At 45.0% G+C, this 288358-nt stretch overlaps 5 protein-coding genes and 1 long non-coding RNA gene across 7 annotated transcripts; all 6 read left to right on the top strand.

Annotated features, from left to right (window-relative positions):
* Window positions 1–31795: 31795 nt before the first annotated feature.
* Window positions 31796–32995, top strand: FOXD3 (forkhead box D3; the record flags this gene model as incomplete). The annotated part of the gene is made up of 1 exon (XM_079535962.1): window positions 31796–32995. One exon carries the CDS (start codon window positions 31796–31798, stop codon window positions 32993–32995), a length of 1200 nt encoding a protein of 399 aa, XP_079392088.1.
* Window positions 32996–40964: 7969 nt separating this feature from the next.
* On the top strand, window positions 40965–58888 carry ALG6 (ALG6 alpha-1,3-glucosyltransferase; the record flags this gene model as incomplete). Its single annotated transcript, XM_079536481.1, has 14 exons — window positions 40965–41046; window positions 44318–44402; window positions 47367–47456; window positions 48322–48410; window positions 50369–50451; window positions 51129–51193; window positions 52905–53090; window positions 53593–53728; window positions 55748–55833; window positions 56434–56518; window positions 57614–57684; window positions 58011–58079; window positions 58223–58421; window positions 58691–58888. The coding sequence occupies 14 exons, from the start codon at window positions 40965–40967 to the stop codon at window positions 58886–58888; spliced, it is 1524 nt and encodes a 507-aa protein (XP_079392607.1).
* Window positions 58889–79219: 20331 nt separating this feature from the next.
* On the top strand, window positions 79220–110953 carry EFCAB7 (EF-hand calcium binding domain 7; the record flags this gene model as incomplete). Its single annotated transcript, XM_079536128.1, has 14 exons — window positions 79220–79260; window positions 88072–88259; window positions 92476–92687; window positions 94019–94105; window positions 94936–95131; window positions 96129–96247; window positions 100596–100737; window positions 102243–102352; window positions 103335–103492; window positions 103696–103829; window positions 105868–106016; window positions 107845–108054; window positions 109990–110097; window positions 110879–110953. 14 exons carry the CDS (start codon window positions 79220–79222, stop codon window positions 110951–110953), a joined length of 1929 nt encoding a protein of 642 aa, XP_079392254.1.
* Window positions 110954–112880: 1927 nt separating this feature from the next.
* Window positions 112881–131873, top strand: PGM1 (phosphoglucomutase 1; the record flags this gene model as incomplete). 2 transcript variants are annotated; one of them, XM_079536062.1, is made up of 11 exons in its annotated part: window positions 112881–113126; window positions 122856–123018; window positions 123393–123539; window positions 124243–124368; window positions 124609–124799; window positions 125033–125187; window positions 125719–125834; window positions 128570–128705; window positions 130072–130255; window positions 130549–130683; window positions 131198–131873. In XM_079536062.1, 11 exons carry the CDS (start codon window positions 112881–112883, stop codon window positions 131285–131287), a joined length of 1689 nt encoding a protein of 562 aa, XP_079392188.1. In that variant the 3' UTR covers window positions 131288–131873. The 2 variants fall into 2 exon arrangements, with proteins under 2 accessions (XP_079392188.1, XP_079392187.1); XM_079536061.1 differs by lacking the exon at window positions 112881–113126 and adding an exon at window positions 120421–120678.
* Window positions 131874–137682: 5809 nt separating this feature from the next.
* LOC306946404 lies at window positions 137683–140455 on the top strand. The gene is made up of 3 exons (XR_013792586.1): window positions 137683–137708; window positions 138272–138402; window positions 140410–140455. It is a non-coding gene; the product is annotated as an uncharacterized lncRNA (long non-coding RNA).
* A 5435-nt stretch (window positions 140456–145890) lies between these two features.
* Window positions 145891–279874, top strand: ROR1 (receptor tyrosine kinase like orphan receptor 1; the record flags this gene model as incomplete). Its single annotated transcript, XM_079535565.1, has 9 exons — window positions 145891–146005; window positions 237067–237138; window positions 247790–248077; window positions 249675–249705; window positions 269896–270023; window positions 270674–270991; window positions 271828–272073; window positions 274921–275132; window positions 278450–279874. The coding sequence occupies 9 exons, from the start codon at window positions 145891–145893 to the stop codon at window positions 279872–279874; spliced, it is 2835 nt and encodes a 944-aa protein (XP_079391691.1).
* Between the last annotated feature and the right edge of the window lie 8484 nt (window positions 279875–288358).

Raw genomic sequence — 288358 nt, 5'->3', positions numbered from 1 at the left:
CATCTCCTGCCTACTAAAAGTTATGAGTTATGTGCGAAGTAAAAAACCTCTCTGCTGCATGAGATAATGAGAAAACGGGAATTCTTTATTCATTGTACTTGTCCCTCTGCACATAACATTTGTATATCATGCTGGGACTAACCTGTGTCACTGCACTTATAGCCACAGACCAGACTAAATGCCTGCCCTTCACTGTTTTTACGTCATGATTCATATACTCTCTCTGCTCTTTCTGACTGCCTGCAATTACTTGTGACAAATGATTCTTCAGTGTACTGTCTGCTTTACCTTTTCAAAATGTTTCCATGGTTCACAGATAAGTCAGCTAGTGTACACTGTACTGTCTGGTGGGAAGTAAATCCCAGGGCACACACAGGAACGAGTCCCGCACCGCTTTAGCAGCAGCACTGCAAGTGTCCATTCCCTGTGGACCGTCCTTGGCTCCTCTGCTGGGGCTCTGTGAGTGCTGTGCCACAGGGAGCCCAGAGGGACACGTTGTTAGGCACTGCACCAAGAGCTCGGTATTATCCATGCCCCATCCTTGGAGGTGCCCAAGGCCAGGCTCAATGGGCCCTGGACAGCTTGAGCTGGTGAAGAGCAACCAGGCCATGGCAGGGCTTGGAAGTGGATCATCTCTGAGGTCTCCTCCAACCCAACCATTCTATGATTCTATAATTCTGTGATCTATAACAAAACATCCAATCAACAGAAAATCATTATTTTGGTGTCTCGCATGAAAGACTATCCTGCTGGATGACTTTCATCACTGCTCCCATTGCTTTCCTCTTGTCCTTCCTCGTGTATTTCCAGGGCTGAATGTTGCCTTGATTTAAACCTGTGACAATCTGGGTTGCCTAGTTGTCTCAGTTGCGATAGTGAATGTCGGAGCACCTCCTCTGAGGTCAGCAGAGCTCCAGTGATAATGATGCTGAGAGATTCAGTCCACTGACTGCTCCTGATAGCACAGGGCGTGAGCTGGCATTCTGGTTTTTGATTTCCATGCTTGCAATACATACAATGAGCTTAGTATAATTCATATAACAAGTTTCATGCAATTATCTGTTTTCTGCCAACGTAATGGATCAAAACATGGCAAACACACAATGTTTTTTCATAGAAAATGATCTTCCATTTGGAAGTGAAATCTATTGAAAAAGTCAGCAGCACTTCCTTCTGTGAAGAGCTTCTTCTTCTAGTTAAATTTCATTTAAAACACTTTTATGGCACCGTTTGCCTTTTCTATTGACCCTAAGTTGCACTTTCTAATTTCGGAACTTCTTTCTGTAGTAAATACTTTTCTGAAAGTCGCAACATACTTCAGTGTTTGGAATTGTACAAGAAATATTGCAGAGAATGGATTCATCGTGACAGCTGTGAACTCACAACAGCTCTAGCACTGCATTAAATTATTCTCTTGTCCTTTACCAAAATCCATTTAGGTATGTGCTCATCTCTTCTCATCACGATATCTTTGTTCAGCAAATCACCAAAACGAGATTCATACCACTATGCTACAAACATTTATTCTGGCTTCTTCTATGCACTCCCCTCTGCATTAGCCAAAGCAGGAATGATGAATCTTCAAACCAATCCTGCCAGGCAGCCCCTCTGCCTGACTCTGCAGACCCTGACTCTCATCCTCGTGTCTGAGAGTTAACTCACCTCTAAATTGCATCTGATCTCACCATGTTTATGAAGGTGTTAGGAGCGAAAGACACTGCAATGTTCCTGGCTGCTCACGCTGCCCGCCTCCAACATATTTCACATTCACATGTGGTCCTTGGCCCGCCTGTGCTCCTGCCCATCTGTTTGGGAGGCACTGTGCCTGCCTGCGAGTCGGTTGGGTCTTTGGCCAGACACCGAGGGTTTGCATGGGCAGGCAGCACAGCGCTGCAGTGACATCTGTTCTGCATGACATGGCCCTCTATGGGAGCCCTGCTGCTGCACACTTCCTTCCACTCAATTACACCTGTTGACTGTCATGTGCCAAAGCAGAGGAGCAAAGCAGAGGACAGGAAGCAGCCACACACACACGCTTCTGTCTGCCCCTCAGAGAGACCAGAAAGCAACAATGGTTTGAGGATTTCCATGCAGTCACTGAAGAGAGTTACTCTTCTTGCACTCCATTCACAGAACCTGATTTTCTGGGCACTTCCTTGCAAAACAGATGCAAAGTGCCACCATCAATGACTGTGTAGATGCAAAGAAATGGGGAATAAAAACCTGCATGGGCAAGGAGTCTCTATCCAACCCAAAGGGACACAAAGGATATCATGCAGAAGGACCTGCCATTGAGTGGGCCTTATTTGTACTGCAGGTGATTATTTACAATTCTAAACTACTCAGACAGTCCCAGGTGCCATACCAAATGAATGTAACCAAACCCTGGTAGCACAGAGTTTATGGGTGTCCTGGAAGAGCCCACTGCCAAGCATCAGAATTACAGAAATGAAACAAAAATCACCTATCAGCCATGCTGATGGGGCACCATGCTCCTGCCTGGGCTCCAAATGCAAGCAGCAGCCAGAAGCTCTGTGTTGGGGGTGTCGCATGTGGTAAAACCTGGTTCGCCTTCCCATTTCCTTATTTTGTCAGCAAGACAGCAATCAATGTGGGCATGCCTTCTCACACTCCAGATGCACCTTCCATTCATTACTGAGTTGTACTCAGCAACACCATCGAGCTTCACAGACACATCCACATGACTGTAATTTTGGATGGAGAGGGAAAAAAAAAAAAAGAAAAGAAAAAAGATGAGCCCTAGAGAGAAATCACAGCACAGAATGTGGGAAACCTTGGTTCTCCTGAATGCTCTCTGTTCTGGACTCTGGTAGCCCTGCTTCTGCCTCACAGCCATCCACAGAGCACATTCACCCAGCAGCCAGCTCAGCCCATTGCTGCTGCAGTCACAGCTGACTGTGCTGCCTCTGACACAGAAATTCCGAGCAGAGACCCAGGAGCTGGCATGGTGAAACCACACAGGACAGCAGCCCTGCTCAAGTTATTTGTTTTTATGGACAGAGACACTGAACACAGACTCTGAATTGTCCCTCTTAGGATGCAGAATGCTACACTAAAAAAAAAAAGAGAGGGGAAAAAAAAAGAAAGAAAAGCAATTCAGAGAGAAGAAAAGGATGGAAATATCCATCATTCAACAGCAGTGACAAAAAACAAACCCTGGCAGCAGCCTCCGATGCAATGCCTTGTTTATGCCAATGCTGGTTGCAGCTCCGTTCGGATCAGAAGCACAACAAATTGTCTGTTCCTTTGCATCCAGCAGCTCTGATCGCTAGTGACCATGCTGACAGAGCCCATTGCTGCATTTGAATGGGAACGATGAATAGCGGAAACAGCTACACTTGAGCACATACAAGATTGTTTTTATAAATTCAAGACTATTTACAAGTTTGGCTTGTATGGCCTGGGCATTTTATTTACTTTGCTGTTTTTTCGATAGGGAGAAAGCACGAGGGCGATGCAGCTGTCTGAACTGGAAGCAGCTTATAAATAAACAACAATAAAAAACAGCGCATGACATTCGTGTCCCCCACTCCTGTTTTTTCGGTCTGTGTCCCCCCCAGAATCCAAATCAACAGGAGATCAGACTGCAATTTGTGAGTAAATTTCTTTCATCCGAAACAAACAAAAATAGACAAAGATAACCATCCTCCTCATACTTTATGCACAGAGATGCAAGTTATTTTCCACTCCATTTAGACTTTTCACCTTCCTTTCATTTACCTTGTTTTTTACAGTTCAATAAATATTTTTCCAAGCTCCACTTGCCAAACAAAAGAGTTTAGCTTCAGCGTTACTCCTCTGACAAATATCCTTATGGTGTTGCACATGTGAGCCATTGATAAACAAATTAAAATTCTGTCCCAGCTCAGAGCTCAGCTGGCCCATTTCATCTTGCGGTATGGGTTTGTAAAGGTCTGGGTGTCTGTCATCCTCCCCTAACCTTGTCTTTGTCAAAGGGATACAAAAGCCTGCACGCTCGGGGCCTTACGATACTGATTAGTGTGAGTGACAAAGTGGAGTAGCAAGTCCACTCAGCCCTTCATAATAAATCTATCAAAGAGTAATAGAATTCCATCAATTCTGCATCATCCCCGAGGGTCGCTGTGCTGGGATGGAAAGTGTGTTCCGCTGGGATTGTACAACTGTTATTATTCAATTACACTCTTTTCTTCCTAGTTAAAGACCATGATATCATTATCACTTAATGAATACATATAATTGGATCTGGACTCTATGTTTGGCTGATGAATACCACTCACTATTCATTCAGTCTCAGCTCATCTTCTGACCATTTATTATAGACTTTTGGCTGAAAACCATGATGACAAAGGGAATTTGAAATTAGCTGAGATTTCACTCAATGCTCAGTTAGACACAAAGGCAAAATACAATTCCAACGCCTAAATGAGGCTGAGAACACATGGAGAAGTTGTGCCTAACTTAATAGCTGTTGATTTCTGCACAAACGCAATGAGGTAAATGCAAAGATATTTTTCAAGGCAGTCCCATAACTTTGCAAACAAGCAGAGATCTTCTCCTTTTCTTCCCCCAGCTTTAATACGGATATAGATATAGACATATAGAGACTCAAAGGTAAATACTCAGCTTTTAAGTTGGTGCTTTATTTCCCAACTTAGGCACAATATTAGCTTTAAAGATATCATCTGAGGCCATTATGATCATCAACTCAGCCCCGCTAAGCCAAACACAATTTTATGATGAAATAACAGTTAAATCTGACAAAGCAAAAGTGCTTTCTATACAGTATATTTATTACGCCTAATATCGAGACCATCATTAAGTTTCATCAAACAGTGTGCCCCCAAAGGAAACTGGCCCTCCTATTCATATTGTTGGGAGTAAATGTAGCATACCTCCTTTGGATCACTGGTGAACAGGCCACCTCATTAATCCTAGTTAGTAGATGCTGCTGGGCATGTGGAGCAGCCAAATCCAGATGCTACCCACAGAGCCTCTCCAGGCAGTTAGGGAATCACAGAGTACCACCTCAAGCCCTCCATACATCACTTCAAATTAAATTTACATTAAGTGCTACTCCATCAGAGCTGAGAGAAGCTGACATCTTTGGAAAATGCAGATGATAATCCATTAAATCCTATTATATACATGTCTTCTAATTTTACTTAAGCTCATGCATACCAAAGTGTGAGTTTGTGTTAAAAATTAAAGACCCTTTTACTAGAACAAAAGACTTTATGAACTGTTGACTTTGGGAGGGTTTATAACAGGATCAGGCTATTCTGTCAAGACAAGTAGACTTTTTTTTTTTTTTGCCTGTAAAATTTCTGGTTAATCATTTGTTCCAGGGATCTTTTTTCAAATGCACAATGTGTCTTTGCTATTTCCATCTCAAACTCTTTGTTCTCTCGAATGGAAGTGCAGCCTCTTTAACTTAATCAAATGTTATGAATGAAACAGTGGGACACATATTGTCTCCTTTTGCAATTAAGAAAATATTTGCTGGCAGCTCCAAAACTGGCAACAGTAAGAAGATGCTATAAAATCATCACAGTGAAAAAGCTAAGGATTTAATTGCCCTATTATCACATATGCTAATCCCTTTATATTTTCATAGTCCTTAGTCACAGTTACTTCTACTTTGATGAGTCTCTTCTAATTTCATAGCAATGATCTTATTATTTTTGATTCAAGGCACTTAAATTTTTATATTTAACCACTGTATTTTATGTTTATGCTGCTGTCTGATTTACTTTTCTGCAAGACCTCCACTAAAATGGAAAACATACAATTTCAGAAGAAGGTAATAATTACTTCAGATATTAGGCAAAGCATACTGCCAAAAAAAAAAAAAAGAAAGCATATCAAGAAACAAAATGCACACGTGGTCTTACATACACACTATTAATTTAAAAGCTATTTATCAAACCTTTTAAAATTTAATCAGAGTTTGGATTTCAGGCGCTTAGATTTGCTTTAACTCTCAAATCATTTCTTTCCAAGCGTTTCCCTGTATGCCTGCTACACAACACGCCGTATCAGCGTGTTAGTTTTTAACCACTGTCGCTCCTCAGCAATTGAAGAAGTGGTGGGGCAGACTGTCATCAACACGAATAAGAGTAGCGCCATAAAATTCAGCTGAATTAATGAACTGAGCAAGTTCAAGTTTTTTGAGTGGAATATTTCTGATTTGGGTAAGCTGAGGATATTTCCCTGTGTTATTTTATAGGAAAATAGAGGTAGCTATGTTTATAGTGCTTATAAACTGTGTTGATGGTTTTGAGACCTCTTGAAGTGGCTATTAACACTGATGAAATGCATATGTCTAAACCACGAGGTCTTATTTAAACTTCTACACTGTGTTTTGAAGATGCTGATACTTGGGATTGGGTAAGTAGAACTCACTGTTCTTTCTATGTTACAAAACATCTATGACTGTCCCACAGAGAAATGAGTGGGTTCCACCCATCTGGAATGGAGGAGCTTGTTCCTTTATCTCAGGACATCCTCAAGCTCCAATTCAAATGCAGCATCTTATTAAGAAAGTATCACACAAAATCTACCACCTCCATTTTCTTGTTTCATTTTTAACAAAAGGACATAACTGTCCTTTATCTGCATCTGACGGGTCAAATTTTGTTTCCAGCACCACCGGCCAATTGAGATTGAATTGGATGATCAAAACAAATTTAATCTTAGCTACCACACTGTATTTAAGATTAAAACGAGTCTGAAAGCTTCCTGACCTGTTGCTGGTTTATACAGCTGTCTGCCAACTCCTTCTCTTTCCGTGAGTTCCTAGAAGAGGAGCTGAGTGTTATTATTTACATGCAGAGATGAAGCCATCGCCAAGGTCCCAGTGAGCGAGACGTGGTACATACATACAAACAGCCAGAGGTAGCCCTTGCCCTCAATAACTTACAGTCCAAATAAACAAGACAGACAGAAGGTCAGAGAGGAAACAGAGGCACAAAGAAGTGACGTGATTTGCCTGTAGTCACCTAGTAGATGATTGGCAGAGTCAGGATTAGACTAATAGATCACTGAATCAATCCACTGACTAAACATACTGCTTCCCATTATTTCTTGGGAGGCAAACCAGGAAGAATGATCTCACCCGGCTAAGAGCCACAATAAAAATAACAGCAGCACTGAGGGCAAGTTCAGAGCTTTCTACACGATGTGCTGTGGATCAATTGGAGGAGAGGCTGCTCTCTCCACCACCATATTTTGAATTGCCTTCACAGCAGGAATGATGGAAGACAGAGGAATGGCTGACAGTACTGAATAAAACCCCATGTAAATTTCCCTTACGAACATCTGATCAGTATTTATATGGGCATAAAGGGTTATTTATTTCCCTGTCTCCATGAATGATTTACATGCTGCTCTACATTTTTATAACACATGTGCACTGGGCTTGAGGAGGAATGTACTCTGACTGACTTTTTCCACAGAAGCAGTTTAGCAGAGCAGGAGCCCGCAGCCTGGGTGGAGGTGGGAACACTTCAAGTGGGTTTAATTCTCTTTCACGGGGGCCATTTCCTCCATCCTTTCCACTCTTAACCCTTCTGTTTTACCCCTTCATGTCACGAGTTTCATCTTCCCATAAGTCTCCCTGGTCTCAAAATCACTCTGTGTGGAACATTCCGTTTATATTTTTAGGGGTGAGATTTGGGAAAGAGACTGTTGCATTTTTAACATGCACCTCTCAGAGCTCCCTCTGGTTCTCACAGCGACTCAGGCTCTGCCAGCATCACCACAAAGAGTTTTCCTGAGGACCTCAGCAGCATTTTTGAGAACACAGTACTTCAGCAACAAACTGGAATTCAGAACTGGATTTATTCTGAGTCTAGATCCACTTCTGTGGTTCATAACAGGCAAACTCAGAGTTCAGATCATTTTCTGATACGAATTTTACAGTTCACACAAAGCTCAGTGCTTTCCCTGAGGTTGTTTCCTTCTCCAAATATGCACCTTAACAGCGTGAGCAGAACTTGAACAGATGCGCTGAGGAATATTACACATAGATCTTAGGAAAGACTTTTGAAATTTGAATTTTGAATTTTGAATTTGAAAGCCAAGAGCTCTTGGCAGAGGAGGAGGAGTTCACCTTGAGAGAGCGCATTTTTTTCCTGGGTAAATGTCAGTCAGTCAAACGAAATACCTACCTGCAAACCCTGTGGGTGTTGTCAGTTTTCCTTGGCCTGCTTCCACTTGAAGGGAAGGGTCAGAACTGAAGAAAAACATCAGCCCTAATTCACGGTTGTGTGCCACATGAACCAGGGGCTGTGCTGCCCTGCAGCCACCCTCTGCCCCACGCCATCATGGCAGCAGCTGTTCCCGCCAAGCAGCCCAGCTCTGTGCCATCATGGCGGCTGTTCCCATTCAGCAGCCCAGCTCTGTGCCATCATGGCGGCAGCTCTTCCCACCCAGCAGCCCAGCTCTGTGCCATCATGGCGGCTGTTCCCATTCAGCAGCCCAGCTCTGTGCCATCATGGCGGCAGCTCTTCCCACTCTGCAGCCCAGCTCTGTGCCATCATGGCGGCAGCTGTTCCCACCCAGCAGCCCAGCTCTGTGCCATCATGGCGGCGGCTGTTCCCACTCAGCAGCCCAGCTCTGCCAGGCTCACACACTACATTCGTTTGTGAACAACTGATTTTAAAGGAGGAATCCCAGGAAGAATAAAATTTCATCAAAAATTTGTGACGAACACCTTGAGAGCTCACTGAGAGCTTCAGTTACTGCCATCGAACCAGGCTGATGCATTAGTGGCACAACAGTGAGAGCACATATTCCACTAGTATTAGGATTTTGTTTCTCTCTCTTTTTTTATGTTTTAATAAAAATTATTTTTAAAAAATAAAATAAGTTTTATTGCTTATATGCATTGATTATATTACAAATGAGGGCTGCTCTGAAAGGAAAGCCTCCTGTTTCACAAAGTCAGCCCACGATATCAGATGTTGGTGGCATGGCAGTAGAGGTTGGACCTTCCCACCAATATCCCCTTACTTTTGTTGCCATGTGGCAGACAGCAGCAAAAGGGCAGTCTGACAAAAAGATGACTGAGAGCTTCAGCAGCCACAACAACCAACGAGGGCAAATCCACAAGTGGAAGTCCCATGCTCAGCCTTTCCCAATGGGACAAGGTATGGTGGGATCACCAACCAGTTTGTAGCACAGCTGGCAGCCATCAGTGATAACACTGGTCACATCAGTGGGGGGATTTTCAGATGAACAGAATTTATAGGCCAATGGTGGAAGAAATCACAAGGAGTCCACCCTTGTTGGAAAGAGGAGACTTTTGCCATAGCCATCAGATTTTACTGTTGACTCAATAAATTACTATAACAGAAATACAGCCAAATTTCAGGTAGGAAATGCAACAAATGACCTTCTATGAGAGTTTTCCCACAGGTCGAGCCCTGGGCTTCCCCAGTGTGTGTGTTCTTGGTCAGCTTCCCCCAGTGACGTGGCTTCACTAACATTTTCTCACAAAACAAAGAAGAAATTATCATAAACAAAGATTACATTTGGTTCAACAGCAAGCTTTTCACCAGCACTTAACCTTTATGGGGAACCAAATTATTTTTTCCATGACTAAGAAAAATCTGGCGATATATAATTAAAACAACAAAGAAGAGTCCCATTCTATACAAGTGTAATTACGTTCATGTGGTATCACTGTAATTGAAACACAGAAGATGTTTCAGTCTGTATTAAAAGAGAATTTCTTCCAGTGGGTTTCCTGAAGCTCATTAGATATTCCCTGGCCTATTCTCCTAAGTAATTAGATTTTAACAGGATTTTCAACAGATCAGAGCAATCTCTGTGGGTGCCAATAGGAGACTCTCCCTCTGGCCTTACCAGCAGGGCAGCATGGATAACATCCAGGCTGGGAGTTAATAGGACAATTACTGGCCTCTTTTAAATGAGTTACATTAATGCACTTAAGCTAAATGGCTCTGCATATGATTAAATATTAACATCTGCAAAATATGAAATCATGATATGCAATCAAGTTTTGTTGTTTTAATTTCCCAAATGCCGGATTTTGGTGGTGTATGCAAATGTGCATTGGATAGTGTATGTTAAACTTTCAAAACACAGATCAACACTATTTGCAAATGGTTCTTTTGGAGCTACTTAGTTAAACATCTTAAAATAGCACAAGCAGAGAGGAAATTATCAAAAATGATATAAAAACAAGAAAAGGAAAAAAATTAAAGCTTCATTTTGAATGCTTCAAAGGGAGCTGGGTCAAGACTTCCTTTGGAAACAACAAAAATCAAAAATTGAAATTTGGCGGCACGATACCTCACTACTTCCCAGTAGGAATAGGAAAAGGAACAGGAACCAGCTGAAATATGGGGTGGTACAACCAGAGTAGATGCATACTGCAGTGGATAACATTTTTACAAAGCAGTTTCATAGGGGTTGCCTACGGCTTCCTTGTGTTATATGAGAAGTTATGGGTTTGTTTCTCCACACTCAGCATAGTGCACATACAATTAATAGAATGTTGAGTGCCCACAGATACACACATGCACGTGCACATCCACACATATATGTAAGACATATATCCAGAGAGAGATGTTTTATTTAGTAAGAAATTTTGTCACCACACATTCAGAGGATTGAGTGATCAGGCCAGGGCATACCTCTCATTTCTAACATAGTAAAGTGGGACTTGATGGAGTCTATTTGTAAGTTCATGCCTGCTCAGGAAAACATGTAAGCAGTAGCTGAATTTGCATTGATGTGGGTGATGAGGGGAAGAGGGAGTTGTGTGCTGTACGACTATGTGGCTAAGATCTGTCCCACATTACAATTAGTTGTTGTTTTGCATATCTCATCTCCTCACCAGATCTTGCACTCTGTCCATGATAATCCTGACCCTTACTTACATGTCAGATGCCTGAGCATGGCCATGCCTCACGTTGACTCAATTATCCTGGAATGCTCATGCCCTCTCCGACACAATCACAAAATCATCTGACAAGCTAAGTAAATAGGGCTTTTATCTGGGCTGGGAACACACTTGCTTTGCAAAGAGGAGACAGGCTGTGTTCTGATAGTTTGGAATAGGAATAGGAATGGGAATGGGAATAGGGATGAGAATAGGGATAGGGATAGGGATAGGGATAGGGATAGGGATAGGGATAGGGATAGGGATAGGGATAGGGATAGGGATAGGGATAGGGATAGGGATAGGGATAGGGATAGGGATAGGGATAGGTTAGACTTTAACTGTTCCATTGGAAGGGGCCTATAGAGGCCACCAAGTCCAATTGCCTGACGAGTTCAGAGCTAACCAAAAGTTAAAACATGTTACTGAGTGCATCATCCAAATTCCTCTTGAATACCAGCAAGGTCTCTTGAAGTCCAACTCAAACAATTTTATGATTATTATTTCTGGTTTTCAGCTGAATTCCAGTCTAGCAGGTGCTGTCTATTTGTACTTGACCAAGTCCATGTTGCCTAAAGGAGGACTACCACTCTGGTCATACGCTCTTCTAATTTCCCCCATGACCCAAATATTGACCCTTCATCATGGTACTGTGTGTTGGGACTGAGCTTATGATATTGTGCAGTGGTGTCTCTGGGTTACAGAAACAGCTATTTCTGTTGGGTAATGAGGACTGGCAAAAGTGTCCTAACAGATACTTTTGTTTGAAGATTCAAAATGGCTTCACTTTAGAAGAAAAGAAAAAAAAAAAAAAAGGATTTGCCTTCTCTGCCCAAAGTGCCCAGACTTTCTGACCATGCCCCAGTATGAACACTTGCCCCAGCTGTGGTTTGTGCTTCCAAGAGAGGGAACTCACGCTGGAGCTCAGCTCTGTCACCATCTGCCACCTGGAAGCACTGCCACAAGTGCTGGCCATGCAATAGCAGCCTCTCGCAAATCTGCTGGAGAGACACAAATGTTCACATGGTGCAGGAGCTAACGACAGCAGCTCTTGGAACCAACATGGAAAATATTAGTGTAACAGCATGACGGGAATGGAAAACAAAGGAGAAAATGCAGGGCAAAATAGAGACACACATTTGGAATACAAAACATGCAGAGATGTTGTGGTTAGTGATGTTATTACTTGCAGCACGTAGACTTGTGATCCAACCAGGAGTGAACCCAGGCAAACTCCCATGAAAAGAGCTATTATGAGACCCATGGAAAGTAGGGCAGATCTGTGCCTACAGTTAGCTTGTCTGACACTTCTCATTGCGTGAATCTTTCAGTTCCTGCATCCTTGCTGGTTTGTACCCATCTGAGGTGAAATGTCCCATGATGGCTGTCTGCCTCAAGCTGCATTATCTTGCAGGTGTTTCATGGGAAAAAAAAGAAAGCGAAAAAAAGAGCAAGAGAGAAGATTCACATCTCCTGGCCATCACATTGAGGAGATCCCTCTTCAGTATGGGTTAGACTTAAAATTTAGCTGCAGGTCTTCTGGAAGTAAGCCTTTGACTCTTCCCTCAAAATCTGTCTGGATTTAGTCAAGCTGAAAAAAACATTTCACTAGAGTTCTTAGAGTTGGCCACTACATCCTCCAAAGACTTTTCCTCCTGCGCATATCACATTGCTTCTACTTACAGCTGCATCATCCAGGCAGCTGTGAGAGAACAAAAAGCATCTACAAACCCTGGCACCTGAGCAGCACTTGGAGCTCCCTCCTGTTCGGGGCCACAGTTCCTCCTGTGCTCTCAGTTCTCAGTGCAGAGAAAACAGCAGTCAAAGCTAAGGAAAGGCAGTAAGGAGGAGAACACAAACGTGGAGCAAGGGGGTGGGTGTTAGGGGCTGAGGTTGGATGAGAAGGGGATTTGAGATGGAAGAATTTTCAGGCTGCAGGCACTGCAAAGTGAGCAGAGCATTTGCCATAAGTGTGCTGCATGAGTGGGCTCTGTGTTTACATAAGAGTTGTCTCCAAGTTTATGCTGTTTTTGTTGCAGAGTCTGAAATCGTGCAGCTGGAGATTCTCTATTCTACATGACAGAGACAAATGAAGGTGACAAGAATAACCCTACATCAGGCCCTTCTCTAACTTCAGCACACGTGGGTTGACATCTCAGCACTTCCCTTGTGTCATTTTGTGTGCATTCATCTAGCCGTGTGAAGTGAGATTGGTGCTTCTAGGGCCAGAAGACCACAGGGCTGTGTCCAGCAGGAAGACGTGATGGTGGGATGGGGTATAGGCAGGAGGTGAGGGCTGCAGGGCACTATTGCAGAAAGTCTTGCAAAAATAAGAAGAGGCCATCAGGGCTTTGATGTGAGGAGAAATCTCTTCTTCCAAAGAGCAGTCAGCGCTGGCGCAGGCTGCCTGGCAGTGGCGGGGTCACCATCCCCGGAGGTGGCACTGAGGGACATGGCAGTGGGCATGGTGGGGGTGGGCTGGGGTTGGGCTTGTGGACCTTAGAAGGCTTTTTCAACCTGTATAATTCTATGTTTCAATGACTCTGTAAGTGTTTCCTATTCATATTCCTTGAGTCATTACATTGGATTTAGCTGCACCCCATCTCTTAGATTTGTCCCCAGAGCTGTGGCTAGCAGTATCTGACTGGTGAGCTCAATGCTTGCCAGCACAGAGCAGAACTCGATGTGGCGCTCACAACTGTGCCAGGTCTGGACATATAGGTAGAGGAGAATCCCCATACGCTGGGGTCTGCATGCCCTCAGGGCAGTTGTCCCAGGGGCACATCTGGCTGCACAGAGCAGCCTCACGGGAGAGATCTCCAGGCTTCCTTCTGTGATCCTGACCAGCACGGCTCATGCAGTACAGTAAGGGTGCTTTTATGAGATTCACTCCTTGCAATGTGAAGGTTTTTACGAGAAACACGCCTTCCTCTCTGTCATTTATGATAAATAATGTTTATTGATGTTCACTTCCTTCAGTGAAATAAAGTGTCAAACAGCACGTTGGTATTTGCCAATTTTCTTTTCACATTTCATGTTATGTGCTTTTTATGTTACATGCCTGATTAAAAATTTAAACATTGTCACCGTCAGTGCTAAAATACGTTGCCAGAGCATCTCTAATTATGCTTCCTTGTCTGCTCTGAGCAGGGACTGACATTTCTGGGTCAAGATCTGGTTGTTGATATGCAGCACAGGAAGTATCCAATAGCCACTTGCTGAAAAATAGCTCCTTTTCTCCCGCACAATTACAGAACACAATGCAGAGCAGGTACCCGGGGGAGATGCTCACACCACGGCAATTCCTGGCTCTAGAGGCCCTCATCCACTTCCCACACCTCATTTTGCTTTGCAGCTGATTAACCCCAAATAAAGCAGAGCCGACAGAGTGCTGGAGGGGGATCCCCCTGGAGGCTGTGGCTGCAGGGAGGCGGGCAGGGCCCTATCTTTGGCATTTTGGCTTCCAAGCACTTTTTCCAACACATGCAGGGACCCAGGCAGGCCTGCAGACATCCACCCGAGCGTATTACATGGCAGAGCGGGGCATCTAACAACACAACTGACCTCCAGGAGGAGCCTCTGCACATATAAAAATGCCAATGGTGATATACGCTGTTGGAAATATGACTGTTAAAACAAAAAACTACCTTACAGGATTTGCTACATTTGTTTGCAATGGCAGCACACAAAATGCTCTGCGTTTTTCCAAGGGAATCAATATTCAGAAAATTCAGCTGTTCTCCTTGGGAGCTGATGGTTGATGAACAGTTATGAAATCCAACCATAATTTACAATGAATGTTCAAATTAGTTAAAAGGTGCTGTTATAAATGACTCAATGCTTCACCGGTGCTTTTGGCAGTGTCCTTATTTGACCCATTAAATGCTCATTGTATGAAGACTGATACGTTCCAAGATATTGTAAAATTCCCTCCTTGTTGTTGCCAGAATTGTCTTGCATTTGTATTTGCTGTCAGAAATTATCACCATGTTCCCTTTTGAAAGAGGAAGAGAATGTTAAAAATCTGAAATGAGTCTCCTTGGGCATCAAAATGTTTTTAAGTAACCATTGACATTCTAGAAGCTTTACTCAACTTCTCTGAAATCATTAGAATTATTTTTAAATGTAATATCCTTTATTTGTGACCACTAGAGATGTGGCCCTGACCAGCACCAAAAGATCGAAGGAAAAAATGTGTATGGCCAACAGGAATTTGCAGGCAGCTTGAAGATCAGCCATTCGGTTCTGCTCCGCTGAACTTGGCTTTAAGTGCAAAAAATGGCAATACCAATCAAACAGAATCAAATTTGGGACCTTGAATACCAAAAGTGTCTCTTTAGGCAGCCTTTAAGCATGATGTTTTCAGGTTTGGACCAGATGTTCTCCACATGTCCATCCAACCCCTACAGCTCTGTATGCTTCTGTGATTACCATAACTCATGTTGGTAGTGTCCAACCTGCCGAAGAACATGTGGGCTTTCTGAACCTAACAGTGCATCCTCCTGCAAAACAAAATGCAGCCTGCCAATATGCTGCTATATTTGGGTAGTACATTTTGTTTACACTTGTAACCAAACTTCACAGGTTTACCAGTAAATCACAGAATTGCAGGGATTGGAAGGGGCCCTCAAGAGATCATTGAATCCAACCCCACTGCCATAACAGGTACCTCCAAAAGGTGACACAGGTGGGTGATCTTGACTATCTCTGCAGAGGAGGACTTTGCCACCTCTCTGGTCAGCCTGTTCCAGTGCTCTGTCACCCTTACTGTAAAGAAGTTCTTCCACATGTTTGTAGATAGCTTCCTATGTTCAAGTTTTAGGCCATTACTCCTTGCCCTATTGCTGCACACCACTGAGAAGAGCCTGGCCACATCCATTTGCCATGCATTCCTTCTCCACCCAATAGCTGTTTAGTTTACAGGATTTTGCCGGGTTGGATTTTGGTTTTTATGGTGGTATCTTGGACACTGGTTGCTGACCTGGCCGAGGGTGAGGCTCAGGTATAGGGTCAGAAATGCAGCATGCGGTCTCAGCACAGACCTGAGCACGGTGCTGCTCTCCCTGCAAGGCTGAGCACCCCATGATGCTGGGGACAAACAACAACTACAGAGCCAGAAATGGTGTTTTCAATTTAAAAAGTGTTATTTTGCTTTTGGCATCAGGCTGGAGATTGTTGTGGAAATCATGTCCAAGACCCTGAGCTCCAGCTCTGAACTCAGAAACCCATTATCTCTAATGAGGAGGGGAGTCATTGTGTGGTAGTGGTAATAAACATTTGTTCAAACAAAAGGGAAAGCGAGATTAGAAAACATGCAATATGTTCTAGCATTAATGGAAAACCTATTTGTGCCATCTATTTTGGAAAAATTATTGGAGAACAGTTCATCCATGTGAAAATATTAGCACTGTAATTCTGTCAAGGTCAGCGAGACCTCGAGATTTGCTGAGAAATCACCTTCATTCCACCAGGTAAATAAAGAACTCGTTTTTCAAAGAAGCCTATTGAAGAAGGCACTCCATAGCAACAGTTAAATTATGAATACAGCACATATGTTCCATATCATATCATTTACAGCACACTTTAGCATAGACATAATGCTTAGTAACAAACTACAATACCATTCACAAAATGCATTTAAATAGCATAATTTAGTTCATTAAATTCAGTCATTTACAGTAAATCAAAATTATCACAGGAATTGAAGAGAGTACACAGTTGTTTGTTTGAATAGTTAAGCTAGGTAAGTCAATTCCTTTTTGAAGGTCAAGGACACAGTTGTTTCCATTTTCTGTTGTAAAAAAGATACAGCCTGTGTCATCAGATAATTTAGTGTCATCTGAATGCGACCAACTCTTCTCCCCCTGCTCGCTCCATGTTATATAACTGGCACACCTAAAAGATATCTAAGTCAAAAAAACCCACTCTACTTATAATGTTATCAAATGAGACTTCTTTTTTTTATACGGAATGAGCAGAAGTGATTCTGCCTTGTTAAAGGATTTCATCTTGCAAATCCTCAGCCTACTGCTGAGCAAAGACGGATGTTTTCTGCTATTCCAGCCATCAATTGCTTGGCCTGTGGAAATGTTATTATAAAAGACAAGTGGATCTGGGGAAGAGAGCTTTTCTGAAAGAGATATTCTGACTTTGTCTTTGGAGGTGCAGAAATGGCTTTGCAGGGCAGATCTAGGGCACAAGGTGAGTCACTGCTCCCCATGCCTAAAAACCGTGCGCTGATTTTCACTCCAAATCTGCCTGGCTTCTTCTTGCTCATCACTCTTGACTTGTCTGATTGATACAGACTGAAAGGACCATGATGAAATTCCTGTTGCCCTTCTAGAAACCTCTAGTTTGTCATCAGCCCTGGGTTGTGCTCAGTGGAGTCCCATCCAGTGGAGTTCCACAAACTGGGCTCGATCACTATGGGCCCCTTCCAGGATATCCTATGATTCTATGATTCTGTGAGTCCTTTACTCCAGGCTGTGGTTTTCTGATCCCTTTAAACACACTCCTGCCATCAGAACCACAGCCCAGCAGAGACCTCCACAAGGTCTTCCCTCCCTCAGAATGTTGATTGCAGCCAAGATGCCTCCATTGCCAGTGGAATGCCAACGCTTTTCTGACCACTTGGAGGAGAAAAGGAATAAATAAGCAAAGATTTCCCATCAACAGATTATCCAAGAACCATTAAAGTGCTAATTCATTAAGCCTCATAACATCCAGCAGAGGGAAGGGATTTTTCTTTTTCTTTTTTCTTTTTAAATAGCTGCACATTGCAGATGCTGTCTGCCCTCCCTAGGGCACACATGAGGTGTAGCTATGTGGTGGTTGGCCTCAGTGGTCTCTTCCAACTTTAATGATTCTAGAATTCTAGGATTCTGGGATTCTATGACTCTATTCAGTAGTAACAAAAGCTTCAACGTAAGGCTGGTTTTAGCACCGATTTAACTCCAGAAAGAGTTCATTATAACTCTGTTCTTCCTGCTTTGGTGTATTTCTAAAACAGTACACTTCTGAAGCAAATGGAAACCATTTCACAGAAGAGGCAGCATCTTTGCCCATTTTATAGGTGGAGAAACTGAGTCACGAGGAATACCAGTTCCTTGCTCCTGGAGAGATGCAGCCCAGGGAGAATCTAACTTCCTCAAACTGGCCTGGGAATTGTACAAAATCATTAAATTCATCCTTGAATTTTTTTTCATGATGTGCTGTAACCCTTCAGCCTGCCATCTCCAGAGCCTCTGGTCAGAATTAGAACTGTTCACCTGTGGCTGCTGCCAGAGGTAATAGGGGAATGCATCTCATCTGCAGCTGGGCAGTTTGTAATGAGGTTATGTTTGGTTGCTGCTGGGTCCTTACCTTAACACCACAATATTAATTCACCACCAAAACTGTATTTAAAGCATGCTACAAAGCAATGAGCTCAGGAGGAGAATTTCAGCTTCCATTCAAGGTAATTATATATCTTTTCTGTTCAGACACTACATTAAGGCTGCTGCATTGGCTCGGAATTTTATCTTTAATTTCCACTTCTCTCTGTAGCGTGGACTCCAGCCAGGGGTCAGGCAGAACACTGACAAAGGGCCTCATTCACAACCAGCAGCAGCCCCTCCGCTGTGTCCCAATACCAAAGCAGTGGGGCAGTGACAGGGGATGAACTCCAGGCCTGCCCTGAAGCCACTGCTTCCTTCTAACACTGGACTTGCACGATTCCCTTGCTGTGTACAGAGGACATAGCAAGATATCTGCCCCACGCTGCCCAGCAAAGGTGCTAGAATTCATTGGCCACCTGATCGAGCTACAAGTGTCCCTGTTCATTGCAAAGGTGTTGGACTAGAAGACCTTTAAATGTCCCTTCCAGCTCAAATGACTCCCTGACTGTTTAGTGCAACCCTGCTGCTGTGGACAGGGACATCTCTCTCCAGATCAGGTTGCCCAAAGCCCCACTCAACTCAACTTTGAACATTTCCAATGATTTTGGACATCCATGGCTTCCTAGAGCAACCTGTTCCAGTGTCTCCCTTCCTTGTCATGAAATCCCAGAACTGTAGGAGTGAGGGGTCATACAGTGGCTAGGTGGGGAGCGAAACCAATGTGGCCACGTCCCCACCAAACCACTGGGGACAAGGGTGGCCACCAGCCCTATGGATCTCTGTGTGCCTCTCAAGCAGGTTCTGGGTGCAGCCATGCTCGGTAGTGACAGGGCAAGAGGAATGACCTTAAACTAAAAGAAGAGAGATTTATGTTAGAAATAAGGAGGAAATTCTCCCCCACAAGGTCAGCGAGGCCCAGGCACTGATGCCCGGAGCTGTGGCTGTCCCATCCCTGGAGGTGCCTGAAGCCATGGACACTGGGCTGTGGGAGCTGGCCTTGCCCATGGCTGGGGTTGGGACTGGATGACCTTTGAGGCCCCTCCAACACAAACCACACTGAGATTCCACGATTCTATAATCCTGTGATTGCTGAGCAGGGCAGGCAGTGGCGAGCAGAGCTGTGTGCCCAGCCGGCAGCCAGCCAGCACCCAAACAAATGTCTCAGGCAGCCATAAACCTGTTGAAGGAATAAATTAGCTGTACAGCAAGGTTATGCTTGGGGAATGTCTCCACCATGGCAAAGGTATCCGCTGTACCTGGTGATTAGGTTTATATTACAATGTGGCTTTTAAGGCTCACTGTGTTGAATAAAAATTTAGGCAATTAGCGATCTTATTTCTTAGGAAGAACTGCTTGCTATCGTATATTAACACAGATTTTGCTCAATTAAAATTGTTCGCAGTCAGCAAAAACAATTTCTGCACTGTAATGAAATAATGAAATAATTATATGCAAGGGAGGACTTCTGATCTTTTTAATTATTCTATTCTTCATTTTTAAAAGGGCTATTTGAAAACGCAGTCCTGTAATTGATTGCTATAAATCAGTCAGAAACATTCTAAGGATCATAAATATTCTAACTTTTAAAAGACAAAGAAATGCTAAATATTCAATGAAATCCTTCAATATTCAGCAAATTTAATCTAGGGTAAAAGGATAGACTGCTCTTTTGAAAATAAAAAGTAAATTTGTTGTCCTGTGAAAAATGAAATATCTTGAATGTCAGTAACAGAAATGGAATTAACAAGAGATCTTTTTATTGTTTTTTAAGGTCATTAGGCTGTGAATTCTATAATTATGGAAATTGTCAGTCCAGTTCTGTGCAGTGTTTGCTCCCATCCATAAGGTATTGGAATGTTCAATCAGTCTCTCTCGTGGGAAAGTTAGGTCATAACTGTAAGTGTACCAGCAAAATTGAATTAAGCAAAGAGATTTCATTAGTATTTATAGCCAGAAGGCATCTGTAAAAGTACAGGGCAAAGAAGTTATGTGGAAGTCAAAGGAGAAAAAAAAATGGGTTTCTGGTGACAAAGGCGAATCTGAAAGAGATATAAGTGTATAATGAATAAGAGCTATTGAGCGCTGCTCCAAAGAGGGAGTTGCAAAGATGTCAAATATTGATTTTCTTGTGTATGCCTTTGGACTACATATGTAATTGTTTGGATTTGCTGTCTTCATGATACAACAATATTTGTTGTTGAAGGTTAAAAAGCAGAGTGTGAAACAACCCAAAAAGTCTGAAACGTGTCGGAGAATTACAATAATTCCACCAGGAGGATCTCTCCAGCAAATAAACACTTTTATGACAATCCAAAGCGTTCGGCCATTGAAAGTACTGCTCCCATCGTATGCAGCGCCATCGAACCGTGCTGCGCTTATCGACTGAAAACAAACAGTTTGTTTCTGATGAGTTTCTCCAACTTTTCATACTGGGAAATATTCCGTGATTGAGTAGATGCTCACAAAGTGCTCTTTATGCTGCTGTGTATGCACACACCGGCAGAAAAAACGTTTCCTCGTATGGGAGTTATTTATATATGAATGACAAAACCTCTCTTGGTCTTAATCCAGAACTGAGACTGTATTTCCTGATTCCAATTAATGCCTTAATTAAATAAATCTCTTGACATACTTTTTAATTCTGTACAAGCAAGCACACAAGTCACCTTAAGATTCTCCTCTTTAAGAGTTACAAAAAGCTGACATGATAGCTCTTGATATTTCTACACAAATTGATATTGAACCTTTGGAGTGACCCAAATGCATGGGATGCTGTCCGTGTGACCTTCACAGCGGTGCGTGGGGCAGAGAGATCTTTGTTGGCACTGCTAGTGATGGTGGTGTGATGTGGGGGACCCTGCAGCACCCAGAAGCAAAGGAAAGTTGGAGATAACTCACTGAGGTCATTCAGTCTCCTTTGAGGTGGTCAAATTTGGAGCTGGGGCCTTCATTTTCCAAAGAGATGGACTCAGCAGAACCTAATGGGGTTTGACCTTCGGCTGTTGAACGAAAATGAAGAAGCCCAGCTGTAAATAAGAGCACAGATGGGATCAAACTCCTGGCGAACCCTGGCCTTGCTGAAGTCAACATCAGCCCTGATGCTCTGCGGGGCTGTGGGTTCGCCCATTGCCTGCAGGGTGAGGAAATGGCTCAGTGCCTGGCAGCTGAGTGAGATGTGTGTACCATTCACCTGCCCACAAGAGTGAGAAGCACCGTCCTTCTGTGTTCCTAATCCAGGAATAAGTCACTTCCATGCTTGTGTTTAGGGAATGGCATTGGAGAACTTCATCCCTTGCAGCTGCAGTGCAATGAACTCTCCATATGAGCCCACATGGAGAGCACTCATCACCTCCCTAGGATAAGGCTAATCATAAATGAAGTGTGCACTTGCTAATCTTAAGTAAAAATCCTTCATAATGGGGCATGCTCAGCACCGACTGCTGTGGCACTGAGGCAGCCATCTCATGTTGCTGGGAGGCCACAGGGCGTGCAGAATCCCAGCCCTACATCTCATTGCTGAGCAGGGCTGGCAGTTTTTGGAGCCCTGCTGTCAGAGCACAGCATTGCCTAAGCAAGCATTAAGAGATTATGGTAATCGTAGGTGTGCTTATTCCAAATAAAAGGTTTCATTAATCAAGCCATATTGAGATAAACCTGTCAGTGGACAGAGGAAACTAGAAATCAAACGCTGTGAAAGTTCTGACAGATTGTTAAATAGAAACCCTTTAAAACTGAATTTAATTTACTGTGATATTACAGATATTTATGCATCGATAGGCAAGTGCAGATTGAGTTCGGAGGTCAGCTTCGGTGCTTGAAAAATAAACGCGCAGAATGAAACAAAAGGTGACAGTTACCTTTGTCAGAAATTACGGTTTATTAAACCAAATATGGAGCTCTCACCTGATCTGCTTGAAGCAGAGAGCAGAGCAGGGTTGGGCATGATCCAACGCGGGAGATTGGTGAACAACTCATTACAGAAAACACAGGCTGTGCTTGTAAGGTTTGAGGGATGAACTCCAGCAGAGGAAGGCAGGACCAGGCAGAGCAGCAGGGAGGCAGGCAGCAGCCGCATGGGGCAATGAGTGCTGAGACCCTGGGGCAAGTTGCTAATTATGTCATTAAGGTGCAGCTCCTTGTCTGGCAATGTGTATTTGGCTTCTGTACCTTCTGTATTTAATTCCTCCTCTTGAAATGAGTTAAGCCTCTCCCATCTCGGAACAGTGGGAGAAAGATGAGTTTAAGGAGAGGTTTCCATTGGGACTGGACAAAGCTGTTGGCCAATGGAAGTGCCATCACTCCCTTCCATGTCGTTCTTCCAAGGAATGAGCAGTCACTGAGGTGGAGTGGAAAATAAAACGTAGCTCCTCTTTCAGAGGGTTATCTATATGTGTTTCTCTTTCAAGAGGAGGCTGCAGTGGGAAGGGAAAATCTGGAATCAGTTGTGCTTCAGCTCTGCCAATGCCAAGGGTTCTGCTGGCTCTACCAAGCGCAGGAGAAGGACCTGAATACAAGCAGTCCGAAGTGAAAGCTATGTTGGTGCTATATGATAGGAATATATTTATCAGCCAGACTTACATGAGATCATATCTAAATCCATGGCTCCAAAACGTACAGTATATTACATTTCACATACATAAGAAACATGTGCAACGTGCAGGGTGTGTTAGCTCGAGCTGTATGTCCTTCCCAAAATGACAGCCTGCAAACTCCTCCTCAACTCAAGGAGATCCATGCAAATAATGACCACCATGGCAGTAAACTCATCAGCAAAGTTGGTCACGTTGGTCAAGCTCAGCTTTCTGAGAAGATGTCCCATTTTTCCCACAAAAGGGATTAGGGAGCTGTTTTTCTCAATGGCTGTACTGAAGCCCAAAGGCAGAATGTGGTGATGAAGTCCCAGCCATGTGCCCACTACACTCATCATCTCCTGATGTGTGAAGGTCACACCAGAGCTGTGTTCACTGCATCTTCCACACAGCAGCGACCATTGCTCCAGGCTGAGGTTCACTAAGAAGTGGAAATAAAATGGTAAAATCTATCAGGAGGAAGCCAGGAAGGAAGGACAGTCATGTTTCATCTACACAAAGATGAAAATTTACCTTGCAAATTTTAACAAGACTTACCTTGGAAAATGAAAATCTAGCTCAGGTTTAGAATAGAGTTAGCTCGAAGCATATATTTAAGTCCTATTAATTTACATACTTTAAGTGCTAAGCTGGAAACATGGGCTGGAGGGCTGGAGGAGCACCCGGGAAGCCCACGTGTTCACCCCTTGTGTGGAGGAGAATCTCAGAGGCTAGAACGGAGCTATGGGCACTTAAACAGAGGCAGATCCCAGAGGGCAGAGGACTCATGACTGTGTTCACCTCTGTGTTTTGAGACCCGTGGCTTGAGAGCCATGCGTTGGCTCTGCTTGCTGACAGCGAGCATTAACTCAGTTTTGGTGGCAAGCTAAAATGAACAAATGAGTTCTGAAGAGTGATGATGAGTTAATGGAGCATCTTCCCGAACAAAGGAGGGAAAACGAAGCAACTGGAAAGCCTGGAATAAACCCGAGGGAATGTAAGGGTGAGTCCTCCAGTGGGTGATGGACAATCCTACCCAGCCCATTGCCACCAGTCCGACTCCAGGCTGTAGTACAAGGAGGGCTCTGGTCCCACACACATCCTGCTGGTGGTTGCATCTCAGTGGACTTTTCCAACCTAAACTGTTCTATGATTCTGCAGCAGAAGGCGACAGCAGCCCTCCGTGTTGCCTTTACTGAGATGAGTTTGCAAACCAATTAAGACATTTTGGCAAATGTTGAGGTGCAGATTTCCTCTTGATGGATCATTCCTGGCTTTTTTTTCTTCTCTCCTTCTGGACAGATCAATGTTTCTTGGTCCCACAGATGTATTATCTCTCTGTTTGGTCACATAGAATCCATTTCAGCCGCCTGCTGAACTCCTTCATCATGTAATATTTCAACAAGAGCCCCCTAATAAACTTTATTTACGGACTCTAAATACTGTCTGATGTGCTCAGTACACCGCGTCATCACTTTCTGAGCTGGAATTCCTCCTGGAAAGCTTTTGCACCTGGGCAAAAGCAGGAAATTCAACACAAAAGTAATGTCAGCGTGGCTGAAGGAATAAGTTGCCAATGTGTGCTCTCATCCAGGCACTGTCTGCAGTCCCTCTGAGATGCTCCGGAATCAGCAGGGTTTTACAGCACTCTTTGGAAGGCATTAAAATACTTTAATAAAATGTTTAATAAAGATTCCTCTAATAAGATGAAGGATCTAAATTGAATTCACTGAAGTACTCTAATGGTCAAGATTTGTGAGGAGCGGCAGGGAGCAGTTCTGCTGGAAATGATCCACATTGCCCCCTCCAGATAAAAAGTAAAAGAGAGAGAGAAAGAAACAGATTTTGGCCCCTCAAGCTAGATTTTGGGCAAAAAAAAAAAACAACAAAACTTTTTGGTTCTGAAGCTGTCAAACCTCTTTCCAAGATGTTTGAGGAGAGCACAACTGAAGCCAAGCTACCTCCATTCTGCCTTTAGGAGGTGTGCCTTTAGGAGTGGCTCAGACAGGGGCTCGGGACCCTGGTGACTGCTGGCTTGGTCAAGACACGAAGGGGCTTTGCTGTGTTTGTTTTCTTAACCAAAATGAATAAACAGAGTCCCCTAAAATGCATAATGGCACTCTCCAGACAGGGAGCTACCTGGCTTAGCAAGCGAAGAGCTGCTTGGGGAGGTTTTGGAAGAGAGATTATGGACCTGCTTGCATAAATACCTAGCATGGGCTTTAACCTGCATTTTGGGTAAAATTCAGCGTTGTGCAGAAGGCCCATAAAAGGCCCAAGCAGTGCTTACGTGCCACCAAGGCACCATTTGGCGGGCGCGATGCCTGCGGATGGGGCTGCGCGCGTTGCGCGGCGCTGGAACTCAGCGTGTTGGGGAAAAATATTAGCAGAGCGATTTTATTAACAGCAGTGATAACTCACTGCTTGTCTGTCTGTGTTTGTTAAAGGGAATCGAGGGTGTTACACGTGAGCTGGAGGAACGGCTTAGGAAAATATCCAGGAAAAATTATAGAGAAGTGAAGCTTCTGCCCACCCTGGGACGTGGGAGAGTGCGCAGAAGGGAGCTGCTCCCAGCTGGGTGATAGCATGCATCCCAAACAGCTGTGGGTCCCTCAGCTGTGCTCCTGCAGAGGAACATCTCTGAGTTCTGAACGCGTTGGTTTTGTGGTGAGGACACGACAGGGCCGTGCTGATGTCAGCACAGGGATTTCTTCACATCCCTGGGAATCCACTTTGTTTCCCCTCTACCTCTTGCATCTCACTCAACAACTGAGCAGGAAGCTGTCCTGCCTTCCTCACACCTCCTCCTTACCTGCATGGTGATAGAAGCACATTTAGCAGTGGGTTGGCATGAACTTCTGCCACAGCCACTCTCAGACCCTCATTTCAGGTTGTGTCCCCTCTTTTTGGGTTACATCCCCACATTTCCTGCCAATTACACCACATCTGCACCATCCCTTTGGGCTGCAGTTCTGCATAGATGAATGGGAAAAGTTTATGTCACGTTGATTTATTCCCCCTTCCTCAGACAAATAAAGTTGTCTCCAGACAAAATACAACTTCCCTCCTGAGCTGCTCGGGCCTCCCCTCTGCCTCCATATGTGGGGAGACCCCTGGGTTTGGGAGGAGGAATGAGGTTGGGCACAGCCCCCATCCTGCAGGTGGGGATGTGGCCCCCAGCCGCCCATCAGTTTGTGCAGAGGGCAGAGTTGTAACTCGAAAATCTGAAGAATAAATGAATCTTGATTGAATAACTTTCCTTTCCCAAGTCAGATGGCAGCTAAGCGTGCGGTCATCTTCTGCAGAGGGCAGTGGAGTTCCCCCAGTTTGTCCAGCAGTTATTGTGTATTTGAACTTATTCCATGAACTTTCCTCTCACCATGCTTGTGAAGCACCAAAATCTCTAAGCTGAACTGAGTTCCACTCTTCTGATGATTTTGTTTTATATTGTGAGCCCCACAAAGCCACATCCTGGGGACACCTGAGCACTGGTCTTTTCAAGTCATGGGGACCAGAACACAGCCAGCAGCATCCACCCACCTAAAGGAAAATGAAAGCTGAATTCATGCCAATTAGTGGCTTTACATACATGCTGCCTTTGGTTAGTGCTTGGATCCTACCTGCAAGAGAGAAGCAGGCAGAGTCTCAACAGGAGACCATGTTGTGAAAGGAAGGACTTTATTCCCATATTCAATGATGTGGGCACATCCATACCATTCCATCTCCCTCCATATGAATCCATACCCACCCATATCCCTCCATATCCCTCCACATCCATCCACACCCCTCCATACCCATCTGTCTCCATCTATGTCCATCCATATCCCTTCATTACCATCCATCCCCATCCATGCCCATTCATAGCCCTCCATCTCCATCCATCCTCATCCATACCATCCATATCCCTCCTCACCCCTCCACACCCCTTCATCCCCACCCTTCCCCTCCATACCCCTCCGTAAACCTCAATCCCCATCCATACCCCCCCATAAGTCTCCATCCCCATCCATCTATACTCATCCACACTCCTCCATACCCCCCACCCCCAACCCACACACCACAGCCCTGTGCATGACCTCTGTGTAAGTCCTGGAGTGGAAGCTGGGCCTTGACTTCCCAAGGGACAGAGTCATCTGCAGCCATACAGTGCAGAAAACCTGCCTCTGATGAAACCCACACGCAGTGAAACCCACACCCTCATACCAGCACTCAAAACACCAGTGCATGCAGACAGTGCCAGGGTTAGGCAGCCCCACACAGGCACAACTCCCACGGCTGCGTGGCTTCGGCTTCCCCCAGCTTGGGTTTCCCTAAAGGCGAACTGGGGCTAAATAATGAATCGATCTAAAATTAACCAGAGGAATGGAAATGCTCTAAAAATAAGTGAGCAGCTGCCATGGTCGCAGTCCCCTGCTCCCGTGGGGCCGGGCTGGAGGAGGGGGTTCAGCCCAGCCCCGATTTATGCGGCTGCGCTGTGCGGGCAGCGAGGGGGCATCTGTGCACCATGGTGTGCGTGGAGCCCCCAAAACTCTGCTTTGGCTGCTCCCAAAGCCGATTTCAATACATGTATCCATCCATACTTATTGATTTATTTCCGTTGTTTTACATGACAGCATTCTGGAGCCGCCGGCTCGCCTCTCGGTGCCCCCATTCGGGGGTGCGGAGCCCGAGGATCGGGGCAGCCCCGGCGCTGCGGTGCCGCGGGGCAGAACGAACAGCAGCCGGCCCCGCACAGCGCTCCCGCACTCCCGCACTCGCTGTGTCTCGCACCTCCTGCTTTTTCCCTTCCTGCTCCACGCAGCGCTCCCGTATTCTCCCGGCTTGTCTCTTTTATTCTTTTGTACTCTGGCGCGTTGTCCTGGCCGGCAGCGCGATCTGGGGGACTGAAGAGAGGAGAGGAGAGGGGAGCTGAGTGCGAGGAGGGGGGGGGGGGGGGGGGGAGGCTTTGTAAAACGGGACAGATAAAAACGAGCGACATCATATTGTTTGACAGAATGATCCGAAATGATCAAGTGCCTTCTCCGGAGCTGGGGGGGGTGTAGGGGGAGGGGGGGGGGGAGAGGGGGGGGGAGAGGGTGAATGGTGAATTCCTAAAAAGCGAGAGAGGCTCTTCTCCCTGCCGCCTCCCCGCGCTGCTGCGGCCGCCTACGGGGATCCGCCGCCCGCACCGCACCGCACCGCACCGCCCCGTCCTCCGCCCAGAGCCCTCGTGCGTTTATTTGTAAGGGGATAAAGAAATGGAGGGAGGGGGGAAGGGAACGGCCCCGGCTCGGGACCCCCCGATCTCCCGGCGGCGAACGGAGAGCGCAATTTCTGAGAGAAAGGCTCGTTTTGATTAAATCTGACATGCTGCTGCTAACTCCATGCTAATGGGAAATAATTAACATAATAGCCATAATTAAAAGCACGCTAACAATGCCATAAATTTATCACACAATTTTACTAGCTTTCTGCCCCTAACTGCTCTCTCATCGTTAATTAAACGTGTTGCCTTTCGCGGAATGGATGTTTATACATTTCCAATACAAATAAATCCGAAACCGTTTTGGAAACGGAACCGATTTGGTTTTGCACTGAGCAGACCCGGCTTCGCGGGCGGGTTGGGAAAGAGAGGAAAAAAAATAAATAAATAAAAAGAAGAAGAAAAAAAAAGAAAAAAGAAAAAAGAAAAAAGAAAGAAAGAAAGAAAAATAATAACCAAACACGTAGAAATAGAGGCCTTGGGGGAAAATAATAATAATAATAATAATAATAATAATAATAATAACTAAAATAAATAAATAAAGGGGGGGTGTATGAGAAAGGGCCCCAAAATGCGCATCTTTTGCGGACAGCCGGGCCCGACCCTCCGGCCGTGGGGATGTGGGGCTCCCAGCCATGTGTTCGCACGGAGGTTCCCACCCGATGCGTTTCTTTCGAGGCTCCCACCCCACGTAGTCGCTTTTGGGGTTGTCCCACCCGACGTCTTGATTTCGGGGGGCTCCCACCCCGTGTATTTATATGGGGTCCCCTCTAACAAAGCGGTGCCGCTTTAATCCAGGTCGGGGCAACGATTCCTATAACCCATAAGTGAAAGTCAGAGGCTCCGGGAGACGAAAGCGGACACCTTCGGTTTCTCCTTCCTCTAAAACGATGACAGAGGCAGAAATGCCCCCTCTGCCTCTCCCCGACCCCAGCTCAGCCTCCGCGTTTATTTTTAACTCTCCTCGCGGCCGACATCTCTCTTGGCCGTATTAAAGCCCGATGGAGTTGTAATTAATTTTTCCCTCTCTATCATAACTTCTCCCATCCTCCTCTCCCCGCCGCTCGCCGCGTCTCTATTTCCCTCCGTATCGATCCGGACGACACCGTTTGTTTTTCTCCCGTTGAATCCATCCGTCCGTATGGGCGCCCACTCCTATCGCTGCGGTGGTGTCACTCGTGGGGGTTCCCAACCCCGCAAACGCTGCTGTAATTATTTCATCCCTCCTCAAAGCGCGGCCTTAAACCCTTAAACCCTGCTGGATGCGGGCTCGGCTCGGAGCCCTTTTTCCCAGCGGATCGTTGTAGGGAAAGTTTCCCGTTAAGCGCTCCCCTGTATAAAAGCTTTTCTCCTTCTGAGCCCGCAGCGCTGTGGGGTTGGAGGCTCCCGAAGTTCTCCGCCGCCGCCCGGAGCCCCGCGGCCCGCACAGCCCCCGGGGCCGCCCCGTCGGGGGGGACGGAACGGAGCGGGGATCGGCACCGAGCGGCCCGAATCGAGGGGAAACGCCGCGCTTCTCGAGCTAAGCGCCGTAATTAATGGGATGAATCGATTAATTTGACTTTTATCGCGTCGAAGAAAAAGCGCAACAAATGAAACAGGGGGAGCGGAGTTTGGTCTTTCTCCTCACTTTTACACCGGGGAAAGCGATGCGGGACGGGGGGTTGAGGGGGGGCAAATGGAGGGAGCGGAGTGCGGGGGGGTGCGGGGTGATGGGGGGGGGGGAGGGGGGCGGGAGGTCCGGGTGTGCTGCAGCGGGAGGGTTGGATCATTTTATTTTATTGTATTTCATTGGGTTTGGGTCTGGTTTTTTTTTTTTTTTTTTTTTTTTTTACTTTTTACCCTTTATCTTTTTTTTTTATTTTTCTTTTTTTTTCCCTTCTTCTTCTTTTCTTTTTTTTCCCCTTTTTTCTTCTTTTCTTTCTTTTATTCCTTTTCTCTTCGTTTTCTTTTTCTTTTTTCTTCTTTCTTTCTTTTCCCTTCTCTTTCTCCCTTTTTTCTTTTATCTTTTCTCCCTTTCTCCCTTACCTTTTTTTTTTTCATTTTTCTTCCATTCTTTTTCTCCCTTCCTTTTTTTCTTATTTTCTTTCTCGTTTTCATATTCTTCATTTCTTCCTTTTTTCTTTTTCTCGTTTTTTTTTTCTTTCTTTTTTCTCTTCTTTTTCTTTCCTTTTTCTTCTTTTATTCTTTCTTTTCTCTTTCCTTCCTTTTTTTTCCTCTTATTTTCTTCCTTTTTTCCCCCCTTTTTTCTCCCCCACAACCTTTCCTCACCCACCCCCTCCCCTCCCGCACCATTCCTTCCCCGTATTCCCTCTCAACCCCGCTACTCATGCGGCCGCTGCACCACCGCGGACACCACCGCAGCCCCCGACCGCGCAGAGCCTGGATCGCTCCGCAGCAGCGCCGGGGCTGAGCGGGCAGAGGGCGGCCGGGCCCCCCCGCCCTGGCCGGGGCTTACCTGGGGCCGCGGCAATGCGCTCCTCGCATTCACCCACACTCCCTCATTTCCTACTTTTTCATATGCTAACGTTCTCAATGATTAAGTCGTTAACACTTCTGGGGAAAAACAAAATAAAGAAGAAGGGGAGGGAGGAGGGGGGAAATGAAAGAACAAAAAAAAAAGAAGAGAGAAAAAAAGAAAAAAAATCGGAAAAGAAAAGATAGGGGGAAAAAAAAAAAGATGAAAAAAAAAGGAGGAAAAAAATTCGAAGAAAAAAATAAAAAAAATAAGGAGAAAGACAAAAATCAGGCTAAAGGCTTCTTTATTTATCATTCCCCTCTGTTATTTTACGTCTTTTTTATTTCTCCCTGCAACTAATCTCACAGATTAATCAATGGCCACCTCCGAAGCCCCGCTCCCCGCCGCCGCTGTTGGAAAAGCCCGACCGGCCGCGGGAGCGCGCAGGGAAGCGCCGTGGGAGCGCGGCCCCGCGGCTGCAGGCGCCGCCAGCGCCGCTCCGGGCGCGGCGGCCCCGACGGGGCGGACGGGCGGAACGGAGCGGAGCGGCCGCGGCTCTTTGTCGACGGCGCGGCGGCACTCGGAGTTTTGCGTGACTTCACGGCGGGGAGCCCGACGTCACGCGGCCACGTGACGCCGCCTCCGAGTATATCTTTAACGGGAAAGTAATCTATCAGGCAGTCCGGCCCGCCGCGCCGCGCCGCCGAAGTGCCGAGCGAGGCCCCGCGCCGCCCCGCGGCCTCTGCCCCCCGCCCCGCCCGGCTGCGGGACCTCCCTCCGCCCGACCGAGGGGGCGACCGACCGACGACAACAACAACAACAACAACAGCAGCAGCAGCAGCAGCAGCACCGCCACCGCCACCAAAAAAAAAAAAAAAAAAAAAAAAAAAAAGAAGATTTCTCAAAAAAAAAAAAAAAAAAAAAAAGCAAAGCAGAGCACGCGAAGCGAGGAGCGAACGGCGGAGCGGTGCGCGGCGGCGGAGGGGCCCGCGGGCGCGGAGCGGTGGAGCGGAGGGGCCCCGCGGGCGGCGGGCGGGAGGCAGCGGCGCCGCCCGAGCCCCGATGCCCGGCGGCCGGAGCGGGGCGCGCAGCCGGAGGTGACCGGGGGGGATCCCCGGGAGCGGAGCGGGCGCGGCCCCCCCATGCCCCGCGGGGACGGCGCCGCGGGCGGCAGCGGAGCCGCGCGGGTGTAGCGGCCCCGCGCTGGGGGAGAGGGGCGCGGGGGCGGCCCGCGGAGCGGGGATGACTCTATCGGGCGGCGGCAGCGATATGTCCGGCCAGACCGCGCTGGCGGCCGAGGACGTGGATATCGACGTGGTGGGCGAGGGAGACGACGCGCCGGGCAAGGACGGGGACGGCGAGGCCCGCAGCCCCGCCGCGCTGCCGCGGCTGCCGCTGGACGAGGCGGCGGAGCCCGGCGAGCCGGGAGCGGGCGGCGAGAGCGGCAGCAGCGGCAGCGGCAGCCCGGCCCCGGCGGGCCCCGAGGGCGGCAGAGGGGGCGGCGGCGGCGGCGGCGGCGGCGGCGGCGGCGAGGAGGGGGCGAGCGGCGGGGGAGCGGCGGCGGCGGCGGCGGCGGGGCAGAGCAAGCCGAAGAGCAGCCTGGTGAAGCCGCCCTACTCGTACATCGCGCTCATCACCATGGCCATCCTGCAGAGCCCGCAGAAGAAGCTGACGCTCAGCGGCATCTGCGAGTTCATCAGCAACCGCTTCCCCTACTACCGGGAGAAGTTCCCCGCCTGGCAGAACAGCATCCGCCACAACCTCTCGCTCAACGACTGCTTCGTGAAGATCCCCCGCGAGCCCGGCAACCCGGGCAAGGGTAACTACTGGACGCTGGACCCGCAGTCCGAGGACATGTTCGACAACGGCAGCTTCCTGCGGCGGAGGAAGCGCTTCAAGCGGCACCAGCAGGAGCACCTGCGGGACCAGACGGCGCTCATGATGCAGGGCTTCGGCGCCTACGGGCTGGCCGGGCCCTACGGCCGCCCCTACGGGCTGCCCCCCGGCGCCTACCCGCACCCCGCCGCTCTGCAGTACCCCTACATCCCGCCCGTCGGGCCCATGCTGCCGCCCGCGGTGCCGCTGCTGCCGTCGGGCGAGCTGAGCCGCAAAGCCTTCAACGCGCAGCTCGGGCCCAGCCTGCAGCTGCAGCTCAGCAGTTTGGGGGCGGCGGGCTCCATCGTGAAATCCGAGCCCAGCAGCCGCCCGTCGTTCAGCATCGAGAACATCATCGGCGGCCCCGCCGCCAGCTCGGCGCCCAGCGCGCAGACTTTCCTGCGGCCGCCCGTCACCGTGCAGTCGGGCCTGGTGGCCCACCAGCCGCTGGCGCTAGCCAGGACCACCGCGGCCATCGCGCCCATCCTCAGCGTGCCTACCAACATCATCGCGGGGCAGTTCCTGCAGCCCCCCGCCGCCGTGCAGGCCAAGTGGCCGGCGCAGTGACCCCCGGAGCGGTGACCCCCGGCACGGTGACCCCCCGGACGTATCTCTGGGAAACGGCGGAGGTCGCTTTCGGGGTTTTTATTTTTCTAACAGAGGCGAAGTGACGGTCACGTTTAGGAGCCGGGAGGGCTTTCGCTTTTTTTGAAGGTTCCAGCGCTCCGAGCGGTTTTATCCGAAATAAGCGAACGAACGGGGGAAAAAAAAATGTATAAAAATATGAATAATAAGCGGGGGAAATTTTAAATATTAAACGAACGAACAACAACGAAAAAAAAAAAAAAGAATTTCGGAGGAAAAAAAAAAAAGGAGGAAAACGCTGTCGTTCTATTATAGAAGTCTGTTTATATATGAATGAATATATGTATTCTAAATGTTATCCCTTCGTGTTGTACACAACTTTGTAAATAAATTTTTCAAACGCTCCGCCCGTGTGCGTGTGCGCGCCGACACCGCGGCACTGCGCTGCGCTCCGGAGCCGCCGCTCTGCGCGTAATGTCCGCGCAACCTCCGCGAGCAGCGCGCAGCCGGTCCGGTTCTGCCCCCCGCTCCTTTCCAATCGCTTCCTAACAAACCCAAACTCCGATCCCCGGGCAGATCTGAGGGATCCGATCCGCGCCTCGTTGTGGTTTTGTTTGTATTATTGTTATTTATTATGATTGCTATTATTTTGATTATTATTATTATTTTTTTATCCCCTAATTGTAGGGATTAGCCGAAGCCCAACGCGCTGCGCCGGACCGTCCCCCTTTCCTTCCCCAACCGGAGCGCTGCGGTGCGGCTTTGGCGGCTGTTTCTGAGCGAACTGACTCTCAGGAAAGCTTGGGGCGATCCGAGAGTCCGCGGTTTCCATTGCGGGAGGACGGCATCGCGGAGCGGCGGCACGGCGCCGAGCTTTCGTTTGCAGCGCCGAGTGCCGGGGAGCGGCTCCGCGGAACGGGAACGGCCTTTTTTAGTTCGTTCCGAAGGGGCGGCCGCGGGATGGAAGAAAAAAAAAACAAAACACAAAAACAAAAACAAAAACAAAAACCCGCGACATTTCTTGTGCGGTTTTTGTGGCTGAAATCACGGCGGTGTTCAGAGCCGGGTTCGGTCAGCGCTGCTTTGGCCGTCGCGAGTTTCGTTTTGGCCGCGTTCATTTTCCGCCCCGATAAATCCGCGGTGTTCGTTTCGGGACGGGGAGCGCGGGAGGAGCGGGATCGCAGCTCAAAACAAAGGCTCTGCCGCGGGGCCGTACGTGTTATTTCTCCCCGAAGTCAACCTTCGCACCTCCGCACATCCCCTCCGAAACACACCGCGCGGCTCCGCCACTCGGGAACGCTCCGGCGGTGGCGGCAGCGCTGCGGGAACGGCTGCGGGAACGGGGCTGAGCGCTGTGGGGACGGAGCTGAGCGATGCGGGTGCGGGGCTAAGTGCAGTAGGAAGCGCACAGAGCGCTTTCGGTGCAGAGCAGCGCTGCTCTGCGCGGCCCAGGGCTTCGCACCGGCGGCTTTTTGTAGTGTGTCCCCTACCCCGGGATAAATAATAAATAGAGGAAAGAGCCCCGGCCTGCGTTCACTTGTAGGCTCCAGAAGCTGCTGAGCCCGGGCTTCCCGGAGCCGCCGGGTAACGGGTTCATTCCACGGCTGAGCCTTTTGTTGCTCAGAAAATGACTCGCTCGTATTTCCGCGCGTAGCGGCGATACCTCGGGCTCGGCATGAGCCGCTCGGCCGAACCGGCGGCGTCCCGGCCCGGCCCCGCGGCCCTCCCTCCCCTTCTCGCCGCCTTTTCCCCACTGGAGGACAACGGCGGAGCGGCTCCGGAGCGGCCGCGGCCGGGAGAGGGGCAGCCCCGGGACGCGGGGCCCGGCGGGCAGGTGGGGGCTGAGGGCTGCAGTGCCGCCGCGGGGCTGCAGGGGGCGCGGGGACCGAAAGCGGGACCCCCGGGGGGGGCGGCATCGCCACGGTACCGGGCAGGCGGCGGGGAGGGGGGGAACCCGAGCCAGCATCGGGAGGCGATCCGACACCGACACAGAACGGCTTTTTCTTTCTCTTCATTTTTTTTTCTTTCTTTCTTCTTTTCCCCCGTTGTGGGTTTTTTTTTCCTTTTTTTTTTTTTTCCTTTTTTCTTTCCTTTTTCATTTTTTTTCCTTTTCCTTTTTCCCCCTTTCCCTTCTTTTCCCCTTTCTCTTCTTTTCCCATTTCTCTTTTCCTCCCTTTCTCTTCTTTTCCTCTTTTCCTTTCCCCTCTTTATATCCCTTTGCCTTTTTTTTCTTTCCTTTCCCCCCCTCCTTCTCCTCTTTTTCCCCTTTCTCTTTTTTCCCCTTTTCTCCCCCCCATTACTATTCGTTATTTCTCCCTCTTCCCCACCTCCTCCTCTTTTATTTTTTATGTCTCTTTTCCCCCTTTTTCTTTTTTTCCTTTATTTTTTTTCCCCGTCCTCTCCTTTTTCCATTCCCCAAACCGTCCGACGCATATGGCCAAACTTGACGCGGCCGCTGACAGATGCCTATTAGTATAAGACGTGTCATGTTGGTCTCTGGGGTGCATTGAAAGTAACTAGATCCTAAGCACTGGGAAAATGACCGCACTCCGCAGCACGGAGAGTTTACTCAGAGCCCCCCCAGCCCCGACCCCTGCGATTATTTATGACAACTGCGAGGCCCCGCTCAGAGAAAGGTGCAATGAGGTTTAGTCCCGCACCCCCGAAGCCCGCATCGCCCGGGAACGGGAAAGGACGGATCCGTCGGGGCCATTCCCTCGGGGCTTAAGGTTTACGGGTGCCGAGCATTAAAAAAAAAAAAAAAAAAATCGGGAAAACCCCCCTTTTGTGGTTATTTCCAAATGTTTCTTTATTGCAGAGCGATATTCCAGAGCGGGGATCTCCCAGTCGGGGAAAACGCGCCCTAAGGGCGAGGAGTGTTTTCCTCCTTCCTTTGGGGCCGCGGCAATGGGATCCCGCGGTGGGGGTGCGGAAGATGCGCGTTGGGTGCGGGCTGTAGCGGAGCGCGGATCGCCGTGGGACATGGCGCATCCCGGGGTCAGAGCGAAGCGTTCCCGGTCCTAACCACGAAGCGTTTCGGACTTAAAAGATACAAAGCAGAGGTGTGACGCCCGCGGAAAGCGTGAGCGGCAGTGAGTGTTCAATGTAGCAGGTAGGGATGAACTCTGCGCGTCTTCCGGACTGAGCTGGGAGCAGACGCCGCAGCCATAAAACGCACTTAACAGTCTATTTAATAGTGGCGAGGTCCTTGGAAACGCAATCTCCATACTAATCTCGCTTTTTTCTTTTTTCTTTTTTTTCTTTTTCTTTTTTTTTTTTTTTCCCTAAATCAGGAATGAAAAATAGGTGAGGAAGGTAGAACCTTCCATTCCCATTGAAAATGTGGCATTTCCTCTATTTTAATAACTAAGACAACTTCGGTAATGAGGGATTCGGTAACGCCGAGTTCGGTAAGCATTAAGGCAGGGCTCGGTGAGCGAGCCGGGGATGTACGACTTTACCAAGATCGCAAAACGAGAACGCTCTCGAGCTGGAGGTTGGATGAGACCCCCACGTCCCCGGGGCAAAGCGCCAATGGCCCAAAGACAAAAAGCCAAAAGCCCAGTGCCATCGCCGTCCCCTCTCGGGTCCGGGAATCGCGTGGGCATCGGGGAACAGAGCAAATCTCAGCCTGCCTCTGCCGACTTTCATGAGGTGCTGGCGTTTCGGGGGAAAATAATAACAAAATCCGTCTTCCCGCAGGTTGCTCTGGTGTTTGCAAGCATGTGTCCTTCTGCTCTTGCTAGGGAATCGGGATGGGCGAGGATCGGGGCTCAGGCGGTGCCCGCCGGGCGGAGCTGGGAACAACTTCTCGCAGCCGCGAACCGCCCGTTCCCGCTGCCACCGGCCCTGGGAGCGACTTTCTCGTTATTCCGACCGCCTTTCGCCCCGGATTTCTGGGGCAGCCGGAAGGAATTTGCCTTACCCGCGTTCGGTTTTCCATCACCCGAAGGGATGGCGTGAAGAGCCCGGCAAACTCGCCGGAGCCTCCCGAGAGCGCGAAGGGTTAAGGAAAGCCGTTTGTCTGCTCATTATCGGTTTCTCTTTACTACCGAGAACCGAACCCGAGCTCCGCTCGTATCAACGTGTCCTTAATGCCTTTTCCAGTCATTGATCTGGTCAAAGTCACCGCAGGAATACTAGTGACAGAGACTCAATTCCAGACAACGTGACCAATGCAAGTATTTAGAAGGCATTCAATAAAAAAACCTTTCCCGGAGAGCGAACGATTTCACCTTGCAACAAAGAGCGCTCGGCTAATTGAAATAATGCACTCGGATGTGCGGCCGGGCTGGGAGCCGGCGGGGGAGGGGCTGCTCGGTGCGGGGCCGGGGAGCCCCGGGGGGGGCGAGGAGACGCAGCCCGGCGCCCGAATCCGAACGGCCGTAAGGAGGGAGCTGCAGGGCCGAGCGACCGCAGCTCGTACCTGGAAGCGTCTGCTCCCATCCCTGCCTTTTTCTCACCTTCTTCGTAATCGATTCGATGTTGGGATTATGTTTATTTTACGGATCTATCAGCCCCCAGACGCCCCTTAGGATCTGATTCATTTCTCGCGCTAGGTTTAATTCAGCAGCTACTCGCAGGTAGATTAAAATAAATGTAATAAATGTAATCTATCGTTTTCATGAGATTTATGGCTCCAGACACAGGTCAGGGCAGACTGCTGTGTGCACCTATGTGAGGCCACGAGCTCCCTGTCCCCCCGTACCTGCCTGTTTGGGATGGCATTCAATTGCTGGGGATGCTGCCATTGCTGCAGGTGGAAGCAGCTCTGCCATCTCCACGTCATTTGTGCTCTGTTTGCAAACAGTCAGGATTATGGAAATGTGTGTTACCGCATTGGAAAACCTTCAAGGGGAAAAAGCCATCTCTGGTGGTACTCAATACTAAATGTATTTAAACACAAGTATGTACTGTTTGTGCATTTTGGAAAGAACTCACGCATGCTTAAAAAAAAAAAAAAAAAAAAAAAGCAGAATTGTATCTTCGTGGAATCTTGTTACTTTAATGTTCATTCTATGACATGAGATCAGATCCGTTTTGATCATACACTTCCACCTTTCAGTGGTTGGGTTGAAACCTGTAATGAAATGGTTTAAATGGGTTGGGCTCGTGCTTTACATGTTGGTCAGCCCTTAAGAGGTCGGGTGGTCGGAATCGCTGTAGATTTCTTCAGACTGTTCTGTTCTATTTCCCCATCCCTGGAGGCATTCAAGGCCAGGCTTGATGTTGCTCTGGGCAGCCTGGTCTGCTGGTTGGTGACCATGCACATAGAAAGGGTTGGAACCAGATGAACATCGTGGTCCTTTTCAACCCAGGCCATTCTATTATTCTATTCCACTCTATTCCACTCGATCCTATCCTACCTTCTATTTTATTCCACTCTATTCCATTCTATTCCATTCCATTCCATTCTATTCCTACTCTATCCTATTCCAGCCCCTTCCAACCTTTTAGCCCTTGGATTCCAGCCCAAGGACAGCCCTGCTGGCAACTGATCGGGAAGGTTTGGCCATGAGAACCACAGCATGTGTTCTTATTTACAGAAATAACCCGTTTTCTATTAAATTGCACACCCTAACCTGAGAGAAGTGCCATAAGAGGAAGCTCTGAACAACAGAGACTTCCTAATACTGATATGGGACGTAGGAAGCTGATGTGGGATTGATCAGGCTGAGCACGCACTCTGCCAAGGCCTCCATGAGGATCACGGAGCCCACAGCAGAAGGTGGTACAGCAGCAGCTGCTGACCAGGCCGCTCCTCAGGTCCTGTTTCCACACACAGCCGCTGACAGCTGCATCCAGAGCTCCGGGTCTGCGATGAACAAACCCTCCTGCTGCCACTTCCCTTCTGTAACAAGAAAAGAATCATAATAATTTGTAAAAAAAAAAAAAACAAAAAAAAACCGCTTCCGAGCACCACCCCCCCCCCTCCCGCAGCCGCTCACAGCCCCACAGCGGCCCACGGCCACCTCAGCACCAACACCGCGATCCGAGTTGCGCAGGCGCCAGGCTTAAGCGCATGCGCACTGCGGCCCCCCGCGCCGCCTTAGGGCCTGGCGGAGGCCGGAAGCGTTTTCGAACGCGGAAGCGCGTGCGCGCGGCCGTTGTGTCCAGTAAGGCGGGAAGCGGGGAGGCGCGCGCCGCTCACCTCAGGGCTCGGCGGGACGGGACGGGCGGCGGGAAGGACAGGGCAGGGTCAGCGCTGCGATCCGTGCCCGCGTGTCGGCTGAGGAGGAGCGTGGCGATGCGGGGCGGGTGCGAGGAATGAATGTGTCAGAGCTGAACGCCTGACAGGGAGGAGGGAACCCAGTGGGCCTTTGGGTAAACTGTGTCGCTGAAAGGAGAGGAATTCTCAGCTTGGTGCACGTTCCTGAGGGGCGAAGGGCGCTGCTGAGCCGTGCGGCGGCATCTCCCCGATTACCGCCTGAAGGGCCGCCGGCTCCTTGCCCCGATGACAGGGATTTTTTTGTGCCTAAAGGCGCTGTTTTGTCTCCAGGCGCCCTCAGGTGCTGCTCCAAAGGCAGGGGGCAAAGCTGGAGCTGAGGCCGCCTCTTGGAACCTCCGTGAGCGCTGGGCTCTGTGGGGTAGCAGCAGTTAAAGATCCTTGCTTTGCCACCTGGTTAAAGCACAGCGTTGGCTTCTTGAGGTATGGGATAATTACTGAAGGGGAAAAGGAGGCAGGGAAGGATATTATAAGGACCGTCAGAGTTGGCTGATGATGAAATGCACGTAGGGTTGCAGCATTTTGTGTTCAGATCAGCATGGCTGTGCTGTTCCAGCAAGGTGTAGCAAAGGATGCACACAAAGATCAGCGTTCACTTTTCAGCCTATAGATGGGGACCTGCTGCTGTCACAGACCTGTATTGCTCAAAGAACTTTATTTCCCCTCCGTGCTGGGGGGTCCCAGCTTTCCACAAGTGATAAGTATGAATTTAGTTTGAGCAGGACAAGTCTTGTGATGTTGCTTTCCTGTTAGCGAGACAGCCTGGTAGTGCCTTTTTTCTGGCACTGTCAACTATATTGCACTCTTTTGAGCTGGCTGTCACCTCTTCAGCAAGGAGAAGCCCTGGCAGCTGTGCCCAGCTGTCCTCTGCCCCACAGTGCCTCACTGACATGAGAGGATGGTGCTGCTGGTACAGCTGAAGGACACCCAATAGATGTACTGTTATTTTCAGTGTCAACTTTAGAACGGTTTCTTTTATTTTAGTTCTTTTCTTTTTCTGAGAGGCTGAACTTTAGTTTTGACTCTTCTGAGGCAAATTTTGCATTTTTCATTTTTTTTTTTATTTTTTTTTTATTTTTTTTTTTTAATAGGGCAACATTGCCATTTTCCAAGGTTGATGCACGTGGCAGAATCAACATTTCTGTTTGTATGATTTTGGAATAACTTTAAGCCAGCGGAGAATTTTCTACTAGACCTCCATTTTCCGTAACTCAGCTATGCTGTTTTTACTCCAGAAATTGACATTAACTTAATGCCATATATTCACTCCTTTAAACTGTGTGCTTGTTAACAACATTTAGTCCTTTTTTCCCCCTACTTTATTGATCTAGGATTGTATACACGTTTCTTTGAAGGCGCTTTCCTCTTTCAGGCACAAATACCAGTTCATGGGCTATTGAAGATACTTAACAACTTTCTGTTGTCCCAGGTGAAACATGCTTTGTGTGTATAACAGATTGTGCAGAACTTATTAAGGTGAAGCTTAATTACCTACATGTATGTACAGAATAGATTTGATCTGCTAGCTGAGTTCTTCAAAGCAATTTGAAGTCTTCTACTCTCCTATTGCTGTTTTTATGTGGTTGTCAGATCTCCTAGCTCAGAATTAGGAGAACTTGTCAGTAGTGCCATTAAATGGCTAAGAAACAAAACCAGATGGTGCTGTAGCTATGTGTTTGTTTGTTTGTTTTTTCAGGTACCTCTGGCTTGTTACAAAGAGAAGCTATGGAGAAGTGGAGCTTAATGACAATTACTGTTTTACTGGCACTTACTGTACGCTGGACTGTATCGCTTGGTTCTTATTCAGGTAATTCTTGTTCACAGTCTGTAGCACAACCATTTGAAGGTGAATTATGGAGCTTGTGGTAAATTAAAGTAAACTTGGGTAGGAAATAATAAGTAGGAAGCAGTGCGCTACCTCAAGTATTGCTGTGGCTTAGGACCTATTTGCCTAAGGCTGGTGTAATAGCTTGGCTGCTTTGGTAAGAATAAGCAGAATGATACATATCCCAGCCGCGTGGGGGGTGCAGGGAGGGTCACTAATGCTTTGGGAGCAGCAAAGGAATGGCCGGCTGTCCCCTCCTATGCCTTTGTCACTCCTGTAGTTGCAGTGTATTACTACAGTTCAGCCATAAATTTGTTTAATCTTGTCCTTTAAGTTCTAGAACAGATGTAACCTTAACTTATATTTAGATAAAACTGTGCTGGTGATAATGAAGATGGTATAAAGGTGACACAAAGTGAGTGATTGCACTGTGTCCCGTAGCTATACTTACTTAAGGTTGTTTACAACATGAACTAGAGCTATATTCTTTTAATAGATGAGTATTTCTCCTCCCCATCTCCTAATGCTTGCAAAGAGCTGGCAAGTTTTTTCGAACCTCTCGGCGGCATTCAGCGCTGTGCATACACGTGCACAAAGATCTCTCTGCGGGTTTGTGTTTTTAAATGCCTCGTTACGTTCAGTCCCCATCAGCTAAAAGAATCACAAGCTCAGTCAAATTCTAGTTTGCTGCTAAGGCCATGGGGAACTTCACCCCCGAGCTGTTCAGTAACATTCGAAGTGATTTTTGAACTGGTGACTCTTGAGTTTTACTTACACGAAGGGATTTGCTTGAAGATAAATTGCACGTGTGACTTGTTACGTAGTTATTTTTAATTTGCTTTCTGAAAATGCCCTCGTAAAAGGTCTGTGATGCAGGGTCTCTTCTGTCCATCCGTGTGCAGAGAGGCAATCTCTGTGTTGCTGAGTGACAGTAAATTTCTGTTGTGCTGTGCATGTTTTCATTACTAACTGGATTCTTCCGAGTTGAAAAGAATTGCAAACCAACCCAGGTTCTGAGAGTCTTAAAATAGTGACTGAATTAAAAAACACATTTTTCTCTGTTTTTCATGTGTCTGTATGCACACACTTATTTCATACACAGCGACCATATAACTTCTTTTGGAATAGGAAAATCTGAATCCAGTCCAATCCAGCGAATTATCAAAGCGCTTGTTTAACTTTCAACATTGTCTGGGGGGAGAAAATTAATGTGAATGTTGGAGCTGTCAAATACAGAAGCATGCTAGAATTCCTCCCTCCTATCACCCTGCTTTGGTTTCCTTCACACAAAATAAACCTTGAATTAGTGGGGGCAGGAAAGAAATGGGGCCAGGATGATGTCTAAACTGACGCGGTCCCTTTTTGCTCTCTGTCACTGAGTGCAATATAATTGAGAAAGGATTAGCAGCAGTCCTTGTGCTCAGAGGCAGGCTCTGCTTCAAGTGCTGATTCAGCACACTCGGAACCCGCGCGTCGCATGGCTGACCAGATGGAGGGAGGATCATTCTGCCCTCTTCTACTGGGCTCTGTTGGATTGTGCTTCCATTTCCATTCTGTTGCTGCTCGCTATTTAGCATAGTTTTGGATCTCTGGCTAGAATTAGGGTCACGATGGGGATAAAACAGATAACTGATGCCTGGTTTTGAGTGGTTACTAATTATGATGACCTTAGAATAGCTGTCTTGTGTAATTACTGAGAAAAATTAAGCTTTTTGTATCTGAGGTTTTCATGCAGTTACAAAGCTCATGCTAAATGAGTAGAAGCTAGATACTCGTGTTGAGAGGCAGCATCGGACCTTTAACAGCTTGCTTTCTGTTAATAACAGAACTGATTAAGACCACTGTAAATTAAAAGCGTTTCACTTCATTCTGAAATGAACTAATTTCTTTACATACATATCTTTTTTTCCTGGAGAAGGGAAACTGTCTGTGTATGTGTGCTACATAGACTCGAAAATCTGGATAACACATTTTTTCTATTTTAGAAATGCTGTGAAAGGTTCTTGTAGATTTTAGCTCCAGAAAGGAGACCGGTACGAGTCCTGTTGGTCAGTGAGCTCCCTGATTCAGGAAACTTCTAGTTGCATGTGTCATATAGTGGAAATAATCTGTCTCCTGCTCAGGACTAAGTGAAGATTTATTCTCTCTACTACTCAGAAATAAGCAGAAGATATCTGAGCTTGTGTGGCTCCCACAGACTTGGCTCATGGGGAAAAACGATGGGTAGTTTTCCTGTGTTGTAAAGAAACTCTTAAATTTTGTCTGTTTAGTGTCAATATTTTAATGGAAGTACAATCAGTCCAGTTTCTGTTCTCAGTAAGCAGAGGTTAATAGAAGTAAATAAACAGTGATACAAGATGCTTAACATTCTGCCATTACCAGAGTTAGGCTGATGGTAAGGAATCGTTGCTGAGTGGGCAGCTGAAGTATTTGCACTGATAAAGCTTTTTTCCATGGGAAGAAAGCTCTTGGTTTCCTGAGAGTTTTATGTGCGCGTGTGTGAAAAGTATCCTTGAACATAATTTGCTTTGCAAATTGCTATCTAACAATCACTCATTTGGAAAGTGTGAGAGAGAATTCCTGTAAACCAAAATGGAACAGTTAGTTAGAAGTTTTGTATGGAAAAAATATTCTAAGCCAATTTCTGTGTGCTGATCTAATAAGTGGTTTGTGTTAACTAAGAATCATGAGGTAAGGAACAGCATATGTGATTTTTTTGGTAGCATCACAAACAAAGTAATAGAGGAAAGGGAGAGGAACTGGGGGGGTTTGGGAGGTGCTGCTTCTAAGTGAATTTAAAAATAAGGCTGGTTGTTAATTACAAAAGCAATAGCGAGGTACCACGGCTAAAGCCTTGTCTATGGTTGCTTACTGAGGAAATGTAGTCGGTACAAAATGGGTCTAAGATGGCTGCTATGGATGTTTTCTTATTGCAGAGAAAGTGCCACGTTTCTCATCTGTACTTGGTAATGATTTTTTGTGTCAGATGAGAAAGCTGTTCTTCACACTGGGATATCTTGATAAATGCTCATCACGGATATAGCCAGAAAGCCAAAGGAACACATGAAGCTTTTTTTGTAATTGTTAGACTGTGGAACAGATTAGGTCTCTTTTTCTTCTCAAATGTAATAGGAGAGTGGAGAATAAAATTAGTGTTGTAAGAATATGCAAATACAGTTTGCTTTTCCTCTAGACACGCATAAACAGAATAAATTCATAAGTACTGTAATCATTTTTATTTATTTATTTTTAGGTGCAGGAAAACCACCTATGTATGGAGACTATGAAGCTCAGAGACACTGGCAAGAAGTTACTTACAACTTACCCATCAGGCAGTGGTACGTAGTGCTGTTATGTTATAGCTCAGGTTACCAAGGGGTAAATGGAGTGAAACTTTGTTTTACACCTCATTAAATGTACCTTCATCTGTCACGTCGGCCGTAGCTTTTGCTGTTCTCAGAACTATTCTAAAAATACTTTTCTAGTGGCATAATATCACAGTTCTTAGACTGAAATACCATTTTCTTCACAAAATAAGCAAGCCAAAATATGGAAGTTTGGCTTGCTAGATATTAGCTTTCTGGAGGATATTCTGACTGGTGATATTCACTGCTGTGAAAACTTTGTTTTGAACTGAACACTACAGAATAGAAGATGAATTCAACTCTATTTCTGTAAATATGCAGGGACAGTCCTAAAAGCTTCTTGCTGTATGGAACTTTGCACATGACTGTGGGATTCACAATATAGAGCCTATATTATCATTTTATTTTTCCTCTTTCTGGGATGCCTGAGCCTCTCATTATGCCAGAGCTGGGATAATGGAGAGATATAATAATGGAGTTGGCAGCTTAGATCTGCTCTGCAGGCAGAACTGCATGTACTCAAAGTTCAGAGTTACGGCAGTCGTTATTTTTGGGTGTTCCCAGGGCTGGGTTGCAGGCTGGGTTGCAGGCTGGGTTGCAGGCTGGGTTGCAGGCTGGGTTGCAGGCTGGGTTGCAGGCTGGGTTGCAGGCTGGGTTGCAGGCTGGGTTGCAGGCTGGGTTTAGCCCATGGGCTGCCGCTTGGGCATCGCCGTCTTGTTGTATTGGGTCTTTGTTTTATTTAGGACAGAAGTTTTTCAGATTGGGGCCACTTTGGAAACAGAAATGTGCAGTGAAGTGGTACTTTGTCTTGGGAGTTTGGAAAGGACATTTCAGCTGACACGCGAGGGATTGCTTTGCAGAAGAAAGCAGAGCTTTCTTTCCCCTCCTGTATTACAGAAATGAACGTACCAAGAGATGCTGCTCTGGTACATGGAGAAAATAAACGTTCAGATTTGAGGCTGAGATTTGAATCGCTTCTAGTATTATTTGCTTAGTATTTAGAAAAGCTCTCTGTTCAGCAAGCACGTTGTGTACATTTATTTAAGTAAATAGAGCAGTTCTCTTATGAGAATGCAGTCCTATCAGATTTTTAGATCTCCTGATCTTTTTTTCCCCACTGAATTTGTCATTATTACCATTGCACAGACCTGCAAGGGTAACATAGCTGCATATTCCATGCGTGTTTCCAGTGATTCAAAAAACATTTTTCTTAAATGCCAGAGTAAGAATTTAAGTGGCTTTGTACCTTTAGATCTTCTTGTTATGTATTAACAGCTATGTAAAAAGCATCCTTTCTTATTAAAATGTCTTATACTGCTAATTGAATCTGTGAAGGGTTTTTTGTTTGGTTTTTGCCAAGTGTTACTGGGTTTCTGTTGGAGCTATGAGTTTACAGAAGGTAAAATCACAAAACCAGCATGCGACTTAACTGGAAAGCTTTCCACCAAGTGGCAGGCTGCTAAAATCTGTGTGAAGAATCAGAACTGCTTTGGTGTGAGCAATGTTGAATGGTAAAATAAGAACCAGAGATGCAGCTCGAAGAAATATGACTTATCATGAGTTCATAAGATATTTCAGACAGCTCATAAGGAATTCAAGAAACATCATTTAGAATAATAAATGTCAAAAAACTTGAGTTGGAAAGGGGAAACTGGAAAATGCAAGAGCTTGCGCCTTGGTAGTTAGAATAGACTAGTAAGTCTTTCTTGCTGTAAGGTATGAAGGATCTGATGCCTCATGTTTGTAATGTCTGTTTTTCTTGGATAAAGCCCTGTTTCTCATTTGGAGGTGACTTAATTCTAGCTGCTGTCAGCCTTCCATAGAAACACTGGCATGAGGGAATTACAAACAGGAAAATCCTTTTTCTTTGTGTCTCTCATGTCTTCCTCCTGAGTTTTCCTCTGAGGTAGGAGCAGGTGAAGTGGTTGTGGCTGACACAACTGCTTGAGATTCGTGACCTGTTGGCTATTCAGGAGGCATTACTGCCTTCACTTGGTTTGCTTTCTAAAACTTTCCTTGCCTCCTGGCTCCTACATTCACGCTGATGGAATTGCCTTACTAAACCTGGTGTGCCATACTTTCTTCCATGTCTGTGCTGGCCTTTACCTATGATACAGCTTGATATTGCCTTTTTTACTTCTGCTGAGTTGTTTTCCATCAGCATCACTTCCAGTGAGGCTTTTGCAGAGTGTTGGTATGTTGAGCAGAAGCAGTTCTCAGCTTTGTAAGTTACGCAAGTGCAGGAGTGGCAGGTAAATCTCAACTGTTCAGAAATGGTTGTTGCTTATTAAATGTGCCATCCAAGTCCAGGAAGAAAAAGGGGGAACCTGGGACTATTATAAGAGAAACAATTAGTAAATTTCCATTCTTTTGAAATCTCTGTTTAATTGCATTGCTCCTATTTCCTTTTTGGCAAATTGACTGCTGTCTTCTGGGATAATCAACATACATGAGACGTATAGGTTGTGTTTGTAGATGGAGATGAGGATCTGCAAAACCTTCCACATAAATATCCACAACTGCACATACTGAGTTTGTGCAGGCTTTGTATTAAATCTCTGGATTCTTATCAAATGCAATTCATGTGAAGGATTTTTTTTCCTCTTCAGGTAAGGAAGCTCCAAGAGTAGTTTGGTTGGTTTTCAGATCTTCTGTTTCGCAAACACAAATGAGTGCATTTTGAATGGCTTTTGTTTTGTTGCTTCAGATATTTTTTATGTGTAAAGTAAAGCAGCTAAAAGGAAGTCAGCAACATCTGTGAATTTTGAGTACATTGATTTAAAAAAAAATAAAAAAATAAAAAAAAATGGTGTAATGTTCAGTCTTTTCCTTGAGCAAAAGCAAAGCTGGAAATGTAGATCCTTAGCTGAGTGATTCTATGATTCTTTTTATACCTGTGCATGTATTTATTTGTGTACGTGGAATTTTTTTCCTTAGGTACTTCAATACAAGTGATAACAACTTGCTGTACTGGGGCCTTGATTATCCACCTCTTACTGCCTATCACAGCTTTCTGTGTGCTTATGTGTAAGTTCATTATTTCAAGTATTTCCTACAGTGGAGAATGCAAAACACCAATTTCCCTCTTGTCTCTCCTCCCTGAGGAGTGAGAACAGGAGCTGAGAGCTATCAGACTGATGAGATGGAAAGCATTGTTTGCTACTTTAAAGCCAGGGAAATAAATAAAATGGGGATCCCTGTTGCTTGAGGCCAGTACTGCTATTTTTGTCTGTTAATTATTGTGAGAGGAGCCAAAGGGTTTTGTTATTTTGCCAGGCCCTGAACTTTCATCAGATTTTGATACGACTTGAATTCTAGTCTTTCCCTGGAAGCTGTTGTTGGATCAGTGATGTACAGGAAAAAAGTTGCAGGATTTGAGTGCGCTGCATGGGAAACCTCTCTTGTATTGAGAGCCTGGGTGACATTTGATGACTGGATATCATGTAAATAGAATTCTGTTGTTGGAATACTTTTTCCACAAGAGCTTTACTGCCGTTGGAATGAGACTTATGGAATAAGAATGTAGGTTAAAGTGCACAGGCACAGTTATGTGGGGCATCTATGTGAACTGTAAATGGTTTATATTTAATACTTAAGCATGGAAGGTATTTACAATTGTTTTTTTAAAAGTCAGTGGAACTAGACTGAAGGTAGTTAGCTTGTCCTAATAAATAGTGCATTCCCTTTCTTTTTAATAGCTGAATTCTATAGCATAAGCAGATCTAGTGGTGACAAAAGCTTTCATTGATCACTATTGCTTTTTGAAATATTTCTTCTCATTCATCTTAATACTTGGAATATGCTCCTGTGCGTGTCATCTTTATTACAGAAAGGAGTGTAAAGGGAAATGAGAACTGTCTCCATTTTGATGTGTCTGTACTTTGTTTTACAGTGCAAAGTTAATAAATCCTGATTGGATTGCTCTCCACGCATCTCGGGGCTATGAGAGTCAGTCACATAAGTTATTTATGCGTACAACAGGTAGGAAAATGATATTTCCTTTGGTTGTAGGATGCTCACAGTTTGGTCTGGCTTATTAATTTAGCATGCTTAATTTCATACACCTGTTTTCACCAGTTGCTGAGCTCTTCGACTTGGGTGGCTTTGCTGAAAGGTCTTTATTGTGAGCTTTTATACCTTACCTGGCAGTGGGAGATATTTGATGTTTTAAAGATATCACTTTTTTTTTTTTTTTTTTTAATGGTTGCTACTTCCTGGAAATAAATTTGTGTTAATAAAAAGTAGAAGTGTATTTTAGTACTTCTATACTGGATGTCACCTCCATGCAGTCACTTTTCTGACCATTTGATTCTTTCAAACTGCTCTGGCAGAGATAAGGGTAGAAAAAGAATGTAAGTAACTGAATTGATCGTCCTTTCAAAAGGACAACAAACAGTGCGTCCAGTGGGCTTTTGTTCTCAGAGCAACAGATGCCAAATTACCTTGTTACTGTTTCCTAGCATTTTAAACCTGTCCTTTGCTTCAGGTACCGATACTGTTGCAGGAAATGCTTTCTGATTACAGTGGCAGAACTTGCTGTTCATCAATAACTTTTCTGTACTTCATGAGCCTCTCAGTCTGGTCTCTAATAATCGATTGAATTGAAACAAAAAAATCTCTAAAACTTAATTATCCTTGAAATGGTCTGTATTAATTCTGGAATCAACTCACTTGATAAACCACTGATAGATCCAGGAGTACTGATTAAACACTTCTTAAACAACAGCCATTAAAATAATGCATTAAAATAATTCAGAGCATTCAGTGTCAGCTGTTCCTGTTACCCCTTTATATTAAGTGTCAGCGTATTTGTTTTGCTAATGCCTTGGGTATATTTGTTTAATTGTGGCTTAAATCTACAGAATTATTATTATACTGAATAACTGATGCCTTTATAAACATTTTCTTCTAAAGCCTGGGATGAAAAAAAGCAAAGTGTGTTTTTCCTCTTGGAATAATTGCACGCTTTCTGAAATCTGCTTATAGAAATAATGTAAGCTTAAGCTTTTAAGGCAACAATCAAGAAGAATTCAGCTGCTGGTTTTGAGGTAATCCTGGGCAGATGAACCTGCTGGTTCTTGTCTCGCTGGCCCTCTTACAACTACTTGCTGTAGGCAGATTATGAAAACCAAGGCACTAATTTAGTCTGTTTGGCCACATCCGTAGTAGTTAACACAAAAATAAGTTGGAGGTTTTTTTTATAATCTAAAGCTTGTTACATACATTTATGGCTTTGAACTATATATTCTGACCAAAAAAAAAAAAAAAGCTTCATTGGATCTAGTTGTAGTCGATTTCTTTTGAGAATTAAGAATGCCTTCTCTCATTTCGGCATGTGAGGAACTGCAGTGTGCCCCGTTATTGACTGAGGCTGTGCCAGAAGTCAGGACAGCTGAACACATGGAAGCAGCAGCCTTTGGGCATCAGAAATGTTAGTGTTAGGAACATTATCTAGACCAGTTTCTTTTTGTCCTTTAAAGTGTAATGACTCTGTTTATTCTAATGAAGAACTGTTGAGTATTGTAATGTTTACTTGCCTATATTTTTGCACTGTCTTATGTAAAATATTTAGATGCAGTGTGACTGCCAAATTTGAGCCATCCTTGAAACAACAACGTACTGCAATACAATGTAAGATGATGGGAAAGCATATTCAGCTGAAACTGTAATGCCTGCCTCTTGAGCTTCAGGTGACTTGAGTGACTAATGTGGAGTTTTCACATTAAGATACAGCTGCAAAGCCCACATCCAAAGGTAGTCAACAGATCTGACTCCAGCACTCTGAGTTTTTACATGGGATGCAAACAAGACGTGGAACATCAGAAGGTTAAAGCCAAGCAGTAAAATATTCACAACCCAGATGAACATAGGCGATGCAAATTGTGTTAAGATGAGTTGTGGGGGAGGATTCTAATGTGAACTTCATCTTTATTTTTCAGTGTTTGTTGCTGATCTGCTGATTTATATTCCTGCAGTTATTTTATATTGCTGTTCCTTAAAGGAAACATCTACTAAGAAGAAGGCAAGTATCTGATGTTTGTGTAATTAAAAGACAAAAAAATAAAAGCCATGGTGTCAAGAAGATAGAAATTGAACAGGGTAAGAGTTAGTTAATGTCTAGAGCACTGGTGTCAATTCGCATAAAACCAATGACAATCTGTATAGCTCATATTAGCAACTTTTCAGTGAAGAAAAAAAAGCCATTAATTTATTTTACAGCAATTATTTTAAAGTCTTCAGTGCATCTTGTTATTGCTACTGAAGTTTAGTAGCCACGAACTACTGAGTTGTATTTCTTTCTGAATGTACTGCTTGATTGGTAGAAACAAGATTTGACCTGTGATGTTTGAACTGCCGTGCCTTGCACCCTGCTTGTGGCAGAACCAATTTTCTTCTGGAATAAAAAGTCTTCCTGTTTTTGGAGTGGTTTTGAGGCTTAAGATGGGAGTGGGGGATTTCTGAGCTGGTTGGCAAAGAGCAGGCTGGGCTTCATTCAGTTCAGTGTTCTCTTGTTTATGGAAATTCTGTATCCATTTTTATTCCTCAAAATATTGCTGACAGAAGATTAATTGGAGAGAAAGATTCCTACATCTAGGATGCACCATGGAGGGGCAAATTTATCTATTGGAGTTGTAGTATAAGTTCTTTATGTCTAATTCTTAAGCTGATTTTCTTTATTTTTTTGATCCTTCTGTTCAGGTTTCCAGTGCTCTCTGCATACTTCTTTATCCAGGCCTCATTCTTGTTGACCACGGACACTTCCAGTATCCTTTTTTTGCAGTGAAGTGAAAGGAGTTTGCATTTATGAAGTAATGCTGTTCTTTCAGTAGTTGTCTTTTGCTGGGAGGGAGGCAGATGATTTCATCTGAGGGGCCTCTGCCTACCACAGAGCAGAACTGGAGAGCAAACCGTACGTCTGGGATATATTGGAGATGAAGAGTTGCCATTGGGACAAATCAATCCAAACACAAATAATGTTCTTTCTGTGCCTCAAGCTTGTATTTCTGTCAGTCACTTTATTGCTGAAAGTGTCAATGGTAGTATGACTGAAAAGAAGGATGGCTTGTGCTCCTGTGATTTGTTTGGAAAAGGAATCGCCTGAGATCTTTTTGAGAGCAGAAGAGCACGTCAAGCACAGTAGTGTCAAATGCTCGTTTCTCTAAGACATGCCATTCCATCTTGTCCTTGCAGTTACTCAGGGCTGGATGCACGTTGCATAATGCTTAGCCATTTGGGAGTTAGGCATCTGAGCTGTGTCACTGGACCTAATTAGCAGAGCTAATTAGTCAGTGTTGGTGGTAGACACCCCCACAGGTGGGTCTTAATGTTTCTGTTCTTATGCCTGCTTTGCCCATCAGCAAGTAAATGTTGTTAGCTGGCTGTTCCAGGCTGTGCTGGAATAGGTTGTCAGTAGAAGCTGTGGAATCTGCAGCACAAAGTTCCTTAAGAAAAGATGTGTGACATCAGTAATGGCATAGGTAGAGCACAGTGATGTACTGCACGGTCTCCTGTGGTCTCTTCCAGCCCAATGACTGTGAATAACTTTACTATTTGTCACCAGCTCCCAGGAAGTCAATAGGTTTACTTAACCTTAACTGCTGCTGCACATCCCTTAAAGATCACAGCTGTCGGTTTAACAATTTGTCAGCGTGAAATTGATGAGATCTCAAATATTTGTGGTGATTTTGGATGGGAAATTTGAGTGGGTTGAAAACAATTGAGATTATCTGAATGCGTTGTTATGGCTACTTCTATTGACAAGGAGAAAACAGGATAGAGAACACGAGCATATCTGATAGTTTCTGCAGTGGTGTGAGAGTAAGGGTAGGAGACAAAGCTTTGTCTTCTGTTGTATTTAATTGTAACTAACTTTCAGCCACCAGCTGAGTTTGGGAACCTGTTTTCAAAATCCAAGGGATGTCTCTGCTTTTACTCTTATTCATGGTTTGTACAGTTTTAGCCACTAAGGGATCTCCTGGTGGATGAGGGTGCATTGTGCATGTAATGTTGTCTCTCACATACGCACAGCAGTCCTGGAGGTAAAGGATACACAATGTACATACCAACACTTGAATGTTCTTTAAGTATATTTGTGAGAGGTGAGGCTCGTGAAAGCTTTAATTATGGAAATTCCATAGAAGAAACATTTATTCTGATGGATCTCACTGCATTTTGTTACTAGTTCAGCTCAAAGCTTGGTTGACTGACAATGTGTTACTTGTATAATTAACTTAAATGCAAGATTTGTTCTCATTTCTGCCCATGTAATTCTTGAGTTAAGTTTTAGAAGTATTTTTTTTTTAAAGGCTTTAAATAGAAGTATTTCTCTGAAGAAAATAGCCACAACTGACAATGTGGTGTTTAAAACTAGGGGCAACTTACTTTGCATGTAATTTTACACTTGTCCCTCAGGGCACTCATTACTAATTTCCAGTACTGAGATGTACATCTTGTCCTTAACATAAAAAAAAACATATACAACTCAGTGAGCCTTGGATTTGCCTTGTGGGGTGTGCTCTGCTTGTCTTATGACTGGGACCTTCTGGGGTCGGTAGCATTTTGCTTGGCCTTAAATTATAAGCAAATGGAACTCTACCATTCTCTGCCTTTTTTTTGCTATTTGCTTGGAAAATGTTTCAAGAAGGGACTGAAAGGAAAGGGGTAAGTGGCTTTAAAGCATTTGATTTTGCTTAAGAATACACTCAGGCAGCCTGGCACTGAGAATATGATTCTCTTTATGTTCTCATTGCTGAATTGATTTCTAGTGGAAGATACCCTGTCCTAACGTGTTCCTCTCCCGCAAAACAAGCGTTTCTTGTTGAAATCTACATGAAGTATTTCCACGTAAAGAGAGCAAAATCTCTTCAGCTGTCTCTCCTCAGGACTCTGCCTTCTGTCTGCTAGATTAAATGTGGGCTATGATGGGCAACCCGATGGACAACCAGATTAGATGGACAGCAGTAGCTCTCCGCTTCTCATGGAGTTGTTCTTGCTAATCTGGGGATGATGAGCTTTTCCTGTGGTACTGGTGCCTCTTCTTGTTCAGGCTGGTTACCTTCAGTTCTCTTTTTAAAAAAAGACTTAACTTATAAAGAAAGAACTGACTTTTGTTACCAGTAGCTGTCTTTATCGTCTCTGATGCAAACTTTTCTCTTTATTGCAGGTTACTGTTGTTAATTAAATTAGCAGGGACAGTGGTGGTTTCCTTTGCTGTCTGCTGGCTCCCATTCTGTACTGATGTGGAACAAATCATGCAAGTACTCAGAAGACTCTTTCCCATTGACCGAGGCTTGTTTGAGGCATGCATGTTTTCTTCTCCCCCACCCTGCTGCAAATGTTCTGTATTCTTAGATCCCTTGAGAAACCTTCATCGTGACCTTTAGGGATTTCATGTGGGAGACACACCACAGAACTCGTAATTTGAGATGGCTTCTTCAGCAGTCATTTCTTGCCAGTTATTTAATCCAGTATTTAACCCCAGCTCAGCTGGCATCTTCCAGGATATTATACGAGTAGACAACACTTATCCCATCATCAAACTCATACTTCAATCCACACATTTTTCCACTGAGATGGATTCCATAGTAATTGACAGTGTCAGAAGATATAACCTTAAATGTTAGCAGATTCAGTCTCTTTGATTCTGCTCAGCTTTTTTTGACAGGATTTAAAAACAAAAACCAACTAATTTGAGTGCAGTGTATATGTTCCTTTTTAACCTGACTCGTACTTTTAGTGCCTCAATTTTTTCCCCAGAAGTCGTGGATCTGTTCTTTTCCTTTCCCCAGGCTGTTCACACTTGCGTACTGCGCAGTGCTGAGTGCTGCAGCCTTGATCCAGTAAAGCAAGACTTGTTTACAGGAGTATCACTGGTACAGAAGTGCTCCTTCCCAAAGTAACAGGGCGCTGTCGGTGCTTTGCTTAACATGGCACAAAACTTACTGTCCCGTTTGCAGAAGCCAGTTCTCAACTTCAAGTTGAACCCAGGAAATGAAGCTCTGACTTTTATTTCTTTTGATGTTGCAGGGATTTAAGCAAAAGCACATTGGGCTCATCTTGAATTTTCTTTTAATCTTCTTTAGATATAAATCATAGCCCAACTGTCTTTTTTTTTTTCTTGAGAATCTGAAGCTGCTGTACTGCAGGCAGTGTTTTATTGAGGTGACAGCATTCTCAGAGTATATGCTGTGCTTTTGCTTTGCTGTTTAATAAACAAGTGCACGAAAGACCTCCTCAATCCCCTGAAAAACAACGGCCCTATTCCTTGGGAATTATCTGAAATTTATTAATAGTGTGGTGACCAAAACTGTTCGTTTTTATGCAGTTCAGACTTTAAAAATAATGTTTGTAAGTGACAATAACCAGTGAGTCTGAAAAAGCTTTGGGATTTTAGTCTAATATTAGCCCAGATATTTTGTGAGTTGATGAGGGGACTGACCTGCTGGATGCTAATCTAGATAAAATGAGAAATTGTCCACGTAAGCAATGTGCAGTAAATTTATACTGGGCTGCATGTAACAGGTTCTTTGAATTGGTTCCCATTTACAGAAGCAGTAACAAATGCTGATGGTTGTAAAATCAGATTGGCTATTAAGTAGTGTGTGTGCTGGTGCTGCCAAACCCTCTGTTCACTTGTAATCCTCAGTGGATTTGAAGCACATACTCTGTGTTGCTGGTGAGCATATGAGGAAGGTGGCTCAGTTGTTGGTGCTGGTAGCTCTCTTGCTGTTATGTCTACACAGCTGTGTTTCAAGCAGCTGTTTAGGGATGAGTTTCATGAGCATGATAGCTGTAGTTACAAATTTAATTTTGAAAGTGATCCTAGCACAACTGCTAATGTCTTTAGACTTCTTGATTTATTAGTGGTTAACTCTGTCATTGCTAGCAAGCAGTAAGCACAGCTAAATACATTCAGGTATGTAATGAAATGTGACAGTGTACAGAATCTCTTCACATTTGGGAAAGGTTTCATACACCCATTGTTTAATCAGAGTTTTTCTAGGGACAGGTGGTTTTGAGCCTTATTCTCATGAGATGTGTGATCTCGTGACTTCAGTCGTAGGCTCTCGTGCTGGAGAACTATTTTGCATTAGAACATTGTTCAGCTGGGCTTTCTGAAACTCTGTATTTGACTGAAAATGAGAATAATTGGAGTTACACCTCAGATTATGATACATATTCACAAGTGTATTTTGGCAGTATTCATGGTTTAAAAAAAAGTCCCCCTTTCTCCCAACCCTCTTTCTGTCTCTGCCAGAAGCTTTAGTGGTGCAGTTGATGACTAATTGCCTGCTCGTTTGTTTGCTTCTCTTCCCCAGGATAAAGTAGCCAACATTTGGTGCAGCCTAAGTGTCCTTATAAAGATAAAGAATGTAATATCACCTCAGACGCAGCTCAAGCTCAGGTAATACTTAGCTGAAGTGCTTAAGGTGCATTTCATCTATGGTGCTTTTAGCAAAATCAGTAATTTTTTCAATGCGTTATAAGAAATGGGGTTTAAAATCTTGAAAAAATATTTTCTTTGTGTTTTTCTTCCCAGTGATAAATGGTTCCCCAAGTTCTGTTAGGAGAACAGCTACAGAACTTCCTGCTTTTTTATATAGTGATCTTTAGCTACTTGGTTGGCTAGGATTGAATTAAAATCTGCGTGCTTTCCTCTTCAAACAATAATTACAACTTTTAATGTTGTCATTATATAAATATATATAAAATACTCCGACATTGGAGTTCTTTTCCAGAGAAGCAAACGGTTTGGGTTTGATTTGCAGCAGCTGAAATCCTCATGGAAACTATTCCTTTATCAAAAACACTTCTACCAGTGAGACCCACTCACTGCTCTCCATCTGTAGTTGTTTCCCTGAGTTATTATTATTATTATTTTTTTTTAATTTCTGAAGATTGCTGTTAAATTCCTAAGGTGCACAGAGATTTCAGAAGTGGTTACGTGGTACAACTGCAGTAGTTGCTCATATATTCAAACCAATTTTCTTGCAAAATCCCTTAGTTTTGCTGTGACGTTCCTGAGCCTGCTTCCTACTTGTATCAAGCTGACTGTGCAGCCATCCCTACGAGGATTTAAATTAGCACTGGTAAGTGCATGTTTTTAATTGCTCCTTGTTGTGAGTCTGCCCCTGGCTGCTGCTGTGTGACCAACCATTCTGCTTAGAGCTGCCACACGTGCAGCACTGTGTGCCATTCAGTGCTGTGCTGGTTCTGCTGAAAAGGTGGTTTTAAAAGCATATTGCTGTTGGGGGTGGCTGGGAGGGTCTGACTGGTCTTTTACATCCAGACTTAAAATCTTAGCTTCAGTTTTTGGGAAGCTTAGTGTTCTATTTTTATTATCTACTTCTGAGGAGCTGCTACACAACAGAGATTCTTATGGAGTTGAATTTTTTCCTTTCTTGTGCTTGTTTTTGTTTTTTTAATGCATTGGCTGCAAAGTTCTATGAGAAGACTCACAGTGAGCATTGTAAGCTCATCAGTAGCTTGAAAAGAAAATTAGGCTATTTTCCCAAATGTTTGCATTTCAGTCTCCTCATATCTTTGAATTGATCAGCTGTCATTTATGTTGCTGTCACTTAAGTACGAAGTCATATTGCTTTGAAATCAAAATGTTATGGAGCTGATGCTCGAGTAATAAGGTAGTTTTCCATTTTTAATTTACGTAAGTGCTGTTTGAGAGTTCATTGCAACGTTGCCTAAAGCCAACATGTAGCCTTCCTGAGCAGTGCTGTGTATCTTCCAGCGTGTCTCTATTTGGCTGCAAAAAAACCCAACAAATTGAAAACAGTTTGGGGTACTGGCTGTTGATGATGCTGTGCACGAGTGATGTTCACAAGCTGGGCTGTTGCTGCTGTGACTGAGGATGTGTAGCAATGTGTTCACGTGTTGGGGAGGCTTGTCAGTGGGTCGCAGTGAATGGGGCTGCTTTGCACAAAGTGTTTTCTGAATAATTCTGGGTAAGCCTTGTAACAGTGCTTTGGGGTGGGTTTTCTGTAGGTGTAGGTGGTTACAGAAGCAGCTTTGTGTACTTGCAAATTGCACTGGAGTAAATGTAGCAGTTAATTAGAGAAATCAGCTCACTTAACTCATACATCCGTACAAAGTCTATGGCAGCAGAGAACCTAAGGCAGTGCTTTGTGCTGCAGTCACAAATGTTAATGTATCTGGTTTCCTTTTCTCAGGTTAGTTGTGCGTTGTCATTTTTCCTGTTCTCCTTTCAAGTACATGAAAAATCTATTCTCCTCGTGTCAGTGTAAGTAAATTATTTTTCTGTATATTCATTCTGGTCTTCCTCATCTTATTACTTACTGCATGCTGCTTTCTCACCTATAAATATAGCTGATGTTACATACACACTTGCTGTTCTGAGTAGCTTGTAAATGAGAATATATCAATGCAACTGTGCTGGTCTTTCCTGCTGTAAGCTCAGTACCTGAGTCCTGCTGCAGGTGTTTGTGCTGGGCTGAACGTTCTGTGAGAGGCTTGGAGGAGCAGGGAAGCAGCAGAGCTTCCTGCCTGCCCGTGGGCCTTCCTCGCTCAGCATGTCTGTGTCTGTGTGTCTCTTTTCTTTTTTTTCAGACCAGTCTGCTTAATCATCAATGAAATCCCTTTTATGGCCACGTGGTTTCTGCTTGTGTCAACTTTCAGGTGAGTCAGACACTTCACGTCATTTTAAAAGTGTGCTTCCCTGATCCTATTAAGCACTGGTGTGTTCTTTTCTGCTCTTTCTTTGCACTTAGTGTAAGGTAGCTCAGTGTGCACTCACCTCTGTGCTCATGGTCTTCTAACAGTATGCTGCCTCTTCTTCTGAAAGACGGCCTGCTGTTGGCCTACGCTGTGACAACGCTGGCGTTCCTGTCAGCCTGTGTGGCTTCCTTTGCAATATTTGAGAAGACCTCAGCAAAGGACCTGCAGCTGAAGCCGCTCTCCCTGTCCCTGCGGGGCTGTGTCTCTTGGTTGAAGCCCTTTCCCAAGATTGTCAGGAATCTGGTGAGTAACTTGAATTCCTACCGCCCTCGCTTAAAGCTCTTTGTGGCACTGAACTATTTGCACGAAGCCACGTTATGTTCATACCTGAATGAAGTGTCCTGCAGGGAACGCCGTGTTGTGTCGGGGTAGAGGTATGCTAAGTTATTTTTTTCCTGTGGTGTCATCTGTGTGTAGATTGAAGGATACAGAGCACCCAAGTAATGGAAGGAACAGCTTGTTGATGTGAGGTGTTAAATCAACACTAGCTAACGCGTCATTGTGTCTTACAGTTCCTTCTGTCTGTAACCCTGATGGGCGTCCTGTCTGTGATGAGTGCTGCCATGCATCCTCCACAGAGGTTCCCGGATTTATTCCCTGTGTCAGTGTCCAGTATTTCTTGCTTACATTTTTTATTCTTTTTGGTGTATTTTAATGTAATCATACTCTGGGACTCAAAAAATAGTAGGAATCAGAAGAAAGTCAGTTAACTTGTGAAGATTGTGGACTGAGCTATGAAAGGACAGTGGTTTTAGTGAGCAGTGTCTGACATTGCAGGTGAACTTGTTTATGATGTCACACAATTTCTGTAAGTTAATGAAAATTGGGAAACATGTTACACATGTAGCTATGAAGTGATCAATGACAATTCTAAAGGTGCATTTTAAGGAATACCTGGAAGTGAAAGTTGATGTGTTTTCTTCAGAATTGTAACACTTGTTGCCTAATAAAGGACCAAATTTTGAACGTTAAAATATCCTGGCTGTATCAGCAAAGCAAACTGTTCTGTTGGTGTTCACGTGGTTCCCAGCATAGAAAGCACAAGTAAGTCGAAACAGTGTGGGTGAGTGGTAATTGCTGACTGGTAACTGCAAGTTGTGCTGCTGGATTGTTTTATAACAACTGCCTTGTGCAGCCTGTCGATGCACGCGTCGTTCTCCCATGCAGTGCTGCAGGTCATCCAGGCTGCTGCTTGAAGCTGTGCGTCAGCGTGGGGGGCTCCTGCTGCTGCAGTCTGAGCAGAACGACTGCTTCTCCATGACTTTTTCTTAATTCATCTGACAGCAGGTGTTTAAAGCAAAAGAAAACAAGCGTGGTGGTGGTAATGCTTAAGGTTTGAGCAGTCTGGTGGAAAAGTTTACCTGTACTAAAGGAACATTCCTTTCAACTGCTAGCAAAGGGTCAGTCATTATTTCAGACATCCCCCTAAGATAACACTGCCTGCCATTCCCGTAGGCCCTGCTGTCAGCTGTATTTCCACACTGACACGCTGTTTACTGGTTGGTTCCTCCTTGGAGCCAAGCTACTGGCTTCTGTGCTTTTTCTTCTCCCAGGAAAGTATTTAAGTTGGTTCTCTGTAATCTTGTGGCAGAGGAAAGGGGAGAGCAGAGGTGGAGATGCTGTCTAAATCATTGTTCTCTTGCTCTCATCACAGTTAACAAAGCTTCTGTCTGACCTCATCTTTAAAACAAACAAAACAACCCCAAACCCACAGGCATTTTGATGTTAACAGAGCTGTTAGCTTTTAGCAGAAATGAATGTTCTTCTAGTTAGCATAAGTTTCGTAGCCAGACCTCTCTGTCAGCATTGCTTTAGCACTGCACTTGTTTAAAGACTGCTGCTTGACTTCCCTGCTCTCTGCACATACCCAACTGTCAGTAGCACATTCTGGAGCTCCCTCTGCAGCATCAGTTCTGTGTGTGTGAATCAGCTGTTCCGTGTGCTTCCAACTGTGTGAGTTATGAACACTGTCAATGAAGTGTTTCCAAGCTGACTATTTCTTCAGTTTTTCCAGCTTTATTTGTTGTGGAAAAAATAATCTCAGCCAACATTTGACCCAGGGTAGCTAAGACAAAAGGCATTCCTGAACAGTAATTATAACTTAGAGGGGGGCAGTGCAGCTTATCTTCTTTCTTTACCTACGCAGTAATAGTTTGCTGGAAAGCAACGAAACTGAAATGTTTTCACAAGCATTTAGCATTTTTCTGAAGGAGTGTCTCCCAGCATGGCACACCAGATCTCTGCCACAATCCCTTCTTTCTTTTAGAACACGTAGGCTGAGCGAGCACCGATGTGTATCGGGATGCATACATAGGAATCTTTGTCTGCAGAGCTAAAGCACGCAGCATTCCCACAGCACGGCGTGCTGAGAGACTGCTGAAGCTTCAGGAGCTTTGAAGACCTTCTGCTTCCACTGAAATCAAGTGTGGAACAGCAGATGAAGATGGAAGCAGAACAACTTCACGTTCTGACGAGCCTGTTCTCTTGTGTTCGTCACAAGATCGGGGCAGGGTCCTTCCCACCCGTATAAAAACATTAGTTTTGCGTGTATCTTTTTTCTTTGTCCTTGAGATGGCCTCCAGGGGTGATAAAGTGAGAGTCATCCGATCCACCTTGTGTGGAACTGGAAATGGTTCTTAACAGAGCCAGCTGTTTCGGAAAGGCAGAAGCCTGGTACAGGGAGAGGTCAAAGAAACAGTAACTGCTTAAATAGCCGAGGCATGTGCCAGGAGTATTTGCAGCAGGAGCTTAGGGTGAAAACATTGTATTTCCCTAAAAATGGTTAAGCAACAACCTTGTCCTTGTGATAGGGTGAGCTTTGTGTAAATCAGTTAAATTACTGCTGTAGCTGACTGTCCATCATCACCCCTACTATTCCTCTGCAAAATAACTGTTCTCCTAAGACCTGCACGGAACAGCTTGCTGTAGATGGCGTTCAGTTCACTTGCAGGCCCTGTATAGATCAATGATTATTTAATTTTCAGTTACAAAGGTTACAGTCAGGTTATATAAACTATTACCATTTAGTCCCAACTATTTATTTTTCCTGTTATCATGCAAACAATTAGCTGGTGAAGCCTGTGCACGTAGCAACAGCAAAAAGCAGCGCAGACAAATGAGTGACAATTAACTTCTCACATTGAACTGCACAGCAATTAAATGCAAAAGTAATTTTTATTTATTAAAAGTTCCAAAAGCTTCAGTACATCCACATTTGACTACATATATATTTAACCACATATTGTAATGTTTCTTTCTCAGTGTTCTAAAAACTGGTTAGCAAGAAATGATGTTCAATTTTTTGTGTTTATATTGGACTTCACTGTGTTCATGAAATTTAAGGGGAAAAAAAGTCATTCTGGGGAAGAAGGCATTCTATTGCACTCTCCCCACAAGAGAGGCTGCACCCAACTAATTCAGCAGTTCAATTTTGAGCACAGTGACCAAAGAGAAGATGTTCGATAAAAGCTTCTCTATATATCATTAAATACTGGAACCAAACTAAAATGGTGACCTAAAAAGAATGTCCACAGAGTGCAGTTGTAACAGGGGGCTTGACTCCAGTGCCTTTGTACAGTGGGTCAGCATTAGAGAGAGCATCTTTGTAGATGGCAAATTTGTCCTGAAGTGGCAGCTATAGATGAGTAATTTGCCCGAGTATAAACAAATCAAAGGGTCAGCAATCAGAACCATTCCTTGCATAATAGAGCTTCCTTTATCTTTTGGTCACCGTCATCATTATAAAAAGCTGTGTCACCTGTCAAATATTGTAGATTTTTAGGAAGTCTGTTGGAAACCCAGACACAGTCATTTAGATCGTGCTTTGCTGCCTTATTGCTGGCGAGATTAATTGAGCAGCCCCAGCAAGAAGCAGCCATTTCCTCGAGCACCATGCTTTGTGAAGCTGTCCGTTGCTCCCTGAAGGCCTGGGATCCAATGCTTCTCTTTTACAACATTTTCTCCTCAGCAGTTCTTGCAGGGGATGCTTGACTGCAACTTTCTTTTAAACCAGAGCAACGTAACTATTTTATATTTGCAGTAAGAACATACAGAAGAAAATAGTTAATATTCCATGCAGCAGTAAATCTAGATCAGCGTTCTGTACACACGCTGGGATAAAATAACCACAAAGAAATGTATTATTTACATTGAGATTATCTGGTTGTGCACATTGTTAAGTTTAAATAGATGCCAGAAATTTTATCTAGATGTGCACCTGCCTAGCACAGCGAGCAATGCCTAACTGGTATTTGCAGGGGAGATAGGCTTACAGTTGGTCCTTCTCTCCTTTTAAGTACAATCAAGCAGATGTAGAACTTTGGGTTGATGTGGAATGCATTTTTCACATAATGCCTGTGGGGAGATAAGGAATGACTAAAATAAATTGCAGTTAGACAACATCATCATCATTCATATGATCTGCTCACAATTATAGTTCTGTCCTGTGTCCAGCAGCAGCCTCGCTGCTCAGAAAATAGATGCACACACATCCTAAGGCAATGCAGGCCAACAGATGGTCTCTGCTGAACTGCAGTAACGTTTGGAGTTTTAAGGAAATGCTATATTCCTATCTACAGAAAATAGTTGAATGAATAATGGTGAAAGGATTGTTTAGCTATCACAGCCATGTATCTGTAAACATAAGAAAGCAAAGGGCTTCAGTGCATGAGCCTCACAGGGAGCTGGGCTCCACAGGGGGAGCTGGTTTGGAAGGAGGCAGGAGTAGGGAATCGCTGGATAAGCAGCTGCTCGGTGCTGGGGTGGCAGCACCTTGTGGCCAAGCAAGGCTTGAAGCTTTTTTTAAATTTTCCTTCCAGTTAATGATGGTTATGAATACAATTTAACCTTCACTGAGAAGCAAAACGTGTCTATGACTTCACCCCCACACTGAATCAGTTGTACAGCTGGTAGAAACCGTACATCTGCTTCATATTCCTCAGTCACAACAACTCAGAGTGCTCCAGCTCTCCAAAAGCAGTGCTGTCCTTACAGTGCAAAGGGAAACGCGACAACCTGCGGGCGTTCTCCTCTTCACAGACTTCTTTGGCTCACGGGGTTTATGAAACACACGAGCAGGCAGTTTTCCCATTCGTGGGTAACAGCCAGGGACAGACAAGGTCAGCCTCTAACTGGGCTCTTCTCACAGCACCGCAACAAGGACAAGCAGCCAGAGGAGGAAGAATTTAGAAACCCTTAAATACGACTCGAGGTGTCTGTTAGTGTGTTGTTTTATGCTTCCTGTTCTGGGAATGCTAAGAATGAACCATTCACAGGATGGGAGGAGGTGACCTGTTGTCTTGCAGAGGGCTTGTACGAGTTTGCACATTCAGTGGCACCTCGGGATGCTCACATCCCACACTGTGATAAGTGAATGCAGGAGGTGCCTGGGGTCTCCATGCTGTTCCTCCCCCCTGTACCCCTCCTGCCTGCTTGTCCTACTCCTGTGCATTCATCTTGGTGAGCTGTAAGGAGTCACTTACGGCAGCTCAGAAAATGTTATCTGCTGCAGTGCACACATTTTTGTACTTAGTTTACACGCATTACAGCTGAATTGCCACTCTTAGTATCCAGTTAGAGACTGACAGCGTTGGCAGGGAGAAATGCAACCAGGTGTTTTAGAGTGGGATATTTTTTTTTTGTAGTTTCAATATGTCAACATTTCTCCCATCAAATCATCCCAGTTTTGATTGCAAGCCTGTATCATAGATCACTCTGCACATGTTTGCAAATAGCATGTCTCAGTCCTCAGGGTTACGGTACCTGTGTGCAGCAGCTGGCAAAGTCGCACAGCAGACAGAGGCTACAGAGAGTCGAGGAGCAGCTGCAGGAAGGCAGAGCTGCTGGCTGGCTGGGCGTACTCTGTGGGGAAAGAAAATCAGTGTTTTGTGAGCAGAACAGTGTTTGTACAGAATTGGTGAAAATCTCCACACAAATATGAGTTAAGTGAACTACTGCAATAGTTACAGAACTCTTTACTTCAGACGGTACATAAAAAATCTGTAAGGACCGTAGACGTGTAAGGACCATAAAGAGCTGTACCAAGGATTGCAGGAGAGGAACGGCCAGCCCTGAGTCCTCCGAGGGGATGGCAAACAGCAGAACCCACCTGCGTCCTGCTGGCTGTGCCTCCCTCAGAGCAGCCAAGGGGCTGAGCAGGTGGCTGGGAGAAGGGCAGAGAGAACTCAGGGAATGGAACATCAGGGCTAGGAAGCAGGTGCCTTTCTGGGTGGCTCTGCAGCAGATGATGAGCGCCGGGCTCTGCGCTGCTGCTGCTGACGGTTCACACTGCGTTTTGGTTCTACCACCACAAAAGGGTGAGGACAGAATTCAGGCTTATTTGCAATATATTCAACATACTGAGGACCGCAGGCATATTTACGGTGTTTAAAGCTAAAAAGGCTTCCTATGAGGAAAAGGGCTGCACAGAAGCCCACAAAATACATCAAAGCCAGTAAAGACACGGGTGATGGCAAGGACAGGTCTGATTCTCACCGTGCTGTGGTTTCTCGGCTGCAGGTGGTGTGACACAGCAGCCCTGCCTGCAGTTCCAGCAGAGGTGCCAGTGACGTTACGTGGAGCAGGCCACAAATCCTAAACTACATCTCTTAAGATTACTCCCAAAAAAACATCCAGCTCAACTTTGCCTCAGGTACAACTTCGCGGCATTATAGCTAAGAAACACCCTTTGCTTATACAAACTGTCATTAAAAAAATCCCACCAGCTATCAGTTAGAATAGGAAACTCTCCAATCTTGTATGACAAGCTGCCCAAGGAGGTTGTGGATGCCCCATCCTTGGAGGCATTCAAGGCCAAGCTGCTGTTCTTTGGCTTCTTTGTGCTAAATGCAGCTAATTCAGAAGCCTTGATGAGGCCTTTACTTGCTGACAGCAGCATTCACACTACACAGGATCTAAAGAACCCATCACCCAAGCAACCACACTGACACCAGCATGTCACTCTCAGAAGGTATCTTTAAAAATGTAAGCTGCCCAGATTCATGGAAAACTTTGACTCCGCTTTTTGTTCTAGATGTATACAATGACAGCACGCTTCAATGAGCCACACTGATAGTAATGCTTATACAGATGGCATTTAGGTATTCAAAGAGTGAAAAAAAATATATTATTTACTTCCCAGATGGACCAGACCAGTACAACGTTCGTCACAGCAGTTCTTTGGGTGAGCAGTGTATTTGGTGAGCTCACAAGGGTAATGTGTTGCTCAAAAAGCTCCTAAGCCCTTAACAACACAAACAAAACAACCCTTCCCTCTCAGTACTTTACAGGAAGAAGCCATATATAAGCTCCAGAGCATCCAAGCACAGATAGCAATATCAGCCAAACTTCCAGCTGAAAGTCTGCTGTGCCTGCAGCAGGCAGGGCTCTGTGGAGGGTCAGGAGGACAGGTCAGCATTTCGGGGCGGCTCAGCACAGGGCAGCACCCCGATGGTCACCAGAAAGCCCGGCCTCAGAGCCAGCAGGCCGACCTCCCTGCCGCCTGCTGCCCCAACCTGCTACAGCATCAGCAGGGCACAATCCCAGGTTTCTTCTCCTACTTGCACTACTGTTCTTTCCCAAGTTTGGCTGCCCTAAAACATTTGCAGATCTAAAAAGCGGAAGAAAAAAAATGTCCACCTGTCAGGTGATATAAAACCAATCTCGTACTAAATGTGCCAGAATAATTTTTCTCCACCTCAACTACAGTTAAAACCGCCAGTCTATTCATTACTGTCTTTTTATAGTATTTTTATTTAATAAAACCTATTAAGACTACCATACAAATCTCTTTACTTATGCTTTTATCTTTTAACTGATCAATTTTTATATTGCTGACATCCCTTCTTCACCATTTGCTCATTTAAAAATTCATAGTATATGAGCTATGTCTCTGGAGAAAACGTCTATAAAATTTGTTACAGCTGGCAAATGTGTATGAGTCAGTGATAGCACATGACTAAATGCTTCACAGAAAATAAAATTTGTTTCTGTAGTAAGCAGAACTGTTTAAATGTTATTTATTTTTATGTTTCAAAGAAAATATATTGTGAAGTGCTGCATTGATTTAATACGCAACAATGTCTGTGTACACGCTGTACCAGGAAAATTTATGAAACCTTTGCACAACTCCTTTAATTGAATTTTCCAAATCTCTCACCACACACAAATAATCAATATCTTCTGCAGAGAAAACCAGTCAGAATTATTACAGTCTTTCTTTTCAATTTTGTTGTCATCAGCACATACAGAGCACCTGGATATTTGTAACGTCTGGGTAGCAAGTTATTTACACCTCTTAAACATATAATTGCTTCTAAGTGAGTCCAAACTAATGTTTCTTTTCTTTTTTATTTAAAATAATTATATTCATGGGAGAAAGCAGTATTTATTCTCACGCAGGAGTTGCTACACGTAGCTGTTGGAAGTACTACAATGCTTTAATTTTTCATTAAACTTAATGCTCCAAAGTCTAGATCCGCTAGGATTAAAAATTAATGGCTATCGAGTCAGTAAAAAGGTACATAGGAAAATAGAGTGTAAACACGAGTGTGAAATTCATGAATAAATGTGGTGGACACCTACATATAAAATGCAGGCTGACAGTTCTATGCGTACATAACGGCGGGGCCTGCAGTCGTATGTCTCATGTGCATTTCTGTATCTGCCACCAAAGTTAATAGCTTAATATTTCATCTGCATTGCAGAAGATGTTAAATCATGGGAGAGGTTTGTAAATTGCCCCCTTCTATCCAAAAAGCTTATCAGGCAGCAAGCTCAGGCCCAGGCACTTCTTAAATCTCAGGCTGTTTCTAAAGGCGCGCTCCTCAGCTCCCGTCAGCTGGACGTGCCGGCAAACGCCGCGGTGCCATGGGAGCACGGCCAGCAGCCCCCTGCCTTTCAGCAGGGCTCCTTCAGTAGATGAAGCTGCCCGCCTGCACTGGGCAAACCACAAGCACTTTTTGGATAGCAGCCTAAGTTGGTTCCTGTTATCTCTTCTGAACTGCAAAGGTCTTTACGAACTGAAGAAAGAGCTGCATGCACGGACTGAGAACACGTGCTGCCAGTGTGCCTGAGCAACAGGTTTTCATCCACAGACTAAAAATCAGCATACAACACTGCTCTCCTTAACGTGTGCTTTGGGGCAGGCTTACAATTGGTTTTGATTGCGAGTGCAGGAGGGCAGAATGATTTGTCTGCATGGGGAGAGTCGAAACACTTTATGATCAGACAGAGCAGGTGGGTCGGACCGAGCCGTGGGGTGTGTGCACAGCACTGCTCTGCTTCGTGCAGTCCCACGTACAAAGACACACCGTGGTACGACTGAAAGGCATAACTTGGATTTCATTGAAAGGATCCTTACCTAAGCTAAGAAACTTCTTTTTGTGTCATCATGAACAGCTTTTCCCGAACAGATTAAAGAACTGAAATCCAGAAATGGATTTATTCTCTTTCATTTGAAAATGAGGCAGAAATGCGTTGTAAGATGGATTTACTTTCACTCACTGCTACCCCCAGCAGGACAGACCCCACCTGTTTAGTTGCTTACACACGAAGACCCAACAGAAAGTCCAAACTCAAGCTGACATAAATTAGGATGAACTGTGGAATACTCAATTATTGCCATTCTGTTTTGAGAAGGAACTCTCCTCATTCTATTTTGCACTGTTTCCGAAATTGAACTGTACGCTTCATGATGTATACGTGGTTCTCTTGGACAAAGAGAAGTCCTGCAGAAGCAGATCAGAAGGCAGAAGTGGCCAAGAAGTAAAAAAAGGAATGCCTCACTCGTATGGCTGCGATGTGATTTGTTTTGAGATGACTCTACCAGAAATCAGCAGGCTGCAGAACTTGCAGTTGGAAATACTTTCCTGAATGCCTGAGGATTCAGAGGCAACAGTGTCAAGTTCAGATCTGCACTGCGAGGCAGCCGACAGACAGAACTCTGAAACTCTTTGGAAGAGAATCCCTTAATACAGAAAGCCAAGTTTCCAGACAAGCCAAGATGAACCAGTTTAGACTTCCTGCACAAGAAAATGAACTTCAACAACAGGTCTCTCCATTTTATTGCCTTTCTATGTAGCCCAGGGAGTTTTAAATTAAAATTAGATTACCCACCTGTATTTTAAGCCTAAAGCAAGGCGTTGTTTAGGAGAAAAAAACTTGCATCTCTGTGCTCTTCATAGAAGTATTTGCAGCTGAGGCTTTTGGACTAACAAAGGTGTTTGCCTGCTCAATGAGAGCACAGTCAAGGAGAGTTTTTGCATGAATTTGAGCAGATTAAACTGGCTGCAAAGAAAAACAGTCAGTCTTCTTCTTGCCTTGTGGCAAACAAGGTCCAAGTGCCACGCTTCATAGCTGCTCACAGAGGTCAGCGTTTCCACTGCCTTCTGTGCAAGGCACTGCAGTACTGGGCAGACAAGCTGCAGCTCAGTGCTACCTGGTCCCTAATCTCTGCAGTTGGCTTTCAGTGGTAATCTCAGTTGGGTTAGATCAAAACCCTTCCAGTTAACCCTGATCCAGTTTCTTGGAGAGCAGCCACTCATGTTTCAAAGAAGCAAACTTGAGGCCTTGCATTACAAGCAAATGAAAGTTGGGAACGTTTGGAACCGAACTTAGTGGGGATGATCACCTGTGGCACTGGGCTCGTCAGGGTGAACACAGACAAGAATAAAAGGGTTTTTATTTGACTATGAAGACACAGCCTGCAAATAGTTTTCCCGTTTCCTTCCTACACAGCAAATATTTGATCTTCTCTAACACTCCCTTACTGTTTCTGCCTCAGACAGCAGAGTCACGGCCATGATTTATGTCACTGTTTATTTTTTTGGGTAACAGAAATTATTAATATCGTTTGTACAAACCATCTTAAATAGCTTTCCTTTGTAGAACATTATCTTCACTCCTCCAAACACTGAAGTGATTAGATTTTCCTTTAAAATATGCATATCACAACCTACACATTCATTCTCAACACACATAAAGCATGTTTTGGACTGCAGCATACTGACTAGATTTCATCTCTTGGCAGCTCTTTTACAGTTTGCTTATATTCTATTCAAAAACATTTTGTTTACTGTAAATGCTAGTCATGGACAAACAATGATGGCATTTTTTATGCTGGTCACACAAAATGATATACTGAGTCCTGCATAATGCTGCCCATTGAGCAAGGAATGTTTTGTATTAAGTTGTTTTAAGCAGAGGTTGTTTATGTAAAGTAAATAAATTTCATGCCTCACCATGTGATGATAATGTGACATTCCATCAGTATCAAGCCACAGAACAGTCACAGGTTTTAAATTTTGAGCATAACTAATTACAAATAATTACAGAAAACCACATCCAAAATTAAAAGGCAAAGCATCTCCAAATGCTTTCTTTTTATCTCAAAACTATTGGCCTCTTCTACTTCTGTGTTTTTAAGACTGCAAATAAGAAATTATTCTTTATTAAAGCAAAACTGACATTTGAAACGTCATCAAAATTGGTCACCTTGAGCTCATATTCTATTTCCCATCATGCTTTTCCCAAATACTTCATTCCTTCTCCAGTAAGACTGATCACTGGCGACTGTTTGGTGGGCTACTTTTCACACCAGCAGTCATTAAAGAGCAGGGCACGAGGGAAGCAGAGGCTGTGCTGATCTGCAGAGGCCCACAGTGCTCAGCACCAGCACTGCCTGACAGTGGCTGTGCTCTTCTGAACAGGACAAGAGGAGTCTGAGCATCCCCCCCCCCCCCCCTTCCCTTAGCCAAGGCACTGAAGGGGCTGCGTGGGCCACGTGAGATCAAACGCCACCAACTTCAAATATTTTCACAGGCCTACTTATGAGGAAACCTAATAGCTGGGATCTCACAGTCCCCTGGAGTGTGCTAAGCACCTCCCAGTACGTACAGGGCGATCAAGGTTCTGCTGCAGGCAGCATGTGTTACTTGGGTTGTGTTCTCCAAATGCGAGGAGAGAGAGGAGAGTGAGAGAACAAAGATAACTTGGATGCACGGAGGGCAGGGAAAGTCTCAAGGGCCTGAGTGCACTGAGTTCTGGATCGTGCCTCAAGTGCAGGGCTGTTAATGAGACACACTTCTATGGAGCAATACTCAGAACAACAAAATAGCTGAAAAGATGAGATCTCCATTTGAATAGTGCAAGAGTTCAGGCTGAGCTGCAAGTTCAGAAGAAATACATTTGATTACTGCCACTTTCATACGCTGAAATTATGCAACTTACTTCAGGAGAAAAGAACTAAGAAGGAATCAACTAAAAGGAATCATCAACACGCCTGTTATGTAGAAGTTACAACATTGGTTTGCTTTTGGTTTTTGTTTCTCAGTACCTTGGGCAGGAAGGTGTCCATGGTTCCTTTTCAACAGCTGCAGTTCTTCTGCTTGGCTCACTAGTGAAGAAAGAAACCTAAAATCAATAAATGATACCCCAGAGATTTCAAGGAAAACAATAGCAATGCTTTCTTATTCATTTGTGAAGCACTTGTATTTTCCTTCACGTGATTAATAAAAAGAAAAACCCCAGGTGTATCTGTGGATTGCTAAAAAAAATTGACGAAAGGAAATCGAGGAGAACATAGTTTTGAAATGTGCTTACAGGCCTCGTATTACGTTTTGTCCCCATTTTTATCTTCTACTGTTGACACGGGACTTTGTTCTAATCCAGAGAGTGGGGGAATGAGGATTCTTTCCCATTTTGAAAGCAACAGGAAGCTTAGGGAAACAGTGCACATAATAAAGTGCCAACAAGAGGTCTGACATCTCATTTGCAACCTTCTCCTGGGCTCGATGGTTGTACTGTCCTATCCACGTGTAGGGTAGTAATGTAAACATAGACTGTTTTCACAGAGCTTCATTTTGTGTAAGAAAGCCTCTGCTTATCTGCATGACAGTGGGAACGAGAACCCTGTATACAAATGCAAAATGAAATCTGAATGAGCATTGGAATACAAGGCAGGAAAGAAATGTTAATTCAAACAACAGTAGTGCTGGAATCGTGTGGTGCGTACATTCCACAGCTGGGGTGCACACACCTCATGCATTAGAGGAGTCTCAGTGATCTTTGGTCAGAAAAATCTGGTAGCTTCCAAGCGCAAACATAAGCAGCAGAGTCAGGCAGCTGATTTCTGCCCTCCTGCAGCGAGTTCCAGCATTAGGCTCTGCAGGTAACAGAGCACCCTGATGGGTTCTGGAATAATGTATACCAGCAAAACATCGCATTTGCTGCAGGATAAAAAACTTTGCATGCTTATCATCTTTGAATGCATGTCCCATGAGAGAACGCAGTGACTGTGCATATGTGTACAATGTTTGCATTTCCTTGTCGGCTGGGAACGAAGTTGTGAGCTTAGTGCAAAAAGCCCAGAGGAGCAGAGCTGGACAGGTGAACCTTGGAGAAGCAGTCCCCAGGTAAATGCAGTGTTAGACACACAGCTGCATCATAAACATAAAAATCCGTGTGGGTACGGATGCTTTCATGCTGCTGTGAAAATTAAGGAGCAGAACTATTCCAAGGCACAGAGATCGAGGCCTGAACAGCAACAGAACTCCTTGGTGCCTGCAGCTAGTTTGATCACTAGGGAAGGACCAGACCAGGCAGAGTTACTTTTTCCTTTGGATAACCGGCAGCGTTTTTTGGCTGTTACCTGTAAGTCAGCAATGAGTGATAAGGGTTGGGTGTGGCTTTGCTTTCTTCTTGCATTAAAATGCTTTCCTAGGACATACTGGCTTTCTAACTGCAGAGGCTGCTGGGAACTTCAGTACAAACGCTCTTCCAGCTGCTGAGGATTCAGAAGTCCCAAAAACCTCTGGCTTGGAATAAGGATAAAAGTTTCCTAAAACAAGAAAACCTTTGACTTTCTGAGTTCCTATGACGGATGTGCCATCGGTAAGGTGCCCCTCTCCCAGCACAATAAGCATCTGGTATGTCCATCATTTAAAGACAGATGAATAGCAATTTTTAAAGCCTGGAAACCTATATTCAGCCTAATCCTTCTAACAGGCAAACAAACAAAACAACTTCCTTCCAAAAAGAGAAGAAAGGCAACGCAATCAAAGTGCAAACGTTTAGGCTAATCACTAGCTAAGTGCCCACTAAGTAGCTCACTATTTACATGAGAAAAGCTGTTGCTCTTCCAAGTTTTTCCTCTCCACCTGCGGCTGAGTTAGAAGTGTGTGTCTTTGGGGCTGCCTTTCTTTCATGTCCCCATTGGCTGCACAGGGACCTTCAAGGTGTATTTGCTCTGACCGAAGAATTCACGCGGCAGAGGCCCGCAGTGCAACACTCCATTCTAACGCAGCGGTGTATAAATACTGTCGAAAATCCTTCTTACTTAGCGCTTGGGTTTTCTGCACTTCAGCGCTCAAGACGCAAGACGAGTCGGAGACACCGATGATATTTTCCAGCTCTCTGCTGCCCTCTAAAGCCTGGAATAAAACATAATCACAGATCGTTAAATCTCACTCCCAAACGACACAGCTTGTAACAAATTTCGAAAAGAAAGAACTTTAGGGATACTTTTCTCAATGCTACACGAGATTTTCTCTTACAGAGCGAGCGGGATGACGGAGTTTCAGGGCTAAGAACATGTGTTACTTTTGAAAACGGCATTCAGGTGCCTTTGGAAGAGTTGCTTAAGAATCTCCTGTTATTTACGCTTCATTCAGAAGTCTTCAGCTGTTTAAACAGATTAACACTTGATCCCCAGGAAAGCAATCTCGGAGCATGTACAAGCTTGCTCTAATATGTTAGGAAAAGAGAAATCTGCAAGCATTTACTGATCTATGGGAATATTGAATAATCCCCCAGCATTTCATGGTAGATCCGGGAATATACAGTGGCAAATGAGCAACACAAAGGTTTTCTAAATAAACATTTCCACTATAAGACTTCCAATTATTAGCAATGCTGGTTTCGTTGTTTTTTTTTTTCCCTGTGAACAAAATGCTGTCGGCCACACATAAATGAAAATAAATGATGAAATGCTCTCCATATGCTGAACTATTTCAAGAACATTGATATTCGGCAGCTAACCTTGCTCTAAATGTATTCGAGAAAAGAAATCTGAGCAAACCAGAAGAATTATTTGCATTTTAGCATGTATTAAGCAGACTCTATTAAATGATGATACATTAGAGGTAAATTAAATAGTACAATCACTTCAACACAAAGGGATATTAAATCTTCAAGGACATATAAATCTGCACAGTAATAATTCACACTGCTAGTTATAAATAGTAGTTGGTAACTACTTCATATGCTTCCATTCATGTACAAAATGAGGAGAGAGATGCATTTTAAGTAGCTTGCTTGGAAAAGCAACTTCTAATTCAAAAATAGGTATCTATTAAGCTGCCTTATGTGTGTGTGTGTTCTCTGTACTTCCAGGCCAACTCTGCTTGGGTTCCAGTATTTTACTTGTTTCCCTGTTCCCTTAAACTCAGATGCTGCATTGAAAGCTTTCATTCTTATTTCAAATTCCACACTAAAAGCCGATGAAGAAATAATGAAATCGATGTAAATCAGACCTGTAGGCTTGTCAGGTTTTCTCTTGCTTTCAGAATTCTCACCAAGGATCTTTTCACGTTGGACTGCAAGGCTGCAAACCTGCAGGTGAAGGTGAAACAATTGCTGTTAGCCACAAGGCACTGAAAAAACCAGCGTTTACAGTGTATCCAACAGCTCCTTAACGTTGTAACAGCATGGATGTGAATAACCTGTGAACCAACGGCCCACCAAACCTCCCTGTGCCACACAGCATCAAATGCAGCTTTAAATATCTGTATGGGAAGTGCCAACCAGATGTATCCTAATTTCAAGCATAGAAACCCAGGTTCAATAATCAGGATTTCCTTCCAGTCACACAAGATGGCAAACAGGAATGTGACTTGCTGGTACCACATCTATTACCCACAAACACACTTTATTGCCAGTGGAAATACCAGACTTGGTTATCTGTACAGGAAATTAAGATCACACGCCATCAGATTAGATCTAACCATCAGATTAGATCTAACTTCAGACCTCAGTGAATGATTGAGGATTTGCACTGAGTCTTCCTTAAAAAGAAGTCCCACCATGAAGGGTCAGGCAAGGCTCCCCTGCAATGCACACAAATCAAGAGAGGCAACAGGAATCATCTACCTGCTGCTTCTCCCCATAGAAGGGAGAATCACACTCACAAAAACCCCCAAATCCAGTATTTAGAAAGCAAGAAAGTGTATGGAAGCTCACATAAATAGCAGTGTGTAGGTGTTCATTTTAAATGTGTTTTACTGGCATGTTCCTAACTGCTTGTCTTTCAAACACTTGCCTTTTTTTAATTAAAAAAAAAGAGCATACTGAATTATGGAGTGCCAACATCTAAATGTTAAGGAATAGCACGATTGCATAAATCCTCCTGCAAGCTCAAGGTTACTGACACTGTGAAATGAGTCTGAGTGTTGACCAAGGGATTTACTGGTTCCCCAAGACTAAAATGAAAGCTCAGATCCACAGACCACCATCCCAAAGCAAAGCAAACAGCCCTTGTACTGGAGTCTGCAGCTTTCCGGTGCTGTAGCTGCAAGATGTTTTTATCTTGCATTTTAAGTATTTCTGTTTTACAACCCAGCATACCATCCAGACTGCTGCTGCCTGCCAGGCTCCACCACTAAGAAGATGCTTCCTGTCCTGCAAGGAAGGAATTTCAACCTGATGGTGGGGGAAGTTTCCATTACAAGACAAACAAACAGAAAAGCAGCACATCAGCACCACAACTGGAATAATCAGATGGGAGAGTTACAACTTTAAGTGCAGGATTAATTATTTGAACAAATGTCACGGATATTATTAATAAAAAGCAATGGATGCATTAGTGGATGTAGTTCTGAGGTAATTTTTATCTGGGACATCAAGTACAGTGATACCAATAATTAGTACAAACAACAGCAGAATAACAGATACTTGAGCATATGATGAAAGTAACACATGCAGGTACAAAAGCCCAACCCTCTAATGCCAGCTTGCCAACTAGCCTGCAGAAATTCCACTCTAGCAAGGTGATTCTTCCAGTGCCACCCATTGCAGCACAGCACTTGCACTCTGCCTCCAGTTTCAAAGGGACTTAAGGTAAAGGAACACAAGGAAAGAACACAGAAGTGTGCTGACAAAGCAATGTGTGGCAATAGAGGTTGCCTTATGTTGGGAGGTAAGTTCTCAACGAGGACAAACTGCAATAGCAGGAAATTCACCTCAAGTATTTTGAAGAGAAATCTTCCTGACCTACAGACATGAGAATCTACATAACAATCAGATGCCCGGAACTGGGCCTGAATCAAATATGGGAGAGTCAGAATACACAGAATGAGAATAAAGCAGATCAAGTTGTAGAGGAGAGATGAAGACATGGCACAACCACATTGATGCTGAGCTGTGAATGAGACTTTCATTAGGAGATACCAAAGATGGACGTCGAGGACATCAGAGGACCAGCTGCTGGATCACCAGCTGAGCAGGCAGAATAACACAGAAGGTAAGATTAAAAGAACAACAGTGCAGTCCTGGTGAAGGCAATTTTGGTCAAGTTCAAGTAGTGGAGAAGGTTATGGGAATATTGAGGATAATGTGTTTATTGGATCACTTCCCAAGAATTTGGAAGGCGTCCTCAATACAATCCAACACACAGAGATTCACAGGAAGATGACCAAGTTGTATCACAGTAAAAACAAATATTTGCTTTGCCCAGCTCTTTGGGACGGGTGTGATTGTTTGGCAGGGCACACAAATAACACATAACACACTCACATGGCACCTCGCTGCTGCAGAAAAAAACCCAGTCCACATTTCAGCTGAAATTTGGCAATGTTACAAACAATTCAGTGTTTCTCATAACAGAAAAGACCGAGCAATGCTAACAACAAGAGACACTAACAGCCTCAGCTGGAGCAAGAGTTTGTCATTTCTCCTTCCTCACACCTGTCAAGCTTAGGAAAGCACTTGTATCAGATACGTTGCCCAAAACATTTATCAGTGTTTTAGTAAATGTGGACTGCTCCAAGTCCAAGAATCTGAAGATTATGGCTTAAAATAAGATTGTGGCAGAAAATACAAGAATTGTAAAAGATTCTGCCATGCAGATGTGAAGTTTTGTCATTGCTATCTGTGATCAGATCTGAACTGAAAAGCATCCCAAGGTTATTTTACCTTCATCTTTGGACTCCAAAAATAAGGTATGTTTTCAGGAGAGCCTGGATAGGCAAAGCACACTTTTATACAGACAGCTGAATTGTGCTGCCTCATGCTGTAGTACCATGGACATGACTCCTGTTACAGGCAGTGCCTCGTGCCTCATGCTGCCACCAAGACAGAACTGTTGCATTGCAAACCCTGCATTAACCTGTCCCCATAGCCCTCCCATTCAGTACCTTCAAACATCCAACCCTGAGCAATTGCAAATATTAAAAACAATCACTATTCATTTAATTTGGTATGAAATGTGAATCCTGCCCACAAAGCACTTTTCAACTTACGCATCCTTCACTGCTTGAGGCTGCCCTCTTCTGGATAATCTGCTTTCTGAAGTAGTTTCACCTAGGAGGTTTACAAGAAAGGGAAAAAAACAACAATGAGAAAAATAAAATATTAACCTTCTGAAGCACAGGAAAAAGTGTTAATCTGAACACTGGCTGCTGAATGATCTTTCAGGAAGATTGTGTTTCAATTATGAAACAGGGCAGGTTCCCTAGTAATGAAACACCCTAACTTGACTATAAATTGTTCTTTCATAATTCGACCTCTCATCAGTTCACATGACATTTATATTTGTGGAAATCTTGGGATTATCATATTGACAGCTGTAAGTCTGTGTAATTCTGACTTAGTTTCTTTGTTCTACATGTAAGTTTTTTCTATTATCTGCCTAAATACAGCACAAAGCTTTACCATGAAATACCATAATAACTGAGCAATGAAACTCTCACTTTCCTCTAATAAGAAATGCTTGGCCCCCAGCTCCATCTGGTACACAACTACAAGGAAATAAGGTGCAAATTATTTCCAAGGGCTCTGACATCCTGTACTGACAGTAGAATGTTGCTTGTCAAATGATGGGGCACGAGAAATCCTACCCCACTGCCATTGCTCTGCATGTCGAGTCCTATTTCTGTATTTCAGCACTGCCTTGCTTTGTAAGGGAACAGGAGTAGGTTATTGCCACAACAATAAAGCCCATGGCTTTATTAACAAAACCTCAACTAACACCAGATTTACAAGTGATATCTGTTCAAACAGCACAACACTTCGAATGTGTCTTTTCAGAAGGAAAAGAGAAATAGCGGGTTTAAAAGGACAACTTGTAACTGTGATATAAGAGAAAGCCTGCCCCACCATCCTGTACCATATGAATACGGGGGCAAAAAAGGATGCTAGTACTAAATAACTGAATAATGATCCACCTCAGTGTCAGCTACGATCTTGTGATCAGTCTTTTCATAAAGAATGTTTCCTCATGTCTGTATATATTAACTGCATGGAAATATGGTGTGCATTCACCTTTCCATTGGCATCCTAATAGACATCCATTTTAGTACGAGACATTTTGCTCCATTTTTTCTTCTAAGATACAAGGCATGTAATGCAAATGCAGAGCTGCTGAAAAGCTTTAGAACTTGTGATAGAGTCAGACAGTGTACTACAAGGTGTTGAGTGGCAGAAAGGCACCTGACTGAAACTAAACAAAGAAGTTGTTAAAGCCAGAAATCAGATGTAGGGAATATCCAAGAGAACATATATAAAGAGCCACAGTATTTTTAATTTTGTATTTGACTGCTACCATCATAAACGATTGAAAGCTGTCTGCAAAGCTAAGGTTTAAAAGTACATGCAGATATCTGCATGGGAACCACGAGATCACAGCCTGAACCAGTGACTGAGCAGCTGGTGAAGGAGCGTGGCCAGCCCTGGGAGCACAGGTGTGAGCAATTGGCCTGGGCAGCCCTGGGTCCACCCCTCCCTCACCTCATTTAAGGGCTGGCAAGTGGAAGAGAAGCATCTCTGCTTGGAGATCACCTCATTTGGAGTTCAGTGAGCCCCAGTCCTTGGAAAGGGGTAAGCAATTCTTTCTTTATCCTCAAATTGTGAACTCTACTTTTCTTGCCTGATCTGCAACTGGTTAACAGCAACTTGTATCTGTTTCTGCCTATCCTTACAATATCCAGTCGGGTTGGAGGATACTTTGATACTGTACAGGCAGCCATGAAACAAAAATGGGCATTTCATTTAGAAAAAAAAAGTAGAAGGCTGGGTTGTATATATTTATTTTTCTCAGAACTGTTGTTGAGATGTGACTGTGCTAATAAAAAAAACTGCTCTGAGTGCCTGCAGTGGATGGGGCACAGATTGTTCTAACTTGATTCTTTTCTTCAGAATACCAAGAATCTTCATTTGGTGGCCATTAACTACTAGGCTTCATGTGCTGGCACTGCACTTGAATCTAATTCCTTGCTGTTATATTCTGGGTAAGAATGTAGGATGCCACATCCTGACAAGATGAGTCAGGAAGTATGTACCTGCACTGCAAACATCAACCTAGTTTTCAGGAGGCCACACGCTTCAACTGCATGTAGCTGCATCTTATGAAGATGTGAGATACAGAACGGAATCATAATGTTTTCCTTAAAACATTCCTTCAAAAAAAAAAAAAAATCTTTCTAGGGGCTGAACTTCAAACAGGTTTATTCTGTTCTGCTCAGAATATTTCCGCTCATCATAAATGTTGGTGAAGCCTCGATTACTGCCTGTAAATCCCAAACTATATGGGGCATCAAAAGCTCTTTAACCCGACAAAAAGACTTAACAAGTATTGATGGCTAAACTAAAGCCATACAAATTCAAAATCAGCCCTGAGACTTTTATTTAATAACAAAGGTAACTGAACAAGGAATGTGATAACAGGAGAAGTGATTTAATATATATTTGAAGTCTTCGGAGTGAGACAACCATCTCTGGGAGCTGAACTAGCATCTAGAGTGCTCAGCCAGAGATCGACCTCACTGCACTGAAGGATGTGGGTTCAAGCCCTGTTTTGGCAACCAGCTCCTGCAAGGTGAGTTGGAACTAAATGACTTACATTCCATTCTAACCCTGCTGCTATGTGATTTTTTTTTTTTTAACTTGTAATACAAGGAAACAAAAGCTCTTGGGTTTTATGTGGGAAAGATAAGTGTCTTTGTATTACTGCTTTGATAAGTAACACTAGGTGAGTTAGTGGTTCCTCTACTCTTAAAACCTACGACATCCATACAAGCAGATTATTCCACTGAAAATATACTTCATAGTTTGTTTGCATCAAGAGTTGTCTGTGGAGATATATCTTAAAATGAAATGGAAATGATATAATTATAAAAGAGCACATTTTCTGAGAGCTCCTGACAGTCAGAGCTGTGTTAGCTTAACTAAAATCTGCCTCATTCTAAATAACTATGTTAAAAATTACATAGAAGGAAGCAAAGGAGGGATAGACTAACTCAACTTCTTTTACACTTGATCTAATAACATGTACATCACTTCTTCAATTCTGAGACTTCCTCTATGAATATGGAAATTCAGTATATATGCATGAATTTGTTTTACTGGTGTGACCAAATTAATCTGTTCCTCCATCTGAAACTGGGAAGCTTAAGACAAAAAAGAAAGCAAACATACTGCATGAGACACACAAATCACTAAATCAAGCCAGTAGCCAGAAAAATGTTGCAGTAAGAAAGGCAAGATGTTCAACTCACCATGTGATAAGCCGTTCCTGAGATCCTCTGCATTATGACTTGAGGGAGATGAAAATGGACTTATCTGGCGTGTTCCTGTTGTTGGTGAGTAGTTCTGCTGCTGCTGCTTGGCTGAAGGGCTTGCTTCAACTGGCTAAAATGTAGTAGAAGACAAACAAACGAATCTGGATCAATATTGGCTAAAGACAGAGGAGTTCCTATATCCACCTGAAGCCACAAAAGTTACAAAATCTTCATCTGTAAACTAAATGCATCCTGGCCTCTGCTTGTCTTATCAGCAGCGCTGCATATTGCATCCCAAATCAGTCAGAGCCTCTCTGAAACCTATTTGATGAGAGAGATTTCTAAATAATTCCAAGCTTTACGTACTCTCCCTTATGGGAAGCCTCTCATATGTGTGCACACATCAGTTTTAGCCTCCTTGTTTTCATTAAAAAAAAAAAAAGCACATAGCTTCCAAAGATTCAGATATTCTGGCATACGTACATACATGGTATTATTTAATCAACAGTCAAAAACTGGTGTTATCCTACTGAGAACTTTAGGCATATGGATATTTTTAGTTCCGTTAAAAGACAGTGATTTCAGCTAATTAAAAACTAAACACAGAAGTCCATTAAAAGAGTCCATTAAAACCAAAACTCTGGCTTAGAATTTCAATACATTTCATGATACAGAAGTAGCAATTTAATGGTGTACAGGAATTTTGCAGAGAAGTCTCCATTTCTGAACTATAACCTGGGGTGCAGTTTGTTCTCTAGATTGCAACTCTGAGAAACTGGGATTTCCCTGCACTACCAGTACTAAGAATAAAACAAGTTTGTTGACACACAGAGGGCTGACAAGAACTTGCTTCCAGTTAAGAAATCTAGCAGCTTAACATGATGCCATCAGTGACAGACAGAAAGGAAACATGCAGAGAAATAGAAACATATGTAGCTTGAGACTCCACTTGTATCAGCTGCATCTCATGCTCTTTGGAATCACTGGTGAAGTGACTCAGGGATTTCTGCATAACTACTAAACAATGTGCACAGTACCTGACAGTGCCTCACTGCTATGCAACCAGTGATTCAGTGACCAAACAGAAGGGCAGGAATGCACACCATGCAGCACGGCAGAAAACAAAGCTTCTGATACAGCTTTCCTGTCCTTGCCTAGCTCCCGTGTCAAGGAGGCAGTCAGCAGGTATGTCCACCTGTCCACCACTGCTTCCAAATGAGATCAGCCACCTCCAAAAGTGGGCAGTGCATGCAATGCACGAGTGAGTTCACTCTGTTGACATCATGCAGACAATAAGGGGTATTTTTAGATGAAGCCATTTTTTCCATTCCCTCCCAATATTTTCTCATGGGTTTAAAGAAGAAACAGCAGTGAAACAGTGATGCCGGTGGTTTATTTATTTATTTTTTCCTTCCCCTTGGAAACATGGTACTGTCAAAACAAAATGCACCGAGAAAGAGAATGAGCGATTTATTCTGTTCTTGTTACATCTCCAGACCCTTGGAGGTTGAGGAGCAAATTGATTTGTCTCTATTTCTGCAACTGAAGCAAGGAAAGGAGCGACTCATCACCTTCCAAACAAGCAGCCTTTTCTAGCAGGTCGAGCCCCATTCTGCACACAAAACTTGCCTTTAAAGCAGTGAAGGAACTGCGTGTAACTTCAGCTGGGCCACTCATGTACAGAAACACTGCTACACCCCAATAAACAGATGCAGAATTACAGTCACAGCTGCATTCTGAGCAGAACAAGTTGGATAATGGGATGCTAAGCTGCTAATTAAATTGCTAATGATTTATTTTTAATGCTATTGCAGAATTTTGCCATCTTTCTTTCAGCAACAACAACAGAAAAAAAATCCTGTAAGTCTTAAAAACTGTGTAACTGTGTTTTGCTAACAGTGAGACCTCTGAGTACGAGCTGCATGTGAGCAGTTGTCTTGAGAAGGGCACCGATGTGGAGATTTACTGGGAGCTCATTTACTGACCAGCTATTTCTCCTAACGTACTTTCATACATTTTTCCTTCATTTAAATGCTCACAAAGACCCCTGCATGGTGTCTGCAGCAACACCCACTGTTGGTAGAAGCAGATAATAAACTGACATATGTCATGGTGTGCTGCTATAGCTGCATTTACAAAAAGTAATAGCAACAGTACAATTTTATTTTTATTGTGATAACTGTGGTGAAATTTATTGCAGTGTAAGTACTTTATTGTTTCATTATGCCAGATTAGCTGAGGGAGGTAATTATAGCCTTGACATGAAAATGCCTTTAATGTTTTCATTTCAATTCTGCAGTTTGTAATATGCAGATTACAGCATTATCATAATTCCATATTGTTACCTGTACAATTACACGGCACAACATTTGCTTCAGGATAACGGAGCTAATTTCTAATGAATGACTTCACCAAGTAGCTGAACTCATTCAGCTCTTGGGTAAATAGTGAGGGTAAATAACAAGAGCCTATTGCTCTTGTTATGTTCAAGTATTCGTGCAGGCACACGTTCCTTAAGGCCAGGCAGTTATAGGACAAATGGAACACTACCAATTATGTACTCGCATCTCATCGGTAATTGCGTGCCTTCTTGTGAATTTTCCAGACAGGCACCAATCTGTAATATTCATTAACTAACGAGATACTGTGTTGATGTACAAATACATGTATACAAGCCTACGCACACATATCTGACATTATTTCATACACCAAAAATACTTACATTATGTTTCTTAATGCTGTCCAACTTCAGCGACCTCTTAGCTCTGCACAATGAAAATACAGGCAAGTTTTACGGTCGTCGAGACACAAAGCATCCAGGCAGTAAGGTTTATCATCTCTAATTTCAGTGACATTTACCTTTCTTGTATCTGGAACTTTTTTTTTATGCTACACAAGAAAAATGTGATCTCAACCAAAGCAAATATATTAAGTAATTAAAATACACTGTGCAAAAACATCGCTTGTTTAGAAAGATTAAATGTTTCCATAGGAAAATCCAATTTTCCATTTTTATACTAGAGATAAAAATCAAGACACTGAGGTGAATTTCACAGGATGCCAAATATACACTTGTCCCCTAAAAGCCATAAACAATGAAAAAATGCAAAAGCATTATTATTTACATACCTTCTGAGCAAGGGTTGAAATCATTTTTCCTTTAGTAGAATTATTAGGCATTTAAAACGCAGGTACAGCCAAGGTGAAAAAAGTGGTTCTTCCCATCATTTTAGCTCTTAACATGATTCAGTGCTACCAGACTATGACTTAACTGGGGAACAGATGCTCTATGTCTTTACAGGTCCCCAAACCATAAGAAACTATTTTCTAGTCTTCTCCACTATACTGATTCAGGAGCACGCCAAGCTCTCTCTGCAAAATCTGCTCTGCTGAACTGGATGCCCAGCTGTTAATGGCAATGCTAGGAGAGGAAAGCGGAATATTTATAATACTTTATATCGTACAGCTGTCTTCTAAAGAGCAGTCATCAAAATTTTATTGAATGCAGACTAAATGCTCAAAGGAAAGAAAGGTCAACATAAATTAAGACTATTTTTCCCAGAGACAACTGAAACTTTTAAAGTACATTCTTAAATCTTAATGGTTTAAAGCATTACATAAAACAATGAAGAAAAAAATGTAAAATCTTTGTAAGAACAGTCCCCAAGGAATATATACTATATCAATTTAAAGAAGATTTAGAAATGCATTACATTTCAAGATCTTAGCACAGTTTTTATCTTGGGAAAGAACGTACTGTAAGGAATTAAGATGACCTCATTCCAAACAGATCCTCTTTTAATTTACGGTACCACTCCAAAATAGCAAATTTAAGTGCTGGAAAAATTGAATGAAAAAACATCTGTGAAATATAACTCAGGTGAGGGTCTTTTATGTGTATGAGATTATAATGATCTCTATTACAAAGAGGAGTATTCTGTCTTTTAAAAAGCCAAATAAACAGGTAACACATTTAAAATAGTGACTGAAACTCTTGCCAAAGGGCAGTCAAAGCTGTAGCAGTTTGATGGAATTCTTTACAATGTATTTCTTTATTTAATACCAACCCACGTTGCTTAAGGAACACAGACTCCATTACATCTTCCGCTCTGGTGGCAGCAGGGAAACATATTTATTAATAGGCCTACTCTGAAAGGCTGCTCTAGGGACCGACGCATTTGCATGTTACGCTAAGGCTATGCATGTTATGATGGAAGTTTTTATGACAGACTTCCTAAAGAGCTGGAAGCCAAAGTAAAGGAGAATCTAGGCCCGTCATAGCTGGAGGAAGGAGATAAATGAGAAACTATGTGAAAATCATGCTAAATTATAAATTGGAAAATTTCTTAGGGAGAAAGCTGTGGACCGGTGGAGACTGCGTTATTTAAAGCCTGTCAAATATTGTGTACAGCAATAGAGGTGATGGCAGTCCCAATTGCCCTCCACTGACTTGCAAAACCCTGCAAACACCCAAAGCCACGATGCTGAAGCAGCAGCCCCAATCTGGACAAGCACTTCTGCTGCAAGGAGCCGTAGGGGGCAGCTTTGGCCGCAGCAGGTCGGCTTAGCCCTGCTTGTCCCAAGGTCAGATCCTGTGCTACTCAGCAGCCCGGTTTGCCTGTGGGCTTCTTTGTAGAGATTGTCTCCCTGATTCTATAATGGGAAAAGTAAAAAAGAGCTCCTGGCATCTGCTGTCCGCTCAGAACGAGTTAAAATTTGTGCTTAATCTACGTGGACTCCTTGCCTGGGGTCACAGAAATAAAACTGATCCAAGTTCAGTTTGGTTTATCTTTTTTATATGACTGGAAAAGCCTTGCTGTGGCTCTGGATGAGAACCCAGTGTCAGCTTTGAACAAGAAGGGAGGCAGAAAGATAACGCACGTGAGATCATGATACCAACAGCTTATTTACCTCTGCTTCCTACACTCAGATCGGTTCAAAATCACATAATGGGATTTATTTTACTCTGTATGGTTCAGGAAATATGATGGCATATGTTTATAGCTAGCAAGGAACGCGTTGCTCACTGTTTCTCAGGTTAAAGCTGTGTATTACTGCTAGTGTATTGATAATCTACCTTTCCCGGTCGTATTTTCAGTTTCTCACTAATATCCTGTGACATTTACTCGCTCGCTTTGGAGTTTGGGTCCCTTCCAACCCAGGCGATTCTACAGTGCTAAGATTCTTTCGTTAAAAATACCCTAGGGATACAGCAGCCCGCTGTGAGGCCGTTTCAGGCGGCTCCCTCCCGCGCCCTCCTCAAGACAGCTCAGAACCGAACCCGCCCTTCTCCGCACAGCGCCTGCCGCCCGCCCGCCTTTCTCCTCAGCGCGCCCCCCGCCAACGGCCGCCCTCAGGGTGGGCAATGGCGCCCGCGCGCCGCTACGTACGACATCGCGGCGGTTCGAACGGCTCCCGCCGCCTCGCGCGTCCCCGCCCAGCGCCGTGCAGCAGCCTAAGGCCGCCGGCTGGAAACGGCGCCGACGGGACGGGGCGGGGCGGTGGAGCCGCGTCCCTCGGGCCCGGGTGTTCGGGCTCTGTGTGAAGGGAGGGGCCGGGGTTGCCCTGCCCGCCCTGGCCTGCCGCCGCGGGGGGGGTTCGGCCGAGCAGGTTGGTTCCGTCCTGTGGGAGAGCGGGGATTGAACGTTTTCTCTGTGAGGGCGGGTTGTCGATAATGGCTGAAGGAGCGGGGGGAGGCGGGCGGGAAGGCCCGAGCGCGGCCGGGGAGCGCGGAGCCCCGCTGCCCCTCAGCGGCGTTGGCTGTTCGCTGAGCTCCTCCTCGGCTTTCTCCTCTTCCCGTTGTGTGTGCGTGTAACGCTGGTGCTTAACGACACTGACAGCGTCTGTAGGAAGCAGGCTGTATCGCCGTTCCCGGTGGGGTCCTTCGGATGCCGATGTCGTATTGAAGTGTCAGGCGGGCGGGCTGTGTGTTACAGATAGGGCACTTCATCCATGATAAGCGATTATTATCTTTCTTTCTCAAGAGTAAAAGAGCCGTATAACTCAATGCTGTGAGTGATTTAGGCCCCCGGAATAAGAATCTAATGAGTCCTGAAGGGGACCCTGCGATGCTGTTGTTGCTGGACTTGAGGTGTTCAATTTGTTCTGCTGGAAGATATTTTCTGAAATCAACGCTGGGTAAAATAATCTGAGAGGCTGTTATACCAACAGTGCACCGTGATGGAGAGTCCCTCTGTGACGGCCTTCTGAAAGCCTTCATCACCTCAGGCAGGAGCAGAAAGCTGCTGTTGGAGTTTGCTGGCTGCTTGTGAGCAAACAACAGTACTTACGGCTTGGAATTGCTTTAATTCATAAAAAATACAATTAGTGATTTTTAAAAAAATTCTTTTGCAGTTATATTAGCAAATATATAGTGAACAGTTATATTAGTTCTTAAAAAATTTGATAGGATGAGGGGGAATGGTTTTCAAGTGAGACAGAGGAGGTTTAGGTTAGATACTGGGAGGAAGTTTTTCACCCAGAGGGGGGTGAGGCACTGGAACAGGTTGCCCAAGGAGGCTGTGGGTGCCCCATCCCTGGAGGCATTCAAGGCCAGGCTGGATGTGGCTTTTCAACCCATGCCATTCTATGATTCTGTTAAAGTACTAAGTTTTGCACATGCTTAATTTCAGACTTACCTAAATATCATTGCCATAAATAAGTCTTAAAAGCAGAATGAAATGTCTTTAACTTCATATGCTTGAAATTTTGACCAACTTTTCCACTGGCCATTCTTCTAACTGCAAAACCAGGAAAAAAAGCCTAACCCTTATGGGGTGACACCAGAGAAAAAGTATGAAATCAACAACTGTATCATTTTTTTTTTTAAAACACTGAATGCTATGTGGTGTTTATCACAGAATGGCCTGGGTTGCAAAGGAGCACAACGCTCATCAGTTCCAACCCCCTGCTGTGTGCAGGTCGCCGACCAGCAGCCCAGGCTGCCCAGAGCCACATCCAGCCTGGCCTTGAATGCCTGCAGGGATGGGGCATCCACAGCCTCCTTGGGCAGCCTGTGCCAGTGCCTCACCACCCTGTGTGAAAAACTCCCTCCCAACATCCAACCTAAACCTCTCCTGTCTCAGTTTAAACCATTCCCCCTTGTCCTATCACCATCCACCCTTGTAAAGTCATTATGATGTTATACATTGTCTCTGCTGGAGGTGTATGAAGCAAGATGGTTTTTCAGCTAGCTCATGTGATGGAAATTGGTTGTTGAGTGACAGAGGGAATTCCAAGAAGTATACAGTTCAACATAAGCGTGGTTACATGTTGTTTTCCCTAAGGGACAAAGGGGCCTTTTACAGGGCTCTTCACACCAACAAGTGTTGCAGGGACTCCCATGTCACATGAGTCAGTTGTGATCATGCAGCTGCAAAGCTCTTAAGTGCTGCATCCATTCTCTTTGATATTTACTTTGTTGTTGTTGTGAAGAAGCTTTTTAAATTACTCTCTGGCTCCCACAAACAGTGGATTTTTTTTCCCCAAAAAACACTTTTTGGTACTTCTGGTGACCAGTAGCAGCAATGAGGGTGGCACTGTGAGCAAAACATTCATAGGGATGGGACGTGATATGTTCATTCATTTTACTTCTGTGACAAATCATGTTGGACCTAGGAATGGTGGTGAAGTCATCAGAGCCAGCAAGTGCAGTTCAGTGCAAATTCTCCCACCATTTTTGTTATTAGCTAACATGGCAAGAGTGGAAATTTTAGTAGTAAGGAGTAAGAGCAAATCCTACTGATTAATTTCTAAACACAGCATCTGTGATGCAAACCATTGCTAACTCAAAAGCTTGTATTATGCTTTCAAATAACGTGACCATGTAGTTGTTATGTCAAATGTCTGCAATGAAAATACAACACAATAAAACTAAACCTTTCACTATCAAGAGAGAACAAATGGTGAATAACAAGTAGCTCAGTAGTTCAAGCTGTTTTTGTTTTGCAGACCTTGTGATACTTTCCTGCGAAGGTAGATTAATACTCTTATCCCTGGTTTAGATGCTGGGCAGTGTGCAATCTGAGGCTCTAGGATAAATTGTGATGGTCGGTGTTTCAGAGGACAGAGAGGAGTTATTAAACAGGCAAAGGAGTGCCAAGCTGTAACTGTGATTGCGTTGTTCACAGAATGGCCAGCAGCCCTGGGAGTAATGCAGCCCTCGCCCATCAGAAAGGCACAGACTCGGAAGGCTCTCAAGCAAAGCAGTCTCAGCATGCAGAAGAAGCCATCTTTTACAAGAACTGTCGAGCAGCTTACCTGACTGTTTTCAAAAGCAGTTTAGAAAATATTAAATCGAAAGAACAACTCACTTTGGGTAATTATTTGATTCTATTTTTTTTTCCCTCTAACTGGTGTGTGTGATGGTTGCAGTGGGCAGTTTACTAATAGCAGCTAGTAATTCAGTAGTGAGAGTATCCCAGCACACAACATCAGTACCTCCTGTAAGGAGTTTGCAGTAGTTTTAGCTAGGGTTCAGGTTTCAAGCTCTGGTTGCTCTATCTTTGGAGATATCCATTATTTACACGTTGTAAAATATATCACAGTGATTTTTTCAAAGTATACAGAAACTACCATTGCTCAATGCTTTTCATTTTCTTTAAATCCTTAATCTTTGTTGCTGGATGGCTCATGGAACTGGTAGTAGTTACAGAGCTTTTCATCTCTAAATCACCAGTATGAATGAGCAAAAGTCAATACCAGCTGACAGCTTACAAGGGTTCATAAGTGAGCTGTTGAACACCACCAAATCTGATGGAAGCATTGTTGCTTGCAGGGGATGGGGAAGAGGAACTGCTCTTTGTTTGTGACATTTCTGCAATACATTCTTTCCTGTCCCTGACAGATGACTCAGTGAGTTGGTACAGTTCATTTCTAGTTGACAATTGCCACTATAATCACAGAAAATCACCATGATAACTGGCATTAATTGGCACAGAGGTTGGCAGATTCACGTGAGAGGTTTTGTCAGTATTACCACCCTTACTGATAGCCTCATCAATTCTAATCTACTTTATCTGAGTAATATGTGAAAATGCCACCTTTCTGGTACCAAATTTATAAATGGTCTATTTCAGCCATTGGTGTTTTCTAAGGATTCTTACTTTTATTGAAACTGTTAGTTTATTAAACAGTTTCTATAAACTGTATATGTAGTGTCTGTGTACAAGTGGTATTGCTGTCAGCATTACCACAGGGGGAAAAGAAATCTGAATGTTTCAGTTGTGCTGAATAAAGGTGAGAGTAGATAGATAAGGGAAGCTCTGGAAACTACCAAATTTGTTTTGAAAATCTATGGCATTTCCATGCTCCTTGCATGGAATCATTAAGCATAATTACGTAACCTGACCTGAGAAATGACAGCTGTGTGTTGGACATCATCTTAATGACAGAGTAAGATAAGGGATAAATAATAATATGTTTCCGTTGTGAAATAGGTTTTGCTTCCTCATATAAAATTTCTCAAGCAAATATCGTATCAGCTGTGCCATCTGTTGGATTTGGATTGCTGTGGGCTGTATCTTACTATTCTTCTTCTTGTTTTTCTTTTGTTATGCCATGAGAAGGACTATTTGTGGTTGTCTGCAGTAGCATGGGGTTGTGTTAGGGCTGAAACACACTTCCTGGGTTCTCTATTTTCTACCTGGAGATTTGTGGTTATGTGAAAATCACGGCTGGCTTCATTTGGAAGAAATGCTTTGCTCACATTGCTGACAAAGAAAGTATGAGAACATAAACCTTCAGTTAGATGAAAAGAACCCAAATGTGTAACTTTAAAAGCCATGGTTTTTATTTTGACGGGTTTCAAGATACAGCTCATAATACACTTGGGACTGTTGATACTACAGGTTGTTCTCTGAAGCTCTCCTAACAGATTATCATGGTAGCAAGCAGTTTGTGTGTTGTGGTGTTTGTGTTGGTGTACAATTGTTTGCAATGAAAAAAACCCCAGCAAACAACTAAAGGACAAAAAGGCTTAAGGATGGTGGCGCAGTGCCCTCGATTCCCTTACCATGTGCTCAGCACCCAGACTTTGACTCCAGAGTACACCACGTCCAGAACTGAGCAGCAGAGTTGTGGTCTCTGTAAACAGCGGGCATGGTGGTGATGGGTTGATGGTTGGACTGGCTGACCTTTGTGGTCTTTTCCAACCTTAGTGATTCTGTGAGTAAAAATCCATGCAGTATTATCAAATCATTTACTTAGGGCAGAAGTCTAGTGACCGCTTTTCTTTTTTCCTGCACACGTGAGGAAATGTTTGTCACTAATTGCTGCATTGTCCATGGCTAAAATGCAGTAGGTATCTGCCTCTAAAGCCATCAGCACAAAAGCTCGGTGTGTGTCTCTGATGCAATGATTTTTATTTTTTTTTTCATTTCTGGTAGCTTCTTTCCTTATGTTGATACACAAAATTCTGTGCATTAGCAAACACGTTCTTTCTGCATATGACTTAGCATTATCTGGGCTTTCTGGGCTGTAATAAAGTACTTTTATAACGCCCTAATGATAGTTTTGGATGGTCTGGATTTTAAAATAGGAGCAGTGTGAACAAGTGTCATCTCTTTTATATGTGGTTTGGCTTTCATCTCAATCCATACCCGCTGCTGTGTGCTTACCAGGTGTTTGGGCATTTCGGTTTCAAGGTCAGCTCAGGAAGGGCAAACAGTAGATCAGGCTCCCACTCCTCAGAGATGTAAGAACCTGCTTCTTTTATAATGTGAGAGTACTGAGAGTTACTGTAGTCCTGTGTTGCAATTTCAATAAATCCTGGCACTTATCAGGTGAGCGCGCTCCATTTGAAGCAGCTGTGGCTGCATGATGTTTGAATAATAATCTGAACTGCAATGTTCACGTAGAGATTGGCCCTGCAAAATGTTACTTTGCATACTGTATTATGTGTGATGCAATATTGCATACTGCAGGATTAATTGGTGTGTTGAGCAGAATGGCTCTGTAAAGAAGGATGAATAAATACGAGCTGGATGATCTTTTAGGTCTTTTCCAACCTTGGTGATTCTATGAAACTCGAGAGGTGTAGTGAATAGCAAGCACTGCTATCTCAGGTTGTATAGGATGTAGTGTTGCCATATGTTTGAAGGATACTCAGTTAAATATGAGTTAATGCTGCACTGCACTGATCTTCCAGGGAGCTCTGCTACCACGGAACCAAACACAGAGTGAGTAACCACCTTTCCTTGTCTGACCTTGTACTGGAATCCAACAATAGCTGCGTGCCCAACTTTAGCCTGGGTAAAGATGTAAGCTTTGCTATGTTCTCCTGACTGCTTGGAGAGGTCAGGGCAGAAACCTTTATTTAGTCCTTGGCTTTCAGTCTGACATTAACAACAAAGGTGTCTGGTTTTGTTTGTTTGTTTTTACGGTGACACTGTTGCCTACTGAACATTGTAGCAATGCTTCCACTTCATTGCAGGGGTGCTGCTGAACTGTTCTCAGCTGGTGCAGACTTGGTCATCAGGCAGCTGGCTGAAAGTCTAAGTGCCAGCCTCGATAAATGTCAGCTCTTTTATGTTTTCCTAAAACACTTTTATTGTATGGGAAGATTCAAAAGCGTATCTCCAGTTTCAGGTAGGCTGTGTTTGATTGTAGTCCAACGTCATACCTGCTCCACACTGGGAACTGATAAAAGGCTGTTTTCAGGAAGGGCTTTTGGGAGGCAGGCTAGCTCTAGCTAATGCATTTTGAAGAATACCAAATGTAGGAGCAGTGTCATTTTCACTTTCCATTTAAAATTCACGTTGCATAATATGAATTGGTAAGTTCAAATGTATGGATGTGAGTTAAAAGATTGTTTAAGATAAATCTGCACAAGATTCTTGGCAAAGTGAGTGGGAAAACTCAGAAGAAACAGCTTTCACTCTGCAAGCTTTCACAAGATAATAAGTTCTTGATATTAAAGCAGAGGATACAGACAGTTGTACACCTGTCACTTAAGGAGGCTGTCTTTGAAGTCGTGGGTATTTTGCTTCACTAAGGTTTTGACTCTGCTGATTTTATTTAAGGAAATCATCCCACTGACCTTAAGAGAACAGTAGCAATGAGTAAGCAGTAAGTGAAAGCTGTGGGTCAAAGCTTTTAGCCAAAAATAAAACAAACCGAACAACAAAACTTTGTATTTCTTTTCAGTTGTAACAGTATTGCACTCTGGCTTCTTCTCAGCAGTGTGGCACTGTCAGCTCTGTGCTGGATCATGGTTTGTGAGTGCAGAAGAATGCAGGCCTAGAAACAGAAACTGCTCCTTTCATGATCCCTTATCTGCCCCTCAGGCTGCTCCGACCTGTCTGGTAGGAAGCACAGAATTCCAGGCTGGGGAAGGTCACAGTCAGCCTCTATCAGCAGAATGCAGGATTGAGACTATAAACAAAACTGTCTTGTACAGCTGGTTTTCCTTTGAATTGATGAGTCTTGAAAATATATGTTAAAAAAAAATCAGAAGATGGGAAGTGGTTAAAGGACGTTTTGAGACAACTCCTTTACTGGCAGCTGGAATATGGGCTTAATGTTTTATTGTTCAGTTCTTCAACAGGCTGGAAGAAACCCATCTCAGAAGACAGTTAATAAATACTGGACTTCACAAACAACCACGCTGAATTTTGATGATTTTTGTACTATTTTAAAAGAAGAAACACCATCTGCAAAAACTGAATTGCTTGAAGCATTTGGGAAAATAGACACAGATAACACTGGTTATATTTTACATGATGAACTTTATCAACTTCTGACAACAGTAAGTGTCAGTAGGAACTTAATCATCCTTTCTTAGCCTTTAATAGAGATTTTGGGAATTAGTGCAAGTATTCTGAACGTGTAAGCATGTATTCCTGATCAAAACAATTAATAACTGATTCATGGTGGTTGTTTTTATTTTGTTGTTGTTGTCAGAAGTGAGTATAACACAAGTTCCAGAAGATGTGGAGAAGAGTAAATTGGAAAAGAAGGAAGAAATAATTCATACAATATATTTGTTGTGCTTGACCCAATTAACAATAATTATTTGTTAACTTCCATCGTGGTGGCAGAACATTCAATCCTCACTCAACACGAACAGAAAAACGTAGTTGCAATGGCAAGAAAGCATTCTTTATGTGGTAGAAAACAGAAGTGACAGATGTTGAGCGCTCCTGTAGCTGTGCCATAAATATCTATATGTCCTGAAATGTGACATTAAGGCAGTGCATTGCTTTGTACAAACCCAGGCTGAAAAACTCACTGGACACACCTGCAGAAGCAACTGGAGCTGCTCAAAATGGGGAGGATCAGGATTTGATTTGGAGCAATGCGATACCAGGACCGTATGTCCGCATCACGTGCTTACCAGCAGTGAAGTTCACATTAGATTTTGGTCCTGATTGACACCATGCATCTATAGCTAAAAAGTGACCTGAAGTAGATTTCTGTATGGGAGCTGTGTGTTGCTGTGTCATGGTAACAGCCCCATCCATCTGTGTAGAGGAAATTGCTGGAGGACCTTGAGGAGGGCTTGCTTTCTTCCTGACAGATACAATTCATGCCTCTGTGGCAAGTGGGCCACTCAAAATAGTGATGCAGCTTCAAACGTGGTTCCAAAAGGAGAGAAACTGCTTTGAATTCACACTGATTCCAAATATAAACAGGTGCAAGGCAAATTCATATGTGAAATAAGCCTTCTAGTGAATTAAACTGCAGATATGGACTCATCTACTGTAAGTGTAAGAGGGTAGCTTATGAGTGAAAAAGGCTATTAAGAAGCTAGAACTTGTTTGTTAGCATGCTGTATTATAAGTGAGAATGACTGGCAACAGGAATTGGGCAGTGTATGGAAGATCCATGATTAATTGAATTGTCATTCACAGGGGCTTTCCAGGAGGCAGCACAAAATTGTATAAACTGATGCAGTTCATCTGTTCAGTGTTCAGTAATGTTGCAGGGACATATTTTTTATAATGTTGATCTCTACTTTGGTGAGTCAAACAATTTAAGGGTATTAAAATAATCTTTCTTTGTGTTTTAGTAAACATGTGATGTAGGTGGTCAGTATTCTTGATTAGGAACTAAAATTAAGTTGGCTTTTCATTGCAGGAAGGTGAAAAAATGACTTTGGATGAAGTGAACGCAGTAACTAAATTACCTGATTTTAACTGCAATGGCAAACTGGATTACAAGAAGGTAAGGCAAACATGTTCTCGATTATGGCAGTAATGGTATTGCTAAAGGCAGCATGTACTGCTTCTGTGTGTTGGTCCACTGGTGACCTCACTTCAGCCCACCAGCTGCCCACATCCTGAAACATGGTATGTATTCTGCTATGTCTTTCTGTTTCCCTCATTTTATCTCACAGTGTTCTGCCCTTGCAGTTATCTGCTGCAAGTGAACCTGACATTGTAGGCACAGCCTAACAGTAAGCATGAAGCCTACAACACGTGTGAGGATGAGATGGCAGGATAAAGATGGCAATTGACAGCAAACAGCTAACCTGTGAGAGCTGCTGTGTCTGACATTTCATAATTCTTTATGTGGGGGACATTATTTTGTATATGGAGCACCTCGTTTTGAAGATGCAGCATCTTATCAGTTATTCTGACGACTGAGCAATGGCTAAGCTTTGAACTGAATAAACAGCCCACAAAGATTTGCACATAAATATAATATCACAGAGGAAAAGCAGCTCCCTATTAAAATCCTACCTAAAAATAATGTCAAAAGAAAAATAGATCATCTCCTGGGCTGAGAAGTTCTTGGGCTGGAATGTTTTCTTTCTGTATTTCCACCTCCTTGTTGAATCACAGCTCTGTTTTGCTGTCTTTCTTGAGTAGTCACTCTGATTTAAAGAAATTAAAATGAGTATTGTGAGTAAATATAGTGAGAAAGAATGCTTTACATCTGTGCTTCGATTACTAATGTTACACTTCTAATTTTTAAAACTGTGAGAAAGGATGTTTTTGCTTACGGCATTATCACAGAATCATAGAATCATCATTAGTTTCCTTTGTCTCAAGTTTTGTGACTTATATGTGGCGACCAGTGAGCAGTGCTGCAGGACTGCTCTAGAGAAACTGGAGGCCGATGATCGATTGAGGCATCGGCAGTTTGGAAGTGAAGCTGAAGCTTCCCCTGCAGGGCTCACAGTGGCAGTATCAAAACCATCACTGAAAATCTCGAGGAAAGCTGACCACAAACCAGCACCAACCAAAGGTATTTATTTTTCATATTGGCAGCGTTAGTTTTTTTCAGAGATCACGTTCAGACTTAATGAGCAATTGAGCACTGTTTAATTTTTCACAAATAAGCGAGGCTGCATTTATTCATTCCCACTGTGACAGTTGCCTCAGTGTGTCAGTAGAATATCTGACCCGTGTTTAAATGGACTGGGGCTGAATCTGTTATCTGAAGCTGGCAAATTCTTAAAGGTGAATTTGGTTGACTCTCACATGATTCTCACAGTCCAGAGAGAAGACAGAAAAGGAATGCTGTGATATTGCAACAGCAAATTAATTATTTCCTTCCCACATCAGAGGTGAAACCTTAAGCAGCTGTCAATAAGCAGTGTGTTTCAGTTGTTGAGGCCACTTTTCAGGAGGAACATCACACTCATTGGTTGTGCTTGAAGTTACAAAAACTTTCCCTGACAGGAGGAAGTCTGATAGCTAATGGATTCCAGAAGTACCATATATGAAATATTTATTTATGTGTGAAATGTGTGCTGTTTAAGTTACTTCAGTTCTAAGAAATGCTGAAGAAGAGCAAAGCTAACAAAAGAACCATGAGGGGTGAATGTGTGTAGCTAAAGCATCAACTGTAGTAGCTCTCAGGTAAGGAATCAGGAAGTAAAGGCCTGTGAGTAATTTTCTTGGGCAGCTGTGGATTAGAAGCAGGTTCAACTTCTCCACTTCGGGCAGATTTACTGTGATTCCAAGGGAAGTTGAATCCCGTGGTAACAATTTCTTCTCCTTCAGGCAGATTTAGAGTCCAAGGTTCTGCCATCTGTATGCCTGTTCACCTGGGATGCACAGTCAGGAAAGTAAAGATGTTTGGCCAGTGACTGATTGTGTTAAATTATTTTAAGCCAGCTTATCAGATAGAGGATCTTGTTTTCCACTGTTAATCTTTGTGCATCCGTAAAGGTTTTACGAGAAGTATCGCTAGAAGTAGGATAAATAATGTCATTGTATCTGAATATCTGCGTTCATAGGCGATAGCAGAACTCCTTCAAGACCAGCTCAAAGCTGCAGAGCATCCAGTTCTTCCACCATCAGCGTGTGTGCCAGTAGCAACAGAAGCACAAACCTAATTGAGCCCAACACGATGAAGGTATCATGTAAGCTGAAGTTATGCTGTTTTCCTCTAGACAGATATGGTATTGCATTTTAAACAAGAAAGTGTTTTTCTCTGATTTTTAGCTTATGTTTTATTAATAGTTTGTCAGGGGCAGCTGTAAACTATCAGAAGGTTTCCTGATATTATTATTAACAGTTTCATGTACTGTTGGTTTTGCTGACATCCAGTTATTGAAAATAATTTTTCAGGTGTGAAGGTTTAATAGAACAAAGTGTGTTTTTTTATAAATGAAGCCACTGCTGGAGAAAACGTTTAATGACTTTTTGAGAAATTTAAAATTGCATAATTTATTAGGTTGCTGAGGACTTTAAATGCTTAAGTAGTCTGAAAGATTGTGTATCATAAAGCTTTATTTGAAAGGTAATTGGAAATAAATAACAGATCTCTGAGCATATTCTGTTTGTTGGGCATTAATTTGTAAATATATACTGTAGACTGAAAATATTGATTTTCAGTTAGATTAATATGTTCTATCAGTATTTTCTTTTAAATCAATCACTCATTCAATATAAATTCCTGTGGGAGAAAGACAACAAAGTCACTTTGCTAAGTCAATATTTGTAGAGTGTTAATATTGATCTTTTTCCTTTGTTTTCCCTTTCTAGACTGAACCTTTACTAGTTTTCTTTCAACAGAAAATAATAGCTGTAGAAATATAAAACATTAACTGGAAACTGCTAGGATACATTAAAAATGTGCACCTCGAGACCTCTGTATAAAAGGAAAAAAATGGTTATGGCCACATAGTATAACTGCTGCTAGAAAACTGAACTGATTGTTCTCATGAGTTACATTTTTGTTTCAAATAACAACTCTGTATTTGTTATTGAACTCTGAAGTCCTTTATATCTTTGACACTGCTCTACAGTGACATTTGTTCTATATTAAAATTTAAAAACATTGTCTCTAAGGAATTTTTTGCAGTCTTGTTTTGGTATCTGGACCTCCATGCAATTTAACCTGCAATTTCACCTTGTTCAAACGTGATATGTAGTGCACGAAACCATTGTGTGTTTTCCCAGTTTGGATCCTTCTTTCTTTGTATGAGCTGGTAAGAGCTGACTAAAAAAAAAAAGAGCTGCAGATATTGAATACTAGCAATAAGCATCATGTGAGAATTACAACTATCAGTAAACATGAGCAAGTGTAAATTGTGCTACTAAATTTGTTAGCCCTAACTATTAAGGACCCAATACAAGCTCTGTCAAAGTCAGTGAACGTGTACATAGTGAGTCACTGAGCTGTGGATTGGAATCAGGTGCTCAAAAATTCAGTACTTTTATCTTAAGTGCAGAAAATACATTTATTCTGCATATCAGATAACGGTGGCTCTAGAAATATAAAGCATTAACTGGAAACTGCTAAGATGCATTGAAGATGTGCACCTTGAGAATACTGTATAAAGGGAAAAAATGTATAATGGGGAAAACAAAAGAGACTGGAGGCATAGCATCCTTTCAGGCAGATTGTATCCACTTTGCGTGGCACTTGGCTTGCCTTCTTCTTAGCACCCGTGTTTTGCTGCTGTGTGTTTAAGAAATTATTAGACATATATATATTTTGTCTGCAGTTAACCTGTCTTGTTGGGCTATAACAAATTAGTGCCATCATGAGGTTGGATGAAGCAGATTTCACTTTTTTGACAGAAGGATGCAGTGGAAGTCAAACCAACTGACCTGTTGGGCTTCTTGTGTAGCTGGCTGCCGTATAACTGATACACAGCTGATGGAGATTGCACATTTTGGCAAAGTATTCTTGTCAGTATTAATCAAGTTTTCAAAAGTCAACAAAATAGATAAAGCAATGTTCTGTTCCAGAATCTCTCAGCTGTGGGTAGCAATGTTGTCCCTGCTGAAAAGTCTCAACTTCTCGTTCACTCTGCTGAAGTCAATGGAAGACATGTATGCACAGTGCACAGCAAAGGAAATGCCTGAGGAAAGCCTTGATCTTGAAAGAACAGCAGAGTACAGTAGTTCTGTTGGAAGGGGACCTTCAAAGACTATCCTGTCCAGCATCTTCTGGGCTGACCAAAAGTTAAAGGTTATCACTTAAATGCCTCTTGAATGCTGACAGGTGTGGAGCATCAGCCGCCTCCCTAGGATTCCTGTTCCAGTGTTTGACCATCCTTGTGAAATTTCTGCCCCGCTCGTATACCAATGCAGCTTGGTGCCATTGAACTAGCAAGAATTTTTGTGCTTATTCATCAGGTTTTGCACAAGACAAAGCAGTCTTGTGTTCTTTAATTCTTTAATTGGAGGAAAAACTCCTTTTGCAAACATTGCTTTTTAGTTGTAGTTGTGCATCGGTGCACAGACAGTTTCAATAATGACTTACATTGTAATGGCAATTATTTATACATTATTTGGACAGTGACCAGCAGTGACAGCAGTGGAACTCCCTAATGTTTCCAGCACAAGCATTTCTCCCTGTTTTAGCTACTATTTGATAACCCCGTGCTTTTATATTTCACATCCCCTGTTTTGCACTGAAGCTGCATATTAAAGTCAAAACAGAAGATCACCTTTTAGCTGCGTTAGTTTCCATTCCTGTTTGTGGTCTGACAAGGATAGAGAATGTAGCACCACCTTCTGCTCACTGCAGGAATAACAGTTCAGTATTCCTAAAGCACTGTCAAGCTTTTGCTTCCCGTTTCTCCCATCTTAATCTGAGTGGCACTTCTTGAGGTATTTTCCCTGCTGCTTTGGCTAGTGTTCTCTTGTAACAATGTCTGTCCAAATGCAGAACTGCAAAAAAAATGTAGTCATCCATCTGAAATAACAGCCAGGAATATGGAAGATAAGCAGGGCAAAGCTGCTTGCTTGGGACTGTGAGCTGATGATATTGAAGACTGCTGCCGCAGTGAGGAAGGGGAAATAGGAAGTGCTAGAATAATTTTTGTATATGAAAACTGTTAGAGTATCTTTCTGAACAGCTAGAGCACATTTGGATGGCTGCTTGAACACTGTATTGTACACTTGGCTTTTTGACTTTGAGCTGCTTGGATTGGGTTTTTTTCTAAGCATTTTATAAGGTACAAAGCTTAGAGACTATGGAAACTAACAAGTTACCTCAATTGTGTCAAGTTATAAGGAAAGATCTCAATTCGTTGCATGTTCATTTGGACAGGAATAAGCTCTTAAATTGATGAGTCCCTGAGAAATTTCTATTCCTACAGAATTTAGGGTTGTGAACAGAAAACTTAAATTTAGGATCAGAGCTGCATGCATTCCTAACTGTGTTAGCAACCTGGGTACAGTTCACTAGGAAAGTCCAGTTCTTGTCTGACACCTTCTGATCACTGACTGTAAAGCGTCATCAAATGAGCATGAGGGGATTGTGATGAGAACTGATTCTTTAAGAGGTGTGAAATGAAACCTGGGATTCTGATGAAGGCTGTTTGGCCTTCAGTGGAGCAAGGAGTCAGTCTGTTTACTGGATGTTGCATGCAGACCTCTGCTTTCATCAGTTCATTTCTGAAATCAATGCTAGTTTACGTCTTGCACTGAATATTCTGCATAGTTACAGCCACTTGTATAGAGCTGTCTGTTGAGATTACACTGAAAGATTCCTTCTGCTAGGCTATGCTCAGAAACTTGATCTTCTATTGCTAGGAAAGTAACTAGAAATAATGGATTTAATCAAGATCAAGGGAGTGAAATCGAGAATGTCCTCCTTTCCTTATGGCATACAACATGGCTACAATAGCTTTATTTCTCTTTAGCTAAATGGTTTTAGAAATTGAAATTTGGGGTCTGCTATTGGGGAAAAAAAAATAGCTTTGAATCGTGTAGCAGTTTCAACATCTCAGTAAAATCATGGCTTCTTACAGGAAGCTCTTCTCAAACACTGCTGTCTTCTGTTTGTGTCTTTCCAATGGCTTTGGCAGAAGACAAGAAGAAACACTTGATTTTACTACTACCTGTGCTTGTCATTTGAGCAAAGAACCGTAGGGTTTTTTGCTTGATTGTCCTTATAGAAGTAATGGAGCAAAATTCCAGCATCTCAGTGGTCAATCACACAGCTGAGAGTCTTCCATGAATTTGGTTTGGTTCTTCAAGAGAATTAACATTTCATTTTAACCATTTGAGAATTGGGGCGATCTGTGGAGCATTTTCACAAGTAAAGCCGTGTTACTGGCTTGTCTGCAGGAGTTGAAAGAGACTGAGGGAATTCATTAAAAAAGAAAAGAGAAGATTGATGCTACACCTTGGGGTATCTTTTATGCAGCATTCCTTAAATCATCAAATTAATGTATTTTACAGAATGAGCTTCTGGCTTAATCTTTTATTGAGGCAACATTCAATGTTTACTCGGTTTCCAGGAATGGCAATGTGCTCAATCCAAAGGATGCTTCTACCTAGAGGAGGATGGTGAAATCGTTGCTCATAAGTACAGGCTGCATTTACCTCAGAGGTCTGCAGTGTGCATAACTATCAAGCCTTTACGCCTTCGTCAAACAGAAGGTAAAAATATTTGTATCTCTTCAGAGAATTTTCCTTTCTAAAGAATATATATATATTTTCCTCACTGATGCATCTGCCTCTTCTCTCCTGCAGTATTTAGTGATATTTTGCAAACATCATAGTACTGCAATATTTTTCTCTGTTGGCAAACTCCTATTAAAAATACAAATTACTTGTCATACCATTTTTTCTCCTTAGTTATTTCGTTCTCTGAGTGTGGGCAGTAAAATAACATCAAACTGTGTTGTCTTTCTTTTAGTAGTTGGCCAATGTCTTACATTCCTAGACTCCAGACACAAAATGTATTTACACACTTAGTTCTAACTAAGCATTTTTAAGATGGGTTGGTAATTGAAATTGGCAATAAGCTTCACTGCAAATAATTAACTGAAATTAGTAATTCTCCAGTTCCAACCTGGCTGAAATGGGAACCTGACCAACAGACTTTTAATGGTAAATAAAAGGGATCTGAAGCTAAATGATTTGATGGTGTCTCAGTGTTCTGCTTATAGCTTTTGCTTTCTTTTTGCCGCGTGTCAGCTTCTTAAATTGTGCCGTTGAATTATTCTGCTGCAAGATTATTCAGGCGTTCCTTGCAACTAAAAGAGTAACAGTTTATGCACAAATTCTTCTTTTGCACATTATTGTCCCATGTATAGAAATATCTTGGTGTTTGGTTGTGAAGAGAAAGGCATAATACTGTTATGTAAGGGAAGCATTTCTCTTTTTTATTTCTACCTTTTTAGGAGATTCAGAATGTCTTCAAATTTCCTACAAACTTGTTTGCTCCTTGTTATCCTTAACTCCTAACTGCAGACAACTGAGTCCCTCCATTGCATGTGTTCTTTTGGTGTGGCCTATTTAACTTCAAGAACACTAAATTGCCCGTTGATTGACTGCTCTCAAGGACTGAGCAGATACAAGAAATCAAACTGATTCTAGTAGCATCCACTGAATATATTTAAGACCTTCACTGCAGTCATCCTGACCAGTGATGCCACATATGGGGATCTTGCTGTTCAAACCTTAAAATTTACTCATCTTTCAGAGTTACACATCCTTTGATATCTCTAGCTTTTGCATGTAACATAAGTTTCCAGTTAAGAAGAGTTTAACAATGTTTTATGGAATGTCAGAAGAGATTGTAAGCTTGATATTGCCCTTAATTGCAAACATATTTGTATAAAGAAAACTAATAAGAAATAATGTTCTACTACTTGTGGAAAACAATGCAGATAGCTTCCTTCACTATCAAAGTGTTTAATATCTGAATGATTAATAGCAACCATTATCTGTAAGACAATTACATTACTTGTAGCAGTTTTTCTGATTTGTCTAAATAGGAAGAAAATGTTGATAGCATATAATGGTTTCTTTTTTTTTATTTAATCTTACCTTAACAGAGACCAGTGCTATAAATGCAATGGAATTATTTACCTTGGGATTCAAAGAACAAACAATTTTGTGAAATTGTTAAGAATTTGAGGATTTTTTTATCTTTTTAGGAAAATCTTGTCACTGGTTGTCAGTGGATACGGTGTTGTATGTTCTGAAGGAAAATGAAACCACAGAAAATCTGCAGCTTGTCTGCTTTACTGACCAGCAAAACAGAGAGGTTAGATATTTCTGTTAAATTCCTAGATTGTTTTTTGTATCTTTAATGTACCTGTTTTTGCTACACGGGTGAGCTGTGTGTTTGGAAGGAATTCAGAGCTGTGCCTAATCAGACTAGAGGAGAGAAGCATTCTGTGCATGTTGCCTTCCCAAACGGGCAGAATTTATGCAAGGTGATGTAATGCCGTCTTCGATCTGACCTTTGGATGGGCTGAATTGCAAGCCACGTGGTTGGAAATTTAATGAAGTTCCTGAGAGGGCCGTATTCTCAAGTAGCAGGTTGGCAGGCATCTCCAGATTGCTGGCTCGCTGTACAGATACTCTGTGGAAACTAAGTTGCATTTCTGCATGCTCAAACCCCCAGTTCAGAATTATAACATTTGTTACAATTTCCTTTCATTTTCTTGCTTCTTGATACATGCATGATCTTAAACTTCATCGTTCACAGGATATTCTTGCGCTGTAGCAGAAAGAAGGGAAGAGGGATGGCAGGGTGCAGTGACTCTCCCCTTCCAAGCAACAGGGAAATCAGCTTGCTTCTTAAAACCTGCTACCTGTGACTTTTTACACAGGAAATTTTTGTTGCTAGTTTGAACAAACCTGATACAACAGGAGGGGAATGCAAAACCGGGTGGGTTTTTTAGCATAATTTTTCTGCTTGTGTATTAAAGCTTAAGATTTGAGGAGAGCTGAAAATCTGAAAGATGATGGATCTGCTATTAGAGGCTTCCAGTTGTTCTCCCCTCATCTCTGGTCCTGAATAATTTTTTTAACTTGTAGTGCAGTGCAGTTAGGAGTGGTTTTGGGGCCTTCACAAAGGCATCACGTGGCTTCTTCCAGGTTTGCATTTGTTTTAAGGAAAGAGACTAGCATTACCAGTGTTCTCAAGTAATTAATTAATTATGTATGATTGTTACTGCTAATGAAGGAAGGTATCATTTGACAAGTAACCTACAGGTTTGTCTGTCTTCCTTTAAGAGTAGATGTTTGGATGGAAAGGGGAGCTTCCATCAGGAGTGTACTGGCTACTCCCATTCACAACAGGCTGCAGGCTGAAAAAGGTAAAAACACCAATTACTGGAGAAGCAAAACTGGTGTATAGAGATGAAGATGGTGAACTGGCTCTTACCAAAGAGTTCCGGTGAGTCCTTGTCCCAGATAGGTGTGGTAACCAATACAAAAATATGCACTCCAAATAACATCTAGCTTTCTAATTGCTAAAATACAGCTGCATAGAATATTCTCAAGTACATTCTTTACTATATACCAACAATGTGTGTAATTACTGAAACAGCAGAGAAGATGAAAATGTTAGGAAACGGTTCTGCTTTTTTCATCTTTTAGAGCAGCTTTATTGGATATATTTGAAACAATTGATTTGGATGGAAATGGCCTTCTGAGTTTGGAGGAATACAATTTCTTTGAACTGAGAACTAGTGGTGAGACATGTGATGAGGAAGTGTGGGCTATATGTAAGGGTAAGTCTGTTGCTGTGCAAAATACAACTACTTAGGACTATAAATCTACTTGCAAACTGTGGTCTGTAGCACCCTACTATGTATATAGTTAAGGAGGACTGAGTATTTTGTAGCCTGTTCCAAGAACACACATGTGTATTAGTATCATGTTTTACTTTTTCAGTCTCCTGTCCCTCATTTTGCTTTCTTCTGGTTTCTGTTAAGAAAATTCTTCCTATTGCTAATTGCAAAGTTCTGTAGATTAAAACTGTTACAGCTGCCAAAAATACAGGTTTTCTAAGCACAGATCATATAGAGAATTGGGCTATAACAGATATTCATTGATTTAATCTCTTTTCTGCAACTTAAGCTGATACTGCTTTCATAGCTCATGAGGTGTTGAGAGGGGCATTTAATCAGCGTGTATAAGATGCTTTAAAGCAAGGGCATCTAGAGCTTATTATGCTTGCTTAGAAAAGTAGATACTAGAAAACAGCTGTTGCAACTATATGTTTTCTTCGGGTGTAAGCAGTTTTTTCATTAGAAATCTGTCTTTTAAAGGTTCATATATGGTGTGTCAGTCTGTCCATATTGTGCTAGATGAGAGCTGTGAGACTTTGAGGTCCTATAAGTCAGATGAGGAAGCTGATAGTTAATTTTCTTTCAGCTGTACTTTACTTTCTGTCTGCAGATTCATACCATCAATGTTAGTGGACATCCTGCAGCTTGCAGGAGCAATATTGGGCCACGGACATCAATTATGAGGAAAAAAGAAATTCTGTGGCATTGCTTTAACCCTGCACATATTTAGCTCCTAAGGGTAGAAAAATGTAACCACCAGTGGCTGTGTGCTGCTGTAGTAACACAGTGCATTAAATCAATGGTTTCAAAGCATTGGCAGTTTAACTGAAACTAATGGACAAACTGGAAATGTAGAAGGCGTAGTGTGTAAACTAGAAGTTTCTGTACAAAAAATAGTTCTGCAACCTGTGTCTGAAATGCCAGTATGGTATGCCATTAAATATCAGCCCATGCCATCTGTTAGATATAACTCCTTTGCAGGCTATGACACATTGATTAATTTAGGCCAAAAAATACTTAAGAGCTGGCAAGTCCTGCCAACTGTTTCTCCCCAAATCACTCAGATATATTGGAGTTTTTTCCTAAATTATGGAAAGATCATATAAAAATACTTCCCTATAAATCAATGTCTCTTTCGTCCCTTTCCGTGTTATTCCTCGCTTTATGACTTTGTCAGTGTTCTGTATCTGTGAACTGGTCTCAGTGCGAATAGGGGGAGTGTGTGTGATGTGTTTAAAAGAGGGAAGAAGAGAATATGGTGAATGTATTACCTGGTCGTTAATCAGTTGAAGGGTTCAGACGAATATTATAAATCTTGACACCCAAGTTACAGCCGCTTATTATAGCATCTGTACCCTTAGATAGATTTATTAAACTGGTAATCCCTTTTTAATAATATATAGTAAAGATTTAGCATTGTTATGAAGATGAGAAAACCATTTTTAAGAATCGCTGACACAAGGACATTTCAATTATGTGTTTGCTGACATTAGATTGGTCAATCTACCATATTCCATCAAAAGGAGGGTGCTAGGATTACTGGCGTTTTATTGCTTTTTAAGAACTAAGTAAATCACTCCTATATCAAGGACCTCAAGCACTAAGGATGCTGGCCCCATCAGACTTTCATTTCCCGTTCCTAATATACCCTATTCTGCAAATCTCAACTGCCACAGATACTGCTAACAAAAGACAAAAAAATCAATAGGAATTCTTTCTCTTTGGAAATCTCATCCTCTTCTGGGCTGTACAAAGGGTGCAGGGTTTCTTGGCATTATCTAAAATCCACAGTGCAGCCCTGCAGAAGGCTGGCATGAAGTCAAGGGCGTTCATTCCCAAAGCATGCTTAGAGAGCCTGAGGCTGCAAGATGGCTCAGTCTTGTAAATCTCATTAAGTACAGGTTTGGCTTTGGAAGGACAAAGGGCGTTTGCAGAGAGAACAGACGTTGTTGTAGTGTTACCTTGCATTTCTTTTCAGAGAATTTTGATATGAAGAAGAATGAACTAACAAGACAAGGATTTATGGATCTGAATCTCATGGAAGCCAATGACCGTGAAGGGGATCCTAGTGACCTTTGGGTCACTTTATTGTCACTGGGCTACAACAAAGCATTAGAAATGACAGAGGTATGATAGCCGTACAGCAAAGCAATTGCTTTATGTACAACTTGCTGCACGTGTTTAATTGCAGTGCTGTTTCTGTCCATCACAAACTGACTTTGGTGGATCAGTGCTCCAACCCAAACGCTGCTGATGCAGGGTTTACCTGATAATTTTCAGTCACTGTGGCATTCTGCTTCTTAGAATAAATGCCACGGTTGCAAGACAGGATTTATCTTTTGCCTTAGACAAGGCAGCATTTTGTGGGATAGCAGCAGTGGGAATCTTGGGTTATATCCTTTGAAAAAATTCACACACCTTGCTGGTAAGCAGTGATAAGAAGACAGTGGTAGTGATCTGTGACCTGCCAGCAAGCATACAAAACTCAGAACTTAGTCACCTTCCTGACCCAAGCTGCAGCAGAAGCCATCAGTCATGATATAAAAGTTACTGTAATGCAAACAAGTGATTACTGCTTACAGTAACGTAAAAACTAACACAAATGTCAGCTAGAGAATGGGGTGATGGGAATGGATTTCTGAAATATTAGAGTGTGCTATATCAGCTAGGGTAAGATAACTTCAACCCCACCCCAGATGTGACTCAGAGCTAATAATCTTCAGATGTGGCTGAATGGTGCCTTACACAACAGTGTCTGAATGGGTTCCATATAAAATTGGAGTGAAAGGGCTTTTGGGTGGCACACTGTTTGCTTAAAGGGCCAGGTGTTATTTCTCTGATTTAATTATGTGCTTACAGATTCTTTTAAAGCCCATATCAGCATTAGCATTAATAGTTCTTACTAAAGGAAAAAGGTATTTTGAATGAAGAGGGGAAAAAAAAGAAAAAAACGTTGAAGACATAAAATGTGCACATAATTTCATAATTTATCTTGTTGTTTTTTCCCTGATTTGTTTTTGTTTGTTTGTTTAGTCTATGATTTATTTAGCTTTAGTTAAAATAGCTTAGGACCATATGATTATACAGTCCCCATATAAAAATGTGTATGAAACATAAATGCAGACCCAAAAAATCCAGTATGGCAGAGAAATTTTGGTTGGCTCTCACTGAAAATCCTGAGGTTGTGGTGAATGATTTCTTGAGGAACAGCACTTTCTCCTTTTCCTACAAGTAGGCCTAGCGTAGCAACTACAAAAGTGTCTTTCTGCATTTATCCCATAAGAGGGAGCTATCCTCTAAGAAAGAAGATTTTTGGGGAGGTTTTATCACGTTCGAAGTCTCTTTGGGTACGTTGTGTCTTATATTAGCTATGGCTTTATGTCTGTAGTTCTTGCTTTCCAAAGGAAAATGTAGCTTTCTGAATGATTTAGTTCTTGATCTAACAGGGTATATGTACTAACTGGTGTCTGCAATTTAACCTCTTCCTGGTTTTTCAGTGATTTAGAGTGTGATATTTCAGGAGCGTTGAGCCTATCGAGTTCAAGGCAGAGCTGAAAAATCCTAGTGGATTCCTGTAGCCTTTTGAAAGACACCAAGGTGCTGTTACTTAGTGTAAGAAAAAGTAAGCAGGAAGTGAAATAAATTAGTACTTCATACTCATTCCTGTATGTTTTGCTATCCAAGAAAGAATTTATTATGTTGGAGAGGAAAGCACCAAACTGCCTATCCAGTGTATTGGAACTGGCATGAAGAACACTCTTTTGTCCTGGCCTTTCACTCTGTTCGTAAGATCACCACAGCTCTCAGGTTTTGAATTTTTAATACCTAGTGACGTACTTTCATTTGGATAATTTTACTTCAGAGCATACATGAAAATCCCTAGGAGCTATGGATGAAAATCTGAAGGAAAAAACCAAGGATAAATTGATGCTAAAACTCTTCTTCTCCACTGCAGGCATGCCCCTTTGTCATTGACATCTATGCAGAAAAATGCAAACCCAGAATTAAAGCCATATATCTAGAGGCAGGCAGCTGGCAACTCAACAGGGCTATCTGCAAGTCTGTTGTTAATAATGGAGATGCCAAAGTAATGGATGGCTGTGAAAACATAATTGTCTATACCTGTAGGACTGGCACGCGAATCACTTCTGTTATTGAAAATAAGGTATGGCAGGATACTTCTGTAAGGTACTTTGTTTTAATGTCTGTTATTACTGTTCTTTTCCTTGCATGCTTCAGTTTGGGGAATTACATTTTCTGTTAACTTGCCGGTCTTACTGGTCTACTTTGCTACTAATCGGCGTGAACAAACATAAATCCAGGTAAAACTTGTTGGTGAGATGCAGATTTTTAACCTTTTTGCATAGATCTCCATGAATATTCTGGTAATTCTCTTTCATTTATAACAGGAACATAAATACTGTGCAGTAATATGCTAAACTTAAGATGCTTGAAGTCTTAGAAGCTCATAACAAGAGTGTATTTTTAAATGGGCAAACATGCAAAAGGGGATGGATTGGTGGACTAATATTAGGACTGAATGCAGAGGTTCTTTGGAGCCACAGGTTTAGAAATGCACTTCGCCCTTTAGGTGGGTATACTGGAGTTATTTATATGTTTAGGGGTATGTCGGAGAAGGAGACAAGACCTGTGCTGAGGCAACTGGCTGGTGAAAATCACTGACCATTGCCATTTATACCATTTGGGTTTCAGGGTTTCATATGTAGCTTTGCTCTGCATTGAGCAGTTACACTTCCCTGAAAATCTCATTAGAGAATTTGTTGGCTGGAAACTTTGCACTGTAAATGTCTGGAAAGAAGTAATGAAAGGGCAATTTTATGCCTTCTTTTAAGCTTCCCACAGTGCAAGCAGTCTGGTTGTATCTTCAGTTACTGTGTTGATGATTTCAATGGAAATAATTCTTTGTTATTTCTGTAATTAAATTATTCTAGTTCTTGAAGGATTCTGGTTTTGTTTTGCACATGCGTTTCATCAGTGGGTAGAGAAAGGTGTCTGTCTTGTAACCATCCCCAGTCAGGGTGCGAGCTGAAAGATGAAAAGACCTCACAGGCAGAGCCTCAGTCTTCTCAGAGAATAAGTAGAAACGAGTCTGTTGCCTCCTCATTTGTGTGACAAAAGCAATCGTTGATGAAGCATTTCCTGTCATCCAAAGTGCAGGCTTGGTCTAGGATGCCCTCTCTGCTCGGTGAATTTCTCTTACCTTCTTCCTGTTGCTTTAAGTATCTTCCTGTAGAGATCATTCTCATGGCCAAGTAGAAGAGAGGATTTCACCGAAGTGAGATGGGCGATCACAATAATAATAAGATTAGCACTGGATCGTCTTTACATTTCTGCAGCCAAGAATGACCATATTTACACTCTGTGGCCCACAGATCCTTCCTACTGTGTGCACCAAAGATAGGCTGAAAGGACTGGCAAAAAGAGCTGATAGGAGCTTCTTGTGTGGCATGAGGCTGATTGCTTGAATCAGCTGTGTTTCTGTTCCATTTCTCAATACAGAGGGATTGTTGGACAGCATTGTCTAAGAACCAAATTTCCTGGGCTCTCTGTTGAGTGGATGGCAGAGTATAGTAGTACGCCCTTAGATCCTGAGTCTGAATATTGCTTGAGGTAAATCTGTGGTCAAAGAATTTTCCAGTACCTCAATTCTCAGTTTTACATATTGGATCCTTGGAAGCATCTGCACACCTTTAGTAAGAGGTCTGTTGAGTGATTGTACTTAAATGAATTCTGCCCGATGTTTTAAAAAATCTCTATGAAGATGAGCTGCTTTTCTCAAGGGAATGCTTGGAAGAAACCATGAGCAGAAGAAGACTGTGACAAGGCACATCTTGATGAGTGTCCCTTGCAAACTGCTGTGTGTGCTGTATCTGTGACTTGTGGCAGCCCAAGTGAGGAACTCTGGTGATATCTGAAAGAAAACAAAACATGAAAAGTGCTCCTGACACGGGGCATTTAACTTCAGAGTCTAACTTAATAGCATAGCTGAGGAAATAGGAGGAAGGTGTAGTTCTTACATAAAGAGCAGCTGCTTTACCACTAAGACTAATGGGCTCTTTCATGTTTTTTTTACTTGCAGTCTGATAACAAAGTGATTGTTCATGTCAACAATGAGCAGAGTAAGAACTGCCTAAGTAATAGAGGCCTTGCTGTTTTTGCTGTGGAAGTGGCACCAAAATCTATGATGGTAAGAATTTATTGTTTAGCTATCTAAAATCTAAGTGAAAAGCAAAAATCATTTGACAACTGTACTGTTTCCTTTTGCAAGTCTTTTATCATGATAACAAGCATGTGGATAATGAAGAGGTCTGTCTTCATCACCAGTACAGATCAGATATCATTTTATTGCTATTCCAAAGCTGAACACATGCTTGATATAACCATGTTCTGCAGTGCAGATTGATGTGAAATTATATTGCGTTTAGTTTGTCATACGTGTGCTCCCAGATTTTGGATGCTGGTGCCTCTTTCAGTTGTCCATTCAATACATGTATCACTTTGTCATGTTTTTAATACTCTATTTCTGTTTTTTAATTATTATTATTGCTTAAATTTTAATCAGATCTATAGATTGTCTTGAGAAACAGACCGAGCCAGGCTTGTGTAAGAGAACTAGATGAGCATTGTGGTTCCTTTCAACCCAGGCCATTCTATGGTTCTATGAAACAGATACAGCCCAGTGGCACTGGCAGGGTGGCCCAGTTAATATTGCTACTGGCAATTCAGATAATTGTAGTCTCCTCCTGTAGTGTTTTATTCATTTTAATTTCTGCTTTGCTCGGTATAAACTGAGACTCAGTGACCCTTGTGAATTCTTTGCTGTCATAATAGATGCTGATTGTTTTTCATTCAGTGTTTGTTGTACACGTACTGAAATATTTCTTGTTGCTTGCATAGCATTCTAGGCTATATACATACAATCCCTCAATAAACATCCATTTCACCAATGTTTTCTCTCTTGTGTACAGGTTTCTCAGCACGTGCTGCCACTGAACGAGCAGGAAGAATGGCTGTATAATTGTGTGCATTCCCTCTTACGCTGAATGTTGTAGTCAGTGCTGCTTCTTGGCAATGTTTAATCACAGCTTCTGCAACACAACTTGTAGGTGTGTCCTCTAAAGCTGGTATGCTTCTCAGTTTTATTTGTTAAAGCCAATGAATCGTATAAGTACTTATTTCTGGTATCCCATGTCTGCTAATAGCTCTTAAGAAACACAAACAGTGATAGCATAGGGATGGAATAACTGCAAGTCTGTAGAATTGTTTGACAGGGCAGAATGTTCACATGCTGTCTAATGAAATACAGCATTGTGAAAGTGCTGAGATGCTAAAAATGAGTTCTGTTTGGTGATACAGCTGACAGTTGTGATAGAATTGTGTTTCACGAGGGCTGTTTCCCCAAAAATGCCCTTATTTGCTGTAATAGTTAACAGAGTTCCATACTACAGTCCATACTGGAACTGCTTCACTGAGAAAAAGCTTTGTTAAATCGATCACATTGATTCCTAATTCAACACTGCTTCATGTGTAATTCAACACATGATTTTTATGTGAGAGATAAAAAGGGGTGGGGTTATTTATCTCCTGACAAAGGGTTTTAATTTTTTTTTGTCACTTGATAATACCTTGTACTAAAATGCTTTTAAAATACTCTTTTATATGAAATAAAATCTGCCTTTTCACGTGCAATAAGGGATTAATATTTGTGCTCCTAACTGTTAACTGCGACTGATTATTTGCAACGCAGCTGAAGTAAGAAGCCTCGAGGTACTAAAAGTATTCAGGCAGTTATGTTCTTCTCCAAGTGTCCAAATAAGAAATGATGACCCTGGTCACCGAATGCTTCAGGAGTGCCTGAGTTTAAAATAGCCCTTAAATATATGTGACCTCATCTGAAAGGGCGGCGAGCAGTCTTGAAAAGCTATATTTATCTGCCAGCAGCTCCTGCACAGCACTGTTGCTCTGCTGTAATCGTACACTGGGCAAGTAAATGTCAGTTACAAAATGGGAATGCTGCTAGAGGCTGGCTGTGATTTATGCTCTTCTGTAACTGGAACTCAGGCAGGTTTGCTGGTGAGCTTTTTTTTTTTCTTCTTAACAAGCGCAGCAGATATCACTTTCATTTCTAGAATGGCCTAAAAGCAGTAGAAGTTGTACTAAAAGACTGCAGAAATATTTGGTAACTTGCAGCCAGCCAGAAAGAACCCTGTAAACACTGCCTCAGGCAACGTGTGGATAATCAGGAGTTCCTGGTAGCATCTCTAAGAAGGAACTGGGAAATAGTGAAACACCTACGTGTGCTGTAGGCAATACAGAGCAAGCACAGTTATTTGCATTATTTCTGTTTTTGCATTGGTGTCAGGCCTGGTAGATCTAGCGGGAATCCACGTGCAATTCTTATTGGACTTCAGGAAAGAAACACGTGCCAAGCTGAGTAATTGCTGCAAAAAGACTTGAAACGTGACCCAGCAATGGGGAGTGGAACCTCTTCCTTTTCAGATCTCACTGTTAAGAAGAGTTTCACCAGCTCTTTGAAGGGGAATATAGGCTAGTTCTGTTTTCCGTGGGAATTTCCATCTTTTCTGGCCAGGACAGTGGGGATCCCGGCTGTATCTGCAGAGCACTTCCAGTTTCCTTCAACTTCAGGTGCTGCCAAGGTAGGAAAACATTCTAGCTTCTACTTTTAAGGCAGAACACAGGTGTCGGCTCTCGCTGCTTCTTTCAACCGGCAGCCGGTATGGAGAGGCAGCGCCTGCAGCAGCAGCAGCACTGCCTTCTACCGTTCTATCCGCGCCTAGAACCGAAGTCCCGCTGCCCTCGGCGCCCTGACAGCCGCAGCCCGAGCCCCGCTGCGCCTTTAAGGGGCGGGCGGCGCGGAGCCGCGCGGGGCGGGGAGCGAACGGGGCCGGCTCCCCCGGCTCCCCCCGCGCCCGCTGCCGCCGCGCCCGGAACTCGCATCCCGGGCCGGCCATGGTGCACATCGAGACGGTGAAAACCAAGGCGTACGCCGACCAGAAACCCGGCACCAGCGGGCTGCGCAAACGCGTCACCGTTTTTCAAAACAATGCCCACTACGCCGAGAACTTCATCCAGAGCATCCTGGCCACCGTGCCGCCGGGAGAGCGGCAAGAGGCCACGCTGGTGGTGGGGGGCGACGGCCGCTTCTACATGAAGGACGCCATTCAGATCATCGTCCGCATCGCCGCCGCCAACGGGGTACGCGGGGCCGGGGCGGCTCTCGGCGTGGCCTCGGGCCCGCGGGGCAGGAAATGCGGTGACAGCGTTACCTGCGGCTTCGTGAGCCTTCGGAACGCGCGGGCGGACGGTCTCGGGCCGGGGGGAATGGCTTCCGACTGAAGGAGGTCAGGTGTGGGGAGGAAGTTCTCCGCTCAGAGGGCAGCTCTGCTTCCAGAGCTGTGGGTGCCCTGTGCCTGGAGGTGCCTGAGGCCGTGGGTGGGCCCTGGGCAGCCAGAGCTGGTGAGGGCTTTAAGTTCCCCTCCAATGCAACCATTCTGTGATCTAGGAGAACAGAGCTTGGAGAGGCTTTGACTCAGTGCTCTTTATTACTGTGGGCCAGAGCTGTGTTTTGTACCCAGCAGCATACACTGCTGGTGAGTTGTGCTGGGTGGGCAGTGGGGTGCCTCCCTGTGCTGCTGAGAGCACGGCTGCATGGGTTTACCTGTGTCACAGCACTTGGTCAGCCTGGGGCTAGCCCAGCAGGGACAGCTGGGCTGGAGCTGGGTTGGAGAGTGAGGCCTTTCCTTCCCCTTGGCCTTCTGCAAGTGGAGAATGCCATCCTCTCCTGGGCCACCTGGCTCCTGCTTGTCAGCAGCAGGATTCCCTCCTTGCAGGGCTAGGAGAAGATGCTGAGTGGTTAGGGTCAGGCATTAGGATGGAACCTAGCAATTACCTGCTTCAATTTCCCAGCAGTAATCAGATCTGTAGTTATTAGGCTGAAGGGGAACACGACAAAGTGTGAGATCACTACTTCCTTATGGCACAAAGAAGCACATAACTGCCTTCTTGGACCACATAGAAGTTTGCTTTCAGTGATGCATGGTGACTGGTCAGCATTAGGTGTCTGTCCCTTATCCCTGAGCACCAGCTTTGCCGGGTGCACCTGTGAGTGATGGATGCTACAGGCTTTCCTGTTGGGAAAGGCACAGCCACAGTTCTATTTATTTATTCTAAGGAGAGTTGGAGCTGAAACATGCAGCCTGACAGCACCTTGGATGCCCGTGAATAAGCTGACTGGGAGGTCTGTTCACTGGGACAAAGGCTTGGTTTGTTTAGGCTCTCACCCTGGTGGGCTGTGGCAGCCTTCCAGGCAGTTCTGCACTCTGTACCTCAGTTCCAGCAGCAAGCAAGGGGCTGAAGGTGCACCGGGCTGGAACTGAGTGCTAATTGCTCATAGCCCTCCTCTCGCATCGTGCTGGTGCTCACGTATGTGCAGCATCGCAGCACTGAGCTCTGCAGAGCAGGTCCTGGGTCTGCTAGCTGGTGGGCATTTGCTTTGCTGTGTTTCTATCGAACTGCTTCAGGGTGCTAGGAGAGAATTGTCTCTAAAGTGAGAAAAACCTTCTGGAAAGGCAAGAAAGGAAACAGGAAGCAGAGAGAGAAAAGAGTGGATGAATATTTGGGTTAAGAGCCAAGATGCTGGTGTACGGAGTGAGAAATTTTACTTGACAAGCTTTTCATTCTGAATCATTAATTTATAAAGCAAGCAAGTAGCTGTGGCCGTGGGACAGGATGTTAGGCTTTTTCAAGCAAAAATTGATAGGATGAGAAGCGATGGCCTCACATTGTGCCACAGGAGAGTCAGATTGGGTGTTAGGAGAAAACTCTTATCCAAGAGCACTCAGCACTGCACAGCTGCCCAGGGCTGGGGGTCACCATCTCTGAGGGTGTTCAGAGCCATGGGGATGTGGCACTGAGGGATGTGGGCAGTGAGGGGGGAGTGGGATCACGTTGGTGACTTTACAGTTTTTCCAACTTTACAGAGCTTTTCCAACTGTATTGATTCTCTGGTTCTCTATTAGCCAACTTCTGATGCAGGTTCTTTCTGCCCTTGTGGCAAAACAGAAAGAGTTTAATAAATTTACAGTAGATGTAAATGTAAATTAGCAACCAGGAGGAGGTACCATGACGTGCTCTCCAAAATGCAGAGCCTAAAGAAGCTCGATACAGTTGCTGGCTGAGTTGAATTGCATGGGCCTTAGTAAAACACAAGTGTAGCATTGCCAAACTTAAGAATGCCAGAACTGCCAGAGATGAGGTGGATGGAGAGTTTCTTTATTAAATGCGAAATGCCCATTTTTAATAAGTTTCTATATATTTGCTGTCCTGTTTTGGAATAACTGGGGGATGCTTGCTTGCTTCCTGGTTTCTCTCTAATTAGAAATGCTGGTTCCCTGATAGCTACTGCAGTGCAGTTGAGTACAAGCCTACAGATATCCTGTTTCAACAGAATAAATGTGAGGTAACTGGCAGTCAGCCACCCTTCCAAGAGAAAGGTGAGCTATTCTGTGTAAGAAACCCAAAGTTCTCAGGAACCTGCTGCCACCTGTGTGCAGTGTGCTTTCTTGCACAGCAGTAGCTCATCCTTCTTTCTGGGCTTGGGGGTTCTCCTGATGCCAGCAGCCAGGTCTCAGTGCAAGGCTCAGGCATCTCGTGGTGAGAAATAGTGAGGCATGTCGAGAAAACGCCACAGGTCGCTGTGCTGCACTGCTTTGTCTGCAGAAAGCAAAGAAATATGAAGATAAATCTGGGCTTACTGCCCTTTCTGACAGCTTCTCTGCCTGTTTCTGATCACCAAGGTGTGTTGTATGGGGATGCATCTGCTTCTCTCAGCAGCCAACCCACAACTTGTGCCAAAGCAAGCGCTGGACAGCAGTATTTCTGGTCCTAGGGGAGGAAGAGGTGATGGCATCAGTGCTTAAAGTGGCTTTAAGATGCAGTGTGGTGGAGTGGTCCTTCAGGTGCCACAGGGGAAACCTGAGAACCACAGTTTATGGTTGTTAGTTTCACAAAGTAAAGAGTAAGGATGCTGAAGAGAGTTCTAGTTTTGTTTCCATCTGGAACAGTTACCATTCACCGAAATGCTGGTGTTGGAATAGCATCAACTCAGTTTGCACTTCTGTGGTTAAGAAGTGTTTATCCTATTTATAAGGTTGTGTTTATAAAAGCAAACTAACATAGGCAGTGTTGTTTTTGCCATTCTCAGTTGGCATCCAGCGTAGCCTCCTGCTTTGTTTTGGTCTGTTGTGCCAGGTTTCCTTTGTGTTATTCCCACTTAGTAAGCCTGACTTCTTAATTACATGAATAAAGCTTAAAACCTCTTTTTGTCATCACCTGCCAGGGTAGAACTGTGGCTGTGCTGTAGCTTTAAGTCAAAAGTGTGCACGAGTTACAGAACTGAGGTTGTAAATCTCTATCACATCATGTACCCAGCAGCAGGGTGGTTCACTAATGTTATCACCTGCTACTTAACAAGTTTATTGTGCCCTCGTTCCTTTGCAAAAGTGAGATTTCAAAGTGCTGCAAATTGCTTGAAGGTGTTTTGAATGCTGGGCAGTACTTTGCATGCTGAACTCTAACCTGGATTTGTTTCACTCCTGCAGGATAAACAGTGCTATACTAGAAATACTGCTCACTACCCTGCAAAGTTTGGTTTCCTGACTTGGCTGCTGTTAAGCTTTCTCCCCAACTCAATTATGTCAGGGGAACCAAGCTCTTTATTTGCTTAATTCGGTAGCTCTGCTTCATTTCCTTTGTGTTCTTCTGCCACAGTTCCCTTTCTGTTGCTGCAGCCCCCATCTTGCTCTCACTTGTTTCTCCTACCTGGATTTTAAGTTGAAGGCTGTCAAGGCAGTGGCGACGCTGTCTGAGCTCAGTGCCTTTTTGGAATGACTCCAGAAATTCCAGCTGAAGGGAAGAATTAGGGTGCTTTGAGTTAATCTTTGCAAATCCTGCAGACAGAGAGTTGAAATCCATACTAACAGGGGCTTAACGGTAATCTCCTGGAACAGTGGCCATAAGCAGACACCTTGGCTCTGGCTGTGCTGGTAAGGATCCTACAGAGCCTGATGCCTTTGTCCTGGTAAAGCTTGGGGTAGGGAGCTGAACTTAAGGGGCATTACCTCTGTGTCTTACGGCTGTGCTCCACCAGGAACAAGAGATATATTCCATGGGTTTGTGTTCTTTCCTCATGCTTGTCTCTGAACCAATCAGTGGAGTGATTAACGCTTCAAATGATGAACTGAAATATGTCACAGAAATAAAAAGAACTGTCCTAAGAAGGAGAAAAGCTAAAGGGGCAAAAGGAATCAAAATGTGGATGTTATCTGGACATTTACAGCCATAGTTCGAGCTGCTGACATATGAAGCATCAGCTCTGCAGAACTGAGGATGAGAATAGGTCACAAAGACTGTTGGCTGTGTCCTGCAACTGTCCAGAAAAGCAAACACCATTCTGACATTTTCGGATAGTGTTGCTGTAAGTGAAACCCAGGAAAAGAAGTCTTGCAGGAACGTGGTGCCTGCTGTGGGGTACTGCCCTATCCCACGGATGGGAAGCGTACTGTTTGCAGCAGGGGAAGGGCAGCTGGTTGCCACAGGCAGGTGTGGGCATGCTGCAGGGAGCTGACCTTTGGATGGAAGGTTTCTCAATCGTGATTGTTGCTACGTGCTCCTATTGTGGCAAAGGGGATCAGCCCCTATCTGCGTGGCAAACCTGGAGCCTTCTGTGGAGTCCGGAGCAGCCCTGCAGGTGATAGCTCCATCCCTAGCTCTGCAGAGCTTCTTTCTCATGTATCTGCTTTTTGCCACCCACCTGGCTGCTCTCCTGGTCCTCATTGGGGTGCAGTGTAATTATGGAGCAATGCAGGAAGGGGGCAAGAAGGAGTTAGGGAAATGTCTTTTCTGTTCTAAAGGAAAGTCATGAAATAACTGGAAAATATCCTTTTTGGCTTTTGCTTTGTGTGCGTGTCCCCTCCTCCCCCTCTTTTTCTTTCTTGATGTCACGTACAAGATTGAGTGGGATGAGAGAAGGTGGTGTCACAGCTCATATGGGGACAGGGGATGGGGCAGGGGTCAGCAACACCAAGGGAGGAGTTGCATGCTCCGATGTTTTGCTGAAATTCAGGTTCTCTCAAAATAGTCTTGTTTGTCTTTTTATCATTAACCAAAGTCAATAGTTCATAGCTTTGACTCGGCTTTTGCGTGCCAAAAGTGAATGGGAACCTATGTGAGCAGATGGCTCTGCTCTGGCAGGTTGGCTGTTTGGAGGGGAAACATGGAATTGGAGACTTATAAAGTGTGACCACAAGGGAAAGCTAAGGAAATTGGGAAATTGGGATTATTTCCTGTAGAAAAGAGAGGATACTGTGAGCCTCTGTGTTAAAGGATTATTGTGATGTGCAAGAAAGTGTCAGAAGGAGGATTATGATTGGTTTGTTCTCTGACAGCTCAGGAGGGCTTAAGCTGCATGGAGAGAGAGGTAGGACAGACTGCAGGAAGATGCTTCTGACTGCTCTGACACCACACCTGGAGACAGAGATTTCAAGAACAGGCTGCAGGGGCTTTCTGAAGGGTGCCTAGGGGATGTGTGATCCCACACCAGCTTTGGGGAGGGTTCAGAGGACCTGCTGAATTCCTTTCCATCCTGTAAGTGATTGCAGGTGTCCGAGCAAAGACTCCCAGGTGATGAATCGAATGAGCCTTTCCCTCCCCAGGGCTGAGGTCTGCCTCTTGAGTCTTTTACCCTTCTGGGTCTCCTGGTAAGCATGCAGACGCCAGCCTAACAGTCCTGGCTGACCCATTGCTGGTGTTGTTTGTCCCAAACAGTGACGTAGGTGTTACAGGAAAACCCTGGGATTGGGTGAGTGCTCCAAAGGCAAGCTCCACAGATATGCCACTTCTGTCCCTGTGCTTTGCATGTACTGCCTCACAGCTGGATTCTGTAGTTTATTTGAAGTAATGCATTTCTTTTTGTGTATCTTAGCACGGCAAGTGACTTATCGCCTTCCTCCCTATGCTGAGTTTGGTTCCTCTGCTCCACAAGTGCAAACTTCACTAGCTCCTCATCCAGCTAATGTGTGGGCATCCGCTCGGGGAGGAGGAGGTGTGCCTGGCATTTTGTGGCACAAAGAGTTTGGCTGGGGGAAAGTGCTCACAGGCTTTTTCCTGCCAGGAGGGCTCGTTCTAGGGGCTGGGCTTTGTTTTCTGCGCCACTAGAGGGAAACCTTAGCCTTTGCATGGAAATGGAGGCGCTGCAGCTGCAGGATGCTGGAACAGCACGAAGACATACGGGTAATACACACATGGATGGTTGCTGGCTGCATGGCACAGGCAGTCTTGCTGTTGGAATAAAGTAAAGATTGTCGTAAGAAAATCTGTCAATGTTTGGAGCCAAACAGTCAGGAAACAGTCCTGTGGGAGCCCCCACATAGCGTCACAGTTCAGCTGTGTACACAACTCCTTTTCTCCTCCCCTCCTTAAGTATGGAACAAAATGAGTCATTAGGAAGTGTAGGGTCCTTCGTTATCCAGAAATATCTGTGAATTCTGCCAGCAGCTTGGACAGAGGACTCTAAGTGTCATTAAAAGGGAAACCACGGTTTCAATCCAGCATTTGAGACTGAGGGAGGTGATGCCTCAATAACTGCTTGAATTTGGGTCTCTGGTGGGTGCAAGCTTTTCCAAAATTAATGACTTTGTCGTAAGCTGTGTTCTAATTTGAAAGCCTGGGTTTTTTTTCTAATAACTTTTGTCATGCACAGTGCCCAGGGTAGGACTCGTGCTGGTATTCAGTTGAAAGCATCGCTTTAGCAGTGTTCTAGCTGCTAATGGATTTCTCTTAGTTAAGCAGAGGCTGGCTGTGCACTGCAGACGATGTCCCGTTATTTGGGGGTAGCTGGCGCCGGAGCTGTCAGGATGTCAGAGTGGGACTCGTGTAAGCAAAGTGTGGGTAACAGATCCGTTGCCTTCCATTTTAAGAGTGACCTTTAGCTTGCTGGAGGCTGCAAAATGCTGCCGTGCCCGCGGGAGGCTTTTCCTCCAGGGCCACGCAGATCTGCTGGGCTGGCAAAAACGCTGTGCAGCGCATCGGTGTGTGTGAGCCGGTGCTGAGCTGCGGACGGAGGGCAGGCGGACGGACGGCGCCGGCGGTGATAGCACAGAATGGTGAAGGGCCGTGCCTGGAGGGAGCAGAAGGTGGAGAAGGAGGCAGAAATCACCTTTTGCTGAGTGCTGGGAGAGCAGCGTGGGGTCGTGTGTTCTTCGTGACATTGATCCTCCACGGCAAGTGCAGAGAAACATCTTCAGTTACAGGAGCCATGTTCAGCTCAACGTTCAAGGAGCTATTTTGGGGGGCTCGGCAACTCTGCTGAGCTTCTGTCCAGTAGGTGTGCCATTGCCGGTGTCAAGACTGATACATTCTTTTTTAAATTATTCTTTTTCTTTTGTATTTAATCGTAGTTTACTTCTTAAATGCATTTATTTGAAGAAAGAACATGGAAGCTGGTCCTCTGCCTCTGCTGACTGTGCCAACAGCTCCTTACAATGATCAGAAACCAGGAACCAGCGGATTACGGAAGAAGACCTATTATTTTGAATCCAAAATGAACTATTTGCAGAACTTTATCCAGAGTATATTTTTTTCCATAGACCTCAGAGATCGACAAGGATCTTCTATGGTAGTTGGAGGTGATGGAAGGTACCTTAATAAGGCTGCAGTGGAACTGATAGTCCAAATGGCTGCTGCCAACGGGGTTGGTAAATGCTAGATGACTAAATTCCTATGGTTGTATAGCTGATAAATGCAGAAAACCAAAACAAACTAGTCAGTGGGAGATTGAATTTTCCCATAGATTTTACTCAATTGCTAACAGAAAACATTTTAATGGAAAATCGTACTGAAATTACTGTTAATTACTGTTAAAAGAAAGCTAGCACTGGGTGGAAACCTGTACAGCAATTTCTGGTTGTGTGGGAAGCAGGTGAGCCAGGGCTGTTTGCAGCAGAGCATGGCTCAAGCACCGCAGTGCTCTTGGGCACTGGGGCTGTATCTGTGTTTCCTGTTGCTTTTGAAGAAGAAAAGGCTTTGCTGTCTGTTCTGTGTTTCCTAATGCAGAGCAAAACTTTACACTAAGAGATCTGGCTTATGGGAATGTGTTTGACAGGAAAGCTTATCCGATCACAACAGGGTGATTTGTAATAAGCAATTGAATAAGAAGAGAGAGAGAGAGATATTTTTCTAAATCAAAATGTTTTCCAGCTGGAAAAGAAAAATCCTCTGGCATTGCAAATTAATGTGTTCCTCTTAAGTCAGTGTATGGGCTGAGTCAAAGAGCTGGAAGACGTGCACAAAGCAAGAGCCAGGCCTGCTGCCTGGGCTTCTCCACACCAGGACAGGTTTCCTGTTGGTGAAGATGAAATTAAGCTGATCTGCATCAGCTGAGACTTCTCTGTTGCATTTCTTTCCAGCATTGTGTCCTGTGCCTGGCTGAAAACAAGTTTTGCTGTTGAGTTTGGTTTCTTTTGTTAGTTATTTTTAAGTAGTCTGGCTAAAGCGTGTGACTTTGTTAATCAGTTCTGTGCTAATCTTGCTCTGTAGAGTAGGAGGGATGAGTCTGAGGATGTGTTCCACTATAAAAAGCCACAAGGGAGGGCATGCGTGTCGTAGTTTGGATGTGCAGAAGTGTCTGTCGGCATGTGGCAGAGACAGGTGCTGTCACCTCTGCAGATGTGGGATCAGCAGGATTTCCGAGCAGCACCGAGCGCGCTCCCTGTGCCAAGTGTGGATAGCGTGGTTTTGGGGGTGAAGAACATCAGGAGCATCAGTCTGTGTCATTGGGGTGCGGAGGGGACCCGTGGGAGGCCCTTGCTGCTGAAACAAAGCATGAAGCAAAGAGAAAGCCAAACCCACATAGATCAGGCTGTTACAAATTCGACGTATGGCACTGTGCATCCTGTGATCTAGGTAGTTGGCACTGTAAGGGCAGCAGTACCCTGACCAGCTGGTAGAAGGGCTCTCACGCCTCACACTGGGTTTCTAAGCTGCTGTTTCAGGTCTGTGCCCATGGCTTGCTGGAGACTGGGCGTCTCAGCTTCCTACTTGCCTGGCAGCTGTGGGGCTTAGCACCCAGCAGTGCCACAGCCAGGAATGGCAGCCATCCCACAGAGCCAGCTTAGCACCGCATGGGGGATTCAGGCTGGGCAGGCTGGCTTTTGTCTTCTGGTTCCTCTTGCCTTTGAATGAAATTCCTCCTCTTTTCTCAGCTGTATTCACAGTCTAATCTCCTTGGCTGATGGAGAGTGGTCTGGTGTATTTTTAAATCTCTATCACCTCATTTGGAGGCTATGGTGAGGGGCATGTTCTCCTAGAAAAACATTTATCTTCAGTTTTACTACGTGGACCCCAGCAACTGAATCTTGATTACCTTGTGCTGCTTAGCACGTTGCTCTGGATTTAATCTCAGTGATATTACCAAATTTATGGGAGGGAGGTGCGTTACCCGCTGAGAGTAAGAGAATCTGCATGTGGTCTCATGGGAGCAGTGATGATGATCGACTTTTGTTTTGCTTTGGCTTCTCTCAGTCCCATTGTGTCTTTTGAAAGCAGTGTTCGAGACCACAGGCAAAGGTTTTTTTTTGTTTCGTTTAGATGCCTCTGGAAAGCTCTGCTCTTCAGTGCAGGATGCCATTTCCAGTGCTCATAAACGAGAATGCTAAAAAGGCATGACAGAGCAGGGTCAGATGCTGATCTTCTAGTTACATAGCAGAGAGCTTGCGGCCTCTCAGGTTCAAAATGTTTGCTTCAGGACCTCTGCCATCCAGGTGCCCCTGACGAGGCCCTGCTTCACCTGTTGGTGTTGGGGTGTTTGGTGCTTTGGCTGTATTCAGAATTTGAGTCTCAAAGTAGTTTGTTCTGCCCTTTGATTTTCAGATTGGCCGTTTGGTCATCGGGCAGCACGGCATTCTCTCCACCCCAGCAGTGTCCTGCATCATCAGGAAAATCAAAGCCATCGGTGGCATCATTCTGACAGCAAGCCACAATCCTGGTGGGCCCAATGGAGATTTTGGGATTAAATTCAATACGGCCAATGGAGGTAAAGTTGCTTAGTTGATTCTTGTTTGCTTTGTTTCTGCTTGACTTGCCTTGTGTTGGCAACAAAGAACCCAATTTAATTGTTTTAACATCACAGAAATTCAGTGAGTAGCCTGAGCAGTGGGTTTGCCTGAACATGGAATTGGTGTGGTTAAAGGTGGCAGGGACCTCTAGCTCCATCTGGTCCAACCCCTGCTCCAGCAGTGACACCTAGAGCAGCTTGCTTGAGACCACATCCACAGTGATCAGTCTGCTCACTGATATTCTCTCCCAGCGAGGCATTCCGAGCCCCAGGCCTGCTGATCTACCTCTGCATTGCTCTTTCCTCACGCTCTGTTTCTTTAACTTCTCCCCCTCGCCCATTATATCTTGTAGGTCCTGCTCCAGAAGGAATCACGGACAAAATTTTCCAAATTAGCAAAAAAATTGAAGAGTATGCAATCTGCCCGGATCTCAAGGTGGACCTGGGTACCATTGGAAAACAGCAGTTTGATTTGGAGAACAAATTTAAACCCTTTACAGGTAAATGACTGCTCTTCCCCTTGAAAAGTTTCCTTTCAGGTGAACCTGGCACGGGCCTCCGTAGGACAGGGACGCTTGGTGCTTTGAAGGGCATGTGGTCTGACCTTCTCATCTATTGGATAATCCAAGCAAGAATATCTGTCCTGGTCATCATGGATTTATTTATTTTATTTTTTGCCTTCATCTCACCTTGTCTAGATATTTTAATTGTATTGTTTCTGTTTACTCGTCCCATTAGTTGCAAAGGTGCAAATTTTAAGGCTGTCAGGTGCACAATTCATGCTGACGTTGGTGAAGATTGGAAGTCTGTTTTTATATGCATTTTTGTTCCCTCTAATCCCACTCTACACATAACTGGAGTGGAATGGAAACTTCTCAAAGGGTATTTGGGGAGCTGAGGCTGTGGCTGGGGGCTGTGACTAGCAGAGAACTGGGGAAGATGTTTGTCTTCAGGATTTTGTTGGTCTGTTTGGTCTGTAATCCCATTAGCAGTGGCAGCCCATAACCAAATGTTTCTTAATACAGGAATATTATCATCATCTTTGTGAAATAATTCTATGGGATGTTTAAAGGCTCTGTGCTGAGCCCTGGCCCTTTGCACTGAGGACTGTCAGCACAGTGGCTCACGTACTGAAATTGCTTTTCTGCATAGAGTTCAGATTGTCAGAGTTAGTTTCTCTCTGTTTTTTTGTTTTTTTCCCAGTGGAAATTGTGGATTCTGTAGAAGCTTATGCAAGTATGCTGAGGAACATCTTTGACTTCAATGCATTAAAGGAACTGCTTTCGGGGAAAAACCACCTCAAGATTCGCATTGATGCAATGCATGGAGGTATGGGTGGGCTTGGCTCTGCTGGTCTGTAGGGTTCTGCCTCCTACTTCCCAGAGAAGGCTTTTCCTCACTTTTTTGTTACTGATGTTTGAGAGCAATAAGTCCTGCTGTGCTGCTGGATTGCTGTGAATCACACATGCAGTTTGTCTTCTTGTCATTCTGATACCTCAGTGTACTTGAGGCGTAAGTCCTTCTTTACCCTGTGCTTGATTCCTTCCTTCCTACATTTTCCTATGGCAGTTGTGGGCCCTTATGTGAAGAAGATCCTGTGTGAGGAGCTGGGAGCACCAGCAAACTCTGCTGTGAACTGCACCCCGCTGGAGGACTTCGGTGGCCACCATCCCGACCCCAACCTGACCTACGCTGCTGATCTGGTCCAGACCATGAAGACAGGAGAGTACGACTTTGGAGCTGCCTTTGATGGAGATGGGGTAAATGGGCTGCTCTGTGTTCATCTTTTTGCCCCTGATGGAGAAGGGAGGATGTTGGCTGAGGAGGATGGATGTGAAGGCTTTTTTCTCCTCTCCCTTCTTAGCTTAGCACGTGGATGAGAACCACTCGATGCAGATCACAACTGTTGGCAGTAGTTGACTAATGTGTAAATAGTGAAGTCCAAACTGTATTTAAATGGCTCTAAAGGTTATGTTTCTCTTGCCTTTGTCAGGACCGCAACATGATTCTTGGCAAGCACGGCTTCTTTGTGAACCCCTCTGACTCCGTTGCTGTCATCGCTGCCAACATTCTCAGTATCCCTTACTTCCAGCAGACCGGGGTCCGTGGCTTTGCCCGCAGCATGCCCACCAGCGGGGCTCTCGACAGGTAGCACCTACCTCTGCACAGTGCCCCGACAAGGCAGCAGCTGTCCTTTTTCTGTGTCTGACACGTGTCCGTAGTGGGGAGAGTTCTGGGGTCACTGAAACGTAACGCATTAAATTCGGTTTGAGGGCATGGCAGAGCTGGGTTCTGCTCTTGGCTCTCTTTTGTCTGTATGGATGTGGTCCACCTCCTCTCCCCTCCCCACTTTGTGTTTTTTAAATTTTAATTTTAATCTGATAATCTGTTTGTGAAATGCTTTGACATCTACAACTGCAAATCAATTTAGAAGAGCTGTATATACATATATATATTCATCTTTAGTTGTTCTTCTTCCCAACAACCTCCCAAAAGGTAACACCGGGATAAAACGCTGCATTGCTGTACAAAGAGCAACTCTTAATAAAGCAGAGACACGATCTGCTTTTAGTGTTGCCCCTCAGGAGATGTGTGGTAACTGCTGGGGCTCCTGCTGCAGTGTTTCACATGGGTGCACTAAGCCCAGCTGTGTGTGACGTAGCCTTCTTGCCTTCTAAGGGTGGCCCACGCGACAAAGATTGCTTTGTATGAGACTCCTACTGGCTGGAAGTTCTTTGGAAACTTGATGGATGCAAACAAACTGTCTCTGTGTGGAGAGGAAAGTTTTGGTACTGGTAAGTGGGTGTTCCTGATCTCACTAACGGAGGCACTAGTCCTTTTCGTAGTTCTTTACTGTGCTGGCCTACTTGGGGTTTATCTTTCACGTGAGGTTAATACTTCTAAAATCATTTAACAAAAAAGCTTACAAGCATCCCTACTGAAAGCAATACACAGCGCTCAGAGTTCTGTCAGGCAAAAGAATCCCTGGTGAAAGCATACACAGTGCTCAGAGTTCTGTCAGGTAAAAGCTCCTTCTCTTTCCAGAATGCATAAGGAGATATGCAGGAAGTCTAAGGGCCTCTTTACTAGCCCGGTCATTGAGTCTGTGGGGATTAAGTGCAGCGTTAAATGTATTTTTCAACTCTTGGTGGCCAGGAAAACCTTCTAAATGTTTTCATTTCTGGAAAGAAATATGGTTTGGAGCATGCAGTTTTATTAGGGGAGGTTTCAGGTCACTATTAAATCTCTGAGCTTAATAGGGCCCTCATTTTCCTGTTCTAAAAACAAGGTATGATTTATAAAGTTTAAATTAACACTTGCCTTTGAACAGTCGGAGCGAGTTATTGGGTTACTGAGAAACAAAGCGAACATCTTTAGGAATTTACCAGGGGTGCAGCGTGATGCATGGCTGCTATTGGTGCAGGCTCTGCACCGTGCCTGCAACGTGCGGCGCTGTGTGGCTGCTAGGCTGCAGCCTGGTTGCCTCGTGGCGTTTGCCCACCGTGCTGCCGTTCTGGGCTTTGTCTGGCCTGGGTTGTCCTTAAGATCTTGTTCTTCCATTGTGTGTAGTGCTCAGGGGCAGCCAGAGGTGCAGGGCTTGGGGAGATCATATTTTAGCCTGCTTTAAGGTGTTTCATGGAGCAGGAGTGGCTTCAAATACCAGACACGAAGTGCTTTGTGGATCTCTGTCACAAAGTGTTACCACCTGAGCTTTTTGGTAGCTGAGGACATGGCACTGCAGATGAGCTGAAAGCTGGTTGCCGTGAGGCTGAAGAAGTCACCGGGGCAGAACTTTTGCAGGCAGATGCTATTCTAATAAACAGAACTAGGCCTCAGTCTGGAAGGAGAGGGGAATTTCGGATAACTTTGGTATCTCTGTAAAGATAACTTGAGGGTAATTGTGAGCATAGGAGGATTCTGGAGTTTAGCCCTGAATGATTTCAGCATGCGTTAAGTTTATGTCGTGGCCTTTAGCTGATGAGAGTGGCTCAGCATTTAGAAAATACAAACAACAGCAGCAAATGATTCATGGAGCTGCTGATAGGAGCTGGGCTCTAACGAGCAACTCTCTGAAATTGCTTCCATCTTCTGTCGCATGTGCAGTGAGCTCATGGTTTCCCTCCAGCCTATGATAGGTAGGTGACTACATTGCCAATAAAAGTGACTGAAACCACTTGCAGTGGGGCTGAGAGGGAGGCTCGATGTTTTGGCTGTGCTGCATCACACCAGGGCTGCACGCTGAGGTCGTTGTTGGGGGAACACTGGGCAAGGGCCGGGGCAGCCTGTGCTGGGCTCCCTGCAATGCAGAGGGCGTTTGTCTGTCTGGCACAGGCCCTTTAAAGAATGAAATGGGGTGAGGGAGGTTGTTCGATAGCAATTTAATGAGGAGTTGTTTGGAGTCTGACAGTGTGAGTGCTGAATGGGAGCAAGGTGAAGGAGCAGCCAAAGAGACCCAGTAAAAATTGAAACAAACTGCGACCCGGCGGGACCAGGGTCCAGCAGCAATTAGAGTAATGCGACATGACAGAATTCCTGCTTGTTTTCTGGGGTGTTTTATTCCAGCAATAAGTTGATACATCACATGGGACTCCTGTTTATTTAGCATTCCTCTCCATCACCTCTGCGCAGCTCTCAGCTGTGCGGGGCTGTGAGGATAATTTACCACCGCATCCACAATGTGGCGTTTGTGTCTCGCACCTCGTGGCCCCAGCTGATTTTCTGGGGGGTGAAATGGTGGCTCTGGCCAACTCCCCCCATTGGCAGGTGTGCCCTGGCTCCTTGGGGCTTTGGTAATACTAGCCTGCATGTTTTCCAGAGCCCAAAGGATAAAACCCAGAAGCTGTGCATTGAGCCTAGCGCTGAGCTAACCAGTCAGGAAGATGGAGGCTGGGTTGGGTCTGCTCTGGCTGCTGTTGGATCCCACATTTAACTCTGGTATTTGAGGCTGGGATGAATCGATCTCCTTGTGTGAATGAAGTCCTCGTGCTGCTGCCCCTGTGGCTGCTGTGCTCCCCAGCACCCTGCAGTCTTGGAGCCGTTAGGGTTTGGCTTCCTCAGCGAGGGCTGGCATTTCTCTTGGTGCTCAGCCACCGCCTGCACCATCAGGGTGTACTGATTTGGCACAGTGTGTGACAGCTGCTCAGAGAGGCTGATGGTAGCTCTTGAGCTGCTCCTTTGCATTTGCCTATCTATCTATCTATCTATCTATCTATCTATTTATTTATTTATTTATTTCCGTGACCTTTTTAGTGCACATTCCCCATTGCTTCCTTGGGAACAGAATGAAGGATCTGCGAGCAATGAGTATGTTTTAAAGGGAACTGAGTGTTTTATTTGGGCTATAGCTGAAAGCAGATGATATCTTGAACTGCTTTAACAACACACGAGCATCCTGCTTGTGAAATGCTTTCCATTTGTGGGGCTGTACTACTGCCAGCTTGGTGGAAGAGCGGAGGTGAAACAGAGCTGTGCACAGGCTCTGGCCTGGCAGGAGGACAACATAACGTGTCTGTGCTGTGGTTCTCTGCAGGCTCCGACCACATCCGTGAGAAGGATGGGCTCTGGGCAGTCCTGGCCTGGCTGTCCATCCTGGCTGCCCGCAAGCAGAGCGTGGAGGACATCATGAAGGATCACTGGCATAAGTATGGCAGGAACTTCTTCACCAGGTGAGGAAGTGCTCCAGGCACCTCGTCCTTCCCTCTGCCCTGTGGCCAACCAAGGATGAGCCCTTAGGAAGGAGCTCAACAACCTGAGCACCAGCCTTGCTGCCACAGCAGTTTCTGCCTCGTTGCACATGCTTTTTTCTGAGGTGTTGCAGTGTTTGAAGCTCCCTGGCTAGTTTGTGCAGCTTCTGTGAGTCCAATAAAGCTGTGGCTTAACCTTAACCTTTCACAATGTCCAGGTTAGAATTTGTTGCTCGGAATACAATCTATTTATTATCAAACTTGGTGAAGGTTGTGCAATTCTTCTTACATCTATCTGATAGTAGGGTTTTTTTTAATTATTGATTTAATGGAGATCTTTTCTTGAATTTAGGGTTAGGGTAAGAATTTTTCCTACTTTAGAGCAGTATGCTTCTTTAGTTTACGTCTTACAAATTATTTTGTAATATCTTGAGCGATGACTTTGCCTCACTGAATGGGCACCCAGCTCCTAGGCAATTATTTACCTGGTTAAATTTCTGTCCAGTTCCAAAATACTCTTACTTTAAACTACTATAGACACAGGAGATGAAAAAGGAGAACTGACCTGCACATGAGCAGAAGAGGGGATGCTATCTGGAGTGAGAGTATTAGGGTAGAGATCTTTCACTTTGGAAGACCTACATGAAATTTCTGTCTTCAATTGCTAAATGTAAGAACTTTTTTTTTTTCCATACCACAAAGCCAGCATACATCTAAAGCATTTAAAGCTGTGGAAAAAGTGCCAAAATCTAGTATAAAAAGATAGTCTTCAAGCACCAGAGAGATGTCTGCATAGAAAGCTAGGTGGAGGGGGAGGCAGCTAGCAAGCCTGTGCATGCTCTGTCTGGCTAGCTGGGCAAATAAAAGCAGTGCAAATCACACTGGCAATCAGAGTGGAGTCTCGGGTCCTGATCTGTGCACACGCTGGAGCTGCTGCACTTTCTGCTTCTCTTACTTACATTAGCTAGATCAAAGCTGGCACTGGGTGTTATCATGTGCTGGGATCACACCTTTGCTTTGCTGTGGGGACACACTGAGGTGCTCAGGCAGATCTGTTATCACGAGGAGCCTGTTGAGATCCTATCAGAATAAATGCTTTGCAGTCAGTGTTGTTGGAGTCTGGCCCTGCGTCTGTCTCAATTTTAGATGTATCTGAGGTAGGTTGCTGCGTATCCCACAGATTTGTGTTTTGCTCATACACTGCTGCATGTACCCTCTCCTTTCTTCTGGTCCTTGTCTCCGGTATGAGTAGAAAACATGGGGCTGATCACAGCGTTGTTAAACAAGGACATTGCAGAACACTGCTGCTAATTATACACCTTCCTAATCTTTGTTTCTCCTGTTGTAGATACGACTATGAGGAGGTGGATGCAGACGCAGCTGGTAAAATGATGAAGGATTTGGAGGCTGTGATGTTTGACCGCTCCTTTGTGGGGAAGCAGTTATCAGCTGGTGACAAAGTCTACACGGTTGAGAAAGCTGATAACTTTGAGTACCACGATCCCGTGGATGGAAGCGTCTCCAGAAACCAGGTGGGCACAGTGCTGCTTGGGGTGGCCGTGGCCTCTAAGAGATGAGTGCTGAATATCGGGCATCTTTGTTCACTGCATCTGGCCCTTTCTCTGAAGTCAAGGAGTGCATCTGACCCTTGGAAAAGGTTTCTCTCCCCTGCGTTGGCCAGCGGGATCTTGGCCTTTGTGAAGGGATGGGGAGGGGATGCTAGGAGAGGGAAGGCTGCTGGGAGCAGGGCCAGGCTGGGTACCTCAGACCGTGCCTGGGTGCCCGAGGGGCACGTGGCTGAGCAGCTCTGCTCCTCTCTCCCCAGGGCTTGCGGCTCATCTTCTCCGATGGCTCTCGCATCATCTTCCGGCTGAGCGGCACTGGCAGCGCTGGAGCAACCGTGCGGCTCTACATCGACAGCTATGAGAAGGATGCTAAGAAGATCCACGAAGACCCACAGGTAGGTGTTAAATCTGAGGCATGGCACCGCTGGTTCGCAGCCTTACTGAAAAGCATGGATCTTTGCTTAGTACTGCTTTGCTTAGAGCCGTGCGCTGGGTGTTTTGGAAGGAAGGGCTTTGATGTCTTCAATCCCAGTGTAAATAGCTTTTAAAAAAGCTCTGTGTGGAACAAGCATTACTTATTCAGAATCTCTCACAGCTGCTTTTGCAGTCACGCATTAGTTTTCCTGTTTACGTTACATCTGCGGCTGATTCCAGGTGTGGAAGGACGCTTTCCAACCTGAACTGACCTTCTGGGCAAAACGTTGCTTCACTAGGGATAGGACGAGCTCATTTCTGTGCATCACCTAATACTGAAAGAATCCTCATTTTCTATCCCCAGCAAATAGAACTCTTTGTGCACGGCTTGCTGTTTTTGACAAAGACATAAAAAATGTGGGAGGTGGAGGCGATGCGCGCAGGCTGCGCGTGGTGCTCTGCCCCCGGTCCTGAGCCATCTCTCCCCTCTTGCAGGTCATGCTGGCTCCTCTCATTTCTATTGCACTGAAACTCTCACAGCTTCATGAAAGAACCGGCCGCACCGGTCCCACTGTTATAACATAAAGGCTCATCCTGGCACCAAGGGAAAGAAGCCAGCCCGTCGCCTCTTTTATTGTCGGGTCTGTTGCTATAAAAGGAATATTAATTTTATCTGTGTATTTAAGAACACTGCCCGCTACAGATAGACAATAAAAACCAGCTCCTGTCAACACTTTGTGTGCACACTGCTGTGCTGCTTTTCTGCGTCACACAGCACTGCTGGCACGTTGGTATGGTGCTCGTTAGCTCAGCCTGTTGGGTTAGCATATGTACTTTTTTTTCCTTTGCTTAAACAAAAGGCTCTAGAAATAACAAAGAACCCAACTCCCTGAATTACTGATGAATGTATTCTCTCTCTTGGACACTTTCCTGGAAAAGAAGCGCACTTTACCCTTGTTAATATGTTGTCTTTAAAATTTGATGTCTCTCAGTAAGCAATGGACGTGCATTAATACTGAGTATTTTTCACTCGCGTGGATTTTTTCCCTTTCAAAACAAATTATGTACATTGCTCTCTATTTGCCTTGCTATCTGTATAAGAAAAAAACCACAACACAACCTCCTCAAGAAATAAGCAGTAACAGTCATTGCAGGATATTAAAGTGGTATGAGCTACAATTACTGTTCAGCATTCTTTTATTTTCTTGCACCGTGATCTTTTGAAGACCAAAGGACTGTTTTGATGAGGTTGTTTGGTAGAATGGCAAGATCCTTGGAATGATCACAGTTGCATGCATTGATGTGCTAAGTCTTTTTCAAGGGCGTGGAGGAGGTGACTTTGGAAACAGCTGTAGCTGCTGAGTGTCAGTGCAGCTCCCTGCCCTGGTGCTGGGGCTGTCCTCTCCATGCTGAGCTGGGTCCTGCTCCCATCCTGGCCTGCTGCCATCGTGCTGGGGAGGATTGAGGTGTGCTTGTGTTGCCCTCAGCCACCAACGTAATGCCCTCCAGCACAGGGGCTTGAGCAGGTAAACCCAGCTTAATCTCCCCTTTCTTTAGGCTGTTAAATGATGTTAATAGAAGTAGTTGCATCGGTGGGAGTGATGTTAGGGGGTTTTTCCTCTTTTGCTTTGTGTGCCTTTGTCACCCAAGCCCTGGCTGGACTGCACAGTGCAGGGAACGCTGCCCACACAGCTGAAATTCAGGCTGGGTCCCTGGGCAGGCCTGAGGGAATGGCTCTGTTTTCCAGGAATGTGAAGCATCCCACCTTTGCCCTCTGCGCAAATGCTGCCAGCAAAACTTCTGAAGTTGATGCAGATGTGCTGACAAAAAGCTCTTTATCTCGTCTTCTGTACAGAGGTGAGGTGTCTCTTCTGACAAACAGACCTTCTGCTAAATCCATGCTGGCAGCTTTGCTGGCAGAGCTGTTTTCATGGAATCACAGACTGGTTTGGGTTGGAAGGGACCTTAAAGCCCACCCAGCTCCAACCTCTGCCATGGGGCCAAGAGGCTTGCCCAGGGCCCCATCCAGCCTGGCCTCCACGGATGGGGGAGCCATCTGTTTTGAGTCAGGACAAGTTAAAACCTAAGCCTCCCCAGCCTTGCTGCTGCTCATGGTGTGCCTGAGCCCTGCTGCTGGAGCTCTGGTCCTCAGCAGCTGTGTGCTGGTGGGAATGCCTGTCACTTAATGAAGCACAAGGAAAGAAATGCTGTGGCTGTTGCATTCAGAGAAGAAAAGGAAAAAACACTGGATTGGACCTGATTTGTGTGTGAAAGGGAAGTTCAGTGTGGTCCAGCCCACGCTCATTGCTTAAACCCTCATGCACAGAAAGGTGTCAGAGGGGGGCCTGTGCAATTCAGGCTGAGTCCAAGGTGTGAGCATGATGCTTTTGGGGACTTTGATCCCCCTCTGTCAGAAAGGATGCCTGGCTGGGTCTGGAGAGGAAATGCCTTTCGTTTGGCAGTCACTGCCTTGAGCCTTCTCTGGGTGGCACTGGCCACATGTAACCCCCTGGAGTGCCTCCTGGGTCACTTCAGGCCAGGCCCTGCCAGGATGGGAGAGGAGCACAGGTGACACAGAACTGCAACCTGCTATGTTTCACTCTGCTGTCACATCTCTGCTCTGTTGCCTTCCCCTGGTGCAGTGCACATGGGGCTTGTCTGCCCCTTTTTCTGTTCAAGCAAATCGCTGCTGGGAAACCTCCTTTTGAGCTATTTTCTAACATGTGTACTGGCAAATACTGATTTCACTCTTGTGATAGATGTCCTCCTTCCCTGAGAGCTGGGCTGTGTTAAAAATGTCCCATGTCTGCAGCTGCCCTGTACTCTTCCCCTTTTAATCTGCAGTGGAGGTTTGTCATTGTGTGAATGAAGCACTGGGTCTTTAATGAAGGATGCTGCTTCCACTCCACGTCAGGAATCATTAGTGCAGACACTGCTGGGACTTGTTGCTAAAGGAATGGGTTTGCCAGTGCCCAAATTAATCCAGGAGTTGCCTGGCTTCTGAGCACTCAAAGCCTAAATCTACTTGACAGCTTCTGGAGGGACAAATATGGTGTGGAAATATTTGATCTCTCGGCCAGCTAGTAACTTGAAAACAATGTAAATCAGTGATTATAAAATGCTCTGAGAGACAAAAGGAGAATTTACATTTGCGTCGTAGAGCTTCAGTCCAGCGTGACTCTCAAAACAAGCTGCAGTTGCAGATAATGCATTTGTACTTTGTGTGGACATCTTCACCTCTCAGCCCATTGGAAGCCGGGTCACATCCTCCTGGTGGCACAGACTGGGGTGACCCGGTGCTGTGTGTACTGCTGACACAGAGAGGCTGGTGTGCCATTTGGGGGGAGCAGTGGAGCAGTATTATCTGTGCCACGTGTGCTCCTCCCGACACAGCCACGTTCTGGGCAAGTGAATGAAAGCCCATTCCTTGGGGCTTCGGCAGTGTGTAACACCTCCAGGGCCAGGCACAAAGCTTCCTGTGCTCTCACAGCTTTGCCGTGGGTACGGTTGCTCCTTCCCCTAAAGCACAGCACGTTGCCCCACCGGCTCGCTGAGCAGCATGCAGCTCTCGGCCCAAGTGCCAGCAAGCTCACTGTGAGCACACAGCAAACTAAGGCCTATTGCTAGGATAACTCACTTAGCTCCAAGGGAGACCCCCACCTGAAGCTACCAGGTTTTGTTATTCATCATTTTCTCTGGAAGTTCACTTTTGCCCTGGGGCTGCATTACTGTGCGTTGCTTCCAAGGCTGTGGCTGCCTGCAGCAGCAGAGCAGCGTGCTCAGCCCATGCTGCTCTCACTGGGCAATGGAGGTGTTTGCAGAGCCTCAGCCCCTCCGAGCTTCTGAGTATTTGCATGAAAAATTACCACTGCTCTCTTTGCTTCTCTTCAGGCTCAAGCTGTAGGCTGCTGTCCCAGAGGAGCCCAATCAGATCCAGATGTCTCACCAGTTGTGTTTTTTAGTCTTTATCCCAACTTCACATAAGGCAGTATCTGATTTCTACATGCAGTCTCCACCGCCCAGAAACGAAAATACATCTCAAGCAAAAACCAAGACATTCAAGGAGTGGAAGTCCTCCCAGGAGTGGAAAGAAGCACCAGATCTCAGGTTTCTTGTCTCAGCCTCGGAGCCAGAAGCCGGGTGCAGCGGTGGCAGGGTCACACTGGCACTTGGGATGATGGTTTGTTCTGCTGGGATTGGTGAACGGCGATCCCACCACCTCTCTGGGCACCTTGTGCCAGTGCCTCGCTGCCCCTGTAACAAAAAAAATTGGATCTGGGAGGATTGGGGCCAGCAAACCTGAGCTGGGGCTGGGGAGGAGCAGGGCCGTGTGGGCGAGGAGGAGGAAGGTGAGTTAACAGCAAGGCTCAGGAGCTGGTGCTGCGTGGAGGTGAGGGGCACAGGATGATGTATGGACACCAGAAGGAGTTCAAGTTTCAGAGCAATGATTGGTGGCGCAGGGTGACAGCCAGACGTGCTGTGTGTTGGTGTGCAGCTCCCTGCAAAGGGCTCCTTGAGTCACTCCTGTGAACCTCCCTGCGCCTACAGCGGAAAGAAAAGTCAGAAACGATGCTTTTTGGAGGGAATGAATGGGCAAAGAGAGGCAGTGCTGTGTCCCAGTGAAGCTGCAGAGCTCTGTACCATTCCACTCTGTGTTTGTGCACTGCTCCAGGGAGAATGGGAAAGCTGGAGGGGAGCGGAGGAGTTTAGGAAGTTCACAAGCAGAGTGTTTGTGTTGTTTCTGGCATGGAATTACCGGCTGTGGGCGTCCCTTCGTGGTGCCATCCACCTCCCACAGCCACAACCGACCCCACTGCTCCCATTAAGGGTGGCTCAGTCGGTTCCCGGCACAGCAAGGCTTGGACTGTGGGTTGGGCCACAAGCAAGGTGCAGCCGGAGCCAGAACGAAGCTGATCAGTGTGGGATGGAGTGCTGGAGGCAGCTGCTGCTGAAATGAGGCACAGTGCTCTGCCTGCTGCTCGGGGCCACGTGGGATCCCCACAGAGAGCCGCTGTCCTCAGCTTTGTGCACAGATGTGAGCAGTCACTGGTGTCCCCTCCCTGGGCAGAACACGCCGCTGACGTCTGGTTGTGGCTGCGCTAATGCTGTGCGTTAGTCCTGAAAGAGAAAGGGGAAAGAGAGAGAAGGGTTTGTGTCTTCTCCTGACTATGCAAAACCGAATGAAACAGGAGACAGAGGCTACAAATCCACCCTGTCCCAGTGCAGCCCAAAGATAAAAGCGTTAAAATGCTCTGTAATTAGAGCCAGCCTCAAAGAAGACTTTCTATGACGGCAGTAGGTCAGATGCTCAGCTCTTACACCCTATGGCACAGAATGAAAGAATGCAATTTTTCAGCGGTGCTGGGGTTCTCATTTGGCTCAGCAGCAGCTCAGAGGTATTTTTCCTTTTGTAAGAAATAGGAACTGATTGTGAGATTCCGACTGCTTGGGTGGCACAGGAATTATATATATATTTAAATGATGGTCTTTTCTGGCTCCTACACCTTTCAACATAAGCACTGCCTTTTACAAAGAAACAAGGCAAAGTGAAAGCATCAGTTATATGCAGCATAGGCTCAAGCAGTTGATTAGTACGTGTTACTCTGAAAGTTACATCAGAGTTCGTTAGGTTGCTCAATGGCCCCCCAGGCCCTGCTGGGCTTAGCCAGGAGCACACGAGCTCCTACCAGACTGCAGAGGCGAGTGTTCCCTGTGCAGGTCAGCGCTCAGCTTTGAGCGTCCTGCTGATTAAACTTGCTTTCGTGGAGACAGAGGCTCTGGGTTATATGGAGAGTAGAAAAGCCACAGGGCTTAGCTTAAGGGCTGATTTCTAATCTGGGATGACAGCATTCAGCCTGTGCTATAACCACCTATTCAAGCTTATTTTTGACATTCTGCTTTTTCAGTGTTCAAACTGAAAACTCAGTTACCAGCGATCCCCAAACGCTTCCTGAAATCAAGAGCTGAACTCCTGAATGGGCAGCACGTGGCTGTCACCTCCTGCACCTCGCTGCTCAGAGCTCTGCAGCCTGATCTCCTGAAGCCCTGGGCAGCCACCCCACCTCTCTGCGCCTCTTCTAGGTGACACTGGGGCTGTGGCACTGAGGGATGTGGTTAGCAGGCATGGAGCAGGTGGGGTGTGGATTGGGGAGCTTACAGGAGCACAACACTGCTGGGCATCACTGGTGTTGTTTGCAGCTTTAAAAACATGGTTTCAAGACTTGAATTTAGGGATGAGGCAGAAAGAAACGTGGCAGAACACAGACAGAGCCACCTGGGTTGATGTTTGGGGAATGTCACAGTGCATGAGGGAGTTAGGGTAGGGGTTAGACTTATTAGGCTTTGCGTTTGGGTTAGAGTGAGCTCGGCCTTGGGTTTGAGTTAGGGTTGGGTTCATAACTTGCTCTGTTGGTAGTAATGTGATGCCAGACACGAGCTGCCAGCTTTTAGCTGTGCGTGTGATATTAAAGTCTGCGTGTAACGAGAGCCCTGAGGACAGCCCCAAACTGTGCTCTGCTCCTGCCCAACTGTGGGTGCAGGGAACACGCTGCTGGTCCTGGGATGTAGAGCGGGGGAGCCCAGAGCTGCAGGGCATGCACAATTTGGCAGGCTGGCTTGTGCAATCAGGGCAGTGCTCTTAAAGCAAAGTTCTCTGTAATTTCAAGATAAACTTTCTTTTTTCTGTGTTTGTTACTTCGAATGGAAGAAGCTTACTGTAAATTGAAGCAGTTTACTGTTTACTGTATTGCAAAGCAATACATGGGCAGGGCTGTTGATTAGTGCCCAGCTCCCAGCAACAGGTGGGACAGCAGAGCTTCTGGCACCACCTCAAGCATTCACTGCTGAAAACATTTAGGTCAGCACTGGCAATGTAGGATTTTGTTCTTCTGCTTTCACAAACAAATGAAAAAAAAAAAAAAAAAAAGAAACAAGAGGAGATGGAATGGATCCATGCAAATTAAAGAGCAGCAGAAACGGAACTGGGCATTCACAGTTTCAAGTACTGGTAAGCGCTCTATCATAGAGGGAATCAAAGGCAATTTTTAAGCATCTATTGTGTGTTCTGCTTTGAACTGATTGTTGGTAGTGTCTCATTAAAAGCAGCTGAGCTGCATTATTCAATCTTCCATACTGGCCTGGAAGCCCACAGAGTGGCTGACTGCTCCGATGGGTGGCTGTTAAACTCCTTCTGTGGCAGAAAGAAGGAACAGAATAAATAATAGGCAACTGATTTTTTCTGCCTTGGCCAGGTGAGCCAATGCTGAAGAGCACATAACCCCAGGGTATTGCATAGGAGTTGCTTTTCTGATGCAGGGAGGTGCTGGAGATTCCTCTCACCTTGCACTGATTCCTGCACAGTGGTGCACTGTGATTTTGTAGCTCAGTGTCACTGGATTTTTTGTCCACCTTAACTTCTAGACTTTCTTTCCATCTGTCTTTTTTTCCCTCCTTTGTATCCAAGTTCTTTTTTTCCTTCTCCTTCAGTTTCCCAACGTTCCATCTTCTCCATGCATAATATTTTTTCCCTTCTCGTTTTTCCCTTCTGGGTTTTTCTCTTTTGTGGTACAGGAGCACAGACTTCCAGATCAGTATCTCCCTTCACCATCTGCACCTTTCCATTTGCCTGTGTTTTCAGCATCAACTGAAATTCCCTTTGTATGGCTCCAGCTCGTGTGATTGAGGAGTTGCTGTACGATCAGGTAAGCTTGCAGACACAGCTGGTTTTATAACATCCTCCATAGTGCCCACAGAAGCAGAGCCCAGCAGCAGCTCCCACCAGGAGTTTGGGCCATACAACCCGAGCTGTGTGGGTTTGTCCTGTTAAAAGATGTTGTAATACGTATGGATAACTTGAAGCAAAGAATACCTTCCATAGCAACTGCAGTGTTTGTAGCAGCAATAGCATATGGGAATGCCTCAGCGCTGCACTTCACTGATTGTCTGTACGGACATGCTGCAAGGAACTGAAGTAATGAAGCACTGCCTGGAAAAAATATATGCAAAGCCAAATTTTTACAACTAGTGTAAGCAACTTCTAAATGAAAACCTCTGAGAATCAAAAGGAAAGAGCTTGTCAGGCACTGCTAGCCCAAGCAGCATGCGCTAAGCCACGTCTTGTCGGGTTGTATGGCAGCCCTGCACCCTGTGGGTGTGCAGCATCCGCACAGCAGCGGCTCGGCACTCACCCCGCTCAGAACACAGACAAAAACTCTGCATGGGGACAGCCAGGCACTGCTGGGCAACCAGGAATGTTTAGTCCAGAAGGAGAAGCAAGGGGGTTTCTCTGTGCTATGTCCCAGGTCTCGTTCCCTGAGCTCCAGCACTCCTGCCTGCTGCACAGAGCAGCGAGACCAACGCAAACCCCAGAGATCTTCTTAAAAGTTTATCTTGTTGTGGGATTAAATACTACAGAGCAGCATGTAAAAACATAAGAAACAAGTTTTCAAGAACAAGCTTTCTTTATTTTGACGCCCTTCATTTTTTTCCCATTAATAAAGTTTGGCATGATTTTAAATCCAGGTCACGAGAGACCTTGAGCGGTCACCAAAGGCAGTGGTGGGATGCTGAAACCAGAGAGGAGGTGACTGGCAGTGGTAGGAGACAGACAGGATGCTGGGGAGGAAGCACCTTTTGAGAGCATTTTCTCAGCAGTAAGAGATTTGCAAAGGGTGGGGATTGTGGTAGAGTTATCTGGAAAACATCTCTAATTCTTATACATATAAAGCCCCATGGATTTTTAGTTCTGTATAACACGTAGAAACTAATACAAATATAAAGCATGTTTTAATGGACGTCTTTTAGCGTAAGTAATACTCAAGAAATATAACAAAACACAAAGTATTGAGTTACTTCCCAGAGTCCCATTGTTTTTATTCTACGTACAAAGAAACGAATGAGCCCTGAAGCAGTTTGAGAGGTAAAGGTCAAATATTGGGTACGTATTCAGCATTTTCAAACTAAGAAACTGTGGAGCTCTGCAGTCCCTTGTACACAAAGAGCTTGTCAGCACGAGCTGCTGAGAGTGCTGGGAGATCGGTGCTGGCAGCCCGGAGGAGACGAGCAGGAAGGGTTTGAGCTGAAAAGCACAAAGAAGAAAAGAGTGAATCGTGGTCTGTAAAACCAACATTTCTTGTATTTGCTCCTTTGGCATCGCAGTGCCACTCCAGAACAGGGGCCAACTGTTAACAGAGGCAAAGCCAACTTCATCCTTTGCAGGCTGACGAATGGTCATGTAAGTTACCAAATAACCCAAGACCTCAGGATTAAACTTCCCCAATTGTTTTCACATGATGCAACTTTAAATCTCTCTTTTGAACAGTATTAAATTTCCTTTCATTCCCATAAACTTCAGAAAAAGTTGACTGCTCTCACATTTCAGACTGTGACCCAGCTAACTTGCACTTTTCCCCTCTGCTAGTCTGGAGAACTGAATAATGAAATTCAGACAACGGTGACCAAATGTTGCTCCATGGAACTTTCCTTTTACAAAACAGATGAATGCTCCTGGGCTCCAAAACACTGCAGGGAACAAAACTTTCAAACCTTTATGGAAATAAAATAGTAAGCCTATGCAGTGACTTCATCTCCTTTATCAGATCAGAGACGTTTTCGCTGGAATCGAAACGGATTAGAAAAAACCCTCTAAGTAGAGGAAAAGAATTAAAATATCCCACTGAAGCCATTACTGAAATACTGCTTTATTTCAGAAAACACACCCACGTGAGTGAACGCTGAGTTTCACAGAGGAGAAAAACTGCCACATCATCATCGTTCAGATGGAAGGGTGCTGCGGTCAGTCAGGAAAATAAATATTTCAGTGTTTGTGATCAAAGGAAAAGATAAGGCTGTGTGCTGTGCGTTCTGATCCTGACAGGGGGCTGTAGAAAATGACCACGGCTATGTGGCCATGTGAGGGCTGGGATTTCTCTCTGGAGGTGCTCTCAGATCTCCTGGAAACCCGAGCAAGTTTGTCCACCCAGCACCTCGCCAGATGAGGCCCTTTATTTATACAGTGAGAAATGCCCACTGCGCTGCGGATTTGTTGCTGTGTGAGTGGGACTGCAGTCATTTAAGCCCGTTGCAAATGAAGCCACTAGAGTCAAAATAAAAGGAGCCAAAATATATAAATCCAGCAGGCAAAGTTTATGGGGGAACTAAACCAAACATTCAACATGGAGATTTAGTGCGGCCAAACCGTCGTAACTAACCAGGGTACCTGACATCATCTCATGTCCTACGGGCACGGTCCCCGTTTTAGTGGCCTGTTCCGCTCAGGCTGATATCAATAAAAGTTTTACATGCAAAATGAGTGGAAAATACGAGATGTTAGATAGTACAGTACAAGTCTATAAAGCCGATACCCCTGTCACGCTCCTGGCAACCCCAGCCAACTTCCATGCAAATTCCACCAATGGATCTTTACTGATTTTGTCTTAATTGAAAGCTTTAAAGGTGAATTGAAACGTTGTTGGAATAAAAACCTGTTTAAGATGCCAAATCCCTAACAAAATCCCAGTGCAGGCTTACAAGTAAATAAATTGTAAAGGCAAATGTGCAGGCCTACTTATTAACCTGTCAAACCACGAATTCTGGAATCTGTTCTTCTCTTGCAAAATTTGTGACATTCTTCTCCCCCTAATGACTGGAGTATTTTACTGCTTTGCAGGCCTGGCAACAAAGATGACATTGTTTAGGAAGGTGGTGAAATCTGCCTTGCTCATGGTGATGACTGGGGGACCACTTCCCCATTAATTTATGTGGAGAACTGGGAGGCGCAGACCGGATGCCGTGGCCCTTTCCTGGCAGTGCTGCTCACTACACGTGGGGCTGCCCGTGAGGTTGTCTGATGTGGTGTGAAGTCGTGGTTGGAGGCAGCTGAGTGTGAGGGTGGTTCCGTTTTCCAAACTATTGCCTTAATGGCCTCCTTCCTGAATTCAGTTGTTGAGGACGAGGTCAAGTGATTCCTCTTGCAAAAAGCAAACAAGCTGTAAGAGAAATCGTGGGCCCTTTGACAGTAAGGGCCTTCACCTGACGTATTTTGCACAAGTGTAACGTGGTCATACCCAAACTAAACTCGATCCATTACCTTCTTTTGGAGACTCACTTCTCGGGGTAATGAGGAAATCAGAGCTGAAACGATTGCAGTGCTTTCCTACTGAAAGATCCCTACAAAGCTCAGCAACTGCAGCGTAAATCACCAGCTGTGGGATTTGGAAGCATCACTGCTGCATGCTGCTCCTGTTGCCTGTCCTGCTCTGCACCTCTTCTGGTTGTTGAATTAATGCTTTGGAAGGGATACTGAATCTGATGAAACGCCGGGTGTCAGCATGCAGTCATGAAAATAATAACAGCATAAATAATGCATAATAAGCATCCCCATGTTTGCATGTGTTATTAAGAAGTCACCGGTGTTTGTGTCCCATTCTATCACCCTTGTTCTTCCAGAAGGGTAACATTACATGTTTTGGAGCTATGTAACTCAAGAATATAAAGAACAGAGTCCTTCTGCTATATATATAAAATTCCAACGTAGTACACTTATGAAAGGCAAAGAATTGTGGTCTGTTTCAAGGCTTTTGCCTTTATCTTTTCCATTGCCTGCTGCCAATTTTCAAAGTGCTCCCAGATCACAGCCCAAGCTAGATTATCTGAACAAGAGCTCGGCCTCCCGGTCCTCCCTGCTGCCACTCCGCAGGGATGCAGCCTGTCCTCTGAGCCCAGCAGTGCTCTCTCCCACTGCCACCCATGGCTCCCCAGTCCTTTGCTTTCCTCTTCAGGCAAAGACATTTCAGCTTGAGAAGAAAGCAGAGCGGTGCACACTGGCACCAGCACACCTACCTACTCCTTGGCTTTATTGGTCCCCAAACGAAGGGAGGCCCCGGAGGGGCTGTGCTTCCCCCCTCCTACAGTCACACTGAAATATGTCATTATTTGGACTGCACTCGCTCCAGAAAACTCAGCTGGGAAATGCAGGATGTGCTCACTGAGACAACGTCAGCACTGCTGTCTGACACAATTCCCACCCTAAAGAATTGTCAGCGTAAGCACAGAGATTTGCTCGTCTCCAGTACTCAGTAAGTACCTCCCATTGCTGTTTCCTACACCATTTAAAGATCAGTGGTGAACTCAGATTTAAATGGGACTTTCCGCGGGTGCGTGGATTTTAGGAATCTGTGCAGAGCCTGGCCTTGTCTTCAGCTTCCTCTCTAGAAGCCTCACTGGGCTCTGATTCTAGTTGCATTTCAAGTGGGCAGAGGATGATTGTTATGGCCTCGGTGGTTGAAATGAGAAAGATCTGGAATAGATTAATGGGAGTATGAGAGATGGAAAGGAAAACAAGAACAAGACACAATACTTCGGAACACACACTGTCGATTCTCTCTCTTAGCTTGCTGTACTTCTGACACTTCTCTTAGAATATTTTGCTTATCATCCTCTTGTTAAGTTTATTGTACTTACAAATCATTCCCAGACAGCCAGCTCCTTAGATATCTTTTCATTAAGAAAAAAAAAAAAAAAAAAAAGAATAAGAAGGTTTAGTGTGTAATACACTCTCCCTGCAGGAACCGATTCCTCAGTGATGCTGACTACAAGCCTCTCCTTGTTTTAAAACACACAGCCATGCATCAGGCAGCGAGCTCCTCTCCCCAGAGCCACCTCCTGAGCCTCTATCTGTGCATCGCATCTCTGCAGCATCCTGCAAACCACGTAGGAGAAACTGCCTCTAATTTGTCCACCCACCTCACAGCGTGTCATTACCTTGCCCACTTCTTGCCATCAGACCCTTACAAATACTCTGCATCATTCTTTTTGGGGTGTTCAGGGCTGTGTCCGCTCTGGTTCCTTTGTTTAATGTATTTTTAGTTCTTCCACTGCGGTATGACAGAGTGCAGCATGTTCAAGGAAAAGTAGGGAGAATATTTGTATTGATTTCAAAATGCTGCAGATTAAGAGCAGATGTAGTATGTATTCCCCAAACGTATGTTTTAACTTTCATTTATGTGCTGTGCTGAACAGTCTTCAAGCCAGGAAGTGATTTATATTCGCTAATTGCATGCACTTTGGTAGATTTGTAGCTAAAAATAAGTGGTTTGTTTTTTAATTACAAACTATTTATCCTTTCACAGTGCCTGTATCTAACATCTAGAAGCAAACCAAAGACGTGGGGAATCTATGTGCAGTCTCCTGATCTGCCATAGACTTCTGTGGTGTCCCTAGGCTCTGGCCATAGGTTATCCCTGGGTCCAGGCATCCCCAGCAGCTGTGGGGACTGGCCCACGAGGCTGAGCTGGAGGAACACTGCTCTCTTTTGTCCCATCAGAGGATGTTTTCCACATGATCGGTGGCTGAGTGGACTTGCTGCGATGAGCATATGGAAAGCAGAGATTTGTTTATTGTGGTCAACTTGCTGTTAGTTAGATCAGCTCAGAAATAACTTGAAACGTCACCCTAGAGGGCCAGGGCGAGTGAGCCCAGGATGGTGTTGCAGAAATCCTATCCCAGCTGTACAGCCTGACCTTCTCACTGACATTTCCTCTGTAACTACATGGTAAGTGTTGGAGCCCTAAGGACTCTTACGGGTCTTGATGGCCCTGCCTGGGCTTACCTGGGGCCTGCCCCACACCCCATTGCTTAGGGATTCTGTTTGCGCCCAGCCCCTATCTGTGCTATTTGCAGAATACTCATCTGTAAGGTTACCTCAGCTATGACTGGCTGTGGGCCCTGCTGGTTTCCGGAGGGAGTTCCCTGCTTGACCTCAAACCTCTCTTCCCACTACAGACCTGTCTGACACGACCATTATCACTGGACCTGGCCCTCACCTGTGGCACGCTCTGTTCCCTGTCCTTTAAGGAGCAAGGTCAAGTGCTAACATTCTAAAGAACCACCCAGAAAGGTGGGGCGAGGTCCTAAACAGGGATAAACTTCTCTGCTCTAAGGAGGTGACTGTCAGCTTAGCTCTTGACCCATCTCAGCTCCTGGTTCTTTGTGTCAGAAGCCAATTGAGAGGCCTCCATCTCCTTCCTAACACACAGCCAGGTGCTTACCTGGGTTTGGTCCTGGGGCTCTGTTAGTGTCTGAGGAGAAACACGAGATTCATATGGCACAAAGCAAACCTGATTCAGCAGGAAACAAGGAGAAAATTCTTACAATCCTCTCCTTGTTCCCACCCTGCTTATTAACTTCTTGTTGAACAGATTCTGACTTCCAAAATCCTAACCTAAGAGTCCTGGGTACGTGAGCGTTCTGAACGGAGAGCAACTGTCACTGGTGGTTCGCTGGCAGCGCCGCTCTGCCCACAGCCGTGGCGCAACGGACGGCAGCGGCACTCGGGGCGGCAGAGGAGGCGGACCTTGCAGATAAGGAGTGTGTCAAATGTTGGTTTCACTGTGGCAGGGAGGGGTGAAAAGAGCTCCTCAGGTGCCAGGTGGGTTCCTGAGCTCCTGACTGACAGGAAGAGGAGATGCACGGCGAGTTTTTAAGCTCGCTGAGGGGAAAATTAGAAACCTCTCAACGTTGTGTGTGAAGGGCAGCTGAGAGATCACTTCCCTGGACCGCGAGCTCGTGGTTTCTTCGCCTCATTTCAATGGAAATGATCTTAAAAGTAAAGCGGTGCAGCCAAAGAGCTCAGCAGGGTACGCTCTGGGAAGCTCTGGCGCACAGGGCAGGCAGAGGCAGAGGCAGAGACGATCGGAGAGGGGCGATTCCAGCCCTCCCAAAAACCCGCTCCCCTCAGAGCCCCGACGGCCGAGCGGGGCAAAATGGCGCCCGGCGGCGCGAAGCGAGCGCCTCCCCGGGGCCGCGGGGCGGGAGGCGGCGCGCGGGCCGACCGGCAGGGGGCGCTGCAGGGCCGGGCCGCGCGGGGGCTCCGCCGGGGCTGGGCCGGGCTGCTCGCGGAGCGGAGCGGGCGGAAAGTGACAAGTGAGGGCTGAGGCGGCCGCCCGCGCCGCCTTCCCCGCCCGCCGGCAGAGCGCAGCCCCGAGGGCGCGGCGCGGGACGGACGGAGGAGAGAGGAGAGAAGAGGAGAGGAGAGGAGAGGAGAGGAGAGGAGAGGAGAGGAGAGGAGAGGAGAGGAGAGGAGAGGAGAGGAGAGGAGAGGAGAGGAGAGGAGAGGCGGCCCCGCGGCGCTGCGCGGGCCGGGCCGGGACGCTGCGCGGTGGATGTCGGAGTAACGCGGCGTCGGCTCAGGAATGCGGCAGCCGCCCCGGCCGGGCGGCGGGGACGGGAGGCTCCTGCTGCTCCCGCTGCTGCTGCTGCTGCTGCTGCGTGCGGGGAGCCGGGCCGAGCCGGCGGACACCACGCCAGGTAAGAGGGCGGCCGCCAGGGGAGCGGGCTGCGCTGAGCGCGGACGGGGCGCCGGGGAGCGAGGGCTGCGCTGCGCTGTATTGCGATGCGCTGCGATGCGCTGCGATGCGCTGCGCTGACCGAGCGCGGGGCGATGGGCTCCGGGCTGCTCCGAAACTCCGCCGGGCTCCGGGGCGCAGAGCGCGGCACCGCGGGGAGCTTCTGTGGGGCGATGCTTCGCCGTGCCGTGAACTTCGTCAGCGTGTCTGTTTGAAAGAGCGGCCTCGCGGAACGCCCAGCCGCTTTGCTTTGAGGGCGCGTTCCTCGTCCCGCTGCTTTACCGAGGGGGGATTTCAGACCTATGGGGCTGCGCGCTGTGCTGGGCGGAGCGGCGCTGGGGAGAGAACGGAGAGGAGAGGTCGGGCTGTGCGGGGCTGAAGTGCGGGGCTGCTCGGGGCTGGAGGAGCTGCGTGGTGCTGGGCCGAGCGTTGAGGTTCGGAGCGGTCCGGCGCAGCTCGGCGGGATGGAAACGTCAAATGCGGCTTTCCGGCGTCTCCGAGGAATGCCGAGCGCGTTTAAGCGAGAGCCGGTGGAAGAGACAGGGCTGTTTGTGCGGGCGGTGCGGCTCCGGCGGTGCCTCTAGTGAGCGGGGGGCTTTTTTCCCCTCTTACTGCTTCAGTGTAAGTTCGGAACGTTTGTGTTGTGCTATGGAGTCTTACGGGCTCCTGGAGCCTGGAGGGAAAGGAAACCCCACAGCCATTCACTACTGGGAAGGATCTTTCAAAGTAACTTCACTTTAATGTGCCGATGGAAATTCATGATTACTAATACAGTCATTAGCATACAATTATTTTCCACACTGAAGTATTTCGTAAGTGATGTCTTTGGCAAAAAATTACAATATCGACTCATGGGAGGATCAAGGGATTATATGTTTGTGATGGACACATGTCCGTGTGGCCATGTTACAGCCCTACATGGTTTCCCTCTCCCCCCCACCCCCAAATATTTAAGGTCTAGGCTTTGTAGAAGAATTGGGGTAATTAATGAAACATCTGAAATGCCAATTAAAAAAAAGCACCAAAGTAGAAAGCACTGTGCAAGTTTCTTTAAGGTAATTGTAAGGTCCGGGGGATAGATGGAAACCTGCCCCAGGAAACCTGCCAGCCAGAGCCCTTCAGGCCTTACCCTCCACCCTCACCTTTAAAAACAAAGCAAGAAACCAGCTCAATGCGTTACAGACATCACTTTTTCTGGCCGTGTCAAATAAGGCCATCTGTGGCAGCAGCCTGCTGTCCTCCACACGTCACCCAGCACCCAGTGCTGCAGGAGGTGGATGCGGGCGCTGCTTCCTGGAGCTGTGGGGCTGACTGAGAGCCCTGTGGTGCTTTGCACAGTGCTGCTCCCATCTGGGGTCCTGCTTGGGTGCCCGCAGCCAGCACACATCTGCAGATGTGCACAGAGTGCCCCTGCGTGCCGGAGCAGCGGGATGCGGCCGTGCTGTGGGCAGGATGCTGAGCAGCCATTGTCACAGCTCAGCTGAGGGGATTCTGTGAGACTGAGCTCAGATTGTCAAATCTCAGACCAAAACTATTCTGCTGTGTTGCTTTCCAAAAGCTCGTCATTTTTTTCCCCCTAGTTTTCCTGCTTCCCTTTTTTGTCCGTGACCTTCCCTTGCAAAGAGCACAGCAAAACAAAAAGCACATTTTTCTTTGTGTGTTGGTGCTGTCTGTAATGCATGTTCTTCCCAAGGGTGCTCGCAGCTCGGCCCAACAGCATTCTGATTAAAACCACACCATTTCCGTGGATGTAAGGAATGGCAACTCTCTAACTTGGACGTGTTTTTATTCTTTGCAGCATCTGAAATGACTGTAGATATTACCTCTCCAGCTTTGTTATTGTTCAGTATGGTGTACCTTTGTGATGACTTGCAGCAGAAGAAGCCTGAAGAGTATTAAAATGCTTTAGGAGCTTGCAGTAAAACTGTAGATATCTGAGTGATGCTTTAGGTGATGCAGTGTGCTGTTCACAGAATGGCCAGGGTTGGAAGGGACCTCAAGGATCATGAAGCTGCAATCCCCCCGCCATATACAGGGCCACCAACCTCCACATTTCACAGCAGCCCAGGCTGCCCAGGGCCCCATCCAACCTGGCCCTGAACACTTCCAGGGATGGACGGGGCATCACAGCCTCTCTGGGCAGCTGTTCCAGCATCTCTCATAGTAAAGAACTTCCCCAAGACATCCAACCTAAATCTTTCCTCCTTCAACTTAAAACCATTTCCCCTTGTCCTGCTATTATCCGCCCTTTCAAAGAGTTGAACTGTTGACTTCCTTGACTTGCCTATGAAAGGATGAGAGAAGATTGTTTCGTTGACCTTGATTGTAGTTCTTGATGGAAGTTCCTTGTAGTATCAACAGGTGATCCTCGGGTCGTTTGTTTCTGTAATTAGGATCTGCTGGAGCTGCCATGCTGATTGTGTATGCACAGGAACTTGAAAGCTGCAAATTAGATCAGGGTTGGGAAGCATCTGAAAGCTTGAGCGTGGATGTTAAGTACAAATACCTAAATCTAGGAAAAGAATGGAGGGAGAGAAAAGCTTCCCTGAGGTGTGACACTGGATGCTGCTTTTTGGAAACACGTGGGGAAATGCAGTGATCTTTTGAGGCTCAGAAAAGTGCCCCGGAGTGGAGAAAAAGCCTGTAAGTAAATGCAGCTGCTCTCCACATTGTGATTGTCTCACACACTGGAGATGGTGCTCAGCCAAAGGCAGGAGATGTCTGACCTCAGTGCCAGGGAAGGTTAACAACAGCAAGAAATAAATGAAATATTAAAGCAAGGCGCTGCGCACAAGGGCAGAGCACAGTCCTGAGGAGTCTGAGATGCTGGGGACTTGGTGTGGGTGTTGTGCGTTTGTTACAGTGCTGCTGATGTTGTGTTGTACAAGGACGTGCTTTCACTCTGCAGCAAGGCTTTGGTATCACCTTTACAGTAGGATGTAGCCACCCCAGTGTGCAGCGGTGCAGTTTCATAAGGAGATGAGATCTCAAGACAACAGTTAGTGGAGGCCATGGTGGAGGCCTGCATTTTATTAAAAGGTTTTTTTTCAAGCCGGTCAGGTCATCTGGGGAAACTGATCCTTCCCAGTCCTTCCTGTGCCCCCGTGCCCCTCTCCTGTGGGGCTGTGGGCTGTGCTGTGCTGCTCCATCCCAGCACTCTGCGCATCTGCTTGCTGGGCTGGGAGGGGACAGCGTGGAGGAGCACGGCAGCAGGCCATGGGAAATGAAAGATCGGAGATAAGCGAGGGAAAATGTTCAACAACTTTATAACCTCGTCACACATTCCCTCCAGAGATTGGAAATAGCTGAGGATGTGCTTTTCTTACACTTGGAGCTTGAGATGATCTTTGGAAGAATACGTGCTTCCAGATTCGCAGCATGAGTTCCTCTGGAAGGACGACTCCTGTGCCTTTGTCTGGAGGAGAAGGCACCGTCCTCCTTGGGCTGCTGGGCTGTCAGGGTCAGCGTGCAGGATGGTGTGCTGCCCACAGGGTTCTTTTATCTGCATGGCTTTAATCTCAGAGCTCAGGAGGACCTTGGAATTCTCCTAACTTAGGACCACTAAGTGACCACTTCCAAAACCTCATCAGAGGGCACAAGGTGTGGGTCAGCTCAGGGGGTTCAGAGGCAGTGTGATAAGGGGAGCTGATGGGGTGATGCAGCGAGTGAGACGTTCTGCCAGAGCCCTTTGAACGTCACATCTGGTGCTTCATCTCTCGTTGGACTGATAGCACTCTGAAGAGAACCTGTCTTTGTGCTTCAGCCTTCTGGCCACATGTAGGATAAAGAGAGGATGCCATTGGTAGGGAGAACCTCACGTTCATTAGCCCAGCTTGTGAGTGCCCAACATGGAAGCACCTGGGAGCAGGGCTGCCTGCTAATAAGGCCTCGTGGTACAGCACCACCTTCCTGTGTTTCTTTAACTGATGTAAACTACGCAAATGCTTCCAGTCATACGTGGATCAGTTGATGGCAGGCAAAGGCTGCAGGTTACTATTTTGTTTTGTTTCCTCTAGCCCTAACGCTATGGAAAAGTTATTACATGTGCTGCATTGAAGTGTCTTCAGTTCAAGTGACTTTTCCACAGTCTTCCAGAAACTTTTTGTCTGATTTGTGAACAGAATTGGAGTGCCTGGTGATAGGGCTGCTCTTCTCAAAAAGCAGGGAAGTGAAAAGGTACTGATGGGACTACAAGGGTTGTTGGATAACAAGGAAACACCAGCATGGTGCAGGGAATTTTGGATTGCTGTGACAAGGCTGGACTGACGGATGTCCTTGTAAGTTTGAAGTGTGTTTGAGAAGGGCAACATAACAGAGGTCCTCCTAGGACTGGTGGATGTGGAAGCACTTGTGTATCCTTGTTTAGTAAAAAAAGCTAGTACCAAATCGAAGAAAGAATAAACAGCATGCACTGGGTGTGTTTTGGTAATCTGAAACAGCTTGCAAAAGACTGTTTTTTGCAAATATTAACATGGTATGGAACTACTAATCATTGGAGTCCTTGAGATATTCAGACATCTGGAAAAGAAAAATAAAAAAGAATGAGTCTGGACTCAGTATACCCCAAGAGATCGAGCGGGAGTATTCCTGTCTTTCCCACACAACAAATTAAATGGAGCTTCAGTACTGTCATTGGATTCTTGCACTGGATGAAGCTTTAAGGTTTTCAGCTCACCTGCATACAATCAATATGTGCCTGCACACTGCTGCTCTGAGCTGCAAAGCCAGCAGTAAGTCACCTCTTGGACGTGGCTGGCAGAGGAGAAGCTGCGTGCTGATGCTTGTGTTGCATTTCTTACAGCCTCAGCATCCATACATTTGAACACTTGTGGAATAAGTAACTAGGAGCCAGAAGGTTGGCTTTTTTAATCATCAAATTCAGTTAAAGTCACAGAATTTTAGCATGGCCTGGGTTGCAAAGGAGCACAACGCTCATCAGTTCCAACCCCCTGCTGTGTACAGGGTCACCAACCAGCAGCCCAGGCTGCGCAGAGCCACATCCAGCCTGGCCTTGAATGCCTGCAGGGATGGGGCATCCACAGCCTCCTTGGGCAGCTTGTTCCAGCAGTTCTGTCCTCAGAGATGACTGCTGTTGTATCCTCCAGAAGAGAGCAGAATTTTGGCCAGGAGACACAAAAGTGAGGTCAGAGCTGAGATTTGATGCTCTTCGAGTTCAGTCCTTGTTGCAGAGCTTCTGTCCCCACCTTCCTCTTCAAAGTATCCTCTTCATTGACTGTGAACACTGCTCTTGTCCATGATGCCCTTACAGAGTTCCCATCTATCTGGGCATTGAGGAGTCCATACTGTGTTTACAGCAGTTTTTATTGCCTCTCCCAATTTTTGCAGAAGGTCACTTACCACGGTAATCTCCAAAATTAACTTGGCCTCAAATAAAAGGAATTATCTTTGTAATTGTTTTGTTTACTCAGCCTTCTTGATGTACTGTGTAAGTAACAAGCATTCTGTGCGTTTTATTTGCTATGTACATTATTCATTCCATATGTTTTGATTTTATTTAGTTAGTTAGCTTTGAATGCGTTCTCTTTCCAGCAAATTGAGCAAAACTTAGCAGTGTGACAGAGACGTCCCTTTATCAGCAGAACAAGTGGAGCACGGAGAGCTCTGCCTGCAGTGCGAAGTTGTTTAATTCCCAGTCGATTCGTTGGGGAAATTGATTTATGTCACTAAAAACATTGAGAAGGCCACGGGGTAGCGCTTGGTCAGCCTTTGCCTCTGACCGTTGGCTCTCGTGTCTCAGTCATTTCTCCTTCTACTTTTACAGCTCTTCTCTGAAGCAGCTCCCAGCTCTGTCACGGTGCTGATGCTTTCTGCACTATGCTTGCTCTGGAGCAGTGGTTTTGGGGCACAGTCCCCTTGCCCTTCATTGCAGCAGTACTTCTGGTTGTAGGGTGCCAGCATCGCTGGGGCCGTGACTCTGTGTGCAAACTCAGGGCCCCCTGCTTTTAAATTCACTTTTCTTGGCAGTTGGTCAGAGCAACCTTTGTAAGTGAGATGCAACCAGCTCACTTATTTGAGCTATTGGTCTGTCGCTGTGTTTTTAATTTACTGTAATTTAATAACTGACACAATGCTGGAATAAATAAATGGGCTGTGAACATTCTTGTAGACTTTGGGAGTCCAGCTCAGGGCAAGCTTTGGCTTTTAATTAACGCTGTCCATGAGATTTATTGTTAAAATAGTATCCTTTCAAATAAGTAAATCCAAAGCCGGGTAAGAGATGAATAATTGAAACCTGGTGTGGGACATCAGAAGGCAGCACGGAGCCTTCCCAGCAGGGCTGTGTCCTGTAAGGTAGGGCTCGTTCCGCTGCGTTGGGTGCTGCCAGTATTTATCCCCTCCCTGTATTTTCTGCATACAATGTGTTGCTGTGCATTGAAGAGCACGTGTTCTTCGTGCTGTTAGGGAAGGTAGGATGTGACACATGCATAAACCAGACTTCTAGCACAGTGTGGGGCGGTAGGAAGGCCGTCAGAGGCCCGGCTGTGAAATGCCAAAGGCTTTTGGCTTCTTTTAGCCCCTACTGTTAGGTAAGGGCTCCAAAGAGAGGCCCAGGCAAGGGAAGAAGCTGCAAAGGCATCCTCTCATTACAGAGGAATCTTAGTCATTAGCAAACGTCTAATTCGTCAGGGATCAAAAGAAGACATTCCCCTGATTTTCTTTAGTTATGTGGGGGGAGATGATATCTGAGTGCCATTTTTCCTTGGAGACTCTGTTTGTAGGATGTGATTTATGGTCTCGCATTCTGTTCTTGAGAGTTTTTTGTTGTTGTTTCACATAATCTTCTTTAAATCCTGTTGAATATTTCTGACCCTTATGACTGGCTGTACAATGAACCCTGACCAGCAGTAGGAAGCTCCCAAAGCTTGAGAGCACTTTGTATGCAGAAATGTTGATGTTCCACATGGGCTGCTCTTAAGATCCTCGGTGTCCTGCTTGTCGCAGCAGCAAAGCAAACTGTTCCTGATATGAGAACCTCTCTGACAATTGCTCAATTTTAGGCTGAATATTCTCAGGGAATGGCCAAAGTGGGATGGATTTGCTTTTGTTTTCTGGTTTTGGTTGTGCTATTCAGGTCTACACAGGTGTGTTAGGTTGGGCACAAAGCTGTCTGGCCTTCCTTCCTGAGGGGGCTTAATTGGCAGCCAGATTTGGCAGTGGTCAGAACTGTCTTTCTGATTCCAAAATCCATGATCTGTGGATCTGTGAATGTCACAGTAGTTCTGGGGAAACTCACTGATGTGTCTTGAAAATTCATTGCGTCAGCAGTTGTTACTGGGGGGAGGAAAAAGTATTCTCAGAATTGATAATTTTCAGTGGGTTTTCTCAGTTAAAAACAAATTGAGCCAGCTGCTACCAGCCAACTTGCTGCTTTTCTTTGCCAAAAAGCTGTTGCATGGGCAGTGTAATCCTTTGTGTGAGCACTGCAGGTGGAAGCAGCTCCCAAAAAGGCAGGACCTTTAACTTACGGTGGTTTTGAGGAGCTTGAATGTCACTTGTCCCTCATCCCTGTGGCCTGTTCAGCTCTGATTTGAGGCCACCTTGAGGATCTTGGGCTTGGAGCTGTTGAGAATTGGGCCAAAGTTTTGGGTGTGTGTTATGATTATCCGGGGAAACCTCTGGAAGAACAGTCCCATCCAGCTTTTAACATCCACGAGTAAGTCTAAGAGCAGCCCCTGTTTTTCCCCCGAAGATTTAGCCTGCCTGCAAGCACAAATATCTTAGCTGGCACCATTCTTCCTGTGGTGTCAGTAAATGAGTGGATTCGTTGCCCCAGGCGTTGCAGACACACATCCAGCAAGGGTCATCCTAGCAAGAACAATGCTGCCATTGCCTTTGATTTGGGGAAATTGCAGCCTGTAGGGTTCTACACAGTTTTGTACTTGAGATATTTTTTGTCAGCTGTACAGCCATCTCCTGCCCAAACCCTGTAATTGTCAGAGGTTCGGTTACGCTGCTCCCTTTGGCAGCAGTTATCTCAGCAGATTATCAAGGGTAACTTCACATGGACTAATTGTAATAACTGAAAAGGCCTAGGGGGAAGAATTCTGTCTCTCCTCTGCAAGCGGGGGATTACGTGTGCATACATCCAGTGTAATTTGCTGGGAAGTGTCTGTGCGCCCATCTGTCAGAACTGTAAAGTCATCTGAAATATTACAAAGGATTTTTTCGTGGTGATACGGAGGCTCAGCTTTCTTTTGCTCTTGTTGAGCCATCCGATGGAAGCTTTATCCACTTCTTTCTCTTCCCTTGCCCGCATGAGCTGGTGTCAGGCTCCTTGAGAAGACACTTGTCTTCTGGAAGGATGGCTGTGCCAATTCAGCCTTCATTTCGTCAGGTCTCGAGGCCTGCTCTTGTCCTGCTGTTGGTAACTGTGCTCAAACAGTGACGTGCTGACACCAGGGAGATGACTGCAGTGCAGAAGGGAAATGCTGGCTCAGCCCTGCCAGCTTTGCTGTGGTAGAGATCCTACATGCACATAGCAAGGGGCTTGAAACCAGATAGTAATTGCAGTCCTCTGCAACCCAGGCCATTCTGTGGTTCTATGATGCGGTCCTCCAGGGCTCAGCAATGAAGTGAGGCAGGTGAAAACAGCCAGCTGCAGCACCAGGGCCAGACTGATTCATTTGCCTGAGTCCTGTAAAGAATCCACAACTATCTTTCAGGAAATACAGTGGGCAGCAGCTTTCAGTCAGCCACAATTAATGACCTCACAGTCTTCCAGCTGACTTTAACTCAAGTGTTGTTCTCTTCAGGATCTTATAAAATAACCTGAATGATTGATTTTTCTATTAAAAAATGTTTTTGCTTAAAGCCATGTAAACAACTCCAGGGCTGTATTTTTTCTGTAGTGTTCCTGGGATTGAAGCTGTGTCTTTTGAACTGGAACGTATTAAAGCACACAGGGGTCTGAAGCTATTCAGCATGTCAGTTTTAGTTAAATAGCAGGTAAAAAGTGACCTATCTCACTGTTTGAAGAGGTTTATCTCTCTGGAATCACTCTGTACACTTTTCTTGGGACTTCTGAGGGAAACAGAGAGCAGGTCTCAATGGGAAAGTGATGTTGTGCAGTGCAGGTCCATCCTGCGTGCATGGTGATGTTATCACCCTAAAGATGTGTCTTTAAACCATTAGCATGAACTCGGTGTGGTTAATGATGATCTGCTGCCAGCCACAGAAGGCAAACTGAAAGATCACCTTGACATATTATCTTCATTTTCAGTATTCAAGCCATTCTAGTTGTTCTTTTTCATAGCAGAGAGAGCTGCTGCTTTTTTCCAGGCATGTTTCATGTTGCAGTGATCAGGACAGCCTTGCTGTGGAAAGTGGTTTTTGGATGGGGTGTCCTGGAAGACCTGGTCCCGAGAGCAGGGAAGTGCAGTTGTTCTCATTGACTTCACTGGGACTTAAAGGACACGTGGTGCTTTGAGGATATGGAAGTTCAGAGTATTTCAGCTCCTGCACGCAGATGGGCTGTGATGGCCATGTGCTGCTGCTTCTGCAGGGCTGTGCAGCAAAGGAAATGGTTTTAAGTTCAGGGATAGAAGATTGAGGTTGGATGTCAGGAAGTTGTTTGCTATGAGAGCGGTGAGGTGCTGGAACAGCTGCCCAGAGAGGCTGTGATGCCCCGTCCATCCCTGGAGGTGTTCAAGGCCAGGTTGGATGGGGCCCTGGGCAGCCTGGGCTGCTGTGAAATGTGGAGGTTGGTGGCCCTGCGTGTGGCTGGGGGTTGGAGCTTCATGATCCTTGAGGTCCCTTCCAACCCTGGCCATTCTGTGATTCTGTGAAAGGAAATGTGCCTGGCACACAGTGAGAGCTGAGTCCTGCCCATGCCCCTTTTCCCAAAGATGTGAGGTATCCGCCGCAGGACGTGTGAAATGTGAATACTTTGAATTTTGTCTTTAGGCAGAATATAGTGTTGCGTTTGCTTCCTGCCCAAATGCCACGGGAGCAGGCAGGTTTTGATCCGCGCTGCGAGGTGTAGTTGTCTCAGCTTTCAGGGATGAAAGACGACTGTCATTTAAGGGCCACATGAGAGAACGGGGTCTATTCTTGCATTGCTCTTTGGGGGGAGGGAGAAAGCAAATGCTTTGCATACAGGAAAGTGTCTGCTTGGGGGGTATTTGATTTCACTAAACAAAATATTATCCAGCCTCCTTTGCACGACTTTCGTACCATAATGGGGTTAGAATGAACAGCCAGATGCAAATGGTTTCTTTTCTTCTTCCATACGTGTTCTCATGCCCTCTACCAACCCTAACTTCTTTTTTCTTTTTGAAAAGAAATATACGTTATGAAATGGAAAAGGCAACTCATTCTGCCTGGTAGCAAATAGCACAGAGCTCAGCTGAGCCCTGATGATGAGATACTCTTTATTCCTACTAGAGATGCTTCACAGGCTGGATGCGTGGCTCGAAACAAGCACTTTTGTTTTTAAATTTTAAATTAATCTATGCCAAGAAGGCATTTGTAATATCTGATGAAAGCTGATGCTAACTGGAACAGTTCTTGAACCTATATTTAGTAATTGCATGTGCAATTCAAGTAGAGCATTAGGAGCTCTCTGAGCATGAACTTCTTTTTCACCTTTCGGAGGCACATAAATAAATAAAGAAGGAAATGTTTGATGTGGTTTATTTAAATTAAAACTCTTGATTGGAGAACAGGTCCTGCTTTCTCACCTCCCCTGTGGCTTCTTTGGTCTTTCTTGGTTTTTGCATCCCTTCAGAGCTCTGAAATAGGAGTGATTTTTGTGTATGTAGAAGAAGGCCTCTTATAATCATCCGGATTTTTCTGTTTCACCCAAATCTATCAAACTTTTGTTCGGAGAAATGGAGGGGAAAACAGCTTGAAGTGACTTTTTCCTGTTGCACCAGCTGTGATCCGTGCCTGAATTCTGCAGAACTTACCAGTTTGAGCCAAACCAGGAAACATTTTGGATGTTTTGTGAGGTTCATCTTTGATGTTCTGGGATCTGGGGCTTCTGTGGTGTATTTTGGATACGAGCCCAGGTGAAGATGCCCTGGAAGGGGGGTGTACCCAGCAGGTGAGGCTCTGGCAGCCCCTTTCTATCCTGGGCCTTTTCACTTGGGTTCTTCTATGGGAGCAGCGTGCTCTTTGGGGCGGTACTGCAGAGCTGCTCTGATGAATCATTTCTGCTGGCAATTCAAAGCCTTGGGGTTTTGTTTGGGTTTTACTGTATTCTTGTGTCAGCCAACATCTGCTTGGATGTTTTCTATTAACATCCCTTTAATTTTGGGATATGCTTTGCTTAATTGAAACTTTGAAGCTACAGAAAGATATTTTGAGCAAACCTGTTCTTCCTTATGCTAATGTAAATGCAGAATAAATACATACTGTGACCAATGCTGGTAATAAGTTGTCTTTGTTGACGAGTCCATGATTTGAAAGTTTCCACTTCCCTTGGTTCAGCAAGCCTCCCAATCTCTTCACTATCTAAGGGTATTGCAGGGCTTGTGCTGCTTAACACAGAATACCTGGAAGGCAGAGTGCACCTACAAAGCGTGGATGAGAAGCAGTTGTTACTCATAACTGAGCCATGAAACACTTTGCATTCATTTTTTTTTTCCCCAAAAAAGCATTTAAATGCCTTTTTTTCTTGTACATGTGCCAAAAGCATGGGGCAGCTGTAGTCCTAAATGAGCATCCTGGTCTGGTGCTAGAAACGTGGTATGGTTCAGTTCTTACGTGCACATGATGAACAGCAGAGAAACACAGCGTAGCATGAAGTTATGCAGCAGTGGCAGCTCTTCAGTTGGTTTGTGTTTATAAGCAGATGCTTATTCTTTAATCTAGGGAATGGTTGGTATATTACCCACAGTGTGACTGATTTACCAAGAGATGCAGTCAATTTGTTTCCAGGCAGAGACGTGTCTGGGCTAATACAGTGCAGGCACACTAATGACAGTGCAGGTTTTGGTGCTTTTTTTCCTTACTTTCCAGGCTTTTTTAGAGACTGGGGTTATTAAAAATAAAAGTAAGGAATCCATCTGTAGCAGTTTATGTTTGGAGGGCAGAATGTAGCGGGGGGCAGCAGAGTTACAGATGTGCACGTGCCCAAACCCTCTGAATGGCATTAGCAAGAGAGAGGTGCAGCTTAATGTTGGCAGTCAGCTAAAACCACTGACCTGTTTTTCTTTCGGAAACGCTGTTTATAGCAGAAGCTTTTGTATCTCAAATAAAATTATCTTTATGCGAATGGGAACTATGCTTGTAATGATTTAGTTCAGAAAAGTAATGTCAACACCCCAAAGGATTCCTGGCTTTGGATTTCCTGGTGTCCAATGGGAACCTTTCCTTGGGGCTGGCTAATGTCTCGTTTCGACTTCTGCTGCAGCACACAAAGAGCCTTGACAGCCTCCAAACCAATAATATCTTACTTATGTTTCAATATATGAGTAACAGCACAGAGATTATCTTTTTGTGATGTCGTTAGCTCTCTGACATACTGTAGCCAGATGAAGGCGGTGGAGAACAGGAATGTATCCCTTTAAAACAAATGTGTGTTGTAGCAGGGATGCGCAGTAACGTTGCTTGCTGAGGCAGAGTTGTGCTCTTTTAATTAAGAAGCTCTGTTAGCAGAGCACATGATATTTCTTCCTCCTCATGCTGTTTCTTTCCTCTTTCCTAAACTCTTTTCTCCTCTGTGTTTTTTCACAGCCCTTAGGAGCCCCTCATTTTCAAAGTCATCCCCTGCTGACTGTTTTGAGGTCTGCCTCAGCAGTTCCTTCAGCTCTGATTGAAAAGAAGCCCTTTTATTGGTTACTTAAATAATTCCATTGCTGTGTGATGAGTTTCTCTGCAGCAGTGGAGGAGCAGCAGGGACTGAAGCTGCCGTCCTGCTCTCTGTCCATCCGTAGTGATGCTGCAGCATCCAGCCCACACGGCGTTTGGGCATCCCTGCTTTGTCACCCAGTGCTGGGGATGCTGTGGGTGACTGCAGCAGGGGGTGCCTGCAGGAGGAGCTGGTGGAGGAGCTGCACTGTGCAGCACATTGCTGGGAATGCTGGGCTGCTGATGGAAGAGCTGTTCCATGCACTGTGGCTGCAGATGTTCCTGGGCGAGTCTTATGGCACGATCTGGTGCTTTGTCTGCTAAAGCAAGAAGTGAGAGCTCCTCCTGCTTATCTCCTTACGGAGGCAATGGCTGTGGTGATGAAAAATGCCTCAAGCTGTTCCAGCTCTGCAGGCCTGGTTTGATTTTCCCTCTGTTCCGCAGCGTATGCGCACTGCCTGTGTTTGCCCTTTTTCTTCTACTGACAGTGAGTATCTTTTATTCACTCTTGTCCTGAGGCTTTGAAAACAGTAACTTGTTTTTTAATGTGGTATCTGCTGGTTCCTAGATTACTGCTATATGCAAAGAGCTGGGGACATCTGTGTTTGTTCAGGAAACAACGGGAGATGCAGTGGATGGAGAAGAGATGAGTTTGGTGAGGCACCGGGAGCTGGCGAGATGCACTGAAGAAAGTGTTAAATAACAATCTCTGCTTAAGGCTTCAATCCAGCAAAGCACTTAAACGTATATCGTAACTGTAAACAGTGGAGACATCCAGTTGATTTAAATGGAACGACTTTTGTGTTTAAGGCGAGATATTCACTTGAGTGCCTTTCTGGATCAGGGCCTAAGTGAGTGAGAGTTGGAATTGTTCTTAATTGTGAGGATGAGACCTGCAAGTGAGACCTGACCTGTGCTGTGGGGCAGCCAGGGGCTCAGGAGCCTTCCCCAGGACCCATCCCTGCTGCTGCCTTTCTGTTGTCTGCAGATGTGCTGCTGCTTCCCCACCTGCATTCAGGCCACGGGACTCGTGCAGGATATTTGCCTCTGAAAGGTGCAAGGAGTTCATAGGGGAAAAAAAAATCTCTACTTGCAACATTGGGCTATTTACAGGGAGTGCCATGGATGGAGTTTTTGTCAGCAGGTAGGTAAGCTGTGCTGAGCTGGTGCTGGTGGTATCAAACAGAGGGGAAAGTCCCAATAGAAGGGTGACAGGAGCGAAGGTGAGACTCAGATTTGCTAAAGAATAATACTTCCTAGTATTGTTTTTATTGTGGGTAGCACCTGCAGGGCTTACACAAGATGTATGCCACACTGTGCAAACGCCTGGTAAGGCCCAGCTTCCTTTCTCTGCTAGTATGGTCTGAATCTCAGTGGAGGGGATGTCAGTGGCAGTGTCTTTCATTGCAGCAGGACTTTGCCTTAACCATGAAATGAAGTGTGAGAAGGAAGAGCGACCCAGGGGAAAGGTTTGACCAAAAGTCACATTAACAAGTTAATAAAGTGAGGACTGCCAAGCATCCAGCAGCACTCTGGAGCTGCCCACCACACTTCTCCGGAGGTAAATGACAGAATATAGCAAGCTCTGAATGTAGCAGTTCTCCTGCTAATCTCCAGCTGTGGGCTGTGTGTGTATGTGCAGCCGTGCTCCATAAAGACCCATCCAAGTGTTCCTAGCTATGCCCCAGGACAGGAAATACACCTGACAAGGCTATAATTTGTAGCACGGTGTGTAACACCTTTTCATAAGGCTTTGTTTCATATTCCTTTGGCTAAATCTTCCTACAAATTTTCCTAGCACACAAACTCTGTCATTGTTTTGGAAAATGCAGGTCTGACCACCGTAAATGGGTTTGTATTTCCAACAGAGCAGTTATTTAATTTCCTGTTGGAAGTCGGCAGAGGTTGGCACTGTGCTCTCGGTGGCAGGGTGCCAGAGGAGTTAACATCTCTAGTCTGTCCGAGATTGCAGTTGGGTTCAACCAAACTTTATATATTCAAACCAATATATATATGTATATATAAAATATATAAATATATTTTTTTGATTAAAGTTCTTAAACTAGCTGGGGAGTGAAGGGTGGCGGGGGGGAGGTAGGGTTCTTTCCAGCATGAGAGCAGCTTTTGTTCGTCCTTCTGCTTGTGCAGTCCTGATTTTCTTGCTGACTTGATCTCACTTCATAGTTCTCCAGCAAGGCACCGCAGAAGGGTGGCTGAGGTGTGATGCTGAAGCTGGCTCTTGCAGTATAAACACTCGTTCCCTGATGCAGTGACCTCCTTGGGACCCATGGTGCTGGGGGCTGGGTGCCAAGCTTTGTGTGATGGAGCAGGGATGATGCTGAAGTCCTCACGTCCCTTAGGGGCCTTCTCAGAGGATCCGTTCAGTGTCCACAGGGCTGAGCGGTTGGAAAATGTTGTCCTTAGAGATGAGTGCTTAGAAATTACTTGGGAGGCAAGCTCTTATAAACAAAAGAGAGAGCCTTCCTCAGCGTTTGCTTTAAACACACAGACTGAACTCTGCAAGAATGAGTTGGACTTGCTCTGTGTAAAAGCACAAGATACCTTGGGTGCCTGATGCTGTGTATTTCCTCTGCACAATAGAGCTGTGGCTCATGTGGACCTCCTGGAGCACCACTTTGGTGCCTGGAAGCCTTCAAAGCAAGGCTGCTGTCTGCACAGCGTGCCCACGGCTGTGGTTTGCTATGAGCACAAGTTGCTGGGGGTAGGAAGCTGTGGGCATTGCCATGCAGGGATCAGGCTGGCTGTCCTTGTAGTCTTGGCTGGAGATGATACTTCACTGCAATCTGTTGGGATTCGCCCTGCTGGGACCTGGAGCAGCTGCTGGTGCTCGGTGGGTTGGGAGACATCATAGAGAAACATGCACAATTTCTATACTGTAGTTAATATCTGTGCTCACTTTCTGTGGCTTATCTGATGCTGTAGTACGTAAAGCTGCATGATGGAAAGCAGAAGAGAGATAAAAAGCATATTTTGAGCAGTTGTCATACTTTGATATTGTTTCTTAAAAGATATTCTTGACTGATGATAACGTTTAGTGTAGACCATTGATACCAATTGAATCAGAGCTGGGAGGAACTAAATAACTTCAGTGTGTCAGAAGAGCTGGATCTTTTTTTCATTGAGTTCTCAAAGAAAGGAAAACGGACATAAAAAGTGAAATTTATAAAGTGTGTAAAAAACGATACGCCTGAACTTATGTACTGCAATAATGTACTTCTGCCACTTTTTGATCACTCATTTAATAAGATCTGTAGGTCTTTTTTTCTTTGCTTCAGCATACAGATGGAGGCACTTCTCTGTATTTACATCCAGGAAGGCAAGTTAGAGTGTGTTCTTTCCATGTGCTCATGGAGCTCACAGTTAAAAGTGCACAGGGACAGGAGACCCTCTGGTCCTTCACAGTCTCTTTTGGGTGTTAAATTTCATGTAGAAAATATGGTTCTTATTGCAGCTTGGCAGGCTGCAGAAAGAAGCAAATCTTTCCAATGTTCCATCTAAAAGAAATACAACGCTCCCAATTTTTGTTTCTCTGCTGCCCCTCGGTAAGCTTATCCAGAAGTTTTCAATTGTTAGAGTAGGTTTGATCCAGAGATCTCAGATGTGTTTATAAACATTTTTTTAATTTTTTCACTGTATAACACTGTGAGTTAGATATGTGTGTTCTCCATTTAGATACATGTAGAGGAATGTGGGTTTAATAGCTTTTCTGAGATCCTGAGAGAGAGAGCCCAGAGCAGGGAATGAAAGCCAGGGATGTTCTCTTCCAGATGCCTCTATTTTAACAAAATTCTAAGATCAAAGCTGTGTATTTTTGCAGTAGTTTGGGGCCTTGGCTGTGTGTGTGTCTTTTCCACCTGGTACATACGTGCATACTGTGATTTAGTGGACTCGCTGAATTCATAGGATCCAGTGGAAGCAACTCTAAAAGGTATATAGGGAAATCTGTGGCTCTTCACAGAGGCTGTATTTCGGATGCAGAGATGTTTTCCTATCATGCATGAACGATGAGAGGTAGGGGCCTCAGGCACACGAGGGAAGCATTGAGACACTGGAACTGAGTTTACCAAAGATGAGTACAAAATCTTGCGGCAAACATAAAGCAACAAAATGAGCAAAGCTGTGACACAGAACGGGACTCAGGCTCCAAGTGGTGATGAGAGCAGCAGAAAAAGAGCCGAAGGGCATGTGCTGGCCTGGGATTTGATGCAGAGGAGCAGTTCTCAATAGGTGAAACTGAAGAGAACGTGCCTGATGTCTTTTTTTTTTCTCCCTACTGCTCTTTGCTCTGCCCTGACAAAGCATAGACAATGAATGCAAAGTTGTAAGGACTACAGTCTCAGGCTGGAATAAGTAATCAAGAGAATGTGTGGGTAAATGGGATGTTTTCTGATTGCTCATGTCAGCTCTGTAACAAACCTCTGGGCTGTTCAGTCCCAGTCCATCTCAGGACTGATAGCTGCTGTCTTTGCTCACTGATGGAAGGGCCTGGAAAACTGGAAAAACATAAAGCCTGTTAGCGAGGAGTGCTGAGGAATTGCACATCAACCTACTTAACAACAGATAAATTATTTGCAGGCAGCTGGGAGATAACAAGGAGATAAATAGCAAAGCTAAAATGGTTTTGTCAAGCACAAATCCTGTCACGCCAAACTCATTTCCTCTTGCAGCAGTGAACTGAGCCTCGTGGAGAGCAGCAGATGACATATCTTGAGGTCATGTAAGCTTCCACTGTCACATCTCATGTGCTGCTCTTAGGAGCCCTCCGCCAACACCTGGCCTTGGTGAAACCATGCAGAGAGAGGGCAGGCCTGGAGCCACGGTGTGCCATGGGGAGCTCCTGGGGTCTGCAGGGAAGCAGAACTTCTTAGATTAAATCAAATCTTCATTTGAATCTCAGATTCATTCAGATCTTAGATTTGAAATGTGATCAGGCTGCAGCTCTTCTGAAACGATCAGGGAATTTTCATGGGATGGAAATGGAGCAGAGTCAACAGTGCTACACTGTGAGGAGAAGGCAAATGTTGTGCTTGGCTGTGTCAGTGCAGCAGGACCAGCAGGATAAGAAGTTGTCTGTCCTGCTGCTTGGCTTGGGTGAGACCACAGCCGGAGCACTGCTGGGCCTGGCAGTGGGAGACACGTCATAGGAAATGTATTGGATCAGCTGCAAAAAGTCCAGACAGGACAGCAGGGATTGCTGAGGAGCAGGAAGGCATCGCCCACGAGGACAGACTGATTGAGCTGGGGCTGCATCAGCATGTAAAAGTAAAATAAGCAAGCAGATATGAGGAGCCTTTGGTAAATAAGCAGTTAGAGGCAGGAGAAGGAAGACAGCTTCTTCCCAATGGCAGTGTTTGCTAGGACAAGTGATATAGGGAATACTTTACAGCCGAAGAGATTTAATTTAGATATGGGAAAAAGCTTAACAGGGTAAAGAAAATAAAGCCCTTCACAGTCCTGGGAGGCTGTGAAATCTGTGTTGCTTGAGGTCTTAATCAAGAGATGAGATTCGCATCTATTAGGAATGTGTTTGGGGAGTGAGGTGGCAAGAGGAGTCCGCCTCTGGTTGATCTGGTGATTCAAAAGAGATCCAAGCTGCAGTGAATAATCTCTGGACAACTCCCTGTCCTATTTCTTCTAGCATTTACAAATAGACACATTAATTAAAGCAGTAATAGCATTGCGCCTTAATTATTTCTCACCTAAGACTTGGTGGAGAGCGAGGTGCTTTCTTTGTGAGAGCCCACGCACAACAGAGCCTGTTCAGACCCGAGCTGTAATGCATGCTCCTGAAACCCTCATCTTCCATTGCTCCTGGGACTTCTTAGCCAAGGAAGGATGCTGCTGCCCTGCACATCTTTCTTCTGCGTGCTGGGGGAGGCCAGCAGTGCTGTGGGTGGCATTCACCTGCGGTGTTTCTCTGAAAGCCTATTAGTCTTTCCTCGTAACAAAGTACGTTTGTAGTTCTGTCCAAGGAGATGACAAATACATCTACTTTATTAATCACACGAGTCACTTGAGAACAGCAAAACATCAAACATTTTGAAAGGATTGAGTATGTCAGAATCTCTAATGTTTTTTCTGTATCTCTGTAATAGTCTTTGATTCACTCCTGACTTCCCAAGTAGTGTGAGTCTGCCAAAAAGCCCAATCACTCAACACCAGCCCGCACCACTGAATAGACTTAGGCTCACTGTCGTTTTGAGTTAATACATCAGTGATGAGCCTAGGCCAAGAGCAGGAAAAAAAAATCCATCGTCCAAAGTTGTGTGAGCCATTAAGAGGAGTAGCTCTGCTGGGACTAGTTTACATCTAAGTTAAATACCAGATATGAGGGGTTGTCTGTGCTGAAAAATAAGTAGTCTGTCGTTATACAGAAAACAGAGGCCCGTTTCTCTACGTACATGTGTCTAACTCACAATTTAGGCCCCAAAGGATGTGTCTGTTGAAAAGAGGAGGCAGAGATTGCCAAGAAAAAAAGGCATGCCCTGCTCAAATAACAAGGGTTGCTTTCCCCTTTTCCTTCCTCCCCCCCCCCCCCCCCCCATACATATGCACATATTCCCCTCACTCCCTTTTTTTCGTTAAGTACTCAATATTTTATTCAAATGAGTGATTTCCCTAGCTGGGTTGACCTGTGGTCTCCTGAGTCGGAGTGCTGTGTTTAATTTCTCTTCCTCTCGTTGGGAACCCCAGCGTGTTTTTTGCCACAGTAATTTCCACCTTTAACACGAGCCTCTTGTGAACTCTGCGGCTTCTTGCTGTCCTGCGAGGATCAGCTTCAACCTTTTAATATTAATTAACTGCATTTTAGGTAAGAAATATGTTGTGTGTAACAGCGTCTGTCGGTCCTGTGGGAATCCCAGGAGGCTGCCAGAACCTCACAGTGCAGAATCACAGTGCAGACTACCTGGGCTTTATAGAACCATGCAATCCTTTAGCATTGGCCACAGGGCCTGTGGTCCCTCGGTCCCACGTCCTGCTGGCAGCATTGTTGCCTTCTCCTCTGCCATGTCACACACGTGTGCTCTGCTTCTCTCTGTGGGTCTGGCTGTTTTTCTCCTGCTGGTTCCTCCAGGCCTCATAAAGCTGCACGTGGTGCAGAGATGTGTTGGGGGGGCCGCTGGTGCTTCCACTGCAGTTGGCCTGCAGCGTGTCTGGCCTTGCAAATACTGCTTACATACACTTCGTTCTCACACTGCGTCCCATTCAGGCAATGTAAGTTGCTGTGAATGCAGGAGTGGAGTCCGACCTGCTGCACTTTGCTAAGCCTTTATCTGTAACTGTTGCCGGTGCTCTGCTGGTATCGAGCAAAGGAATAAAGAGAGAGGTAGTCAATAAGAAATAGGTACTTGTTTGTAAAGCCTTGTGGTGGTAAAAGTGTATCCAGGCCTGCCTTGCTTCTGATACTTACTTGAAAGGAACCTGAAGACAAATATGCAGAGGATCGGAGAGGTGAGTGGGCCTTCTTTGGGCTGACATGGGAGCACACAGCGTCTCTTGCAAGAGAGTTGGTTGAAGCTCGATGGGTTGAGATGTTTAAATGGGACTGGACAGGGCTGTGGGGCAGCAGGTCGTCCTGGCAGTGGCTGGGCTGTGCAGGCTGCTGTGGATCAGGGCTGTGCTGGCTGAAGGTGCTGCTCCTGTGATCTCAGTGCATCTCTCATAGCATTTTTAAACTAGCTGCCTACTTAGCTAACATTAAAGTTAGGAGATTTTTCTGTTCAAAAGTAAAGGAGAACTTAATGCGAAGTCCCTGTAACGTGAGCCTTGGTGGTGGTCCTGGACAAGCCCCAAATAGATTTTGGTTGATAATGTGTAACGTAAATGCAATGAGTAGCATGTGTTTGTTTGTTTGTTTTCCTAAGGGAAAAATAAAGGCCCCGGGAAGGGGCTCCAGCAGGTCCTTCTGGTTGGTGCCTCGGGTTGAGTGACTGCTCGTGGTCTTTAAATTCCATACCAACAAAGAACTGTATCTTTAGACTTGCAGATTTTTTTTTTTTCCCTTTAAGAACAAGTCCTTAAATCTGTTAAACCATATTTTTATTCCTAGAATTCTTTGGAAAAATAGCAACAGATCTTTTTTTGTTTTTTTTTGCTGTTGTTGTTTTTTGTTGGTTTCTTTGTTATCCTCTGAGCTTTGGCACCATCACAACACGTTACTACTTATTTCTGTGGGAAATGGGAAGACGTTTTCTCAGCCATCACACAGCGTGCTGCAGCTGCACAGAAATGGAATCGGCCCCAGCTCTTCTCCTGCCGTGCCCGGAATCCACGGGGCACATTTGTGGCCACCATTTTGGATCTTCTCCTGCATGCACATTCTTTCCCACAGCCATTGAAGCTTTTTTAAATGTGTTTTTTTCCATTGGAAGGACACATCTGGGCACTGAACAAGCGTTTAGAGTGTTTTAAGCAAATATAAAGGCGAGGAAGAAAGTATTTTAAATGGCCCCAGCAGATTTGTTTCTGCTGTCCCTGGGGTGGGCATCCCACGTGCACGTCCCTGATCCTGCAGGGGAAGCAGGAGCTGTGCAGCAGACTGTGTGGCAATATGTCAGCATGCCAGAACCTCAGTGGAGTGAGCAAAGTGGGGGGGATTGGGGCTTTAGGCAGGAGAGGCTGTCTTGCATAGTCCGGAGAGAGCTCTTTTTCTGCACAGGTATTTGTTGGCTGACAACAGAGGGAGGGATTGAGGGTCAGTGATTATCAGTTTTATTGAATAGGACTGCTGAGCTGAACCCATGCTGCCCTGCAAAGCGCTGCATAATGACTTGTGGACTGATGTTGACTAAGATGCAGGGTTTCTTTTCCTATCTTCTGGTAATTACATGGTTCTTATCAGCATAACGATCCCATAGCCCGTCTCTGACGCCGCTTTCCTCACTGCATTCCTCCTAAGGCAGGCAGATGTGGATATTCCCATTGCAGAAATGGGCCCCAAAGCCACAAAGGTGCTGCAGAGTGTGTGTGTGTGTGTTTCGGCAGGGCCAGACTGACCCGCTGAGGTTCCCCGCACTGCCACCTCCTATGGAGCCCATCCTTGGCTCTGCCACCCAGCTGCTTCACCTGGTTCACATAGCAGCCTGCGCCTTTCCTGACACCGCTGCTAAAGCAAAGTACTTAATTCAGCTTTTAAGCGTGATATAAAAAAATTAGGAGATACAGTAAGGCACAACTGTATATGAATTGGTATTTATGCAACGCTGCAGTTTACATTTTTTTATCAGCTGCTCAATACTTCACATGGAGAGCGAGCACCCTGTTCCTCCATAGGTTGTGCTTGCAGCAGTTTTTTGTGTCGTTTGGGATAACAGCACGTCTTGTGCACTTTCTGTTTTACACGTCCTGTTCTGCAACAAAAAAACAGTGGATTAATTCCAAGTGGTTATAAACTGCTCTTTCTCTGTCAGCACAGAGCAGAAGTCCCAGTTGTCTTTCCCTGTGACACAGATTTTCATACTTCCCATTGCAGATGCTGCCAGATAACATCCTGCTTTCTGGGCACGGGACTGAGAGCGCAGATATGATCCTGTATTATAGAAGAATTGTCCTGTCTGTGTTACAGGCTGCAGAGCTCGGGTTTGGACAGGAGCAGGACTTGGCTCTGCTTCTTGGCACCGTATGTGCATTTCTGCCGGCAGTGGCGATAAGGAGCAGTCCCTGGGACCAGCAGGAGCTAACACAAATTGTCTGCTGTATGCAGAGCTGGGGTGTCAGGCATCCCAGCTTCCCACCAAACTGTTCCATTGTACTTTAATGGCAGCTGTCTGTAGCGCTTGGCACTAAAGGCAAGCGTTCAGCCTTCCAATTCTGACTGTATGGCATTTAGTCTAAAAAAAATATAATAATTGCAGACAATGATAGCCTTATTTAAACAGACTGTTTGGGGGAAAGGAGCTTTGCAGTTTACAACTGAGAACATTCAATACGCTTCAGAGTAGGGCGTGTAAATAAACAGAGGGCACTTATGCTGAGATAACACTCCTGAGTTAATCTTATCTCGAGTTTTGTGCAGAAGAAAAGCTTCTAAGTTTTGATTAGGGTGAGTGTCATTTTTATCTCTCCTTAAAGCACGGATGGTATTGCAGTGCTCTGTGCAAACAGCGTGAGCGCAGCACCCAGGCTATTGCTGCAGCTCGCTGCTTCAGTGCACGTGTTTTACAGGAGCACCCCAATACAACAACTAAAGCCGACTTTCAAGTAAGTGAATCCTCAAATAAATTTCCTTTCTGCCATAACCCTTTGCTTTTGCACATGAACATCAGTGCATGAAGAATATTGAAACAAATGTTATATACACACAGAGGTGAGGGCAAATTGCATACCGGAAAAGCACTGTATTGCTAACCATGCTTTTTGTAGGTATTTGTTTCTATTGCACAGAGCGTGGAGCTGTGTGCAGAACCTGAGCACAGAAGCGTTATCCCGCTCTGTCGCCCTGCAGAGTGTTTGCAGCATCTGGATCCGTGCGTAACTCCTGACCTGGCCCAGACAGCTGACTGACAAGATGAGCAGGGGGTGCTGGAGCTCAGTGGGTCGGCAGGAACAAAACTGCCTTGTGCTGACTTTCTGTGATCCCTCAGTCGGAGTCTTTTTGAAAATCCTAAGGATGGAGACCCTGTGTTGAAAGGCTGACTGGTAAGGTATTGTGAAAAGCAGGCAGGAGGAAAATGGTTTCTGAAGAATTTAGAGCCCCGTTGATCTGCTAACCCCACTGAAAAGACCAGCTGAAGCCGAAAGTCCTGAAGGAGTTAAGTGGAGGCAGGTGTTCAGTGGACATGACAAATTATCTCCTATCTCCCTTCCAGCTCTCAAGAAATACCTCATTTCTATCATGAGGTGGAGAGAGCAGTGACTCTACAGACTTCTTCATTTCCAAATACTTTCTAAGAACCAATTTGGTTTTCCTAAGACCTATTGTAAATATTCTTATTAAAAAAATAAAAACATCTTCAGAGGGAAAGTGCTTGCTCATCAGTTGGTGGTGGTGTTGTTCAGGGGATGTCTGTCTTTCTATGGCAGCAGGTATCTGTGCTAGCTATCTAGGCAGTTCCTGTGTACCTCCCACTGCAGGAGGGCAGCTGGGGAGCTGTGCTGCACTCAGTGCTGTGAAATGCTCACTGAAGTGCAGCCCGGTGTCTGCAGCAAGCTGTATCCCTTCCAGTGAGCAATGTCAGTATATGGTTTGCAGTGTTGGTGTGCATGCACGCACCCCTGTAGGTGTGGAGTTGCATTCTCCTTCCTTCTTCTGTGATGTTTATGTGTATTTGCTGGTTTTGCTGGACATGATGCCAGACGGCATGTATGGAAGTAGTGATGAGGTTAATGGGGGACATCAAGAGAAATATTGAAAAATTCTAGGTTTTATTGGGACATCTGGCAACTCTTATTTCCAGGACCTCTTCTGATCCGTAGGTGAATCCTGAAAGCTTAAGAACTTCACAAGATGACCTTGTAGCTCTGGCTTCTTCTTTGTCCTTCCCAGCAGTGTTGTGGTGGTGCTCGGTGTTGCGTGCCCAAGGCCACAGATGATCTTGGACAGAGCTCGTTTGGACTTGCCTGGACCCAGCAAATGAGCTGATTGCTGTTGTTTTCCCATTCCTCCAGCACTTCTAGGGTGGGTGCTTTTAGCTTTCCTTACTTTTTACAGGGCTGCTACAAGAAATGGGGGTTTCAGGCAGTTTTGGGTAGGGCTGACTCACTTTATAATTGTTTTTGTGTAATTTATTTAAATGTGAAAAATCACTGCACATGTTAGCATGAACAAAAGGTTCTAGGAATCTTTCTTCTCCCAAAATGAATTTTAATTTATCAAAAGCCCCTGACATCTCCAGGCGATGCGTTCTTTGTGATTCAGCCCAATGCTGGCTCCCGGCCACTGGGCTGTGAAGGATCGTTTTCACCCGAGGCCTCTTATAGTTGGAGGAAATCAATCTTGTGCGATACGAAACGCCCGAGCGCTGGAGGCATGTCCATCTTCAGGAACTTCAAACTCCTTCCCTTCCTTTCAGGGCCTTGGCTGGAAGGCGAAGGCTGAGCTCCCTTCTTGTCCAAGAAAAATGAATGAGCCTTGCAAAGATGCTTTCTCCTCTGCCTGGATGTCTATTGAGCTGGAAGACTCCGACTTCTCCCCGGAGCGGGGAAGATGTGGGTGGCCTGCAGCAGAGATGAGGCTGCCGAACAATGGGGCCATTGTGTGCGCTCCGCCAGGAGGTACCGGAGTGTTGCTTTAACACCACGGCTCTCTTTCTGGTGGGCTGCTCAGGCTGAGGCCTTGTTTTTTGTTTGGTAATTAGAATGGCATTAGCTAAAGTTTTCTGCCTTGCTAGCATCAATTAATCAGTGCAGTTTGTGGGACAGCGCATGGGTTAGTCTGTCCTTGGGACTTCGTAGGTGCAGGCAGGAACCTGTGAGAAACGCGTGGATTCGGAGAACACACCCAGCCTTTGGCTGCTCTCAGTGCTGTGACAGAAGAGGAATAATAACAGCAACCAAGCTGCCATCAGAGTGTGCCAGCCAACACACCTGGCATGGCTGGGGCACAGCTTTGTGCAGCCTGGGATGGCCATCTCCCAGTGACCTTGTAGCCCATTACAGCTTGTCTTTTCAGAGCAAAGCAGCTCATACCTTGCATAGTTAGTCTCTCTTCTATTACAACATCTGATTTGGGAAATTATTTAATGTAGAGTTTGTCTTCTGTTTGTAATTCCTCCCTGTGGTTCTTTGGGAATTGCAGTTGTTTCCTTTGTTGAGGAGGCAGGATGATACCTGGCTGCAGGCCTTGCTGGCAGAAACCTTTACATGCTGGAGATAATCTGAAGTTTGCTCTGCTTGCAAACTGCTGCTTTTTGGAAAAAGTGTGATTCCTTCAAGTCGGTATCCAAATGAGAAAGAAGAAGCCTCTTTTCTCTCTGCTGGCCTCTGTGGTATTTTACCTTAAAAATCTTCAATTTTAAGCGGTAGGATCTGGATTTTCAGTGGTGGGACCCGGAGCAGTACCCACAGACAGACAGACAGACACACACACACACACAGACACACACACACACACACACACACACACACACACACGGCTGTAAGGCTCAGAGGGGTGCAATGGATGGCACTGGAGGGCGTGCAAAACACAGGAATGCATCAGTGCATCAGGTGTGAGACATCACACTTCCTCTCTGCAGTTCTGCCCATCAGTTGCTTGATGCTGGTTTTTGGGGGGTTGGGGATGTTTATTTGGTTGGTTTTTGTCTTTCAAATAAGGCAAGACTGAGCTGCTGCTGGAGTCATTCAGGATGAGTCATAAGATAATAGAAATGGAAAATATTCTGAAATAATTGCAATTTGATGAAGGAAAACAAGCACAGTTTTGAGGTGATTTGCAGCCTCATGGCCCTGCTTCTCAGCTATACAGTGCTTGCAGCTTTCTCTGATATGTACAGCTCTGCTCAGCTTTCCTGCAAAGCATTCAAACCATTACATCTTTGCTGAGAATGCTGGCCACGGAGCGTTGCAGTCAGCGGGGAGGAAGGGAAGGCTTGCTGAGGAGGCGATGAAATTGGGGTGAAGGACTTTCTGCCATGCCCAGCAGAATTGCTCTTTGTGTCTTGGCTGAGATCCTTGGTCTCGCAGAATTATCCGTCGGCTGCTGTGCCTTGCAGACTGCCATGTTGTGTTACTGAAGGAAAGCAGTGTCTGTGCTGGAGGGGAAAGATGACGACGACTCTCATGAGAAGTCAGCCTGTTGCTTTTTTAGTGGCAAATGCTTGTTGGCCCAAACCTCTGTGGCTTGTGAGCAGAAGTAAGAGAACTGAACAATGAAACAGCTGTTATTTAATTTATTACCGACAGACATGAGAGGGCAGACATGATGACTGTTCTTCCAGCATGTGAAGGAGCTGCCACAAAGTAGAAGGCAATAGTTGCTCTCTCTGTCTATTTAGCCTGCAACTAACTATGGCTTTAAACTACGGCAGTGCGGACCAAACCAGTGGTTGTGTGATGGGCTCTCATACAGCATTTGGGGAACTGCTGTTCCTCTAGGTCTTTTAGGGTGTCCAGCCACTTGTGGTGCAGCTGATCCTGCTTTGAGCTGGAAGGAGGAAGGAGATGTGTGTCCAGACTGTCCAGCTCCACCGTACCGCAGCATTTTCTTCTACCATTTATTTTCCAGAAGGAAACAGAGGATATGGAGGGTCTGTGAAAGTTAATGAGTTCAGTGCATAGCAGGAATGGATGATTTCTGTTACTATGTTTGTGTCAGATAAGCTGAGCATTCAGCTCTTTTCTACTTGCCATAAGCAAACATCCCTGTCACTTGCCTGTGAGCAGTACTGGTTAATGATAGTAATTCAGAGAATTGCATTGTGACCTTGCAGTTTTAAAGCATGTTGCAGGCATCAGCCAAAGCTCATGTAGCCACTGGTAGGTAGCACTGGCCTCTCCTCACTGCAGAGGAGATGGAGCAGTGACTTGTCAAGGGCAGCAGAAGGAGTTATTGTTGCAAGCAACTCAGAACTTGCTGGTTTCTGGCTCAAAAGCCTGGGTCCAGACTCTCAAGCATATGACAGAATTTACCAACGCACAGCCGGGTTTTAGCAGTTTTAATGTCAAGCATATATCATCATTAGTCTCACTCCAGCAGCTTATGTATTTTCCTTTGCTTTATTTTCTTCTTGAAAGCTGTGAGCAGCTCCAGTAATTCTTGAGAATAAATCTTATTTTATCAAAGTGAGTGCCTCGTCAAAGCCCTGTTTATCTTTACAGCTCCGTCTGGCTTTCAGAGCTTGCAAGGAGTCAGAAGTGGCTGCACTGTGCTTCCCGAGCAGATGTGGGATCCTGCGGGCGCTGGGATGAGGCACATTCCTGCCTGCAGTGATAAGATCTGTGAGGGACAGACGTGGTTTGCTGTGTTGATGCATAGCTGTTTTTTCCCAGAAGCATCTTGATTTGATAGGTTCTGTCAGGAGCAGGGTGCTGTGAGCAGGAAGAGCAGGCAGATTTAGTTCAGGTGTCTCAAAAATGAAGCGTGTGCTCATTGGGGGATTCCTTTTCAAATGGATTCAATTGATGGGATTAATAGAAATGTCACAGTTATCTGTATTTCTATACAAAGGTACAAACTATATTAAATGCTGCGCAGAGTGACTTTCACTGATGCTGTCTCGGCTCCTAAGGGCAATATTTTAAAGAGGAGCTTCAAATGAAAGGTATGACATTGCTTGGAACCTCTTTATGTGATATTGCTACACACCACTGAAGGTGGTGATAGCTGGGTTACTACCCATGCTTTTCTTCTTTCCCTTCATAGTTTGTATTTTGTGTTCAGCTTTTGTCCCTTTCCACTCTTGCACGTGTATGTCTCCTTCCCTTTTGATGGCAAAGGCTGTGCTTTAAGAAAGAGAAAAATGAAAGTACTAACAAAAATAATGGGAGGACTTCAGAAATGTGCAGAATGAAGGATAACTTGGACACGTGTCTCTTTTGTGAAGGAAAACAAATGAAGACCTGTCCAAATGATTTTTTTTTTGTTAAATTATTCAAACTGAAATTTATCAGAATGAGATTTTGTTCACGTCACTTGGTTAATTTTGTTACACAGATGCTTATGTGTTGTTATTAACCACTGCCTATGGTTTGCTTACAGGTTGTTCAAATAAGCATAACTGCATCTAGGTCTTCCATTAGCTGCAGCTACACAAACCTTTGTGTGACCAACAGTCACTGGGTTTGATTGCATTTTATTCAGTTTGATGACCATTCTTCTTCACTTGTAGATTGTTTCTTCTCATCTGTGCAGAAAGGAAGATGGATGAAACCAGTTAGTGCCAAACTTTGGAGTTTAAGTGGAGCGACTTGCTGCAGATGTTTGAAAAGGAACCTTAAATGTTCAGGTTTTTTTAATGCCAGAAAATTGCCTCTTTATCTTAAGATCAGTCACGATGGGAAGGAATTCTCCTTCATTTTTTATAGTTTGCACAATAATGCAGAAATCTTTGTTTAGTTTTATTTTGAGGTCAAACTGAAGAGCAACAATGAGATCTTATTACTTACTGCAAAAAAATGTTTTCCTAAAAATGAAGATATACCTGGCTGAATAAACCCCTTTGTGTTCACTTTTAAATGCTACTGTAATGGAAGGAACAAGGTCATGGTTTAAGTTAATTACTGTAATTTACGGACGCGTTGAGGATAAACTGGAGTCCCGTGTTACTGGTGTGGCTCTGTTTCACCATCGAGAGACATTTAATCAAACACTCCTTATGTGCCTACATAATTTCAATACTTGGGGTCCTGTAAATGTGACCTTTGTTCCTGCATAGTTTTGAAGTCATCTGCATTATGATCAAGAAACAAACTCAAATACTTGACAGTGCTGAAGAGCAAGGAGTATGTGTAGCAATCAGCCCTTGGTTGCACTGACTGTAGCAGAGGAGAGCTTTAAATGGGCCCCAGTGGCTGTGGCTGTGCACAGCCCAGATTTCCTCTGTAAGGAAGGCATGTGTCATTGGCAGCTGCCTGCTGGGGCAGTGCCGGCTGAGTGCCAGGGCTGGCCTGGCCTCAGGCTCCCTTTGCCATGAAGGTGTGAGCTGTGCAGAGCACGTCCTGAGCTCTGATCCGAGAGCTGAGCCTGTGAATGACTATTCCTTACACTGGGAGTCTCCTGGGCACAACAATTTAGGAAATACTTGACCTTCTTGGGGGCTGCTTGTAGCTTAGCCTGTATTAACTCGGTGACTCAGGAGACAGCCGTCCAACCAACTGTTGATACTTCTAATTTAGCTTTTTTAAAATTCCTATCAGCAGCCTCAGCCTAGCCAGACTGGCTGCCTACCTCCTCCCTGGACAGATTATTTAATTGTGGTCAGTTCTGGATAGTTACGATTTATGATCTGTTGGTTGTGCTCATGAATGCTTTGGGAATGGTGCTCTTTTCTTCGACTGAGTTTGTCCAGATGTATCAATATTTTGGTTTGGATGATATAAAATAAATGATCAAGATTAACTGTCTGCGACATTCTCTTTTAACAGCGAGGTAGAACCATTTTTCACAGTGAGAGATGGCTTTAAAACAAATACTGAGGTTTGCAGAACAATTACAGCAGCACGTGCACGAGTGGCTTTCCATCAGCCTTCGCTGCGTTGTCTTGGCATCGCCGTTGGGTGCTGTGGGGAGCTGCATGGAGGGCTCTGTGACAAAGCCTTTGGGTTGTGCAGTGCTGGCCGGCATGGGAGGGGTGCAGTCAGACCCCATGAGTGTGAAATCAGGGCCTTGCTTGGGTGTGGGTTGGTTGGCTGTGGAGCCAGGGAGGTAATGCAGTCCAACCCCCTGCTGCATGCAGGGCCACCAACCTCCAGATCTAGTACATATCTAACATTCTGATAAGCCACCTGAAACTCTTACAAAAGTAGATTTCCACGAGAAACTTGCCCTTCTGGCTCTGACTCTGCTCTGCCTATGGCCACTAAGTTTGCTTCTGAAGTGGAACTGTACCTTTCTAAAGGGTTTACTAACGACACTGGGCTACTCTTGTTTTTTGCTGGGTACGTTCTGGTTAGTACCTGCACTCCTGGTCTGTTGTAGTCTTACAGCAGCAATGCCTTATGTAGAATTAGCATGGTAGTTATTCCCAAAGACCTGTTACGTGAATTACTCAAGGTATGGCTACAGTGGGAACGTCACGTATTTCCTTTAACATCAGTTACTTTAACTGAAAATATTTCTCTAAACTTTTGTTTGATTTGCTAACTCATTACTTAGAAGTGACCGTAGTTTAATTACAAAACACAGTTTATATTTATGGAAAGTGTTCACATGCTGTTTTTTTGTGAGAGCTGAGGAATTCTTGAAGGAACACAATGTTTCCCACAAACCATACATCTCTGCAATTCCCCAGTCTCTCAGCAGCTGGACTAAAAAGTTTTTAATACGAGATATGTGTTTAATTAGGGCAGGGAGCCTTGGCAGATCTTCTGACTTATAGTTCATTTTAAAGTCTTCCCCCCCACCCCCCCCCAAAAAAAGGAGAAAAAAATCAATCCAATTTGTTTTAATTGTCATTTACAAATGAAGAACTCATTTTTTTCCACTTCACAAAGCTATCTCTGTGGGCCCCTCCTGAAGGCTGGCACAGGGCAATTACTTCCAAATGCGGAGCAGCCCTGTGATATCTTCATATTTGGGTTCAGGTAGTATTACATGGAGAGCTTAACTTCAAAAATTTCTGTATTTTGGGTGGAAGTTTTTCAGCCAGAGGGTGGTGAGGCACTGTTCACAGGCTGCCCAAGGAGGCTGTGGATGCCCCATCCCTGCAGGCATTCAAGGCCAGGCTGGATGTGGCTCTGGGCAGCCTGGGCTGCTGGTTGGCGACCTGCACACAGCAGGGGGTTGGAACTGACGAGCGTTGTGCTCCCTTGCAACCCAGGCCATGCTGTGATTCTGCACTATCTCATAACAGATGATGCAGAGTTGGATGCAGCTAAGGATGAGCGAAGAGGCGCATTTGTGGGGTTGCAGATGTAATTAGCCCCATTAATTAACAGCCCTTAACGAAGTGTCCTTGGGCTGCTGTGCAGCTCCGCTGCTGCCTCGCTGTCCCCTCCCTGCCCTGGAGAAGCCCCAACATTAAACGGGTGGCATTTACTGGATCTGACAGAGAAATTCTTCACGTCTGGCTGGGATGTCTAACTGAATTTGGTATGTATCTTGTGGGCTGGGGCAAGTGCTGGAAGCTATTAGAAGGCTGAACAAAAAGCTCTATTCAAGGACTATCGCCTTCTTGCCGGGGTAATCCAAGTATCAGAAATTTAAAAATATGGTCTGGGAGACTGTGGCTGCCACGGAACAGGGCTTTTAAAGGTGTCTGGAACATCTACTCACTTTAAAACTTTGCTTCAATGGTATATGATTAATTTGAAAAATGCAACAAAGAAACCCAATATAGCAAATACATATATATCCAATTAAGTAAAATTGAACACTTTTAATAAACTGGAGTTGCAAGCTGGTAAAAATTTTCTCTTGTCACTCAAAGTTAGGACAGGAAAACATTTTTCTTTCCCTTGAAATAGCTGTATTTATTATATCTGACCTGTTTAACATTGCTGGTTTTACTTAAGAACTAGAAAGAAACAAACGCTTTTCATCATTTGATGCCTTTGTGTAGCATGAAATTGTGTTACCAAGAAAAATAAGGTAGAAATGGTTTCCGGAACAGATCCAAGAAAAATCAAATATCCTTTTTTTTTATTTTTAACTAAACCGGTTAATCCTAATTGTTTGAAGTATTGTAAATAATTTACTTTCTGCACAGCAGCTTGTTCAGATTTTTAAGCTTTAAAACAGCTCTGCACATCAGCTTCCACAAAGCCTGGGCCACAGCTCTTCGTAGTCTCTCCAGGAAAGGTGGAAATGCAGTGAGTGTACTGGGAGGGCTTGGAGAAAACCAGATCATAACAGCGTTTTGGTTTTGACTCATTGCTGAGTTGTCCTGCCTTGTAGTTGCTCTTGGTTGCCTCCTAATGAAATAGCTACAGAGGGTGAAGTCCGCTCTGTGTCCAGTTTGCTTCTAGTGTCTGCTTTTGGCAGTATTTTTGACGTATTTGTACAGAATTTCTTTGTCATGTTTTGAGATGGATTTGCCCACAGAGCAGATATGCTCCACGCGTGGCTGTGCTGAGCATCTTTACTGCATGGCCAGGAGTGTGGCTTTGGTGTGTCATCTATCCTTCAGCTGCCTTTAACCAGCTCATGTAAACCAATGGCTTACTGGGGTGCATTAAAAAGAGCGTGTCCAGCAGGTCGAGGGAGGTGATCCTCCCCCTCTACTCTGCCCTGGTGAGGCCTCATCTGGAGCACTGCGTCCAGTTCTGGGCTCCCCAGTACAAAAAAGACAAGGATCTCTTGGAAAGAGTCCAGCGGAGGGCCACGAAGATGGTGAAGGGCCTGGAGCATCTCTGCTATGAGGAAAGGCTGAGTGAACTGGGTCTGTTCAGCCTTGAGAAGAGAAGACTGAGAGGGGACCTGATCCAGGTCTATAAATATCTAAGGTGTGGGGGGCAGAATGGCGAGGCCAGACTGTTTTCAGTGGTGAGTGGAGACAGGACAAGGGGAAACGGCTGGAAACTGCAGCATAGGAAGTTCTGCACAAACATGCGCAAGAACTTCTTTACAGTGAGGTGACGGAGCACTGGAACAGGCTGCCCAGGGAGGTGGTGGAGTCTCCTTCTCTGGAGATGTTCAAGACCTGCCTGGATGCCGACCTGTGCGACCTGGTGTAGGGAACCTGCTTTGGCAGGGGGTTGGACTCGATGATCTCTGGAGGTCCCTTCCAACCCCTACAGTTCTGTGATTCTGTGATGTGCTGTGTGGATGCTACCAGCCAAGGGAAAAACTGGCAGGCAGTACCTGCAGCCACTTCTTTGTCTTTCTTGCAGCCTTCTGAGGTTCAGAGGCAGCTGAAACAGCAAAAGCTCTGCTCTTGGGGCAGATGCTTTGCACTTACACTATCTTCTTGAGCAGGAATGTGAGTCAAAGCCTGGTCAAGGCAGTATGGGTCTTTGCATTGGCTACAGTAAGTGGTGGATTAACTCTGTGGGGTGAAGGTTGAGACAGAAGGCATTGCTGTATCAATTTCTTTCAATTTTTCTTCCATAAATGGCAGTGAGCCATGTTGGAAGTGATAACAGAATCTGCATTACAGAGCTCCTTTTACCTGCCGATTTCAAAGCACTTTGAAGTTTGCATGAAATCCTCTGGTCAAAGAAGTAGAGGTGTGTGGAAATCGAATTTGAAATCACACGGTGCAGTTGCAGAACAGAAGTAGCACTCAGCCTGATTTTCAGTGCTGTGCAGCATAGCCTCCACAGCTTTCAGTTGCTCTCCTGAGCCCACCCTGCAGTATTTTTGCCAACCAGAAGGGTGGAGAACAGCGTTAACAAGAAGGAATTAAACAGAAGCCCTGCATGGAGACTTACAGACGTACCCTTTTTATGCCCAAAGGATAATGGTCTCATATTCACATTGTCTTTTCAATGTCACACCATAAAAATATTATCTAAACAATAGCAGAAGCTATGAAAATTAATAGTATTAAGCTTTCCCTATTTTCCTGCTTTGTCAGCTACTTTCCTCTTTGTCCTTAGTGGCTTCTCTGAAGCACGTTCCCCATTTCTGTTTTCCAGGAATTGTGGCAGGAGCTGCAGCTCTCACATCACAGCAGCACAGCCGTGCTTCAGACATGCAGTCCTGCTGGAGATGTAACTCAGGGTGCAGTGGGACAGACACTGGCATGGACTGAGTGCTGGGGGGTTTGTCCTTGCTTGCAGAGAGGGGATTTTGCAGCCTTTTGAAACATAAGTAAAAGTTACATATGAAGTTTCTTTTCTTTTCTAACTCCTCTATAATGGATGTTAATATTGCTTCGACTTTATGCTTACCAGGCCCATATACTATAAGAATGATCTTTCATCATGTTTTTTTTTTCTTCTTCTAAAAAATGAATGAATTTGGCCAAAAACACGTGCTGTTGGCTGGAGCAGGAGGCAGGGCTGTGCTGTGCAGCCAGCTGATGCAGGGCTGTGCTCCAGCTCTCTTTAGTGTTGATATTCTCACAAATGTAACAGAAATACCCAACAGCAGCGAGCTGGAGGCTTGCACAGAACCTGCATGGATGGGAGACTAGAACAGCTTTGGTCTGTTTCCCACACTTGAGATGAGGCTTTTATTTTAGTTTATGTGGAAATGATTATTTTAAGCTGTCCCACGCAACTCAGAGTGATTACAGTTGGCTCAAAACTTTAGATAGCATTGAAAAAATAAAAGATTCCAGCTCTTACACCTTCCATCCCCCTGATGTGAAGGCAGATTTCTCTGCCAAAATGTGGGGTTTGGGGGGTTTGTTTTTCCTTCTCGAGCTCACATGCTGTGAGCCTCACATGCTATGAGCTCACATGCTTTGTGCCTCTATCAGAGGCACCCTGCTGGGCTGCAGCGGCTCCAGGTCTGCTCTGCTCTCTGTGCAGGAAACTCTCGTAAGCCTTTATTTACCAAGAGCCCTTGTTTGGTAGTTCTGGAACATCAACTTCATTACAAAGATTAACATTCCCATCTCTATGATTCTATGAGGAAGTTTTTCAGCCAGAGGGCGGTGAGGCACTGGAACAGGCTGCCCAAGGAGGCTGTGGATGCCCCATCCCTGCAGGCATTCAAGGCCAGGCTGGATGTGGCTCTGGGCAGCCTGGGCTGCTGGTTGGCAACCCTGCAGGGGGTTGGAACTGATGAGCATCGTGCTCTTTTGCAACCCAGGCCATTCTAGGATTTGGTCCTGATAATTTTTAAGTACGTTCCTACTCGGGACTGATTTCATACTGAAGGCTATGATATGTGAGCAGTGGGGAAGAGCTGCAGTAATTCAGTTTGACTGCAAGACTCAGGGCAAGCCATCATAGCTGGAGGGAATAATTTTTCTCAAGGAATGAGCAGCATGATGTCTCGGTATGTGAAGGAGTTTTTGGTTGGGTGGTGCACAGACAGTGGTAATTGATTTTAACTTCTGTCGCTTTTGTTCAGGTAATTCTCGTGTTCTGACATTGTGTTTGCTTTGATAGAGCCACATGTTCTTCAGATGTAAATCGGTGAACCTTTCTGGCCTCCAGCCATTCGCACCTGGCTGCACACAGCTTTGGAGAGCAGGCTGAGAAGAGTTTGGCAATTTTAATCATCTTCAGTGCTGCACTAAGGCGGGTCGAGTGCTTTCTGTGTTTTTCCTTCCTTCTTTTGTAGAAGTAGTGAGAAAAGTTATAGCAGAAAGCACCCACCTGCTTAAGAGAAAGATGTTTTTAATTTCTTCACAAGTTAATAATCCCTTATTTTGTTCCTCTCTGTGCAGCTATTAGTGAAATGTGCTGTAAAGATCTCCCTGATATCCTGAAGAAAGCTGTTATATGTAACCACGCATAAAGAAATGCAGTGAGTGCACAGAGCTCAGGTAGTGCATGCATGGCTTTAAGCTTCAAGCAGGTACAGCAAATGTCATTAAAGTGAGAGGCAGAAAGCAGCTGATAGTCCAGCCCCAAGTACAGTTTTTAGATATCATGGCCTTCTTAGATTTCTCTACGCTTTTTTTCGTCTAGAAACAAACCTATGCTTTCCTCACTGCTTTTGTTCTCAATTTTGCTTATTCTCAACTTTTAAACCAAGATTCTATGGAACATCAGAAAGTTGGTATTTCATCCTGAACGTGCAGCCACCCTGAATGCCAAGGCTGAAATGAAGCACTCAAAAGCTTGACCCAAAGTCTGGTGGGTCAGCAGCAGGGCTCACGCTGCATTTTAGTGGGCTTTAATGAGGCTGTGAGTAATGAACAATTTATCAAGTCATTTCCATACGATTCCTTTTCTGTAAGGCTCACGGAGGAAATAGGTTTTGTCAGTGACAAGGAGAAATCTGAAAGATGAATGGAGGGGAAAAAGTATGCATGTGCTGAGGGCTTGCTCCTGCTCTCAGCAATGCAGGTGTGGGGCTCGGTATCTTGTAGATCAGCTGCAGTGCTGATTTTACACAGGATTCAGTGATTTACACCCTGTGCTCCGGAGCAGGGCCGGCCTTTGTGGTGCACACCTGTGTAGCTGGGCTGGAGCTCAGGGACACCATAGGGACTGCCATAGCACTGGGCTTGGGTGCTGCTGTGTGAGGGTTGGGCTCAGTGCTCCTTGCGGATCCCCTCCAAATCAAAGCGCTGTACGACTCTGTGATGGCACACTCAGACCTTCCCTTGCCCTGAGAAGGCTGCGTGGCAGATAACAAGTGCTCAGATCCCACTGCTGTGTGTTCAGGTGAGGTGCAGGAGCTCGGATCTGGGGGAGCTGCTGGGTAGGGGTGCCAGCACTCAGCGCTCACCTTGCAGCAACTTGTTTTTATGTCCATTTCCTTAAGTGGTTTTGTTCATTCGGGCTCTTTTCTCATCGCTGTTTTTCCCGAGGATCTCTTGGGTTTCGTGTTTCTGTTTGTTCTGCTTAGCTGGTTGCTTTTTGAGTTAGGGTTGCTTTTTAAACGAACCGCTCCGTTTCACTGCAGTTAATAACACTCTTCTCTCTCTTTTTTTTTCATTAACCACAAGTGGTTAAGACCTGTCTCCTGGTGAGCAGCACATAGAAAACCGCAGTAAGTTACACCGCTGCTGCTGGCTTCTGTGCTGCCCGCAGGATCTGTGGCTGAGCAGGGCTGGGGCTGCCCCTCACTGTCAGCTGAAGCATTTGCCTTTCTTCTGGAGGTCTCACATCAAGGTACTGACCCCATCTGACCTCTGTCCCCTTCTGTGACCTACAGACATGGCAGCCTGAGGGGCTGTTATTACAGGAACACCTGTGACATGCACTTTTTTTCCCCCTGCTATTGCATTTGAGATTTTCTTTCATACCAACTCCAGCTAAGCGCTGTATTTTGTACCGTTCCAGTGGTAACGATTTGAAATGACTTAAATCTGCATACATGGATATCAATCAGGATTATAGAACTTACTGTTCCATCAGGTATTTATAGGATTGTAGAGAAAAGTAGGAGGAAGTTGAGACCTCATGCATTCTAGGATGATTTCTGCCTGTGTCGGGGCATGGCATACTTTGTCCTTGTTCCAACTTGTTGGGCAGGGATGGCTCTGAAGCTCATTGAGACGTTTTCCTCGTAGTTCTTGCCTCTTGATGTTCACTGGGCAGTGGGAGGCCATTATAGTTTGGTGTATGTATGCAGGGCATGGTTGGGAATCACTATCAGCACTATCCTTCACAGGGCCACATTTTGCTTAATCGTTTCCTATACCAGACGCCAGGTAAACCAGTGAGCACCCTTGGGAAGCTTGCCTGCGGTTTGCCTTCTATCTGATACACTCAGCGTGTTGAAATGAGATGTCTGGTGGGGAAACAGCAAAGCCCAGAGCAGCAGAGGCTGCAGGAGGTGATGCGGTGCAGGCCTAGCAGGTGAGAGCAGGTTGCTCATCAGATGAATGGTTTATGCCTTGTGGACTTAGGGGGTTGAGATCAATTTGCTCAGCAGCAGTGTACTCGTACTTGAGGTTAATGATATTTCTGGAACGCTTGGCACTTTGAAGCAAACCTTCTGGATGTCTCCTATGTTTCTGTGTAAGGCCATATTGTGGCTAATAGGCTTTCAATAATACAGCATTTTCTCCTGACAATGGATTAGGGAGAAGGAAGGCTGCTTCTCAGTGATTAAACGATGCTTATTCTGGTGCTCTTTGTTCGGCCATTCCCCAGCTGCTGACAAAAGGTGCTTTCTCTGAATACAAAGCAGCAAGCCATCTCCTCTGTGCTAGGAAAATACTGTAAATTCCAGATGCCTTGCAACTAACCTCTGTTGGAGCGTCGCATTCAGGAAAGAATAAAAGAAATCTATTTTTTTCCTTTAATGTAATGCAAACTGTTTTTAGGAAGTAGTACATTTTGGAGCTTCGTTTTCCACCTGGCCTTAATAGTACGTTCCTTTGATTTGAAATTCAAATGAAAAACTCAAAAGTCTTCGGTAAGAATTTCCATCGTTAAGGATTTTACCTGGGAAGAAAACGATTTCCAACGGGCTCCGATTTTCACATCCACTCCTCCGTTCCCAGCATCGTGTTTCTCTGTAGTTGTTGCGCCCTGAGAATTTTCACAGAGACGAAGTGTTTTAATGAGGCCTCTGCAAGCACACGTAGGCTTGCATCAGCGAGCGCCTTTATCTGCTCCACACGCACACCTTTGAACGCGGATTTTTGTGGGAACGTTCATTTAACTCGCACTCGAAAACTGCTTTTCCCGTAGCTGCCTTGGAGCGCTGGCGCCAGGATTTCCTAGGGGAGATGTGCAGCAGCACTCGCTCCCATCTGATTGCTGGGACAGCGATTGCGGTTAGAGATAACGGGACCATCTTTAATTAAAGGCTTGTTCTGCTGTGAAATCACAAGTGCGTGCCCCAGCACTAAGGGCATGTGCCCGCCCAGCCCGGCTTCCAGGTACGTGTTTTATCTCATCGTGACCTCACTGTATTCACAAAGGATGTGGCCGCAGTTTTTCTTCTTTAACCATCATGTGCTTTGCATTCTGCTGCTCTTATTGCGTTGTTTGGGGATTTTCAGCCTTCTGCAGCAGTTGGTGCTGTAGTTTATGTTGGGGTTATGAGTGCAAACAGCGCCCGGTGCAGCCGTGCAATGGGAGCTGCGGGCTGCTCTCCTGGACAAAGCCCACTGCGTGCCTTTGGGCATGGCAGGGATTCTCTTTTCGGTCTGCTGGCTGATGGACACTTTTTTAACCTAGTTTGTAATTGTTCAAGTTAATGTAACACTTAGGATTTTGCATCTGTGCTTTGAAGGGACTGCAAATTAAAACCAGTTTAAGTCAGGAATGTGGATTCACTGCAGCTTTGGGAACACGTTTGGAATCTGAAGTTTATGGCTTTGAAAGCACTCACCCTATTTCAAATGTTTCTAATAAGATAGAATATGGTGATTTACACCTCTTGAGATATTAAACTGTTATTCAAGAATGTTGCTCGGTTCTTAGGAAAAGAAGCAGGCCTGTTGGTGGGCCTGATTTTGGAGAAAAAAAGCACTGATGTGATTTCATTGAGACAAGCGTTGTGCATGTAAAAGAATCTGTTATTTAACACTTTTCCTGCAGTGCATTTGGGATCCATCAGCAGTTGGTTTACAGAGGACAGGAGGTGAGGACAGCCCCTGCCTGAGCTGCGTTTCCTCCCACTGCACCGGGGCACAAACGGGGCTCAGCTCCCACGTGGGACCCACCATGTCCCCATGCTGGGGTTCAGCCAGCCAGCAGCACTGCAGTGGGGTGTGTTTCATCCTCCAGGCAAGAAGAGAAGCCAGGAGAGGAAGGGGAGGAAGCAGAGCAAAGCCTGCACAGCCGCTGGGAGAGGAGGGAGCAGGCGCCTGGGAGGACTTCTAGGAATCGGCAACAGCATCTTAACTTGGGAGTCTGTGGGATATTGCTCAGGGTGATGGTATTTACCTTCATCACGACTTCAGTACTTTTTTTTTCCTGTCATGAAATACAGAATGTGAGGTTGAGATGTTCTGGTTGTGATTTTGTAGGTAAGCTCTACTCACCCCATCCCCGTGGGCTGGTGCTGCTTCATCTGCACTCTTCCTGCCTTGTGTCAGAGCTGTCAAATCACATTTGTGAACCCCGAGATGAGTTAGAAATTGCATTTATCCATTCCTTTGAGCAAAGAGCTGGGCCTCGGTCTGTCCTGCTGACCACGGGTCGTGTTTTCTTCAGCGTGGGATTTCCTGTGTTTTTCCTGTGTATTATGAGGGACAGTGAATGGAAGGGAAACACGTCACAACCCATCTGCGTGAGTCGGCTGCGTGCAGTGCTTTGGGGGTTGATTAAAAAAAAGAAAACTAGGGAGAATGAGTTGTTTTGGTGGAGGACTGCAGTGGAACTGCCCAAATACAGCATCCAGGCCGAGGGAAGACCTCTTGGGGCCATGCTGCAGAGCTGGCTGAATGTGTCCAGCACCTTGCTGGCACGTGTTGGCTGTGGCAAGTGAGTGCAGCAGGCAGTGCCTCAGTCACACTGCAGAGCACGGCTCTGGGAAGGCCACGGGGGTACAAATGCAAGTGGAGAAACTCACTGTAACCCACAAAACTAGGAATGCTTTGTTCCAGTTTCCCCCTTTAACATGTTTGTGTTTTTAAAGGATTAAAGCTTGAGCTGTGTGGAGCAAGATGACTGCTGCTTGTGGAGGACTGTGGCACCGGGAGGCTGCGGGTTTGTTCTGGGCTGCGTTGGAAGCCAAACCCGCAAAGTTCTCGGTGGGAGAAGTGGGGCCCTCACTCCGGGCACGCTGCCTGGGGCTTCCTGCAAGACCCAGCCCTGCGAGCAATGTTTGTAGGCTTCGGGCTGCCCTTTAATCTGCCAGGTGGGCTGAAGGCAAGCCAGCAGACTGTAAGGCTTGGGAGCCACGGCTCCAATGTGTCTGGCTCAGCCACAGTTGCCAGCTCTGGCTCTGCGTCAGCTGCTGAGGCTGGAGCTCCTGGGATGCTCTGGCTGGCTGCAGGGTGGGTGAGAAGGCTGAGCGTGGGGACAAAAGCACATGGGGGTGTTGATAATGGTCAGCAGCCCTGCAGGGCTCTGTGGTGTTTCAGTATGAAACCATCACCGGGTGATGTTTTGATTGTGCAGTTTTGGCATTCCGCAGTGGAAACTCCCTGTCTTAAAGAACTTCTGCTTTAGTTAAAATCCAAGGATGTTTTCCTTTTTGAACAGAAATGAGTTTTGTCTCTTAAAGTCTTGCTTTTGTAGCAATCAGATCACCCATTTTTTTCCTTTGTGCTTTTGTTCCTCTTTACTATTCAAGATTTCTGTTTAGCCTTTTCTACCAACTATGCGAGTGGCCGAGCCATTCATCTTCCTTATGCTAGAGCACAAATTGACTCAAGTGCAACTTAGGGAACGTCTGGCTCCCTCAGAATCCAGCGCAGATTTGAGGCTACAGAACTTTCCTGCAGCACAGCACACTGGAAACAGGCCCTGGACACGTACTGAGGTTGACTTATGTGGCATGGTAAAGAGATTTAGTGCTTTAAAATGTGTTGATCGAATCGTAGAGAACAGTTGGAAGGTGCATTGCAAACACTGGTTGTTTTATCTGTCATTCTGTGAAGAAATTCTGTACTGCACCTGAAGAGGGGAGAGAAGAAAAAATAAACAGAAAACCATCCCCCAAACCAGAAAAGCAAACCTCAGGGACCCAGGGAAAACCACTAGCTCTCCAAACTGCTATAAACTCATACTCAAAGACCTTACGTTATGTTCAGTTGTTGCATAAACATGTTGCACAACAGAACACACAAACACATACTTGGAGTGTCTTTTGGGGGGAGGATCTCCTGTCCATGGCTGCCTCCTCCAGCCAGCTCCATCACAGCTCTATGGGGAGGAGAATGGGGATAGGGGGGTGGGCACTGGTGAGCCTGCACTGTGCATGCATGTGCTGTGATTTCGTGGCCAGGCAGACTTCTCAGGCTTGCAAATTTCCTTTCCCAGCATCTAAATTACAACTTTGGCTTTTTTTTCCTCTTCATCTGCTGCTGTTGTGCCCCAGTCCAGCCCATCTCATCCATTCTCCTTTAGCAGCATGCTCCCTCTGTTCCACTCATGCTGTTCTCTCGAGTGTCCGTCCTGATTCTCTTTTTCTTACAGTTAAGCACTAAATCCCATTTGTGCCCACCACATAAGTAGGTGCTACTTGACTGAAATTCTTGGCCCAGCTCAAGTTCTGTCCTTTTGAAAGAAGGTTTTATATCTCACAGTTGGGTTTCCTGAGAAACCTTTTCCTCTGCTTTGCTCATTGTTGCAGGTAAATAGGAATTTGTGTGCAAGATTCCGTGCTTTTCCATTTTGCAACATGCAGAAAGCAAAGGTGAGACCAGAGAGTACCAATGAAATGATCAGTGTGTGGAGACAGTTGGGAAGACAGGTGAAGTCCTCGGGTGTGTCAGATGGGTGCTGTCAGTAGTAGAGCTGAGGAGGCTTCAGTGTAGATGCCACAGACCCTGGGGAGACTTCCTTGGGGATTCTGTGTGCCACTTTGGTTTCTGCTTCTGAATATTGTCAGTGAAGTGGATGGGCTCCTCGCTGAGACTCAGGTGGGATCTGCACAGTCAAACCAAGCGCTTACTGGAGCTGGTGTGGCAGCTCTGTATGAATCAAAGGTTTATCCTCGTGAATGCCAGGAAGGGAGGGGATGTAACTGAGGCAGAGATTAACGCTGATGCAAAATTAAATTTGTCTAAACGGGCCGTCAGTAAATTTCAGTTTCAAAGTGGAGAGGCGGCGAGGCAGACGCTGGAGCCGCTTTCCAGCAGGAGCGGTTGGGGCAGGAACCTTAATTAGCTGAAGATGGCACCGGTTCAGCTCATAAGCAGCGCAGCGTGCCTGCAATAAAAGGAGGCTGCTCCTGCTCACCCTCCCGTCCTGGGGAGCCCCGGTGGCTCCTGTCCCCAGCCTGGCACCTCCTGGCAACCCCAGCATTCAGCATCCTGCCCATCCGGCTGCCAAGGGCCCGCCTGCTCCCGATGCTCTGCAATGAAAGGGCATTCTGTGGAGCTGATTCACTGCTGTGTTTTTACTCTTTGCTCTTTTGTATAATCCTTGCTCTTTCAAGCTAACAGCTTCCCGTCAGATGGCTTGCCAATAGCAATTGTGATCTTAATATTTCATGCCAGGTTCATCTCGCTGTCCTTGCAGGATAAATGAGGCTTATGAACGCTCCAGAGAGTGCCTCTTCCCTTTTGTAAGGCCACAGTTAATTGCAATTAAACAGTTGGTCTTTCTAAAATTAATATTATTATTGCTACGCTATGGATGTGCTGTAACTTTTGGAAAGGCTTACAAATTTAGAGCAAATACAAGGGTAGCCCTTTGCTTGCTGGTTTTTTTTTTTTTTTTAATATATTTTAATCACCTGTTTGCCTTGGCAAAAACGTATACTTCAGATATTGAAATCAGCGGGAAAATAAACCAGTAACTTTGCTTCAAGTACAATCTGACATCTGTTCCTTTCTTCTTTTCTGTTCAGCTTCCTTCATTATGCTTTTTCACAGGTCTCTTTGTTCTCCGATATGTTAATTCCACGGCTTGTTTATAGTGCATACCTCCAGTGTGGGTTCCAAAGAGTTCTTTAAAATGTAAAGTTGCTCTTGTTATCCCCAACCCAATCCTACCACTGCTTGTACATGCACAAACCCAGCTCGTGGAGCAGCCGTGCTGTGGTGTTGCTGACCCTGAGCACTTCAGGCTGGTGGGAGCTGGAGTGCTGCAGAACTGATCAGCCACCTGAACTCGGCGCGTTTTTTTCTTGAGAGCATGAAACTGTTTGGAACTGTTTGGAACCCAAACTGGGGTTTGGAACCCAAACTGGGGTTTGGTTGCACTGAGAACAGCCTGTGAATGGTGCTTACATGGGGCTGACGTCCCGCTGACCCAACATGAGCACAGGTAGGATGTAGCTGTCTGCAGATCACACTATGGGTTACTCAGTCTGCGCTGCTGCTCTGGCACAAACGATGAGATGGCATGATGTCTCGTAATTAATACATTATCACATTATTCTATTATACATTAGATATATTGTTACGGTATTACGTTATACGTTATTACTGCGTGACCTTGCTCGAAGAGCCATCAGTACAAGTGTTACTGAAGCATCTATTTGGAAGGGGAATCAACTTTTTACAAGGGTAGATATTGATAGGACAAGTGGGGGTGGTTTTAAGCTGAAGGAAGGAAAGTTTACATTGGATGACAGGGAGAAGTTCTTCACATAGAGCGGTGAGGTGCTGGAACAGGAGGGAAGGAGGGAAGATTTAGGTTGGACGTTAGGGGGAAGTTCTTTACAAGGAGAGTGGTTGGGCCCTGGAACGGGCTGCCCAGGGAGGTTGTGGATGCCCTGTCCTTGGACGTGTTCAAGGCCAGGTTGGACGGGGTTCTGGGCAACCTGATCTAAATGTGTATGTTTGGTGGCCCTGCTAGGCAGGGGGGTTGGTACTACATGATCCTTGAGGTCCCTTCCAACCCGGGTGATTCTGTGATTCTGTGATTCTGTAACAGCTGCCCAGAGAGGCTGTGGATGCCCCATCCCTGGAGGTCGGATGGGGCCCTGGGCAGCCTGGGCTGGTATTAAACGCAGAGGTGGGTGGCCCTGCCTGTGGCAGAGGACTGGGAACTTGACGGTGTTGCCATCTTGATCCTAAATGGACTGCTGCATCCCTCCGATCGTGCCTCATGTAGTTCCCCAAGTCTGCTCCCAGTGTAAATAAGCTGTGCTTAGAAGGAACAACCCAGGAACGGTGTTGTTCCTGCGGGCCCCCTGGGCTCAGTTGGGTGTGGGGCTGGGCTGCAGGTCATGGATGTGCTGCTGGAGCAGCAGGGCTCTCTGCCGAGCCTGGAGCTAGACAGCATTTCAGTTCTTCTCATGACTGGTTCCTAATGTTTCCCAAGTACGCATTTTTTCTTTCAAAATTTAAGAGAAGAAAAACTGTATTTTGACTAAGGAATGTAATTCCCTCTCCCCCAAAAGAGATATTTATTCAAAAGCTGGAGTAGGTCCAGTTCAAATGTTGAGTACTGAGCCAGTACAGAGACATATAGCACATGTTCATCACCATGCAGGTGCGAGGGGAGAGGGAGTTTAGGCTTGAGCCATTCTTGAAATATTACTTTTACCTACATGTTTGACATTTTCTAGCCCTTTTATAAGGAGTGATGGAAATCTACGTTTTTCCTCCTTTAATAAAACGAACTTCTCGCTCGTTAAAGGTGCTAGATTGACGGCCATGGAGACTGAAGTTTTCTGTTTACCCTGAGAATAAGTACAGCATGGGAAAGCTGCAGCACAGACTTCCTTCAGGTGCTGCCTGAGCCAGTGTGCCTCAGCCTTGACCTGGTGAGAAATTCATCCCTTCCCATCGCAGCTGTAGCTTTTGTGATCAGACTCTGCAAGGGAGGAGCCAGTTCAGGGTAGTTTTAATGATGCTGTTATTCCTTCAAGAAAATTTTTGGACCTAAACAGACCACCCCAGGAGCTACGTCCGGAGCATGTGCAGTTAGCAGAATAACCTCATCATCTTCTCTTCCACTCTGTACACACAAAACTGAACACGTCTTTGATGAACCCCAGGTGAAAATTCAGAGCTTGCCATGAAAAATAAGTAGCAGGAAAAGATGACTAACTGCACACATACATTAAGAACACCTCCAACGACTCCTCATTTTCCTCTTCTAGTCTTAATCACTGGTGTGTTTGTTCTTCACAATTAGGGAATGCCTGAATGTGTGTGTTGCAGGACAGTCATAAATAGTGGCTTTGCATTAGGAGAGGTCTGGTCTGTGTATCCAGAAAAAGCGAAGGAGAGAAATGGAGGGTTTTTTAGTTTATGACTAGTGAAATTCAGACAATTTAGGCTTGGAAAAATATAAAACACGTAGGCAAATAGATCTTCTTCAAAGCCAGTTTGCAGTGATTGACTAAGTACCAAGAAGAAAAATGCAAACGCTCCAGTTCAGCAAATCACGAATATAAATGTGTGTGTAATGGTAGTACTGCTGACCTCAAAAATTTAACTTGCCAGTTAATGTTGATGTGAACAACATTTTCGCTGCTGCCCTGTCCTTTAACCCATTTTTCTTTTTCTTTTTTTCTTTTCTTTCCAATTTTCCAGTGTTACCAATTCAGTGGAGAGCTAACCTTTGGTAAACTCACTTGTGATGAAGTGGGTATCAGATTTTTGCGTGACAGACTTAGAAAAAGTCATTCTGATGTAATGCAAGAAATGAGAAGTTTACAAGGTTAGCAATAAATAGAATCACTAGGTGCTACTCAGTGAAAAATGTGCTTTATTTTGGAATAAGTTCCCCACTGTGTTGTGAGCCTTCATGAATACAGTTGTTCTGGTCCTGCTGCACTGCTGCTAAGGGGACAGCTGGGCTGTGAAAACAGATCCTTTTGCATCCTCTTCTGCAGTAGATGTCTTTGATGAAGAATTAAGGGCAACGAGTTGTTCTGATGCACTGTGACTGGGTCAGCATTGTGGATGTAAGCCAGCCGAAATGCTGCTATGCCAAGGTGACTTTGAAGGACAAGAGCCCAGTGGATGACCTGGTGCTGTTCTAGATTTCTACAGTAGAAGAAAGTCAGTTGGGATAATTTACTTCTCTGCAAAGAGAAATCCACTGTAGTTAAAACATCAGAGGAGATTTAAGACACAGAAGATGGCAAAATCGGGTTTGCTGTTGAGTGTAAAGCAATTTTTTGGTATTAAGCTCACAAGGTGTGTGAAGGGCACTGCTGTAGGACAGTGGAGATCTCTTCGAGGAGGAAGAAAAGGAGAAAGGAGCTTTGTGAAGATTGCAGCCTTCAAGGCACTTCGAGGCTGTGCTTTGCTTAGAAGACATCGCAGCCTGGGCTGGTAATGCCAGAGCCCAGCATCGTGCTGCTGGGACAGTCAATTTCTGATAAGGCTTCCAGACATGATTCTTGTGTCAGGCTTTGCCAGTACTAACGTTAAACAAGCTGATGAGTACATCTGTTTTTTATATCATCTAGATATGTGGTGTTATTAACGTAGCTTTTAATTTACATGTCAGAGTAGATAAAACTCGTTTGGATGAGTATCACTGTGAAACTGCTGAGGTGGTGGATTTGGGGTGGTGACGGTGTCACACTGAGGAAGGGAAAAAGCAATCAAGTGCAAGAGGGCTGAAACGCCTCAGGGCTGTTACAGATCCCATATGGTGAGAAATCACTTTTTTGGCAATTTTAAAGAGATAGCAATGCTATTTCATCCCTTCCTGTCTGTCACCACATCATCTAATGTGGAGAGCAGCACAGAGGAATGTGAGTCAGCAGGAGCCAAACTCTTCTGCTTTTAGCACGCTGGGGCATATTGCCTTCATGTTGTCCTTTCAAACCTGACTTGTACTGAGGTAGCATTTGAAGTTCATTTTGGTTTGAAGGCACGCGTTACCCTTTCAGGAGGCCAGTCAGTGGCGACATGGAGTGCAGGAAAGTAGTTTGCACTGATCCACAGGTCTGACTTCTTCTGCGCCAAAACATTCACTGTGCTGTGGCGTAGCAGGGAAGAGGAGCACTTTGCAATTGTGATGAACCTGGTCCTGAACGACTCTGGGAGGTGATGTTGTGATGGCACTAATGCAGTCAGCAGGTGCACACTGGGTTGCCAGGGATGTGACCTTTACATCACACTTCATTTCGTAGTGTTGCCAGCAAGCTCCAGTCCCAGCAATAGAACTGCTTTGCCTATCTTCCCTACCTATGTTATTTTACCATACTATAAAATCTAGCACTTGTTATTGGCATGGTATTAAAGGTATTCAAAAAAGGCAAGAATATGAATTACATGTTATAATAAAGTGATCTCCCATTTCTTACTTCCTACAAAGATAGAATTGCTATTACTTCTTATGCATGCATCATCTTACATTACCTAGGGAGTTAACTCCTGCAGCACTGCATTGATCTTTACCTTCTCAAGTCCCATTTTGAATAATCAGAGGTGAGCACTGAAAATTCTACTCCCTGCTATGAAATTTGTTGCAAAAAGATGACAGTAGAGAAGACTGCTAACTTGCTGTCAGTGTTTGAGAATATGTGGTTCCACTTTGGCTAACCAGAACTGTTTTCCTAATTCTCTGTGTGGTATCCGGATATTTTATGCTTTGATACCTGAGATATCATCTACAAAAACTAGCTGTTTATTATAAATTACCATTGCTAGTGAGTTAGAGATGTGTAGCTGAAGCAGCTCAGTTATCTGTTTTTTCCTTCTTCTAAGAAAGGTATGTAGTACACATTGCCTCCCCTTTACTGTTTATCACCTGGAATTCTATTTTGCCATATAAACAAATGCTTACCTGTGCAGTGGTACCTGATTTCTCAAGTTTGTACGGAGACGTGCTGAAGATAGCGGCAGTGCTGTTGGTGAAGCACTCTGCTGCTTCCTACTCAAGAAAGAAGCATTAAATGCTTTCCCCATACCTGTCCAGTAACTTCATTCCCACTTTCCTAAAGGTTTTTCACCCCGTTTTCAATTAGCTTCTTTCTAAATGCAGGCTTTGCTATTCTTGTTCCTTCGTTCCTTTCTGCTCTCCCTTCTTTTTTTTAAGAGCATTGGTCAGAATGCTGCTGTCTTGTTACTATTCCTTTGCTCACAGTTGAACGATGTAGTTTATTAAGCAGGCTCTCACTCATGTTGTAGGGGTGCAGGAGCTTCGCAGGCCTGCACACGGGGAGCAGGGCAGTCTTGCAAGAGCTGCGTGCAGGCAGAGTGTTTAGATCCATTTTGCCTCGCAGTGACCTCTCCAAGAATTTCACACACACTCTGGGCACTGGGTTTCTTTCCACGGGCTTACCCTTAAGTGCAAAGCCATATGTTTTAGGGAAGGTTAAGCAATCAGCAGGCTGCACACTTAACCCTTAAGTACCGTATCTGGGACTGGACGTTTTTATTACATTGCTTCAGACTATATATTACTCCACTACCAAGTGAGAATTTAAAAGGTTGATGCAAGAGCCCCTTGAATAGTACGTATTTTTGTAACGCGTTGATTGATATTTGTTCCAGATGCTCTTCGTGGTGCATTTATTTCTTTAGCACATCTCAGAGCTGCAAAGCTGTCCCAGATCGGTGGTCCTCCTGCAGGACTGGCTGCCTTTCAGCCCACAGAGGTAAATGGCAAGTGAAAGTGCCTGTGATGTGTGATTAGGGCCTCATTTCATCAGTCAGATGCTTGCCAGCCTTTATTTACCGGCGCTGTCTTAGTGGTTACTCTATATTCTGCCAGCTGCTAGCATTTAAGGAGCTCTACAGTGTCAATACTATACGTGAGTACTTTCCTGTTGTGCTCTGATAGGAGATTGCCAGAGTGCAGCAGATCAGTTGTAACGCTCCTGAGAGCTGCCCCTCAGCTGGCAGGCCTGGTGGCTGCATGCAGCTGCGCTTGGTGGAGCTCAGGCTGCTCTTCTTCCCATGCAGTCATTGCTGTGACCATCCAAATTAAAGTAACAGCCTGTGTGCTTCTCTAGCAGCATTCACATGGACGGTGTTTGTCATAAAATACGCAAAACTCTATGTATGGCTTTTGGTTGGGAATAGGAAGCTCATCACCTCCTCTCCTGCCCATGGAGGACACAGTCCCGCACCGCCCAGCTCCATGCTGGTGCTGCAGAGCAGTGCCACAAGCTGATTAATGGCAGGGATTACCAGAGCCAACATTTGGGGTCACGTTTTTGAAAGACACTTCTAAAATAAAGCCTCTGATGTTATTTTACAGCCTTGTTTTATGCTTTGAAATTCCTCTCGCAATACAGAATGTTGTTTTTCCTTTTTATCAGTGTTTAAGGGTATTTCAGCCATTAAACTTAGTGACTTCAGCCAAAGAACATACTACAAATAGCTTCTTTGACCTGATAAATAACAATTCTTCCTGTATTAGCTACAGAATAAATATTGCTTTGTTTGTCGTCTTGGAAAAGAAAGTCTCAAAAGAAGATGGGAGAAGCAGGCAAGAATGCTTGGGACAAACTTGGTCATGTAAATGGATGGCAAGTATAAATATTCATAGTCCAGTTAAATTTAAAGCCATCCCAGGATCCTGTTGGCAAGGATCCGTCTTGGACTTCCAAATCCATCCTTCAATACCCACTGCCTGCAGGTGAGCTCTTAATGCCAGACTTGCAGATTTACTGGTTGTGGTCGGAAGAAGTGAAGATGGGGCTGGGGAGGCTCCGGTAGTTACAGAGTTGCCCATGGGGTGCTTTGTGGGATGCTGCTCTGAAAGAGATGTGCTGTCCGTTATTCTTCAAGCATGGTGGGACTGTGATTATTTGATCAGTTTAGCAGTAAGTTTTTGTCTACGTTTTCAAATCTGTCTAGACTTCTTTTTTTTTTTCATTTCTGTAGCGAAAGAAGTAGCTAGGATGGCATCTTTCTGCTTCATACATGAGGTTCTTTTTGTTTAGAGTTTTTCTGCTAAATTCATCCTTTCATCTCTTCTATTTCAAATTCTGTCTTGTGTTACATGTGAAGCAAAAGCGGAAATTCTTTTCTGTTTTTATGAGAGATTGTCTTTAAAAAAAATCAAAGCTTTTCAGAATTGTACAAAAATGGGTTTGTTTTTAGTGAGTGTGACGTTTTCCAGGCAGTGAGCTCACTCTATGGACCCGTGCCTTTTGGATCATTTGGGTAGCAAAAACAATACAGATGGAGTTACTTTGTTCCTTTTTGGGGAGTCATGCTGCATGCCTGTTTTTCAGCAAACATTTAATCAGGAATTGGGGCTCTTGGGAGCTGCGTGCGTGGCAACAACCAAATAGTGTCTGCATTTAAGACTCCCTAAATACTAAATAGCTTGTAACTGCTCCAGTGCTGTGAAACCTAAAGGTCAATAATTGTCTTTGTGAAGGTCCCCAAACGCAGGTTTGTACTATGGAGTTTTTAAGAGACTATGGGGTGAAAGGTATCACTTCTTCCCCCTCCCTTTTTCCCACCTTTTGAAGATGTATTAGAGCTTCTTTAATGCAGCCAGCATCTCTTTGGAGTGGGAGATCCTTTACCTCTGTATCCAAATAGAACAAGGGTATAGCTAATGTGCAGATCTACATCTTACAGCTATTGAACTGCTGGTAGAAAGACTCCTTCTCTGGTTGCCTGCTCAGTGGGCAGGTTCAGAGCTTTGTTTGCTTAATCAAAATTTGCACTGAAAAGATACATAAATGATTGGACTTGTCTGAGCTCAAGAAAGCCACCACAGCCCTGAAAAAGGCAACTAGTCACTCAAGGAAGTACAGAATTCAGTTCCATTGCTACATCATCCTTCAACTCCATTATCTTCAGGTTGTGTCTGCTGCTGTAGCAGAGCATCCCCGCAGGTCACCGTGGGTTTGCTGCTGCAAGGCTGGAGGTTGGCTGAAGGCAGGGCAGCGTTTGATCTGTAGGTTCTTCAGCCCTGGGAAAGAAGCACAAAACAAAGGCAGAGCGCCTTGTTGGGAAAATTGGCGAAACAGTTTAGTATTGAGTAAAAATTCTCTGACTTCTTATTTTCCTGGGGTCCTGTGGCAGTGCTCTAACTCTAGCTATTTTAATGGGTATTCAGTACAAAATTGCAGCATTGCAGCGCAAACTTGCTATTGTAGTACTTAGCTGCAAAACCTTTCATGATCTCAATTGAAAAGCACCACTTTATACATAGCTCTTATAAGCCCCTAAGTTGTCTTTTTTTAAAAAAGCTATCTCAATTACTGCTTTTTAATAGCCATGCCATCCATGTAAACTCCGCAGTCGTATTGAGGGACTTCAGCAATCAAGGCTCTTGCTCTGTGTTTACAAGTGTATTTTATCTGTGTTGTTAAAGGCAAGCAGCCAAGTGAGCAGTCCCTGAGTGATAACTGCTGCATGGTAGGTGGCACAGTCATCTTCTGGGAAGGAGCAGCTGAGCCTGGTCCAGAGCTGTTCAGCAGTCCAAGCTCCTCCGCTGGCAGATGGGACATCCAGAGTCAGGTTGGGGCTGCCTTAATTCCCTGTCCTCCTTAAACAGTTCCATGCACACGTGGCATCTTGCTGAGGAGGTCTGCAAGCTCAGCTACCTTTCATCTTCCCCAGGGATTGTTCTGGGTAAATGATGAGGGTGTTAATGGAGTGGTGCTTGAGAAAGCTAAGCTGCTGCACAGTGTGCTTTTAGAGCTCCATGGAGAAACATGCGCCTGTTTGCTCAAGACTAAACGTGGCCCCAGAATCAAACTTTACAAAACGAATTCATCTACAGAACAATATATGTGCTTTGTTAGGTAAATATGTACTGATATATATAAGCATGCCTACAACTTATGGGATAGCTTCACTGAGAGTATGAACATGAGTGTGTCTGCGTTAATGGAATCTCAGTAGAAATAATCGTGAGTTCTATCTAAAAACCTCACAGGCAGAGGTTTTCTGTGGGTGGATTTTATATTGCCTGGTATGTGCGTTATATCAAGTTGAAAGATGCTACCTGTGACGTTCAAGTGGAAATTCCAACTAATTGGCACTGAGCCACCAGACTGCATGGGTGTCCAACCTTCTGGCTTGTCTGGGATGCGTTGAGTGGAGAGGAATTCTCTTGGGCTGCATATAAAACACATAGTATAGTTAATGCATATGGGTAACAAAACTTACATTTTTTTAATCAAAACATTAAAAAAGAGTGCCACAAAAGTATAAAATGAGTGGGTTGGATGTGTGTGCACTAGACAGTGTTTTACAGTATCAGCCACAAATTAAGCAGCTGTTTTTGTGATCTAATGTTTTGTATTACTGTTTGTAAATTTGGGCTGTAGTTGGTGATTTTCCATGATTCTGCCATCACACAGTGTGTGTAGGTAGATCTCTGCATACCTCCCACTAAACAAGCTGTCAGGGCTGTTTGGATAAGAGCTGGGAAGGGGACAATAATAAACCAGAAGTATAAGATGGTTTGAAAAGCCGAGTCATCTCAGACTGTTTATTTTGAATGGGCTTCCACAAATAAGAAGGTGCTTTATTGTCAGTGGTACAAATAAATATTAAGAAGTGTGCACGTCCTTAGTCGCTGCTGAACCCCAGAAGTTGAGTGATTGGCAAAAGCCTCTGATACTTTTTTTTTGGAAGAGCCCATCCTGTGCAGAAGGAAACAACTCGTACACTCCCTCATGTCAAAGATAGAGACTGGAATTCCCTCCTGTTGCTTCAGAAAACACAGGTAATGCGATGTGCAGACGTGAGGAGCTGTGGTGTCTGGGCACATGAGGTGGCTGGCTGCGAAGCCTGCAGCTGCCCCTTTTTAAAGTCCACTCTTAACTAAAAGGTTGCCACGTCTGGTTTTTATCATTTCCTGCACAGACTAAATAGAAAGAAATCCTGCCCCTTTCCCGAGCCCTGAAGCGCAGGTATGGGGCTGGAAATCCCCATGACATCTTTTGCAGACCAAGGCTCCCTTTTCCGAGCTGCTGAGCAGACCTTCTCAGGAATATGTGCTTTAAAATCCCATTGCTGTTCCTGGCAGGGACCTGGAGCGGTCCCAGCTGCCCTCTGCATTTCATCTTGTTGTATCCCTGTTATCTCCATGCTATCTAATGGAGACTTTTGGCAGCTGAGTTACGAATGAACCTCACTGAACTAAATATAATGGACAAAATACAACTCCTAGATGAATTCTACCATCATAGTGCATTTGACCGTGTTATTCTTCTGTATTTTGGTTGTGTGTGAACAAGTGGCTTATAACGGTGCTTGTGGTAGAGCAGATACATTCTATTACTTTCATTTTTCTTCTTATTACACCTTATTACTATACGTCTACCAGCCACTGGGGAACTGTTTCTTTTGGTATAAAAATCCAGGTTCCTACAAGAGGAGCAGCTTGATCCAGTGACTCCAAGCAGAATTTCCAGGGCTGTGCTGGGCGGCTCGGCCCAGGTGTTCTGCACACTGAACCATCCAGTGAGTCCCAGGATTGCCCTGCTGCTGAGGTCTGTGATTGATCAGACCAAGCACGGGCTCTCAGAAGTGCTCCTCTCCACATGGCTCTTGTTTCACTGCAGGCAGTTATCCGAGGAGAAAGTTGCCTTTCCCAGCCTTCAGCTTTGTCACTGCTGCACCTTTACCTGCATTCTGTTTCTTCTACGTTGCTTCTTTCCATCACATCCACTCCTCCACTGCTGCTCAGCCCCAGCCAGCGTGGACACACAGTGTGCTACAGCTGCCATAACAAATCACTTGTGGAGTCCAAGGTTTGCATCTGAACTCGAATCAGTTTTTTTTCTCTCAGCAAAAAGTGGGGCTGAGCATTGGCCCCACGGTAGATGTTTTGAGAAGCAGGGTGTTTGGTGTGGGACAAATAGAAAATGAACACTTAAAAAAGCCACTGTTAAAATGTTGGGTAAAGATTCACTTTGAGTCAATGAATTTCATTAGAAAAAATCCAACCATCTTACCATCTTTCTGCTTGAAGTTTCCAGTTGTATTCGGCAGGCATTTGAAATTAAAGGTCATTTTGAATGAAGTAATTGCTGTTTCCCTGAAGCCATCTAAAGAGGATTCAGACTGGTATGAAGCTTTTGTTTTTGCGTAAACAATTCATTAGGGTCAGCAAGAACCTGCAAAAACTTGTGTCATAAATCAGCACATGTTTCTGTTTAAAAAAAAAAAAAAAAGCAAAACAAAACATGTTCAAACCAAGAAATCTGGGTTGATTATTTTGCACCCGCGCAGATTTATGTCTGGCTGTAAATCAGCTTTCCCCTCCTACGTTGTAAACCAGTGATAATGCTGCTCTTGTTCACGTTTCGCATTTAGATCTGAAAGCTCCCCCAGGGGAGGCCATGCTGTGTAGCCTGGCTGGGTGCAGCTGGGAGGCCACACGGAGTCCACTTGGGCATGTATCTAACGTCAAGAAAAGGCGAGGAAGTAATGCAGCTCCCTTTGGAGATGGCAGTGGTGAAATAATCCGAAAGAGGGCTTTTGTTGACGTTTAGCTTCATCTACTGAGAACTGCCCAAATGGTGAGAAATGTGGTCTCCTTCTCGCTGCCTGCGCAGCCTTCTGCTGGGAATTAATCCCTAGCTTTGGTAGGTTGTTTTTCTAGCTGTGAAGCAGCAGGACATTATCTGGTCTGGCTGAGGGCTTTGCATGGCATCATGTTGTCACAGAGCGGTTTGGGTTGGAGGGGGCCAATGGCAGAGACAGCTCCTCATCAGTGGGCAGGAATCGTAGAATCCTAGAATGGCCTGGGCTGAAAAGGACCACAAGGATCATCCAGTTCCAACCCCCTGCTGTGTGCAGGGTCACCAACCACCACACCAGGCCGCCCAGAGCCACATCCAGCCTGGGATGATATAATTCTATGTTATTTCTCTGTCACTGCTTATTTTGCCTACATTTGTTCATGCAGCCAAAGAGGTTATTTTTTTTTGGTTTGTTTTATTTTTGAGTCTCCGACTGGAAAATTAAGAGAAGTGCAGCGTTTTCTTTTCTAGCTGACTACTGTTGATTTTGCTTGTGATGTTTTTTAGCATGTGTTTGCAGTCGTCATTTCCTTGAGGGTAAGGTTCCCAGTGTTTATTCTAGATTTATGTTTAATCTTACTTTCAAAGAATCTGAAACATTATAATGTGCTTCTTTCAACCAAGTCTTCATTCCAAGGAAATGCTGTGCTTGTTGGAGCTGATCTACAAAATAACACTCATTGCTACAGCACCTATCTTCTTTTCAAAGAGGCCTTGCTAACAAGCTTTGCAGGTTTTGCACGCTTAAAGAAGGGCAGAAACGTGGGAATTGGGCTTTTTATTGGATTGAAGCAGAAACTCCCAGGAGCTTTTTGGGATATGCGGAAGTCTTTTTGATATCTGTCATCCTGTGGTCAGTTTCTGAAGTGAATTCTGTTTTATTTCTTTAAAAAAAAAAAAAAACAAAAAACTTTTCCTCATTCTTCACAGTGACCGATACTTTGCCACAGATTTCATCTTACAAATCTGATAAGCCAGTAGAATATCTTCACTTTTTTGTCTCCCCTAGTTCTCCGTAGCCAAAGCTTGTCCAAGGACAGTGTTACTTGAGTCAAACGTGTGCTAGGTTAGAAGCCAGAGGATCCTAGAAGCAGAAGGCACATGCAAGGTGAGAGATTAGATCAGCGTTAGTTTTACTCTTGTGCAAAAGTCCAGCAGTCTGCAAGAGATCAGTTCTCATCTCTGCTAACAAGAGTCAATGCTGTGTGATCACCGCTGTCTCCTTATTTGGAGAGCGGAGGGATTAAAACCCACAGTGGGGCATCCCTGATGGATCTGCACCAGTGCCAGTGGGGATGCCTGGTGAGTGCTCGTGTCCTGGACAAAACCAGGGGAGTAGTTCTCTTTCAATTAAACTGATTTTATTTCTGCTGCATATTATGAAGTTCCCATTTCTTCCTCTGCTTCGAGTGACTTTTTTCCTTGATTAAACCCAGTGGATACTCCTTTTATATATCTTTACTATTGAAACTACGGAGCCGTACTCTATTGCTGATGAAATAGTCTCTACCTACAACAACCTCCCTCCCCACTCTTCAGAGTCCATAGGAGGCAGGTGGGCTGTGGGCTTATTATACCTATTTGGGGAACTCCATTTAGTGATGGAAGAGATATGAGAGATGCCTGCGTTGAGTAAATGACAGTATTTCCTTCTCGAAACTTTTCAGAACTGAATTTTTTACTGGAATGATTAATTTTAGATTGTTTTTATAAATCAGTCACGTAGTCTGACTCTTAAATGTAGTACTTGGACATGTTCTCAGTGAAACAACTGGCTATTTTGCTCTTCGGTGAAATAGAGGGCTTACTGTATGCTGTATTTTTACCTGTCTGTGGTTGATAGGAGCCAGGTGTACTTTTTAGTTGTATACACAGTGTGTGTTTTCCTGAGGACAGTTCATTTCACGTCATACAGGGGTGCTGGAGATCAAACTTGGGTCCAGTTTAAGTCAAAGCAGCTGCATCAGTGGGCTTTGGCCTGCTTCACTGCTGAAGCTGGATGTGCCAGCTTGCAGCTTGCTGACTGTGAAAGGAAGAAACTTCCCTGCCCAAACTGCTGATTCAGGGAGCAGCGGCCGGGTAACCTGCTCACAGCGTTTTTCTGATCTAGTGTTACAGCAATTAGGCACCAAGGATTCTGGATAGCAAGCACATGGGCTGAAAATCTTCCCTGGGTGTCAGATGCAATCTGTCAGACATCAATTGCTCTGGGTTGTTTCAGTCGTGCGATGTCATAACCTCGATGACATGATGTGGTGCGACAGCCAGCCCGATGGAGTCGCGAGTGCTGGAGAAGGAAATTTGGGGCGAGGTGGATGAATTACTTTCCCCTCCCGATGAACCTCGTGCAGAGAAGTTCTGGCCAGCTGTTCCTGCTGAAAGCCGGGTGGGATCCCAGCCCTTCAGCTCTGTGCTCACACTGCCAGAGCATTTCTCACTGATGGCTTTTGGGGCGTTTGTATTCATCTAAAGAAAGCAGCACTTCTGGAAGAGATACGTGGGACGGGGATAGCGCTTCTTCACGCAGCGAAAGCCTTTTGTGATGAGCAGCATCTGTAGGAACTTGCCTTTACCAACTGTAATCCTGACTGCCACTTTGTGTAAGCATTAGGGAAATAATGACGAGGGACAGCGGGAGGGCTGTGCTGCTCACTGACCTCTCACACCTCGTTGATCCCATGAGAGCAAGACAGCATAATGTGCAGAATTTAGAAACCCTAGAAGAAGGTACTGGGCAGGAGCCTTGGAGACTGGCTTGCCCAGAGCCAGAGCCAGCCTGCAGGTAGCCATGGATCACCATGCCTTCTCCAGCCTGGTGCTGGAAATGCCTGAAGGTGGAGATGCTCCAGCCTCCCTGGGCCTCAGCCCTCACAGCACCCTGCTGCTCAGCTTTTTCTTGCTCTTCTCCCTCACTGGAAAGGTGTGGGAGAGTCCAAGGTGGACTCCATATGTGGCCTCACAGGTCCCAGGCGGTGTCTGCTTCCTGCTGCCAGCTGGCTGTGCTGCTGCTGGCCATGGCCCTGTGCGGCCTGCCTGGGTGTCCTGCTGCTGTGTGCTTGGGGCCGTCCTCACAGGTGAGAAGAGGCAATCAGCATGTCTCAGTGATGAGAGAAGCATCTGAGCTGCATGTCTGGCCGGCACTGTGGGTCGAGTGCCAGGCTGCAGCTGTAAAGGCCTGCCTGTTCAATGAGTAGTGATATATGCGTTGTGTGACGTCAGTGCTTTGTTTTCCTGTGCCTCTGCTACATCTGCAAGATGGATGAAAATGTTTTATTCCCTTTTTCTGTTTTTCTGTCCCTTGAGCTGTAAGCCTGCGAGACTAGGAGTTGTCTCTTAATGAGCTTTGACAGTAGCCAGGAGTTTTCTGGGGATCCTCAATCCCGACCTGCAGCAACACTGAAAAAGAGACTGCAAGACAAAAAACTGTGCAAATCTTTCTGAGATGCTTAGAAAAGGTCCTGATTTTTTAGCAAGGTAACGGTCAAATGTCTTAACTAGAAGCATAGCTTCTAACTGAACCAAGTTAGTGCAGCTGTGAATAACTAAACCTTTCTTCTGTAAGACGAAAGGTCTATAAAATTTCATTTCCTACAGAGTGTTAGGAGTTTTATTCTTTCTTCCCTTTTCAGTTTTCTGAGGAAAAAATGCCTTAAGCTAGCACTGAGACAAGGAGAGAAGAGATGCAGTTAACTTCAGGTTACTGCAAATACAATAGTATGGAACTGGTTTTGCTTTATATAGGGAACTGCTAATTGGATGTTAGAGGCTGCTAACTTTATAGTCTTGTAAAACAGCAATGGCTGAAGCTGACACTTGCATGAGGTCTCTGGGGAGAGCGGAAAGTTTTCATGTCTGTGGAAGGAAAAGGTTGAGAAATAACTGAAAGAGCAGTTGTTTTGGTGTTTGTGTTCTACTTCAGTAATTCTCAGCTCTGTAATATAAACAAGATTTTTGACGTCCTGATGGTGTTGCAAAATAGTTGCAATTGTAAGTGCTCCTACTGAAGAGAAGCAAATTTTAAAATGATGCAGGCTTTTATTTTCACATGGTCAGCATGCATTTGTAGGTCCCCAATTCCTTCTGTGATTTTGAGCGATCCAGCAGGCTGAAATGACTTTGCTGCGAGTTTGCACTAGCAGAATGCAGTCATTTGCTCACTTTGGTGCATTTGTCTTGTGCATGAGACGGATTACTTGCTTGCATCTATAAAACAGTGTGCGTTGAATTTTAAGAGCAAACTGAAAATATTTTCTCTGGATGCTTTCCAGAAGCAGACAGCTCTGTGTGTCTGCCTTCAGCACCCATTTTGCTCGCTGGTTGCATTTTACCAAACCATCCTCCCAGGGAGGCCACAGGGCAGCTCTGCTTGCAGTGCTGTTGGAGCCCACGAGCATCACACCACGCTGCCTCTGCGGTTCCTCCCAGCAGAGCTGAAAAGAGCAGTTGTTTGTTTTAAATACAGGCCACCTACGTCTCCTACTCTTTCTCTTGCATAAATATCAGGAATGACAGTGAAACGGTCCTTAGGATTTTTATAAATCAAATCCATTTGAGAGGAAAAATGCATCATTTCCTTGGCTTTTAAGATGTGTTAAGGGTGTATAAATCTGTGTTCTGGGCCTTGAGGGACTGCACTCCTGTTCTCTGCAGGTGCACACAGTAGTAAAAGCAATAAAACACGCTAAGTGGTCGATGTACTTTTGTTTCACCCGGATCAATTACCATGTTTTCATGTATGGAAACTGCTGTGCCAACGATGACCTTGTTCCTTTTAAACACTGTAATGAAGTGCAGTGTTTCGGAAGGGTGAGGTTAGAAATAAACCATTTCTTGTAGCCTGATGTGGTTCTTCGGGTCGCTCTGAGGTAGAGCCCGACAGTGCCGGGTGAGCTGTAAGGTTTTGTTGCTGAAGGTGCTGAGTATGGCAGAAATGGAGCGGCCGTTGTGGCTCTGTGGCCTGAGGTGATGTGGTTTCCTGCCCCCTGCCACAGGCATAAGGTGCTGAGCGTGTCCCAGCTGGGTGCTGTGCAGCCTCCATTAGCAGGCAGTGGGCTGTGGAGATGGAGCTGGGCTGGCTGAGGAGAGGTCCTTGCTCATGCAGAGGCCACCAGGGCAGCTGCAGGCTTCCTTCTCGTCCTTTGGAGGAGGAGAAGCGCTGTGAGTTACGCCATATTACTCTTAGTGAAGGCAATGAGTGATGAAGTGCACGCGGGGCTCGCGAGCGTCCAGCCTTGTATCAGTGCTGGTATTCAAACTATGCACAGCGTATCAGAGAGAAGGAAAGTATTTCCTCCTATCTGTGTCTGCCTTTCTTCTTGACTTTGATACAAAGATAAGGCTGTGCCGTAATGAATCGCTATTATGGGAGATAGCAAGATTGATTAACCTATTACTGAGTGAATAGGTCAGATGCCTGAAGAACAGAGGTAGACTTCAACTCGGATAGCTGTCAGCTGTGCTTTTTATGCTTCCCCCACCCCCAAAATAGCTTTTATATCTACAAAGAGATATTTAACTCCTTATGACAAGTCTCTTTACAAAATAAAACAGGGACTGTGGCGATGCTTTACCTATGAATCTTCATAGCTTTTATAATGATGGCTCTGCTGCTCGTTTTAGTGTTGCACAACATGAATGAGAGTGCTCCTCTCATTGTGCCTATAAGAAGAAAGAGGTGATTTCAGAAGATTTCCTTGCAGCCGGAGTTGAGTTTGCATGGCACAGACAGCGATCATCAGCTTGCTTTGAAGCAGGTACGTGGCAGTGCTGAGCTGCCTCGTGTTACCTGTTCTGGCACTGCTGGGAGTGCCTGCACAGCTCGCTTTGGCGTACGGCGGTCGGTTGTGGTTTGGTTTGCTTTCCACCTCGTGTGCCTGTTTGTTTCTGAAGGATGTGTAGTTGTTTATCTCGATCATCGGGGAATAGCAAATCTGTTGACATGTAAATAAAGGAAATTGTTATTTGTAGGGCTTTTGTGGTCTGCAATCTACAAATTATTATGAAGTTATTATCTGTGCTATTGTATTGCAGTGTTGCATTTGTCACTGGTTTTGTAAACTAGATTTATGCGATTTTAATGTGCGCTATAAAATAAAAAGCAGTAGTGAGTAGCAGTCAAACTATGCAAAAACCAATTAAATTCACAACCAAGCAGATCCTTACCCTGATACCACTGGAGCCATCCTTGTGAAATGAAAAAATTCTTTGTGGGTATGATATCTGTGAAGGTACAGGTGTGTATGCATGTCCTTTGGCTGTACAGCAGCGGTTGGTTGGGAGTGCTTGGGGTTCCTCCAGCTCCCTGACAGTGACCAACCAAGACCCTCTGGCAGCAGCTGGTCTGCTGGGGGAGATCACTGTCAGAACTCAGTTAGCTCTGTTTTGGTGTCCTACAGCAGCAGCTGGAAGCATGGAAGCAGATGGAGGTGGATGAGAAATGCTCCCGTCGCCGTTAAGATGAGGGCTGACTTTGGGCCATTTTAAAGAAAGAACCTGACTGCTGAATTGCACTGTGGAAGCCAAGTTTTGTAACCAGCTTCTCTGTTTTTCCCTTTCATCCATTATCTTTACCTCAGGGAGATTACTCATGTAGGTAAATGTTACTGATGTGAATCAAGTTTTCAGGACCAGGTCCATAGACCTCAAGTTTGTACTGCTGTTAGATTGCAGTTTCACTTAATGGGGCAGCATTAAGTACACCTTTGTTGCAACATGTTAAATTGCTTTACATATAAGCAACCTTCACATCATGCTTTGGGTTGATCATTGCCATACTTGTAACAGGAAGGCTGAAGACATTTTCTTGGCACATTCTGGACTACATTATGCAACCCATGAGGCAGTTGCGTATTGGAAGGGCTTTTGTACTTGTAGGGGAATGGTTATGGGCCAGGAGCTGTGGTGTGGAGAGGCTGTCATGTGTAGGGCTGAAATCGACAACGATGTAAAGACTTCTGAAAGGACCTCATGCAGTAATTTAACTTTGCTGAACTAGATTTAGACAATTTTACTTCTAACATCTTTCAGGTTACATTCTAATTATTTCACATGCCCCGTATGACACAATTGAGATAACACTAAGTGGTTGTAGTTTACTTTTGCTGTTAAACTCTGCATTTAGAGGGAGTTTGTCGGTATGGATTTGTTTTCCCTGACACTTGGCGTAGCCAGAAATGCAGAGTCTTGATAAAGGCAGGACGGCTGAGATGGCTGTTAACTTGAGAGGGCTCCAGATTTGTTTTCATACGTCCCTCACAGGTTTTGCAGGGGGAGAGCTCCAGCTGGCTCACCAAGTTCAGCCATAAAAGCAAAGCTCTGAAGTGAGTACACCAGATTACTGCGCTTAGCCTGCAAACCTCAAATCTCATTTGTCAGCTCGGGTTTTTAGAAGCGGTACTAAAATTGGATTGTGAGCAAGAGATTTCCAGGTAAAATTCTGACTTCCTTCAGATTTCATTATCAGATAAATATTTCAAAATTATCACTTCGCTGAGCTGAACAGAAACTTTTTAAATCTCAAAGTTACCCAGGGCCGTTAATACGTATTTATAACATTTCACGTGGTTTCCAACAATGAATTCAGTCATTCTGTGAGTAGCTCCTGACATGCCATTGTTGCTGACCATGACATTACTCTATAGGCAGCTATCACGTTTCAAAGTTATTAAATGTGATTCAGCCCTCCTCTTGCCTCCCCCCCTCGCAATTCCCTCAGCAAGCATGTGCCACACGGTAGTCCCACTTGATTAGACCCTGCTGAGAACTCTGGAGGTGAATGATCTTTTTGTGCTCCTGTCCACTGCAGTGCATTATTTGAGAATCCAGGAATGAAGGCTCCCGTTGCCCCAGCAGGTTGCTGTTAACTCTCTGAATCCCTGTGTTGCAGCAGCACAAGTTCAGCGTATGCCTGTGAGTTTGCTTCTCCACTGAATGCTGAGATGGAGTCTCTTCTATTAGTGCAAGGGCAGCCCTCTAGGAAGAGCTATTGTAGCTTTGGCAACTGGGACAGCAGAATTGCAGATTCCAAGCAATTCAATTATTATTATTGTTTTTTCATACCAAGACAAATAGCAAAAAACAAGAGGCATTAAAGTGCAGCCTTGTGGTGAGCTGTCAGGCCTTAATTTGGGAGTTGAATTAGAGGTAGATGATGAGGACATAAACGTGCCTAAAGGAAGCACATACGAACTATGTATAAACTATGTGGAAACTGGCTGCAAGAAGCGTCTCTTCCTCTTTTTCCACTTAGAGAGCTCACAAAATTGCCTGGAAGCCCTCAGGATTGTATTTGAATGGAGAAGGTAGAAACCAAGATCGGCACCTACCGCTGAGCCTCAGGGACAGGCAGCTCGCCTAAGCAGCAAGGGCTCAGAGAGGGTGGGAATGCATTATCTGAAAGCACGGTTGTAATTATTGCAATTCAGCCCTGCTAGTGGCTCCCACACAATGTCAGCTCACATGCTGTGTTCTCCCCTCCAAGTTTAGGACGGCAAACAGCTTTGTGGGAAGTGCTGGCTGCCTTGAAGTGGGCGGTGTTGGAGAGTAAAGAACCAAGAAAAGAGAGGAAATGTTTTAACGTAGTCCAAGGGAATGGTGGGTGAAACTGAGAAATGGAAAATACAGAGCAAACGTCAGGAATGAAGTCCTTAGTGCAGAAATATTCAGCCTGGAAGATTAATGATGAAAGTAAAGTGGTGGGAACCCCGTTGCTTGGATCTGCAACACTAATGGGAAATCAACTTGTAACAGAGTGCAGCCCTGCATAGGTAGGAAACGGGGGGAGATACAAGTGATAATGTGATTTTCCAGCATAGGAGGGAAAGTGAGAGGCTCGGAACGGTCTCAACATGACTTAACTGCGTGCATGTTGCCAGGCTAACTTAGCAATTGTTGATTAAACAAAATAAAAAGTGTTCTTCAGGCCCTGCCTGGCCATGTCGCAATGGTGGGGCTTTTTATAAGCTGTTGAATGAGATGCTGACATCCTGTGCCTAGTATCCACAGATAGGCTGATCTGAAAGCATCGGAGACCCTGAGGGTCTGACCTACATTGCTGGTACTGTCAGAACAACGAGCTCGTATATCTTTCAGGCTTTTTGACAATTTGAAGGGCAGGCAGCCTAGCCCAACTAGTTAATCTCTCTTCTCTCTCTCTCTCTGTCTCTCTCTCTCTCTCTTTTTTCCCCCTCTAACATTCAAAGAGAAGCGAAAGCGCCAAGGAAAAATTTATTAGAGCACAGCATGCCCATTTCTCTTTTAAAGTTAAATAAAAGAGTGTTGGATTTAGTTAAAATATGTTTTTGTTAAAATGGAAAGGGATTTAACCTCTTACTTCCCAGCAGTGAGGAGTGAAGAATTTATACAATGCCTGTGCCAGTGATGGCTGATTTGTTGTTTTTAAGTTAAAAAACACGCATTGTCTTCTGGAAGTAGAGTAGTTTCACCCTGAAAATGACCATTCAAAAGCAGATGAGCTCATCAGCCAGCAAAAAACAGTCATGACAGATGCGGGGAGGCAAACTGTGGACTATCTGAACCCATGCAGTGTGTGTGGGGGCCAGAGAGCCTCTCGACTTGCAGATCAAAGGCTGCCTGAAGCTTTTCTCTGTGCCCCTTCGGGAAATCAAAAGTCAGCACCTACACCAGGGCTTCTCCAAAGGCAGCAGCAGGGAAGCAAGACACGTGCTCCATTTCCCCCGGTTTTGTAGAACAGCTTGTCTGCTGCAGAGAGATGAAACAACCTTTCATTGCTAAATCTGCATCCAGTTTTGTCCTTGCTTTGATCAATGCATTTGTTTGTTATACACACAGCTTTATCATCTGCTTGCTAAGATGAGGGCCAGAGGCATGTTTTCCCTCGTTCTTTGCAGTTCGACAGGGGGTAAGCACCTATTGTGTGCAAAAAGCGCACATGCAGATAAACGGTGGAACTGCTGCGTGTTTGTGGGGCTGCCCCACAATAAGCAGGCGGGCAGCCTTAGTGTCCACATGGTTTGGAAGAAGAGGAAACCTCTGTGAGAAGCAAACTGCCATCCCTGCCTCGTGCCCTGGAAGCAGCCGCAGCCCTGGCTGTGCTTTGGCTGCAGCACCAACCCGCCTGCAGCCACCAGTGGGCACGGGCAGAGTGGGCCTTGGCCACACTTCCAGCCCCAAGGAGTGGAGAGGTGTGAACGATGTGAAACAGAATCGAGTAGGAGCACATGAACAAGGGAAACGTGGTTTCCTGGGGGTTTGTGCCTTCTGGCATGAACTTGTGCATACCGAGTGTTTGAAAAGAGCCCTTTGCCATGCCTGTTCTGTGTGGTTGTCAGGGCTGATCTCATGCTTCTGCTGCTCCTCCATCAGCGCATGTAGGACTTCTCTATCCGCCCATCTACCCTAATTCACAGGAATTTAATCATATTACATATGGGGATGTACACCCAACTAAGAGCCAGCCCACGAGGGGTTAAGGAGGATATAGCTGCTGCAGTGCAGGAGAAATAAATTCTCCATCCTTTTCCCAGCTCCATTTGCTCTGTGTGCTTTCAGCTGCCTCTTCTTCCTAGGCCATATCAGATGCAAGCTGCTTCCCTTCAGTTTTGCAGCCTGCTCTGGTCTCTATCAGATTTCCTTGGGCTCTGAAGGGGGGTGCCTGCCTTTTGCCAGCTCAGCCTTCATCGTCTACTCATTAAATTTCCAAACAAATGACTTTGTGTTTTCTCCTACCTCTCCCCTCACGCATGGAAGGAGCTTCCTGGCGGTATCTGCAAGGCTGTTTCATTATGCTGCTTCTTATGCCATTCTTAAAGCTCTCCTTTGCTGAGATGCTTACAAAAAAGCCTTGTTATCAGTGGGGCTGAGCCTGCGGCCGGTCACACTGACCCTACTGTTTCCTTGAGCCTTCCTCTCTCTGGGTCACACAGCCTTTCTAATTCTTGCAGGCAGAAAATGCATGAAAAAACTCAAGCTGCTTAACCTGGGCCTCATTTTGATAAGGTTTGGGAGGCAGGAGGGTGATGGTGGAGGTAGACTGAAATACCTGGGGATGTTCAGGGTGGGCAGGGAGGGTGGGAAGGGAGGACAGAGGTTCCTAAGTCTCACTATGCAATATTTTAAATTTTCTGTTTTGCTCAACTCAACGACATATTTGAAGGCTACGCCTTTCTTGTTAAAACTCTGTAAAATTGCTTTGTGGCCTTCCAATACTTGAAAGGAGCATATAAACAGGAGAGGGAACGGCTGTTTACGAGGGTAGGTAGTGACAGGATGAGTGGGAATGGTTTAAACTGAGACAGGGGAGGTTTGGGTTGGATACAAGGAGGAAGTTTTTCAGCCAGAGGGTGGTGAGGCACTGGCACAGGTTGCCCAAGGAGGCTGTGGATGCCCCATCCCTGCAGGCATTCAAGGCCAGGCTGGATGTGGTTCTGGGCAGCCTGGGCTGCTGGTTGGTGACCTGCACACAGCAGGGGTTGGAACTGATGAGCGTTGTGCTCCTTTTCAACCCAGGCCATTCTGTGATGATTCTATGAAATGATCTGGGTCAAATGATGGGTAGCTGCTGTGAGCAACCTGCGAGACAAGCGGTCTTTCCTGTGGGCTCCTTAATAGCAAAGCAGTATTGATCCAGAATGGATGAGGTGTTGCCGACTGCTCTGCTGTGTTGTTCTTGCTGACCTGAATCCTTCTGTATTGCCCCTGAAATCCCAGTAAGCTGGAACAGGCCGAGGAGAGGAAGCAGCTGCAGGATGGTTTCTGCAATCCAGGAAACAAGTTCAGATCATCTAGATATTTATCAGTCAGTGTCAAGATAAATTTATTTGTGAGTTTAACTTAAAATATGATAGAGCCGCTCTATTCCCGTTGTTTCTCTTCCTGTACCATGTGCTTTTTCTTTCTGGGAAGCATTAAATTGCTCCATAAATCCTGGTAATCCTTCACTCATAGGATTTAAGGAGAAATATCCAGGAAGAAGGCTGTCAGGAGAATGGGCAGTTCTGCAGCTATTTAGAGCACGTGCTGCCAAACAGCTAATTGCTGGGGTGCTAACAACGCTCCTGCCTGGTTCTGCATTCACTAATATGGTGGGCTCTGGTGACAGCTTGTGCTGGCACATCAGGCTGCTTGATTCAGATGTTCTCAGGCAGAAAAAAGAGACGTCCTCCTTAGTTAAGGAGAAGTTTCATTCTAAATGTGAATTACTGTACCGCTGCTGTAGACAGCCTGGAGATCTCTTAAGGTGGGAACAAATGGCCTTTCTAATGTAACGGTTTGTGACTGCTATGACTGCGCTTCTCCAGCCAGCTTTGCACGTTGCTTGGGTTGGGTGGGACAGCTTGAGCTGTGCTGTTACTGCAGACCTGGGAGGCAGTCAGCAAAACTACCAGATACTGGTTGGTGTTGGTGGAGCGTTGCAGAATGCCTTGCATCAATGCTGCTGTTAAACAAACATCTGAATAATTATAGAAAGTCTGCTTTACGATCCGTGTGCCCTGCAGGGCTGTACATGGGAGGTGGGCAGAGCAGTGTTCCACTAGAACAGAGCAGACGGAAGCTTAATTTAAACAACGATTTTTGGTTTAATCGCAGTTGTGAATTATTTGTGTCTTTATGATTCTTTCCCAGATCGGTATCCCAAAAGTCTGTGTGTTTGCAGTGAAAAGTCCTTTATCTCCATAATTATCCTTAAAAAGGACAGCGGGTCAGACTGAACGCTGCCATTACCTTTCATTCAGAGAAGGTGCAGATAGGACTTTCTAAGGCCAGCCTTTCACCTAAACCCATCATTTTCCCTCTGCGTTGGAATGCGAGTTAAAATGGCTGCTGAAATAAAGTCATAACTCTAAGCACTAAAAAGGGTGGAAGTAGTTCTCATCCCTGTCCTGTGCTACGTGCATTTCTCAAGGCTTAGATCTTTCCTTTTGTATGCAGATACTTTTCCACAAGTCATGAATATCCTAGCATACTTGTAGCATGTCATTCCTTAGAGATCACGTGTGATGGGCGAGGGAAACGATGGATGTGAGCCCAGGAAGCAGGTGAGCAGAGCAAGCTCCAGGCCGCGGTGCTCCGCTCAGCCTGTCAGGGGCAATCCCAGTTCAAAGCCCATCAAACGCTATGGAAAATCTCTTTGCCTTCAATGGCTTTTGGATCTTGGCCCTGGCTTCCCACCTTGTCTGCAGCTGCTGAAGCCTATTGAAAGAGGCTAAAAATACATCAAATAGCTTTCTGACATTATTTTTTCCATGTAAGCAACTGCCTTATTTGCCATTTTGTCTTGTGGGTGGTCCATGACCATAACTATTGATACGTGGTTAATGCTGGACAGGAACTAGGAGACTCCAGAGTGGATGCTCGAGCAGTTAGCAAGTATAACTTAGAGATGAAGGAACTGTACAAGGAAAAATGAAGAGTGAGGCTTAGCAGCTGTTACTGGCCTCAGTGTGCTAACGCAAAAAGGGATGGTGTAGAAAGGAAAGAAAAACAAAGAAGTATATATTTTAAAACTTAATTTTCATTTTTGAGGAGAGAATGCACGTCCAGTGTTTTATAATGTATGTAAGGCTTGTTCTATTGAACATACCGAGTTAGGCTACATGTGTGCCTCAGCTCTTTTCATATAGCCAGCTTCTTTTCTTTAGGGTATTTCTCTTTTTATGTGACAAGATAGTGGCAGTGACATAGAGACTTTATTTCTCCCTACCCAAATAAACGCTGTGGATCGAGGCACCAGCAGCTCAAGAAGGAATCTCAGCTTCAGCATTGCAAGGTATCCGTTTGAGTCAGCACAGACCTCTCAGATTTCAGCAGAACTTGGGTGAGGTTACAAATTGGAGCTATTTTTGAGGAAAGCAAATATTCATCCTCTCTCAGGGCAATTGCTTCATCTCTTCAGATGATGAGTAGCAGGGGTGAATCTTGCTCTTTATCAGCATGGTCTTTCAAGCGTGCAGTAACTGATGGTAGCAGCAGTGGCGATATTTTCTCAGGCACTGTCTCAGGAAATGCCTGACCAAAGCCAGCTGCATCAGTTCCCAGCTCACGAGATTTCTGATTCATTTCAGCGATGTGTCAGAACATAACCCAAGGATTTGAGATAACTCTGAGCTTTGGATTCTGCCCTAAACTTGAGTACTGCTGCTTTACCTTCTGGAATCAAGCTCTGCCTGTGAGCATCTGTGAACCCTACAAGCTCAGAAACCAGAACCAGACCCTCACTTTGTGGCTTCAGCCCATCTTTCATTCATTAATTTCTAAAGTATTTTACGGCCTTGGTTATCTGGCCACTTCCTGATGCCTTTAACAGCTTCCTCGTAGCAAGTGAAGCTAATAAATTTACAGTCACCGTTCTTATGGAAACCTGAAGCAGACTTGCTTTCTTTTTTCTTTTTTTTTTTTAAAGTAAGGGGAAAATGTTCTCGTTTGATGCCTCTAACGTCTTACGGTTGGTAGGGAGACAATACAAATAAATGTGACTGATGAAATGTTTAGGAAGAAAATTTGATAATTGGGCGTGCAGGAAAATGTATGGCCTGGAAGATGCTGGACCAGTCCCTGGAACCCGCTGTCTGGCAGAGGAAGCAGTATTCCCTGCTGCATTCCCAGCTCTGGGCCCTTGTTGCGGCACAACTTGTTAATCATCACACCATCAGAGCGGCCAGAGTGCAGCCAATATAACTTAGGCTTTTGTGTTGCCGTGGATGCTATCTAAGCATTCCTGGAACAGTAATTTCCTTTTTGGCCTCCATGGAAACAGTCATAAAACAATTCTTAAAATGTCAGGAGCGACTGCATCTAATGGTGGTGCTTCGGCCAAAGAAAACATACTTCAGTTTTGAAGCATTCCCACCAAAACACTGAAATCTTAAAGCTACTAATAGGCTGTGCATCAGTGCCTGAGCACTTTACCATGACATTTAATAAAATGTAATTCATCTACCAGCTCTGCTGCAGTCACGATATCCACCAAGGTGCATTAAAAACTTTCCAGAACAGATCAGAAAAGAGAGGAGGGCACGGGTGGCAGCAGGGCGAGCAGCAGAGGCAAACTGCTTGGGTTGTCTGCCCTGATTATCTTGCTAATTGGCAAACGTTTAACAACATTTCACACTCGTGTATAGATCTGATCATAACGAACATACTGTTGGTGCCACTCAGCACTGGCACAAGTGTCAAATTGGATGCTGGGATAAATTTCTTACTGGCACAGACTGCCCAGGGGGTGTGGGGGTCACCGTCCCTGGGGATGTTCCAGAGCCATGGGAATGTGGCACTGAGGGACGTGGGTGGTGGGATGGAGGGTGGGCTTGGAGAGCTTAGTGGTTCTGTGGTTCTAAGCAAAACGTGACATCTCTTGCAAAGTCAGTCCACGTGAACAGCACTGGATGTCTCTGTCTTTGCATTATTATTATTATTCCTGTTACTGCTTTTTTTGGCAGTGGGGAAAATGAGAAGATTCCCTGCGTGTTTTTCTAGTCAGTCTCCTGTGTTTTAGTGAATTTGAGGGAGGAAGGAAGGGGTCATCAAACTAGGTGAGCAATTGCATTTCCTTTTCATTGATGTGTTGATGCATTTGATGTGAATTGTTCCTTGCAGTCCACAGTCCATGGCTCAAAAGCCTTCAGGTGATGCTGCCTTGTGTCGGACTGGATCCAGCACTCAGTTCTGTGAAGCAGGGTTTCCAGGTTTGCTTCAGTCAAGTGCCAGGAGCCACATCCCTGTTTGTGCTGGGCAGCAGGCATGTGGTAAGGCCAGATGCTGTGCTGGGAGATGCCGTGCTTCCTCCCTTCTGTGAAGCCATCGTGTTGGGCTGTTAATGCACCCCCAGCCTCACGTTGTGCTGGGGATGTCCATCAGCTTTTTCCCAGACAGCAAGCAGCCGAAGGCCTGACTGTGTTGTGACGCTGGTGTCCAGCAGTGCTCTGGCAGGACGAGCTTCAAAACATCCAGAGATTCGGTTCAGGCAAGCACACAAAGTTCAGCTGCTTGTGAGATGCCAAACCAAGCATCTCGAATGCTGTGGGGCTGGCGCAGGAGCTGTGAATCTTTCAGGATTAGGCTCCCTTCTATCTGCTGGAGGATGGAGGTTCATGTTGGCAGGGAGGCTGGAGCACAGCAGAACAGAGAACTTGGATTTTTTCTGAGATTTGAATTTCCATCCAAAAGGTTATTGCTTGAAATCAAGTTGTGATGAGAGATACGGAGGAGAAAAGAGCACTTAACCAAATGTCCTCACTGCTGGGTACGGCTTGGGCACGCTTCACGTGTTTGATGAAAGCTAAAGGCGGCTCTTTATTAAAGCTGGCTCTTTATTAAAGCTGGCTCACACATCCCATGAGTTTGCAAGTCGTGTGCTCCTGCTCTGACCCCACCTTCCTTTCATTCACACGTATTTTCAGATTGCCTTCATCTTTTCACCCTGAGATACTTTCTTTTAATACAGCATTAAAATAGAACCAAAGTGTGGAAAGCTGTTAACGATTCTACACAAAATGATGAGTATGATCTTTAAACTGCACGTTAAAACCTTACGGACTTCTTTAAATATTTCTCTCCACCTTCTGCTCTCTTAAGCCCTATGTTACAGTTTTGAAAGATGCTGCATCTTATTTTTATCTTTACAGTCTTATTTTGCTGTGTTCTCCTTGAAATTGTACTGAGCTAAGCTGGTTCTGGGTTACTGATATGGGTATCATTTTGCTCATGGGGTGTAAACTTTTACCCTTAAGACAATTTTGAAATTACATTTCTAATCCTCTTATCTCTTCCATAAATTGTCAATCTTGCTTGTGGGTTTTCTGGAGAGAATGATTTCATTATGAATGAATTCTTTCCATTTGGGTTTGTTTATTTTTAAGACAGATAAGTTATCTTGCTTTCTCTGGGAGAGATTAAAATATTTCTAATTATAAAATGTGAGAATGGTGCAATTTGGAGTGGCTCACTGTCTGTTTGCTGGCACGGCAGAAATACAGCTGATGAAATATAACTGCTGCAAAAGTATTGGTAAACTGATGAGCCTGTGATCGGGAACGTGCTGGTGGAGGGATGTGAAAGGGCAAAATAGTGGAGAATTACAGCACTAGCAAAATGGATGTTGAGGGAGGGGAGATTGAGGTTGGATGTCAGGGGAAATTCTTTACAGAGAGAGTGGCAAGGTGCTGGAACAGCTGCCCAGAGAGGCTGTGATGCCCCGTCCATCCCTGGAGGTGTTCAAGGCCAGGCTGGATGGCGCCCTGGGCAGCCTGGTCTAGCATCAAATGTGGAGGCTGGTGGCCCTGCATGTGGCAGGGGTTGGAGATTCATCATCCTTGGGGTCCCTTCCAACCTGGGCCATTCTGTGATTCTGTCAATGGGGCTGTGCTATCAGTGCACCTTTCTCTTCAGCTGCCATTTAATTTGTGGCATTCCTAGAGGCATTTACTATTCATCCAAGTCATTTTCTTGGTGTAGACAAGTTCTTTGGAAACTTTACTTGAGAAAACCTGTAAAACATACTGCCCATTATTCCTGCTGCTTTGTGTGTAAGAATGAGAGCTTTAGGAGGTGAGGCAGGGGGCGGTGGTGTGTCCACAGTCACCTGAAGGGACAGAGAGCTGTGGCTGTAATTGATAGCAGAAGGGAACGATGTGGGTAAGCGTTGGGCTTAGCCGGCTGTGGATGGAGGAACAGAGGGCAAAGCTGCTCATACAGCAAATGCTGAAGTCTTATTAAATTGAAGCGTGCTGAAGGGCTTTGCTGAGCCAGGCACTGATACGTGTTCAAGAAGAATGGAATTGAGGCTGTTTGTTAAATTTATACCAGCACTGGGCATCCGAAGTGCGTGGCACGCGTGACTCCGCGTAATTAACATTGCTCTTCAGGCTCCTCTAAAGGTCCAGCAATGCGCACTCTTTCAAAGACCCCACCTTCCACCTTTGACCTGTCAGACTATTTCTAACGAATTGCAGGGATGGATACGGTTAAACCATTCCAAGTTGCTCCTTCCATATGATAATGTGACATGGAGCTGAGCGGGCAGGCGGTGCAGAACATTGGGCAGAGCTGCTCTTCTCATGGAGGAGAACATCGCACCTCCAGAGCTGCCTCTCCGCAGGGCAGGAGCACAAAGCATTTCACATGCTTATCAAACCCCAGCTTGTAGCTGTCAAGGTGAGTTATGAACCACAGCATCTAGGAGATGAGCACGGTGCTGCTCACCTGCATGGTGTTGGAAGAAGGAGACCTGGCTTCTTTGTCACCTCAACCCCACATGAGCACAGTGCTGGAAGAGCAGTGCTGTGATATCAAGCATGCAAATACAGAAGGAGCAACAGAGTGAAATTTTACTGTCTGTGGGTAGTTCTCTAACACTGAAGCAACTCAATATTCCATTTCAGATGGCTGATTTTTTTTTTCCCCGTTCTTTTCTTTGGAGCAAATTGGTGCTTTCTTAAATATTGACATTAATCTCCTCAGTTGGAAGCGAACCAAGCTTCTGTATTTCTTATCCTCCCAAATCATCTGTACTTCAGATCTGTTTACCAAACGGACTATATTGCATTCCCATAAATCCCGTACTTCGCGTTTGCTGTGATATTAATTTATTGGTACGCATGCATTTTCAACATCAATTACACTCAGTCTCAACAGACATAACTCTCTTCAAAGGACGTGGAAAGCCGTGCAGCTCTTGGCTTGCAGAATCCCCAGCCCTGCCTCTGCCCTGTTGCAGATCTGAGCCCTGCTTCACCCACCGGGGATCTGCATGCTGTACAGAAGCAAAGACATGACTGAGAAGCATCCCAGCTGCAGCATGATTTGGGGCTGGCCTAATATTTTGCTTAAAGGTGGTGATCATTCATTTCCTTGAAAGCAAAAGCGCTGCGCTGGTGTTTGTAGGAAGGAGCTCAAAATTCTGATGGGAATGCAAAGTTCTGACTCAGCCAGCAGAAGAAGGCATTGGCATTCAGAGTGCTGGAGTTTGGAGTCTGATTTAAGATTTCGACAGGGAGGAAGAGCAGCAACTTTTGTTAAGTGAGCAGCTGGAAGAAATGTCTAAAAACCTTCACGTCTTCATTTACAGACAGAGCTTTTGTTTACACCAAATACTGCCGGAAAAGGGAAAGCAATACCAAATGTTTATTCCTTATAATGAGAAATGACCAAAGATCGTCATTTGCAAAAGAACTTCTCACCAGAGCTAATCTAATATTGCAGTATCTGAATTAAAAATGACAAAGGAAAGGAAAAATGCCTCGGTGAAAAAGAGAGCCACAAACCACCTTTGTTTGCAGTTGAGCTGGAATGTAAATGGTGCCTTGCAAGTGAAAATCACTTTTCCTTCAGATGACCTGTTTAAAACTGGGAATGCTGTTGCAGTTTCCGAAATGCTTGTCAGCCCCGGTCACTGGTGCGTAGGATAGAAATGAGAAGCACATGGGACTTTGATCCCAAATTGTACGGTTTTGCCCTATGCTTGTAGGCATGCAGGCTTTTCCTCAGGCAGCAGTTCCTGCAGAAGGTGTTGCATTTTGTTAATACAGATTTCCAAAACTACAAACTGGTTTTCCTTCATCTCCCATTACCAAATTTACATCAAAAAGTTGGGACTTTTCAGAGTTCATTTTTTTACCAGAAATAGTTGTAGGAAATTTTATTCAGCGTTTATTTCACTGAATATTTCTGCAGTTGAAGAGGTTTCCATACTTAATAGTGAAATGAATCCATTTTTCACTTTTTTCCTAACAAACCAGTGAATAACTGCAATCCAGATCCCTTCCTCCGGTGCTGAGACTTGCAAGGACTGGAGGGAACAGAAAACCTTTTGCCATTTGATGACTTTTTTTCTGCTGCTGCCTGTGGATGGGGCAGTTCTATGCCATGCATCCCATGGTATAACAAAAGGCCATTTCTTGTAGCTGTCCCCTGAGATTTACGCCCATTCAAGCTGCCACGGCAATTCCAGTCCTTTCTCCCCTCTTTCTAGTTTTTCCCCACCTTCCTTCCATTTTTTTTTTTTTTTAAGTATATTTCCCCCTTCGTTTTGTTCTGCAGTCGTTATTATTTAGTAGCTTATTAATTCAAATGGAAACGGAGTGATTTTCTTAAATGCCTTTCTGTTGGGGTACCTTTGCAGCTCGCCGCACTGAACTGCAGCACAGATGTTATGCACATTTAACTGTGCAGTCAGCGTGCATATTTTTAACATAACTTGTCTTGAAAATATTTATTCAAGCCAAGACAACAGAAAATTAGAGTAATTTGATTGCTCAGGCTTAAGGAATAGATTACTACTGTTCCAGATGTAAGAAACAACAGACTACTTACTCTCCCCAGACTGAAAAAACGGCGTTGGCTCCTGATACCAACCATATTTGCTATTATGTTCATAGTAAATCTTTTAAAAGTTGGATACCTTGAAAGAGTTTCAGTTCAAACCTTTGCCAACCAGCATTACGAGAATTTCCCCGCCCCCAAATAAGCTCATTATGAAGGGTTTCAAAATACCCAGTGCTCCAAAGGTGCACTATTACAAAGCCAAGTTATAAATCCTCTTTGCCATGAAGTAAGAGTGCCAGATATCTCTGCAGTGGACCCGGGCTCTGCGAGGCTCTCAGCAGTCAGGCCTGATTACATCTGAACATCAGGCTGCTGGCACCAAGGAGCTGGGATCTGGGATGCAGCGTTTTTCTATTTTATGGTCTTTGACTGGCTCTTCTTTGTGTAGATTTTGCAGTTCTCACTCAATGTTTTGGACTTGTTCTTACTGTTTTTCTTTCTCTTTGTATGACTTAGGTGCAATTATCATATTTGTGCTTATTATTCTTCCTTGTATCCCTCACCGCATTTCTGAATGTATAGAAATAGGCCAGAGGAGAGCAAGGCAGCACTGCTAGCCCTTATCCAGCTCTTACCCAGGGTTCAAAACACATGTTGCAACAATCATACAGTCACAGAATGGCCTGGGTTGAAAAGGACCACAGCGATCATCTAGTTTCAACTCCCTGCTATGTGCAGGGTCTCCAACCAGCAGACCAGGCTGCCCAGTTGCTCTTAATACTTTGTTAGTAATTAACTGTATGACCAGATTGCCAAAGTACTGTGGCATCACAGAAGGATGTTTTAAGATGCTTTTCTGCAGCTTCAGCTTCTGTTTCAGTCCCTCAGAAGCATGCTTTGAGATTCAGGCTTGTACAGCAGCATAACATGGAGGTACATTAGCTATTTTTGTGTGAGCTGTCTGTAAGTGTAGCTGCGGTCCTTTCTGCAAGAGGAACCACTCCTCACTCCCTCACTCTGCATATTTTTCCACTCATGCATATATAAACTGCCCTTGTACCATTCACTTGGATGTTTTTATCTCTGTGCCTTTTGACTTACGAATATAAACGTGATGCCCATGGGTGTGATGTACCAGACCTGGAAGCCAGACTCGCGGCTCTCTGGGTGCGTGACTTCCCAGAGCTGAGCTCCATCTAATGAAATGACCTTTTTTGCTTTAGGTGTTGTCTTTGTTTTCCCATGGGTGAGATTTCCATTAAGTCTTACCTTGTTGGTGGTATGCACTTTTGAAGCCACAGAGTCAGTAATTAGCAGAGAGAGAAGCAAGGATTCAGAAGCTGCACCACGTGACTTAACATGTGCTTCACTGTGCATCATTCCTCTCTATCTACCAGTGGCCTCTGCTCCAGTCGTACATGGAGAGGAGACCATAAAAACTTTGGCTGGTGTCTGGTTTTACTTAAATATCTTATTACTTTAGGGTGAAGATGAGTGTGACAAATCTATGTTGGAAATTCCTTCCTTAAACCCATCCTTCTCTTCTTTGGACAGCAAAGAATGTCATATTTTCATTTCTCTGTTTGCTGTAAAGCTGTATATTTCTCCTGTCAGAGCTGCATGGAAGGCACCATTCAGCAGGGAAGTGGAGCACTATTTCTACTCACTTTTGGATTGAATCTGGGTGCAAACACGGCTGTCCTTACAGTCCAGCCACTGTGCAGCTTAAAGCCAGCCTTAGGCACCAGGGTGTGCAAGGAACAGCACTTGGAATTGCAGTTCCCCTGAAGCTGAGGTAATGGAAGGAAGATTTTAGTAGATGAAAGTTTTGGGGCTGCTAATCAGGTAGCACGGGGCTCTAAAAGTGCTGTGCAGGCTCTAGCTGTTGGAAATCCAGTTTAGGTGTCTAAAGGGAGACTTTCTTCATTCCTATCTTTCCACATTCACCTTTTGAAGAATACAAACGTTTGTGTATAAAAGGTCATTGGGGGCTGCCTTACAACTTCAGTCCCAGCACCTTGTGTCATTTTTCACGTAATGGCCAGGATGGAGCACAGCACCCTTTCAAAAGGAACTTGAGCTGTACTGTTAAATGTGAGTTGACAGCCTAGTAAAAACAAAAGTCTTCATTTTTCTTATTTGTCTGCTTTCTAACCAGCCAGAAACTGCGCAGAGCGCTCTTATTAGATCTCCAAGTATGCAACGCAGAGAAATCCTTGGATTCTAAAATTGCTGAGTACACATGAGCGGTGCCACAGTGTCCTCTCCTTGTGCCAAAGCAAATTTCTGAGTTATGGAATTCTTCTCTCCAGTGTTTGAATTAGGTAAAGCGTTTGGCATGTCGCAGGGCCTTCAGAGCATCTCGTCTGCTGCATCGAGGTGCCACCAGCACCTCCGTTTTGGGAAGGCTGGTTGGAGCTCATAGGACAGAGAACCGGAGAGCGCCGTGCCTGCCTGCTAACCCCAGTTAGCCCAGGAGGCTTTTCACGTTCAAGAAAACCCCAAGTCAACAATCAGTGTGAGCCACTGGGCTGCAAATGCACCCTGTAAGACCAGGTAATGATTGCAGTTCTCCTGGTCCTGGGCTTATTCTGTGGCTGAAGTCTGAACCTACCAGCTGGGTGGGTTCCCTACACTTCAGTAGGATAACTGGTGGCTTCAAGGCAGGTGTTTGGTTTTTGTTCCCCTCTTGTATATTATGATATACCTGGCACGTGTAAATAAACATTACCTTTCACTAAAACCCAGGCCAAGATGAAATGGCCTTCGGTATACTGTGCACAGATGAAAAAGGCTGCCAGAAGTTATTAGCTGCTTATCTATGGTAGGCTGTCAGCCTGTGATGGTTTAGAAGGGCTTTCAAACATTTCTACCTCTTCCTTTGTTTTTATTTCACTTTATTTGTTTGCACTGCTTGTAACTTCCAGAGGAGCTGTGAACTAATAACTTTGTGAAGCACTTCTCATCCACTTATGCGGCTTTCAGAAATGCTCTGCCTTTCCTAATTCAGTAGCAGCCTTACTGTTGGCTTCAATGGAAGCAGAAGTGAGACCAAGTGCTTCTGGAAAGCCACACTGGTTTCCTCTGCGTTTTGTCTGTTTGTCTCTTCCAGTTCCTAGAATGACATCTGTAGCATCATTGAGTGAGGCTGTAGGTTAAAATTGCAGCATGTTCCCCAGTTTCTGTGCTTGATGCAAGGGTCGTTAGGCAGTGCTTTTGCTGAAGCTGTGGTAGGGACGGGGCACACACAGATATTAATTAGCTGTTAAGGGAAAGTTCCTACTTAAATCTAACGTGTCCCCTTGCATACATGGGATTTTTTTCCTTTTCTGATACTGCATGTAGGTTTTGCTGTGCAGTGAACTGCTTGGTGCTGGGGAACCCCCTGCTGCCTGGCTCCTGCCCTTCATTTGTGATGCTGCTCACTGCTGGGACTCTCAGCCCAGCACATCAGAAGCTAATTCCAGCACGCTGTTCTGTGCTGACTTCCAAGTATTATGAAGTAATTTTGTACTTATTTATTTAAAAAATAAACCCACCTGCATTGCTTTACATAAATACGAGCCGAGATGTCCAAGAATCCTGTGTCTGCAGCACAGTGTTTATCCACTTGGAGCAGAGATTGAGTTCTCCTTGCCTGGCACAAAATCAAGCATAATGGTACTAAGCAAGCCAAGCCCTGGAAGCTTTGGGCAGACCTTTATTTATCCTTGTTAGCCAGAACTGCCTCGACCACAGTGGGAACTGGGAAGCAATACATGGAAGGGAGGCTGCAGGCAGAACTCAGGGCCGTGCAGGGCTGGCTCTGCACAGGATGGCCCTGCCCACAAAAGGTCAGCAGCACTCACGTGTGAAGGTGTACCAGAAAAATAAATAGGCCTTTTGGATCTGAAAGAACAGCTGTATCATTAGGGTGCCACAGCTTGTGCCACACAGTGTATGAATGCAGTGATTATGTAGTGTTTCTTCTCTCCCACTGCCATGCTTAAAGGTCGCTAGATATAAAGGGAGAACTCTTGCAAGAGTCAGCTGGAGCATCTGTGTGTGCCTCATTCCTCTCCTCCATCTCCTCTCACCTCTGGGAAGTGAGAGTCCATCCTGGGGCCGGGATAAGGCCTGTGAGATGTAAGGACGTCAGCCTCCTCTCTGATTCTGTTTAAGGAAGTTCATAACCCAGTCAGATGTCAAAAGAAGTTTGTTTTTGTGAGGCAGAGCTGGGAAGTGTGATTTCCAAGCATCACAGAAGGCTCGTTTTTCTTTGCTTACCTTCCTTGGTCACCTTTAAAACCTCTGTCTTGAGCTGTGCGTGCCACTGCCTGCTACGTCAGTGAGTGGTTCTGCTTGCTGGAACAGAAAGCCCAAGGTGGGACAAAATGATGTCAGCCACCACAAGAAATGTTTGTCAGTAACTCTGCACTTAGATTTCTGCTGCAGAATTTCTCTCAGGTGAGATGTCTGTGCTGTGATGTGACACTGCAAGTGCAGGATTTTGTATCTGAATGCAGGGTCTACATTTGCTTAGGTGTGTGTGTGCATGCCTGTGTTTGTGTGCATATACGTATGCATGTGTTATTAAATGGTTTCAAAGCTTTAAGCCAGTAATGCAAGGAAACCAAAATCACAGGGCATGATTTGCTCTGTGGTTTGGAGAGAACCACATCTTCTGAGAGCTCCTGCCTTCAGCATACCAAACGCAGGCATTTCAGACAAGACCCAATTTGCTGAGGAATTCAGTGAAAAAGACACTTTCACGTGGTGGATATTTACAGTTTGTGTTCGTTTACATTGAAGGTCAGAATCACAGAATGGTTTGGGTTGGAGGGGACTGAAAAGCCATCTCATGACGGCCCCTTGCCTTGGGATGCTTCCCAGCAGTGTCTCAGTGGTCCTATCCCAGTGGTCCTCGAGGCAGCTGAAGTTCAATTGATCTCTTTCCCCAAGATGCACCTCTCTGCTGAGCTCTGTTTCCAAGTCTATTCAGGTGTGATTAATCTGTTAGTGAACGTAGCTAATGTTGGAGCTCATTTTCCTTTTAATTTTCTTTGTTGTAAATAAAGGACATTTTCAGTATGCATTCCTTTGAGAACAGTGAGATTTGCTCCACGCGCAGGCTTGGGAGTGACCTGAATGGTCTGCCTGGGCTGAGCTGTAATATCCTGGAGAAGTCCTGGCAGAGAAACCTCTCACTGAGAGAGAAAGAAATGAAATCCTTGGGGTTGCCAGCTGCGTCTCTCCGCTGCCTGGCTCTGCTTTTTGCAGCTGAGGTGTTTGGCTGCTGGCAGCTGGACGTGGATCACCAAGTGCAATGTTGCTACCCATTCCGGTAAGCTACACGAACATCTTGCTTCTCTACTGCCCCTTCTGAGTGTTTATTAGCTAGATTTTTGAAAGATGATTGTAATGCTGTAATCTGTTATGCCTGGCACTCTGTAAACAGCGTGATTAACAGCAGCACACAAATTCACTGTCAAAGTCAGTTAATTTGGGCATCTGGGTAGGAAAATACACTACTTAGCAATGCTGTGTTTCAGGAGGACTGAGGAACATAACCTGAAGCAGCATTCGAGATCCAAAACTCGTGCTGGATTTTGCAGGTAGCTCAGTACAGTTTGGATAAGGATCAAATATTCCTTGAACATCCATGTGTTAAATAATGGAAAGGTTTTGATCATGCACAGCCAAGGAATAAGAAGTTTAATAACTTCAGCATTTTAATTTAAACTGAACACATGGTTGGTAACGATACTTGTCCAGGGAAATGGAAGTGAGAAGGTAATCTGCCAGAATCAAAAATAAGCATTTCCAGCATCTTTCTGATATCACTGATAGGGCAGTTAGTCATTCTGCAGTCAGTGCTGTGACTCTTTCAGGCAGGAGCTCCTATCCCAGAGCTACTGCCATCCCTCAAGAGACCACATTTATGGTTGTGCAGGGTTGATCTTTAGAAGCCTCTACAGGTTCCTTCAGAAGCCTCTTTGGTACCTTTGTTTATTTGTTTGTTTTTTAATGGAGCCTTGTAGAGGATGGGCAGAGCAGAGAAGTGGGACAGAACAGGTTCTGGGGCTGCTGGCATGGTGAAGAAGGGACCTGCAGTGAACTTGAAGGGAACTTGAAAAGTTAAACAGCAATCTGGCTTGACCATAAGGAGTGCTTTGGGAACTAACAGTGAATGAGTGGAGAGAAATTGGAGGAGCACTCTGTAAATTAAAGTATAAAACTAACAAGAAGCCCACAGAACAGTCTGTCATTTCATTTTCCTACTGTCCCATTTACTTTGAAGGCTTCGTGGAAATATGGGTTTTCATTTATTTGCAAATAGTTTGTACAAAACGTTTCAAGTGACTCCGGATCAGAACTGACTGAGGTTATTAACTCACCAGTCAGGCTTAGCCCTGCAATAATGTGCTCATTGGAACTCAGCAAGTTCTGCACACACTTGGGCTTACTTTGGCATACGTTCACTCTCATCACCTGCTGAGCTAGATATCACTGCGGTCCTTTGGCCCAAAGAGCAAGAAATTAGGACCAGCAATTAAAACCCTTAGTGCAGTGTTGTGGTTTGCAGCTCCTAGGCAAGCAATTGGTCTGCTGGAGGTTGGTCTGCATGCACTGCTCTCAGCTTGTTTATTTGGATTGCCTGCCTTGCAGAGAAAACCTGTATTTGCTTCCAAGCTAACGAGTTTCTTGAAGTATGGCAATTGCCACAACTTTGAAACATAATCTCTGCAGATCTGCAGTAACGTTACATCCAAAGCCTACCATCTTTTTTGTTGGGCTAATAAAAAAATCATCAGTGGTTTATCCTTCCACAAGGCTTCCGTGGCTGCAAAAGCACTTAAAATTGAACAAGCCAACTTTGCCCTGCTCCTGTTTATTTCCTCTTGTACAGGCTATTAACTTTTAGTGACTGGTGGTTTTTTTTTGGTGTGTGTGGCATGGCCATTACAGGATCATGAAGGCTACAGGTATTTGTACTTCTGGGTGCAATTAAGACAAAGGCTTGCTAAGGCTCGGAGGCTCAGGAGAATGACTTTGCCAAAAGCTTTGAGTTTGGTGCTTGTTAAGCTGCCTGCATGGGGCTCAGACTGCGTGCCTGGGATGGGAGAGCTCTAAAGCTGGCTCAGTGCTGCATTGGTTGAAATGGTGAGAATGGTACAGAAGCATGCTTAGGCCTCCGGTGAGAGCATTTGAAGATCTGCTGTGGAGGATCCACGGAAATAAATTCGGTCCTGCTGTTAAGTTAGGATTTCAATTTACTTAATGTTACCGAGTAACCAAATCTGGGAGGCAGTGCTGAAAGGTTTCTGTAGCAAGTGAGCTGTGGCTAGTCAATCAGCGTGTTAACTCATTCTGGCAATGAAGTGTTTAACAAAGAAAGAGCCTCCGGAATGTGACTGTAAACCTTTAGTGCAGGCTCGTTACCTATAGAACGCTGGTGCTGCTGCCACCTGGGGCCTGGGCTGGCAGCTCCTATGGACAGGTGTCATCTGCTCAGCTTCAAGGGAAATGTAAAAAGCCCAGCATTTTCGGAGAAGAAATGAAGGCTTGCAGCTCCCTGCTAAAACGTGGAGGCTTTGAGGCCCTGACATCAGGCTTGTGTGGGTTTAGACCGGGGTGCAAGTTCCTCTTGAACAATCAATGTAGCTCAGTCCTAACTTGGCCAAAGCAACCAGCTCTGGCATCAGTTAAATATTTACATTCCCCCCTTTTTATATAAATTGTGCTCTATTAGCATACGTTTCACAGTGTATCCTTGTGTTTCAGCCTCTTTATAAATTTGGCAGTTTGTACATTAATCAACATCAACCGATGTAAAATCCTAGCCATGAGGCCGAAGCCTTCAAATGTGCAACATTTACTGTTTCATCGTAGGCAGCCAATAAGTCATGCTGCAATGTATGCCTTGTACCAAGAGGATATGGTATGAAATGGAGCGTGTTTACACTAGGGAGACTTCTGTGTATTTAAGAAGTAATTGTTTCAGGACCGTTCATTAATTCACAAGCTGACATGGGTACATTTTTCCTCACTGCAACAAAAATAATTATGGAGCTCAAAAAATAATAATGAATTTGCACATGGCAGGTTTTTTACTGTAATTTTCTTCACAAGTTATAAGGGTTTAATTGTAGATTGGTAGTAGCCTTATCCATTTCAATCATTTCTGGCCCTCAAGTGCTGAGGTGCAAGGAGTTACGGTGTGCTGCGATTTATGGTGGATGTAAATGATTTCTTGTTTGCCCTCCCTGTTCTTGGCTGGGTTTGCCTTCTTTAAAGCTTTTGCAGATGGATTTAGTGCAGTGGCACTGATGGAAGCCAGGGACAAGCAAGCAGGTGCAGAGCAAAGCCCTGTCCAGGCACTTCATCCTTCGTCTGCAAACACGTCTGTCCCCACCGTGAGCTTTTGGGCACTGCTTGGTCTTGCTGCTTTTTGAGATACATTTTTGAGAAACGGGAACCCGTGTGCTGGTTGTGCCAGTAAGGGGGCAGGACCCAAATTGCTTGTGTGCGGCACTGATGCCTTCAGTAGAATAAGCATCCTGTAAGGGTGGTCTGGGTGTTTGGAGCACGCAGTCATGAGTTCATCTGGGACTTGTGGGAGCCTCCTGCTGCGAGGAACTGCTGAGATCCTTTGGTTTGTTTGGCCCAGAGAAGAGGGAGGCCTCTTGGCGGCCCTACAGCTCCCCATGGTGGCCCTACAGCTCCCCATGGCAGCCATGCAGCTCCTCACGGCCCTACAGCTCCTCATGGAGCTAGAAGCCCAGCCTTCCTGTTAACCAGATTTGCCCCACTCCTTGGCAGCAGGGGCAGAGCCCATGCACCAGCCCAGCACCCAGCCCACCTGTGCCACCCCTGCAGTGGGTGCCTGACCCTCATGTCTGGGTGATATGCGGAGGTGCCATGGCATCACCTTCCTTCAGGGCTGAGCACAAAGGCTCAACTGTGAGCTGTGAGCTGCTGGCCCTCGGCCAAGCGGCCATTGCTTTATTTCGTTACCTGTCTTTAAAGCTGTGGGTCGCTCCAGGGTGCAGTGTTTTGCTCTTCTTAAGTGGAACTGTTAACGACCAATTTAAGCAATGTAAAGTGCGCCCAGATTCCACAGTGACTTTTAAATCCGTGTAACATTAATGATAATCTGTAATTAATAGCGGCACTGAAAAGGAGTTGTAGTTCAGTAATTAGAAATGCAGGATTAAAGTATTAGCGTATAAAAGAGGTTTCTTAAAAACCTCTTCTTCCAAGAGACAACTCTGATCCCTTGGAAGAAAACAGTTTTAATCTGATACGACCTCAGCCAAACTCCAAGTTACCAAAAATACCAGGTCAGCCCTGGCTTATGTCGGTCATCAGCAAGCTGCCACCGCGTCGGAAGGCACTTCACTGGTTTGCAGGGATTGGGTGCTGTGTAGTACTCAGCAATGTGATCTTCTGCTGGCATCGCCTATTGATTTTCCAGAACAAATGCTGAATGATGGGGCTTGAGAAGGAACTTCAGTCTTGCCAGCAGGCTGTAGGGTGGGTGTTATGGGTATCCTGTTAAGTACAGGAAACCCCGGCGGCTGCCCGCCTTTGAGCCCCAAAGCTTTCCTGGTGTATCCTCATCAAAGAGAGCGGGTCTGCAAGAAAACATAGGGCAGAGGTGTCAAGTGCATGCAGTGTGCTTGGCTTCCTGCCTGCAGTCCCACACAGGGCTCCGTGTTCCCCTCTGACTGTGCATCAGGAGTGGGCTAATCCTTCCATTTATCACAAACCTGCAGGAGCCTGAGGCACGTAGAGGCTCCCAGGTAGAAAGGCTGCTCATTGCCTACATGCTAAATAGAGTGCCTGGGGCAGTGTTAGGGTGCTCTGATAGATGGAATAGGCTGTGATATAAATGAGGTTCCTAACAGCTTCCAGTCCTGCACTAAATCAGATCATCCTGTCGCACTTCTCGCTTTTGAAGCTGAAAATTAATGCGTTGGATACGTGAAATCCACAGAGCTTGAATCGGTGTTGAAGGTTTCCCTATCTAATGCCAATTACTAACCTACCCCAGGCTATCAATAATGATGTATTACAGATAAATAACAGATAGCTACGCCTGGGAGCCTACATCATGGAGTAAGAACAGCATTAACCATTTGACAGCTGTTAGCATCATGCAGTACCATGACATGTCTGCATGGAACAGCCTGAGGAGCTCTCGTGGGTCCTTTGCCAGCAGAAGGTGTGGTGTCTGACGGAGTGATCAGCTGCAAACTGGACCAATTGCCTTGCATCTGCCTGTGTAAGGGCTTGGCAGAACCAGCTTGGCATTTGCTTTTCCAGCCTTAGAGTAAGCAGGCTAATGACTTAAAGTGAAGCATCTGAAGGAGAAATGCTGTTGTGCAGCGTTTCATCTTGCTTAGGTTGCTCTCTTCCGGGGTGTGTAAAGGTGGGCCGTTCCCCCAAGCATGCAAGGTCAAGTCTTTCAGCAGGAATAGGTTTTTGCTGTGAACTGTGCTCACTGCAGACATGGTATAGACAGGTATTTTATACCGATCATCATGTTCAGAAATTGCTTTATTCGTAATTAATCAGCAGAAGGGGAACGGCTGTTTACGAGGGTGGATGGTGATAGGACAAGGGGGAATGGTTTTAAACTGAGACAGGGGAGGGTTAGGTTGGATATGAGGAGAAAGTTTTTCCCCCAGAGGGTGGTGAGGCACTGGAAAAGGTTGCCCAAGGAGGCTGTGGATGCCCCATCCCTGCAGGCATTCAAGGCCAGGCTGGATGTGGCTCTGGGCAGCCTGGGCTGCTGGTTGGTGACCTGCACACAGCAGGGGGTTGGAACTGATGAGCGTTGTGCTCCTTTGCAACCCAGGCCATGCTATGATTCTGTGACATATTGTTAAAGGAAGCATAAGGGCAGTCAGTTCACCTTGAGAGACACTTGGCCTATCTGAAGGGCAGAAAAGCTCTCAACAATTTCCCCTCTTCACTGCAGTTCTGCCTCATCCTGCTGACTGGGGGATTTGGGTGATTCCTGCCTCCTTTTGAATAGCAAGAATTGAGCAATGCAGACATGTCCACTGACACTCAGAGACGCTCATGTCGTGGAAATAGAATCCACTCTTACATTAAAGATATGAGCAGCATTTGAGGTCTGCGTTATGGAAATTTCAGGATGGTGCCAATTAAACAGACAAGAAAATTAGTGAATAATGGGTCGTATCCATGACAGTCTACAGCAGGTGTGTCTCGATTTCCTTCAGCACCTCCAGGGTGGGCTGTGGATGGGTTGGTGATGGGCGGATTGCAAAATGCAGTGTCTTGGGAGGTGAAATGAAAATGTGTGGGGAGCTTTGAGAGGAGCAGTGAAACAGTGAGAGCTGCAGGAAAAAGATGGTGGAGATAGGGCTAAGAGAACAGCCAGAGGGCATCTTTGTGGGGAGATGTTGGAACGGATCAGTCAGGTAGGAACCAGACAAAGGGAAAGGTGAAGAGATGTGGAATGTGCAGAAAAGCAAAAAGTTCTGAACACTTGGTATAATTAGGGTTCACTCTCATTCTGTATCATCTTACCTTCAATTCTTGTTATCTCCATACTACTTTCAAGTAATACAGCTAAAGGAGACTATTTTCTGAAGATTTTAATTCAGCTTTTTAAGGAGCACTGATGCTGCTGTAACATTCACCAATGATTTGGCCAAACAGTGGTGCCCAAATGAGTGCTGACCTTCCCGTTGGCATGGGACAGCTTCCCAATGGTATGTGTGGGAATGCCTTGCCCGATCTTGTTCTTAGTGTCTTGTGCAATCTGGGTTTTATCACTTCCTTAGGCAAATTCCTTCAGAGGATAACAAATCTCACTCAGCACAGGGTTTCTAAGCAGCCTCAAGAAGAGATTTGCAACTGGAAAACTTCATTTTTATTTAGTTTAATTTTGCATGGTTTATTTTATTACTCAGATCCGCAGCTCCTTGGCTACTTTAAATACCTCCACGGTCTTTTTGCTATTTTGGGTATCCCACAGTGAGATGTGGGTTGCAGATACTGCAGTCACATTCATAGAAGAAAATGCTAATCCAGACTTTCTTTAGGGCATGTAATGAGGGTGTAGAAGGACCCGCAGGTATGACACATAACAGGGGTTGCCCATTGAAGATGGGTTGCTACAAAGCCTGGGATTCTTTCTGTGCAGCCAGGAGGAAAGCAAGCAGTGCAAACATGCAGCCCTCGTACATTGCTCCTGCTGCCTTGCAAGCAAAACATCCACATTTGCAGGCTTATTTCGCTCTCTGCTTTTGTTTCTCTATAGCAGATTTATTTCCCATTAAAATCTTCAATCATTTCTGGGTTTGGTGTCATCTTAGCTATCTGCCTTCTTCCTGTTTTGACTTTTACTCTCTTTCCTTCATGTTACAAATGCACGGTGTAGAGATATTAATTAGCCCGGACACAGGGCCTGGATTGTCTCCTTTCATTGTGGGGCAGCAGATGAGGCTGCCCTGTGCTTGGCTGGGGCTGCAGTCCTGTGGTGCAGACACAGCCCCTGAATGATGGCTGCTCATGGTGAGAAAATGAGGCAGCGGTGTGTGCCTGCGATAAGGACAGGCTCTGCAGTTCTTCTTCCTGGGCAGCTTTCTGTAAACCTTATTGAAGTTTATTTAATCACAAAGGCTTTCAAATGACTGACTTGTGTGAAATTCGCTTGGCACTCGGGCAGTATGGTAATAAAGTCAGATGTTAGCCAACTTCTCTGTGGGGAGGAGATTTGAATACACTTTGCTTGGCTTTTCGCAGAGGTTTTAATTGACTGTTGTGATTTCTCATTAACTTATGATCATGGATGCATTCAAGGCCAGGCTGGATGTGGCTCTGGGCAGCCTGGGCTGCTGGTTGGCGACCTGCACATAGCAGGGGTTGGAACTGATGAGCGTTGTGCTCCTTTGCAACCCAGGCCATTCTAGGATTCTGTGATGATTCTGTGACCAGCATTTCTTCATTGGGACAGAGTTTTGAACAGATCTTTAACTTTCGTGCGTTAAGTTTCTTTATTCATCCAAAAATGAAATCTTACCTGGATGATGGGCCTCTGCCACTTGCATTAATGGGCCTTTCTCCAACAGGCTTTTGCAAACCACATCTCATTGTTCCTATGGGTAAAGCAGGGCACAAGAGGGCATTTTTAATAATTAAACGTCAATTCTACATCTCCTTGTTTGATAACCAATTACAGTATTAACATATGGATTTTCTTTTTTTTTTTTTTTTTTGAATGTTGGTAGGTTGGATAGTGGGAAAAATGCATCCCCTGAAGGAGTGGGCTGGCACTGGCACAGGCTGCCAGCAAGGTGGTGCACTCAGCACCCCTGGAGATGCTCTCCATCCACTGCTTGATATTGAGAATGGATGAGGGAGTGACATGTTTTTAGGCTCAGCAGTGCTTTGGTGGGCTCTGAAGTGTGGTGAAAGCTGAAACAACCCATGTAACGCTCCTGCAGTAAGGAGGTGTGCTCATGTGCACAGGGCTCAGCTGCTCCTTGCACACCATCCCTGTTCCTGTGGATGCTGCTGGGGTGTGCTGTGGTTCAGGTGATCAAACATCACTTTACAAGATGTAATTCGGACACTTTCTATAAGAGCTTTCCAAGCACAGGAGGCATTTCCTAAGTGAGCTGGGAGTTTTTCTGTGCATTTGAGAGCACAGTCACTTGATGTCACAAACGCAAAGGAAAAAAAGCCTTGCTTGGTCTCTGAATGCATTTTGCTGAAGGAGGCAGAGCTGCTGAGCGAGGTGCAGCAGGAGGCAGCCCTGCTTCTGGGGGGAAGCAGCTCAAGGCTTTGATCCCCTCCCCTCTTTGTTTGCTCGGTGACTTTTGTTTTCTGCATTAACTTAGAATTAATGGTATGTCCCCATGCTGTGTGGCTGCTCAGTGTGTTCCTTTCAGTCCTATGAAGTGTTTACTGAGGGCATAGAAATACTTTGCTCTGAAATCAGAGCTTTAATTCAGGAGTATTAGAAAATTGCCTTAGTGATGCATAAGGCCATCTCACAAACAGCGGCTTTACCTCCCGGGGAAAAGTGAGTGTGTCTCACCTTGGAGTTTGGTGTTGTAGTGTGGCTCCTCCTGGAGATCAGGTGATGGCTGTGTGCTCTGGGAGGTTTACCATCACGCTTCCAAAGGCTGTTCAAGAAAAAAATTGATACGAACACTCTCGGAGCTGCTCCATTCTCAGGTAGAAGGGATGGGAGCACAAGGCAGAGATTGAGCATCCCACCAGCCACGTCCTGTTGGATGTTTGGCCCACTGCTCATTTGTCACATACCCAAAATTTCAAGTCCTGGTGCCATTGGCTATGGTGTCATCCTGCTGAGTGATTGCCATCACCACTGAGCTCTGCTCCAAGCTGCTTTCCTTCAGCCTGGCAAGTTGCTGAGCCCCCAGTCCCTAACATTTGGGTTATTTAAGAGGCTGAAGTGTCTGGAGAGTAAGTGTCTTAAAAGCAATACAGCAGGAGGGGAGTTTGTGCCAGTGGTGTTTGGAAAAGCCCCAAGAGGTGTGCATGGTTGTAGGGACATCTGAAGTGACAGCAGTGCTAATACAGACAGCAGGAGCTCGGCTCTGCTGCTGCACCCATAGCAGTGGGAAAGACAGCAACAGCTTGGGAAAGCTTGTGCTGCACAAAGACATTAAATAATACAGAAAATAAAATGGAAAAATAATAATAAAAAAAAAGGATGTAGAGGAACAGACACAGTGGGACAAGGTCTTGGCTTGCATCGTGGGTAGCTTCAGAGCAATGCCATTCATTGCACAGGGGCTCAGGATCTGTCCCCATCAGTTGGTTTGTGCCCTGTGCATCTGCACAGGCCGGGGCCTGCGCTCGTAGGTGAGTTATAATGGCTGCAGGTTCTGTGTTTACATTGGAAATACTTGACAGAGCCTTAAATAAGCAGTGCTACCAGGTGGGCTTTTAAGAAAGACGATATTTATAAAAAGTGCAGTGGCTGTATCTGAACTGAACTGCCGCGTGCGTTTGTATGACATTGTGTTTACAGTTTGCTCGTGATTTCTTAATAAACTCGAAAGTTGCTCACTGATCAAATAAAAGCAGGACATCTTTGGATATCCTTGCACTGAGGTTGCTTTGGACTTGAAGGACGGTGCCAAAATAAAAATGGTGCATTCTGCAATGTCCTTTATAATGTCCTACAATGTTCTCCTTCTGGGTGCTGCTCAGCATCTCTGTGCATCTGCTGGTGCTGGAGATCCAGCCAGGGGCAGGGTCAGCTTTCCCACGTCTCAGATACATGTGTGTTCAATCCCAGCAGCAGTGAAGAGATGCTTCTGATGTTCAGACCAGTCTCTGAGGCCTGCGTTTACATGAGTTGTATGAGAGTTTCTCATACAAGCAGCCCTGTTAACTTTGGTGCATAAACGGTGTCTTTTCTTGTGCTCATGGGTTCACAGGATTAAAATCTCTATAAATGTTAGTAGATAACATGTTCAGCAGCCTCAGAGCACCGTGTTTTTCTTAGCTGCAGCACTGTGCAGTCATTCTAGCTCTATAAAAACCCAGGGAGGGACTTTAAGGTGGGCCAAGCACATCTCAGAGCTTGGCTGCTTGATTAACACAAGGCCTCCCGGTGACAGCGCAGCCAAACAAGCTCCAGTCCTGGCCCTGTGCCTTTTTCCACTTCTCTGCTTCTGCTGCCCATATGTTTCAGCTGCCAACACAGAGCATCGGGCGCATTTTAATCACTGGTTTTCTTCAAATAATTTTACTACTGCGAGAGCAAATTCACAAATGCCTTTTACAACTCTTCGTGATACAGAACTGATAAAGTAACAGCATTCTTTTTTTCTGTTTTTCTCTTCCAGGAGCAAATTCATCCGTGGTTGTTGATTTCATGCCTACGTCATCATGGAACATCTCAAGTGAGCTAGATAAAGGTAAGTGGACAGAAAATGCACAAGTATGTGAAATCAGACTTTACAATCCTAATAATTCTTCTTGACTCGGCCAAATCAACAAACAAAGGGATGAGGGAGCATTTAAGATAAGCCTTGTTTGCCTTGTGATCATTTGACATTTAATTATGTGCAGTTCTGTGATTCCTGGAGATTGCTGTGTTCGTTTCTTGTTCCAGTAAAATGTTCCACATGGGAAAAGCATTTCAAGATGTGAGCTCTGCTGGTTTATGAACTGCTTGACATTTTGTCTGGTGGATCTTAGGCTCTGAAAGCAAAGTTAACAAGCATCGGGCAGAGTCATTTTGTCTCATTGTGCTTTATTATGAATTTTAAAGGCTTTAAGTCAATAGAAGGGAAAAATACATTTGCAAGTGGTAATTATGTGTGATTTTGAGCTCTCTGAAGAGGGTATAGTGAGAAAAAGAGATATATTCCTTATTCCCCTTCATTTTGTAAAGTATGCACCACCAGCTCTTTAACCCAAACTGCTTAGCTTCCTCCAGCCTGTATTCCAAGCCTGCAGCTTCTGAGTCAGTCTGCTCTTTGAAACCCTTCTAATGCACCGTTCACGGAGGAGGATGCTGCTCACCTCACTAACTGTTCCATTTGTCAAACACTCTCTTTCCATTTGCATATAATTTTGTCAACCATTAACTATTTAGACTGACGTTTCCCATCATGGAGTTCTGCCACGGACTGTTTGTCCAAATCTCATAGTCTGCGTTTTGTTACTGCTTTGTATGAACATGTGTGCATAAAGTTTTATGTTGAAACATAAATGTGTTTTCTGTACTAAATATGAAGGGAGTCTCTAGTTCTGGTGGTTAACTCTTTCACTGAAAGCAGTTACGTGTCAGTTCTCCGGGCAGCATTTACCTACAGGGCAGGTTTGTGGTCCCTCGTCACAGAAGTCGGGGTCATACCTTGTCGAGGCAAAAGAAATATTCTTTGCCAACCACTGTTGGTGATGTATGCTTCATTCTCCATGGTGAACCCCACTGGTTTGATTGATGAAGGACCTGCAGTTGGTTCTCTCTGTGTCACAGGGGAAGGTGTGTGCCTCCAGCCGAAGCCCAGAGGGAAAGATGCACAAATGACACCAAGTAGTGGTAGTGTAACTTTTCAGCAAACCCAATCTGAGCTGAGCTGAAAAATAACCCCCAGTAACTTCCTGTTATTATTCCTCATTAGAGTTTTGTGTCAAATGTTTTCTTATGATCAGGGTGATTTTTTACTAGTACTTTGGCTAGGCCTGCTCTCTCAGCAGGGCGTACCTCCATGTGAGCACTCTCCATCCTTAGTTTGACTGACTGAGCTGGGGAGCAGAGAAAGGTCCTTGCAGGCAGCATGCACTGCGTGAATGACCCTCTGTGTTCTGTGTCTGCTGCAATCCCTACAGTCACCAATAACCCCTACAATCACCAAAGTACCAGGCTATACCAGCCGGGGTTTGGATGTCCCAGTGAGCAGAGGTGAAGTTTTGGGCACTGAACCATCCTGTTGCTCAAACCAAAGCCTGTAGCTTCTGCTCCGGCACTGAGCCTGCCCTCAAGTGTTCACGATCAGAACATTTTCCGTGTTACTTTCATGGCACCTGTTGCTGAGTTATTTTGTCAGAAACAGGTAAAATGAAGTTTCACACTTCTAATCCACCTGGAATGCAGCAATTATCAGTGGCTGGGCTGAATCCTGCATTCCTGGGGGATTACTGGCCCCTTTGCTTGCCCTGATTAGCATTTAGACAGCTTTAAGCTCACACACCTAAACATGGATTTACATATGTGATTAAAATGCATTTGCTGCCCAAAAAGCTTAGTCAGAGGGACAGGTTCCTCTGTGTGCCCACAGGCCAAGCGAGGCACACATGCCTTGTCTTGCCCATAAAAGCAGGACTTTCATGTGGGTGCTGCCATCTCTCAGGAAGGTCTTTGAAACCCTCACATACGGAAAGCAAAATACACTGCAGCACATGCTGATAGAGGCATGCACTTTGTTTCCATTTCTTTTTGCAAGCAAGCGTCTGGAGGCATCAACATCCACTTGTCTTTGCTGCAGTCAGCCATGAGGTCATGCGGGCGGCCCAGTAAAACTTATTTTAAAGCCTATTAAGTTCACCACATGAAAGCGGTTTCCAGCCAGATTTCCCAATTAAGCAGCTGTCCACATGAAGTGGCTCTAACTCTATCTGCTGTCTTGTGGAAATAAGCATGTCTTCCTTGAACACGCCTTCGGCGTTTGGAGAGGAGGAGCAGCTCGTGGGCTCGTTAAACAATATTCTGCATTTTGAAATAATTACTTAATATGGTGCTTTCCCTACCTCGGAGAGTTCTGCAGCGATTATCTTACAACTGAGCCCTATTCAGGTTTCAATTTCTATTAAATAAGCTAAATCGACAGCATTAAACAGTTGCCTGTTTATTCTTTTTAACAGGAAATGAATTTAAAAGAGACGCAGCCACCCGTGAAGAGCTGTTGAAAGCAACGATTGATGGGAGGGAGGAGGTGGTTTCTCACCAAAACCTTAAAAAAACAAACAAACTATGCATAAAAATAAAAAATAATCACTGTTAAAATAAGAGAAACGTAGCTATGAGCGTTTTCCTCTTTTCCAAGTTGGTAAATCGTGGTGCGCAGAGGGACTGCCACGAGGGAGAAGAGAAATGAAAACGCGATCAAATAAGTATTTAATTATATAAGGAGAAATAAGCGGACTTCAGGAGAAGAGAGGGGGCCTGGTGGGAGGGAAAAGCCCATCCCAGAGGGAGGAGGCAGGATGTGAGCCTCCTGCCACAGGTTTGCTGCCTGAGGTTCCCCTTTGGCTGGGAGAGTCCACAGCCACTGCTGTGTTTGGGGCACGGTGCTGTGAGGGACAGGCTCGGCTTTCCTGCTGCTTAAGACTCTCTGGTTTCCTGTTTCTTTGTACCTGTGCGTCACCTCCCCAGTGTCAGCCAGGCTCCAGCTCTTGGTCCGAGAAAGTTTTGCATTTACCATGAGGTTTTGGTTCCCTGATGGAACCGAATGGTGGTGGAAGGGTTGGCTTTTCCTTGCATCAGATTGGAAAGAAAACCTTTCCCTGTGAGATCTGCAGATCCTGCGTATATTCCTTTCCCTTTTTGTGGCCTATCTGCTTTGATAAACAAGTATAAAACACTGGAATGATTCAGGGCTTGGGATCCGTTTTCATTTTGAGACATCTGCCATCACAAACTTGGGCTCACAGCTCCCTGCTGCTCTCAGCTCTGCGTGGCACAGAGCTCAGTGCAGAGAGCAAACATTCCCCAAGGAGAGGGCAGCAGGAGGCAGGATTTTGCAGAATGTGCCCCAAATCCACTGGTGGTGGTGTGAGGTGAAGCTGGGATTTATCTTCATGCATTCCAAGGCACACCAGTACGAGGATCACCTGTAGCAAGGCATGGCGTGGAGCAGCCTAGAGCAGAAAATGACCAGGGCAGGGTGAAGCAGGGCATGGAGAGCTGCAGTGTTTGCAGTGCTACCCTGCACAGCACTGTGCACGTCAGTGACTTTTGGAGAAGGCAGTCTTGCCATCCGTGCTGACAAACCCATGCTGAAGCTGTTGGCTCAACAGTTCCTTCCAGGCGGGGATATGCCCTGGCCTCGAGTCTTCACAGAGAAAATCCTTCTGATGGCCTGGGGAGAATTTAACTCTTAGGCAAACTACATCTTAAGAAACATCAACAAAAGCAACCGTGGACAAAGCCGGGCGGGTCGGGGCCTCCTGACTTCAGCCTCAGTCCTTTAGAGATTTCCAGATTTTCTTTTGAAATCACTGGATGTGAATTTGATACGTGTGGTGAAAGGGGAAGAATTACAGCTTTCGCATTCATGCACAATTTACCTTTTTATTTTCCTTTATTATCTGGGGGATATTGGGTAAATCAGGCTCCCCCGACGGGGCTCAGGGTTCGGATTCTATTTGTGGGGTCCCGTTAGTAGCACGGCAGTAAATTACTGCTGCTTTGTTTGAAAATTTTTTTAGCCACAGTACATTAGCTCCTTTTGTTTGCTTTTCCACTGACGGAGCGCGCGTTTCTATTTGAGAATTTGTGTTTCTTGAATGTCTCATTTATAAATAACGCGGGGTGTGAAATTTGAAGGTCGTGGGACAAAACGAGAAAAAGAAGCCACCCTGGGTACCACGTGGCATTTGTGGCACAAGTCTTGCACGAAATGCTTTGCTTACGTGGGATTTTGTGTAACCTCGGTGTGTGCAGCGAATGCCTGACCATTGTACATAAGGTAACTATATATAATAACCTTTTCCTGGCTCATCCAGCTATCTTTGTTTATTTGAAAGATTGATAGATCAGAGGGTCAAGGGACGTGTTTTATTGTAAGTTTCTGTTCCAAATTTCCTGACATTTTTGGTTTTAAAAAAAAATAGAGCTTTAAAAGGCACAGAAAAGGCTAATAAGAACCAGATCCTCAAGTGATGCTATGTCAAAATGTCAAAAATAACAGCTTTTCTTTGACTCGACGGCATTAATCTTAGGGCACATACCTTTCTGTGCACCCTTCCTTTAATAGCTGGAGTTTTTGTGTGCAGCTCTTTACTGCTGAGCAGCTTCTAAAGTGACAACAAAATCCCTTGATGGTTTTCAGTAGTTTGGTTTATAGCTGGATGTGGACGTTTGTTTACCTATTCCAAATCACTTTTTTTCTTTGTGATAAAGTTTAGAGGCTTCCTACTTGCGCTGTAAAACTGTTCCTAAGTACAGAAAGGCTTCATTTCCCCTTGCTGGATTACAGCATCAGAGCTATCACCGAGGTGGCCATCCTCAAACCTGGGAGTAAACTCAGGAAAGCAGAGGCAGATGTGAGCCCTCACGTTCATAAGAGGAATCCAGAAGTGTGAAGGGCAGCGAGGTGTACAGCCCCCATCCCAGAGCAGTGGGATTCAGGTGCTCAGCCCTGATAACTTTGGAAGGCCTGAGGATCTGTGCTCCGTTTCCTTCCATCAGCCCACCCACCCTTATAGCCCGAGGCAGTCCTGAAGCTGCTAATGATCGGAAAGCAGCAATTAATTATGAGAATCTCAGACACTGAAAAGCTGATAAAGCCTTGGGCAGCAGCTTTTGGCCTGTTTCAGGTCAGTGTGTGATCCTCGGGTAGCATTCATGCCTCAAATAATGGCTGGGAAGAGAAAGCCCCGCACACAGCTGCAGTGTGTATCCTGAGTTGAGCCTTGCACATACACAGTGCTGAGGAAAACGAGCAGGGCGAGCAAATACAGGAGTGTGTTTCCTTTTGTCCCAAGAGATTTGACATCGAATATTTCCGCTTGTTTGTCTGGATTTCTTTAACTCTGATATCCTTCATATGGGTTGCCAAATCGTGGGTCGAGTGCGGTATCCCTTTCCTCCCACTGCCATTCCTCTTCTTTTATTCATTTGAAATAAGTGAAATTCCAGCCGGGAGTCTTCCTTTTGCCCCCTTTAATGACAAGGGGCTGTTGATCGGACCCACAGATCGGACCTGCCAGGAGTTCTCTTCCTTTGTGAGTTATGGGCAGATGAAGCAAGCCGTGCTTAATCCTTTTTCCAACTAAGAAATATGCGCTCTGTCAATGGCCGCACTTGGGTAAGAAATTCTGCTGCTTCCTTCTTCAGCTTAACTGGAAGAGCATAAAACCCTGCTCAGCTGAACACGTGAAGCAAACAGAAAAACCCATCCTGCAAGTTCTGGGTGGGCTCGGAGTTGTAGACTTTCTCCCTTGAGAGCAATTCTGTATGGAACATTCCCACTGCCGGAGCGGATGGCAGTGCTGATAAATGGGAATGTGGGCTGCATCCACATGTAGCGTCGTCTGGGCTAATGTGGCTCATCCCAAGCTCAGAGGAAATGGAAATCATAGAACATTAAGGTTGGAAAAGATCTCTACTACAGCAAGTCCACCTGACAACCCATCTCCACCATGCCTACTGCAGTGCCCAGTGCTCCGTCGCACCTGGGTTTAAGCTGCCCTGGTGCCTGCAGTGACCTGAACGAGGGTTTTGATTTGAGCTTCTTCCTGGACGTTTTGAAAGATTAGAAGGGCTCAAAGAGGAGGATAAGTGAAACAATCGTTCTTCTCATGAAATGAATGGTTCAGGGACTAATCCTGCATCCCCACCGTGCCTTAAACACCTAGTGAAACCAGAAACGCGGAGCACGCACGGCTCAGCAGAAGCCTCCTATGGACAGGGAGGCTTTTACTGCTCTGAGAGGTGTCTTTGGTAATTTAAGATAGAGCAACCATGTGGTCGCAGAGGAGATTAACATTCCTTGGCCGGAGAGGATGAGCTTTTATTTTGAAAGCCACCTGGGTTCTACTTAAAAGTGGTGGAATACTTCAGAATTTATTACGGCTGAGCAGGCTCCTATTTAACAATGTCAAGACATAGCTGTGGAAATACACACACTTCTCTTCTTTGGAGACACGCAACGCACTACATTTCGTCCTCGCACAGCTGTTGCTGTTCTGTAACATCAAACCAGCGCAGAGTTTGGCCACGAAGGATACCTAATATTTGGATTTTATATGCAGTGTCTCCAATTTATGCGCTTGGAATCATGAAGATGACTTATGATGTGTTGTGTTTGCATTGGCAACGGCTCAAAACCAGAAATATATTTCAGGCTTGGCTTTCCAGATATTATCTCAAGTCATTTAAAAGTTCATTATAGGGCACCCGCTAGTGCTGCTATAGTAAAAGGGCTGTCAGCATTTTTCAAGGGTTTATAACTCAGCCATTAAAAAAAAAAATCGTCTGTGGGCTGAAACTTGGCATTCAGGGGGTAGACCCAGCAGTAAATTGTTTTTACAAATTAAAAAAAAAAAAAAAAGAAGTCAATTGCCTATTATTAAATTATAGGTGGGCTACATTTTATTTAGAACTTATTCAAGCTATTCTCCTGTACTTCCGTAAATTAAAATGCGTCTGAAACGTTCTCATAGTGCAGCTCTAAAATACGGACCAGCTGTTGTTGTTCTTGAAATCCTGAGATTGAACTGCAAATATAACAACAGCGCTTATCCCAGCGTAGCACTTTTCACCTTCAAAGTGCTTTACGAGCATTATCTCATTAATGTACATAGCAGCCTCCCCATGATGTAAGAGGGATTATTATCCTCACTTTATAGCTGGAGAAACCGAGCCAAAAGGTTTAAGGCTGTTTTTAAAAGGACTTAGTTGCACAAATCCCGTGTGAGCTTTGATTGGCTTTGGGTGTCTGCTTCCCTTCGGCTCTTCTAAAATCCCAGCCGGGGTGATTCACCCAGCGCTGCTCGGAGCCAGCATTGCACTCACACTTTCCAATGGCTGCTGCCACTTGAGTGTCGTTAACTTTTCGTAAGGGCCATCATGTTTCTAACAAATTATTCTTTTGGGCAGAGAGAGTCAGCTTGGGGCGGCAGCCCTGCTCACCCCCTGCTGAAGCCCAGAAAGAGGATCTACTCCTGTTTTTCTTGGCCTTTTTTGTCCCAAATTAGATGGCGTTAGAGCTGATGGCACCAGAGGGAGGGTGGACAGAAACCTGAGGAGTTGTTTTGTTGTTGGTTGTCGTTAGGGAGAGGATGGTGGTGGTAGCTTTGGGGATTTGATGAGCTTTGGTAGGTAAGGGTTAAATTTGAGGGCTGGAAGTAGAATTGGGCTTCCCTTCAGCTGCCCTGTGCTAGGTGAGGGTACTCCTCAGATTCCCAAACCTGGCATGGTTTGGAAGCACTGTTGGACCTTCAGCTCACTGTCAGTAACAGAAATGCTTCACCCATGAGAAACTTCAAGATTCCAGCTGCCTGGAACTTTCCCTGCTCGCATCTCATGTCAGGTATTTTACAGTCTGCTGCCTGAGCTGATGTAAGATTTGGACGCAAACTGCGTGGATTGAAGGACTAAGCTAAGCTGAATTTTGAGAATGCTATTTGTTGTAGAGTTCCTATAACAGTTTGCAGAGAAGGCAAAGAAAGCTTGGGGAAGAGTGGGAAGTCCTGGCACCAGAGGCTGCTTCTGTGGGTACCCGCAGAGATGCTGCCCCATAGCTCTTGCTGTGGTGGCCATACTTCCCCATTGCCTCACTGTTGGCACTGGTACTTTGAAATCCTTCTTCTTTTGGTATCCTATCCATCATTATTATTCCTTTATTTGCTTCTTCTGTACACTCCAGGACCTTTAAATATTCTATTTACTGTTGGTTGTCAGCAAGACCATCACAGGACTGAGGCCATCCTGTTTTCTGTCTGTATTGCACTGAAGATGTCTGAACTTCTATCTTTGAAACACATTCAGGAGTTATGTCAAGGACTGTGATGCAGAAATGCATTGGATCATTAAGTGTGGTTATCCACTTCCTTATGATTACTGTGACTTTGTTAAGCACAGACTGTGGGGAGAGCCCAAGAATACGTGTATTGATTTAGATGATACTTCCCAATGAGGTTATGAAGGTGCAAGTCAGAAATGCTTTTAGTCATGTAAAAGTGGCTCTGGAGAGGTAAGGAGCAGCCAGGCACCCAGGTGGGATGCTGAGCCCGTTGTCTGCCTTCACCACTCAGCTGCTTTGACACCAAACACGACTTTAACTAACCAGGTCCATAGGAGCACAGGTAGCAGTATGATTTTGCAGTTTCATATCTGTGTGTTAACAAACTTGATCAGTGGAAGATTGCTGTGTGGGCAGCTCCTTTGTGCATAGTGCTTACCCTAACAGCACCTCGGGAGAACAGGGACGTGCTGCAAATCCAGGGTAAGAACTCACGCACTAAGGAGATTAAATACAAAGGGGAGAGATACCGATACTCACAAGACATAATGAAGGGAGTAGCCAGTGAAGACATGATTAAAATAAGTAATTAGGGAAGTGGATTAGTTGAGTAAGGTACTTAGCCAAGCTGTTTTTATTGGGTGCTGGAGATCTTTCTCCTAATTTCAGGCAGGCTTGCTGCTGCAGGTAACAGTGGATGCAGCCGACCGTGGCCGCTCCAGCAGCACAAGTTCACTCACTGATGGGCCTCATCGACCTCCCAGTCCTGCTGGCAGAGCACAGCAGCAGGGCCCCGGGTTTCCCACTGCCCGGCCGCCCTGCAGAGACAGCCAGCACTGCTAATGGGCTCTGCCCACTAATGACCACGTTGGGTTTGAACCTGTGACACCGAGATGAAAGCCCGCGTATTCCATTCCCCTAACCCAATCCATCTCGCTCTCTGCCTTTAAAGGATTTAATTAAATGCTGAGTACAGTTAACTAGAAATGGCCTTCTTCCTGACCGATGCAGGATGAAATAGCACTTGACAGGAGAAGGCAATGCTCACGAATGGATTAGAAGAGATTAATTTTGTGAAATCGTGATTTAACATTCTCTGTCTTAACAAAATGAAAGAATTCTTGACCTTATGCTTGCAACTATCATGAGACCTATTTCAGATTAAACTTCAGTGCCCTCCCCAGAGGAAACACTGACTGAGAAGAAAGCCTTCATCTCGTAGATACGATCCCCATTCCTTCATCTGTGCTCTCAGTGCTTGCAGAACTATTCACAACGTGGTTCCTGTCTGTGGTTTTGCAACTCCATTAAAAATGGCTCTGAGGTCCTCGTTGCTGAGTGGCTGATTTCATACATCGGTACATTGTGTGCATGCAGATGTGAGCAGGGCAGATGTGTGAGGCACAAAACAATAAAATAAGTGGCTGAATTTACAATGGATATTTTTGCATTTACTGGTTAGCAAAAAGAAAAGAAAAATTAAATAGAGGAGAGGCGTTACGTCTTTCTGCTGTGTTGAATGAAGCCAAATATAGGAGGATGCTGAGAAAGTGGAGAAAATCTATGGATGTACAAAGGAAAAAAAGCTTTTGAGAATGACAATATGACTACTGTGTGACTACTGTGAGTACTGTGTCCAGGTCTGGAGCCCCCTGTGCAATAAAGACAGGGAGCTGTTGGAGAGGGTCCAGAGCCTCTCCACAAAGATGATCAGGGGGCTGCAGCACCTCCTGTATGAAGACAGGCTGAGGGAGCTGGGCTTGTTCAGCATGGAGGAAAGAAGGCTGTGGAGTGACCTCATTGCAGCCTTCAGTACCTGAAGGGAGCCTACAGACAGGAGGGGAATCAACTCTTTGAAAGGGTAGATAACTGCAGGACAAAGGGAAATGGTTTTAAGTTGAGGGACAGAAGATTTCGGCTGGATGTCAGGGGGAAATTCTTTGCTATGAGAGTGGTGAGGTGCTGGAACAGCTGCCCAGAGAGGCTGTGATGCCCCATCCATCCCTGGAGGTGTTCAAGGCCAGGTTGGATGAGGCCCTGGGCAGCCTGGGCTGCTGTGAAATGTGGAGGTTGGTGGCCCCACCTGTGGCGATGGGTTGGAGATTCATGATCCTAGAGGTTCTTTCCAATGAGGGCCATTCTGTGATTCTTTGACTACAGTGTAGTGAAAATAGCAAAATTTGTTCCTTTTTTCACTGTGCAAAACTATGTGGAACCCACAGTGGCCCTGAAACGCAAATTAACAAGGAGAATTTTTGGCTAAACCCAATGTCCACTTCCTTCATTTCCCTTTCAAAGATAGGAACGAGAGCTCTTCCAAATAACACTTCCCGAGCTGGATTTTTGTAACACCTTGTTTCATTTTCCATGACAGATTACTTCTTGACGCTCGACGAGCCGATGAACAACATCACCACCACTCTTGGCCAGACCGCAGAGCTGCACTGTAAGGTGTCCGGCAATCCTCCGCCCACCGTGCGCTGGCTGAAGAACGACGCTCCCGTGGTCCAGGAGCCCCGGCGCATCTCCTTCCGTGCCACCAGCTACGGCTCCCGGCTGAGGATCAGGAACCTGGACACCACCGACACCGGCTACTTCCAATGCGTCGCCACCAACGGCAGGAAGACTGTTTCTACGACCGGTGTGCTGTTTGTCAAATTCGGTACGTTACCTCCTATGAAGCTGTTAGAATTGTTACCTAGGAAAATAGCGCGGGTAACTCTGGACAAAGTTCTTAGAGTCATAGGATATCCCAGATTGGAAGGGATCCATGGGATCTTCAAGTCCAGCTCCTGTGTTGTTTTAACCACTGAAAACAAGGGCAGTGACTCTGGAAGCATTCAAGGCCAGGCTGGATGTGGCTCTGGGCAGCCTGGCCTGCTGGTTGGCGACCCTGCACACAGCAGGGAGTTGGCACTAGATGAGCATTGTGCTCCTTTGCAACCCAGGCCATTCTGTGATATGACTCTACAATGGAATGGTATCAGCCAGCAGCACTGCTCACTGCTCAGCTCAGATGCCCATCATGCCAGCTGTAGTGTTGGTTTTTAGTATACAGAAATCCAATAGAACCAGGGCATAAACAGAGACTGCTGAGCAGCAGTGTTTATTTATGCACCAACTGGGTGGATTCAGACCCTGATGATAAATGCTGTGATTTTCTCAAGTGCCCAAGTGACATCTTCTTCCAATAAGTGAGAAATTCAGCTTGCAGCTTGGAGGAGATTGGAGGTGGAGTGAAAATGTTATATGTAGACCCATTAGTGATATATATATATATGTACCTTTCAGATAAAATAGGCGCTTCTTCGAAGCTTGTATTGAGGCGATTGCCTTCAGAGACAGTCTTATGACTGGGATGATTCCAGACGTGAGATGGGTTTTGTGCATCTTATCCATCTCCTCTCAGGGTGAAATACTTCACCGAGGTGAGGATGCTTGCGTGGAACCCCAGGCAGTCCTCACAGTGACACAGAAGGAATGATGTATCTGTTGTGTGCCAGAGTCTTTCATCATGAATCTCTAAATTCTAATAAGAAATTGGTCATCAGATTTTCTCATGAAGTAATTGTCCTTTAGTTTGAATCTGAAATTTAGGATATTTTTGTCTAAAAAATAGCATTTTAATAGATGGTGCTGTAGAAAACAGAATATTTTTTGTGGTTTGCTGACTGGAGCAACATTTAATCTTACAACTCAATTTCTAAAGCAAGTGCTCATTAATATGAATGTCTCTTAAACCTGCTGCAGCTGACTCTTCAGTTTGCTCTGTGCTGCTGAACTGCAGTCAGCTCAGCCAGTCCAGCATTTGCCAAATCATAAATGACAAAGGCACCACCAGCGAAACACTGTCAGCCAACGCCTGCTGAATCAGGCCAAGGATGAATACCCTGAAACACAGTGAAGATTGATAGGGGGAAATGATGCTGTTTTCTCCCACTTATAGTTAGAACATGCTTTTGTACAAGCCTCCTGTGGTTTGCTGCAGCCTTTTTTGTCGTGACCCCAAACACAGTCGAATTATAGAATCAGTCCCTCAGCTGTTTATTACCCTTATCTACAGCATTTTGCAGACAGTCACTGCTACAGGATACAGTCTTGTCTTTGCTATTGAGAAATGGAGACTTGCCTGTTAAACTACGTAAACCACATTCAACATGACAGACTGTTACTTTTATCTTTTAAAAGGTTTTGAAAAGCTTCCTGCTTGTTACCTCGCTATAACTCATCACACTGTTTTTCTTCTGTCACTTTTCCAGGTCCCCCACCAACAGCAAGTCCAGGATCATCGTAAGTTGTTTCATGTCTCTTAAGTCGATTCATTAATCTTGCATTTCAGCAGTCAGAAGTTCATTTTTCATTCTGTGTGACAGAAGCACTTTTACATTCCACTTGAAGTCAGATAGGATCATAATTTATTGTAACTGAATTATCTGTCTCATAGATAAATTTTCATGTTATCATGTCAACTCCTATTTCTTAAGCTAGACTTCTTATTTTCCAGTATTATTTCCTTTAGGTCCCCTGGTGCCTTCAGCCCTTGAACTGATTTCAGTGCACATACAGAACACACTGTGTGAGGTGAAACCGACCTTCTTAGTCATAGCCCAGTAGGGATAATGTTTGAGTGAGTAGATGTTACCACCTAGGGGATTTTTACTAATATAATGGAACTGATGGTCATAACCTGGATCTATGTCCATCTGTAACTGTATTAGCAAATAGTTATAAAAGTCCTTAAAGACCAGGTACCAGGATGTGAGCACTAGCTGTTTTCACACCATGTCCCCTCTATCCTGGAACCCATAATCTGCTGCTGGCTCTGAGCAGTTGCCACCTTGAGTTTGGCACTGGAGCTTCTGTCAGTGGAAAGCCTTGAGAACCTGAGTCTCTCATTTCAAGATATATATGACCGAACTTGCTCACCTTTTATAATCTCCCATTGTTTTTGAGTCTGCTCTTCAGCTGTTCAAAAGTTTGCCATTAATGTTATGATTGTGTGTCCAGCTTATTCACACCTTGCACATATGAAGTAATGCTGAAAACCCACCTGTCTGGATGATGAAGCTGTGAATGACTGCCTGTGTAGAAGATCGTTCACAAACTATTGCAGAGTATAAATTAGGGAAAGCATCTGACCACAAAAGGACATGCTAGGATGCCCTCTAATGGAACGCTATAAAATGTGGTTTTGTCTTTTGAAGGTACCTGCAATGAAGTTACTGGCTTTGTTTAGGAAGGGGAGCTCTTTGCTGGAACTCAGAGCCCTCGTTTTGAATGCGGTGCCGTGTGAAGCAAAGCTGCACTGTGGGAGGTGGAGGCTGCTGTGCACTTCAGCAGTTGGGAGATGTTTGTAATGATTTGAGAAGGTGTGCATTTTGCATTTGCTTCTGCCAAGTTTGGTTTTCTAAGGTGAAGCAAAGCTGTCAGAAACCCATAGGAGAGCAGTGTGAGCGCAGAAGGCAGGGAGCTGTGCTGGAATTTTGTCTGGGCTGCTGAGGATTGCCTTTTGTGGCTTTTTGTTGTTGTTTTTTTCTTTAAACAAAATTGGTTTAAGAACCTTTTTCCAGTTTCTCCTTGCAATTTATCTCTCCACTAAAAGCCTCACCCATTTATAGGGAAGTGACAGCAAATGTTCCCATTAATTCAGGGAAAGTCAGACTGAGCTCTAGGGTAATGCCTGCACATCATCATCCACAAGGGAAAAGACAAACGACTTCTGGTTTTTTTTTTCCTTCGTATGCTCCATATCAAACATTACACTGACGTTAAAGGGATTCAATCCAGGATTTTCATTTTGCTCTCAGCATGCCCTGCCCATTGTTATACAGGAGTATGAGCGCAGAGACGTGAAAAGGTGAAAATAAAGTGAGACTTCCTCTGCAGTAATCCACTTTACAATCGTGCCTTTAAAATTTGTAACCAAGAAAGATATTTAATCACACTTCATTACCCTGAAAGGTTGTGGGCCTGTCTGATGAGAGGACGCATTGTTCTAAACTTTGGAGGGTCACATATCCAAAGAAACGTGCGCAGGCATCTCTGTTTTACTGAATGGGGAACGTTTACATTCCTGTAGAAGCTAACCAGATTTAATCTGTGAAATGAGAGAATCAGGAAGAAGCTTATGGGAGAGAAATGATAAACTTGGAGCTTGAACTGAATTGGAGTTGAACAAATGTCAGTGGGTCGTCATGAACCTGGTTCATATCTGCTGCCAGTGGCACGAGTGCAACAGCCTCGTGGATAGCAGCGCTTGGCGAGTTCCAGCTGGATTGAGCTGAGCTGCAAAGAGAAATTGTGTGTTGTGGAATGAAGCAGGAGAGCTGTTTGCTGTTCTTTCCATGCAAAAAAAATCTTGAAATATCATATGTAGTATGCTCTTCATGCAAACTAGCAAACAAATTCTTAGCTATGGAATAAATGGAAATTTGGTGAAGGGTGTATGTTCAGAGTGATTCCATGTTACGCAGGGAAGTGCCACAAAGAAGTATTTGAAGGGGTACTGATTAAAGGCAGCAGTGTTCTTTGTTGTAGGGGAACAGAGCATCTTCAGCAGCTCTGGTGAGCTTTCTTACCCGAAAATATTTATTGACATTCTAGAGGTTAATAGATCTCAAATATGAAGAGAGCCTGGAGACCATTCCCTGCACGATTCGTACTTCAGTAGTGCTTGTGCTTTATCAGCAGGACTTTCTTCACAGTCAACCAAATGGATGGCAAGTAGCAGTCGTCCTCGGTGGCTGTGCTTTTCCCATGTTGTCTTTATTAATCTACCACGAGAGGAAGGTTCTGTTCATTTGAGGATTTAATTGGAGGATCATGTTTTTAAAAAAATCCATATGCTCAGCACTTTTCTTCGTATAATTTATAGGTGCAGAGTTCTGCACTTATGTGTTGGCAGAAAAATAGATGGTCCAACTGTAACTTAAAAAATAAAAAGGTTAAATGGATAGCTTCTGGAAAAGAAGACAGGCAATGCAAGAAAACATCTTAATTTTCGTGTGTGTTACGTCCCTATTCTTTCTGCTTTCCTCAAACACTGCTGCGGTTACTTAGAACCAAATGTCTGCTTGCAAACCAGTCCGAAGCAAATGAAAGGAGCTCCAGCAGCAGCGTGCCACCGCCATCCATCGGGGAGCGAGGACAGAGGTATTGCTGTAGTGCACAGCCTGGCTGACCTGAGTGTCCTTCCTTCAGCTCTCTGGTGTTTGGCAAAGGTCAGCTTTAAAGCCTTATCTGCGGGGCCGAGGAGCTGCATTCCACTGACATGCTCTGCTGCTCGATATGAGTAACGCAGCGTAAATATGCTTCTCTTTATTTTTTTTCTTTAGCAAAACCACACTCCTGCTTTATAAATAAATGGTTATTTTATCTTTGTTCTGCCAGAAGGTGCTACAGATACAGGGCCCATTCCAGGCACCTGGGGAGCTGAAGGCAGAGTGTGAACGCCGCTGAGCACGGCCCGGCTGTGTGCCTGGAGCGGGGCGGCCCTGTGGGCTGAATTAGATTCCATGAAGTGGGGGCTGTCAAGGGCACCTCCAGAGCAGGCAGCAGCCAGGAGCTCCTCTTCCAGCTGGTAATTCAGGTCCTGCTTGGCTCTTGGTGTGAAAGGCCAAATGTACTTATTTAGCACTTTTATTTTTTTCCTTTAGTATTGAAGTTCTGATGTTTTGTGTTGCTTTGAAACGTTTTTGTCAAGGTTTGGTCCTTTAAGATGTGGCAGCGTGCATCCCAACCTCAGGTCTCTCCAGGGGCTGCAGAGAAAGGGCTGAGCACAGCAGATTCCAGGCAGTGAGAAAATTCTGTGTAACAATAGAGATCATTTGGCCTGCAGAATCGCTGTGCGTTCAGTTCTTCCCCACAATTATTAATTGTGCATTTTTCCTCTGTATTGTTTCCACTACCTGGAGCGATGGTCTGTGCTTGCCCTGAACTTCTCTTGGTTGTTCCAGGAAGAATCCTGGGTGTGAGTTGTTGGGGGTTGAGCAGGGGGAACTCACTTATACTCTGCTCAGGAGCTGCTGTACTGGGAGAGAAAACAGAAATGCCTTTTTTTGTAATCCAGTCTAAAAATGGACTAGATAAAACCCAATGGCGTTTAGTTCAGTGGGAAGAGTTCAGGAAAATGTCAACTCTGTGTTGAAGATGTACAAAAAAAGTACAAACTCTGTTGTTTCGTGAGCACGTTTTGAAAGATCCTAACCTGCAGGTGATGTGCAGCGCCTGGCAGGACGGGCTTTTGGCCTCTGTGCAGTGGAGCCACGCGAAGAAAAGCACAGCACCTCTTAGAAGTGTTCTGTAAGTTCACAAGACGTGGCGTTTTAGGTGTTGAAGGCCAAAAATGCCTATTCCCATCAGCATTACTGCTGTGGGATGTGCAGTCTGTGCTGCATGGCAGAGACAGTGCATCTGGTGCCAGGGCTGCCCTCTGACTCTTTGCAGGGCCCTCTGTGTATGCATGCAAATATGGCATTGTTTGCTCTTTATTTAGCCACTCAGAATGAGGAGAGGAGGCAAAGAGGAGAGGAGAGGGCTGTAATTTTAAGGGGCATTTGATTCATAAAATCAAATGGGGTTTGTGCTTCCCAGAAATAGCTTGCGAGGCCTGTGAAACCACAAACCCCGCAGGATTCTCCCATCCTCTTTTTCAGTGATTAAGATTTTTATGGTCGTTTTTTTTTTTTTTTTCCCCCCCAGTTAAACACATCTGGGATTTTTAGTAGAACAGATCTTTTGTACAGTGGCTCCATGTGGCTGGATGTCAGCATAGTTCTCTTCAGCAAGAAAATACATAACCACTGGCCAGCATCCAGGTGAGACTTGGCCAACTGTGTGTTTGACTGAGCATTTCACAGAGGCTTCTTTTGACCTGAGAAGTTAAATTTTATAGAAAAAGATCCCAAAAACTATAAAGAGGAAAGAGCAGATTCACCAGGGAGCTGCTTCAGAGCATCCTGAGCCCAACCCTGCTGCTGCCGCCCACTGCACCCACGCTTACCCCGCTGCTAGAACAGCTTTCCTCGCTGTCATTGCCACCAGTGCTGCTTTTGGTGTCTGTGGAAATGCTGAGTGAGGACTGAAGGCAAATCCCACAGGTCTGGGGGCTGGCTCCTTTATAGCCCTGGTGCGTGTTGGTGCAGATGCCACAGGGCAGACTTTGAGTGGGATATTGTACACGGAGGCCAATATAAATACGTTTGTGCAAGACAGTTGTGCAGTGTGAAGATGAAGTTGGAGTGGCTGATGCTGACAGAAACCACGTTGTGTTCTGTTGCATTACTTCACTTGACTGCAGGTAATACCCCCCTGGTTTTTCCAGGGTCTGAGAGCCAAATTAACTGCTGCAGGCCTGCTGGTTGTAGAAATGAAGTGTTTCCAGGAAAGGCTGCTTTTTGCCATGTCTTTGATCTGCGCACTTATCTGCTAGGCACTGTCTCATCTTCTCCCTGGTTACTCCTCTGTGATTTTCCTGGTGATATTCCTGTGGCATCAGGAGTTAGTGGGGGGATGCTGAGGCTCCTGAGCCAGGAGGGGCTGTGGTCATGGGCAACCCTGAGCAAGCAGACAGCAAGTGGAAACCTCTGGGTGAACGTAGTACTGCATTTAGGATGCTGTATTTATGTCTGGTAGTAAATGAATTGGTTACAGCCAGTGTTGTACTGCATTTTATCTACTTCAAGGTACTTATGTAGCTAAATATACACATTATCTGGGAACTCCAGGCTCCTTTGCCTCTTTACCTTTTCTTATCTCCGAGACTACATAAGTGAAGCTGAGCCACAGTAAGATTGAAGGTGTGCTCAGTTGCCTTCACTGCTTTCTGCTGGTTCGGATGCCACTGAAATCACGCTGTTCCCCTGTCTGGGTCTGATACCAATGGGTAGTTTGCCCAGGATTTTATATATGTGGTAACAAAGCAGAGAACTGAGCTCCGGAGGCCCAGCACAACACCCGTGCTGATGGGTTATTGCTGTCAGCTATGGCTGTGCATCAGCTATGGGCTTTCATGTGAGCAGTGCTGCAAAAATGTGAGGTCTGTGCCACAGAGCTCTTAGCCCAGCTCTTACTGCTAGAGAGGGTGAAATTGGAGTTTGTTATGCTGTGGTAAATCTGCAGAAAAGAAGCTGGCCTGGAGTTTGGAGTGAGATTTAACTCAGTGCTTTTCACTTTTGAAAGGGTACCTGATAAATACTGTTACCTATTTTAATTGAAGTGTTCCACCTCTATCTGTCGTGTAGGAAGAGTAGAAAGCCCTTCTGTCTTCAAGAGGTCTGAAGGAAAGGTATGACACGAGATGGAGACATAGCTTTGTTATCTGAAAACAAATTAATCACATTGATGTCAATATCTTGTAAGTGGGGAGAGAGAAGGGAGCACAATGCATTATGACTTGGACATTAGGAGCCAGAGTTGCCTAATGCATTGTTATACTATGTAGGAAAAGACAATGCACTATTAAGAACTGTATCTGTTTTCCTTCTGTTCAGTATCGCCCATAGCAACTACATAAGTAAATAAATGTTTGGTATAGAAACAGCCTTTGTGGAATGCTGCAGATAATATTTAAAGAGTGTTTGTGCTTTTATTCCTGCGAGGCTTTGATATGACCCAGTTGCACGGCTGGTAGTGACATTGCACACAGGGATTGTGGCAGGACCCCAGGAGAGCAGCAGGGCCTAAGAATGGATTTAGGAACACACAGAAGCCTTGGAGGATACGTAAAGTGCAGGAAGTTTTCTTTCTTTAAGGAGTTTCGATGAATCGTTAGAAAATTTGGTTTATATAAACACTTAAATCCTATAATTACATAAATTGAGCCCAAGTTACAGACTGTGGGCTTACTTTTCTGATTTATTTTAGATGAGCAAAGTGAGGGTCATTTTGAAGTTTCTTTATTCTGTTTGGCAACAGAATGGGAAAAAAAAATCATGAAAAGCTGAAAAGCTGCATTCCTTCCCCCAGTCATCTCCTGCAGCCTTTGGGGAACTGCATTTGCGGGGACCGTCTTTAAGTGTTGCAAAAAAATCTGATCGTTATGCACAGTTGGCAATCTGTGTCTGACTAAGTCTGTTAATAAACTGAGTCTTGTGAGTTGAACCAAATAGTCACACCGGCCAAGTATTGTTCTGTTAATGCTATAGATCCTTCGTGTTCCCCAGGGCTCTCTTCCCACCGAACTCTCTGGCAGGACAGCCTGGCTTGAGCACACGCTGGGACGGCCAACCCATGCTGCTAAGCTCCATGGTAGGGCTGCCACCAGGACTGCTTGGTTGGTAACAGAATTGCTCTTGATTAACAACATTGTGCCAGCAGTATTTGGTTTCATTTGTTGCTGGAATGAAGCTAAGAGCTTTAGGAAGTGCTGCACAGCCCCAGCCCAGCAAGTGCCCACTGGATGGGAGGAAGACCCCAATTCCCTTGTGGTCGTTCCCAACAACAGCAGTTTTGTGGCCAAGTTCCCTCTAACCCAGAGACCCTTTCTGGAGCTGCTATAAGTTTGCAGTGGCAATGTTGTCCTAACCACTGTATTTTTATGACACATTCCAGTTTTTAGAAGAGATGATGTTTTCTAAGACAATTCCCATCCAAACAAAGTCTCAGCTAGTTCTAATCATAGGGATGATTTAAATGCCTTACAAGGATTTCTTTGAGCCCAAAGTCTGAGAGGCAAGATTTAACCATAGTAGAGCAACAATGATGTTCACCCTTCCCAGTCCATATCAGGTTATGGTGCTGGCTAACAGAGCCTGTCCCAGGCTGCTTTCTGAGGAAGGGCTGGCCCTGAACGTTTATCTTGTCCTCAAAATGGCAATAAAAGATGATTTGGATGTTTTGGAGAGGGTCTACGTGTGAGGAGCCCAAGTGTGTTGTATTCAGACAATGTGGTATCTAAGGTTTCTAGCAGTTGTTCTGTGTGTAGTTACAGTACAGACCCTTCTCCAATTCTGCTTCTCTCTAAGAGCTGGGTACTGCAGTTCTGGGGATGGAGGGGTCAATTTTAAGATGGAACCCAAGGACCAAAGCCTCCTCCTTCTTCCCAGTCCCAGCCTTTGGGGGCTCTCCATTTTGTTTTGGACATTCAGCATAAGAAATCATTGTTACAGGAGAGTATGCTACTTCTGTCCCATGGGACATGGGCTTAAAAGTCTTTCATCGTCTTGTTTTACCTGAAAGCCTGCACCTTCTGGTGGCTGAATGTTCTTGGGGTGCTTCACTGGGATCTGGCAGCCGTGAGAGTTGGTCAGGTGGAAGGGATGAAAGAGGGAGCAAACATTTCAGCAACCAGTTAACATCTGGGGTCATCTCCAAGGTGCACAGATAATGCTGTGCAGTAAGGCCTTTAATTATAAGGGAAATCCCGTTTCAAGGTTTGTAATATTTCTGTGGTTGTAATAAAATGCTCTGCAAAAGCAGGTAGTAAAACCTCAGTGAGAAAATACCTGTTTCTTTTTTTGTTCTCGTATTTTAATGCCCAGCCTCCACTGCTGTTCCTTAAAGAAATCTTCTCCTGATGTTTTCAGTTTGTGCTGATGGGGAGTGGTGAGAGATCTGTTGGAGGTTCATCAGGTCCCAATGGCATGCAGCCACTCAGCCCAGGGCAAAGCTTTGTGCAGGTTTCTGCTCAGCCTGGTGCTGCTGCTGGCCTGGAAATTGACTGACGAGGAAGCACTGAAAGCATTAGCAGTGAAAGCTTCTGTTGCTCGTGGTAGCAATTATTCAAGAGAAATAATAACAACAACAACAATAACAATAGTAATAACAATAATGATGATGAATTACAGTCCTACAAACATGCTGAGCTTGCAGTGCTGCACAGCATTGCGAGGATGTGTCCATCATCCAGCGTCAGCTTCAGAGTTTACCTGGGGTTTGCACAGCCTGCAGCAGGAGCAGGGTTCCAGTGTTTATTCAGTCTAGTAAAAACATTACAAATGTGAATAAACCTGCTTTGACCCACGCTGCTTTCAGTCCTGCCGTGCAGTATAAAACCTTCAGAAGGGGTTTTCCAACCTTGATAAGATCAGTGCATAGGCTGCCTGCATGTAGTTACCTACTTGGTTGCAATTTGTGTTACTTCATCACAAAGTCATTAAGCACGAGGAAGATTATAAGGTGTTACGTTATTTATCCTGATAATTAAAAACACGCACAACACTGGCCTTGGCTGTTTAAAGCAGTAACCTGGGGCAAGTTCAAATACTGTAAAAGGAGTTAATCATCGATTTCAGAGTGTGTCAAGTTTATTGATCTTGTTAACAGGAAAACCCGTGTGTGGCTGCCTCGGTGAGGAAAGAAGGCAGTTATCTGAGCTGTGAGGAGCTGGATGCTGTTGTTGATGCCTGAGCCAACCACAGGCGGTGTTAAGCAAAAATGAATTGCAAACGTTGCCCTGCCACTGTTTTCCAGGCAAATGTCTTGTGTCTGTAAATGTACTTACACCACATTTTCTCTCAGTCATGATTTTGCTGGAGGAGAATGCACACATTCTTTGCTGCAGTGCCATCCAGCAGCTAGCACCTACAGTGCATACAAGTGATCCCTGTCCCAGGTCCAGAGCCACTTTTAGGGTGTCAGAGGTGTAGTCCTCCATCTAACCAGCCTGTGTAAGGGTGGCTGCACTTAGGCTGTCTTCCCCCCCAGTTGTTACGCAGAGCCTCCAGGCATCGCAGAAGGAGTGGGAAGTTAGCCCAGGTGCAAGATCTCTTGAGCTCACGTTGTTGAAAAGATGGGATTTCAGTAGCTGCTATCTTAAGTTGCCTTCTTAGAAGGTAGTTACGTAAATCACTTGTACATTTTATCTGCATTATTATTGGTGGTTCTACCATTTCCGACTTGCGAGAAGGAAGTATGAATTGTTTTAGAATCTCTTAATCTGGAAGCACTAAAAGCATGGCAAAGCCCTTTTCTTTACTGCTTGCAGCTAAGCTGTTTTCTGAATCCTCCTGGTGGGATTTCTGCTTCTCGAGGCAATTTTTGGCATTTATTGAATCTTTGGTGGTGTCAGTATGTCCCTCTCTATGGATGCAGATGCCCAAGCACAGCCAGCAGGTGAGGACCTGAACAAAAGATAACAAGAGCAACTATGATTTTAGCAATGAGAAATGCAGAGGAGTGATCTGGGGAACGTTTGCTTGTGCAGGGAGCTGGTTTGGAGGCCGTAGCTGACATTAGGAGCTGCCGCTGAACCAGATTCTCTGACTCAGCTGATGGGGATTAAACCCAAAGCAGCTCCTGGATGTCTGCAGAGCTTCCCTGTCTTCTTCTGAGTGTGAAGAAGACACACACAGGAATGTTACCCCACCTGTGACACAGAAGGTGATTTTATGGGACAAAACAGACAATATCATCATGCCAAAGTACCCCAACAGGATGAATGGAACAATGCTATACAAGTACTGGTGTCTCCTCGGGTTCTCACTTCATGCACAGTGTGCATAAATCACCTTGCTGCATGGGTTGTGTGTGTGCATGCCTTTCTAGACGAAGGTTGGCATAATCCTTATTTAATTTTTTATGCAGTTGTGAAATAGTGTTAATGTGTTTTATGTTACCATACCATGATAAGAGTTAGTGTTGATACAAACCAGCATTTCACCCACTCAGAGATAAAATACAGCTTTTAGATTTGATAAAACACAACTGCAAAAGTGTGCCAGGACAGACTTTATTTAAGCAAGGCTTTAGGAACAGTTTTTGGAGCTACTTTTATCTGAAATAATATTTTTTCAGTGAGGGAATGCATTGATATCATTTACAATGTGCATACAACTTTATCGATACCAATTAATTTCAGAATTACAGCTGAAATGTTGTGTCCTGTGGCTCAACCCACTGTGCTGAGCCTGGGAGCAGACCCTACCAAGGAGTGCTGCAGCTGGGTGCTGTCAGGGCTCCAAATGTCCTCTGCATCAATTTATGGAAGAGATTGCTTGCAAACTGTCTTAGAATTCTGTCATCCATACGTGGTGGTAAGTTAGCATAATTACCGCTAATGCAAAGCTTCATCAAATTGGCATCTTCAGTTGCTGGCCTGCTGGAGTAACAATAATAATAATAAATAAGCAGCATGGTTTTTATTTCTTGGTAAATATCAGGTAGTTGTGTATCTTGCAGCCAGTCCAGAACAATATTTAACTTTTTCTTCTTCTGCCATTTGAACAAGAAGAAACAGTGCTGGTTTGGGAAGCAGGAAGGTGGTTTATTTCCCCTTGAATAGCAGCAATTGGCTGCAAATGAACTGCCAGATGGCATTATCTTGCATGTTCTGTACAAACACCTTATTGCAAATGAGCTGGGTTTTCCTTTGAGTTCCTTGGACAAACGTTTTAAGCTGGCAGCGTTTCTAACTGGTTGGCCTTGCAAATTCAGCCATGTTTCCTTCTTTACTCACCGCCACGAGAAATAGAAAAATCTAAGGGAGGTCAGAATTTACTTAGTAATTCTTTCAGTGCTGCTGCTGTAGGACAGGAGGAAGGTGTGTTCAGCGTTCATTCTTTCAAGGTAGCAGGAGAAAATGGCAGTGACTGCCTCTTTTGCTGAGAACTTTGGGGAGGTATCTGGCCCATTTCTGAACAGGCAGCTGCCATTTTTACACAGCTCTTTCTTCAGGTCAGGATCTCTGTAATTTAGGCTGGCTGTCCTTCTCAAGGCTAACTGAAACAGGAATCTTCTGGTCCCACATACTGAAGAGTGACTGCTTCATGCTGCTGTGTGCAGCGAGGTGTGATGCTCCTAAAGAAAGCAAACAAGTTCCCTGTGCCTTATTCTGTTACCTTTAGAGAGTGGATGGACAGATCTTAATTTTCACCGAAGCATATTTTCCCTCATATTTGTTGTCTTAAGAATGAGTTTCTTATCTCCAAAGCAATCTTTTTTCAGAAGGCCTTCTCAGTGCAGTGTAACTCATGGTTCCCTTTAAAGCAGGCTGGCTATTCCCAGCTGGGTAGCCTCTATTTATGTGTGTCTGTCAGTAGCAGAATTTATGATAGACCTGCGAGTTATGTGAACTTTAAATGTTTTCACAGTTGTTAAACTTGACCAACTATTTCAAATAAGACTAACTGCTTAAAATGGTCTGGGGCTTACCAGCTACCCCCAGCCAAAGCACAGCATTATGCTCATCAACTCAGCAACCCCCAGGCTGCTCATCAGCAGGGAAAAATGCTGCCTTCGTACCTCGACAGGATTCCTAAGAAAGCCCTGTAGAAAAATGTGTTTTCCACTCGATTTTTTAAAGGAGCCTGGAATGTCAGGTCATCTTTTTCCACATAATCGCTCTCCATCCAGTGTGCTTCCTTTGAAGTGCTCAGCCCAGCAGAAAGGGCCGTGAATGCATTCAGGGCTGGCGTTACCACATCAAGAGCAGCAAGGTAGTGCACAGGTAGTTAGTTACCTCAGCTTGTGTCTGCTGTAGGAGCAGGGCATCCAGCAGCCATCTGTTTGGGTCTGGGTGTGCTGAGGTCTGTGCCTGTGGGCAGGCAGCCCTTGCACAGAACGTGCCCCAGCACCCCCTGGGCAGAGCTAAGCAGCTTCACCAGCATCTCTGTCAGCTTTGCTAAGTAAAAGGAGAAGTAAAATAGCTAATTTTGCAGGGAGCTTAAGCTTGTGTGGTTACTCTTATATTTGCAGTGACTGCAGGCTGTAGTGGTTATTGATGGGTGCAAATTTTTGGTCGAATAATAGTTTAAACAAGCTAACATTATACGTATTATTTTTAATTAACTTCTGCTGAGGCATGTGTTTCACTTTTAATTCAAGTGTCAGATTTGTGAAGTCTGTTTTTCATCATGCTTAAGGTTAAAATATTAGGTCACCAGAAGAAAGACTTACTTGAGTCACATAAGACAAATTAAATGTTAGAAGGAAGGAGAGGGGAGGGAGGAGAAGGAAAAAAAAGAAGCTGTGACTTAAGAAAATAAGGTAGAGCAGGAAAAGGTTAGTGAGAGATAAAATGGGCTGCAGAAGTCCTCAAACTCCTTTTGAAGCGTTCAGATTTGGCTCATGGTGCCACAGAAGATTTAGTATCAGTTATAAATAAATAGTTCAGAGCTGTATTTGCAGTGTCCTGAGGCAGAGGAAGGAGTGGGACGTTGACTTCTGCAGGGAGTCCCTGTGGGCAGCGAACAGTCTGCACTAGTTTTAGCAAGGAATGAAACGGGTCTTTAAGGCACATCACTGGAGAATAGGATGTTTGGGTGTCTTCTGTGGGAGAGAAAGCAAATCATCTGTAGATTGGAAGATTAGCTTGAAAATGAACTTGCTTTCCCACGTTATTGAAATGGCCTATGTGTTAGTACCATAAAAATCTATTTTGTTTTGAATTAAATGTTTGCATTTGTGATGTTTTAATTTATGAACGTGCATTATTTCCTGTGTGTTCTGGAAGACAACGATCCTGCTGCAAAAGCTGGTATCATACAGCAGCAAACACACTCTCTTGCTGAGTAATTTCAGTTGTTGATAATGAGAAAGCAGTTGTGGGACAGACAGAAATCATCAGCAGTGCTAACTGGAAAGTTGGAAATGTTCGTTTTTCCAGAAAAGAAGGGACACCTGACAAAGGAGATTTAATGTAAGGCAAGCAAAAAAGTGTTCCTTAAAACTTTGTTATTATTCTCAGTCTTTTCTCATCATAGAGGTTCAAAGTGCCCTTTCTCTGCTGTTTTCTCAGAGCAGCACACCTCAGAGGACCCAGCTCCTTATACATTACAGCCAGGTTCTGCCGTGCGTTTGATGCAAAGAGAGCTTCTCTTGTAGTATCAGTTGCATGAACACTCACTCTGAGGCCCCATTATGCCTATAACAGGGCAGTTAAATATTGGGGAATAAAGCCCCTAATGTCCAGAAGAAGCCATTTGAAAGGTGTCTGAACCCTGACTGTATTACTGTATTTCTGCTGCGTTTCAAGTTGCTGGGGCTTGGTGTTTTATTTTTTTTAATACATCACAAAGGTGCACCTTTCTGTGAATTCCATGGGGGAGGAAATCCAGTTTGTGGGGAGGAGGCACACAATGTAATCTCCAACTTATTTTATGGCAGAAAGAAAGGTAAATGGCCTCTTTCGTGTGACTAAGTACTGAATAAATTTCTTGATATTCAGGACTTCTATCTGACAAGAGAAAGAATGCAATCTAAGTGTGTCCGTAGTGATTTGTCTCACTGTTTGTGCCCCTGGGAGATCCCTGAGGGGCAGGGGTTGGTTCTTCTCCTGTTCCGTTGTCAACAAGTGCCTCGTGTTGTAGTAATTCTCCCATACAGCAATGCTGAAGGTCAGGACAGTCTCTAGGAAACATCAGCATCCTGGCCAGGGCGCTCACTTAGATAGCTGCAGTGTCTGTGAAAGCCAAGAGATGGTTGATGTAGGAGCACCTTTGGATCTGGAGGCTTTTTATTGCTCACACAAAGAGAGGTGCACCAACTCACGGCAGCGGCTCGGTCAGACTGTTTGAGGGTTGCTCTCTGGTGAGATGGATGTAGATGGGATGTGGTCTGGTCCAATTCATTTGCACGTGCTCACCGTCAGACAGGCCTGCTATGACTCCTTGCAGCCCAGTATTGCTTCTATGGCCTGGCATGGCTTCTTGTGGCCTGGTATTGCTCCCATAGCCTGGTTTTGCTCTTGCAGCCTGGTATCGCTCCTGTGGCCTGGCATCGCTCCTGCAGAATGGCTGCAGCAGAATGATGGTGTGCAGCAGACAAGCGTTCCATCAAGCCCTCCTTATCTAAAGGTTAATGCCTGATGAGAGGCGGATAAGGGATGTGTGTGTGAGATCATCGTGGCTCTGTGAGAGTCAGGGGAGAAGGAGCGTGTTTGGCTGTGCAGCACAAAGCTTTGCTACAAGAGGCAACGCTTAGCACTTGTAATCTTATCCTGCCTGACTGCTCTTCGAAAACGTTACATTTTTTCTCCCGCATCTCAAAACTTGGACAAAGCGACCTTCCAAACATAACCCTCAAATAGCTTTGTCAAACAGAACATGAGTGCGAGAAGTTTCCTGCCATTTCCCTAACTGCGAGCATATGATTTGCAGTTCATCTTGAATAATGATGTAACAGATGTGCCAGGAAAGATCCAAGCACTGTTACCAGGGTCGTTCCCTAACCAGCTGCAGCTGCCGCGCCAGCACACCGCCCAGCCCGTGCATGGGGCCACTGCCTGGGCGAGAGGAGTTTGGGAGGGAGGGCTTGTTATATAGAGTGTTTAAGAGGAGAAAAAGAGTGAATCTCAGAGGCCAACATCCCAGATAATTCGGTTGGTTTTGGCCCGTACTTAAATCCAGTTCATGACCGCAGGTATTGAGCTCATCTAGGCAGCTTTTGCTTTCCAAAAATGACTGATTTTGGTAGAGACACTGTAAAATTTCCTTACAGTGACAAAAAAAAAGCATGCAGTTGTGAATTGGTACATCCTTGCCAAGAGATTGTGTGGGAGTTTTACTTTATTAAGCTTCCAAACTGTGGGTTCCGCACTGCTGCCCGCCTTTGGTTAGCAGAACCGTTTATAGTTCCAGCTGCCTTCCAGCACCCAAATCCCTGACCAGAAGTGAGCAGGGTGGTGAGCGCAATGTTTGGCTGCCCCTAGCGACGTGTCCATGTGACTGGGAGACTTGGGGTGACCAGGGAGCTCTGGCTGTCCCAATTTTAGCAGGGAATGAATGGCCATCATGTGGCCGCAGAGCTGGCCCGGGCCACTGGCTGCCCTCCCTGCGCTGAGCCCTGCAGAGCAGCAGCCCAAAGGCACATCCATTGCTGATGCTGTATCCGTGTCCAGGTTGGAGGCATCGCACGGAGCCGGCCGTCAGTGGGGAAGAGAAGTAACAAGTAAATGAAGGCACTGCTCAGGCAGATCATACTTGCTCGTTGAATTATTTTTTGGTTATGGTTGGGAAAGAGGTGTCTCAGTGGTGCTGTGGGACTCTGCAAATGTAGCGATGACAAAACCCAGCATTATTCATTTTGTATTTTACGCCCTTGCGTTTCTAGTGAGCCGGTTAAACCCTAGCTGCCCTGTGACTTTAGAGGGGTGTCAAAATGCCAATAGCTTATATTACACAGAACTTTTTCTTAAATTACACGGTGACGTGCAAGTCTGGGCAGTTCTCTTCTTTTTACAAAGTAAAATGCAGCCTTCCCATTTCTGAAGTACTGTTATGAAACAGAGCCAATACGTTCCCATTTTCAAAGGCACAAGCAATGGGTTTTTGCTCTTTGGAAAGTCTGACAGAATATTATTCATCTGTTTGCTTTAAGGGATATCTGCCAAGTAGAAACTCTGTACCTTTTATTCTGAGCAAAGCTGGAACACGAGTATGGAACAGAACACAATTTATTTGACAATGTAAAATAATTTATACAGCATTTAAGCATGCACAGAGGGTGTATTCGATACATGTAGTAATAAAAATTTATTGATACACCTTTTAATTAATTGCCAAATTTTATGGAGCAAATTTCTTCCCTCCACGCTGTTGCCCATCAGTGTTTGTTACGAACTCAACTCCTCCAAAGCAGCACCGTCATCGGCCAGGCTGCGGGTTGCAGATGTGAGATGTGTCAGTGCAAGTTTCAGCAGCAAGCAGGGCCCTCGTGGGGCAGCTGCTGAGGGGCACAGGGGTCTGCAGGGGTGTTGGGACCGAGCAGTGTTCCCTTGGAAGAGAAGGGCATAAAGCACTCAGTTGTCTGAGCTGGGCAGTGTTGGCTGCGTTTTCCCATCACTGCTCTGCTGCTGGATATAAATTATTTAGATAAACAGCTGTGAGTAGTTGAGTGCTGTGGTAAAAAAATAAAAAATTAAGCAAGACAAAATGCCTTTCACTTTGTAAATGAGAAATTGTCTGGACAGCCTTCACACAGAACCAGCGCTATTCCTTCTCCACTGGGTAGATCTCAGAGATAATGCCGCATTTATTTGCTGTCGCTCCTCATACCTATTAGTGGTCCTAAAACAGGTTTTGCACACATGCCTTAATCCCCTGCTGGCTTTACATCACCATCTTCCACTGTCACTGCACATTACAGTGTCTTTTCCTTGCTGCTTTTTGTAAATCCTCACTGTGGTAGTGCATATAGCAGTGTGCCAGTGCTGTAAAGAGTGTCAGAAGGGAGAGTGGGGCTTCTATCTCTTCTCTTCGGACATTCAAAGCATTTGGGACCTGGGCTTGCCTTGTCCTCCATCTCTCGTTTGCCCAAAAACATATAAAAATGGTTCTGTGAGTCTTTCTCATCAAATAGTCATGCAAGTCCTACTCAAAGCTGGGGGGGGAAAAAAGAGAGAGAAATCCATGGGGCGTGGAGCACAATTACACCATCTTTGGAATATTTAACTTCAATAAATTGGATGTAATAAAAATAAATACAACACGATCTCGGAAGGTCCAGCTTTTCTATGAATTTATTCAATCGTTCATAGTAAAGTCTGGTAACAAAACTTCAAACTAAACTGAGTTCCCGGGCCTGCTGTTGGTGTGAACCTATGAACCCCAGTGAGTTCTTTCTCAGTTGTTGGCAATTTTGTTTCGTGCTGTGACTTTGATTTTGTGCAGTCAGATATTTGAGGACACCTGAGTACAGTGTAAGCTTAATCCGTGGCACTGTTATCTCACAGAGCTAGAAGTGCTGGAGCATGGGGAGCTGCAGCAGGATCTGACAGCGATGGGCAAGCTCCAAGATAAACGTCAGGGTTGGTCTAGCAAACAGAGTGGAAACCAAATGTGAAAAGAAATAACATTAAAACAGTTAAGTGCTCTATCGTCTGTCAGGCATTCAAATCCACTGCTTTCCTTCTTCTGTGTAGTCGTGGTGAGGTGTGGGATGTGCAGGAGGTGGGGCAGTGTGCTCATGTGTCTGTCCCCAGTCAGCAGTGCCCACAGGCATGGATTGTCTTCTCTCTCATTAGGACTTAAGCTTGTCTGTTGATTTTTACCATGTTAATTGCAGAATGGCTCCTGTCTTACCTCCTGTTGAGCCACAGGACTCACCATGTTGCTGTGGGTGGGGTCATATCAGGACCATGAAGCACGGAGGTGTGCATTGCATGGGTTACGTAGGAGCGATCGGCAGCCTCGGCCTCCATCCATTCTGCATTTAAAGCCAGCCGGGGGCAGCTGCCAGCTGGCAGCAGGAGGTGCAGATGTGCTAAGGCCAGGCAAGAGCTCTGTCCCACTCTGCTGCTCCCACTCCATTTGATTTATCCTTCCGCCCCATCATGGAGCTGTTTTCCAAGACAATTCAAGGTAGTGCCTCCATCTGAGCCACTCATTTTCCATCGTCCCTCTGCAAATCCCGCTGTGGCATGCAGAGGCTTTGGGATCTCAGCTCTCCTCTTTCCTCTGATCTTCACCTCCTGAGATAATCTCCCAAATCCTGTTCCTCGGGGCATTTCCATCAAGGTAAGCAGGTGGCCCTGCTCACCAGCAAGCCGTTCCACTGCAGCCATTGCGCTTCAATCTTTTTTAGTTCAGAGGTGAACCTCAGGGTGAGGGGAATTTGCTTTGCTGATGTTAACTGCATTCCTCCTGATTTTGTCTTCTCTAATTGAGTGTTTAAATTGTGCTGCTTGGTTGTCTATAAGAGCAGCTGTTGTTAGGTGCAGTCCTTGAGTTAAATCTCCTATAAAATTATAATGCAATTTAAAAAATAATCAGAATTGTTATGAAGTAATGAGTTTTATTCTGTCTGGGGATTAGTTGATTAGAAGATGGAGCATTGGCTTCCAGAGCCTGGGGTAACTGCTGTGCTTTTCAGTGCATTTCGGCTGTTGGCCTTTCAGGATCCAGTGGAGGATTTTGGCCATACCCAACTGAGCAGAAACACAGCAATGTGCTCAGGTGTCTGCATCACCAGTGCTGGCCAGCCTGTTGGCATTGGCTGTGCTCTACGCAGCACATCTCAGCCTGCCACTGCTCTAGTTAATAAAGATCGATTGGCAGTTTAGAGAAGATGCCTTCACTCTCCAATTTCCAGTATCCTTGAGAACATCTTGGGACCACCATCCAGTGACACCTGGGCCCCTTCCCACCCGTCTCTCAGCACATGGCAGTTGGCTGTGGAAGGTTCCCACCTCCCGTCCAGCCCTCTCCTCCATCCCTACTCCCAGTGCTCCCAGTGAGAGCCCACGGTCCAGGAACTGCAGAGAGCCGGGAGGTGTGTGGGGTGTGCTAAGGGGTGATCCCAGCACTTCTGCCCTCTAATCCCATTAGTGACAGGGCGATGGGAGCCAGGCTGGACTAAGCCCCGCACACAATGCAGGGTGACTTCAAAGCAGGATGTGCCATTTGCATTTCCAAGCTCTCACAGCCAAGGAGGGGATGAAAGTGGCTTTTGTCAAACCTAATAGCAGAGTTGATTAAAAAAAATGTGATTTTCCCCTATTAGCAGCGTAGTCTGATTGTGCTGTCACTCTTTCAGTGTCTGGGGGGGGATGAATTTAGGGGAAAGAAATACAAAAAGTAAGTAACCTGTTGCCTAAGCCAGCTGCGATCATACCTGGGGGAATTCCAGCATCACTTTTCCTCGCTTGAGAGCCGTATAGGAGCTGTCTTATGTGGGTATTGGCACGAATAGCAGAAAATATTAATGATTCATTAAGCTTCTCCCTGCACCGTGACCTCAGCAGAGCCGAGGTGTCTGTTCAGGAGGTGGGTCCCAAATGTCACCAACTGGGTTCTCAAAGTGAGAAAGTGAAAGGGCAGATTCTCGCCTGCAAACCCCTCGTGGAAACCGCCATAAAGCTGTGTGCCAGCAGCGGGCTGTGCCTTACCTGCTCAAAGTGAGCGGTGCCTGCTCTGGTCTTCAGAGGCTTAGTCATTTCCTTGCTTTGCTTTGTTTGAAGAATATTGGCAAATAATTTCACATCTGGATTTATGCATTGAATGTCTCCTATAGTGTATAAAACAAAGCACCTAATGAAAGAAATCTGGCTTCTTAACTCCTGGTTTAGCTGCGGTTCTGTTTTAGCAATAATTGTTGCCACACCGGTGGAGGATTGAGGAAACATTTCCTATTTGGGGGCTGGGAGGAGTGTGATTTTCATATACGCTTCTAACTCTGTCTCTGCCAGTGTAACTCTTCCTGCTGTGCTCATCACTGTGAAAAGACAGGTATGGTTCAGCGATACCCATTTTTACCACGCAGCTGAACACTCAGGATGTTGCGTGCTCCTTACATTCGCTTCGGAATCATTTGTGAGCTCGTGAAAACTACCTGCGGCGCTGCGGGGATGCAAAGCCTGCGCCGTGCCCTCTGCACCACCTAAAGACCATATAATCCCTTATCACAGGCTCTTAATGGAGGCGAGGACGGCGTGCAGGCTCTGCGCTGCGCCAGCATCCCCAGAACGAATCGCTGGGCTGCAGGACAAACGCTGCGAGCCCCTCACGTCGGGCGCGGAGAATCCGAGCGCCAGCACCCCAGGGAGACGTTTTGTTGCAGAATTGCGTGTGAAATATTTCACCCCTTTGTGTTTATGCTTGATTTCAGGGATGAGTACGAAGAGGATGGTTTTTGCCAGCCCTACCGGGGGATCGCTTGTGCACGGTTTATTGGAAATCGGACCATTTATATGGAGTCTTTGCATATGCAAGGTGAAATAGAAAATCAGATCACAGGTGGGTAAAAAATGCACTTGTCTGTTTCCCGGGAAACTTCTTCCAAAAAGCTGCTAATGCTTTATAAAGTGCAATGCCTCTTTTTCTGTTAGCTGCTGATCCTCAGTTGCTCTGAGCTCCTCGGCACGGATACCGGTTTTCGTGGAATCATAGAATGGTTTGGGTTGAAAGGGGCCTTTAAGATCATCTAATTCCAACCCCATGCTGTAGGCAGGGGCACCTCCCTGTAGGCCAGGTTGCTCACAGCCCCATCCAGCCTGGCCTTGAATGCCTCTGGGGAGTTTTGTCATTGTGCAGCCTGCAAGGGCTTTGATTTTCACTTGCTGGGCCAAAGATATCCAAATATCCAGTGACTTTGCAAGCCATTATAAATTACTTGGGGAAATAATGTATAATTAGATTTTGGGTTTTGGTAACGTGCTTAACATTAGGCCAGTGTTGAAAACCAGATGTGTTTTCTCTGTCAGCGAAATCAGCATCGTTAATAACTTTTAATGCAATTAGTGCTCTGTATTTCTGGAAGGTCTGTTCGTCACCTGGATCTCTGAAAGTAATAGCCACAGTGGGAAGGGAGGGCTGTGCTGGGAAGGCGAAAGCACGGGAGTGAAATTCCCACCAGGTTAGGTAAAATCCCCTTGTATATTTTGCAGCTGCCTTCACCATGATTGGCACTTCCAGCCATTTGTCGGATAAATGCTCCCAGTTTGCTATTCCTTCACTCTGCCACTACGCCTTCCCCTACTGCGATGAGACTTCCCCAGCTCCCAAGCCACGGGATCTGTGCCGCGACGAGTGTGAAATTCTGGAAAACGTCCTGTGTCAGACCGAGTACATCTTTGCTAGATCCAACCCCATGATTCTGATGAGATTAAAGCTGCCCAACTGTGAAGATCTTCCCCAGCCAGACAGCCCGGAAGCCGTCAATTGTATTCGGATTGGGATTCCCATGGCAGACCCCATAAATAAAAGTAAGTGAAAAGTGGTTGTATGTCCATGCAGAAAATGTAATGGTGAGGGGGGCGAAGCTGCCTGTGCCTCAGCGCTGGCGCTAGTGCTGAGCTGTGAAAGTGCAAAGGCACTGTGCTTTACCACTTAGGGCAATTCTGCCCACGCCAGTCTGGCGTGGGCTAAATGCAGAAATATTTTTTCAGTGATTTCTTTAGCTGCGCCCGTGCTTATATCAAAATCCATTAATTTGGTTCTTACCTCTTGTAATTAATAAGTAGAGGGAAACAATGGCATAACCATTTGCATACTGGGGAATTAGAGAATTAGAGAACTGTTTGAGTTGGAAGGGACTCGTAAAGGTCATCAAGTCCAACTCCCCTGCCATGGACAGGATGTTCAGTGTTGGCAGCTTCAGTCTCCCTGTGCAGCTCCAGGGTGCTTATCTGCAGCTCCAGGGTCTTACCTCCAGTCCAGGGCTGTCCCTACTTACTTTAGCCACTGAACTCAGCCTTCAGTCAGGCAGGTCTGCAGCCTGCTCCCAACCTTTATACATCTGAATAACCAAGTATAACACATGGCTTCCACAAACTCTCCACCTTCATACAAAAATAATGGCTGCAATTCAGGTTCCTACTGTAGTTTTTACTTCTTTTGTGTATCTTATATTAAAAACGCTTGGCATAAGCTGTTTTCATTACAGAAGCATAAGCTTCAAATCCGCCCAGGAATGTGAATGCAAAGCAGGCCCCGCATTGCGGCCGCAACAAATTGGAAGCCCGTGCTCCTGAGCTGGCTTCACCGGCCTCGGGCCAGAAGAGGCGTGCAAATCCTTGCCTTCTGTTATCTTCTCTTTCAGATCACAAATGCTACAACAGCACAGGGGTGGACTACCGGGGCACGGTGAGTGTGACCAGGTCGGGGCGGCAGTGCCAGCCGTGGAACTCGCAGTACCCGCACACGCACACCTTCACTGCCATCAGGTACCCGGAGCTCAACGGGGGGCACTCCTACTGCCGCAACCCCGGCAACCAGAAGGACGCCCCGTGGTGCTTCACCTTGGATGAGAATTTCAAGTCCGAGATCTGCGACGTCCCGGCATGTGGTAATTGCTTTTTTACCATAGGCACTTCCTATATATTATCACGGAATATCCGCAGTTGGAGGGGACCCACAAGGAGCACTGAGCCCAACCACTGCACAGCAGCACCAAGCCCAGCTCTGTGCAGAGCCGTGTCCCAGCGCTCCCTGAGCTCCGGCAGCTCAGGCCGACCCACTGCCCTGGGGTGGTGCTGTGCCCACCGCCGTATGGGGTTCAGCCTTTCCCTCGCCCCCACCTGACCCTGCCAAGTAGTGGCATGAACATATTTTAGTAAGGAATATCTCCCCTGGAGCTGGTAGCTCAGCCCGAGCATCCCGGGATTCCCAGGTTGCCATTGGACTCCCCAGTCCAAACAAAATGGCTTTTTGGTTTGTGTTTACCAAACTGCGCTGGCTGCGTTTTGGACTTGCAAAAGGAATAAAAAACTTAGATTCAGATCACATTTTATTCTCCTTTTCTAAGACTTCTAAAAGGAAGTAGATTGCAGACCTAATCAAATGGTTCCTAATGGTTTAATAACAGTACCGATAGCATGCCAAGAAAAATAACAGCTATTTGCATGGTCATGGCAGAAATGCTCTGGAAATTCACAGTAGAAAGTTTCACACACAATTTTATGTTGCTTCTAAGTTGTGACAGTGACATTACCTTTTCCCTTGGAAAGGAGATACCTTTTAATGTTACTGTTCAATAGCCAGAACCAAATGAAATTTTTTTTTTTTTTTTTTTTTTTAAATTAAAAAATTTTTAATATGCTCATTTCTGTACCTCTCTTAAAAATAGATTTAAAACAGAAGCAAAGAATAATATTGAATCTTTCCATAAACTTTGTTTTCTTATTTACATTGTAATATTCCATTATACATAAAGACTGCATTATTACGATACATTATCTTCATATAGCATTTTGTAATAGATACAGCTTGAAGCTATTAACATCTTAGTTTGGAAACAGAGATATGACTTATAAGATTATTTAGAACAATTCTAGCCTTAATTTTGCTTTAGTTTGCTTAAGTTCTTTACGAGGAGAGTGGTTAGGCCCTGGAACGGGCTGCCCAGGGAGGTTGTGGATGCCCCGTCCTTGGATGTGTTCAAGGCCAGGTTGGACGGGGTCCTGGGCAACCTGATCTAAATGTGTATGTTTGGTGGCCCTGCTAGGCAGGGGGGTTGGAACTACATGATCCTTGAGGTCCCTTCCAACCCGGGTGATTCTGTGATTCTGTGAAATTATTTCTGGTTATGGTTGTGAACATTCCTGCAGTGAGACATGTGCCAAAGTCTTTTTCAATTAATGGAAAGATGGGAATCGTTGCCAGAATGGGATCTAAATTATGTCTTTAGTGAAAGAATAGATTGGGGACAGGCAGACAATTTGGGATCATCATGTGCATCACAAACCCTCTCTAAAATTCATATGCACTTTTCAGTCCTTTATCTCTTTTCATGCTGTTTCAGTTCTGCTGTTTTTCTTGCTCATTAGGCACAGTGATGGACTGCACAGAGTAGTTCAAGTTTGATAACCTGGACCCAGGCAGCAGTCAGGATGCTCCACAGGCCTGGTCAGCCCTGGGCTGTCTGCTCCAAGAGCTGCAGGTGCCCGGGTTGGTCCAGCTGGGGGAACCTGGCACAGCCCTGTGCCTTCCATTGCAAATCTGGATAATTGGGTAATTAGGAGTTGCTGGAGGGGAGCTGCTTGCAAGGCCCCCTCTAGATGGGCTTTGAGATCCCAGGACTTTTTTTGGTCTTTTGATGTGTACTAGCTGAAAGCAGAACGCTTTTGGCTGTCTTGCAGGAGTCTCTGGTTTGAACATTTTACTAGATAATAAATGAGATAGGAATTCTTTGAGCCAGCCAGCCTAACAAGGGTTTTAATTACCTCTCACCATTGCCTTAAATGGTACTTGCTGTACAGCTGGGTTGTATGGCATTATTATTTTGAGTACAGACACATAGAGCTATATCAGGTGAGTAGTAATTTAATTGTTCAGTGCTAATCAGCATATTAAAACCCAAATACCGAGAGGGACTTGCATTCTGATGTTTTTGCACGAGCTGAAAGAGCCATTTCAGGCGAATTTTAATAAGTATTGTGCATTCTGTCTCACCAGGACATGCCTAAATGGGAAATGAATTTAATTGGGGTGGCTCTCAAGAAACCTATTAACCTAATGAGGCTTCGTGGCAGGGGCTGCTACTTAATAAGAATAATAATCTCCTTTGACTGAAGTAGCTCAGGTGATGAACTAGTGCCCAGGTCTCCATCTGCTTCATGCTGCTGCTTTCTTCTCCTTTCTTCAACTGTATCTTTCAGTTGTCTCACAAGCTGCAATAGATACGTTTCATAAAAGTTTGTCAACTTGGATATGGGAAACATGGAGCAATTCAAGCATGAGGCTTAGCAGACAGATGTAGTGAAACACTGAGAACGGGAGGCTGGAAATAGATGAGAGATGAAACTGCCCTTTTTAACAGCTGCCCACAAACCTGCTGAAGTCTTTCTTCCGTTTGCTGTTTTAGAAATAAACTTTTCTGTAGAGCTATCCTGAGCCATTGCTTCATTTCACCCCGAGCAGGAGCCACGTGACAGCAGTCAGCTATCCTGTGATGTGAGGAGGTTTGAACCAACATGCTGCAGTGAAATGGTTCCTAGCTTGTTGGTGTCCCTGCTGCTCTGTACTTCTGGGGAATTGTTACTCAACAAAACGAATTGCTCTGTTACTATTAAAGAAGGTGGATTGCAATAGTTTATTCTTCTGAGCGCTCCTAATTGACCCAGAGACATGTTCAGCTGTGTGGAGACTTCATTCATGGCTTGTTTGTTTGTTTGTTTGTGTTTCTCCAAACTAGATTATAAGGACGCCAAAGAAAAGAATAAAATGGAAATCTTGTATATCCTGGTGCCAAGTGTTACGATTCCCCTGGCCATAGCATTGCTCTTCTTCTTCATCTGCATCTGTCGCAACAACCAGAAGTCGTCCTCCCCTCCAGTTCAGAGACAGCCAAAGCACGTCAGAGGGCAGAATGTGGAGATGTCGATGCTCAACGCCTATAAACCAAAGGTGAGCCCGCAGCTCGTTCCTGCTTTGACTTTTTGCTGCCCGTAAGGGCAGGGAGTGCAATGCTTTGATCAATTCAGTGCTGAAAAGTTAAGCTGATTTCCAACTTGTGGTTTCTGCTGGTGCCTTTACTTCGGGTGAGCACTTTTCTTGTCAGCAGCAGCATAGCGAGTGCGGACCTGTGGCGGTAATTCCTGTATGTCTGTATGCAGAAATAGAAGCTGGAGCTTTTTGTAGCAGCCCATTCCCGAAGTACCTCTCGATTACTTCTTTGGAGGCCTTTCTGAAGTCAGAAAGTAGTGCAGATAAATATATGATTCAGCATTTTCTCAAGAGAGTTTTTTCCTGGGTCTGCTGTAGACACATGTCACCTTCAGTCAGCTGAAATCACTTTGGAAAGATTTGCTCCTTGTTTTTTCAGGCTTACCCATTCTCTCAGTTAAAAGAGAAATTACTGAAACGGAGCCCAAGGATCTGACTCCAGCTCTGGCCAGCACAGCTGGTGTGGAGCTGCTCTTGTTACCAGAGTTGTTTTGCTTCACTGTAGTCTCAGGTTCATGAAGCGCTTGCTTTTAAAATCATTTAAGATTTAAGCACGATTAACCTTGAGCTCCTTGTTTATCAGCAGGGGCAGCCAGTGTGCAAACCTGCTTGGATCACCCACTCGGGGCTGTAAATGCCTTCTGCCACCTACAGGCAGAACAGCGCCCTGCAGAGATTATTTCATTGTCTTCTTTTTTATCACCGTGCCAGTTCTCTTCAACAACAGCTTAAGGGAGGTGAAGCATTTCACAGGCAAGACCAACATCTACAAATAATTAGAAACTGTAGAATGTGATGTGTGAACCCCTCAGACGTGCCTTTGCACAAGCTGTTATTTTTGCAGAAAGATGACATAGTGAAATTAACCCAAATTCTGACTTTTACTGAAGCGTTAGCAGTGTGAACACTAAGTGTTGCTTCTTCAGATTTTGCTGCCTTTGTTCAACCATTGCTGTTGCAAGTATTCTTTCCACGCTGCAGAGATCTGCAGTGCAAGGTCTCTGTATAAGTTCATGGTGTTGCACAGCATAATGCTCACATGAGGCTCCTTGTTTTAAATAGTTACAGATACTGGGACTGCAGGGGTGGACAGGCAGAGTTTGGTCTGCACAGCAAATCTGTCTTTCTTTTTCCTTTTCAGTTCTTAATTTCAACTTCCACGTACAGCTTAGAGCAGCTGAAAATGCTTAATACTTGCTTAATAACAAAACACCTGCTTAAAAACCAAGTGTGGGTAATAGTAGAGAAACATTTTACTTGGTAGGTGTCACAACTACACCTTGCATCCAACCTCTGTGGAGTATTTTGATAAATTCGGATTTGCTTCTTGGTCCCCACTCAAAGATATTTTGCTAAAATCCTCACCAAACTGGAAATGATGGGAACATCAGCTTCATTTGAACAAGGCCCCATTTTCCTCCCGGGCTGCCGACACACCGATGCCTCGTGCCTGCTGCATAGGAAAGCGACTTACCCAAAAGTATTTTGCAAATGTAGAGCACACTGTCTTCTTGTTACGTTTCAAGTCATATGGTGCAAAAAGCTCATTCCGTGTTTTCCTACTAGGAAACTGAGCTCTGCCTGTTTCAGATGTTTTGATTGCCTTTCAAACGAAATTTTAAAAGAAAGGAAGTGGAATCCTATTTTTAAATACCGTATCCAGCATTAATGTCAGCTTGGGGGTAAAACCACTCCTAGGCTTGAAGCTCCAGGCGAGGTGGATGCGTGTTTGCTCGGACAAATAAAAATGTTAGCATTTCAGCCCGCTTCAGTTTTAAAGGATTTTAATTGCCTTCCAAAAATACAATAAACGGAGCTCATCCTGTCATTCACCTAATGGAAGGGGCCGATGCAGAGATAGGGGCGGGGGGCTTCGCTCCCACTGCTCTGCCTTTGTACTCAGTTTACTTTGGCGTGCTGCCTCATATGTATTTTACACTTCTTTACATTTTGTACACCGCTGTATGACAAATACTTGTCAAACAAAAACTAAGCAGATTTATAACCGCTTAACTTGAAATGAGCCCTTCCTGCCAAAACTTTATGACTTCATTTTCTTTCATAGTTTTCCACTATGTTGGTTCAAACAGACAAACCCTGCCCGAGGTCAGACAGAGGTCATTTCACTTTCATTACTAAAATATAATTTACAATATGCCAGACCTAAACAAGTTTTAGCCTAAAGGATTTGTATAATATAAACCATCTGTTCCTCAACAATATAGCTAATTTCCTGCCATCACCGTACAGTCTACTGGCTGCCCGCTTAAATGGTTCGATGATGATGATGGTGATGATTATTTATGCAGTATTTGTCTAAAAACTGAAAGTGGTCAGTGCAATTAGAATTCATTTCTTCTGAGATGCCACGTCTAAATGATTTTTTTAAACGTGAGTTATTTTGCTCTGTTGCTACTGTAAAGCTGCAGCGATAATGTTTCAGGAATGCAACGCTCACGTTTACGCTCTTCTGCAAAAAGTAGATCCCAAACTCATTAGCCTTAAATTACTACCTGTAGCGATGCAGAGGGCCCAAAATGGCTGTGTTTGCATGTAGGTTAACAGCACGTGTGGAAGTTGATACTTGAATATCATGCAACTTCCTTATGGCCTAAGAGCAAACAACAACAGAGTTTCAAAGAGTTTCCCTTTCTCCTTTTACCAGTATCTCCTTTTTCCAGCTGACTGTCCCACACGCTTTAGGATTGATCACTCAATCAAGGGTGAACAGAAATATTCTCTCCTGTACGTGGAAGGGTTAATAGCAGAGTCAAGGAAGAATTGGCTACAAGAACAGAACTGTAAGAAAAAAAGGTTTCTGCTAAAACCGTAGGCTCTGGCCCAGAAAGCACTTCAGCGTGCACTTAGCTTGAAGTATGTGAATTGCCTCAATTCCTCAGATCAGTCAGATTCAATTGGAAGTATATAAATGCCCAAACCCAAGTATATAAATGCCTCTGCTGAAATGCTGATGGTTCCTGCACATATTTGTATTTCATACTTACTACTTTTATCTGATCTTGTGCAGAGGGTAAAAAGTAATAGAAAATTTAGGTTTGGAACAGGGTTCAGAGTAAGATAAAGCAGCTTCCAGCCCTGAGCTGTGCTGATGCTGGGATGCTGGCATCCCTCAGGATGGATCTGGGCCGGGGCCACTGCTGTGCTTTCGCTTGCATCTTGCAGGGCTGTGCAGCCCCAGGAAGGAGCTCTAGTGTTGGTTTGCATGGTTTTCAGAGTTCCAGTGTGAAAAGACCTTCTTGCTGTCATTTCTTTCCCAGAGCAAGGCTAAGGAGTTGCCTCTCTCTGCCGTTCGTTTCATGGAAGAACTGGGTGAATGTGCTTTCGGCAAAATCTACAAGGGACACCTCTACCTTCCAGGCATGGACCATGCTCAGCTCATTGCAATCAAGACACTGAAAGACTTTAACAACCCCCAGCAGTGGGCAGAGTTCCAGCAAGAAGCATCTCTTATGGCCGAGCTCCACCACCCTAACATCGTTTGTCTCTTAGGTGTGGTGACCCAGGAGCAGCCTGTCTGCATGCTCTTCGAGTACATGAACCAAGGAGACCTGCACGAGTTCCTCATCATGAGATCACCACACTCAGATGTTGGGTGTAGCAGCGATGAGGATGGAACTGTAAAATCCAGCCTGGACCACGGGGATTTCCTGCATATTGCAGTCCAGATTGCAGCAGGGATGGAATACTTATCAAGCCATTTCTTTGTCCATAAAGATCTTGCGACTCGTAACATTTTAATTGGAGAACAGCTTCACGTGAAAATATCAGACCTTGGACTCTCGAGAGAAATCTACTCAGCAGATTATTACAGAGTTCAAAACAAATCTCTTTTGCCGATTCGCTGGATGCCACCGGAGGCGATAATGTACGGCAAGTTCTCTTCTGATTCAGATATTTGGTCATTCGGAGTTGTTTTATGGGAGATATTCAGCTTTGGACTTCAACCGTATTACGGATTTAGCAATCAAGAAGTCATAGAGATGATCAGGAAACGACAGCTGCTGCCGTGCTCTGAAGACTGCCCTCCTCGAATGTACAGCCTGATGACGGAGTGCTGGCACGACCTGCCCTCTCGGAGGCCGCGATTCAAAGAAATCCACGCCAGGCTGCGCTCCTGGGAGGGCCTGTCAAGCCACACTAGTTCCACCACCCCCTCAGGTGGGAACGCCACCACTCAGACAACTTCCCTCAGCGCAAGCCCCGTCAGTAACCTGAGTAATCCCAGGTACCCTAACTACATGTTTCCAGCACAAGGCATAGCGCAAGGCCAAATCGCCGGGTTCATAGGGCCGCCCTTACCTCAAAACCAGCGATACATCCCGATCAACGGGTACCCGATTCCTGCAGGCTATGCCGCTTTCCCAGCCGCCCACTACCAGCCGCAGGGCCCGCCCAGGGTCATCCAGCACTGTCCTCCTCCAAAGAGCCGATCTCCCAGCAGTGCCAGCGGATCCACGAGCACGGGTCACGTCACAAGTTTGCCATCGTCAGGATCCAACCAGGAGGCAAACATCCCTTTGCTGTCCCATATGTCGATCCCCAGTCACCCGGGCGGAATCGGTATAACCGTTTTTGGAAACAAAACTCAAAAACCGTACAAAATTGACTCGAAGCAGTCTTCCCTACTAGGAGACTCGAGCATCCACGGACCTAATGAATCTATGATTTCAGCTGAATTGTAAATAAGTGAGGCCTTTGTAAATATAACTATTTACGATACAAACTAGACAGTAGTAGAAAAGATTTATATTCAAATATTTTATTAAAGATTCTTCTGGTTGTTTAACAGACATCGCAGCAAGTATCTTCTGTGAAGTTTAACTGCTTAACAGGATGGGCAGAGCAACCAGACAAAGATCCTTGTGGTATGAATACTCAGCTTTGTGAATGGACGCATTGTTTCTCCAAGTGCCACCGACAGCTCCAAGAGGGGAAGGGGGGATTTTTTTGAAGCAAGAACATTTTATCATACGCTTTTTCACAGCTTGTTAAGCCTCTGATGTGGTTTAAATCACAGGAATTTTTTAATGCTGAAAACGTATTTTAATATTTGTCTCTTTTTTTAGGAGATGCAAATATTCGGCGATCTACTGGGTGTGCAATTTCAGTTCCAATAGCTAGTTAAAATATTTGCAGTCGAGGATTATGTTTCAAGTATGCGAACTGAGAGCTGGATAAATTCCTTCAGGTAGGATTTTGGTCTTGTGTTACGTTGGGAGTCTGAGTCCAGATTCAGGCCAAAAAGGGCGTTTCACACGCCACAATAGCTTGAGTTATCAGGTTGAGAAAACCATCTGCTATTGGCTGCTGAAGATGGCTGGAGTTGTAAGAAATTGCCTTAAAGGAAATGAAATTAAAGTGCTTTAATTTCAGAACCTGAATCAACTTCTTGAAAGACAACATTTCATAATTTTTATAGGTAGATAAAGTGGAAATTGTGTATCCTTTTGTTGCTATGCAACTGTTTAATGGAAAGGCTCCAAACCACAGTTTTATATATGACAGTTTTTCCCAGTAATATTTATTGTTTCAGATCAATACGTAATTTCAGTGACTATGACTCCAGTAACCCTGAAAGAAGGGAAACTCGCATTCCATCAGGCAGCAGATCCGTTGATAGCAATTTACGGTCAATTTTAATAATGTGAATTAATTTTCATCCTAGAAACATGACATGCATTAATTACTAAAATGTATTCAGGTATGAGCAATCTACAATATTCATTTGAAACCACTTTAATGAGTTACAGAAGTGCTGTGTACCTTAACGACTTTTCGCAGTCTCTCTTTTGTACTGAATCGTATTTTTTATTGTACACAATGGAAACAATCTTTGCTCAGTTGACAATGTTGTATAATATGACTTTATTTTTATCTTTTTGCACAAAAGTGTGATGATGTTTTGTACAGCAGAAGTGAAAATACATCTCTGCATTTTATATCTTGGTCTGTTTCTTTTTATTTTTACCCTGATGTAGATGTTCTTGAAATATATTATGGTGATATTCAGCCACTACCTTATACAAATATTTTTCTTTGTTTTCACTGCATGCGTTTAATCACTGTATTACTTGACGATTGATTTATTAATTACGGGCATTTCAATTAGGCAAGCATGAAAATGTAATAACAAAGGCTATTTTATAACGAAGATATGTGCATTTTTGTATTTCACATGCCAGAGATGATATTAAACACTGATTATTTTATGCTGCTGTTTATTAAAACGTTGTATTAACATAATCATATCAGTATATCCTCAATTTTGGTAAAAGATGTACAAGAAGTTTTGTATTTACAGCAAGATCAAATGTGCTTGGATGGGAGGCTGCCCAAAGGCTCACTCGAGCCAGCCACGGAGTTCTGCCAATAATATCTGCAGTCTTAAGCTAAGATGAATGCTTGACCATGCAGAGCTGACAGAAGAAGAGGGATAGCATGGATGCACTGTGAGAAGGATGCTGCCAAGGCTGTGATCCTGTAGGTGCAGTGTAGCCCGTTACCAGGCACCCGTACCTAAGCTGTATGTCCTGCTGCATGGTGTGAGCTCGCCTGGTGCACTGTGTTGCAGCTGGATCCGGAGGTGCCAGGCTGCCTCTGTTGCACAGGCACAAAGCTGTACTTGCAGGTTAAGATCAGTAATTATACAGCAAGGACTTTTTCTGACTTCTGAATACTTCATGAATCTGAGATGTCAGCTTCCATGTGGTTCAAATTTAGATCTGTATCAGTAATGAAAATATGTTACGTGTTAGGTAAAATTTAATTTTGACTGAAGATTCAGACAATAATTACATCTTATTAACTTCTGTGTCTGTGTCAGCTTACCAGACTCCCAAACGCTAAAAACTTACTTTTGAACAGAAGTGTTTTACAGGAACTGATGAGGTGTTTTTTTCTCGAACCCATTAGCTCTTAAGTGAGCGGTGGCTGGAGAATTGCTCCTTCTCACTCATATCCACAGCTCTGTGGCACTCACTCGTGTCTTGTTCAGTGAACAGTACCTGTATTGTCACTCTTGAAGCATTTTGTCTGTGTTCCTGCTGCGTACTCTTTCAAGCGGATGTACAATTATTTTGCATCCTAAGCATGACGTACACTGGGAAAGAAAAATGATTTCTTTCGCCTGTGTTTTATGATGAGCTTCCTTAGCCTATCCCTGTAAGGACTGAAGTTTCCAACTCGAAAGTTAGCCTGCCACTTTGTACGTATCATGCTTGAGAAAAAGAAGAAACTCTGTGCAGCCAGACAGGTTTGCGGTCCTCAGGTTATGTGGTTATGCAAAAGTTTTGGTAAAGTACATGCTGAAAATGAAGTCAGTGGAGAAGAAAGAATCTTTGCATCATGGATGACATGATGTATGTGGAAAAACACTGCTGAAAAGGATCTTGATAGATCACGGTCAGTGATACCAAGGTATTTGCTGTCAATAAATGTATGAAGAAAATGAAAGTATCTCCAGGAGGCCCTCTTTGAACCTTCGCAGGCTGGAAGAGGCAGCAGCAGAACCAGCTCATAGACACCTGAGCAGCTGGCCTCTGCTGGATGGAACAGCAAGGCTCATCTGACCCACTGGGACAAATTTGAACATGCTGGACGTGATGCCAAAGACAAGAATGAGGCACGCTGGAGCCAAACCACGCTTACATCAGTGCTGTGCATGCTCAGCTCCCACAGGACTGCATCTTATCTATGTGGGCACAGCTGTGAATTTGCATACTTAGCTTTAATCACCTGAGTAGGAAAGCAGTAACCTAATGCTTAGTGGAGCAGCAGTGGGAATAGTCCCTGACACACCTTGTGGTTTTATGCTCAAACACAAAAGCTCACTCACAGTTCAGTTTAGCTTTGTTCCCCTTTGTTTCAAAGCAAGCTGTATCCTTAAGGTTAAAATATTTTTAGACTCACAGTTAGGAGCTGGAAGCCAGCGCTGCACAACGCACCTGAAACCTCTTATGAAGACCTCTTCCTGCCCTCCTCTCTCTCTCAGTGGTTGAAGTTTGTTGACTGAGGCTGAAATCACGGTCTTGGCTCACAAATGCTGCTAAGGGAACAAATGCTAGAGCAGAGAGGCAGGAATTCATCAGAGAGAGAGGGAGAAAAAAAAAACCCATCTTCTAGAAACCGATTAGATAATGTAAAGAAGAGATCCTGCCAGAAATTAAGAAATTGCTCCTCAGGTGGGAATGCAGACCTACAGATGAAAGCTATTTTAATGGCAAAAGAAGGAAGAGGAAATTTTCCAGATTGCTGTTGCTAAATGCTAGAATCATCTTACCTTCTTCCTTCAAAGCGATAGGACAGCCAAGACTTGGAAATGTAATAATGGATTGAGAGCTCTAGAGGTTTGGAAGTAAAACTCTGAATAAACACTGATCAGTAAGCCTTCAATCTGGAGAATCTCATCCTCTCCGGGTTAGCTTATATTTCATTAAAAGAGAATAAATATTTTCTGATTTAAAGACCAAAACGTGGAGGCTGAAATGAAGATTTGTATCCTTTGTTCCCACAAAGGAGCTATTATAGAGGGTTTCTGCATCATCTGGATTGAAAGCAGAAGGTAAGGCAGAGAAGTACTTGTGTGGAAATTTGAGCTGGGAAACTCAGAAATACCAGTACATGTTTATCCAGAGCATGAGAAATTGTCAAAAAGGAATCTATTATTTGCTTTGCATGAATAAGGATATCCAAGAAAGTTTCAGGCTTGGAAATACTCTATTACATTTGCTTATTGTTCCAATATTGTTCTGTAACCTACGTTCACCAGAAGAACTTTAAAATGTCCACCTAACTCAAAACACTCCTGACAGTACGGCAGGCAATACGAAAACTATCTGAAGTACAAACACATGCTGCTCCCTATGGACCATTTCTATGAAACGAGTGCCTTCCATATCTATTGGCTCCAGTTAGTGTATTTATCAGAAGGGATTTGGCTCGTTGGCAGGATCTCTTTTCAGTATGCCCTTACAATCAGTGCATAGCACTAAGGTAGCTGGGACTTTAATGACCCGCATGCAAGAAGAGAGTACAACAACTGCTTGCAAATTATATGTATTAATTAGAAATTAATGAACGTTGCAGAGCTGCAGGTGGTGAGCAAGAGCCACTTACACGTGGTGGTGATATCACTTGCAGAAAACAAGCTTCTCAATGCTCCTTGTGGAAGCATCCACAGGAGTCTTTGCACTGATTTTAGCGGTGTCTGAATCAGTGTTTTTAGCTTCTGGAGTCTTTAGGGATTTTAATGAACTCGATAAAAGCCTGAAGCTTCAAGCTGTACATTTGGGAAAGTTCATAAACAGTTTTGATGCATATGTACGGATTGTTATAAAGCAGGTTCCCAAGGCAGCCGAAAGAGACATTAACATATTTTTTCAAAAGAGATTAAATTGGCTTTAGTTACAAGGTGCTAACGATAAACCAAAAAGAGTCTTCTTTTTAGTACACTGTTTATTGCAGCACTGTTATTATTTGCCAGGAAAAAAACCCCACCATCTTCACTGTATGTCACAATATATTTTAACCAGTATTTCTTTAGAATAGGAATTCATCATTCTGTGGTCAGGGAATAGAGTGAGCAGACATGCAGAGCTGCATTTCACCGCCTCTGGTTCCTCTGGAGAACCTCAGTGGAAAATCAGGGAAGCTGGGCTTCTGTCTGCTGGAAGCTCAGCTCACGGAGAACAAAAGCCTTTTGGAGGGGAACTGGCTGTGTTCTGAAGTGACTCCTTGGAGCACCTCCTTTGTGCCCCATCGGATCTGTGTGCTGATACTGGCTTAAATTCCCCCCCCCTTTCTCCCCCCCCCAGACATCACAATGTCTTCGTGGTATGTAAACTCATACCTTTGTCCCAGATATTTCTTTTGCTTGAGACAGAGCCAGCACGTTTATTCCAGTGAAAGGGCAGTAGCCAAATGATTCTCGGCTGTTGCAGTGCTAAATGGAGGAGGTCTGAGGGTGCTGGGACCAATCTTAGAGCATGTAGTCACACAAACCACATCCTCAAGTTCTGGGAGAGCATGCTTGCTTTTGGCTGCATCTTCAATGGCTCTGTGTTGTTTTTTTTTCTGTCGCCCCAAGTCTGCTCTCTCTGTGGGCCTGAAATCTTCTCTTAAAGATGTGACGTTTGTGGAATCCGAGAAGCAATTTTTATCTAGCTGTGGGCTTTCTTTTATAGGGGGAGAGAATATTGCCCCCAACTCAGTCACTCTCTATCCCGTCGTATTTCTTCCTGTTTGATCTCTCAGAGATTAAAGTTCAGTATATTTCAGGACAGTTATATTGCTGAGGTAATATAAAATTATTAAAAACAGAGAGAGAGACAATATTGTGACTACACATCAAAAGCTTTTTAAGACAAAGGAGGGAAAACTGACTTGAAACTGGAATTATTAGAAGCATCTGTGGTGTCCCTTATTTCCCATTTAACAGTGCAACACATTTTGGAATGTCATAACCATTCAAACTGGCAACCTGGTACTGCCCTCATTTTCTGATTTGTACCCTAACACTTGCGGTTTATCTGCTCCTGCAGAGGGAAATAACAGCAGTTGATTAATGAGCTTTGACCTCTGGGTATAAAGGAATGTTCTCCCATGCTGCAGTCTGTATGAAATTGGGTTATTTTTTTCAGTCTTCGGAGGAATTTAAAACAGAACAGAAGTATCTATTAGATTCATAAGAAGCACGTTATTTTTTGGTATATCTTGCAGCACGCAGCTGGTGCTCAGAGTACAGTGCGCATATGCTTGTTTATATGTGTGGGTACGTGTATCTATACACACTCAAATATTTGGGGTATTTATTTCCACAGTTTAAAAAATAAAAATCTAGTAATATTTTGAAACAGTAACCAACGGGAACCACAATAACATTTATTTCCAGTCACCCTCCGTGTAAACATAGGCGAGCATATTTGGGCAGATGCAGAGCTCCCAGTGCTGTTGCAGGATGACCCTGCCAAGCAGGGAGCCCAGCTGCACCAGGACCACAACAGCCCGTCCTTGGAGAAAAGAGCCCCTAAGTGAAATCACCTGCTGCCATACGTATGGAGAGCATCCTGTTTTAAGGGCAGAAAACAAGTGCTCGTTATTATTTCCTATCACTGGCTGCAGTGCGGCCTTTTTTGCAGCCGGGCCTGAGCTCTGCACGAGGCAGGGGCTGGATCTCCTGTGGGGCCAGCGCTGCGCCTGTTCGCTGCAGCCCAGGTGGTCTGATGTGCTTAATTTGGCTCAGGAATGAAGATAGCAGTTACCTACCTTCCCTCCTACTGGTAACAGCCTGCTATGAACGTGAAGAGCCGTAGAAGAGTGTCTCTTTGTGATGGTAATACGGGGTGAGTGTGGAGAAAAGAAGGAGCTGAGGGCTGGGGTGTTGCGAGGGGGCTGCGAGGGCTGAGGGAGAAGTAGGGAGGCAGCAAGGCAGAGAAGCATGTGGAGGAGGTGGGGGGAGATGGCGACAGAGGGGCTGTGGAGGAAGAGACACACCGGTGTGTTGTGTGAGAAGGGTAGGAGATGAGAGTGGGAGTGTTCCCACAGACAAGGACGAGAGCGGAGATGTGGAGACAGCCCTTGGTGCGCCTGGTCACAGCGAAACAGGCAGCCATGCCAGCCCAGTGGCACAACATGGCGCCCAGTTGTTACCTCAGGGCGGGAAGTTGCACCAGGGAGGGCAGTTAGGGCGGTTGCCTCAGGGCAGTGCCCTGAGGAGGTGGCTGCTGTGGAGGTAGCAGTTGATTTGCCCTTTGGTGGTGCCTCAGCCATCATGTGGGACATGTCCTGTTCCGCCAGGGCTGGGCTGGAGGCTCAGTCAACCCCACAGTGAAGAGCACAGCCCCGTGAGATGGTGTGGAGTGGCAGCTGTGCCCTGCATCCAGCTCTCTGAGTCCCTTCCCAAGCTCTCCATGCTGACCTACTGAGAAGATAGGGAATGTATTTCCTAACCGAGGTCCAGGTTTCCCTGCTTTGGTTACATTCACCTTCTCATACCTAGGTTTGCAGCAAACAGAACAAAATCTCAGTCTGTTGAAGTCATGGCTTGTTTTTGTTAGAGACTGCTGCCTTGTTTTCTGTTGCTATCACACAAAATCATTATGCTGAACCTAACGTTGTTTAAACAGACTTCACTGTGCACGACCCTGCTCTGGTAGGCCTTGCTTCTCTCAAATTTCACTGCAAGCTACAGGAAATGTGATAAGAATCTGAGCCGAGTCCGAATCGGAGTTCATTCCCTGGTGCAAAGCCTGCATGGGCTCTGGGCAGCCTCACATCACCCACGTGGCCCTGCAGCCAGGAGCTGAGCTCGGCTCTGGGGTCAGCAAGCAAAATCTATATGCTGTTCTGTTGCTGTTACGCTGAATATCATGTTCAGTTGTCTCTGAAGTGTTTTTATGCTCCAATAAACTTAAATGCTTCTGAGGTATGTATATATATCTTAAAGGCAATTTGTACTTAAAGGCAATGCAGTTGAGATTTACCCTCTTTTAGATGGTCTTGGTGCTGTGTTGCCCAACCTGTAAGCAAAAGCTGCTAGCAGATGCCCAGGGGGTTGGGGATTCTCTCTGAGAAGATGTCATGTTCCTAAAGGCAGAGTGTTTGCGATATCGCGTGCCATGTTTATTTCTACTTCATCCTTTCATAGAATTTATATGGAAAAAGACGCGTATGCAGATTTAACAGTGCAATAATATTCAGGTTGACTTGTTAGTGCTGTCTTGAAAAACGTGTGCTAGTGAGATAAGGATGTTCCTAAAGGAGGATGGAACTGAACAGTGTGGTTTTCACATGACTTCACACAGTGACGGTGACTTTTGGAAGGTGGGATGAAGAACAGTAAGAACTTCAGTTGGAAGGACAGCTGTAGCTGTGGAAGGTCATATTTTCAGAGATCTGTGTAGAGTTCGTTGGTAAACAAGAGCAATGTGAGTATTTTTCACTGAGCAGTGAGCGTTGTTCTTCCTCTGGGAGGTCACTGCCACCTTCATTGAGTCGGATCATTTTGGTAACTCCTGTTGGGATCTCATGCTGCACAGAGGGCAGCAGACCCCAGTGGGAACAGCCCAAGCTCTCTGACCAATACTGTGGGTGGGAGAGGCTCTGTATCTGTAAAACCACCATGGTCCCACCTGCAGAATGCTGCGTATGTCCTGTGTGCTAGCATTTCA

The sequence above is a fragment of the Tetrao urogallus genome (assembly GCF_951394365.1).
Source record: "Tetrao urogallus genome assembly, chromosome: 5".
NCBI lineage: Eukaryota > Metazoa > Chordata > Aves > Galliformes > Phasianidae > Tetrao > Tetrao urogallus.
This window is presented reverse-complemented; position numbering and strand designations above follow the sequence as displayed.